The following is a 288,358-nucleotide window of genomic DNA, read 5'->3' as shown; positions in this document are numbered from 1 at the left end:
AGCAGAAAGGGGAAGGGATGGCGGATTTTCAAATGATTTAGGGACTTTAAAAAATCCCCAGAGACTCCCAAGGTGTGGCACAATCCAAAAGAGGGGTGCAGCCATACCACTGCACCTCCCTGGATCCACCCCTACCCACAGAAATCTTTTCTTTTGATAATCTACGTATTTCCCCTATAGCCCTCCCCTTGAAGCATTCAGGTGTCTGCAGTAATGCTCATAGGAACTGGCAATCAATTTGTAATAAGAGTTAAGGGCTGGAAAAACTTGTTAGTTGGTGAGAAATAATAAAATGTCTCAGTAAAGATGGGTGCTCTGGGAGGGGAGTTTCCACTGGGGAAATTCCTTTTGTAGTTTTCAAATCATAAGCATGCAATTTGTACTGCTTTTATACATCTCCCAGTGCCATAGCATGTGGTGCAGACTGGTGTGATTTTTTTAAATCTGCTAGGAGTTGATAGACTCAAGCGGTTAAGTATCGATGGGCCACATCCTCTCCCACCAGTTACACACCTAAGTGTGATCCTATTCCACCCTGATCAAGCCCCTGAAAAAGCAACCCATACCTTGCTGGGGTTATTTGACCCAGAGCAGGGGGACTGGACCCGATGATCTCATGAGGTCCCGTCCAGCCCTAAACTTCTGTGAATCTGTGAACCTGCTGCTTTTGTAACATACCATCATGTAGCCTTAAGACTCGGGCACAAAAAGCTGTGAGCCAGGAGAGGGGCCTGCCCAGCATTTGCGTTGGCTGTTTTTTAGGGACTGGAGCAGGAAGGAGTAGAATTATACTTAGATGCCAAAGTCCACTTCAGTGCCTAAGAGGTGAAATAGGATCCGGATCTATATTCATATCTAGCTGTCTGTTTGTGAAGTGTATGAGTACCTCCTGTTTCTGTCTATACAGGAGGGAAAACCCCTCAGTACTTGAGAGTCCAGTCCTAGTGTTCAGTTGAATGTGTGCAAGCTAATCAAACGGCACGGTCCTGCCCTTTCCATGTTCCACTGCACATTCTGAATGGCAATCCAGCCCAGCAGTGGGAGACACGTTATATTGATTAGAAATGGGTCTCTGCCTTTTTGTTTGCTGCTGGGATTTTCTAGAGCTAGAATACCAAATTTGTTGTTTTCACGCATGCTTGCAATACCAACCAGCACCAGAATAGCAAATGCAAATGTGTTAATTTTGGGAAGTGTTCTGGCTTGGGACCACATTGTACTATGAAACAAATGGAGAGAAAGCATTGGCAAGAGAATAGATAGAATGTGATGATTACAGAATAAGAGAATAATTATGGCTGGAAGGGACCCCAAGGCATCAACTAGTCCAGGGGCGGGCAATCACTTTGGGCCGTTTACTGAGTTTTGGCAAGCCATTGAGGGCTGCATGACAGGCAGCCTAAGGCAGAATATTAATTTTTAAAATTTTTTAGGGGCCCCGTGGGCCAGATAGAATGGCCTGGTGGGCCGCATCTGGCCCGTGGGCTGCACTTTGCCCACCCCTGAACAAGTCTAACTCCTTGCTCCAGGCAGGAGCATCCTTCACTAAACCTTCCCAGTGCAGAGGGTCTTGAGGAGCTAGATGTGCTGACCTCCAGAAGAGGGGCTGCAAGAATGAGCTACATTTTACTGTTATGGCCTGAAAATGAATCCTTCTGCCCTGAATCTGTTCTCTGCTCTGAGTCTTCTCCAGCTAAGCTATGCCCATCAGTTCTTTAAGTCTAATGTGTGTGAGTTCCCTGCCTAACAACTGAAAAGTGGTTTATTTTGTCAGTGGCTAATGATTACACCTCGTATCTACCAATAGTACAGGATAAATAATATTTAGTGCTTTTATGTCCTCTGTCAGGCTCAATCATGATTTGAAAAAAGGTGTAATTATTTATATCAGCTCAAGGAGAGTGTGAAGCATTAGGCAAAAGCAGTAGTGATTTACAGCCACTTTCCAATCACAAAGGGTAATAGTAAATCAGAATCCAAATCTTGAATATACTTATGCACTTACCTTATACACCTGAGCACCTGCAGGTGTGACATGAATGCAAGTGCAAACCTCTCCTAAAACAGAAGGTCCTTACAATATCCACATCCTGCTTTTTTTCTTTTGTATTAGGAACTCTTGTAAATAATTTTTACTCATGTCCTTCCTACCCTGCTGAGAGCCCTGCTGAATAGGAAAGATTAACAGGGCACCTTTTTGCTTTCATTGTGCCCTGTCTCTAGGATTGGCAAACCATAGGATGCCTTTTCAGAGTGTACTGGCTTGCAGCCACTTTTCAATTCCCACTGAGCTTGTAGCTGAGTGTTTATTCCAGTGGCACAGCTGTTTGCTTAAGGTGGACAGATAGGGTGGGCAGGGAGGGAGCCACTTTGGACTCTGGACTGTAGTGACCAAGACCATGTTAGTACAGCAATGTTTTGTGGTTGCTAAAATCTTTATCAGGCAAGTTAAGTAGGGTGTGAAGGCCATGTACTGCCCTTGGGCACCCTGCAACGTAGTGTAGGTAAAAACAGAAGAGATGGAGGTCCCTGCTATGACAGGAAAGTCCTTGATTACAATATACTTGGAAAATCCTAGGTAAAGGGCCATGCCAGATGTGGCAGAGGACGGCAAATCCCTTTGCAGTTCATTGCAATCTGACCTACGGGGAAAATTCCTTCTTGGCCCCAGGTTTGGTGATCTGAGCAAACTAGAAAGACCCTTCGAGCTAGGAATCTTTGTCAGAAACCCCAGCCTTTCCTATGGCCACCATCCTAATGTTTCAGAAGGTGGCAAACCCCACCCTGAGAGGCCAGCAGTATTTCTGAGGGGGAAAAAGAAATCCTGCCTAAAGACCTGAAGACACTAAGTAACCCTGAGCATCTCAGCATAAGGAGATAATGGCGTGGAGGAGACACAGAGCTATGTGATGTTGAATTACGGTTAGGAGCGCTGAACTGGGCCCCTAGCTGGGGAGAGGACGACCACGCCCCAGCTTGGAAGTTGTTCCCCAAAGGCCACAGCTTCACGCACTGGCTCAGAACATGCAATCTGGTGACATGACCTCACTTCCTGCTGTGGGTTTTCAAAAAGTTTTTTAAAGAGAACTGGGTAGTTAACCTTGCCAATGACCTCTGCTGCACGAACTTCAACTCTCAAACCACTGGCGAGGTTCCCCACTTCTTGGTTTTAGTCCATCCCTGGACTGGTAACGTTGATGCCTTTTGCTGCCAGAGGCTAGTCTTTTAAGGGCTTTAATTTTTTAATAATATATATATTAAGGATCTGTAAGCCATGGATAAGGATCATGGAAATTGTTGTTTTTGATGTCTTTTCTGGTTTATTTCTGGTCTGTATATGGGCATGTCCCATTTTTCTTTCTGCTTTGCAGAAAAATTGAAGAGGCTCAGCGTATTGGGCCGTCAGAAGCTGCTTGTTGCTGCATTTTGTGAGGGAAGCTTCACTGCTAGTGTTTGCCCTCCTCCTTGCCATTGTCCTTTAGGCATCACCTAGACTGGGGAAACCTATTAAAGAACCTACCCAAAGCTAATCCTGCCTGGAGGCCTAAGGTAGATGAAACCTATGCCCAACCCCATTTTTTATCACCATTTCAATTAGCCTTTCAACAGGCTTGACCTGAAGGTGGTAAGCGTTGCTCCCAGTTGCAGAACCTTTGTCTACACTAGGGCTCCCCTTGGTACTAACCCCCTTTCCAATCAAATGGTGTTAAAACCACGGGGACTGTGTAAATTTCCTGGTGCAAAGGAAGTTTAAACTTCCTTCCTTGGAGTACAGCTCTTCTCTGAGATCTGATTAAAATTGGCAATGTGCCTTTCCATGCATAGCATGGCTCATTTATTTTGGATAACTTCTGCTGAGATTACAGCTTTTTCTAAAAGCTGGTTTCAATATAACTGTTAGCACTGAAAACTCTCAGCTCTTAAATTCTTCCAGGTTTAAACATCATCCTTGATAAAAACTCCATTCTCAAACTATAATGATTAATTCTGTTGATTAATTTGGACAAGACTACACTTCGCATTTGAACAGCTGTGCTGACCATGCAGTGCTAACAGTGACAAGAGTGCAGCCTGCTGAGTGCAGCCAGCAGATGTGGTTTCAGATATGCATAGAAAGAACAGATCTGTTGAAAAAGGAGATGCAATTTTCTGTTTTTATGCAATTGCTCTTCTGACTTCACTATGCAAAGACTGCTTAATGCATAGGGCAAGGAAGGTTCTGAGATGGCCATAAGAGCATAGTTCCATAGCAATAGCATTGACCCTCTAATAGAAAAATGCAGCATCTCTCTCTCAGCTTGTGCTAAGGTTCCCAATATTAAAAAACACTTGTGTAGCTGAGATAGTGTGTCCTTTGTCAAGTTTAGTTGCCAACTTAAATACATTCACATGTACTGTCTCAAATTTTGTTCCAAGTTAGTCTTGAGGGGTCTGGTTGCTATTTTAATGAGCTGCTTCCTACAGAATGTTTCTCAATGGAATGTTATTTGATATATTTAACAAGTCATAAAAAAGTGGCATGAAAGGAAGATAATAGGAATGTGCTGAACACTGACTGCATTAGCAGCCATAAAATGGTTTTTGCAAAGCCCTTTATCTGCACTACACTGCTCCCCATATAGGAGCTTTGCTCCCAGTTTGCTCACCAGCAGTCAAAAAGTCCCTTATCACGCAGATGATGTTGAGGTCAGAAAATGAGCAGTTGTTCTAACCGTTCATCTAGTTGAGGCCTGAGCAACAGCCCTGGAGTTTCCTTTTCAGAAACCCTGAAACAGAAAGAAAAGTGTAGCAATTCTCAGTTGCAGAATAAGCACAGCATCCCCTCTTTCATACTGCCTGTCTTCCTCACTCCTGAACAGAGGGGGTTGCCTCTCGGGGTCTTTTAGAGAACAGACCTATAAAATGTTACAATTTATCATCGTCTTTTCAGAAGATCTTTTTTTAAAATTTATTTTTATTTTTTAATTGGCTTATAAATCTACTAGTTTTCTGGAGAATGGTCCAGGAGTCAGGGTGTTAATCTGTGACTTGAGGGACTCCTGATTTTTGCTACAGGTTTCTTGTGTGACCTTGGTCAAGTCACAGGGTCCCTTTTTGACTGTTTCTGTCTGCACAGTGGAATCGTGGCACATCACTTGTTTGCAAACAGATGCAGTATAGTGTCAGAGTGGAGTGTTTGCATACCATGGTAAAGGGGGCCAGATTAGTAAGATAAATCCAACCGAGTGGCTTAAATTCCTTAAATTTGATAGGAGTCTACAGTAACTTCCCAAGAACCCTTCTGGATTTCAATTCGGCCCTCTTAGGATCATCCCTGTTGAGAACCAGAGGGCTTTTCCATGAGGGAAAGAATGGATCGTGCCCCATCTTCCAGAACATCCTGAGCCTTGGCTATTCTCAGTCTAGTCATTTAATGCTTGTGGTATTTGCTGCTAGTGACCTAAGGCCTAGGGATATTAGAGACCCGTCCTCTAGCAGTCATTTTCCTCCTGGAGTGGACTATTCTAGTCAAGTTACAGACCCATAAGGAGAGGAGTTTTAATGTCAAAGCCCTGGCAGATCAGACACTGTAACCGCAGCACAGAGTGCTATTGCAACAACAGAACTTAGTCAAGTAAGCAGGGTGGCATTAAAGTCAGATGACTTTATCACTCTACTCATCCTCTTTTCTCATGCATGGGAAATCCATTCAAAGAAATCTGGCCCTGAATGGGTTCCTGTGGAAACCTCTGCTTTATCATTTAATAAACAGCCCTGAGTGCAGCTGCGAATGGAAAGAACACAGAAATCTGTAGAAAATGACATCCCCCTTTTGTACCATAATCAGGTTTCATCCTGTTTCCTTCTCCTTAATATAAACTTGTTCCGGACTAGGCAAATAACCTCATTGTTACTATTATAGCTGCCTCAATGCATATCTTCAGTTACCTGAACTCTGGCCAATCTCAAACCACACCAAGGTTTGTTGTGTCTTATTCTGAGTCAAAAATGTGTCCCCAAAACACTGGCAGCCCCAGAAGTTCCATATTTGTGTGTCTAGTTTGGATAAAAGTTATGCAGATAATTGGTTTGTGTCCTAAAATCAGTTCATCCACCTGATGTTAGAGCAACAGTTCGTGTATCTGACATTAGGGGAAAGCCCATTTTTTTTTTTTTTTTTATATGGCTTATAAGGGTGTCATACCTTGGAAATGTAAAAAGTTATCATAGCCATTAGGAATCTAGTGGCCAGTGTGGTGCAAGGCCACTGGTGCTTTAAAAACTCAAACGGTAACTTGGACTGAAGAACTTCAACTAGGCTAAAGGAAAGTAGGTCTCCTTGCTACATGAGGCTAGTACAGACTGGGAAAATGAGCTAAGTTACCTTGCAGCAATGACTGGAAGCATCTCTGGAAGCTGTAATAGATGGTCCCCAAATCTTGTTCCTCTAAGTGTGACTCTGTTACCATTTTCCCATCCCAAGGGGACTTTCTGTGTGACTGACTTCTTGAAGTGCAGTAGCCTATGACCTTCCACAAGGCAGGGAACGGGTCACAATGCATGGCAGGAGGTCCAGCATTCAAGTTGCAGCTCTGGCATTGCCATGCCTAGAAGCTATTGTTCAAGTTTTCAAATGCAGGCACTTAAGCATGGAGGAAAAAGATGTGTGCAAGCCAAGCTTTTTGTGTGTGTGAAAATCGAACACTTAACCTTCTGTTTCCTCTTTTTTTGCACATGTGCACAGGGAGGGGTTGGCTATTGAAAATTGGCAGTCAGTGTCCAGGACAAGCAACATTGAAAAAGTAACTGAATCCAGTATTTTTTTTTTTTTTTAAAGGAAAGAAAGAATGTGAGTGATGTTCCAAATGTGTTTTGGTTTGAATCACCCAAAGCCAGGATACTAAACTCTCCTGATTCCCTAGGTTAGATTCAGACCATAGGACTCATTCATTGGGCACATCTATATGAGACACTTTACTGTGTAGCAGACTAATTTGCTGTGCAGTAAAGCATCACTGTCTATATGTTTGTGGCAACCGGGATGCAGTAGACTAATTTACCGCATTGCCAAATAGTCTTGTCAGATATAAGTGATATCTGACAGGACAGTAAATAACTGCACTTACACGCATGTGAAGATGGTGATATCAAGATTAATTTACTCCAGCTCAAGTATATTAAGTTGCATTTATTGCACATGTAGACACGCCCATTGTGGGCAAGATCCAGAGAGTGGTAGTACAAGCAATGGTGGGGTGAGCAGTGGGGACAGCCACGGGGGTTAATGCAGCTGCAAAACTTACCTGTTATCCTCACCTGGACTCTGTACCCTGAATTCTGGTGGTGGGCTCTGCCCATGCTTCCCCCACAAATTAATGGCCCTTCTGGGAGTCCCACAGGCTGAATGCAGCCTGAGGGCTGTATGTTTGACACCCCTGATCTAAAGGCTTGGAAAGACCTCTTCAAAGGAGATGTTTTTTATTGTAGTTGTTTCTGTTGAATAATCCTGATAGATGTTACTAACTTGTTTCTCTTCTCTGGCAGCTGAGAAGGTTACTTCCCTGGGGAAGGATTGGCACCGACCCTGTTTGAAGTGTGAGAAATGTAACAAGACCTTGACTTCAGGAGGCCATGCAGAGGTAAGGCTTTGGGTTTTGAGACACCTTCCAACTTTGTGTCAGGAGGGGTTTGTCCTAGTATTAGATGTAGCTAAGCACTAGCCAGATCGAACTTTTGGGACAGATTTTTAGTCAGTCAAGGATCTTTACACAGCTGTTTGTTCAAACCCCTCACTTGTCACAAATGCTGTCCTTGCAAATCTTGGGAATTGGGCTTTGCAGCAGCAGAAGATGCAAGATTTTAGTCTGTCATTGGGTTATACCCCTTCTTCCCATTGTGTGCATACACATACGGAGCAATGGCTTGTAATTCTTGTACAATTATTTTTTTTTCTAGAGGGGGGTTGTTACTAGTCAGATCCAGGCAGCCCAGCTCCTCTACAAACCATTGCTCCTGGTGCACTGCCCAGCTCAGAACTATCTTCCCAACATGTGCCAGGGAAGGTGGGACTTGTAGCCACATCAGTGGCTCACTGCCTCAGGCCTAGACCGCTGCATTGGTCTCCTTGAAGCCCAGCTGACTGGCTTTTAGGTCTGGTTCCTCCTCCTGGCTATAAAATGGACTCCCACTCCCTCTTGTCTACCTCCATGGGACAGTGCATAGATGGTGCACCACAATCCTGTTAGCTCTTTTTTAGGGGAAAAGCTGAAGAGCAAGAGTTAAGTCCCCTGCAGGTCAGGGAGACTACACAAAAAGTTAGACACCTGACTGCAGTAAAAACGCCCTTTCCGAAATTCTCAACTGCATGGCACCTTGGGTGGAAAAGAGCAAATGCCACTGTTGCAAGGTCTGTGAGACCTGCTTGAGAAGAATGAAGGAGGTCGTATCTCTTGGAGCTCTTGGTACAACTGCTCTACAGGCATCAATTACTTCACTCACAACCATAGGGGATAGAAAGAGCTTCCGTTGAAAAGAACGTGGAGATTCTGGAGGACGTCCTGCAACAAGACACAAATTCTTCAGCATGTTCCATGCAGTCTAAGGATGGTTGGGATTCTGCCTCTAGGGCAGTGATTCTCAATCAGGGTGCCGCTGAGACTCTTTCATGGGTGCCATGGGGAGCCATGCACTGTTAGGTGTGCAAACGTGATTCACAAGGTAAACCTGGAGACTTCAAAGAGGAATTCATAGTGTTAAACCCTTTTTGGCCTGTTGTGGTCTTTCTGAGTTCTTTGCAACAGAAGAATTTACTAGTCAACTCCTCCAGCTTCAGAGCTGGGTGTTTTCTTGGCGACAAACAGGTAGACTGGGGTACTCCAGTATTACTCAACTGGATCTTGTATACAACAGTGACTGATGGAGTGGGGATGTCCACAGTGATGGAGATTATCCTGCCAGGATGGAGGCATGTGGCCTGTAGTGAGGGAGTTGCCAAGTTGGAGAAACCCTGTGGGGAAGTGAGGAAACTCCCCACTGCATCTGACAGGGCAGGAAGTCAACAGAAGTATAGGCTGGGTGCTGCAGGAGGACTGCATTAGTCTTAAGAGACCTGTCCTCAAAGCCTATTTCAGGTGAGAAGAGACAGGATTAAGACCTTAGACCAGGTTTTGAATTGCTTCTCACTACACATCTCTCAATTACTGGAAGGTACATATGAAAGTGATGTCAAGTCCCTGTTCAGGGCAACTGGGAGAGATGCCAGGGACCTGGACTGAAGTACCAGCAGGTGCTGTTAGTCAAGAATCAGCTGCTTTGGCAGATCTGGGCAGAAATCTGGAATGAAGGGGGGTGTGCTGAATGTGGGCAAGAGGAATGGGAATTTTGCGTGTAGGCCCCTGCTTGTAGTATTACTCAGGGGCCCAGGGACTTAGCTGAGTCTGTGCAGATGTGCAGTCATGGGTATTTGTTCTTCTCAAGGCTGCCCTGATTAATGTGGCACTGAAGACTCTCCCTTCTCTCTGCAGCATGATGGCAAGCCCTATTGCAACCAGCCTTGTTACTCCGCTTTGTTTGGACCCAAAGGTAGGTTTTTCGATGGGTGATGAAAGAAGCAAGAGGTTTGTGGAGAAGGAGAGTTGGTGTTGGACACTGGCTGCTGTCCTTATTGCTGAGAAGGACAACTGCATTCCAGTGGAGAAACCTATGTACATACATCCATGCACCTATCTGCAACCACTGCTGCTGGATATTTGGCCCCCATGGACCAGTATCCTCTTCTTTTCTTCAGACCTAATGGGGTCATACATGCAAGCAGGTTGATTCACCTGCATATCCCAAAATAGGTTTACATCCACTGTACTTAGATACACATCTATATATCTACTCCAGCATGGGGTCACCTTTCTGCATCCCTTCCCTTCCTCCTGGGGTCATGCAACTTTTCCTCAATGAGACAGATTTCTAAGTCATTGTCACTGCAGGGGAAGCAGTTCCTCAAATGTCTTGCTTTCCAGCTACTCTGTGAGTTACTGGCCATTTCCTCTCTGTCACATTACTGAGAGATGCAGCTCCCCAGACAAGCTTTAGAAAAGTGCTCAGTATTGATCTAAATCTGTTCCCATTGTAGGGTTGGGGATTTTTTGCTTGGTTTTTTGTTTTGTTTTGTTTTGTTTTTTAAGAAACAAAACTACCCTTGATTTCAGTGCCAGTAGACATAGAGTGATGTGAAGCCCCTGAGGGAAAAAAAGAATCATGTCTTCCCTTCCTTGAGTTTTACCCTAGATTTCCCTGAAGCTAATGGCCATTGCATCTACTCAGAGCTGGCAGTATGGGCCTGCAGTTTGTACCTGCCATGTCTCTTAAGTTTTGCACTTTTTACTCTAGGGAGGAAGTTGCCCAGTGCAAAAGTATCTGTCCATCTTCACAGGCTGGATACCAGCTCACCCTGTGGGGTCCCACTCACATACTTTCATGCCCACAGTCACTCACAGACATGCATCAATCCAGCCAAACAGTCATAACTTTAAGACACCCACTGGTCTGGGCAGTTTGCAGAATCATTTAGAGGCTGGGAAGAAAGAAGGTAAGAGAAGGAGTCTCAAAATCTGTAAAACTTTTTGGACTGGAAGGCTGAGGAAGTTCTAACAGGTTCCAAGACTCAAGTCTGAGTTCCTACATCTTGGCCCCCACTGCCCAAACCTGACTCTGCATTTACATTTTTCAGGTTGAATAATTATTAATAGAAAGAACAAATCCCCAAACTTAATAATTTATATGGCTCCAGTGCTGGAGAAGGTGGAATTCCACTTGAATTCCTGCCACGCCATTTGGCCTTTTTAATGTGGTCTCCCATGAAAGCTCAGTCTTTTTTGCTTGGAATGCCGTATTGTCTGCATGCTGTCCTCAAGACAGTCCTGTTTGCAAGTTAGGATATTATTAAGCCTTAACAGTGGCCTCTGGGATGTGCTGGACAATGAAGCTGCTTCCTTTGTCCCAGCAAGATCGTTATCTGAGCAGTACAAATGTAGCTTGTCAGCCTGTGGTTTGACTGGGAAACATGGAATCATTTGACATTTTGTAGCCCTAGAAAGTTTAAAGATAGGATGCACCAGGCTTCTGGATAGGAGAGCTGGGCTTGGGAATGGCCTTAGACAGGTCACATTAGTTAGGCGAAATATGAACAGCAGTGGTCATCAGTTTCTGGTGGAAGAGACTCTCCTTGAATTCCTCACAGACACTTTGAGAGAGGCAGGATCTGGGCCCCTTGCCACAAAGGGAAGACTAGGATTTACATTTTTTTTCAGCTGAGGACTACATAGTGGTTGGAAATCTAAGTCCAAGTCAGAGTCTCTAACTCTGGCATCTCCTGAGTCTGAGCCCTGCTTAGGGCCACGTGGGCCACTCCTTGGTAACATAAAGTAACAGCAGAGACAAATGACATGCTCCTCCTCTATCCAACTTATTTTTTTAAGGCAAATTCAAGCACCACCAGATGCTACAGGCAGAGAGCTGGAGAGACTGTAGTGCTATGTGCTGAGAGGGCAGCTCAGTCTCTAGCCTGGTCACCCTGCTCCAAGGCAGGTGGTTAATCTGTGCTCCTAAGTTTGACAGGCTGCTGTCCCTGCTATACAGTGTCTTCAGCTGTCTCTGTTCCCTGACACGGTGTAGAGGCCGGGGCTGGATTTTGGGTATGGCTGAAGCAGGGCTGCACTGGAACTGGCAACCTAGATGTGGGAGGCTGCATCCTACACTCCAGCTCCCCAAGCCACCCTTACCCCACTTCGTTTCTCTTTTCTTGAATAAAGGCAGGACCCTGTGTTTTAAATGTTTTCTAGTCCATATTTCAGATGGTTTAGTCCAAATTGCCTCCCATAGTAGGGTTACCACATGTCTGGGTTTTCCTGGACATGTCCTCTTTTTTGGTCCTTTGTCCTCCTTCCAGGCAGGTTTTTTAAAATGCGAGCAAATGCCTGGGTTTTTGCTTTGCCTCTGCTTTTGGTCGGGGCTGGGGGCAGTGGGGAAGCTGATTGGCTGTCAGGAAATCATGTGTGTGAGCAAGCTGCTTGGGCAGCAGGCCTGGGGGGGGAGCAGGGGCTGCAGGTTGGGAATGAGGGGCACCAGCAGAGCTAAGGGGGCAGGGGCTGCAGATCGGGAGTGAGGGCCACCAGCAGGGCTGGGGGGCAGGGGGCTGTGAGTCAGGAGTGAGGGGCACCAGAGGGGAGCAGGGAGCTGCGGGTTGGGAGTGAGGCGCACCAGCAGGGCTGGGGGGTAGGAAAGGGGCTGTGGGTTGGGAGGGGCACCAGCAGGGTTGGGAGGAAGCAGGTTTGGAGTGCAGGGCACTGGCAGGGTTGGGAGGGGGCAAGCGGCTGTGAGTCAGGAGTGAGGGGCATCTCGGGGAGCAGGGAGCTGTGGGTTGGGAGTGAGGAGCACCAACCAGCAAGGCTGGGGGTGGGAAAGGGGCTACAGGTTGGGAGTAAGGGGTCCAGCAGGGCTGGGGGGGGGGGGCGGAGGGCATATCATTGCCCCCCTCACAGTTATGTACCCCTTTCCCCCCTGCCCCCCACAGGTGTCCTCTTTTTTAAAATTGGAAATATGGTAACCCTATGTGTGGGCCAGGCTGATGAAGGCAGCTCTTTGTGTCATGTCTCTGAGACAAGTCGGAAGAGTATTCCTTCCGTCCTATGGTGGCTCAGATATTGTGCTAAGGTGCTATCTGTGGCAATAATAGGACACTGCAAGGGAGTATCACACACTGTGCTTACCAGAAGATGTAATTGTCTTCGTGGGAAGGTCCTAATGCTCTGTCCCTGGTATTAACCAGCTGTGTTCTGGTTGTCTTTCAGGATTTGGCCGGGGAGGTACTGAGAGTCACACATTCAAGTAAACCTCAGGTAACTGCTTCTCTTTTGAGCTCCTGCCTTCCTTTAGACCAACCCTAGCACCCCAGAACCATGGTCTCCATGAGCATGGTTCGATTCCTACTGCAGTCAGTAAGATCTGGTTTTCCAGGGGTCAGGTCTCCAGAGACCAGCCAGGGGCACATGCTATCTGTGTGTAGCTCAGAATACTCATACCTACCGGAGGATGGTGAATCTTTTGCCTTCTGTCCACGGTGGCAGCATACCCAGGAGCTTAGCCACATTCATATGTCAGTCTGCATCCCACAGCCCCAGTCTTGCTATACCTGGCTTTGAGTGCTTCCCCCAGTATGTAGTACCTCTGTTCAAGGGTAACTCGCTAACCAGTGGGTATTGCATACATGCCCCTTTCTGTCCCCAAACCTCAGAAGATGGGTGTATTCCAGCTTCCAGCTACAGAGCCTAGCTCATTAGCTCAGGCTGCAGACCCTAAAGACTAGATCCTGTTCTACCTATTAGGCACCTAAGTGTGATCCTGTTCCAACCTGCTGAAGTCCCTGAAAAACCGTTGACATGCCTATCTGTGGAACGTGCTACCTTAAGACAAAGATGACATAAGCAGCAAGGATCTACGCACCTTTTGCATTTGTGGTTTTCAAAGACTTGAGCAGTGTGAAATAGATCACCTGTGCCTACGCCCACTCAGGTGTCTAATAGATGGAACAGAATCTGACCCTTACTTATCCTTTTAGTTCTGGAGGTCCCCAGAGGCTGTCAGAAGCTAAGGCTGGTTTTGTGCTATCTCTACCCAAGAGCTAAGCTCACTTCAGCCTGTTGGTGCTCAGCCCCAACCCTGATATTTAATGCTGCCCTGTTGCCTGGCATCTCACTGGTCCTTTTTTTCATTCCCCGTCCTCTCTCTTTCTCTCTAGGTTTTGGTGGACAACATTTCTATTGAAGCCTGAAGACAACAGCAGCATCATGACAGACATGCTTTTTAATCACTATGTAGTAAACCAGCATGTTAAAAGCAATACAATACTTAAAGGAACTGAGCTGTAAGAATCTCTGTATCAATCAGGAAATGTTGGGGGTGAGGGAGGATGGGAGGGGTAGTGGTGTGAAGTCAGAGTGGTACAGGATGTGAAAATTAGTCAAAATCACCTTCTGTAAAGGACAAGAGTCCCTGCCAACCCTGCTTCCACAACCTGCCTTTCTATCAATAATTATCCTTAGAGGTATTTTCAGCTAGCAATAAAGCCAAAATGAAAAACACTTCCTCTCTGTAGGGGTTTAGTTTTTGTATAATAATGAAATGCTTGTCATTTTGAGGGAGCTGAATAGCATTTGCCATAAGCCCATGAAGGACTCAAAGGCTTCTGCTGCTATACTTCTGAAGGAATGGATTTCAACAAAGGACTCAATGCACATTCATTTTTCCAGTGCCTGTAGATAGCACTTCTAGCTGGCCTGTGGCTGAGACAGTCACTTGGCTGAGAGTCCAGGTGCTGGGAAAGCAGAGCAGCATTGTGAGAGGCTGATACAAGTGAACCCTGGAGCAAAGTGCCGCCAGCGTCCTGCTGGCTCTGGAGGCAGGGCTTTGCCCACTGACATCATACACATTGAAAGGGGCATTGGAACAGAGTCCTGAAGCATATTGTGCTAGAACTCTTGGGGCAGGGAAGGAAGTATCCAATTACTCCTCCTATGCTAGGGAGGGGTGAATGGAGCTGGCTATTTAAACATAACTCCAGTCTATTCTTGCTGAATCTGCAGTACAGTCACAGATTCATGGAAGTTTAGGGCTGGAAGGGACCTTGTGAGATCATCAGGTCCAGCCTGCCTGCTCTGGGCAGGAAAGACTGCTGGGTTCAAATAACCCCAGCAAGGTGTGTGTCCAGTCTCCTTTTGAAGATTTCCAGGGTAGGTGCCTGTACCACCTCCACTGGTCAACAAAAATTAAGTCATTGATCTTTGCTGGGAGACCAGGGAGGTCTCCTGCCCAGGACCAGGCTAAAAGTAGGATTAGAAGAGTCAGAGAAAATGAAGGGGGGGCTGTGTAATAGGAGTAACATCCCCAGGTGAGGAGAATATAGTCATGATCAGACATCTATTCACATACGGAAGCCAGTTCCTTGCCTGCTTGGTTCCAGCCCTCCCAACCCCTGCTTGTTCTAAGGGACTTGTATGTCTCCTAATACTGTGGGGTCCGAGCCCCACAGTCTTCACTCTGTTTATCCTCACTGGAGCTCAGGTGAGAGAAAGCAGTGCTATTATTCCCACTTGACATTTGGGAGAAACTAAAGGCTCCTATAGACATCCAGCGAGGCTGCTCTGATGTGCTGTAAATCCAGTGCATCAGAGCAGACTTAATTAACTGAGCCTGCTGGAGCGCAGAAATTAACCCACTCCAGCAGGCTCCAGTGTCACATGTATCAGCATCCCTGCACTGAAAAAAGTGGTGGGGCACTTTGAACTAATGCTGGTTTAATGAGCTTTAGTTCAAAGTGCCCTGCCATCATTTTTCAGCATGGGGATGCTGATACATGTGATACTTGGGTGCTTTTAATTAGCACAACTTGCTAATTGAAGTGCCCCCCTCAACTCCCGCAACACATCTATAAACACCTCAAGTGACTTTCTTAATGTTACACAGGAAATTTAGGTTAGTGCCAGGAAGCTGACACGTCTCACAAATGCCAGGTTCTAGCTATTGTACCATACTTATTTGTTGCATTGGGTAAGCGGCGATGGGTTCATCTTGCCTATGGTTAACTGCATTTCTTTGCACATCTCCTGAAACTAGCTGTAACTATCAGGATAGATAGTTGTCATCACTTGACATGAGTTTCTGCCTCAGAGCTGATTAGGCTTTTTTGGGAAGCAGAGGAGTTCTTTGCAATGAGAAAACACTGATTCAGTATCAGGTGCAGTTCTTAATAGGTCTCTATAGGAGCTATTGCAGAGGAAAGGCCCTTTACAGCCACAGGAAGACAAACTCTCCTATAGCATGGAGACCACCAGCAGTATTTCTCTCCCCAATATTCTTGCTCCCTTTTCCAATGCTGCACCTGTCACAGACTGACATAAAGTGGGGAGCCACGCTTAGGAGTCTCTGTGTAGATGGCAGAGAAGGCAAGACTATTTACAAGGCCATCAGCAGAATAACCCAAGCCTCCAGGATTTTGATTCTTCACTGGAACTGAGCTAGGTTCTTCAAATTTTCAAGCACAGGCCATGAAACAGCTTTGTTGTCATGAAGGAAATCAAGATTTGCTCTAACCTATCCAAGTGGGATGTCTAGTGATCCACAAGAGTTGTCTTTATCTGTCTGTCTGATCCCAAAGCCCACATAATCTCCAGAGAACACCCATTTCTAGATCTGGAGCCCCAAACTATCTATGGTTCTCATACATAACCATAAGATTTAGCTTTTAATAACAGGACAACCACAGGAAGACTTGTGCTGCCCAGGCCAAGGACCTTGGTGTGTGAAATCCCTAGGATCCCAGGGGTTAGCCAATGGGCCCATTTCATTAGGACCATCCCAGACCACAGCAGTGCAGGTCTCACTCTCTACAGACCACTGAAAAAGGTGTCTATGTGGACAGGCAGAGCCCCCCTTCTCAAAGGTATCTTACATTTCCTCAATCAGCACCTAGTCACACACCTTGCTTTATCTCAGAAAACAACCTAAAAAAGAAAAAGTATTTCCACGCAAACTTTTCCCTTTGACTGTGACATGGTACAGAGCACTAGACTTTTAGAGGCTAGCCAGAGTAAACTGTATCTGCTGCACCTGTGACACTGAATCAGCAGGAACCAATTAACATCTTACTGAAAGGTCCCAGCACCAAGCTGTAGCCTCTAGTCTAAGTTAAATATCCCAAGGTAATGAGCCTTTTCTTGCTTCTCCTGGATGATTCTTCTATAGTCTAATCACGTCTGTGGGGTTTTCTTTTCTGCTATGCAGTCAAAGTTTTTGTTTTCTTCTGTTTGTCCTATAACTCTTACATTTATCCCCTCTGATCCTGTCCTGAATATTCATACCTCTCAGGTTCCACAGCTTAATACGTACTACATCCTCTACTATACCTAGGCAATACATAGACAAGCTAGGCATGTTGAGTTGTAGGTTTCAGTGCCAAAATTCTCTTACGATAGTTGAGGAATTCTAGACCTTAACTTTTTACTCTCCTCCTATTGTATCAGTGATGTAGCCCCTATATCAGTGACACCAGTCTCTTTCTTTCTTTGGTGTTTTTGGTCTGAAATTCATTCTGTTGGTTAATATTTTCTCAGTAACAGAGGACCAGAATTGACTATGGTATTTCAAGAGCAGTCATTTTGGAGAACATGGCTGTCACCTTCTTACTATCTAATGGCATGCCTCTGTCTTTGCAGTGCTGGCCTTTGTTGCAGCTGCATTTTTGTGCAAAGCCAGATCTGACCTACTTTATCCTGTTGGCCCTAGGCCTCTTTCAGCATCTTTCTTTCTTAGGTTTCTTCTTATAGAATAGCTGTCATTTCCACATCATGTCAGGATACAAACTTGGACAATGCAGATGAGAAATCAGAGGTAGGCTGTTCATACCACAACTGTTTCCTTCACCCCCAGCTAGGAATTTGTGCATTAAAACAAAACTGTTCTGGGGAATAGTGCTTTTTAGTGCTAAGGTTGGATGTGGGCTCTTTTGAGCAAGGTTGACTTTTGCTATGTGCAGGTACATGGGGCCCCTGTCCCAGACTCCCACAGTATAGGTACAAATGAATTACAAATCATGTTCAAACCTTCTCTCTGTCATTCTGAACTTAGTTCTCATCTGGGAAAAAAATGGATTTAAAAACAACCCAACAGTATCATCTGACCAGACTTGACAAGTGAATGTAGAACAGGTCTGTCCCCACAGTGTAGCATGGTGGATAACATTAGCCATACTAGCTTTGCATTATTTCCTAAAGCTGAGTAGGGTCCCTCTCATCTGATCTCCAGGTCTCAAAAGATAAGTTCCCAATCAAACTCCCTGTGATGGATTCATAGGTGCAAATACATGCTGGTGCATTTGTTGGGGGAGGAAGGGCCTAGGTGATGGGCCAGTGCTATGTTAACAAGTGGATGCTTCAAAAATACTGCCTCTTGGCTAGTGCTAAATCTATGTTCTAATGCTGGTAGAGGGGAGGGACTAGAGCAGGGGCAGGCAATTATTTTGGGCAGAGGGCCACTTACTGAGTTACGGCAAGCCATTGAGGGCCACATGACAGGCAACCCAGGGCAGATTAATATTAATTTTCTACATTTTTAGGGGCCCCGCGGGCCGGATAGAATGACCCAGCGGGCCGCATCCAGCCCCAAGGCCACATTTTGCCCACCCCTGGACTAGGGGATCTGTTCACTTGCAAATGGACTTCCATCGTTGTTACCAAAAAGGCCAGCAGCCCCTGTGGCAGAGAAAAAATCCAGCCCTCCCTTTACTTGGTGCTGGTATGGCAAGTAGGGGCCCTTGACAATGCACCTAACACCTCAGTGAGATTTCAGGAGGCACTAGTTTGAACCTTTTAAAGCATGAAAAGGCAACATCCTCCTGTCACTCCTGTAACCACCACATCCTCTTTCCTGTATGAGCTGCAAGAGATAAAGTTTCCTTTAGTTACTATCTCCTCAGTCTCCTGTGAAGCTTAACAGGCCATTGAATACATTAGATAAAAATCATCACATGATTGGAGCCTTGCTTAAATGTGCCAAAAAAGGAGCCTGGGGTTTGTTTGCAGGGGCCTAAAGATTAATATGGAAACCAGGAAAAGAGATCAATCCTGGGAAAACTTTCCCTTCAAACCCTCTGGAGAATTTTGCTGAAAGACTTAACTGTTACTTGTATGACTGCAGAGCAGTATCAGAGTAACCTGCTTGCTGCTACCCTGAGAGCCTGTTTTGGGCACTGTTCCTCACATTACCAGTTGATTTGACTGATTGCCATGTATGGTCCAGGCAAAGGTATTAAAAAATCACAAGTGAATTTCTCAACCCTCAAGAATAGGTGGAGCCAAATCTTCAGCTGTTAGAAGTCACTGCAGCTCTGCTGAGGTTAGTGAAGCCATGCCAGGATACCTGAGGATCACCTGGTCCTTCCAGTCTTGTTCCCATGTAGGTTGGCTTTGATTAGCAACCTACTGACACTAGTGCCTGAAGATGACTGAGCTGTGCCTTTCTTATCCTTAATGATGTTTTACTGTGTAGTATAACGACTTGTTGCCCTAACACGAAGCAAGTCTGATTTTTTTTTCTTATCTACTTATATAGACTTCATAGATTTCATAGACATTAGGGGCTGGAAGGGACCTCGTGAGATCATCAAGTCCAACCCCCCTGCCATAGGCAGGAAGTCAGCTGGAATCAAACGATCCCAGAAAAGAAAAAATATCCAGATGTTTCTTGAAGGAGTCCAGAGTAGGTGCTTGTACCACCTCTGGGGGGAGTCTGTTCTAGATCTTGGACACTCATACTGTAAAAAAACTTTTTCCTTGTGTCCAGTCTAAATCGGCCTTCCTGGAGTTTGTGGTTGTTAGACCTTGTTATCCCTTGGGGAGCTCTGGTGAACAGCTGTTCTCCCAGGTCCTGATGCACCCCTCATATAGTTGTAGGCTGCTACCAAATTATCCCTAAGCCTTCTCTTTTCTAGACTGAAGAATCCCAAATCCCTCGGCCTCTCATTGTACGGCCTGCCCTCCAGGCATTGGGTCATACAAGTGGCTCTGCTCTGGACTTTCTCAAGCTTTTTCACATCCCTCCTGAATTGGGGGCCCAATACTGGACGCAGTACTCCAGCTGCGGCCTCAGCAAGGCCAAGTAAAGCGGGAGGATGACGTCCCTGGTTTTGCTTGAGATGCATTGGTAGATGCACACCAGAGTAGGTTTGTTTTGCCAGCCACAGCATCACACTGGTGACTCATATTCATCTTATGGTCAGTCAGTACCCCCGAGCCTCTTTCAGTTGTGGTGCTAGCGTGTAGCACTGCCAAGCTTGTAAGTATGCTGGGGGTTCTTCCTACCAAGGTGCAGCACCTTACATTTCTCTGCATTGAAGGCCATCCGGTTTTGGTCAGCCCACCTTGAGAACATGCCCATGTTGGCCTGTATCCCCAGCCTGTCCTGCGGTGTGACCACCCTCCCCCATAATTTGGTATGGTCCACGAACTTGTCCAGTTCACATCTGACTCCCAACTCCAGATGGTTAATGAAGATGTTCAAGAGTACCGGCCCAAGTACCAAGCCCTGAGGGACTCCACTGGTCACCCTGCACCACGCTGATTTGGTTCCATGAACTAGTACTATTTGGGTCCGGCCCCATAGCCAGTTACCTAGCCATCAGATCATAAGATGATCAAGGCCACAGTTCTCCAGCTTAGCCATGAGGACATTGTGGGGAACTAGGTTAAAGGCTTTCTTGAAAACCAGATATATGACATCCACATCATCCTCCTTGTCCAGGGCACATGTCACCTGGTCATAGAAGGAGATGAAGTTGGTCAAGCAAGACCTGCCAGTCACAAAGCCCTGTTGGCTGGCTTTTAGAAGCTTGCCTTCTGAATATGTTTGCTCCTCAGAGAGGAAAATGGTCTTGGTGAGGATGTGTAAGGGGAAACTTGTCTTTCAAGAAATCTGTACTGAAAACATCTGAGACAAGTGGGGATGGGGAATAATGGCAGGGGATCTCTGAGGGTGATAACATTTAAGGGCCAGAGGTGGATCCAGGATTTCCTAAAGGGGGGTGTAGGAGCAGCAACCTACACTGCAGGGACAGCTGCATTTGCAGTTCCCAGTCTCCTCTGCCCTAACTAGTATAGACAGACTGAGCCATGGACTTAAAAATTAAGTCCCTAAAGCAGGTGAAAATCCACCCGTCTCTTCCCTTTCCTGCTCAGAGGCACACCCCCTCCCCCGCCTGCCTCTGCTGCTTTCTCCGCTGTTCAGGGATGGGAGGCTCCAGCCAGCCAGGTTGAGCAGGAGCTGGGCTCAGCTGGGGAGGGGACAGCAGCAACAGGCTGGCTGGAGAGTAGTTCCCTCCTACCGTGCTGGGAAAGGGAATCCCCAGTGCATCCATGCTGCCCTTGTCCCCCAGTCTCCATGCAGCTGATGTGAACAGTTCTGGTGCTTTCCTACCCCCAGGACAGTGGGGAAGGGCAGGCTGGGGAAAGTGGGAAGGGGTGGGGAGGAAGTGTGCCTTTGAGCAGGAGAGGAAGACACAGGAGTTTTCCATCTGTTTTAGGGACTTTAAAAAGTCCCTGGAGGCTCCCATGTTGTGGACCAATCCAGAACGGGGTGGGGGTGCAGCTATAGCTATGCACCACCTCTGGATCCATCCCTGCTAAAGGCCATGTGGATTCTGATCCTTCTTGTCACTACTGTGTTCATAGGGCGGGGGGGGGAGGGGCTAATGGGACTTAACCTCCCCAAATGTGGGGCAGTAGTAGGGCCGCAAAGCAGCCTGGCTGTGGGCTTCTGGCAGCTGCAGCATGGGGGGAGGGGTGCGCACAGTGATGGAAGGAGTGGGGCTGGGGCTGGGACTGGGGCAGGTGCTGCACAGCTGGGGTGGGGTAGAGTGTGGGATGGAGCCACAAGCAGCTCATCCGGGGGGCACAGTTCCTGCTCCTACGCGTACCCCCGGAGGCATGGGGGCGTGTGTCCCCAGATCTGCATGGGGTAGGGCAGGCTGCCACTGCAGGCTGGGGCCAGGGCTGTGCCGGGCTCTTCCCAGAGGGGGCGGGGTCTGGGCAGGGCTTCACTTGGGGTGGGCAGCAGTGGCACTAGAAAGAGGCTACAAGGGGGGCTGCAGCTCCCCCAACCCTCCCTCCCAGCATTGCCACTGCCTGCTCTGAGTGCAGCTTGGCCCCAGCCTGCAGTTCACTCTCATCCCATGAGCAGATCCTGGGCACACACCCTGTCCCCTGTCTGAGCTAGTTTAAAGCCCGACATAGGAGATCAGCCAACCGTTGGAGAAAAGACTTTTACCTTTTGCTGAGAGGTGAAATCCATCGTGCCCCCAGGAAGTCCCTTGCCAGGAAGTGTGGGTCATGGTTCAGGAAGCCATATCCTGCACTATGGCACCAACTCCTGAGCTGCAGGTTGACCTCTCTGATGCAGGCGCTGTGATGCCTACTAAATGGACTTTGTATCACACCTTGTTTCTGCCATATCCCTTCTGAGATGTATGGCCAGAACTGAGGACATGCTTCCTGTTGTAACATTGATTTATATAGTGGCATTGTAGACAAGAGTTTTAATATTGTTTTCTCTTTCTTGTCACACACTGATTTCAGGTTCACTTGCTTAACCATAGCTGTGTGTTGATAGATGCTTCCTTTGAGCTGTTCACAATGACACTTTGCTATTTCTTAAATTGTACTAAATTGGAGAGATTCAATTATTCCTTCCCAGATACCATGTGGTGATTCTTTGTTGAATTTAATCTGCTTTTGCTTTTTAGTTATGGAAAAGATGGGCTGGAAAGAACCTCCAGAGGTCATCTAGTCCAGTGATTCTCAATCTTTTTTGTGCGAGGACCCTTTTGTAAACACCAATGGCCGGTGCTGACCCAGTGCTCCTCACTCCCAACCTGCTGCCTCCTGCCCGCAGGCCCTATACCCCCAGTATGTGGGGTAGGGGTGGGTGTGTTGCGATTCTTTCATATATTTTTGCGACCCGTGGGTTGAGAAATGCTGATTCTAGTCAACTCCCTGCCTGAGGCAGGATCATCCCTATCCAAACCATCCCATACAACCATAATCTGAACTCTACATAAGACTGCCCTCAACCCTGACACAACATAGACCTAACATAGTCTTGACAGACCTTGGAGATTTTGTTTGAGTAGGATCCATTTCTTTGGTGGTGTTTTTGCAGGCAGTTGTAGGAGTGTGTGTGTTAGATTAGAAGGTGATGTAACTAGGTAGTTTGACTCTACTGTTTGCTTCCTGTTGTGGGTTTCAGTTTGTGGCTCTAGTCTCTTAGCAACTTCAACTGGTTTACAAAATGTTTTCAATATCTGCACGTATGGTATAGTAAGTGCTAGGTGGTACATGCTCATGTTTGTTTTCCAGCGTGTTGTTAGTATAACATAGAAGATGATTACTTTTTGACTTACCTACCTTCTAGGGGTTCTGCAGCCAACCTTGGCATTCACACAAAATGGTTTTTCTTTTCACTGTCTCTCTGCACTCTTTTCATGCTGGTTCAAGGTAGCACTTTGCCCAGTTTCACTACCTCCCAAACACATTCAAAGCAGAGAGGAAGAAGCAGAGCTCAGTGGCTATATTTATGCATTGCTGGATGCCAGGGACCTGATAGATAGTATATTATAGTAGAGGTAAAGTCCATTATTTTGAAATTATTTATCCCCAACTACCAGGAGTGCCACCTTGTACTGCAGCCCCCACCTCATGCCCTTCTCAGTGCCAGGACCCTGCAGGCAATCCCATTAGCACGTAGGATTTCAGTACCAAGTGAGATGGATGTAATTTGCTGCTCTGTTAGAAACCACAGGCCCCACAGAACTGGTAATTTTGGATGCAGCAGTTTTCAGGCAGCTGTTAGGATTGTTTGCGGAAACTTTCAGGCAAAGAGAGGGAACCTGTATTGCCTGGGCAGGAGAGCTAGGATTCACTCTAAGCCCTGAGTGAAGTGTAGCTTCTCTTATCCCAGGCAAAGCCTTGGGATGCCATTGTAACTCAGTCCCTTCTTCTTCTCCCAGGGAAGAGAGGTAATTTCCTGTAGCCTGTTCCTAGTTGCAGTTTACTTCCCACTCTTGTAGGTGCAGCTAAACTGTGTGCATTAGTGGGATAGCCATGTGCGTTAGTGGGATACCCATGCCCTCCCTGCTCAACCAGTCATATGGTACAGTATCCTGTCAGTTTAGCCATGCCTTGGGCCATAGGTTTGACGCTGGGCCAAGCTGGCTACTGGGATTATGCAGTCCAATGCTGGCCCCAAAGAATATCCCTGGCATCTAATTTTGATTGACAGTTAATCCTGAAAAACCCAGGACAAATGGGGTGGGAGTTGGGGCAGATTTTGTTTCACTGTGATCTTCCTGATCTCCTTAACTCACCTTCTCCTTGCACTACTTGGTCCAAGTCAATGCAGCCATGACAGCTGGAAGACAGAAGGCCAGTTATCCAGTGAGCACTCATCCTTATGAGTGCAGGCTTCCTAGCCATCCACAGTGCTCATGATATCCCGAGGTTTTCTAAACACAGCAGCAGGAATCTGGCAGCTTCCCAGGAGGTGAGAAATGCATCAGTTATGTGCAAATTAAGCATTTGCTGAAACCACCCTGGGGCCAGATTTTCCTCGTGGAGCCCAGGCAAACATTCTAGTAGAACACATGGTGAGCTGAAGGCCAAGATCCAAGGGGAACTTGTCTGCTGGTTTGAAAGAAAAACGAGCGGAGACAGATGCAGGAAACCCTTTTCCCAGGCTCATTAATTGACAGGCACAGAGCCTTTGGAGCAAGAGTCTCTGACTAGGCAAAAACAAGTGGGGTCTTCTATTCTGGCTCTCAAATGGAGCGTCCCATACAGCTCTGAGCAGGCTCCCTGCCAGATGGCTGTTTCTCTCTGTCTGCTGCTGCTTCCAGATTTTCTTATCCACCTGACCAGTTTTCTGCTCCCAATACATTTCTCAGTGTCTGTTGTGGGGAATCCTCAGTCAGTGTAGAAACAGGACATTTCTTGCCCTTGGGAAGGGTATGTTGTGGAGGGTGGTAGCAGGAGTGGATCAGTGTACTGTGGGCTCTGGTGATCTTGGCTGGTAGATCACCCTCTGTTGGGCTGTTATTTCATGCTGCCAGATACAGAAGCTCTCTTGGCTGGCACCAGCTGGGAATGGATCAGAGCTGAGTAGGTTCTGTCTCTGTCTACTCCCTTTCCAGCAAAGGTAAGAGTCTGTGCTCTCCAAGACTGGGTGGTCCCTATGGAAGTCAGACAAGTGGAGAAGACCTCGTGTTCCTTCCCCGTGTTGCACAGTTGTGAATGGGAGGTGGGGGAGAGGGGAGTACAGCCTCTCCACATCCCCCGACAAGCAAAGCAGCTTTGTGGTGGCCGTTGGCTCTTTCCCTCTCAAGCCTGATTTCAGTAACATCACAGGTTTCAGGCCTTTAATCTTTTTATTGCAGTATGTTTGCACAGCTGACCTTCACACTCCATGTCGATGAGCTAATACATGCCTCTGAGTCCAGCATAGGGAAGAGCTTAAGGGTTGGATTTCCAAGGAGCTCAGCTCCTGCTGAGGAACCAGTAGAACCTGGTGAATTGGGGATCAGATCCTCACAAGAGCCCTGTACTTGGTGCCACCCTAAGTGGCTCCTGGCTGCTGACCCATACTGATAATCTGGCCATTATTCAGGTGCTTAACAGAGAGGCACGTCTTTACAAAATGCAGGCTCTGTTATGGATGCTGAGCTCTTGCAAATCTGGCCTTACAGGGTTCATGTAAGCTACAAAAACAGTGCATCAAGGCTTCCATGGTAGATATGAAGGTACTTCTCAATACAGCTCTAGATTTTTATTTGGACCCTGAGCCTCTTAAACAGGAGCTAGCTACCTTAGGTTACCACTTCTACTCTATTCAAAGCACAGGCTGATTGAATTGAGGCAAGGACCTTCTCAGGCAGGTGTTCTCTCCATTCATCAGTCCCATTCATTGCTCATCCGCTCTTATCCTTATGGTGTTAAGCGACCATATCCAATTCCTCCCTTTGACACACAAGTACTTACATGGTCTCCAGAGAGTAGATAATACACTGTTTTCCACTCTGTCTGTGCCACTTCAGTGGAACACAGGCTACCAGCTGCTGTGCTGTTTGTCAGTGCTTTGTGCGTTTCATTACTGTAAGATCTGAGCATTTTGCCATCTTTGGTGTGTTTGTTTTCACCAGTCCCCTTCTGCAGTATGTTAGCCTTGTTGTCCCCATTTTACAGATAGCAAACGGGGGCAAAAAAGAAGAAGTGACTTGCCCATTGCAATGTAAGCAGTTGGTGGCAGAGCAAGGAGTTGGATCCTGGGCTCCCAGCTCCTAGGTTAAGTGCTGACCTCTCCTGCTGGGGCTGTTCCCACCAGAATGGCATTTCTAACCCCTGTTCCTCCAGTTCCAGAGCCAGTACAGTGGGTCCTTCTCCTCACAGAGTGCCACAGGCACTCCCGCCAGCAGAGCTCTGTGCTTTGGCACGTGCCCAGACAGAGGGGGTCTATCCATGAAGTGAAAAGGAAGTCTAAGGTTGAGCACTTTGGCTGATACTGCATTGTCTCGTGATAATACAGAGATGCTGCTGGACAGTTTGGGCACCAGACCGCACCATGTGGTCGGAAAATTTAATAGCTGGCCATATCCGGATGTGAGATTGGCTGGCTGGATAAATAAATAGGTTGATTTAAAACATAGGTTGGGATTTTGTAAGAAAAGCAAACAGATTTAGCAGATGTTGGGTTAGCTTAGCTGTTTGCTGGAACGAGGCATTGTCCTCTGACCTGCATCACCCCTGCCTGAATACTGGAAGGAAGGAATGGGGAAGTTGGAAGGGATTCAGCTGTCCACAAGCAAATGGTGTTGTTTTTAAATGGTAAGATTCAGGTTTCTAAACTGTGAGCTGCATAGTCAGCCAGCAGCTTGGCTTCCAGTATTGTCAGCTTGTCTGAGGAGGTACATTGACCCAGGACAGTGTCTGCCTCAGGTCCTCAGTCTACTAGAAGCAAATGGATTGCTCCTAGAGACGAGTGCGAGTGGCAACTGTGTTTAGGTCTGGGCTTGGAGCCTGTTGGAGTCCTGTGATAGCAGCATGCGCCCAGCCAAGTGGTAGGGGTAATGAGCGTTCATAACCCTGACCAATGCTTTTTGCTTGGAGCCAGGCTCTTATCAGCATCCTGCATCACGCTTCTGCTGTTCATGCAAAATTACCTGCTCCAAGGCCATTCCTGGGAGCTAATGCCATGGTACATGAATGGGATAGCCCAAGAAGGTCCCAAGTATCCTGAGGGAAAAGAAATTGAAGCTATGTGATGCAGCTCCTTTTATAAAGGTAAATCTGCTGTCACCTGGGAAATGTTATCCCGGCTCTGATTCTGGGTGGTTTCTTCCTGGCATGGTTCTTGGTTTGAATGCAATTGCCAAGGGGCAGGTACCTTCAGGCTTTTGCCTTGAGGGTCCCTGTCTCAAGGGAACTCTGTGTAGCCCTGATCTAAGACAGCAGCTCTGCTGTCTCCCCCAGTAGAGGGAAGTAGTAAATACAGGGGCATATCTGACATTCTATCTAGTACAGTAGTACGTAGATGGCCTGCTCTTAAACCTGCTAGTACAAAGTTACACTAGGCCTATAAAGGTAAATTACAAGAGTCCTATTAGAAAGGAGACATCAGTGCACCAGGCATGAGGATGCAGACTGATGGCCCAGGGTAAGGTTTAAATCTTTAGTTCTCAACCATTCAAGGGTGCCATGGTGTGTGCTGCACAAATGTTAGCGCTGTGGGGCGTGCAAACATGACTCCCAAGATAAACCTGGAGATTTCAAATAGGAATCCATAGTGTTAAGAACAGTCTGACCTGTTATGATCTTTCTGAGTTCTTTGCAATAGAACATTTCCTGTAGTCAAAAAAACAAGTGAAAACTTAATAGTTGGCATTTTCCAAGGGGTTTCTTGAATCTAAAAAAGTTGAGAACCACTGGCTGAAATGATACTAGAATTTTTTTCTGGCATAGCTATGTTGCTTAGGGATGTGAACAGTTGGCAATCCCCTCTGTTTGCAGGCAACTAGGTTGACAAAAGAGGTCTGTCAGTTTGGCTTCTATCTTTCTGGGAGTTGGTATAGTACGCTGTCGGAAAAATCCCTTTTGCCACCATATTCCCACATCTGCATTAGGGCCGGGGTTTGCAGCTGGGGTATGCGTACCCCTGGGGGTACTTTGGAAGGCCCCAGAGGGTACACAGCAGTAGCACGGAGAAGCCACCAGCACTTCTGGTTTTGCTGCCAGCACTTCCAGTTTTGCTGCCTCAAGGTGTGTAGGGGACCTCCCTCCTTCTCCCCCACCCCCCGCTCGTCAACTGGCCGCCAGGGGTACCCTGACCAAAAAAGGTTGAAAACCCTTGCACTAGTGAGCCCTAATATAGACAACACCTAAACCACAGGTTCATGGGCTTCTTGCACAACTCCTATTGTACCCACCAAAAGCAGTAGTCTAATGAGATGACAGACTTGGTTACCCTCCAACCACCAGGGACTAGTCCTCAAACACTGAGCCTTGTTGTCAAGACCCAAATGAAAGCAAGATTCAAAACATACAGTTTAAGGCGCTGTGGTAGAAGAGCAAATGGTAAAGATTAGCTTGACTGAGTGGCTTGTTCCTTGTAAGCCCCACCCAAAGTGAAGGCAGATTGCTCTTGAGTAAATATTGATATCATTTACCATAAAGAAAAAGGGAAGGAGTCTGTTTTTGCTTTGTCATTATTTTTGGAGCTTGAATTGAGATCAGTGAACTTTGAGGCTTGTTTGAAATTCTGGTTGCTACAGACAAACAATTTTTGAGGGGGAGGGGGGAAAAACGTTGTTCAGTATTTTGGCAGCTGACTGTGGGTTAGGTCTGAAAGCCAATGGCTAGGAAGAGCAGAAGGATCTGCAAAGGCAGGTCAAAAAAAAGGGAGGGAGAGACTTGCTTTCAGATGAACTGATCCCACTGTAGAGTTGTTTGATTTATGAGACTTTATGAAAGGGCACTTTCTTGAGCCAAAGAAGAACAAAGTTCTGGCTTAATACAGAATCCAAAACAAGGCTGGAAGAGACGGCTTAGGTCATCCAATGTGACCATGACATTTTCCAAGCCTTCTCTGAACACAATGTGGGGATTGAGAAGGGGGCATATTCTGCTCCCTGCTGGAGTAGCGAAGTCCAGTGAGTGATACACTGTCTCCCTGGGGAAAGCGGGGTGGGGAAGTGAGTGCTGGAGGACTATGTTCTGAAATAAGCCACAGATGTACAGATATTCATTTTCCAAGCCTCCTTCAAGGAGAATGTGCTTCAAATGAATGCCCTTCCAAATTGTGTGGGAAGTGAAGACTTCTGAAACTTGCCATTGGTAAGGGAATTCTCAGGCATGAAGCCTTGCAAATAATTTGCTGTGACCTCACATGACCGTACCTGTCCCAAAGTTGGTTGTATTAGTTTAATGGTACTCTCAGAAGAATGAGGGACCAGGATTCAAACTTCTATAATAGCATGGGCCTTGAGAACAGATAGTGTTGTAGAGAGGAGTGGGCTCCTTGTTGGATACTCTGGGAGCATCGACACTCAGTCCTCGCTATCTTAGCATCCATACACCCCAGGTGAATAGTAGCAAATACTCCTATACCTCACATACATGTTCTGTTTCTCCTGAGAGAGTCACTGCTCTCCCAGGAGAAACTATGAGTGCACAGATATCCAGGCTTTTTCTCCCAGAGTTAAAATGACCATTCCAGGAGAAAAATAACCTGGGAATGACCTAGGATACATCACTCCAAGGAGATTTTCTCCTGAGAGAATGAATATCTGTACATCTGTGGCTTGTTTCAGAATTCAGTCCCCCAGCACTCACCCCCCCCCCCCCAGGACCCAGTGTGTCACAGCTGTTGCCGAATCTCCAAATCCCCCAGCCCCCGCATGGGTGCCCCACCCAGGCCAGCTCCGGCCCTTTAATAAAAAAAACCCAAACAACCCCCCCGACTCACCGTTCCTGCCGGCGGGGTGCAATCCCCGCTGCTCCCTGCTGCCCTGAGCCATGTGGGGGTGCATGAGCCCCTAAAGCCCCGAGGCTGCTGCAGGAGTGGTGAGTCCCAGGGTTTTTTTCTGCTATTTTTCCCTTAAAGGGCCAGAGCTGGCTTGGGCAGGGCACCCATGGGGCTGGAGGAGCAATGCGGGGGGGGGGTCAGGAGGCTCATGCAGAGCTCCCCATGCAGTGTGGGGCAGTGGGGATCGCCCCCCTGCCTGGCAGCACCTGGTGAACACCGGGGCTTTTTTTTAAAGTACTGGGAGCTAGGGCAGGTGTGGGCAGCCATGGAAGGGCTGGGGGAGCAGGCAGGGATCAGGGTGGGGGCCAGGGGAGCAGGGAGAGTCGGGGGGGGAGGCTGACGGGGTCCCCCCATGGTCCCTTCCACCGCCCCTAGTACTTACCAGCTCCGAGTTCAGCTGCAGCTCCCTGCCCACATCATCAAAGCTCTCCGAATCTTTTCTGAAGATTCAGAGAGCTTTGAATCAATTCAGACCTGTAAATTGGTCCCCTGATTCAATTCGGACTTGGAGATTCAGCCACCAAATCAGGCCATATCTCCTCCAAATTTAATCTCCACCCAAAGGTTTGCACAGCCCTACCAAGCATCTGTTCCATATGTGTTCATTTGGTGATAGTTTGTGACTGAAGCTTGTTTATTCCTGTGAATTCATTTCTCTAAATAAAGCTGTGTCCTCTTCTCCCCTGCCAGTAATTCATGCTATGGTGGTGATTAGAGGGGCTGGCATGTGGGAAACACATGCTAGGGCTAATAGTTTCCTGCTGTGTGGCTTCTGCTTCAAAATCCTGTTTTTAGGAGAGGGATACCTAATGAATTGGACCAGAGGATATGCAGAGACTGTGCCAGGTACCATGAATTCCTATGACAGAGGATGATGTCTTAATATACTGCCACATATACGCCACAAGTATAGTTGGGAGGAGAGGAAAAAGCCAAGGAAAAGGATACCAGCACATCCAAACACAGGCAAAACTTTGCTTATCCCCTGATGACAACGAGGAGCCCAAGGTCAAAAAAAAAATCTGCCATTTTTGTGGTCACAGCTCCTGACAGGTTAGGAAGATCTTAACAACAAACACTTAGTTACTGAATGCACTGCCTGTAATTATGCAGTATAGCTTCTGTTGCTATGTTTATATATTAAGCAAAATTGCTGTTAATCTTGAGTGTGACAATATCTTCATTACAGGACAGCAGTCAGGAAGCTTTGCGCTCATCCCTTAACACCATCTGCTTGTACAACTCTTGCATAGAAAAACACCTCTTCTCCAACATTATCCAAGCAATAGCTAGGAGATATTGTGCAAGAAAGTGCTAGCTGGAATTAGTCCTGCAAGATCATCCTGATCAGTGGCATTTCTTTTTCCAGTTCTGCATAAACAAGAGAATAGGGGACCTACCTGTCAAAGAAGCTTTACAACAGCAGTAGTTTAATTAACTGCATGATGGCTGAGCTGAGTATCTTTCTCTTTTACAGATGAATAAAATCACCAGCAAAGGTTTATGAAGTGTGCAGATCCTCATTCTCTTGTAGTGGGCTCCCCATTTGGGGTGCCATTGCAGTTAGCTGGTAGGGTAAAGAAAGTGCAACAGGATGATGACTGATAGGTGGGGCATATGGTGTGTTTGCTTGGAGGACCAGGCAGCAATTCTAATTCATGGTCTCAATCACTCTCAGACATCACTTTTTGGGTTTTCCTGCTCTGTGTTGCTGCTGTGTATTCATAGATTGCAAGGCTGGAAGGGACCTCAGAAGATCATCAGGTCCAGCCCTTTGCACCAAATAGGAAAGACAACTGGGGGTCAGGTGACTCCAGCAAGGTGACTGTCTAGTTTCCTCTTGAAGATTTCCAGGGTAGGTGATTGCACCACCTCTGCAGGGAGCTTATTTCACAGTCTGGACACCCTGCCTGTGAAGAAGTTTTTCCTAATGTTGAGCCTAATATTGAGCCTAATATTTCCTAATATTGTGCTGCATTATATTAATACAACATCTAAGAGCTTCTTCTACAGCCCAATATCCCATCGTACTAGCTGCTTTGTGAGCCCAGAACAAAAAAGGGCTTGTATTGTAGCATGAGAGACTGCAAATAGATGAAAGAGCAGATAGATAGATGAAAGAACACAAGGAGACAATGAGACGTTAGCCAGTATGATAGGCAGTGACCTTAGTATACTAGTTGCCTAACCACTGTCAGGATTTTTATAACACTTTAAAAGGAAGCATTTGAAGGAGGAAGATGCAATGGCTTTACGGGTGTTACTGTGATTCTGTTCCAAGAGTGAGGAAAACAAAGGAGAAAACTTAGAGAAACTTCCAAGTTTGTATTCAGTGCTGCTACAGGATTGCTAGAGGTTAAAGCTGAAAGGGGCCCTCATTCCAAGTATCTATTTTCAGTTGCATAACTCTGACAACATTGGCATTTGTGGCTTACATTTTTCAGGCTGAGACTTATCCCAAGGTCAAATTATTCTGATATTTCATTAAAAACCCCACATTTCCCTCTTTCTCTCTCTTTTTTTCTTTTGTGTTCAGGACATTTTTCAGATTCCTTTTTTTGCTCTTCAATAAGATCTACAGCACAACCTGGGTTACTTGGTAAGATAAGCTCACATGTATGACCTGTGCTTGATATGGCTAAATGGAAGGTCACACATTTAGGGAGTAAAAGGGTATTTACCACAGGATTGGGGGTGTGGGGCAGGGGGGTGACAGTGTCTGACATTCCCCAGTGATCAGGCCTGTCTGCCTACACTCCTTACTCTCCCTTTACCTCCTGTACTTCCAAATCTATGGCAGGCCCCAGCATAGTCAACAGCATTTCAAGCCATGGTGATCCCACAGTGTGTGCAGGCTAGATACACACCCCCCACCAAAAAAAAAAAAAAGGATTCCTGTGCTAATTAGCACCCCGCCACACACACTCATTCATGACTGGAACTAGGTGTTCTTGTCACTGTCCTGGGATGCTCCAAAAATTTATATGCAGATGAGGCACAGGGCAACTTGGTCTGGCTTCAGCTCATGGAGAGAAGAGTCAGATTGAGAGATGGGGAGACAGAGGGGTTCTGGCTGAACTGTTTGGTCCCCTGTCTGGTGATGTTTGCCAGGCATTTAAGGCTGCTGAAGAAACAGGAATGATTGAAAGGTTCAGCTCAGTTGTGGGAGTGAGGAGGAAGTCAAAGCATATGTGGGGGGTGTGAGCGTGGGGCTTGGGCCGGTGCCCAGGGCCAGGGCTGGCAGGAGCGTGAGGCCTGGGTCAGTGCAAGCCAGTGTTCAAGGACATGTACGCAGGGTCCCCCGCCCCAGGCCACAGTGGGGCCAAGCCTGCAGAGCACCCCCCGTCCCCAAGCTGCAGCCCGTGACCCATTCCGCTCTGGTCACGCACCCACCTGCGGGGTGCGGACACTGTCCTGAGCTTCCCCCATGCTGGCTGGAGCCCTGCTGCCTTCTCACCATTAATCCCTGGGTGGGCAGGTCCCCGACTCAGGCCCTGCAGGTGCAGTGGCTGGGGCTGGTGGCCAGTGGGTGCGGGCTGGCAGGGGCAATCGCAGCGGCGGAACAATGAGGCCAGGAGGAGCTGATGCCTTCCCTGGTGGAGTCCGCTCAGTGTTTTGCAGGAGTGCAGGGCTCAGGCTGGTAGGTGGTGCGCAACCAATTATATTTATTTACATTAAACCCCATGGGAAAATGGGTTTCGCTTAACGCTGTTTCTCTTGGTGCTCAGTTTTTCCGGAACCTATTAAGAGCACTAAGCGGGGGTTGTCTGTACTAACTTAGGCTGTGTGCAGACGAAAAAGAGGCATGTGTGCATGACTCTTTAAAGCAGGCTAAATGCTTTTGCATTGCTTTAATGGTGTTTGTGTTTGCACACCTCATCGGTGTATTGCGTGTTAATTCCAGCTGCTGTAGGAAATTTAGTGGCATAATGCGCCTTAAATGACTTGGGGCTCAGCAAACTAAAACTCCTTCAAGCATCGGGCTCCATGCGGCTCCATGGCTCTGCAGAAAGCCCTGCAGACAGCCTGGCAGCAGCCAGGGAAAGCAGGCTCTGCCCAAGAAAAGCGGGAACCTGACCTTCCCCCCTCCCTGGAGCCTGCCTGCCTGCCTGCCTGCCTGAAGCGCGTGGGGGCTTGGTGCTTCTCTCCATGGCTGCAGTGCCCCTCAGGATTGCCTGAGCTGGGTGCCTGTGGGCAGGTGCTGCCTAGGGGGAGCCGCTGCTGCGGAGGGAAGCACCAGCAACATCCCCCGCAGCCCAGGGACCGCTCTGCCTGCTGGCAGCTCACCCTCCCCTCCCTGCCAGAGAGGCAGGTAAGTCAGCGGGGTGTGTACAAAATGCGGGGGTTTAATCAGCCCTAAATTGAAGCGGTGTTTTTTAAAACCCGCTGCTTCAATTTAGGGCCCCTGTTTTGTCTACACATGGCCATATATCTTATTTAGATGGCCTGTACTAATCTATTCTGGTGATAGGTTTACGAAGCCTCCATAGCTGGCTTCCCACTGGCCAGCTTCCAGTGGGAGGATCTCAGCTACATGCCAACTTTATGGAAATGGGAGACTTCTCCCTAGCTTCTGTGGCCATCTGGTTGAGGGCAAGCTAAATTTGGGGGCACCTGAACTCCAAGCTTTCGGGCTTGAGCCTGCACGTAGGATGCCCACCAAAGGAATCTGAAGCCCCAGGTGGAGGATGTTTGCCGGTACTAGGGCCACATTTGGTTCTTGAGTGACTCATGAATTTGGAATTGATTTGGCTGATTTGACTTGGAACATGAAAAATTTTCCTTAAAAAAAAAAAAAAGTAGATTGTCATCAGCATTTCAGCCTTTTGGCTAGGATCAAGCATTTTTGGCACCAAGGTGAGGGTGTCAGGGCTGGCTCTGGCCTTCTTAATGCCAGCCTGGTTCATAGATTCATGGATTCATAGATGTTAGGGTCAGAAGGGACCTTAGTAGGTCATCCAGTCTGACCCCCTGCCCTGGGCAAGAAAGAGCGCGGGGGTCAGACGACCCCAGCTAGGTGCTTGTCCAGTCTCCTCTTGAAGACCCCCAGGGTAAGGGAGAGCACCACCTCCCTTGGAAGCCCATTCCAGATTATGGCAACCCTCACCGTGAAGTTCTTTCTAATATCCAAGCTAAATCTGCTCTCTGTCAATTTGTGGCCATTGTTCCTAGTTACTCCAGGGGGTTCCCTAGTAAACAGAGCATCTCCTATTCCCTGCTACCCTCTGCTGATGAATTTATAGGCAGCCACAAGATCACCTCTCAGCCTTCTCTTGTGAAGGCTGAAGAGATCTAGGTCCCTCAGTCTCCCCTTGTAGGGCCTTGCCTGCAGGCCTCTGACCATACGAGCGGCCTCCTCTGAACCCTCTCACGATTCTCTGCATCCCTCTTGAAGTGCGGCGCCGAAAACTGAACGCAGTACTCCAACCGCGGCCTGACCAGTGCCGCATAGAGGGGAAGCATCACCTCCCTGAACCTGTTCATCATGCATCTGCTAATGCACGATAAAATGTGGTTAGCCTTGTTGATCACTTTGTCACATTGATGACTCATGTTCATCTTGGAGTCAACTATGACTCCAAGACCCCTTTCTGCTGCTGCACTGCTGAGAAGGCCATCCCCCAGCCTGTAAGCGTGTTGGTGGTTCTTCTTGCCCCAGTGCAGCACTTTGCACTTGTCTTTGTTGAACTGCATCCTATTTCGTTCTGCCCATTTTTCCAACCTGTCCAGATACGCCTGGATCTGTTCCCTACCCTCTGGTGTGTTAACTTTGCCTCATAATTTGGTATCATCTGCAAACTTGGACAGGGTGCTCTCTACTCTGTCGTCCAAGTCACTGATGAAGACATTGAATAGCACCAGTCCAAGGACCAAGCGTTGCGGGACTCCACTGCCCACATCTTTCTGGGTTGATATCAACCCATCCACCACCACTCTCTGGGTGTGAACCCTAAGCCAATTTGCCACCCACCTGACCCTGTAATCCTCTACATCACAGCCTGTCAGTTTATTTATGAGAACAGAATGAGATACCGTATCAAAGGCCTTCTTAAAGTCCAGGTAGATGACATCTATCTCGACTCCTGCGTCTAAGCATTTTGTGACCTGGTCATAACAAGAAACAAGATTAGTCAGGTAGGATCTACCTTCAATGAACCTGTGCTGATTTCCTTTCAGCATTATTTCCCCTGCTGGGCTCTCACAAATGTGATCCTTAATGATTTTTTCCAGAGTTTTCCCAAGGATAGAGGTGAGACTAACTGGCCTATAGTTTCCCAGTTCCTCCCTCCTCCCATTCTTGAAAATAGGGGCCACATTGGCCCTTTCCCAGTCCTCTGGGACCTGACCAGAGCACCATGAGTGCTTGAAGAGCTATGCCAGCAGTTCTGCTATGACACTGGCCAATTTCTTCAGCACCCTTGGATGAAGTTAATCTGGGCCCGCTGATTTGAACACATCCAGGCCCTCCAAGTGCCCTTTCACTAAGCCTGTGCTAACAGTTGGTGGGCCAGTGTCCCTCCTGTGTCTATCTACGGTCCAATTGGGATATTTGTCTTGGTCTGTGTCTAGAAATACAGATGGAAAGAACTCATTGAAGAGCTCAGCTTTGTCCCCCATCGCTGTCACCAATTGTCTTAGTGTGTCCTGTAGGGATCCTATTAGGTACCCTGAGCCTTCCTTTTGCTCCCTATATACCTGAAGAAGGACTTTTTGTTGTCCTTAATTGTTGTTGCCAGCCTAAATTCTAAACCTGCTTTGGCCTTCCTGATTCCCTACCAGTGCGAGCCAGAGAGGTACACTCCTCCTTAGTAGCTACCCCCTGTTTCCACAGCCAGTATCCCTCTTTCTTTGCCCTTAGGCTTTCCTGTTCAGCTAAGAGGGCTTCTGGTATTGCAGTACTTCCAGGCCCAGTGCCATTTCCTGCCTGGGGGAGCAACTACCAGCATTTTTGCTACTAGGGGAGGCTGTTGGAGTTTGCTCTGGCATCTTTGAATGCTGGCCTGGTCTGCATCTTCAGGCCCAGTGCTCATTCCCGCCTGGAGAAATGATCTGCCTGTTTTTTTATGCTGCTTTTGGCAGCAGTTTAATGATAGACAATGTATTCAGTGAGATTTCCTTGTATGCAATTATAAGATGACAGGCCAACTGAGGAGGGGGGAACGTCGTCCTGTATTTGAGGAAAAATGGTATGTATGGTTGCCAGGGAGGTTGCTTAGGTATAAAAAAAATTCGTAGTAGGCAACTCAATATTCCCCAGAGATAAAAGGCTTTTACCACTAACCCAAATCCACAGTATCTCAGTTCACTTCAAAGGAATATCTCCTGGATTAACGTTGCTGTAAAGAGAGGAATCGATTGCAAACTTTCCCTTTCACTGGAGAAACAATGTGTTGGCAGAGGAACAATATGTTTTTGTTAGGTATCAGCATAAATAATGCTGATACCAAAAGCATTGCCTAATTGCAAAATATCCCTCTTTATCCTTAGGGTAAAAATGATTTCTGATGCTATTCTGGCAGCCTTAAATGCACAAATGAACCTCTTTACTATAAGCTTATCATCTCTTTCATCCTGCAGACTTGTAAATAACCAGATCCTGTTTTAAGCACCAAGGGCAACACCTGGAAATAATCTAACAATAAATACATTGTGTAGGAATTTTCCAATATGAATACATTAAGAAGTATTTATATAGAATATTTCATTTTAAAGGCACTAGCCCATTTTCAGATCATTCAATACCCTATGAGACAAATCTACTGCATATAATAAATGGGAGGATGAATTTGAAAAATAGCTTGTTTTATACACTGCCTCTTGAGGTTCATACAGGAAGAAGATACTCTTAAAGAGACTATGCATGCAATGGATGAATTCCTGGCACTGAACTTAATGGCAAAGCTCCATAGAAGTTTAAGGCTAGAGGGGACCAATAAATCACTTAGTCTGACCTCCTCTGTGACACAACCTACATAAAATTTTTGTCCATCTACTCCTGTATGAACCCAGCATCTTGTGTTAGACTAGAAAGTGTTTGTCAGAAAGGCATCCTGTCTAGATCAGGGAGCTTTCTGGTATCCACTGCTTCCTTCAATATTTTGTTCCAGTGGTTATCACTTTTAACCAGAACCATATGCCTTTTATTTCTAATTTGGCTTGGCTGACCCTAACTTCTCTCCATTAGCTCCTTTTATACCAGTACTTTTCTTCCTTAGACTGAGGTGAATTAATGCCTAGGCCCAGGTCCCCTGCCATTGGGGGGCCTCCTGGGAAAACTTTTCCACTCCAGTTTGAGGGTCGTACATGGACAGGCAGGAGGCGCACCTGCAAGGGCACTGCAGGAAGAGCTGGCCAGGGCCGTGTCATGCCCTGCTGCTGTCCCAGGAGTGGTAGAGTGAGCGCGGCCCCCTGTACTGCCACTTTGCTGGAGCCGGCCCGAGGCATTGGTGCCTCCCGGGCAGAGCTGCAGCCTGGTGCCTTGTCCCTGTCTTGAAGCTGGGCCCCGCTGCCTCCCCCTGAGCTCCTTGTGGGTGTCGCATTGGTCCTCCCAGCATCTTCCACACTTGTCCCACCTACTGCAAGCCCTGGATGGCTGGAACCGGCTCCCAATACCCATCAGCCCTGCCTGGTGCAGCCCCTGTGGTTCCTGGCCAGCTCTACCCACCAGGCTGTGGCACAGGATGGTAGCACCACTGACATGGGAGGAGGGAGGGGGCACGCATTGCCAGCTGCAGCTCCACTGCCCCAGGCCATCTTGCAGCATGGGACTCCCCAGTGAGTGCATCCTGCAGCCAGCAGGTCAAAGATTCATAGCTGTTAGAGGCTGGAAGGGACCTCACAAGATCATCAGGTCCAACCCTTGCACTTGGGCAGGAAAGACTGCTGGGGTCAGATGACCTCAGCAAGGTGTGCATCTAGCCATTTTTTGAAGATCTCCTGGGTCCTAGCATGGCAGGGGGAGATTGCTCGGCTGCTCCGGTTGTGACCTTCTCCAGGGGTGGCCGGCCCAGTGGGGAGTGCATCAGGGGCCTCTGCTGCCTGAGCACTGGCCCTCCCATGGGCTCCAGGCCAGCCCGAGGAAGACCTGCAGCCCCATGGGGGAGGATAAGAAATCTTTATCCTCCTTGACTGCCTGGGGATTTTATGTGCCTGCCCTGGGGCAAGTGGCTTCCACAGCATGTCTGTGCCTTCACGGACCAGGGCCCTTGCCCACAGCTCTGACCTTTGGGGCCTCCACTTGGCCTCTCTAGTCCCTTGGCCTGGAGCTGGGGGATGACAAAATGGAGTGAGGCCCCTGGAGCCAGTTCTGCAACAATAGTAAAATGTGTATTAAAAAAAAAAAGGTCAAACAATAGTCTGTCTACATGACCACTAAACTAAAACATCATTCCTTTCATGTTGTTACAGGGGTTTAGGTTGTAGCCATGTTGGTCTAAGGACATAGGCAGACAAGGTTCTTTGGGTGAATCTGATATCTTTTATTAGACCGACTTAAATAGTTGGAAAAACAATTTTTAAGCAAGCTTTCGTGTTTAAAAACCCTTTGTCAGACTGAGGAAGTTTCTGCAGTTGGTGTGTGCTCTTCCTGGATGCAATGAAAAGTAAAGAAGCCAGAGGCTGGTATGCGTACAAGAAAGGCAGTCAGTGAAGATGTAAATTGAGAAGTCAGTGGGTGAGAGACAAGCTGGGTGTGGGGGGTGAGAAGGGGGATGAATAGTGGAGAGGTACCTGGGGAGTCAGATGTCAGGCAGGTTATAATGTGTCATAAATCCAATGTCTATATTTAGTCCATGATTTTTAGTGTCCAGGAAGTTGATGAAGTGGAGTTCATAGGCTTGTCTTTGGAAAGTGTTTTGTAAGTTTCCTTTGAGGATCAGGACTGAGAAATCGGAGAGAGAGTGGTTTGCTTGTGAGAAATGTGCACCCCCAGGTAATTGGCTATTTCTGTCTTTGATGGATTTCCGGTGTGCGTTCATTCTGGTGCGCAGTTGTTGTTTGGTCTCTCCTACGTATTTTCCATCAGGGCATTTGGTGCATTGGATGAGGTATATTACATTTCTGGAGGTGCAGCTGTAAGATCTGAGAATGCTGATGGCTCTGTTGTAGGGTGTAGTAATTGTGGGGGTGGTGGAGATGTGTTGGCAGGTTTTGTATCTCTTGTCATGGCATGGCCTGGATCCATTCGGTGTGTTCTGGGGCTGAGGAAGTTTGCTTCTGGTGATGAGGTTGGCGAGGTTCGGTGCTTGTTTGAAGGCTAGGATGGGTGGCTCTGGGAAGATCTGTTTAAGAATAGGGTCTCTTTCTAGTTTGGGTTGCAATTGTTTGAGGATTTTCCATAAGGGTTTGAGGTAGGGGTGGTATGTCATAAACAACAGTGTGCAATTTGTGGTGGGTTTTCTTCTGTACTGCAGCAGTTCTTCACGTGGTAGCCGGGTGGCTCTTTCAAACGTGCGATCTACCTCTTGGGAGGAGTGTCCTTGTTGGGCGAAAGCCTTTTTAAGATTGGTGAGGTGGCAATACCGGATGTTCTCCTCAGTGCAAATCCCGTGGTATCTGAGGGCTTGGCTGTATATCACAGCCTTTTTGGTGTGTTTAGAGTGATTGCTGGTTCTGTGCAGATATGTACTTTGGTCTGTGGGCTTCTTGTATAACGTGGTCTGTATTTTACCATTCTGGATACTTATCATCATGTCTAAAAAGGAGATTGTGGTGGTGGAGTATTCAAGAGATAGTTGGGAAGAGCACACACCAACTGCAGAAACTTCCTCAGCCTGATGAAGGGTTTTTAAACCGGAAAGCTTGCTTAAAATTTTTTTCCCCAACTATTTAAGTTTGTCTAATAAAAGATATCAGATTCAACCAAAGAACCTTGTCTTTCATGTTATACATTTATGGCGACCTCATGCATCTGAGTAATTTTCCTAAGGCAGTTGTTTTATTCAGTTTTGCGTGTGGCAAAATGAGTAGTTAATTTTGACATTGTGTGTTGTGCTCTATTTATTAATGTACCATGTAACCATTTAATGGATCTATTTATTAATGCTTTTTGATACATTCATATTTACAGTAGGGTGTAGGGGGCCTCCAATTTTCTGTTTGCCCACAGCCTCAGTAAATCTTAATCTGCCACTGCCCCTAGATAACCGAGTGCTTTCATCCCTGGTATTCTCTCTGTGTTTAAGCAAGTTGCTGTGCAACCATCTCTCTGATAAACTAATTGGGTTGAACTCTTTTAGTCCATAAGACATTTTTTCAGGCCTTATAGACACTTTTTTCCCCCAAATGGCTATTGATTTCCAGTGGGCCAGTCAATCATATCGTATCAATCAGCCATCAAAAGTCATTGCTAGTGTCATCTTTCTAGCAGATTTGGAAGGCTGGGCTATCAAAATGGAGCCATGCTTCTTTTTCATACCATGAACAAACCAGAAGCAAAACTCTAAAGGGCTAAAGAATGAATTTGCAGAATTCATGACCCTTTGTGGATGCCCAGCATTGATGGATTTGTTTCCATTTCTGACTGATTTCATAGCAATGATCACTATGATCCCCAGGTTGCCTGGGGCAGGGGGTCAGACCTGATGATCTGTTTAGGTCCCTTCTGACCCTAAGTACTATGATACTATGATACTACCATGATACAGCAGGGAAAAGGGACACTGATGGGAACAGTCAATAAACTGGCTAGTAGAAGATCATTGAGATAGACACCTAAAAGCTGGGGTATTGATCTAAGCATCTTTGGTCTACTAACTGAGCTGTCTATTTCTAGACCAAACTGATGAGACTAGCTTCTCCTGCAAGTGTGTGAAAGTGAAGAGGACTATATAAAAGAGAACAAAGCATTTAATGAATGTCTCCAACTTCCTTAAAGTTTGGGTCTGGGATGTAATGAGCCGGTTTGGACTCTATAAAAACCTGCATGCTGTTTGAGTGATGCTGAAACATGTGCTCCTTTTTATGTTGGAGATAGAGGCAGGTTGTGAAATGGTAGCAATAATTCCACAGCATTCTTCTCTGCATATCTGCAGATGTCCATGGGCTTTTCCCCCCTTCCTAGTTTTGAAAATTTTCAGAAATCTCCCCCCAGCTCTTACTGGCATGAAGCCATCAGTGTTTTGTATATGTGATTTTAGACCAGTATCTCTGGTTCAAACATCCAAGCTTCCCAGGACATAATGATTCATACGTGGAATTCAATATGTATTACAGAAGGAAAACCACATCAGAATATATTTTAGTATCCAATAATATTTTAATATCCAATGCAAATCTCTGTCATTTTCTCTCAAAACAGCTCCAGAGGATACAGCAAGCTATTTTTTTCCGTGAGATGCTGCAGGATTTCATTCTATTTCTCTTCTTGGTCAAACATTCATACAACTAGCAACACAGTGGGGGCTGCAGTATCAAGAGGCTGCTGACATTCAGCTCTCCATTTCTTTGTGATTGCACATTCTTTCAGTCTTCTTGGGGTGCAGCCAAAGCTGAGATGTGGGTGAGAAACAGCTGGATGCAATCTCTCCACTCAGTGGTGTTGGAGATCCATGAGGAATGGGAATATCCAGCATAAATAGAGAGAAAGAGGGGAGCGTCTACATCTGACTTTTGTTATTAAAGTGGGGGATCCAGGTACTCTACTGGACTGCTGACTGATCTGCATTTGATGGGGTGGCTGTCATGTCCAGACTGGATTACAGCAAGGTGTTCCACAGGAGGCCATCCCTGGAGAGCACCCAGAAATTTCACCTTGTGCCAAACATGGTTGCCTGCTGTATTTACTTCAGGGAATGTATGGTCTCCTGCATTCCAAGGTCTGCACTGGCTACCTACTCAATTTGGAAGTAATCTAAATTGACCTGAGAAGATCTCTTCACCAGTTCCGTAGTTACTATCTGGGTTCTGGGGAAGCAGATGGCCATGGCTTCAGGCTACTATGTGGCATAATCTAGTACCATAAGTACTCTTCCTAGGGTTACAAGGTTCTTACAATGTCCACCCCACCCAGTCAAAGGATAAACTAAGCAGTGGGTCTAGGGCAGGGGTGGGCAAAATACAGCCTGGGGGCCAGATCCATCCCACCAGGCCATTCTATCTGGCCCACAGGGCCCCTAAAATTTTTAGAAAATTAATATTTATTTGCTCCTAGCTGCCTGTCAAAGGTCTGCCCAGCCTTGCCCTACCAACCAGAAACCCCTGCCTAGCAGGGGCTTCTGGCTTGGGACCATGGGGCTGTTCCTGCTTCCCTGCACCAGAGAGGGAAATGTGGGCCACAACAGCCTGCCAAAACTCGGTAAGCGGCCCTACGCCTGAAATAATTGCCTGCCCCGGTCTAGGGACAGACATTACACATAAACTGGCTTAGGTGATCAGAAACTGGTTTAAACCTGTAACAGAATATAAGTTCAGTGCACATAAACCAGTTTCAGAATAGCCAAAACCAGTTTGAGATAAACTTGGTTGAATGTAATATCAGACTTAACTGATTGAGCTCAAACCGGTTCATGCAATGTCTGTCCCAGACCCTGTGATGGTTTAAGTTAAACCAGAGTCCACCAGCATCCTGGCAAGCTCTCTGGGCTGGGCTCTCTGCTCCAGTGGAGCAGGGTTGGCCCTTCCCCTCTGCTCCCCAGCCAAGCAGGGACAGGGGTCTGGCCAGATGCTGGCCCTGGAAGGGAACAGGGAAGAAGTTTATTCCCCTTCCCTTCCCTGTCCCACCAGCACAAACCTGCATTTCTCCACTGGCTGCTCCAGTGGCAGGGGCATGGCCAGCCCCAGCAGCAGCCTTGGCTGAACTGGCCATGGAGGGGTTTAATTCCCCTCTCCCTGTCCCACTGGCAGGGACCCAAGCCGAGGTCTGCTGGGCACTCCCCCCTCCCTGCAGCAGCGGCAGGACTAGACACAGGCAGACACTGGCCAGCATGGCCCCTGAGGCAGAGGGGGCAGGGAGGGGAGTTATTCCCTCCTTTACCCCCACTGCCCCCAAGGGACCACAGCTAGGTCTGCCTGCCCCAACTGCTGCTGCCACCGCTTACTTCCTGCTTGGGGCAAGCGGTAGAATAAGCCTAAACCCCCTCTGCCAGATGCCAGAGGGAGGGGGAAATAACCCCCCTTCCTGCCCTGCGCCTAAGGGACCCCGTCAGCCAGGCTTTGGCCATGCCTCTGCCCAGCTGCTGGAGCAGCGAGGGGGCGGGGCCCTTGATGGGGGCAGCAGCCCATCATGGTGTCTGCGGGGCGTGAGCCTTTTCCTGGTTGGGGGCTACATTGTGGGTTGGGCATTCCTCTGCCAGGAAGGGGCTTGTGCTCTGGGAAACCATGACTGGGGCTGCTGCCCCCATCACTGTTGCTCCTTGCCACTCCAGTGGCTGGGTGGGGGTGGGGCCAGATGCTGGCCAGCAGGGCCCTTTATGTTGGGAACAGAGAGTGGGGTTATTTGTCCCTTTGCCCCCAAGGACCACAGCAGGGTTTGGCTGCCCCAATCGCCAGCTGGCTCGGGTCCCTGCTGGTGGGACAGGGAGGGGGCAATTAAACACCCTTCCTGGCCAATTCAGTCCAGGCTACTGCTGGGCTGGCCACACCCCGCAGCACAGCTTTCTTGCAGCCAAGGGTGCACTCTAGCACTCCCCAGCTCCTGGCTTGAGCAATTGCAGCATGTACCTGCATTTCCTCAGTCCACAAGGAATGTCTGTTTAGTTGCAAACTGATTCAATCTAGGTAGGTTAGAGTAACCCGCAAAGATTGAATCAATTCAGGCTCCGGCTTTTTGAATGTCTGTCTCTAGCCTGGGAGGCATGGGGCAGGGCCGTAATCAAAGGGGTGGAGTGCTACTCCCTGTTCTGTATGGGGCATTAAGTCATCCTTGATGTTGTGATAAGATTCCTGGTTAGAAAAACCTTGTAACAACCCTCTCTAGTGTCTCCTTTCTCCCCAGCATCACCTGCCCATGGTACATTGAGAGCCAATGTCAATATTTTACTTTTGAGGTAGTTTGAGAACTAAAAGCTGAGACTGATGGGTCTTGAGTGCTCAGTCTTGCATGGCCCTTATCAGGCAGTCTTTCCATAGCTCCGAACTGGGATACTGTGAATCTAAGGCAGGGTGCATCGAAACTCTTTTTACCCAAGCCACTTGAATGCACAAGAGAGCAAACCCCAGATCCTTCTATTTGGTCTGCACAAGGTTCAGACTCCTGTTAGCAGGTCTACACTGCTTTCTGATCTGGTACTAAGGAAGTCCATTCTGTGGGTGTTTGTTTTCCCCTCCCCTCTCCTGCAAGGCATTAAATTCCCCCTGTATCCTGATACTGTTTCCAAGGTGGTTTTCGACTGTGTGTGCTTCCTTCCTGATCTGATGTTGCTCCCAGTGTGACATGGGCTGGGGTCCAGGAAATTGGGGTCAGTAAAAAGAAAAACTTCTTCCAACTTGTTCTCTTCCAGCACGAAACTGAATTTATTTCTGCCCTTCCGGGCAGCTGCAGCACTTGGCTCTTGTCTCCAACACTGATTCATTATCCCTCACGATAGGGGAGATGTCAGACGACAGCTGCAGTCATTTCAGCTTCTTTGTCTCTCTGCAATGGTCCACTTCATGTGGGTTCTTGGATAGTCTGAAACTCCTGTGAAGGTATTGTCTATCGCTGCATTTCACACCCTGCAGACCCAGCAACAAACTTCATTTGCTCTGGGTGCAGTTTTTTTACTGGTGGCCTGCTCTCCCAATGAATGAAGCTATTTAATGAACTGCCCAATCCTAGAGCAGTTCTTGGAGAAAGACCAGCAGACTCTGCTCTCCTCCAGAGACTTGCTCTTTCACCCATAAGCTTCACTCATTTGGATGTCCAGACTAGCCCAATAAAGACACCAGTCTCATAAAAGTGAGTTCCAGCCGTCTTTTCCCCAGTCACAGATTCTTTCTTACTGTCTTCAACCTGACATATCCATCTTCCCCTTTCTGCTTTTCACCTGAACTGGAGACTAGCTGCTCTGCACAGCGGTCTTGTGATGAGATAAGAGAGCCCACCCTGCTGTCCCATACCTAAGACTATCTAACTAGTAAAGGGCGGTGACATCCCAGACCAGGGAAGTGAGCCAGTGTTCAGAGCAACAGCTGTTGTGGTTGACCTGCCAGCTCAGACCATCTGTCTTTCCATGATGAACCAGTCACCAGGTATCCTGAGAAGATCAACAAAAGCTGTATTCCCTCTTTCTTTTTTTTAGTATCTGACCTTTCCCCCTTTTGTGTCTATTTTGTGAAGCATCCCCATTCTTGCAGTAATTAGCTCAATCAGCGATATAACTGACCTGTTCCTTCCCACTAAGAAGGATTCTTTGACAGAATAAGAGACTTCAACATGATTTTCTTTAGCAAAGGATCTCTGCCAGACTTTGTTTAGTGTAACCACTCAACATCAATTTCAATGTAAAAGGGAGCTTTTTAATGCTTTTAAATACTTTTTCCCCTTTTTTTCTCTGATGCATCTTCATTCATAAATTTCCAAACTTTGCCATGAATTTCTTAAGTTTGTCAGAGGAACCAAGTGCTGTGTACTCAAAACCCTAGACTAGGTTTGATTGTTGTACAGTGACAGTTATATTACCATGTTTGACTCTCTCTGGTCCTAGTTATTCCCTCAGCATCAACACTAGAGGAGATGTTACTCAGATGAAGGATTAGAGTAATGGTTCTCAACCTTTTGAGACCTGAGGAACCTCTGGATAGACTCAAGGAACCTTTCATAAAATGCCAGCTCTTACTTTCCACTCTTTGAGTACAGAAAAATAACTGAGAAGTTTTTCTCTTGCACTGAAGTCAGAAAGACCCCAATTATGGATTTCTATTTGAAATCTCTGGGTTTATCTCGTGAGTCATATTTGTAAATGTAACAGCGCTAACATTTTGCGGCACCCTTGAAAAGATCTTATGGCACCCTAGTTAAGAATCACTGGGCTAGAGAGATCCCTAAGTGTTTGTCAGGCCCCGTAAAGGACCTGGCAAAGCCTACAACTTGAAGACTCTATGGGTCAGATTCTGTTCTACTTGTTAGGTGCTGAAGTCCACTTCTGTGCCTAAATGTTGATCATATTCTGGGAGACCCTGATAAACTGTTCATACATATGATGGGTGGGTTCTCTTTCTCCTTCCTGCTTTTTTGTGATTCAGTCTAAGGATAAACAGGTGTTATGGTACAAAAGGAGATGCATCAATGAATTTTTCAGGGACTTGAACAGGGTAGAATAAAATCACACAGAGGCTATGAACAGATGCCGTCTTTGTGGCAGGATTAGCTGTGCTGGGATGTGTCCTGGCACAGATGATTTAATAGATGGGAGGAGACAGCTATCACCCAGGGCTGTAGCCATGGAGGATCTGTCCCCTGCCTCTCCCAGGGCTTCAAGGTCCAGTCCTGTGGGACATTAGCCCTGCATATCTGGCCCTGACTTGGGGCACATGTCTGCAAGTGTGGAGTGAGGAAGCCTTGTTTCCCCACTTTGTACCTGCAGATGTGTCCTCTAGGTCAGGGTCAGGTGCCTGGGGTCATTATTTCACAGGATTGGGCCCCTGAAGCCCCAGGAGTGCCTGTACAGAGCAGCTCTTCAGCTGTCTGCTCTCTCGTGCAATAAGCAAATAGATACCTTTTCACAGCAGGCAGCACAAGCTGTTACTACAAATTGTTGTGCTCACAATTTGGGGTATTTGTGGTGCAACAAAAGGCATGGACATCTGTCTCCTTGGGTTTTGTGTCCACCATAGAAACTTTTTATGTTAGCACCAGGGTGATGTCTATTTGCAGCCTTAGATGCCCCCTGGGTGGATAGCGTATTGCCCCATGTCTGTAAATCCAGCATTCCTCTCTGAGAAGAAAAGGCATCCTCCTGACACTTCTACTTCTGTCTTGCCAGGCAGGAAGAAACAGGCACATGCTAGGCTGGCACTAGTCCTTAAGGCACAGTGGGGCTGGCAGACTTTTGGAAGATAAAGGACTGAATCTTAGGAAAGTTGCTGTTTTATCTTTTACCCACAAATGCTAAACACTGGGAGTGTGCAGCAAGTGAAGTGGAGCTGGGAAAGGTGACATAGCACCCTGCTTTGGCTGGGGAGATAGACTAGCCCAGTAGATGAGTATTATGGTGAGTTACAATAGAGCAACTTAAGCTTGGCTTTCCATGTTGGGACAGTAGCCTAACAATTACTTATTGGTGAGGATACAAACGGTAGGTCAGGTTAACTTTGATGCCAGGAAGCCCCATTGCTGCTACTGGTGGTGTAGCCACAGGGCTGAACAGCACAAGAAACTGCGATTATCACATACAATCTGCATGAGACCATGGGGTACTTCTGTCATCCTTGGAAACGGGCAGCAAACAAATGTGGCGAGGTGTGTAGCGAATATGGTTTGTTGCCATGACAAAGGAGCAAACAACAAAGGACTTGTAACCAGATGAGTCACACTTTGAGGAAGTGGCCCTTATCTTAAAATGAAAAAGAGAACTGCAGCCCAACTGCCATAGTCTTTAAAACCCAGCCTGGGTGTTAGCTGGGTTGGTTGCTTGCCTCTGGTGGCTTAGGTTCATATCTTCTCTCCCACCCCAGCACTGCTTCTTGTTCCAAATATACCTCAGCTTGGGAGTAGCCAAGGGCTGTAGCACAGGACTGCTGGTCCCTTGCTGCATGGAAAAGGGCCAGATGGAATATGTTGGGCCCAATGAAGAAACAAAAGCTTTCAGGGAAATGGCAGCAACTTATCTCCTAGCAAGAGGGTTTATGTCATTAATAACCTATAGCCATGGGGTTAGAGCAGAAGACAGAAGGCAGTGAAAAAGCTCAGGTTGCAGGAAGAGAGCAAAGAGATGGACCTCAAAGCCACAGCCCCTACTAGGGGCAGGAAAGGGACACAGTGGGTGAGAGGATCTAAAGAGTTAAGGACAGAAGGAACCATAATGCCCATCTACTGTGCTCTCCTGCACAACACAGGCCAGAGAGTCCCATTCAATGATTTCTTCATCAGTTACAATAATGTCTTGGGAGGAGACCTTTAAACTTGATTTAAAGACTCTAGGAGAAGGGAAATGCACCATCTTACTGGCTCAGCTGTTCTGATGGTCACTGAGTTTTGTTGTTAAATGCTTGTATTTATTTCTAGTCTGAGACTGTCTAGCTGCAACTTCCCATCATTGTGTCGTGTCACAGTGTTGTCAGCTATCAGAAGTCACCTCTCCATGTGTACTTGCATTCTGACCAAATGACCTTTTAAGCTTTTCTTGTATAAACTAAATAGATTGAAGGAATTGGTCAACTCGTTAGTGGGCAGGTTTTCCAGTCCTTGAATGATTCTTGTGGATCTCTTCTGCACTCTTTCCAGATTGTAACTGTTCTTTTTGATGTGTGTGATACCAGAATAGCGCAGTACCCTGTAATGGTCTCACTAATGCCATGTTTGGAAGTACATGGATAGAAATTGAAAGACGGGTTTTTCCTTGAGGAACTAAGAACCTGAAATTTCACTATTCACATTCCCTGGCCACTGGAGTTCCCTCTTTCCCATTAGAAAACCATATGTTTTTCAATCAGAAAAAATGAGGATACCCTTACCTGCAGCATTATTGGTGAAGGGAGGCAGCTAAGTGGCTGTCAATTAAGCAGCATGGCCCATCCTGTCTGTTATTCAACCACAGAGACTTCCTTTCTGCCTCTTCTCTGTTATGGTCATTATCATCACTCTCACTGTTGAAGCAACACTAAAACCCAGCTCAGCTAAGTCTGCAAGATGGCTTGTGAAGTCCTAAAGGCCAGAGATGCTCAAGCTCTCTAAGCTTAGGGAGGCTGAAGCAGGGAAGCAGGGGTGAGAGAGGAGTGGGGAGTGAGTCTCTGTTGGAAACAGGTGGGTGACCTGCAGTGATGCTACTGATGTAATAAAGAACCTATTGCCACTGCTCTGTGACACGTGGTCTTTGTTGTTTAAATGGGCAGACACTCCTGGACAGCTCTGACTTTACTGGGGCTTCATGAAGCCTGAAATCCAATTTGCAGAGTACAAGGTACTGATTTATAGAAATGTACGTGTATGTGGAGTGGTAGAAAATGAGGCATCTTTGCTTGGGCACTTTGGTGGCAGCATCCTCTTATTTCTTTGTGAGAAATAAGCCATGTTGCCTTTCCTCCTCTGTTTCCTGTAATGCTTGCTCTTCAGTGAGGAATTTCACCTCTCTCCCACCCTCATTTTCTTACATTTCCCTGAACTCTGTTCCAGAGGTCTTCCACCTCCCCAGGCTCTGCTTGGTGCCTGGGACACTTTCTATTGAAAGCTGGTTTTAAAAAAAAAAAGCTGGAGGTTGCAGTGGGTGGTCTGGGGAAAGCAAAGCAGAAAGCATTTGTTCCTGACTCAGCTTCATTTTCTACAAGTGTGGGTTGGTTGGGACTCAGAGTTCTTCAAGGTAAATTAAACTTTTCTGTGATGGATGGAGATGCTCAATTAAGCTGCTGGGTGTAGTCATCTGGGGCCATGTCTAGAGTGATACGAAGCCAACACTGCCACCTTTAGCCAATACAAGTTGTGAACAAGCTTTTATCTTAATGCAACACAAAAAAGTCCAGAACTTTAATTCTTCTTTTTTTGTATTACTTGACTAATAATAGTCATTCAAAAGTAAATAAATGGCAGATCCTGCCTAAACAACCTTTAACCTGAACATATTTGCTTTCTGTGTGGTATTCATAGATTATAAGGCCAGAAGGGACCTCAAAAGATCATCGGGTCCAGCCCCCTGCACCAAGCAGGAAAGATAACTGGGGTCAGGTGACCTCAGCAAGGTGACTGTCTAGTCTCCTTTTGAAGATTTCCAGGGTAAGCGATTGCACCACCTCTGGAGGGAGCTTATTCCACAGTCTGAACACCCTGATTGTGAAGAAGTTTTTCCTAATGTTGAGCCTGAATTGATCTTCCAGAAGTTTGTGGCCATTACTCCTGGTTTTCCCTTTGGGTGCCCTGGTGAACAGTTGCTCACCAAGCCCTTGATGCACTCCCCTAGTGTAGCAGTAAGCTGCTACCAGGTCCCGTCTCAGCCTTCTTTTCTTCAGGCTGAAGAGTCCCAGATCCCTCAGCCTTTCCTTGTATGGCTTGCTGTGTAAGACTCTGATCATATGGGTGGCTCTTCTTTGGACTCTCTCAAGCTTGTCCACGTCCTTGTTAAAGTGTGGTGCCCAGAACTGGATGCAGTACTCCAGCTGCGGTCTCACTTGTGCCGAGTTGAGCAGAAGAATCACCTCCTTGACTTCCCTGGAGATCAATTGATGCATGCCAGAGTATAATTTGCCCATACTGGCTACAGCATCGCACTGCCGGCTCATAGTCATACCGTGGTCTATTATTTCCCCCAGATCCCTTTCATTTGTGGTGCTAGTCAGTTTGGTGCCACCAAGCCTGTAGTGTGGTGTGCTGGGGGTTGCTTGTCCTGAGGTGGAGCACTTTACATTTCTCAACATTGAACTTCATCAGATTCTGATCTGCTCAACTTGCCAGCCTATCTAGGTCTGCCTGTAACTGTAGCCTATATTCAAGCGTGACCACGCTCCCCCATAACTTGGTGTCGTCCATGAACTTGGCCAGTGAGCTCTTCACCCCCACATCCAAATCAATAATAATAAATTGATACTAACTGCTTGTGCATCAAAAATTTAAAGACGGATTATTTCCAAAGCATTTTTAATGGGAAATGGCTTCTGAACAAAAACATTTTCACAGAGCATTATTTTTATATTCTAGTGAAAAACTGTAAATTGATTTTTTGGTCAAGATTTTCAGTAAGAATATTCCATTCTTGATGTAAATTGGTTGTTTTTTTTAAAGTGAATATAAAAAAATCAATCCCTTTTTAAGTTTTTGAAAAGTAACCTGTTTAAGGGTTTGTTTGTTTCCATTGGAAAAAAAATACTCTGGAGGAAATTATGAAAGCATTTTCCTTAACTTTCCCTTAAGTGTTGTTCAACTATTTCTATTTAATCAGTGGGCTGAAATAGCTCAGAGAGGTGTGAACTGCCCTCCTTATCTCAATATAATGTTCCATATCTAGTGATCCAAAGTGTTGTTAACAGTAACTATTTCACTGCTGAACGATTGTTTTTCATCATATTGTTGTTGATTTATATCTTAATCAGTGACAAAAGTTAGATATTTATAAGTTAAACATATTTTGAGGAATTTCTCAGACTCATTTGTACGTGTCAGGTTAGGTGCTCCAAAAGAGAGAAACCTTGAGGAATGCTTCAAAAAATTTAATTTGAACTTCATAAACTATTTATATCTAAATCCAGTTGGCATACATTGACACAAGAATTCTTGTTACATACTCGGTGGGCGCATCTACATGAGACGCTAACTGCGCAGTAGCTGAATAATACTGCCCAGTAGTGCATCACAGCACAAACAGCTCTAATACACTACTCTGCAGTCTTATTAGGCTACTGCACAGAAGCATCACTAAAAAGGCATTCACTGGCACCTCTGCACAGTAGCATTTCCTGCAGATGCGCCCAGTAGCACTGAAATGTCTCAAAATTGAACACAGAATTTGTTTTTTCAGTATTGGAATCACTGTCAGAGTTAACAAAGCCATTTGTGGCAGCAGCAAGGTGCTGAGGATTTCTGAAAATTGGTTCAGGCCTTAGTATTAGGTCTGTTTGGAGAAATTCTGAAGCTCGGTGGGAAATTTGGAAACTGGAAAAAATTTAAGAAAATTTATGAGGCTTCTTGAGCTGCCTTGAGCTTTGGCTGGCTGCCTGAAAATCCTTGCTGTGTGGCAGACACTGGAAATGCTCACAGTTCTACCGTAAGTCTGGGGCTTGCAGGCTTTCTGCCACAGGCAGGGGAGTTAGAAACCCCAAGAGTCCCAGTCCTCGCCAACTTGTTGGAAGAGTCAGCGCAATCAACACACGCCCACTAAATGTTTTGATTTAGATGAAAAATATTCTTTTGGAAAACTTCTGACCAGCTCTACTAAATATGGACTTAGGGATCTAACTTGAGGCTCCTATTTTTGTTTTATGTTGGCTGCAATCCAGAGAATGCCAGCTATTAAAAAATAAAAAATAAAAGACAAAAAAATAAACAAAAAAACCCACCTGTCCTCAGCACTTTTATCTCTCTGCTTTGTTCAGCTATTCCTTTCCCATCCCTGCCTCCATAAGCTTGCATAAAATATGACATCTTTTCTCACTGGGCCCTGTATCTGTCATGTACCTAACTAACCTGGTATAGTTGTCAACACCCCATGTGACTGGCCCAATAATAAGTTAATGGTCTGCCACACTCTTTCCAAAGCTGTTTTTCTAGGCCCAGTGGACAGAACTGTGCTGATTTTTGTTGACCATCGGGAAACTAGATGGTCACCAAACTAAACTAGACTAAACTAGAACCCTGGTTTAGCCTGATTTCCATACTGTGCTCCCTTGATGCTGACACACGCACTCTCTGATATTAAAGGTAATTTAGCTAATGTTCACTCTCTTTCCAATATGCTTGCCTTATTTCCATATTTTCCTGGCAGAGACACATTGTGACATCAGTTCTAGTTCTACCAGTCATCACATTTTTCCCAGCAGTTCATTTCATTACTTTAATTCTGTTTGTAAAAATGAGTCAGCAAATAATACCATGGGTCAGGACTGAGGTGTTAGGGCAGTGTTAGGAGGCATAGGGCTTCAGGTTTGGTCTAGATGGGCTGCTTCACATCAGGAGCTATGTTGGCTGAGCAGGAGATAGACAGGAACTGTACCCCATGCCTGGGTTAAACCATATCACTTGCCTTTGCCCTATCCCAAGAGATTTAGTTTATCCAAACAGCACCCAGATAATGCTAAAGTTCATGTTTAGTGCAGTATCCTTTAAAATGGCCACAAGGCCAGAGGTAGAGATTCCAGCCTGGTTTACCTAAGACTTGGAGCCCCCCGATATTAAATTAGAGGTGCTTATTTTTTACATGAGCAGAGAGAAGCCTTTGTTCAACTCAGTGCCATTTATCTATTGATTTAAAAATGTTTGGGAGTGTTCTACACATCATGGATAAGAACCCTACTGATTTTGGTGAAAATCAGAAAAGCCTGATTTCCACTGAAACTAATCTCAGAGAGTGCCTACTTTGTGTCGGAAGCAGAGGAAGCTTTTTGGTGCCCTCTTCTGCCACCTGCACATATCACAGGGAGTTGTTGCTAAAGGCTTGCACACTTGACCACTTATGGAGGCTTGGCTGTACACTCAGCTGAGCCTCTTACCGTACTCCCATGACAGCCCTCCCCTGACACCAAGACAGGTTTCATGCCCTCTCCAGCCAGCCCCTTTTCTCAAGGCAGGCTCATGGCCCTGCTTCCAGCCAGCTCCCTCAGTTAGGGTTCTGGGTGTCTGCTATGTTCAAGTCCTCCCCAGTAAAGATACTAGACACTACTCTGGCCATTCTGTCCAGCCAAAGCCTCACCCCTTCTTTAGCTAACCCTCTTAGTCACATCCCTCATCCTGTTTCTGCCAGCCCCTACCTCAAGCAGGTCTGTTGTCCCAGCTCAGGCAGCCCTTAGCCCTCCACTAACGGGTCACTTAGTCCCACTTCAACCAGACCTTCTGGCAGAGCTCCCTAGCCCCACACTGTCCAGTCCCTTTAACACACTCTGGACAGCTGGGGTCTTCATGGGGGAAATAGGCTCAAAACAGTGTTTAATGGGTTACAGCAAGATAATCTTATACAACCTGTTTGCTTCTTTCAGAAAACCTGAAAGGCCATTTCTACTTAAAAACCCACCAGAATGTGCAAGTTGTAGAGTCAGTTGGAATGCAGTAGCATTTCTGTTCGCTGAAAGATAGGGCTGGACAAGACTTCAGGTGGTCACGTACTCCTACTCCCTGCTCAAGGCTGGATCATCCCTGTCTAAATTATCCCAGCTAAGTGCTTATGTAACATGCTCATAAAAACTTTCAAGGATGGAGATTCCACAACCTCTCTAGGTGATCTGTTCTGATGCTTAACTCATCCTCATTGTTAGCAAGAAAGAATAGGGGGAGCTAGCCAGTAGTCACCTGACCAATGTCAACCTTCCTACCTAAACTGAAGGACAAAGAAAGCAATCTGAAAGGACATGTATGCCTTTTTATATTCATCCCAACAGTCTGCATTTCCACATTTTTTCATGTGAAAAGTCTTAATTAAAAAAAAAAAAAGTAAAAGTATTTACAAATTAAAAAAATAGTATTTCATCCAAACTTTTCATTATGGGTATTGCATCCAGCTTGCCTAGCAGAAGATTGCACTTACCTTCCCAAGATTTACCTACCACTGGTGCCGTTTATACCATGACTGAAGATTATAAAAGAAGAAGTCTCTAAGGCTGCGTCCACTTGAGCATGCGCTTGCATTTTGTGGCATCTCAAAGGCTTTTGAGGCACTGCAAAATGCACCCTGCATATATGATTGGGTTCTTTCACCATGTGGCAAATTTAGATACTGGGAAATCCTGGTATCAAAAAAAAAAAAAAAAAGGTATGTGGAAAAAAGTGGGGCGGTGCATGTGACAGAAGTGTGCACTGCCTGAAACTGGAGCCTGGCTGGCCAAAGTTATGCTCTAGCTGCTGGCCAGGCTCTGCACACACAGATCACTGCCGCTGGAGCCCTGGCAGGCCCCCAAGACCCCAAGTAAGGCTGCTGGGGCCAGCCCAGGTGCTGGCCCCAGCCTCCTCTACCACACCCAGATCATTTTTCTCCATGTTAATCCCATGTGCAGGGGTGTGGACCAGGGCAAAAAGCAGCAGCACAAATTTGTGGCAACTGCATGCCACTGCTTGTGGGGACATGGCCTCAGAGGCCATCTGAAAGAAAAGGAGAAGACACCAGAAGCGGAGAGCTGAGTGCGGGAGGGAGAAAGATTCTATATTCCTAGGAGAATATGTGTGTGGAAGGGCAATAGAAGAAGGATCCTGATCCCTTAAAAGACCCTAATATAAGAATGCTTATGAATAGTGAGGAAACCAAGGAACATTTTTTGTAGGTCTGTATATTTCTTTGGCTCTCTAAAGTAGAGAGTAATTGTGTTAGAAACCTTTGGAAAGCCTGGATGTCACAGACTTCACTTGTCAGAGGTGTTTGAAGAGGTACAGAGTAAATCAGAGCGATGACTAAGCTGCAGCCCTGGGAAAGAACACTCAAGCTAGTGGGATCAGAACCGCTCGGGGGCAGGAGTGACTTGGTTCCACTTTCATGCGCTGGTTGCAGTCTGGAGTCAGAAACAGTAACTGAAGCTGACTGATACCCAGGGGAGCTTAGGAGCACAGATGTCCAGCATCTTGGAACCCAAAAACAGACGTCTGGGCATCTACTAGAGTGAACTTTATTAAGGCTGTGGCATTCCTTGGAGAGCTCTTAAACCAGTGGCCTCAGCAATGGTATTGGCATTCTGTTGGGATGCCTATGATGGTGGAGTGTTGCATGTATCGACTCTGTTCTCTGACTCTCCTAACACCCACCCCCAAGGAGTTCATGAACCTTTTCCTGGGCAGTCTCCAGTGATTAAGGATGAAGAAAAATTTTTTATTGTAAAGTAGCAGGGTTGTTGCTTTGATGGTGGCATCTCTTAATGTGCAGTGTTGCATTGCATTACAACCTTCCCATAAGAACTGGGTTTGACATAGAGGCAAGGCAGACTCATAGCAGTTAATTACTGCAAGACCATATTAACACTGGAAAGTTTTCCCCCTTGAGCTTTGGCTGGTTTATAGCTGCTGGCAGTGTGATGTTTCTGGGAGAGATGCGTGCACCTGGTTCCATAATTTCTTCCCAGGAGAGATGGTGTTGGCAGAAGACCTGGAGCACTGTGTGCTGAGGCTTAGGGCTTGCAGCTACTGACTTTGCTGTGCTGTATTTCCAGTGCACGTATACACTGAAATCGTACCAGTGGCCCTAGGGCCACTGAGGGCTAATGTCCTTCAGGAAGTCATCTTTGTTTAGGTGAAAGGCTGGGAATGTGTGTGCAAGGAATTGTGCAAACCTGGGGTGATAAAAGGTGACTTGTGTCAACGAAGCTTTATCATGGTATTAAATATCTTCCTCTGCTTCCATCCCATTGCTGCTCCAAGTTCTTTTCCCAAGGCAACACTCATAAAGCCTCTTCTATGCTACTTTGTGTTAGCGCGTCTGTTGCCCTGGTTACTACATAGAGCTGTTTGTCCCTGCTGGCCCTCAGCCCCTTGCAGCTTCCCAGAGGGTCAGCACGGGGAATGAGAACACAGGAGGGAAGGAGGCATCCAGCCTCTAAACTGCAGGACTAACCTCTGCTATAACCTGTTGGTGAGCTGCTGTTCCCAAGGCAGTGTTGTCATGGAGCCTGTGTTGGTGAGGGTGTGGAGCTGGCCAAAGCCAGTAGTATCATCTTAGCAGGCCTTAAAACCAGAGTCCAGCTTTTATCCAGAAAGCTACACAGGGAGTAGCAGTGCAGGCTTCCCATGAACAGCCCTGAGAGCCTGACCAGCATGCCATTTGTGCCATCAAGAAAATGGTTCAGACCCTCACTATCAAATGGTCACATGTACAACTGGGGGAAAAGGGGAGTGGGGGAGTAAACCTCTCTGTTCCTGTCAGTAGAGAGATGGTTAGCCTGAAGTCAGGCAGAACATAGGGCAAGGTGGCATCTTTGACACTAAGTGCTCCAGTGGGGCATGAGCTTTCATAGACAACAACCTATTTCATCAGATGCTATGACTCCTGCAAGTGCTTTTCTTTCACAGTGCTTGTGAAAGGGGACCTATGGGGACAGAAGGTACAGGCAAGGATTTCTTCTTCACCTGTCTAAGTATCAGGGCTAGGGGGGGCGTAGGGAAGTCAGGGGAACAGCAGGTGGTAGCTCTTAGGCAGGGCCCTTCTTTGTTCTAGATTGCAGATGACTTTCCTTGGGGAGAACAGGCTCCTGGATGAGAAAGGAAGGGGCAGGTTTTTTAGCAGAAACTGCTCAAAACATGGAGTAGGATTGCTGCAGGACTATCAGTCCCAGACATTCAACATTCAACATCTGATTCCCACCCTCCCTATGAGATTTAGTTTTAAAATCCTGAAATTTTAAAAGTGATACAACTGAGGGCCTTTCTATTTGCACATGTTTGAACTTTTCTTCACAACCCAGGCAATGTGAATGCCTTTTCAAAAATGTGAATGCTGAGGTTGTCCTCTCAAAGACTTGGGTCTTTGGGGAGGAAGGGGTGGGAAGGTAGGGGAGGACCTAGATACTGCAAAAAAAATGTAAACTTTGGCAACAGTACCATTACATGTTGTCTCCTCCTGCCCCCTCACAATGACAAAGACTGAAAGAATAAGCAGCACCCATCAGGGCAAAGAATAAAATGTATCTCAAAACATGAGAAGGCTGCTGGGCTAAGTCCAATAAAAAGGCATTAATAAATTATGTTAGGAACAAAAGAAGGGCTGTTGCACTGGGATAGCCTCCCAGCTAGGAGACTGAGGGAAAATTGATAATGATGATACAGAAAAGGCTGTATAAATATTTCTCTTCTGTGTTTGGAATAAAATGAGATGATATGCTTGTTGCACATGGGGATGAAGAAGTATTTTCCAGTCCATTAGTAACCAAGGGGGATGTTAAACAACAACTACTAAGGAAAATCTTTTAAAATCAGTAGGCAACTTGTGCCCAAAAGTCTTTAAATTGCTGCCTGGTATAACAGGAAAATTCCTAAAGAATGGAAATATTCTGATGTTGTGCCACTATGTCAAAAGGGAAATGAGAAACAGGTTGTCTTTTGGTCATTAAGCCCAATATTAGTCCTAGGCAAGATAATGGAAAAGCTGATGCAGTATTCTATTAGTAAAGAACATGAAAATAACGTAGACCAGTCAGCATGGTTTTATAGAAATAGATCTTGTCAAATAAATCTGATTTCATTCTTTAACAAGATAAAGGTAATTGCAGAGGAGCAATATATTGAAACATCTGTCACATGTTTGACTTGGTACTGTCACAACCCAAGGGTGTGATTTTTGTTTTGTGTGTGTTTTGGCACCACTGAATTATTTTCCCGCCAAATTGTAGCTTTCTTTGCAGTGTGCATTTCTTCTTTGCAGCACAGAGATGCACGGTGCAAAGAGTTCCCGCCATTTGTATTATAATTCGAGCCCCATTATTGGCTTGCGTTAAATTATTCACACATGGCGGCTAGTGATTGGCTTGCTAGCCGTATAAGAAGCTTGAGTGGTTTCCGCCCAAATTGGAGGACTCCACGAACACCAGGAGGAGGAGACTTCACGCTGTGTGAAGATCTCTAAGCACTGCGGAGCCTATCGGACCCAGCGCATTTCAAGCAGGCAACAGAGGTCTGATCAGCCTCTAGCCTCTCCCCATCGCCGTTCGCAATCCTCGACGTATCCCTCTCCCTGCGCGCAAAAGGATCCACAGAGCCTCGACAACTCCATGGGAGTGAGCCGAATATTGTCTGAGTCCTCAAACGAGGATTTAAGCGGAGCTGTGCCTGGGAAACTGTCCAGCCTACACCGCGACCATCTTCGGTGTAAGTAAACAATCTTGAATCAACCATTACGTGTCCGTGACTAATTCTAGCGTGCCGCCTGTTTTCTCCGACCCAGCGTGCCTGGGCTGCTGGCCACAGCCCATGCGGCGCGAAAAAGGGCCCGGATCGCTCCCGGCCCGCACAGGTACTACAAGACATCCTGATTTTTTTTTAAATAGTGCTGTGCTACATTGTGAAAGCCCATGGCAAATGGATTAAGAACTGGTTAAGTGGCAGATTCCATTAGGGAATCATCCTCAGATGGTGAAGTTTCTTTGTTTAGGTTTTGGAGGGCTCAGCACCTAGCCAGGGGCTATTCAACATTTAGGTGAATAATTGGGGAGCAAATATAAAATCACTTTTGATAAAATATGTAGCTGACACAAAGATTAGTGGAATGGTAGCAGTGAGGCCAGGACAGTTGTACAGATATAACTCTGTCCTTTGGTCAGCTGGGCCTGTTCAGACAAAATTCACCTATATGGACCAACCATTACTGGAGGACACCATATACATTTTGCGAGTGCAATCCACACCTATTTGATGACTATCAGGAGCCCTTCCTTTCTATTTCTGGCTTTGGGAGGAAACAGTTCAGGGGTGAGAGCAGTGGTAAGGAAAAGCCAAGAACACAGATAGGACAGGTTTTTTCTGAACAGCATTGTGCTTGAGACCTGGATCTCGGGGTGCAAATACCCTGCTTCCTGCTGCTCCTCCCATTATCTGTCTCTTTTTACCTTAGTGATTTGCTTTTCAAATCATAGCTTATGAATCCTCAAAATCTCTCTCTCTTCCACTGGTAATGTGTACTATTATTTTGCAGTTGCTTTTTTTAAGAATATAAAATATTTTGGACATAGGTTGCACATTAGACACTCTGCAAAATCTCTCCTGTGTAATTTTTTAATGAACATGTGCTTGAAAGGCCAAGGCTCTGAAATCATCCTATGCAGCTCTACACTAGCAGCTGCTCAAGGATTAACATGCCCCACTTCCTTTCAGCAGTCGGAAGCACTTTCCTTTCCTGGCTGCAGACTGAAGTTACTAAAGAAACAGACCCCTCTAGGTTATGATGATTTCTCTGGCAAAGAGGGACAGGTAACTTGCATGTAGCTTCATCTGCTTTTCTAGCAGTCAGTTGTCTTTTTAAGGAAGTAGTCCCATTTTAATACTGACAGCACTGTAGATAGAATTGTTTGTAGATCCCTGAATCCGGCCCAGCACAGATTTGACATTGGAAGCTTCACACATACTGTTTGGCCTGAAAGTTGCCTTAGCTCTGTTTAGGATAGGGGCAGGCAATTATTTTGGGCAGAGGGCCGCTTACTGAGTTTTGGCAAGCCATCGAGGGCCGCATGACAGGCAGGCCAGGGCAGATAAATATTAATTTTCTAAATTTTTTAGGGGCCCCGCAGTCCGGATAGAATGGCCTGGTGGGCTGCATCCGGCCCCCGGGCTGCATTTTGCCCACCCTTTGGTTTAGGAGGTCCCCCTTGCAAAGTTGACAAAGGAGTTCTGTCTCTGCAGCCTTTTTGACCCTTGTTCTTTCTGCTGAAACTGTGAAAGATGGGCTTCCAGTTGCTAGCTGGGGTGGTGGCATCTGTTCATTGAACTGGCTGGCTCTTCCCAGGTACTGAATAATTGGAGGGAGCTTTAGACTACAGACTGTGGAAGCAATGAGCAGAATGTGAATGGCTACCTGCCAGGGTGTCAGTAGCAGTACCCCAAGGCAGGATTCTGTCTCCAGTGACTGAGTTATGAGAGTAAGAAGGTAAAAATATTTTTTAAATACACCAGCAAACTACTAAAAAGGGAGAAAGGTTACTGTTTTTAACCCCCTTCTGGTTTGGGAGCTCAGGACTCCACCCAGATTCTACTGATCTTCAGGGTTTTCTATTTGAAAATAGGGAAACATTAGCAACTTACATTTTTGTCATGACACTTGGGGGCCTGGGAAATGCAGTAACTTGCTATTAATGTGGCGAAATTTTGCAAGAATGCTGGGAAAGCTAGTTTGGATGTTGAAAGCCTGGAGTCAGGGGCTGGACCAAATTAGAAACTGAATTCCCAGTCTTACCATTCTGAAATAAAAATATACTGGATTCAGTCCAGGTCAGGCACAAAATATACCCTGAGGCTGAGCAGTCAGACACATTCTTGCTGTCTCCTTGGCTTCTAGTACTTGTTCATTCTAATTCCAGTCTACAACAAATGCAGAATCATGGTGTTTGGGAACTACCATGCACTTTAGCAGAGCTCTAAACCTGATTTCCTGCAAGTGGCATCTTTGCCACACGTGTTCAAGTAAATGGCGGTGCATTGGGAAGTTATGTGGGGGAGGAGTTGGGAAGATACAAGAAGGGGGCAGGACAGTGATGGGGTAGGAATACAATAATGTCTGCTCCTCCACCCAGAGGTTAAAGAGAGGGCATACAGGATACACACATCATGAACTAACAGTTGACTTCTGAAAATATCCAAGGCAGCTTTCTTCTAAATGTTTCAAAATTAGACAAGTATGTGTTTGTGTGCAATTAAATGCCTTGTATTGAGCCAGTCTCATGGAGAGAAGGATTGGACGGTAGGATAAGATCTTTTCTTGTGACTCAGTTTGCCAAGAAAAAACACAAGAACCTTGGTGTTGAGAGAAATAAGGTTTCTACATCCATACTATTCCTGGCACACAGCCATAAGAGTCACCATTTCTCTCCCACCTCCAGCACTACATGCACACTACTTCCCTCTTCCCAAAGATACAGGGTACCACAGAGCAATGGCATTTTCTGAGAGGTGCCTTGAGTCTAAAAAGTTTAAGAAACACTACTCTAAGGGCATGTCTACACAGCTTCCATCCCAACGCCCAGGTCTGCTGCTGACAAAATAAGCCCTGTCTGTCTACTCGTTCTGGGCCCACCAGAAACCAGCCATTAGACAGAGTATGCAGCTCGGCAGTGACCAGACCAATGGCCTTAGGGCTCTTCTCAGGATCTTTGCCTTGGAGCTGGGAGAGAAGCCATATAGACATGTGGCCTGAAGGACCCACTGGATTTTTTTTTACAACTCATTTCCTAAACTGAAACTAACCATAAAACAATTTACAGATTGACCTATAACGCAGATTAACTGATAAAGTCCCAGGAAATTGCTTCTTTGCTGTGCAAGAGCTATGATTTTACAGGAAGATGCAGTGTATTTGTTAGATATAAACAAGACAGGGGGGAAAAAATCCTTTTTTCAAGTGCAAGGCTCAGCTTTGATTTTGGGTGCACCAGTCACAGTCACATAACAACTGAATTGACTAGTGTCTGTGTGACATCATTGCAAAGACTTGTCTGGCCTCCAGCCTGTGGTAACTGGAGGCACTGTCAAATGAGAATAAGGGACATGGCAGTGTCAACTAGAGAAACTAGAAAGGGGCTGACAGTGGGAGTCAGCTGGGATAAATGCAGCAAGTGCATCTGGGCTCATATCACTTGGAAAACAGCTGATTGTGGAGAAGAAAAGATCTGTGAGTTGTAATGGTGAAACAAATATTTGGGTGGGGGATGGGTGTCATAACCAAGAAGATCTTGGTGTAAAACACGGTTCCCAGTATTTATCCCTCTGTACAGCTGTCGTCAGACCACAGCTAGAGTGTAGGCTCTGTGCTGCAGCATGGCAAAGCTTCCACTGACTTCAATAGTATAGGATCAGGCCATTAGTTCTGGGCACTGCTCTGCCAACATTACTGGGTGTGTTAGTAATTGGGATTATTTGGACTAAATGCTATGAAATTAAGAATGGAAAAAAATATGTTGGGGAGCAGGAGGAATTTGCCAGCAGGGAGAGAATCTTAAATACAGAATAGCTTTCAAAATGAAGTGACAAAACACTCATTATTGGGAAGCTTTTCAATTTAGGAACATAGGAAAACAGCCCATAGAAGTAGAGAGGACCTGCTAGGTTATCAGTCCAGGCTCATGCTATTGTAGACATTGCATATCACCACAGTCATAACATGATCAAGGCTGCAAGCCTTCATTTAACTTCCAGCCTCAATTTTATTTATGGCCAGATTATGCTCAGTAGTTCTTATGCCAGTCTTTTCCTTTAGTTTAAAGTGCTCCTCACTTTCTGGTGTCTAACCCTTGGTGCACATATAGAGGGCAGTCATATATCCTTTCTGTCTTCATTTTGCTAGGCTAAACAAACAAAGATTTATTAGCCTGTTCCTGTAAGGCAGGGCCACTGTTTCATAGTAGTCATCCTCTATATCTGTTCCAGTTTGAATGAATCTTACTTGAATGTGGCAGGCCAGAAATAACCCGTGTTCTAAATGAGCTCTCACCCTTTCTCCCACCTACTAGAAATACCTCTCATTATACCTTTTAGGATTGCCTTTGCCTTTTCATGGATATATCACATTGATGTCTCGTTGCCACTTGTGATTGCCTCATATGGCCATAATTTTTTCCTTGGTCATTTCCAATGATTGTGTCCCTATTTCACACCAGAAATTCTTGCTGGTCCCTAAGTGCATGTCCAGAAACTTCTGTTACACCAGTCTTCGCAGTCATCCAGTTCTTCCTGTGTGATATCTCGATTCTCCTTTGTACTACTGATAATGCCTCCCAACTTTGTCTCATCAGCAGATTTAATTAGCGCACACTGATATTTTGTGCCAAGGTTGTAAATAAAAATATTAAAGATCAGTCCAAGGATGAGAATTGAGGAGCTTAATGAATAACATTTCCCCAACCTGGCAGTTACCCATTCAGCACAATCTGTTGTTCTCCTCCCCTTCAGCCAGTTTGGTACCTACCTCATAGCAATCCCCATCTTCTCCAGTATAGTTAATGATTTCCATATTTAGTGTTTTACTGAAGTCCAGTAGATTAGATAATTTGACTAAAGTATTGCTTATCTTATACCAGCTCACAGGTTAGTTTGGTATATAGTACCAAATAATATTTCTATAACTCCCACTAGAACATGATCTTGGTGCTAAAGGTTATGTTTTCTGTAACTTGAAAGGTGCAGTTTGAATTTAAATAGATACTGTACAAATGTGTGGGAAAGGCTTGCTACACCAGGTCTCTTTCATTATCACCCTTTTCTGTTTTCAGCCCTGCCTCTCCATTTACTTTCCTGTTTGGAACCAGTCTAGATATCTCCCAGCTCCTTCCTTTAGTGTCTTCAGCAGCTACCCTGCCCACCTCACTTAATCCATCTCCTGTGTGATCCACTGGTAATTATCTCACAAAGCAAAGGGCAAAATTAGCCAGTTGCATGGTTTTTTTCCATCTCACAGTGGATATTTCCTTCTCATAGGACTCCTGTTCAAGATTAAACATCTGTTAATAACAGAGAGGTGCTGAGACAGGACTGTCACAAAGTCTATCAGAGCAGGGCCAGATTAATGCATAGGCAAACTAGGCACTTGCCTAGGACCCTAAGTGAAGAAAGGGCCCAACTGTGCTTATTTTACGTATTATAATTATTGAGGGAAAAAGGAATATAAATATACAGTATTAAGTAGGGGCCCACAAGTTTGTTTGCCTAGGGCCCACTAAAGGGTTAATTTGGCCCTGTATCCAAGAGAATAGATGGGTTAGAGAGTGATCTATAAATGATGCTGTAGCGTGGTCTCCATCTCTAATGTCTTTTTTTTTTTTTTTTGGAGGGGAGGGAAGCCTACACAGTCCTTGCTGGCTCTGGCTTATCAGCTCCTAGTTTTCTTGAGTATATCATACTACATTCAGAGATGTTTTTAAGATTCCAAGAAATGATGGCAAATTCTGGGCTCTACTAAGTTGGGAGTTGAGAAGAGAAGCAGTCCTGAACCTAGGTTGTCTAGCAGTTTGGAGGCTAGGGACAGACATTACACATAAACTGGTTTAAGTGATCAGAAACTGGTTTAAACCTGTAACAGAACAGATGTTCAATGTACATAAACCAGTTTGAAAATGGCAGAAACCAGTTTGAAATAAACCTGGTTGAATGTAGTAACTGATTTGGCTCAAACTGGTTTATGGAATGTCTGTCCAGGGCCACTGCTGGTTTAAGATAAACCAGACTCCTCCAGCACCCCAGCATGCTTTCTGGGCTGGGCAGGGCTCTCTGCTCCACAGCAGAGCTGGCTCTGCCCCCCTGCTCCCTGGCTGCAGCTCCGGCAGAGACTTGCAGGCTGCTCGCCCCACCCCCCTCACCACTCCTTGCTAAACAGGAATTCTCCCCTCTGCCTTGCTGAGAGGTGTCTGTGTATTCGCTAGCAGACCACATGCTGGCTCCAGTCTGTGCAGTGACAAAGGCAGAATCAACAGGTAGCTGGTAATGTGCCTCTGCTGTTTCTTAATGGGGTGATAAACACTGAATTTTAGGGGTGATAAACACAGTTATCAATTCCCTGCTGTGCTGCCCAGACCTGGCCACACCTCCCCTCAGCTCAGCCCTGTAGAAGGGAAGGGAGGGCTGCTCTAGCCTGAGCCACTGCAGGCATGTGCTTGCATTTCTGGAATGAAAAGGGAATGTCTATCCACCTCCAAATTGGTTCAAGCTTTGCAGGTTAGACTAACTTGCAAAAACTGAATCAATTCAGGCTCAGGCTTTTTGAATGTCTGTCCTTAGCCTGGGAGGAAGGCTTTCTCCTGAAGCACCTGGGGTTTTCTAAAATGATGCAGGTGGTTTAAATGTTTCCAGACACATCCTTCCTCACCCAGAGGCTTCAACTGAATTATTGACTGTCCCTCTGCTTTTTGCAATACATGCTTACAAAACAGCCCTGCCTTGAATTAAACCTGGCTATAAACCTGTTCCCTAGGCTGCCTTGCCCGCAGCAATCCTGTATATAATGATAGACAGAGCGCTATTGTTTCCATTGTCTTTCTGTCAGAGCAAACCTTGCCTTTGTTTAGAAATCAACACCAGAATTAAGGCCTGTTTTTCACATGCACAGAATTAAATGAAGCAAAACTTTATATACACAACATGCTTCTGTTAAGGGCCGGGACAATTGTTTTATGGTATGTGGAACTGACCCTTGTCTTCAAGCTGTAATGACATCTCTAGTGGTTTCTAGGTAATACCCCCAACACAGAACCCGCCCCCCTTGCAGTAGCCTTTATAAAGGGCAACATTTCCATACAACCCCCTGATCCAGGAGGCTGATATTCCCATGAGAGCTTTTTTAATGTTGCCAGAGAAAGGTTGCTTGGCTGTTAGAAAATTACCCTTTCCAGCTTACCTGACCAGTAAGCTAAAGTCATTGTGGGGTAATGGGCTGAGCTCTGCTTTAGTGCCAGGATTCAAATAGGGAGCTCCATCTCTTTGAACCTGGTGGAACACACTGAGAGGACTCGGGGATTCATGTGTTGTTTCACACACACCTGGCTCATTGGAGCTGGAAAACCAAACCAGGATGAGGTGATGCACCCTTGTTTCAGTACTGTTGTGACCAGTGTTGATCAGGCTCCCAGTGTTACAATAGCTGTTCTTTAAGTGCCAGGCAGCCTCTCCAAAACTGGAGTTTGTGGCATGGCCTTCTGAAGCAGCTTGTGTGGCCTTTTTTATAGACCTGGGAAATTTGGGGAAAGGGGAGGGGGATTTGCAGATGCGGGTCAACCAAAGCTAGCACAGATTTATGTTTGAATTCATTGCTTGTATGGGTCTAAACCAATCATTCTCACCCAGAGTGCTGTGAGATCCTTTTAAAGGTGTTGCAGAATACCACACATTATTAGAACTGGTAGGTGTAAAAGCGTCTACACATGATTCACATAATGAATCCAGAGATTTCAAATAGGAATCTATAGTGTCCCAAACATTTTAATCTAGTGTGATCTTTCTGAACTCTTTGCAATAGAAGAACTGCTTTACTATTTTACCATCATCAAAAAAAAGAGTGAAAGCTGAGAGCTGGCATTTTTTAAGGGGTGCTTTGAATCTAATGAAGGGTGCCTTAAGTCTAAACAAGGTTGGGAATTACTGATCTAAACAGTGTTGTTTTCAGATTTTAAGAAGGTGAAATATTTTATTTTCACATGTTCAGGATGACTTGTTTTTTAGCTTTGAAAGGTACCTACATTTACTCGAGAACTGTCCCCCCAAAATCCCAGTATTTTATTCCACCCAAAACAATTATTTTCCCCTTTATTTTTTTCAGACAGAAAACAAACAAAACCCCCCCTTTCAGATCCACCTGTTTTTCTAGGTGAGCCAGTGAATGGGAAAATCACAGACTTGCACAGCTGCTTTTCCTGGGAGCATCTGAAGACGAAATGGCAGGAGATTCTGAGAGCTACAACAGCAAATGAGGTAATGTGCCATACATCTTAGGAGTTGCTCAAAAATATATTTTTGCTACTCCGCCTAGTCACTGAAGATATCCATGTTGCTTGGGTCATTTCCTACGAAGAGACAGGTCAACATTCCTTTTAGAATTTCCACCCCTGTGAGGCATTGACTCTTGGGCCCCTACTTCATCTTCCACTTCAACCACCACTGCCTCTGTCCCCTCAGTCTCTTATTATCTGATTGTGCAGGAACTTTGGTGTCAGAGCTGCAATCTCTCAGGCTGGTTCCAGCACCCTGCTGGCTCCAGACCCACCCAGGCTTGGTGAGAATATCATTCTATGGCATCCATATCCTTTAACACGTTTAGCTGTGTCTTTGGGGTGGTGGCATCTCTGAAGAATCATTCATTGTCAGAACCCTCAAGGCTGGCATTGCTTTCGGAAAACCAGTTCACCAAGTGCCAATGCTTTGCTGATAGCGTTTCCTTTTTTAACATGTTCTTGCCTGTAATCTCACTTGACAGGTCAATATCCCTGTCTGCATTATCAGCTTTGGGACATGCTGTTGGTGCATAGGTAGATGTTGTCTTTTTTGCATTTGCCTCATGTTTCCTCTCTCTGATTTGACCAAAAAGATGTTCAAATGCAGGTCTTTCCCCCTTGGAAAGCTGTAGCTTGACTCTTTGCAGAAAATATAGTTCCTCAGACTTGCTGAGGCCTCCAAAGAGATGCCTATGAGTCCTACCTGTGTGTTGATGCTGTCCTGCAAAGATTTGAAGGCATCTGCTTCACAGAGTGGGTGCGTAACTCAACCTTTATGTCTTTACTTACTTGAAAGAAGATTTCAGTCACAAAGGATGCAAATTCCAGATTAGCACAGAACCAGCCTTCAAACCTCGAGTCTCCGTTATTGTCATTATTCTACATTATTCTCATCAGCCTAGTCACTAGTGCGTGTGCATCTTGCAGTCATGAATGACTTGTGTCCTCAAGAAGAAATAAGGTCTTGCCCAAGGTTCAACAAGAAGTTGTGGTTTGCTCCTCTGATCAGTACTCACCCACCCAGGTCTTTGCCAGACTCCATCTGGCATTTCCTTGTCTCCTTTTGTGATGTAAGGGCACTGTCCTGATGCCAGGGCATCTGTGACATCATTCCTAGCTGAAGCGACTGCCTGGTTTGGGTTGGCTAAAGCAGTTCTACAGCTTATTTTTCTGGAACAATTGTGACATCCAGCGGAGAGTCAGCTTAATTGCAAGGATTAACCTGGTATGGCAGTGTTGCTGGCCAACTTTTAATGAACCTGACCTCAATATCATGAAGCAAATGGCTGCACTTCTATTGAAAAACAGAGACCTAAAAAGGGATCCTGATTAAGGTATGCTCAGTGAGCAGCTTTACAAGATAAGAGTTTTGGGGTTCCTTGAACTCAGTACACGTACTCCTCAAATTCTTTGTGCTCTTTGGAGCTAAGTAGGACAGAAAGATTTACCTTTATGTTGAAATGGTTCTTCAGCTTGGCAAGCATTTGCACTGCACACACTTACAGAGGGGACCATAACTGTACAGTGGCTTATCAGCTTGGCTTTGAGTTGCACAACAAGCACACATACTCCTATGAGGATGAGGGTGATAGATGATAGGGCCAACCAGTTTGGAACGAGCTGTTCATCTACAGGACCATTCAGAAGTAGAAACTTGTCTTCTTCAGAAGCTCCTCTATTTTGCTTCTGAGTGGTCTTATTACTTACCCAGTGATCCCTGGCTCTCAGTGTTGTTATGCAGATAAAGAGATTGGGGTAAACTGATATTTATTTTATAGGGGAATGAACGTATTGGCAGCCTTTGTTGGCAGCCATTATTATCTCATTCATAGATGTGGGACAAGCCTGGGGGTCCCCTCCCCACAGGCTATTCCACTCCTGAAAGAGATCACTGTAATGGATCCAGTCTGCAGGATGTCCTTCCCCCCTCAGCGAGGATCATTTTCCTTCCTCCGTTAAACTCACATAAATAGATGGATGAAGAGACTTAAGGACAGGCACCAATAAGGCACCAGGTGCAGTAAAAGCTCTCATGTAGTTTAGTTTGAGGCTTGGAAATATTTTTTTTCCAGAAGACTAAGCACTCTTAAATGTCACTGCAGGTGGGTGGGTGTCTATGTGCAAAGGATATGGAAGTTTTAATTTGTGCTCATTTCAACCCAGTGACATTTCTGCCTTGATTTTAGCCTTGTCCAAAGTCTTCTTCCACCTTACCCTTTTCATTGTACCACTGAGTCATTCAGGCCTTGGAAATGCCTTTACACATAGTGTCCTGTTTCACTTCATCTTCCATTTGGATTTCCCCTCTAGGGATGTACCCCATTGTAGCCATCCCCCCCAAGATTCAGGGGGATCCCCATTAAGTCAGACTGTGTCTAGTCCTTTCTGAACATCCCTTCTAGTTTCTGCTGCTTAGTGCCCATCCATCTGGAAGTCATTATTAGATCAGCAGCCCTGGTTATTTTGTGTGAAGAGTGTGCTAGTCAATTGTCTCTGTGATTGTGTACAAAGCGGCTAATAAGACTCCAGCAAACCCCAGAAACAGTTGCTATTGGAGAACCTCTCATAATACTATCTGGTACAGCTTCCTACCTCATCTCAGCATTATGATGTAATTGCAGAGTTCTGCATTGTGATGTCAGCAATGAGGCTGGCACCATGCTTGAGTGGGAGATGAGTTGGGAGGCAGTAGGAGCAGGGATGTACCAAAGGAAAAAGGAAGGAATGAGGAAATACAGAGAGTGTGTGGAAAGAAGAGGCAATAGCAAGCAGAGAAAGTCTAGATGAGTCCCTGTGAGGAGGTTAGTGCCCTTCTTTGATGTGTGAAAAGAGGCACGCAGTGAAGGGTTGTTGTTAATGGAGTGAAGGTGCTCTGTGGGTATGAATAGGAGAACAAGCTTTGTGCAAACCCCAGATCAGTGCTGTGGCTTCATGGTGAGGGATTTCCAGCACTGCAACCAGAAGAGCTGCAGCTTACCTGAGGGCCCCAAGCCCAGAGCTGTTATTACATCAGCAACATTTTGTGGGGGGCATCAGAATGCCTATATTTTTGTACTTGACCAACAAACTGTGAGTAGATAAAACAGAGGTGGGGAGAAGTGTAGTGGCTAATTATAGAACATTCCTTATTAACTACTTACAACTGTAAGAAGTAACCTAGGGCCAACACTTTTGCCAAGACACTCTGAGAATGTGGGATTCTTACTTAAAGTTGTTAATTTACTAATTGCAAACTTCCCCCCTCCCCTTTCCCTATCACTCATCAAGTTCTCTTTGTTTGGAGCCTTTGTCTTGGATTCGTTGCTCGTGAGTAAAGAAGTATTGCACGCTGAGGGAACCCACCAAATGTAATTTAGCTTCCCAGGGTTCTGGGTTTGGCCTTAAACTGGTGTGATTTAATTTTTTTCAGCTGGAACCCCTAGGAAAAGGGGGTAGGGGTTGATTTCCAGTTCCTGCTCCAATGACTATTTCACTATTTTTATTAAGTATCCATTGGAGCAGGTGTAGCCTGCATGTCCCAAAGTGAGGTGCTAAAGGCAATGATTAGTGGGGTGTTTTTTAAAGAAATTGCAGCCTGAATAGCCCAAAGTGAGGTGAAAAAGCCCAAGATCAATGTTTGTTTTTCATGGAATGTTCAAAATGTTTCGTATCAGGTGGGTCCAAAACTGAACTGTGGCCATCTGAGTCACTGTTTTGCTTTGTGAAAGCTATAGTGTGGCTCCTTCAGGCCTTTTTCCTTCCCTCTTAGAGCAGAGAACCTCTCTTACTGCACTGCAGCTCCAGAAGGGATGTTGCAGCATATGATGGATATGTAGTTTGATCAGGGAATCCAGTCCATTGGGTATCATGGGAGCATAAGGCACCTAAATTTAAGCTCCCGAGGCAACTCAAATAGACACAAGTTAATGTGGAATTGAGCTGATTAGATTCAATACACCAAATTATTTGGATTCAGGCTGACCAGGATCTATTTTATTTTTTTCCCCCAGTGGAAACGAAACGAAATAAAGACGACAAAAAAGACCCTACAAAGCTTTGTCCTAGGGGAGGTCTTGACATTGCAGGAACCAATTTTATACAGAAATAGCAATTTGATGGAAAATTCCCAGTGAGCTCTAGTCCCCACCCCATGCTTCATTAACTCTACAGGTAATAGGGTTTTATGCAATTACCTTGTGAGCACCTTTTAAAGATGTGATTCTTTTCAATTTTTAAGTCTATGACTATAATGAAGTGTATTTTATTAGGTAATCAGCTTAAGGCTTCTGCGGCCACCAGTGCTTTTGAGCGTTTTTAAATAATTGATCTGATTATTCCAGAGATCAGAAGGAACTAGATAGATGGCTTTCACTGCTTAATTCCCTTGCCATGCATGAACAATGCACATAATTAATACTTTCACGGACCTGTATTTTTCATTGCAAGGGTGTCAGAAAAAGAGACACAAAAATTTCAAAGCACTGTCTCTGAACAAAGATGCTCCAGGCTGTAGTACGTCCACCTGGCATCCCCGATGCCCACAGGGAGGAGTACTTTTCAGCATTCCCCATCTGCCTGCTCCCCATTGCATACACCAAACCCAGAAGTGTGATGGCAAAGGCACTCCACGGGACTTGTAGCACCGCGGCTGCTCCCAAGGTCACTGTCTCTGGTGTGCTTGAGGACATGTCCTCAGAGCAGGTTCACTGATGCCTTTCTTGGTTGGATGCGTGAGCGGGACCAGGCGGGTGTCGGATCCCAGGCGGGTTGCTGGGGAAGCGGCACCAATAGACCCTCTCAAGTCCACCCTGCGCCACGGCCTGGTGCTCTCGGCTCTCCTCAGAACGACGTGGGAGACTCTTGGGGTGACTCCTCCTGGGAGCCTTCCAGCGTTGGCAGCTCTTGCTATTTTAATGAGAACCTTGCAGAGTTTTATACTATATTTAAATCTCCAGCTGCTGGAGTTAGGGGACTCAGTCAGGCTCTCTACTTTCAACGAATCCCCACGGCCGCTTGAGCCTGTAGCACGGCGCTCATGGCAGGGAGGTAGGAGCGCAGTCTGCAGGCTCCGATGAGCACAAGGAAACTCACTTTTCACTGTCTTGAGATTCCGGGGGACTGGACCCATGGGATTTAGGAGGATGGGCCTTGGCAACCCGCGGGCCCGAGACCCTTCCTGCTGGGTGCTGCGCAAGGCGCAAAAAGCCAGAGCCGGCCTTGCCCTGCCCGGGACAGCCCAAGGATGCTCAAGCGGGCGGGGCCTCCCAGGCCCGCCTTGCTCCTAGCTAAGGGCTGCGCTGAGGGCACAGCGTGAGGGAAAGCGCTTCAACTGAACCTCACTGCCAGGGTGCGCATGCGGACTGGCCTCGCCGCCCTTGCTCCTAGATGAAGGGCAGGATTAAGGGCTAACTGTAAGGGAAAGGGCTTCAACTGGGCCTCACAGCTGAGTGCGCATGCGTACATGCTCCCTTTGCTAGGGTAAAGGCAGCACTAGGGGCACTGTGTAAGGGAAAGGGCTTCAATTGGGCCTCACCATTGAAGTGCGCATGCGTACGCCATTCGCTCCTAGGTAAGGGCAGTATTAAAGGACTAGTGTAAGAGCAGGGCTCCCTTTGGGCCTCATCTCCGCCACGCGCATGCTCCCTGGGTGGGGAGTCAGCCGCGCAGGCGCAGTGGGCGCGGTTTGAGCGGCGGCGCGGGAACGGGAGCGGGATGCAGCGGCGGGCGGGGGGCCGCGCGGGGCCGCTGCCGGCCGCCATCGGGGCGCTGTGCCGGGCCCTGCCGCTCGGCAGCCGGCCCGCGCCGGACACCTTCCGCCTCGCCAAGTTCGACCGGCCCCAGGCGGTGAGCGCGGCGGTGCGGCCGGGCCGCCTCTGCCCGGCCCGGCAGTGCGGGGAGCACGGGGCTGTGCGGGGGGCGCTGCCAGGGAGGGCCTGTGTCAGCCCCCAACACGTGCCCGCCTGAGCCCACCTCTGGGGCCGGGGTCTAGCTTTGGGCCCCGCTAAGAAAGGATGCGGACAAATCGGAGTCCAGCGGGGGCAGCGAAAATGGTTTGGGGGACGAGACTTGTGAGGAGAGGCTGAGGGAACGGGGCCTACTGAGTCTGGAGCAGAGAGGACAGCCTACGGAAGGGGGGTTACAGAGAGACTGGAGATGAGCTGCTCTCTGTGGTGGTGGATGACAGAACAAGCAGGAATGGGCTCATGTCCCAGCAAGCGAAGTTTGGGTCAGATATTTGGGAAAACTTTTTCACTAGGAGGGCAGTAAAACACTAGAATGGGTTATCCAGAGAGGTGGTGAAATCTCCATCCTTGGAGGTTTTTAAGACCTGGGTAGACAGATCCTTGGCTGGGATGATCTAGTTGGGGATGGTCCCAGTCTGAGCATGGGGTTGGACTAGATGTGACCTCCTGAAGTTCCTGCCAACCTTCCTTCTCTATGGTTCTTTTCCCCAGCTCTGTCTGCTGCCCTCCATTAGCCCTTCACAGTGTCTGCCTTTCTCCCGCCTCATGCTGCCTCTCCCACCACCCCTGACAGCAAGATGTGAGGCATGGCTGGATCTGCACTGCAGAGTTCTTGTCATGGTTATGCTGCCCAGTGGCGATGCATAGGGGGTGCACAGGGGTGCATGTGCACCCCCTGACTGGCTGCGCTCCCTGCTTAGGCAGTGGGCAAGGGGGGCAGGTGGGAGTGCCAGTGCCCCCACTGCGAGCGCCAGCCAGGGAGTGGAAGTGCCAGATGTAGTGCTGTGGCCACTACCCAGTCAGTGAGTTTTGCTGTGGGGGGACCCCACCCCATCAGCGAGAATTGGCCATGGGAGACACTGCCCCCCCCCCCCAACTGGTTGCTGACTTTGCTGGGGGGGCATATGCCCCCCCTAAGGTGGTAACACCAGTTGCCCCTGATGCTGCCAGTTGTGTGAAAGCAAAAGACCACTTGCACCACTGGCTGACAGCTATGCCAGCAAAACCCTGGGTGTAGGCACAGCTATGCCAGCAGAAGAGTGCTTTTGTCAGCCTAGTTAATGTTTCGTGGGCAAGGGAGGTGGTGTAATTAGGCTGACTAAAAAGTCTTTCTCCTGGCATATGCTGCATTTCCATTAAAAAGCTCTTCTGGCAAACCACTCATGCTCTTGCTTTTGTATTTGTGCTAGGGATTCCTCTCCCTGGCGCAGCCACCTGCATGAGAGACCAGGCGTCTAAAAGCCATGCTTTGCTTTGATGTGGTTCAGCCATGCATGCAGCTGGGCCATTCAGCATTTGAATGTGCTCTGGTCTGCACTGGGCAACTTCACCAGTAACTCCAACTCAGATAAACACCCAGTGGAGACCAGGCCTGTGCTTTGGGTAAGAGGGGGATAGGGAAAGGCTTTTCATGTCCTGGTGGAAGAGTTGCACTGTCTGAGTGGTTGCTGTTACTCGGGAGTTCTTGTTCAAATAAAACTACCTCTGCAGTGTATATAAAGTTGCACAGATTACTTACATGAATCCACATGTCTGCACCTTTCCATGCACTCATTCTCCAGTTGTCCATCCCGGTCACCCTGTGACTGTGGCCTCCTACATGTTGGCTTTCCTGAACTGTCACCCACCACTGAACACGTGATCCATCATTCCTGCTGAACACCTTGTCTTTATAAGGTCATCTCCTTACCTGCTGTCAGGGCACCCTTCCTCTCTGCCTCTGTTCCTGGTCCACCCTGTGGTCCTGTAATCATGGCGCATTCACCTCTGGTTATCTTTTCCTACCGGCTCTGTGTTCCCTGCAACACCACAATGTCCCTACTTTATTCACATATGGGAAATATAGTGGACTCTGTTTAAGTATGTAGCCTCAGGACTGAAAAAAAGGCTGTGCTTATCTGGAGTAGGCACTTGTCTGGATCTATTCAAAATTTAGAGGGTATGCAGCCCTGTCTCCTGTCATATTACCAGCCTTGAAATGGATTAGCCCTCTTCCTTTTGTGTGGGGAGGGACTCCTAATACCCCAGCACTGACAGTGCATTGTACTGTATAAGCATTATGTACAAAACTGTGTACAAAACTGTGCTATGATATTAGCAGTCCTAAAATTGACTGCTCCCTGCCTCATTTCCACAGGTTCTAATGGCAGCCCCAAAATTCTGTGGACAGGCCACATGAATAGAAATGCACAAACATCTTTGACATTGGAAGGAAGCACTTTTGCTAACAGGGAACAATATAGAGCTCCTTTACTCCATGCTGCCCTCTGCCTTCGCTTCCTGCAAATGTTCTCTTTTAGCTTTTCTTGCTTAGAAACCTGCCCAGAAGTTCTAAGATGTCCCTGTCCTGGGAGCATATTCTGGAAATTATTTTTGTTTCTTAAAAATGTTGCTCAGGTTTATTTGGTGTTATTCAGGGTGTACTTCCCTCTTTTTGTCAGGAACTGCCTTGGGCCCTTTTTATGTTAGGGTTTTTCAGAATAACCTTGGTTGTGGGGGGGAGGGCTCAACCCTGTGCTGTATGTAGGGAACTACTTGCCCAGCCTGCCAACTCTCCTAGGCTTTAAATGCATTTGTTGCAGTATCTGCTGTGTGGGGTCAAACTGATGCGGTCTGCAGCCAGATCTTCCTAGTGTGGACAGGAATTCTTTGTCACTCGGATCCATTGAGCCAGATGTCCTAACGGTTATGGACCTATCCCCAGCCTTTTCTGCAGTGCCTTATGTACAGATTACCTAGAAACACCTGCTGCGTAGAGAGTCTTTCAAGCATCTAATAACGTTCTGGTTCAAATACAGTTGAAGGTGTGCTGCACTGAAGTGGCCATTTTAGGAGCACTGCTGCTGTGTGAAAGTACTAAACAGTTCCTAGGACACAGCTGCTAGGAACTCTGCCATACCATTCCTAGATGCTCAGTTGCCTTGTGCAGTCATTAATCCTGTAATTCTGTTGTTTCTTAAATGCATATCCCCCATGCTGTTGCAAGCACCCTGAGGAAGTAAGACACTGCAAGAGCCTGCCTGCCATAAGAGCTATTGCTGGCTACCACTGTATTATTCCAGGCAACAACCAGTGCTGGACTTTTGGAGAATTACAGATAAATATGTGGCAATTCTTGTGAATGCTAATTTTTCTGGATTTTTTTTTTTTGCAGAGCCCAGAGCTCTGGAGGCTGCTCTATTCTCTTCTGAAACAAATCCATGAGGGAGGATGCACTAAGTCTGACACCATAGGTAATGCATTTCTTGTCTACCCAGGTCTTGTGTCTGTTTCTGGACATGACCTGAGCTGGATTTACTCAGAGAGGGACACAGGTCCCATTCTGGATAATTTAGTTTATCTCACTGACCCGAATTCTTACATCAGAGCTGTGCAGATAGAATTGCTTCACAGAACCTGCTGATTTATACTGGGCTTGTTTTATCCTTGTTAATGAGGTTTTAGTCAGGCAAATTGGATGTTCTCTCATCTGCTGGAGGCTCTTGCTTCTCATGGGCATTTTATCAGGGCCTTAGTCACAGTAGCTGTATTTAAACTCTGCATTGGCTGGAGAAGTCCCCAGAGTGCGCAGAGGTAATTACAGAAAATAGGTTTACTTCCCCTCTAATCTCTCATTATTTTCTCATTCTAAAAATGACACTTGACCCTATGGTAAATTGCCATCAAGTCATGCTTAAGAACGGTGGTTTATAACAGATGTGCTGTGGACTAAAGCCGTGCACTAAAGCTAGCATTTTGAAGCCAAGTTTTGGAATGAGGGGGAAAAATCCACTGTGTGTGCAGTTTTTGGAGAGGCTGTAAACTACAGCAGTAAACAGCAACCATGTTGCAGAGAGAGCCTGCACATAGGTTGGGTCTGCAAACAACTACTGCCTTGTCAAATACAATTTTTACCTGCTATTTAAATACATGCTGTTCCTCCAGGTTCATGCCTTCCCCAGACGATATCCCTGTCTCAACCCCTCCAGAGTGCCTCCTTACTAGAGCCACTTTGATGTGAATGTGAGAGCCTCTTGGAGTCCTAGAATGCTCCTCTATCTGTAAATTGGTACACTTCTTGGGTCTAAACAAGCCTACAGCTTGGGGAGGGAGCAGAAAAACACCAAGTAGATTTGGCCAAAAAGACTTTGGAAGCCTGTGGCTGAGCTGGAAAAAAAGAACAGTTCCCCTGTAGCAATCCTTCCTAGCATTCCATAGGATCAAATCTAACTTTTAAGAACCTTCTGCTGTTAGGTTTTGGAGCTGGTTATGGTGGCTGAATACTAGATCTAAGTAGCAGATCTCAGTGATATCCATCATTTTCTCTTGATTTGTGTACTGAAAAAGTGGTAATTTCCTAAAATTTGGAAAAGGGCAGGACTGCTATTTTGGGCAAGACTTTATTTTGGCAATCATTTTGAGCAAATGACCCTCAAATTTGTATCAGAGACCAGACCCTGAATTGGAGTTAGCATCCCAGTTCTTGAGCCTCTTCCTATATGTGTAATTACAGAGTGATTAGTGGGCATTATAATTTCTGTAATAAAAGCTTCTGTGTCATGTTTTTAATGGCTGAATTGTGCTCCCACATAGTGGCACGACTTATATTTTGGGAAAACATTAAAGATAAACTATTCTGTGCATGACTGTGTTTAAAATATCTGAACCGTTGCATTTTTGGATAGAACAAAACTAGTATTCCTGGAAGGTGTTCCTCCCCTTTCTTGTTTTGGAAGAGAACTGTTTTCTTGTCTTTTTTTTCTCATAAATATCTTCTAAACTTTTAGGGGAAAAGTTCATGTGCACTAGTCATTTAAATTTCAGAACAATGGTTCCTTCATCAGGAAAATTGAAGTGTGAGTCAAAGTAAGCCTTGTATTGGAACTCTGGGAATAAGTTTAACAATGGAGTGTCAAGACCAGTGACCAGCCTTTCTGCTGCTCTTTCCATCAGTGCTTAATCTGAATGAATTATTTTAAAAAGAAAAATAAAGCAAATCCAACTCATCAGATATGCCTTTTGACACATCAGTTATTTTTTCTGGTATAGCAGTTCAGTTGTAATACTTCCAGAAAGAGCTCTGTAGCTGCTTTATTGCTTTTTCATCTGACATATGAAACAGGAATAGTTCTTCTGTAGTGCTAGTTTCTCAAAATAATTCTGGTTTGTGGCACTTCTACAGGTGTTTCTTGCCTGAGTGCATGAACTAATGTTTCTGTTTTCATCCCTAGTCTTGGCTCATGTTTTTTCCTTCTGTAGCCTGCATGGGTCCAGAGTAATGCATAGCTCTCTACTGAATACTGAGCTGTAATTCATTGGAAGGGTTCTGCAGGCATTGTAAAGTAAACGAGTGCAGCTTGAGCATGATATGAACAGAGCTGAGCCCTGAGGTTAAATCACAGCTTGGCCTTTAGTTGCTGAACCTGTTCTTGCCAATGAAATGTACATGCAGAGGAGGATTTATTAGAAAGATCCACAAAGCTGTTCTGTGCAAATTGCTTTATCTTAATGAAGTACCTCAGTAAAGTGTTGGCAAAGAGCAGGTATTGCAGCAAGTGGCATTAGCAGCTGATGTAAGCAGAATTTTTCTTTCTCCTTGAGGTATATTGAGTATTGCGCTCTTTTTGGTTGACTGATTGAGTACTGTGTAGGTACTTATACTCCCATTCTCATGGGGTCTGGCTATTATCCCAGTTGTCAAAATGGGGAAAACAAAGGCTATGTTTGTACTTCCATGTTTGACCTTAAGCCCATACTTGCTATCTGTCCACTATAAGTCCCTTAGCTCAACCCCTGGCAACAGTTCAGCTTGACCCTGGAAGCTTTGCTGAATTTGTGGGTATGAAGTTGACTCTGTCCCCATTTACTTCATGTCTTTACTTGTTCTTTACTCCCTTTGAAGGCCCTGAGCATAGGAAGTCTATTAGTAGCACTGACCTACAATTCCCTATATCTGACTTTTAGCCCTTCTGCAGCCTCTTTCTTTTGTTCAAAAGTGGAGATGAACAATCCTTAATTGGATTCCTAAAATAGCTTTCTTGGGAAACCTGGGGCTTCATGTGCATGTTACATATAAGGCATGATTAGGCAGTTGATCACACCTTTAGTGGTCAGCTGGCCACACAATGGCGAGATAAAAAGAAGAAGCTACAAAGTTATTAGTGAGTTACAAAGTGAGTTACAAAGTTTAAACTGAGCTACAAATTTTAAGTGATCGGAGCTCCCAGCTAGGGGTCTCCTGTGCATTCCCCAGCCTGGGAACCCCCAGCTGACAGGGCTCCCAGATGCAGGGGGCTCCACGCACACCTGTTGCTGGGAGACTGTTATTGCTGTGATCTCCCAGTGATGTGGGACTCCACACACCCCTGCGGCTGGGAGATCATAGCTACTGTGACTTCCCAGCTGTGGGGATGCACGAGGGTCCCTTTGGCTGAGAGATTGGAGCAGCTATAGTCTCCCAGCTATGGGGATGTATGGAGTCCCAGCTGCGAGAGCTTCCTTCTTGAAGGTACAGGGGGAACCTGGGATTGGGCTCACTCTGCACCAGCAATTAGGTGTGATGGGATCTAATGTGTGATCCCAGAATCATGTCTCCTGCCATGCACAGGTGGCATAGTAAGAGGCACGATTTCGTAGATCATGCATTAGATCTCATTTTGCCTTTACCTGCACTATGTAGAGTGGTCCTGGAATACATCTTAGTGCCATGCACAAGGAGAGCCACAATGTGGATAACTTTGTGCTGTCTACAAGATATGCTATTGACAGGAAAGGGAAGCCTCAAAGTTGACCCTGTCAGTGTAGACTCAGCCAAAGTGACTTGCTGAACATCACATAGAATCTGGGGAAGAACAGGACACTGAACCCATGCCTCCCAGGTCCCAGGCCAGTGTTAGTACCCTGAAGCCATCCTTTTTATCTAATATATCACACCAAAATCCTAATGTTCCATATATGCAGTTTCTCTGGTATTGTTCAGCATGTTACAGAGGAAGAACTGAGGCATAGAGAGACCAAGTGACTTTTCTGATCTTATACAACAAGTAATTCAGCTCCCACTAGAACCTTAACTGGCCCTTCCTGTGGGTGGATGGCAGCAGTTGTGCATAACATGATCCCACCTGAGTGGACAACATCACTTACAGTTTTACAAATACCCAGGAATGTACGGAGTTTGTCGTGGAAATTGGGTATGCATTAGACACTGAGTACTGTGGGAACCTGGACAGTTTAGAGGTAGGTATGGCAGGGCATACTGCAGCTAATCTATTCCAAAACAGATTTTGTAACCATTGTGTAATTTTATAAGGGCTTTGTTGCAAGCCATCTTATATGATTGTGTCAAAGAGTAAAGAGAGGTAAAATTCCCCTTCTTTCATTCTGGGGTTCTCTGCATTGGGGGAACAGTCTTTGAGAGGATTTTACTGTTCTCCCCAGTGTGTAGGCAGTGAGTCAATAGACCGGCTGGGATAAGGCAGGCATTTGCTTTTGTTGGCTGGCATGCTGGGGGCATGCTAGGAAAAGGTTCATCAAATTGCAAGAGTCACCATCTGGTCTCTTGTCTGCCTCAGGCTTGGGGCTTTTGGAAAAGCACAATCTGGCTTTAGGTCAGCAGTTAAACAAGCTAGCAGCTCTGTTTTCAGTGAATAGCTGCTCACCAGCAATAGCAGGGCTTGCAGAACATTGCCTCTAGGCAATAGAAGCAAGAAACCTTCATAGTCAATGGGAAGGAGAAACCTAAACTACAGCAAGGGTAGATGCCTTCTCTTATCACCACTGAAACACAGGCATGAATTTGTAATGTTGAATGGTGGTGATGAAGGTTTTACAGTGCATGGGTGTGCACCATGTAGTACATGGTCATTTTGGCATCAGACAGAAGAGAATCTTGGTCTTTTGTTTTAATTTGCACTTCTGAGTACAGCAATATCAGGAAAGCAGTCTCTTTCGTAGAAGGGAATTTAGACAAGAGCAGAAAAGGGAGAGATTGAGGAAACATCAATGCTGGCTCATGTTTGGTTCATTAATGGCTAGGGGCATGGTGTGAACCTACAGGTACATGAAGGGTTTTAAAAACCAAACTGGGGAGAAGACTTTCAAACACCTTTTCTTACCATCTATACAAGAGTGTAGAACTAAGTTATTACTGAGCAAGTTATGAGGGTGTAATGTTGGAATAATGAGCTTTGAGGCTATAGACTTCCCTTTACTGGAAGTTTTAAAGAGCCAGTTAGACAGACATTTTGTTGGGGATGGTCTAAGCATACTCATTACTGCCTCAGTGCATTAAGATCACTTGAGATCCCTTCCAGGCCTACGTTTCAGTGATTCTTTGTTTCCTGCAAGTGAGTGGGCAAATGCATTGGGAGGTACATTGTGATATGCATTTTTGTTTTCTTTTTTCCAGACACCCAGATCAGATTTGTGAAGTCAGTGCTGCGGTACCATGGCTATGGCAGGCCAGAATTCTATCAGCTCCCTTCTGACGGATCTGTGGGTAGCCGGGAGCTGTTGCTGGCATTTTCCTGGCTTCTGCACAGGATTAATCTTTTGGAGCAGTTACTGAGTGTGAACAGAGTGAAAATCAGAGATGAAACCTCATTGTGCACGGTAAGCATGTGTTTTGTTTGTTGTCCATTTCTCCACCTTGTAGTTAACTTGCTCTGACAGTAGGTGTTCAGATTGCAAACAAATGTATTTTACAGACATCTGGATTTTCTCTTCCCAGACTCTGTGGCTGCAGGTTCGCTTACAGTCTAGGCCATATGTCAGCAACCTGTGGCTCGTGGGTTAGATCCGATCTGCAGAGCTATTTCATATGGCCTGTGGAAGTGTTTCAGCAGTGGGTGGCTTCTCCTGGGTGTCAGGGAGAAGTGACAGTGTCTCAGCCATGGGGAGTGGTGAAGGTGGCTGCGTGTCTCTGGTCATGACCGACAGCATTGTGGTCTGGGTTGAAAGTAGCTTGTGCTTGGAGCTGAACTCCATTAAAGTGGCCCTGCGCTGCAAAATGTTGCTGACTCTGTGGTCTAGGCAAATGGTTGGGCTGCGTCAGTTGTGTCTTTTCCTGTGTGGCAAAATGTAGAGATAAGGCAAATAGTATTTTGAAACATTTGAACATCAAATAACAGCTACTGCTGTTCAGTGAGTAGCTAATGAGCTTGCAGCCTCCCCAAGAGGTCAGTGAAATTTACTGTTGTGTTTCAACCAATAAAAAGATGTCAGCATGTAGGAAGCCAGCTTTCTAATGAGTCAACGCTAGTTGAGTATCTGCTGTAGCTGAGGAACCAGGGAATCCACAACTGCATAGGCCAATAACATTTGATAACTCAATTTAAAACTCCCTGCTTCAGTTACAAGATCTAGTGCATGATACTCCATAAGTGTGATTCTGCTTTGAACAGGGTTGGACTGGATGACCTCTTGAGGTGCCTTCCAGCCCTATGACTTTATGCGAAGCCCTTTGCCTGAAGGGCAGAGAGGCGAAGCTTAGGAATGAAGGTAAAAGGTATTCTCCACCGTGCAGTCACCCCTGTTGTACATAAATCTTCCTTGTTCTTTGCACCAAGGGCAACACAGACTGAATTTAAAATGACCAGCCCTGGCTTAGTACCTCTCTGTATGATTACCCAAGAGTCCTACAGTCCCAGTTGCTGGGTTCCATGTGCTTTCAAGTCAACTTAGTCTGGCTAAGATCTAGTCACTATTCTTACTTCCTGGTCTGTAGGATGCACTTCTGGGCTCAGATCTGTTGACCAAGTCCTTTCTGCCTAGTTACCATATATGCTAAAATTAGTATTTGAGAACTCTGAGACCACTAGTTTGTTGTTACACATTCTTCTGCTGAATTCTGTTCTCTCTGGGTTTACAGTTGAAATCCTCGGGGGCAGTGTGGCAGGAAAGCCAGGAACCCAGGCTTAACAGAAGAATTTCTCAGCCACACTGACTTGATTCGTAACAAGTACTTGATAGTCATGCCACTTTGCAGAAAACACAGGTGTTGGGAATTCAGCCTTATTCACCCTTTCTGTTTATCTGTGGGTCATCAAGGCACCTGCCACCATCACTTTCCTACACATCCTACTTACATGCAGTGATGGTCAGTTTTCTGCACAGAACAGAATCCTACTCTTAAATAGGCTCTTCCATTTCTTAGCTGTGCACTCAGACTGAAAAGCTACAGACTCATCAGCAACTCTTAAACCTCGCCTCCCAGTAGGCCCCTTGGTAGAAAACCTGTTGGTGCATTAGAGTAGACCAGTAGATTAGAGTGGGTCAGAATTCTTCGATTCAGATGATGATGTTGATGGTTGTATTCTTAGTCCTTCAAGGAGTGTCAAACACATTTCCTGGTGCCATGGATTTACTAGGGTTTTTGCTCAAGACCACAGCCTTTATACAGCCTCACCCCAGGCCTAACGTTTCTGCAGGTGACAGTCCCACGGCGCTTTCAGCACTGAGACTGGGCCTCTGAGTTAACAGCTCTGTGACCCAGCAGTGAATTCCAGTTAGTTCAGCTCCAAATGGAGACTTAACCCTTCAAGGAAAGTATTATAACTAGAAGCAATTGCAGCAACATGACAGCGTTTCCAAAATGGTCTACTATTTATGGTTGACTGGAACATAGCAAGCAAAGTCCTTAGCTTAGTATGACCAGGACAGGTTTAAAACAGAGTCCACATCCCTTGAAAATCATCCTTGCTTTCTCTGTGACAGTTGCTGGGCCGCAATAGTTATTTTGCACTTCCAAAAATGATACCTCTATTCTTTATAATGGTTAGAATGTGGTAGAAAAACCTGAACAGTCTTTTATGTTGTGTTGCTGAATTGGCAGTAGAGAAAGCCCAGTACTATTTCCAGAGTTACTTCATGCTGTGGCACTGATACTAAGATCTGGTTGAAGGACGGTGATGAGAGGAAATGGTGCAAAATCACAAATAATTAAACAGCAAAGCCATAGTAGTGAATTTGGACAATTTGCATTCCACACCCACATGTTTCATTTCACATATTTAGAGAAGAAATACAACAGTTCAACAAATAGAAACCATGCTTTTAAAGATAGGTTTTCTTTCTTTAGAGAGATTATAAATGATATCTTAAGAGAACAAACTAGAACAGTTAAATAAAAGCTTTGGCTGCTCCATAGAAGAGTTAGTACAGGGCTCCCAGAAAATTCCTGACCCTTCAAGGGTGTCTGATGGTGTCATGTGTGGTGGGCCAGTAGGAGGTGCTCCTGCACTGAGCAACTCACCTTACTGCACCCAACCACCTTCCAGGTTCCAAGTGCCTCCCTAGGGGCATCTCATGTCTGGCTGACCCCCTTCCTGGAGCACACCTGCTAGCCTGGAGGTACAGCTGCCACCACCCAGGGACTGGCCTGATCCTGGCACTGTTCTCTCTGGGAAAGACAGGCCTAGTAGCCCTCGAGGGTACTCGACTCACTTCAAGAACTTGGGGTGCTTCCCTCAGTCTCAAGCACAAATAGTGGTCTCTCTTAGTCAGCCGAACCAAGGGGACCCCAAGGTATAAGCTAGACCCACTTCCAATAAGTCTCCCACACTAGGTACAAAGGAGAACTTTATTGGTTACAAGGAGTAGGTCTGGAATAGGATACAGAGTAGAGCAATATCAGAGAAATCCCCTAGAGCAAACAGACTGGCTGGGTAGCCTTTGATCATGCATCTGAGTTACTGAAAGCTATTTATCTAGTTAGATCTCAGGTAGCTTACTTACAAGCATCATCCAGAGTCAGGTGGAGATTCCCTCTGGAGGCAGGCAGTTCACTGATCATGAGTTTCCAGAGAGAGCAAGTTTCAGATTTCATAGATTTCATAGACATTGGGGCTGGAAGGAACCTTGGAAGATCATCGAGTTCAGCCTCCCACCCGAAGGCCTTTCTTTTTAGCCTCAGGAGGTCTGCTAGGTCCCTGGAGAGCCAGGGGGGCTGCTGTGCCCTCTTGTCAAAGTCGGCTTTCCTGAAGTCAAGGACTTTGTGTTGCTGACTGACTTGCCAGCTTTTCGGTGGATGGTGAAGGTGATCAGCTCGTGGTCGCTGTCACCCAGTTTCCCATTGATCACTAGGTCGCCGACTAGGTCATCCCCAGTAGCCAGTACCAGGTCGAGCAGCACTTTGCCTCTCGTTGGCCCATAGACTTCTTGAGTCAGGTTGTGCTGTTTAAAATACTAGATGAAGGAATTGTGGTAATCTGGTGGTACTGCGAAAGCTCATACAAACACACATCAAGCAGTTCACTGTTATACTTCTTGCTGTGACTCATCAATGTTCTTTGTGCCTACTTTGTGAGCAACATGAAATACATTTTTTCTCCCCAGTCACTCTGCAGAACAGTGCTTGGAAAGCTTTACAAATCCTGAAAGATTTTGTAATGTGCTTCCCAAAGCACTTACAGACTTTTGCTGTGCATTAAAGCTTATTAATGGTAATGTTTCTTGTTCAGTGCTCATATTGGAAGCTTTTAATATGTTATAAAAAGCAAGATAATTTCCAGACAGAAAAAATCACATTAAGATGGAGTTACAGCTGAGAGTACACAAGGGGTGAAAATTACAATAAGGTAACTATACCAGAAACAGGTATTGCAGAGCCAGGAAGTGGAGTTTTAAGGTTTAAACTTAAAAGGTCTGAAAATGCAGGGTTATAGCATCCAAATAACTACCTTTACTCTGTACAAATATAGTGCTGGTGGGGAGGCACTGTACATGCCTTTTAAAATCTGTTTCCTTGTAAACCACTCATTAAAATACATTAATTGCTACAGAAAAGTGAGATATTAGTAATTTTTTTGCATAATTATTACATGTCCTCTCCACACGTAGTAGAACATTATTAGGTTAGGTCGCTGATTCTTACCCAGAGTGCTGTGGGGGTCATGCTCAATATTAGCATTGTTAGGTGTGCAAACATCTGCATATGATTCACAAAATAAACCCAGAAATTTCTTGTAGGAATCCAGAGTGGCAACAATATTCTGATCTCTTATGGTCTTTTGGGGTTCTTTCCAACAGTGAAGGAAATGCTCTTATTGTTTTTCTGTAGTAAAAAATGAGTGAAACCTAAAGATCTGGCATTTTCTGAGGGGTGTTTGAATCTAATGAACTTGAGAACCATTGGGTTAGACAGTGTTCAAGGAAGTCTCTAAAATCATGAGGAAATCCAAGTAAAACAGGAAAGGAAAGAAGATGGTACAATCTTAGTTACATATGGTCAGCTTATTTGGCAATCAGAAAATTGCTTGATATTGGGAGTGGGCCTAGACCACCTCAGTCTCTGTCAATGCTCTGTTATCATCAGGTCTGAAACTGACTAGGTCCTGCCAATTTCAAGATTTCTGGTAGAGTAGGGGTCGGTAAAATCCAGCCCAGGGACTAGATCCATCCTGCCAAGTGATTCTGTCCGGCCCACAGTAGGCAGCCTGGGCTGTGGTGTGTGTGGCTGGGCTCCTCCCAGGCTCAGAGTTGCTGTCTGGTGTGGAGCGCAGCTTGCCTTATCCCCATGCATGGTGTTTGGCCATGTCGGAAGCTGTAGTTCACAGGATGGGAAAGTACAGTGGCAGGATAGGGGTGGTGCAGTGGCCTGACTTGGCTTCCCAGCAGTCCCCACGGTAATGGTTCACTTTGCCCTCACGCTTCTGCCGCTGCCAGTGCCATTGCTGCCACACCCAGCATGCTGCTCAGGTACCCTGGCCTGTTTGTTCGAGTTGGTGGAGACTCCATGCAGACCAACTCAAGATCCTTGCAGATAAGGCACACTCAGCTGGGTGGATACAATAGGGCCATGAGTGGGCAGGGAGTAGTGTCCAAGAGTGGGACAGGCAGGTGGGGTCAGGGCTGGGATCGTAGCGCGGTGACAGTGTGGGCTGGCCCCTACTTAGGAACTAGTGCCAGGGAATGTATCATAGTTCTGCCCAGGGCCCCAGCCCTGTGCTGTCACCATCCTATGATCCCAGCCCTGCCCCCACGTGCCTGTCCCACTCTTGGATGCTGCCCACTCCCAAACTCTCGTCCCTGCCTGCCTATGGCCTCATCCTATCCACCCAACTGACTGCGTGCTGTTTATGGGGGTCCCAGGCCGGTCTCCATAGAGACCCTGCCTGCCCGCCTACTCCATCTGGCACCACTGGTGGTGGGTGTGGGGCAGATGGGCCTGGGGCCAAATAGGATCAACGCCACACCAGATGGTGTAAACAGCTGTCATGGGGGGGGGCGGGGCAAGACTGGATCAGCACCCCACCCACTCACCCTCAACAGCTCACCAGAACTCCTTAAGTGGTCCTTCAGCCCAAATAATTGTCCACCCATGTAGTAGAGGCAAGGTGCTGTGTGTAACTATGTAAAGAGATTGAATGAGGTATGAACATCTGGGCAGAGACTGAGCTCAGGTTCTGAGTAACAAGACAGGGAGCCTTAATGGGGTGCAAACAGCTGAGAGCAGGAGGTTCATCTGCTTAAGTTGTGCCTTTAATAGTGGAATCAGTGGAATTTGGCAAGTGGTTTGTGCCATTTACCTAAGTTAGGAGGCTGCTTGCAGTATCCATGGGTATCATAAGTGGTGCTAAGGGCTGTTTGAATGTCATGTCTGTAAAGGTACACTGATACATCAGTTCGATATTGGATCTGCACCAATATAAAGAAAATTGAGTGTATCGGAAGTCGGCCTCAAGTGGCCAATAAATGCCCGTGCATGCGTGCAGCTGCAACGCCTCATGTAGGCAGCAAGGAGTGCAGCTCAGCAGCTTGGAGAGCTGTGTGCAGCTGGTAAGTCTGTTGTGGTGGAAAGGGGGGAGGGAAGGGGCTTGGGGGGGGGAAGATCTATGCCCCTCGCAGTGAGGGAGGGACTGGGGTTGGGGCAGGGGCTGCCCAGCCAGGGTGGGGTATGGGATGGAGCTGCAGCTCATTTGGGAGGGTGTGGGGGAGAGGGCGGCTCCTGCTGCTGTGCACACCTCAACCGGGTGGGCGATGTACCCCTAGATCTGCATGGGGCATGGGTGGGGTGGGCTGCAGCTGCATGCTGGGGGTGGGACTGTGCCGGGCTCTTCTTGGGGTGGGGAGGTGGACTGGGGTTGTGCTTGGGGCGGGTGGACGTACTGGTAGGGCAGTATGGGGGGACTGCAGCAAATTTTTGTGGGGGTTTGCAACACGCCCCCCATAGCCTCCTCCCAGCGCCGCCACTGCCTGCACCAACTGGGCACAGTCCCAGCCCGCAGCTGCAGCCGACCTCACCTGTGCCCCGTGCAGATCCATGGTCACACCCCCATGCCCTCCTGGGTGTGCACAGCGGCGGGAGCGCTGCCCCCCCCCCCCCCCTTCCCCCGGCAATAAGCCATGGTTCCTTCTCATGCCGCTCCACCCCAGCTGGGCAGTGCTTGCCCCATCCCCTGCCGCAGCCCCAGCCTCACTCCTCCCTCATCGCATTTTCCCACCCCTTCCACCACAACAGACTTATCAGCTGCACGCAGCTGTATCGGAATCAGATCAGTATTGGCTGATATGCCTCATTAAAAATTGGCTATCGGTATCAGCTCCAAAAATCTCTATCAGTGCACCCCTACATGTCTGATCTCCTGTGTGCTGTTAGTTGGAAACATGGTTTGAGCAACTAAGACCTGGAACCTTCTGCTTGTGCCGCTTCAAATATATATTGTGTGCACATCTGAGCACTTACTCGTTAGCTTAGTGGCAAGAAATACGGGGAAGGAGGATACTTTTGAAAGTTTGAAATAATTTCTAAAGGCAGTTTCAAATAACTTAGTAGCCTAAGTTTGTGGCAAACTTAGGATCGTGTGGTTTGAAGGGACTCCCAAGGCTCCCTGCACAGATGCAAGATCAGGTGTTTCTCTCTCTCAGACAAGTGCTTATCCAGTCTCTTCTTGAAAACATCCAGTGAAGGGGAGGGCATTTTTACATGTGCTCCTGGATATGGTGCTGGGTGCTTTAATTAGCAAGCCACACTGATTAAAAGTGTCTATGTGTCACATGTATCAGTGTCACCATGCATCCCTGCGCTGAAGAAATGGCAGTGGGGCTCTTTGAACTATAGCTTATTGGATGCATTTTATTTCAAAACGTCCCGTTGCCATTTTGTCAGCACAGATATGCATGATGACTCTGATGCATGTGATGCATGAGGCTGCTGGAGCACATCAGTTTCCATGCTCCAGTGGACTTGATTAATCAGGATTTGTGGTTTTGGACAGCAGCCACAGCCTCTCTTGGGGAAAGGGGGTGCAAGTTGGGGAGTGGTTCTCTTTGCTGAGAAGTAGAGGAGTGGGAGTGGGTCTGTAAAGAGGAGTTTGGGAGTGTTATGTGGAGAGAGGATTTTCTGCACAGGGGCCTGGATTGGTATGGAAGTTTGGGAAGGTTGAGAAGCCTGCTTGGAATGAGGGCTATGGGGCATGCTGTCTTGGGAAATAGGTTGGGAGGTGGGAGTGAGTGGGACGGGGTAGAATTTTTAAGGTTTTTAGGTATCGTGTGGGCAGTCTAGGTGTTTTTGACGAGTTTTTTTAGTACCATTCAGGTTTTATTGTGAGCTTCCCTGACTCTTCGTTGGATAGGACAGCATTTAAAAGTAATGTAGAAATACATTTTTTTGCTGCTATTTTATACCCACTGTTTTTTGTCCTGCTTTCTGCAACAAGAGAGAACAGTTGTTCTCTCTCTTCTTTATGGCAGTCTTTCAGATATTTGAACATTTCTGTCATGTCCCCATTTATTTTTCTTTTCTTTAAACTAAACACATCTAGTTCTCTCAACCTTTCCTCATATGGTTTGCGTTCCAAGTCTTGTATCATCTTCATCGCTTGTCTCTGGATCCTCTGGTTTTTTCACATCGTTCTTAAAACGTGATGCCCAGAGCTGAATACAGTGCCCCTGCTGAGGCCCGACCAGCAGTGAGTAAAAAAAGAAAAAAAAATGACTAGAGATGCAGAAAAAAATCTGAAAAGTGTCAGTAGAAAAAGAAATTGTGCTGCCTGAAACAGCGGAGCCAAATTAAAAGAAAATAATTCTATTCTTGGTAGAAAACTAACCTGAGAAATTTCAGAGCAAATGGAGTCTATTTTAGAGATTTATAAACACTTAAAAATAGTTTCTTGAAGTGAAAATCTTCTTGTGCAAAACTATAAAAAATGGCCTTCAGTTTTATGAAGGACTGAAAACAGTGGCTAAAACAACAAATCATATGCCTGGTTTTGTAGTTCATGTAATCCTGCTGAAGTCAGCAGGGTTGTACCACAACAAGCATAAGAAGAATCCAGCCATTTTGTGTTTATCCAAAAGACAAAACACAGCCTCCAGAACAGCAGCCACACTACTTTTTCAAACAGAAATTAATGTAATTTGTTTCAAACATTTTGCACATACTGACAAGACCATTTAACAAAGCAGACATGCAGAGCCTATGCTGTGAAGGGAAAAAATGAATTTAATCCCCAATTAATGGTATGATGACAAGGCTACTAGATTTTAGAATTAATTCTAGCTACCCTACCACAGTAAGCCATGTCTGAAACACAAATGAGAGCTGAAGCCCACTAAATAGCTCATGTTATGCCAATACACTGCATACCAGAAGCCAGTTATATTAATGTTTCGTGCTTGATCTCATACTATTGCTTCTATGGGTCTTCCTTTTTTACAGTTTCTTAGCAACACAGTTTTCTTCTACCCATTTTCCTCCACTGAAAATTAAATGTTTCCATCACCTCTAGAAGACATCAGACCCCAATTATTCATAGAGGGCAGGGGTATACAGTGTGTGTTATGGAGTAACAATGCAGTTTTTGTAAACAGTTCACAATTCAAGGCCTACACAGAGACTTAATTTTAAACATGAATATAAGTGTTTCCAGTATCAGGATATACATGATATATCTTATAGGCTGACCTAAAGAGTTAAGAGGAGGTTGTGGGAGGGAGCTGGGCAATAAGAGATTATGAGGTCTGTTTACTGTATGTATCAAGTTTAAAAAAAAATATTAAAATTTGAAGCAATGGTCACTGAGGACCAGCATGGCAAGCAGCTAAGAATCACTACACAGATCAGACATTACAGAGTCACTTCAGCAGTGGTTCTCAGCCTTTTCATACTCAAGGTGCAGGCAGAATGAATTATGCTAAGGCTTTTAGCCATATCCAGGCCTTCCCAGAACTAAGCAGTAAAATTGAACAGAGCACCTTATAAGGTATTGGAAGAAGTACTGTAGGTGAGCAATGTATAGCACTTTCCCCATAAGGAAAGATAACCAAAAGTAGGATAGGTTTGGTGTACTGTGTGAGGAATATGTGGCTCAGTGCCAGGGGATTGAACAATTTGGGATGAGAAAATTACAAAAGTCATGAAGAAACAAAGGAATAGGTGTGTTAGCATGCAGTGATTCTGGGAGGACAGACACAGCTGCCTCCCTGCTTGAACAGTGGGGAAGCCAGAAACAAACATCACACACATCCAGCTGAGGACCTGACTGGTACCACCAAAGATCGCTGCTGTAACATCTAAAGGAGCCGCTTGCCAGGTCATATTATGGGCAGGAAGCCTGTAATATTGCTTAGGGGTTACTATTAAAGTTCACTTGGTACCAAATTGGTTGAGTTGCCGTGTCAATCCTTGGGGGGGTATGGCAAAAAGAAATCCTATTGGTTACACAAAGCACCCCTTGGAAAATGCCAGATCTTAGTTTCACTCATTTTTTGACTATATAAAAATAATAGAGCAATTTTTCTGATGCAAAGAACTTGGAAAGCCTCTAGCAGGTTGGAATGTTTTTAACACTATGGATGCCTATTTGAAATCTGTGGGTTTATCTTGTGACTCATGTTTACACACTTAAGAGTGCTAGCATTGCATGGCATCTCTGAAAGGATCAAAAGGCATGTCATGGCATCCTTGTTGACAATCGCTGTGCAACAGAAATTAAATTGGAAAATGACAGAAGGTAAAAAACAAGGGGCCTATTTGTTTCTGTTTTTGAATCCATTCCAGTTCATGCATTTTGGTTTCACTGGTAGTTTACCATCTTTGTAGCTGAAGGTTTTTCCTTAGCATTGTGGCACCAAAATGAAGCTCAGTGTATATTGTTCTCTGATTAGCTGTCCAGCAATTGGGCTGTTGATGTGCTACCAAGAGCTTCAGATTCTCCTCTGAAATCTTGGAAAGTAATCTCCTCCCCTCAGTTTCATTTGTTAATTCCATTGTTCTCAATCCTAAAAGCCATCCAATATTTTGTGAGGCATGAGCTATTTTTCTAAACACTAGAGAGGAGCCTTCTGGAAAATCTGAGTGAGTTGGAGACTGACATTACAGTAACAGAAGACTGAAACAAACAACTGAAAGGTGAGGGCATTTTCCAGGAGATTGTTAAAAGTTCCTGTCTTATTTTCCATTAATGTTTTCCATATGTGGAGACTTGGCATCCCTTACCTTCTTCACTTAAGAGTTGAGAAAGATCATGTAGTTCTCTAGACCTCCAAAGCTTCCTGGTGAGGCAAGGCTTGATATGCATCATCCAGGTCTTCTCTAGGTGTGTCTACATGAGATCCTAGAAGTGCAGTAGACTAATTCTATTGTGTTAAGTTAGTACCTGTTCTTACAGGTATTACAGCATAATTATGGTGCAGTTATGCACGTGAAGATGTGCCCACCATAAACAATGAAGAGACAGTAATGTTTCTTTTCTGCCTTTCACTGTCATGTCCAAGTATGCGTCAACTAATGGATCAATATGCCAAGAATTCCAATGGTTTTAATAAAAATAAAAACTCCTTTGTGAAGAATGTTATTTCTCTATTATTTTTTATGGCTACTGTGGGAACATCCATTTGTTTAACAGTGGTTGACTTGAATGGATTAACTCAGTTCTATGTTATCTTGAATTTTGTTATAAAAAAAAATGATATCACTGAGACAGCCTTTAATTTCATTGAGAGTCTGTGTGTCCTTGAAGAGATTGATGATATTTTAACTGTTGAGGACCTAAGTAAGGCCATACATCAGGGTCGGGCAATTATTTCAGCTGGAGGGCTGCTTAATGAGTTTTGGTGAGCTGTCGAGGGCCGCATAAGTAGCCCTGCTCTTTGACAGTTACTCTGCCCCCTGGTCACCATATTGGGACTGGAAGTCTCACCCCAACCTCTGATTTTTGTCACCAGAAGCCCTTCCCCTTGCCCCCCAGAAATACTCCTTTTGGGAGGGGGAGTTGCCATCTTAGAACCAGAAGAAAACCAAATCATACACTAGAAGTCAAACACCTACTATAACATATTTTAATTTTATTACAAAAAATATTTATGATTTGTGTTTGTGTACTGTATATAGAAGAAATTTCATAATAACTTAAAAATAAAGTCTCACTCTTTTATAGTGTGTGTGTGGGATGTGTGTGTGTGTATGGTGGGGTGTGAGGGGAGTATTTGTGTGTGGTGTGGTGTGGGAGGAGTGTGTGTGTGGGGAATAGGGTATATGTTGGGTTATGTGTATATGTGGAGGTTGTGGGGGCAAGGTGTGGGGGTTGAGGGGTGTGAGGGAGGGTAGGGAGTGTGGAGACCCCCTGCACATTCCCCCACATGGCATGCAACCCTCACTGCTGGCAGCAGCAGGTGGGGGGGGGCAGGGCTCAGGGAGCTTGCACCTGGTGCAGGCACTGGCGCCTAGCGGGGCACGGCTCTGGCTAGCTTTGCGCGCATGGGGGCAGAGCGCAGCTGCCCAGCTGCCTCTATCACAGAGACTCTGTGCCGTGCGCCTGCAGCTCCCACACTTGCACCTGGGAAGCTCTGTGCTGAACTCTGCAGGGAAGGAGGAGAAAGGGTTCCCTCCACTCCCAGTGGAGTTTGTGGACCTGCACAGCAGAGGGTAGAGAAGACAGCTGGCTCCAGTGCAGGAGCTGCAGGTGAGTGGCTTCTGCAATAGGTGGCAGCAGGAGCCAGCCGGGAACCATGGGGGCTGGGCTGGCTCCTGCTGTGTTCTGCAGACCCAGTGTTGCAGATGGGAACCATGTGTTGCTGGGAAGTGCCCAGCTGGCTCTGTGCCACGTGGTTCCCAGCTGCAATGCTGAGACCGCAAAATGCAGCAAGAGTCGGCCTGGCCTCTACAGTTCCAAGTTGGATCCTGCTGCTGCCTGCACTGATTCCCGGGGCCTCTCACTCCTGCCCGCTGCCACTTTCCCCTGCCCCACGCCTGCTGCTGCTGCTGCCTTTCCCCTGCCACTTCCCTTCCTCACCTGCTGCTTCCTCCCCAGCGCACCTGCCACTCTGGCAGTGCACGGTTCCTGGCTGCAGGGGTGGGACTGCATGGCGCAGTAGGAGTCAGCTGGGAACCGCGTGCTGCTGGCTGAGCCCAGCTGGTTCCTGCTGCACTGGCGATCCTCTCCCCTGCCCTCACCCCGCCTGTTCTTCTGATTCTCCACTCCTGGATGGAGGGAAGTGGGGGAGCAGCCCGAGGGTTGCCAGGCCAGAAGCCTCTGCTAGGTAGAAGCTTCTGACTGGGAGTGGGGCAGGGCTGGGCAGGCTTTGCTGTTGCGCTGGGTCCTGTTGCTGGCTTCTCCTGGGTCTTGCTGCCTCTGGCGCCTTGTCATCTTTGACAGGCAGCCATGGGTAGATCATAATTAATTTTCTAATTTTTTAAGGGGCCCTGCAGGCCAGATCGAATGTCCTGGCAGGCTGGATCTGACCTGCGGGCTGTATTTTGCCTGCCCCTGCCATAGATAATCTGGCTGTTGGCAAGGCCCCTGGAAAAGATGGCATTCCTGCAGAAGTGATCAAGTGTGGGAAACCTGTGCTTCTTCCCCACCTATATGAGCTTGATCCTGGACAGTAGAGACAGTGCCACAACATATGCAAGATGCCAAAGTAGTCACTTTATACAAGATTAAAGGTGACCGCAGCAACTGTAATAGCTATCATGCCATTTTACTACTAAGCATTGTTGGAAAGATCATCATTTCTTGCTCCTACAAATCCAAGAAAAATGTAGCAACAAAAGAGACTCTTCTACATTGCCTTCATTGACCTGACTAAGGCCTTTGACCTTGTCAGCAGAAAAGGTCTCTTTATTGGAAAAGGTTGGCTGTCCACTGAAGCTCCTCTGCTTAATCTTCTCTTTCCATGATGGAGTGCATGGAACAGTCAGCTATAAGTGATGAACATCTGAGTCTTTTGGGAATTGAAGTGGAGTCAAGCAGGGCTGCATTCTTGCCCTGACCCCATTTGCGATTTTTTTTTCCTCCTTCTGACGTATGCTTTTGGGACTGCCAGCAGAGAAATTTATATACACACATGTTCAGATGGAAAATTATTCAACCTTACATGCTTTAAAGAGAAGACTAAATTGTGGAAAGTTTTGATTTGTGAACTGCTCTTGATAGTCCATATAGCAGGGGTGGGCAAAATATGGCCTGTGTGCTTAATCTGGCCCACCAGCTGATTGGATCTGGCCCGTAGGCAGACACCCACCAATTAATAGTATCCAGCCTGGCTTGTGGCTGCTCTTGCTGCACTCCACATGGGGCTGAGTACTGCCAACTCCCACCTGGGACAGCATGTGCTGTGCTCCCAGCCTCCCCTGCTGGAGGGCTCCTGGTCAGTGGGCATGGTTTCTGGGCAGGGCTGCTGCTACTGCTGCAGCAGCCACCTGGGGAACTGCTGGCCTCCCCCAGCCTCCAGCAACTCTTCCTTCTGTCCCTGATACAACACTCAAGGCAGCAGGTAGGGAAGGGAAGCTGCTACATTAAGGGGAGCAGGGTGGGGAGCAGGCTCTGCTTGCAGCTGGGCAGGGGAGCGTGTGGATTGAGGGTGGGACATGAAGGAGTTTGGCTGCTCACGAAGTCCCACTGGGCAGGCACAGGACAGGCAGGTGGGGTGGGAATAGCAGCAGGATCCAGCATGGGTTTGGCTGCAGCCCCACTAGGCAGGCACAGGACAGGCAGGTGGGGAGGGAGCAGCAGGAGCCAGCATGGGTTTGGCTGCAGCCCCGCTGGGCAGGTGTGGGACAGGCGGGTGGGGCAGGAGTAGCAGGAGCCAGGGCAGGTTTGGTTGCAGCCCCGCTGGACAGGAGTGGAACAGAGGCTAAGAGAGCCAGTTGCTCCAGGCTTGGCTCCCTCCACCCCCCCCCCCCCCACCCCCGGGCTTCCCTTACTGCCCACTAGGAGCAGCTGCTTTCCCACCCCTTTGCAGTGCTCTGCAAGCCAGGCAGGCAGGGCTGATCCTCCCTTCTCCCCCGCCTCCCCCCCGTGGAGGGGTTGGGTTCAGCCATGTCACAAAGAGTGGGGGGGAAGCCCCCCCAGATGTGCACACCCAACCCGCACTCACATATACCCCAACTACACTGCCCTACATACACCTACACCCTCCACAAACCCCACCCCCACCATTCCCACACACACACCCAACACTCTCCCATATACCCCACACCCCAACCACAGACTCCATCATACCTACACACGCACCCTACACCCCTCCCACATCCCCACAACCCCCCCAACACATACTCCAACCACACCCATTGTACATACACCCCCCCATCCCCTCAACATAGTATACAAGAATAAGACTATATTTTGAGCTGTTGTGTAGTCACCTCTATATACACTACACAAACACCTGTAAATCAGGACAAAAATATTTTTGAAATAAAATGAAAATATATTATAATAGATATTTGATGTTTTTTCTTCTGTGGCCCTTATGGCCTTCCACAGCTTACCAAAACTTGTTAAGAGGCCCTCCAGCTGAAATAATTGCCTACCCCTGCCATATAGAGAGTGATTTTCAGAGCCTTACAGTCACTCCATTCATGTCTGTCCAGAGTTTGGTCTTACAATCAGCACCAACACCATCAGTGTTATAGACAAGAACATTGATTCACAACCAGCGATCACAATATCGTATGTTGTAAGTAAATTTACATACCTTGGCTCCATTGTTACTAACAACTTGTTATTTGAGGCTGAACTGAATAACCGTATTGGCAAAGCATTGGGTATTGCAAGCATGCTGGGCAAACAAGTGTGGAACAACAACCAACTGTCTTTAAGGCCAAGATCAAAGTATATCATGCTTATGTTATCAGCCCCCATTTGTATGGCAGTGAATCCTGGAACACAGACTCAAGAAAATCACCTCAACATCTTCCATTTACGTTGCCTGAGCTGCATTCTAGGAATTGCCTGAGGGGACAGAGTTGTCTATGCTGAGGTTGTGGATTGTGCTGACATTGTGAGTGTCCATTCTCTTCTTAGCCAGCACCGACTTTGATGGCCATATGTGGAAGATGGCTGATGGCTGTATAACAATCTTGTATGAAGAACTCTTTACAGGAAGAAGACCATGTAGGCATTCTTATCTCCGGTTCAAAGATTCTTGCAGGAGAGAAATGAAGGCAAAAAACATCAAACCAAATGACTGGAAGAAGATTGCTGAGGATGAAAGAGATTGCAAATAATCTATTAAGCATGGAATGATGGCTTTTGAAGAAAGAAGAGCCCGGCCTACAGGGGAAAGAAGAATCCCTTGCCACATTCAGGATTGTTTGATATGAATTTTGTCCCAGGGAAGCAATCACTGGGGAGCAAGAAACCCTCCCCGTGGGGGGACTCGGGACGGGGGTACTGCCCCCCCCCAGAGAAAAAACCTGAAATCAGTAGTCACTTACCAATTTTAGGCTGCCAGGCACAGGACGAACCACGCCAGGAAGAAACGCCTGCACGGTTCATCAGCCGCACTTATGTACAGCTCGAGCCAGCACAGGCGGATGACATCGTTAATGAACGCCGCCCAGCCGGGATAAAAGCTGGCACCAGTGGAGAGCAAGGGAGAGTGGTGAAGGCAGCTGAGGCTGCGTTAGCTCTTCACGCAAGTTGCAGGTGGTGCCAGTGTGCAGGAGGAGATTCAGCTCAAGGAAGAGTGGAGGAGGACCTTGATGGGGGCGGAGACCCAGAGCAGGATGCGCTAAGGCACAGGCACTAGGGCTGTGAGGGTGGAAGGGCTAGATAGCCCGACCTCCCCTCCCTTTCCAGCCTTCTTTTCTTCTGTGTCCTTTCTTTTTCTTTTTTGTGCCTGTACCCTTTCATTGTTTTCTTGTCCTTTTTTTTTTTTGATCATTACCTGAAACTCTACTTTGACAGGATATGGGTGGCACTTCGAGGACAGGAGCTGCCCGCAGACTTGACAAACAGCTGGCAGGCGGCCGGAGTGACATCCAGGAGAGTTGGGCACCCAGCCGCTCCAGAGCCCAACAACAACAAAGTAAGATCGGTAACCAAAGAGGCATGAAGAGCAGGGATCGACAAGACTGGAGGGCAAACCACATCAAGATCAAGTGGCTCGTCGCGGAGGTGGTATATGGAAGGGGTGTAGGGGAGGTGGAGCCCCATGAGTATCCGTCAGGAAGTGTGACCGATCCTGAGGGGCCCCCAACGGGAGACCCCACCACTGAGGATCCATTCAAAGTCGTGGCAGGCAAGTTTTGGGGTTCTCCCCGGAGTGATTGAGAACCCCTCCATAGGTCACACGAGACCCCACTGTGTCTGACATCAGACGCACGTGCCAAAGTGGTGTGGGAACAGATATTCGAATCCAGACGGGCACAAATTTCAAATGTGATAAGTGCAGAAGAGTCTCACTCAAGAATGGGGCTTTACAGCCACACTTGCAGATGTTTAGGAAGCTGATGCCTCCCTCAGCAAATTTCTGTTTTCTTGTGAGATAGACAGGTGCCTACTAAGATGGGACCCTGATGGAATGTGGAATGACAGGTGATGGGAACAGTTAACTCCAGTTTTGGATATCTGACACCAGCTCGTCTGGTGACTTCAAAGGGCATGGGGAAAAACCCAAGTGAAACTTTTAAATAAAGGAAAAGAACCAACCTGGGCAAACAAAGGGCAGCACATAGAGACTAGGAGGGGATCAGACTTCCTGGGTGTGGTTGGATGTAACAATTAAAGCAATTTAAATGTACATGTGCTTTGAAACATTTCAGAAGTGGGTGAAATGCTCCAAAGTAATACCTCTTGCAATGAGGCACTATTTGGAGGTTTTCATTTTTGGTTATATGCATAGAGGGATAGTACATGGTAACTGGGATGGAGTCCAGCTTACCCCCTCTCTGTACCCTCTTTCCCTTCTCTGTCCCATCTGTACCCCCTGCTGACCCTGGAGCTTGGCCTTCCCAGGCCAGTCCTCTGTACCCCTCACCTCCAGTGGAAGAGGAGAGGTTTGGGGAAGTTGGGAGCCTCCTCTACCCCTTCCCACCTCTCCACTCCTGCTTAGATTCATAGATGTTAGGGTCTCAATGGACTTCAGTAGGTCATTGAGTCTGGAGCGCTGTGGTCAGGCCACCCCAGCTATGTGCTTGTCCAGTTTCCTTTTGAAGACCCTTTTGAAAGGTCTTCCTTTTGAAGGGTCTTCCAAGAGAGGGTCTTCCTTTTGAAGACCTCCCTTGGAAGCCCATTCCAGATTCTGGCAACCCTTACTGTGAAGAAGTTCAACCTAAATGTCCAACCTAAATCTGCTCTCCATCAGTTTGTGGCCATTGTTCCTCGGTACTTTAGGGGGTATCCTAGTAAATAGAGCATCTCCTATTCCCTGCTGCCCTCCCCTGATTAATTTATAGGCAGTCACAATATCACCTCTCAGCCTTCTCTTGCGAAGGCTGAAGAGATCTAGGTCCCTCAGTCTCTCCTCGTAGGGCCTTGCGTGCAGACCTCTGACCCTACGATTGGCCCTTCTCTGAACCTTCTCAAGATTCTCCGCATCCCTCTTGAAGTGCAGCATCCAAAATGGGATGCAATACTCCAACTGCGGCCTGACCAGTGCCTCATAGAGAGGAAGCATCACTTCCCTAGACCTGTTCATCATGCATCTGCTAATGCGTGATAAAGTGCGGTTAACCTTGTTGATCGCTTCGTCGCATTGACAACTCATGTTCATCTTGGAGTCAACTATGACTCCAGATCCCTTTCTGCTGCTGTGCTGCTGAGAAGGTCATCCCCCCGCCTGTAAGTGTGTTGGTAGTTCTTTTTGCCCAGGTGCACACTTTGCACTTGTCTTTGTTGAATTGCATCCTATTTCGTTCTGCCCATTTTTTCAACCTGTCCAGATCTGCCTGGATCTGTTCCCTACCCTCTGGTGTGTTAACTTTGCCCCATAATTTGGTATCATCTGCTAACTTGGACAGGGTTCTCTCCATGCCCTCATCCAGGTCACTGATGAAGACATTGAATAGCACTGGTCCAAGGACTGAGCCTTGCAGGACTCCGCTGCCCACATCTTGGGACTCCACTGCCCATCTTCCTGGTTGATATTGATCTGTTCACCACCACTCTCTGGGTGCGACCCCTAAGCCATTTGCCACCCACCTGACCGTGTAATCATCTACGTCACAGCCTGTCAGTTTATTTACAAGAACAGAATGATATGCTTACTTTGTGGCGGACCAGTAGGGGGTGTTCCTGCATTGAGCAACCTGCCTCACTGTGCCCGACCACCTTCCAGGCCCCAAGTGCCTCCCTGGGGGTGCCTCACGTTCAACCGACCCCCTTCATGGAGCACAACTGCAAACCTGGGGGTAATGCCGCCACCATCTAGGGTCTGGATTGATCTTGTCCCTGTGCCTCCTGGGAAACACAGGCCTAGTAGTTCTTGAGGGTACTTGCACCACTGCAAGAACGTGGGGTGCTTCCCTCAGTCTGAAGCAGAATAGTGGTCTCCCTTAGCCGAACCAAGGGGACTCCAAGGCATAATCTAGACCCACTCCCAATAAGTCTCCCCTGCTAGGTACAGAGGAGAACTTTATTGGTTACAAGGAGTAGGTTTGGGAGAGAGGTTTGGAATAGTGTACAAGGTAGAGCGATATCAGAGAAATCCCTTGGAGCAAACAGTGGCATGGTAGCCTTTGATTACACATCTGTGTTACTGCAAGCTACATATCTAGTTAGATCTCAAGTAGCTTACTCACAAGTATCATCCAGAGGCAGGTGGAGATTCCCTATGGAAGCAATCAGTTCACTGACCATGAGTTTCAAGAGAGAGAGCAAGTTTCAGATGGTTCAGCTTCTCTGAGGGTTCTCACCATGGCGGCTGCTTCTCCTCCTGGGTAGTCTTTAACTTGTATAGACCTTATGAACTCATTTTCCTGATCCAATGAAGGCCAGCAACTGTTGGCTGCCAGCCAACCCATTTGAAATGCATCACTGATTGCTGGGTAGACTGGCAGGGTCTCTAGCCCCTTCCCAGTCTTGATGACATTGCTTAGAACAATAGGGAGTTTAAGCCCCCACCCAGGTGTGTGAGGCCAGTCATGTAGGCAGAGGGAGCAGGTTTCCCCCTCCCTCAGGAATATATCCTGCTCAGGTTACAACTCATGGTTACCTGAAGCTGATGGGGCCAGGGATGTCTGCCCTCTGCAGTGACCATGGTAACCAAATTGTCAGCTTGGTCATCAGTCTGATAGCAGAGTTTGGGGAGAGACAGAGATGGCATTCTACCACAACCTCCCCTCTGTGGCTCTCCCCTGCCCTCTATTTTTCCTTTGGTGGGAGGATGAGAGGGGGAGCTGAGTGTGAAGCTACAGGCTGCTACAGTCTGCTCTAACATCTTCTGACTGGTGCTAGAGGAGGCTGCAGGATTCTGAAGTGTTCCATTTAGGGAATGGCAGGCACAGGGGATGCACATATGTCCCCTGGCTGAAACATTTCCAAATGTGTTTCATTTGGAAATGCACTTAAGTTGTTACATCTGTCTGCACACTGAGAGGGGCAGTGGGACATTTCACTTCACCACAAGACTGAGGCTCAGTGAGGTAGAGGCCACATAAACTGGTAGAAAAAGGCTATGTTTAGGGAAGGCAATGCATGTTTAATCTTTTGTTATTTTTTAACCCTTCTTTCTCTGGGTGCATTGTTTCTGTGGATAAAAGCTATATTGTTTTGCTGTTTTTACCAGCTTGTCAACAGCTCTCAGAATATTCCATAGCGGGGGCCAAATCCTGTTGGGCCTCCTGGAGTTAGAGAGGCCAGGGGTAAACACAGACTTCCCATCTTAGAAAAGTGTAGGTGAGGTAGGCCTGTCTCTTTAATAGGTTATCTGTGGGGGTGGAACAGAGGTAAAGCTTATCCTGAACTGTAACAGCCCCTAGGCATGTGTAATTTTGTCTTTCCCCATCTTTAGTAGACTCCTAGCAGTGAATTCTAACAGCTGGACCAGTTGTAGGCTCTTAACTGTTTCAAGTATTTCTTGAAGTCATGTCTTTTGTTTTAATTGTTTTTTATTTTACTTTCTTTAATGTCATAGATTCATAGATGTTAGGGTCGGAAGGGACCTCAATAGATCATCAAGTCCGACCCCCTGCGTAAGCAGGGAAGAGTGCTGGGTCTAGATGACCCCAGCTAGATACTCGTCTAACCTCCTCTTGAAGACCCCCAGGGTAGGGGAGAGCACCACCTCCCTTGGGACCCCGTTCCAGACCTTGGCCACTCGAACTGTAAAGAAGTTCTTCCTTATGTCCAGTCTAAATCTGCTCTCTGCTAGCTTGTGGCCATTGTTTCTTGTAACCCCCGGGGGCGCCTTGGTGAATAAATCCTCACCAATTCCCTTCTGTGCCCCCGTGATGAACTTATAGGCAGCCACAAGGTCGCCTCTCAACCTTCTCTTGCGGAGGCTGAAAAGGTCCAGTTTCTCTAGTCTCTCCTCGTAGGGCTTGGTCTGCAGGCCCTTGACCATACGAGTTGCCTTTCGCTGTCAGATCATTCTTTATTGGCTAATTGATAGAATTGGCCTATTTCTTAAAATTCAAAAATTAAATTAAAAGAGGAAGCCCACATAGGTACATTACACAAGCATTTATGTGTGTACTTGGATTTTCTTGCCTTTTAACCACAGGATGATTAATAGTTGGAAAGCTGCTCTCCAGTGGCTTATTAAACCCTTGTGAGGGTTGCTGTCTTGGATATTTCCCATAGTAATATTGGTCTTATATCTTTATCACTTTTGGTGCAGTGTGATCACACTCAGATCATTTTTCAAAGCACAATTTACTGCTCCCAACTTATATACAAAAAATGATTCCAGATGATATAGGAAGGTGCAAGATAAATCTACAAGCTGTCATGGGGAAAATTTTATAAAGAGCTACCCATGCCAAGTCCTGCTTATGTCGTAGAATCAAGGGACTATTCTAGGCTGATCACCATGGCTTGCTTCCAGAGTATCCAGATACTGATTTTTCTAAACCATCCCACAGAACTCATAACAAGACAAACATCTTCTATCCAATGCAAATATGCCCATTATCCCTGTGAGAGATTGCCAGGATGCAAGTTGAAGCAACTCCTTATTGATCATTTGGGGACTTTGCCAGAATTGTTAAATTTAGACTTTTTAGACCATTTAACTGACAAGGAGAAGTATGGATACTTACCAAAAATATGTCACAGGATGTGCAGTTTTAGGGAGCATCTGCATTAATGTTTGTAATGGTATTAGTTACCTGGCAATAATAGGCAAAGTAAAAAAAAAAAGTCTAGGATAGACAAGCTAAGAGAGATTTCCTGGGGCAGTAGCTCCTAGTTCTGTGAAGAGTCCTTCGTCCTGTTTTTCTACGGTCCTTGTTACATATTCACTTGTCACAGTTATACAACAGGAATGTAGCAACCTCTGAAGTTAGTAAATGTTAGAGGATAACTCTTGCCTGAAGGGGCCTTGTCGCATATTACACTTAGGCTGCTTTTTAATTCAATCCTAGTAAGCATTTCTGAGTTAGAAATTTTGTTGAGTCGTTGTATGCTAATGCTTAGTAGGATCTAAATAAAATGTGCCATAAGCATTGGAACCTTTGAGAACTCCTTGAACAGCTCCAGTGTGGTGCTGGGGCTGGGACTTAGTTGTTTGTCACTCCCAGCCCCCACCACCACACTGGACTCTCCTGATTGTATCACCTCTGTGGAGCAGTCAGATGTTAGTTCAGTATGTAGTAGGTAGTATGACCTGGAGATACTCCTTATCAGAAGAATCCAAACTTTGCTACTCTGTGATGGTACTTAGCACATGTTTTGCTGCTTGACCACTCAGATACTAGCATTTTAAATTCAGTTCACATATTGTAAGCAATGTAGGACAAGGCCCAGGGAACAACTTCACAATGCCACCAGGGCACTTAACATGTGCTAAACTGCTTGAACATGCATCTGCTTGTGCTTTAACTGCACTTATTAAGTGTTAGGTTGAATGTGTAATACCACCCTGTCTTTTCCATCCCCTTTTTACCACAACTGTTCCTTAGCTGACCCATGGACTGGAGACAAAGTATATAGAAACTTTTTTTTTCTTTCAAGTTTTTCGACTGGCTGAATGAAAAAAATGAACAAAGTATTTTGGGTGACCCAAAAATGATGTAAGGACACAAATCCATTTTAAGTTAACTAGATCCAAATATTTGTTCAACCTGAAATAAAGTGCTTCATTTTGAGGGTTCTTTAAATTGTATTTATTTTTTACATTTCATTGAAAGAAAATGTGGTAATTGAATGTCACATTGAACCATTTCATTTTGAAAGCTGTAATGTTTCATTTTTTTCCAACTGAAACGATTTGTGAACTGGGAAATAGTTTTGTTCCATGTGCATCTGCCTTTTTCTTTAAATAAAATATTATATCAATAGTTTTTGCTCAGCTTTAACTATTGGTGGACTTTAGGAAGTGTCAGTATGCACAACTTTTCCCTTTATAATCAAGAAATGATTTGTGCAGGTAATATCTTTACTTTTTGAGATTGTTGGTTCCCTATGCTCACAATGGGGAATACTGCATGGGAATTAACATGTGCACACTAGGGCTGAGTGAAGCTTTGGTAGCTGATTCCGTTTGGAGGAGATTCAGCCCGATTCGGGGACTGAATCTCCGAATTGAATCAGGAGACCAAGTAAAAGCTCCAAATTGATTTGAAGCATGCAAATTGATTTGGAAAAGCTTCGGAAAAGATTTGGCCCATTTGGAGATTCGGTCATAGACTAAACAGGCAGCTAACAGCTGCCTCTAGCTGGTAAGTCAGTTGGGGTTCGGGGAGCAGGGAGGGATTGGGGCTGGGACAAGCTGCCCAGGCGGGGGGTGCATGTTACTTGGGGAGGGGGGCGGGGGGACACTGGATGTGGGTGTGGCAGCGCTGGGGGCAGGGGCTATGCCCTGCTGTCACCTGAAGTGAGCTGTGCCTGTTTTATGCCCCTCCTCCTCCCCTCCCCGTGCCGGCTGGGCAAGTGGCAGCAGGGCATAGGCCTCGTGGCTCCCCCTGCTGGGGCAGAGGCAGAGGCAGGCACAGCCAGGGGAACTGCGGGAGAAGCCCCCATGACTGCCCTGCGTGGCCTCATCCCCCATCCTCCCAGCCTCTGGCACCTAAAAAAAAAAAAAAAAAGGCCCCGTACTCACCGGCTGCAGCAGCCTCTGGGGGCTCATGATAGAGGCCCCCCTGCGCAGCGGGAGACAGCAGGGATTATGCCCCCCCCCACCTGGCAGCTGTGCGCGGGAGCTGCCCCATCATGCGGGTGTAGCATGGCTTGGCAGGTTGCTGCGTGCTGTCTGGGAGCTGAGGTGGCTCCACCTGTCAGCCAGAGCCTGACTCCGCTCAGCCCCAGTGGCCCCAGCTCCCAGGCAGTGTGTGGTGCCCTGCTGAACCATACTGCACCTGTGCCAATGGGCAGCTGTTGCATGGGTGCCAGGTGGGGGGGCAATCCCTGCTCTCCCCCCCACTGCCTCACGTTGCTCAGGGGGGCTCTGCCACAAGCTCCCAATCATCGCTGCCAGAGCTGGTGAGTGTGGGGCTTTTTCTTTTTTTTTTATGGGATGCTGGGACTGGGGGGGGGCCACCAGGTATGGGGCTGAGCAGGGGTGGGGAGTGGGTGATTGGGGAGCAGGGGCTGCATGGGGGCAGCTCTGCCAGGAGGCCCCAGAGTCCCCACATGCCCTGCTACAGCTGGTGAGTGTGGGGCTTTTTTCCCCCCCTGAAATGCCTAGGCTGGGACCGGGCAGGGCAGCCGTGGGGGCTTCTCTTGCGGCTCCCCCCGCCTGGGGAGAGGCATGCACAGCAGGAGGAGCTGCCCAGCTGTGCCTGCCTCTCTCCAGCTGATCCGAATCACTGAATCTCTCTGAATCAGTGCCGAATCTTCTGAAGCTGATTCAGCTGAATCAGTTCAGGAGAGTGATCCAAATTGGATGAATCTGAATCCGTATCCAAATCAAATACTTCCCTATTTGCAGAGGCCTAGTGCACAGTAAAGATAGAAAGTACTTACATATACTTAAAGTTTCAATATTGTTGTTTATTCCCTTTTTATAATGTGGGTCCTTTGCACAAATGTTTACATCTTGATTTTGTTAATTCTTCATTACCTGATGTCAAATTCTTTTGTGATTTCATAATTCAAGTGTATGTGCCTGGCAGAAATACCTGTTTCTCTTTAGCAGAACCAAATAAACTCAGTTTAATTACTTCTATCAGGAAAAAACAAACTAAATCAAACATGCCCTCCAACTTTGAGGTTAGCAATTTGACTTATCTCGTTTGTTGGAGTTTGATTTGTCTTACTCTGGCTATTTGCAAAGAAATGAGACTTGCATGTGATTTCTAATGCTGACCATGAAATACTGTACATTTCTCTTTCAGGGATTCTCACTGGTGCTGCTGTCCTGCACACCAGCCTTCTGTTAGAGAAGAGTATTAATATACCAATTACACTTGATTTACCTCAAACCAGAAAGATGAGAAACCTTTGACATCAGGTTCACGAAATATTAGAGTTTTCTGTTTTTCTCTTCACTTACCCAAATTGGAAAAAAAGGTCTTATTAACCTATTGATTCTGACTGTGAAGCATAATTACTTTCCAGACTTTTATGTGCTATATTAGCCTGTCAAGTTTCATTTTCTAAGTTTGATTTATTTTCCATATTTTCAATTTCCTTTTGATTTTTCCTAATATCTTTCAGGTGCCTCTTGCTTTTTACCTTCTGCCTTTGTTTGACATTAGAGCATCGAAGTTACCATGGCGCACTAAACATTTAGGAGGTAGTATGCATTTTTTGTTATGAGGACTAGATTTTTCCCTTTACATAAGACAGAACCTACATAGAGGGCGGTGAACTTCAAAGTTCTTCTTGCAAAGTTTCCACTGTATCATACTGCTAAGGCAGAATACATTTCATAGAGTCAGAGCAACATAGAATCATGGGGTTGGAAGAGACTTCAGGAGGTCATCTGGTCCAACCTCCTTCTATGCAGGGTCATCTCACAGAAATTCCTGCCTGATATTCTGCAGTCTTTTAGATAATGTATTTCAGTACTTAATTATCCTCATACTTAAAGTTTCTCTTAAACTTGTCAGAGCAGAGCTTAGTGGTTGAGTGCCTCGGCACAGTGGAACTTTCTAGCACAAGGCATGGTGAGATTTTGTACGAGGGAATTTCTCGGCATGGTGGAGAACCCCGGTGTGGAAAGGTTCCCGCCACTCATATGCAAATTCACACATTATTATTGGCCGGTTCTAAATTATTCCTACGTGGCGACTAGCATTTGGCTCGCTAGCCGTATAAGAGGTTGGAGCAGTTTCCGCCCAAGTTGGAGAACTCCGCGCCCATCTTGGAGTGAACGTTGCGGACTGATCAACCGCTGACGACTCCCTGTCGCCGACCGACCCCGACATACCCCCGTGTCCTGCATGCTTGTGTTTAGAAAGATATCTCGTCTTATCAGAGCTCCTCGGTTAAACTGTAACTGAAGTTTGAAGTTAACTTTCTTTCTTTGCTGTACATCTCGACAGTGTAAGTAAAGCCATCTTTGTTTGAACCAGTACACGTTTGTACCTAATTCTACTCCAGCGATCGAAAGTACCCATCTATACGTGCCGGGTTGTGGCCACAACCCAGCCGACCCTTTCCCGGATCCCCCTCGGCCCCCACAAAACTCTGATCTGAATCTTTGTTCTTGCATTGTAAGGGCATTGCTATTTCTCCTGTCCCCTGTGGACTCAGAAAACAGTTGATTGCTATCCTTTGCTAACTCCCTGTTTTTTTGCATTTTGCAAACTTCAAATTTCCCCTTCTTTAGACTAAATAATCCCAATTCTTCCAACCTTTCCTTAAATGTCATGTTTTCTAGATGTCTCATTGTTTTCTCCTTTTCCTTTTCTCTGTTTTGGCAGTAGGTTTATCATTTCCAGTGTAATTTCTCATATTTTTGAAATGTCTGGTGCAGAGATTTGCCTGAGAGCTTGTGTATTAACCTTTGGCCTAAATTTTTCGGTTCCCCATGATGCTCAAGCTCTGGCTGACTGTATTTCCTTTTGGCTTCTATGTTTTATGTTGTGTTGTGTGGTGCTTAGAAGCATCACGGTTTTTTCCTATAGTGAATATGTTCACTTAAAATGTAAGCAGGGTTCTTAACCTCCTGCCTTTTAAAGATTATATGCAGCATTGCTGTTCACTGTTAAACATCTGCTGCATTTTACTCAAGTGCCTACCTTTCAATGGTGATTTTAAGTGATTCTTATATATATCTTTAATATACAGTACCTGGTAGTGCTGTTGTGAGGCTTAATGTTTGCAGACTGCTTTGAGATCTTTAGCTGATAGGCAGTGTAGAAGCACCAATTATTTTATTATTGTTTAACTATGCTGTCAAATGTATTGACATTGTAATGTTTGCTATTTTCCTGTGGGCTATAATGTCTATGGAAAATATATACTTTAGCCAAGCATGCATCTGGGTATTCTTATAACTGAGATGTATATAATGCAGGAGTGATTTCTTCAGAGATGCTGGCTCTATTTCCATGCATGTGTGTGTCTTTATCCTGCTTTCTCTTGGAACTCAGCATCACTATTGGAGTTCTTAGCCCAAATCGATGTTGCCTTCATTCATTCATCTCATCATGCTAGTAGAGAGAAGCTGGTCCTTTTACATTCTTGCCTGTGGATCTGTGGCTAGATTCATTCTGAAACTATATTGGATAACCAGAACTTTCATATTATTTTAAATAGCCCTGAAAAGTTAGAAAGACCTGTTATTAAATGGAATAATGAACACCATAGTAAATCAGAAAATGCATCTGTGCTATTGGCATCCAAGAATGAACTGTTTGATACAAATTACAAAAACAAGTAAACTCTCAGGTTAATTTTATTGGCTATTTTGCCCTTCCTAAGTCCAGTAGCTCACATGGCTTTGCTGTATTCCTGGATGACATTGCAATGCTTGCGTATCTTACTGAAAAGTAGTTAGCAGTTTTAGTCTGAAATCAAGCAGAAGACAGGGTATGTTTGCTCCTTACAGACCAGGGTAGGTAAAATATGTCCCGTGGGCTAGATCTAGCCTACCAATTGATCGTATCCAGCCTGCGGCTGCCCCTGCAGCACTCTACTTGGGGCTGAGACCCACCTGCACTGCTCTAGGCAGCAAAAACTTCAGGGAAGCAGCAGGGGCTGTGGGGGGGTGTGCTGGGCACCACATGCCCAGCCAGGTGTGTGTAGTGGGGAGGAGCTGCAGCCAGGTAGCTCCTGCTTCACTGTGTGGGGCTCCAGCTCTAGCTCCTAGCTGCCTTCTACCCACTCTACCTGCTTGGCGCAATGAGCATCCATCTGTGGGTGGCTGAGTAGGGGCAAGGTGACCAGGTGCTGGAGCCTCACACACTGGGGTGGGAGCTTTCTGGCTGCAGCTTTCCCCTGTCTGGCTGGGTATGTGGTGCCTGGCACACACCCTCATGGCTGCTGCCACTTCCCCATACTGCCTGCTGTCTGGAATGATGCAGCAGGAGGAGGAGCTGCTGGAGGTGGAGGGAGCTGAGCAGTACTTGGGAGGCCTCTGGGAAACTGCGTGCTCTGGCTGGGGCTGGAACTATTGGTGGGTGCAGGCCGCAGTGTGGCACAGGCTGCCCCAGGTGAGAATGGGTGGAATCCCACTCCCTGCCACACACGATATGCAAGAGCAAGACTTTATTTTGAGCTTATTTGCAGTCGCCTGTATATAAACTAATAAAAATGAGGACACAATTATTTTTAAAAATAAAATTAAAATATATTGCAGGAGATGTTTGATTTTTAGCATAGCTGACATGTATGGAGGACATGTGCCCCCCTTGGGATTGGCCACCGCTAGCTTCTGTGGGCGGTTGCTGCCCCCCGCCCCTCCCCCAGCTGCCGATGTTGCTGCCGGCAGTCCCTGCTCGCCACTTGCTGCTACCAGCAGCATGAACGGTGGCTGCGGGTGGTCCCCACTCACCACCATGGTGCCCCCCCAGTCATGGGAGGCACCAGTTGTTCATAATTTTTAGCACATGATTTGTTTCTTTGTCTCTAATTTGTTAAAATTATATCTTCTGAAAAACTGTGCGCGACCCTTGACAGCTCACCAAACTTTAAGTGTCCCGCCAACCAAAATAATTGCTCATCTCTGTTATAGACTAACTAAATCTCTCTCTCACACCCACCCACCCCACTTATACATATACACACACGCACACATACATATACACACACACATAAGGTATTTTTTATGATAATCATATACATGATATATATATATGAAACAAAAACTATCATAATATAATATCACTCCATTTTATATACTGCTCTTTGCATGTCCTTTCATAGCATGTGATGAACTGAGCCGGAGTCACAAAAGCTTATGCTACATGTATCTTTAGTTTAGTTAGTCTGCAAGATGCAAATCTACCCTGCCTTATGTTTATCTACCTAGTGGAGTAGGGCAGAGTGGGTGGTGTTGAGGCTGGAGGAGAACTAGCATTTTTCTGGGCATGAATGAACTTTTTTGGAGAATACTCATGGGGAAGAGACCGTCCATGATAAGTTGTTTTCTGGCTCTTGGTTTCTTTGTTCTGTCCCTTATCAGAAAATTAGCTGGTCCCTGGGGTGGCAAATGAACAGGTTCTGAGGACTTTCTTCCTCATGGGAGTATTTTAGTAGCATCTGGAAGAGGTAGTAGCCAGCTGGTTTTCTGCATGTGTTTGGAGGCAGAGAGTTCACTTGTGGATGGATTCTGTACCTTTATCATGTGAAATTAGTTGCAAAAGTCTAAGTATCAGCCAGCCGTCCTTGGGTTCTTTAACTGACCAACAGATGGCAGCTCACAGTCACAAAAGAGCATCTCTAAGGTGAACCAGCTTATATTAGGCTTGTTTTTACAGCAATGCAGAAAGCATAGTTCTTCCCTTTTCTCATTGCACATATAGGGTAGAATAGCAGAGTATGTAATTTTACCAGCACCATGGGTTTATTGACGTAAAACCTGAGGAAACATAAAGATTTAGTATCTGTGAATTGGAAAAGTAAAGAAAACTACAGGAAAATGTGACTGTGCTACAGAGCTTCTGAGCACTGCTGCAGACAGTGTATTATAAGGCAGAGTTTTAATTTCCCTCAAGTTCTCCCTGAATCTGTGGGGAATTCTGTTTCATAGTAATTTCCATTGTGAAGAATATGGACGATGCCCACCGGCAAAAGATGTAGATAGTAGGGCAGGGCTATCTCAAGAGCCCTGTTCCTCAGGGCCAGGACACCTGTCTCTTAGCAGGCAGACTGGAATAAATATCAGTCACCCCCTTTTTACATAACTGTCTGTCTGAAATCGCATTTATCCATGTCCATGAAATGTACATTTATTCTGCGATGAACAATTTATATAATTGAAGTCTTTGTTGCCTGTTCTAATCCTGCTCAGTAACGCTGCTCTTTGATTTTCTGCAGAACATAGGCAATTGCATACTAAAAAAGCACTGAAAATGGCTTAGGCCTCAAAAGAGAAACAGTCTTTCCAATCCTTAGTTTGGTAGCAGTGAGTGATCCACAAAAATACTGCCTTATTGGTATGGGAAAGATTTTTTGATATAAAATAAGATGTGAATTTAAGGTGATATAGTTATACTTGTACAACCCTTTTGTTTGTGCATTCTTATCCAAATATAAGAGTGCCCCCCCTTTTTTTTCATTTAGTTTATCACTTGGGAAGAGGCTTAAGCTAGACAAAAAAACCAAAACACAACAAAAAGCTCAATAAGTATCCACAAAGTGGGTAAAACTTTGACTAGTAAAACTTTCCTGTGTTGATAAGTTCTTTGTGAGATCATATTAGCTAAGGTTGCATTTGCCCATTCTACTTTGCTTTGACTATGGTCTCTGGTTGAATCCATAGGCCTATAGGGTTCTCTCATCAACTACATGGCAGGCCCATTCTTGATCTATGCTACCAACTTCAGTCAAAACATCTTACTGGAAAAATGGTTATATCATGCTTTACTCTTTCCTGCCTCAGAGGATCTTTTACTGTACTCTTCTGTATGTTACCATGGATCATAGAGCCATGGTCCTCCTTTTAAAAAGTTGTTTAAGGGTGGAGGTCTGTAAATCAGTCATTTGGGTTACCTGCTGTTATCCAAAGCTAGTCTATAGGAAAGTAGAGGTTATTAGCAGCAGAAGTGTTCATCACCTGTACGTAGTAGGAGTTAAAGATATCCTGTATTTAAAAACTTAAGGGGGCACTTGTAGTTCAGGCATTGATCTATGACTCATGAAATCTGGATTTAGTTTCTGACTCTGCCACAGACTTTCTTTGTGACTGAGCAGGTCACTCAATCGCTCTGTTTTTTTTTAAATAACCTAGTTGTATAATGGGATAATCATTCTTCTTTTTTTCCACTCTTTGTCTTCCCTAGGGAGACAGTAAGCTTGGCGAGGTGAGGCGTGTTCCTTCCTGTGTTTCTGTACAATGTTTGACTCAGTGGGTCCTTGATTTTGGTTTGAACTTTGGAGCTGTAAGTAATTCAAATAATAATGCTTCCCCTGCAAAGCAGGTCAAGTACCAAGATTTTCTTGTCAGAAAGAGATAGATGGTATCTTGTTGAACTCAGAAGGGGAAGAAAAAAAAAAGATGAATAGGGCTTAAGGAAAATAATGGCCAATCACCCACTTTATTACTTCAGTGAAAATCACATCTGCATTTCCCTGCTGGTCCCATGAAACTAAGGCGCTTCAGGAATATCAGCATTCTAGTGTTTTTTGGAACTGAATGCTGATGGGGTAGGAACCATTGGCAAGACAATGTCATCATGCTCCAATGCAAGCAGCTGGGACTTTGCCCATCAGAGGTTTCATCTTGGTCAGGATAAAGCTAATTTAAACTCGCTAACTGAAAATGAGTGGTTAGATCTTCCTTAGTAAAACTGTTCCATCTCTCAGAGCAGCAAAGGGCCCAATACCTGCTCCAGGTTTCTTGAAATCTTTCTCTCTACTTTCATAACATTCAGAAACTGGGATATAGGTGCATGATATAGAACAAGATAAAATTTGGAGGTGTTTCCTGGTTTTCACTAGAGTCCTTATATTCTCTATTGGGTCATTCTGTACTTTGCACTCTGATATATATAGATATATATAAAAAATGTGGATCTCAGAGCCTGAGTTGGTGTCTCTTGTCATTGACGGAGTCAGGACAGTATATGCCAAGCTGCCTCGTTCTGTGAGCAGCGTGCCAGTAGAGCAGACTTGTCCAACATATGGCCTGCGGGCTGCCATGTGGCCCGCCAAGCCATTTTATCTGGCCCGAGGCGGCAGTGGTGCTGCCGCCGCGGAGTGCAGAGCCACCACCGCTGTGGAGCGTGGAGCTGCAGCAGTGGCGCTGCCACCGCGGAGCACGGAGCCGCCGGCAGTGCCGCCGCCTCAGAGTGCAGAGCCTGTGAGGCGGTGCGAGCGGGGCTGGCCCACGGCCCCCAGCCAGCAGCGAGGGGAGGGGAGCTGCTTACCCCCATGGGGCCGGGCTCATCAGTGAACCAGGTCCTGCCCCGAGGAGAGACAACAGTGATAGACTGCAAGGGTGGAAAGAAGCCGGCAGTGAAAAATGAATAAGTAGGAGACAGGAAAAGAGCAAAGAGGCACACAGAAAGAGTGACAGGAAGTCATGGAAAAGAAAATAGGTCGAAATTAGAAAAAACAAAAGTAAAACAGGGAAGAGAGGGGGAGGAAAGCAGGGGGAAAAAGGCCTAAGGGAAACAGGACAGTGATAATAGTACAGGGTGAGAGAGGCTCTCAAACAAAAAGGAAAAGGAGGAAATCAGGAAGATAAAAGGCAGAACAAATAGGGAGGAGGGGACGAAAGGTTGGGGAAAAAGAAGAATGTAAGAGGTGGGGTCAGGCAGGTGCCTGGTGATGAATCAGATGTCAGGCAGGTTGTAATGTGACATAAATCCAATGTCTATGTTACGTCCGTGAAATATTGAGTCTGTGAAAATAAAAATAAGCATCTTTGTCTCTATAGGTTTTATTTTTTTATTTATTCAAAACATACCACCAGGATGGGAAAAGAGGATACAAATGTGGGAACCAGGGAACCAATCTCCCCACCCCACGACTGCCTTACAGGCAGCGATGCCAGCTCTGCTCTGCGGAGCCTGCAAGGGAAGCCTTGCACTGGAGGAAAGGGAAACCCCCATGAGACCCCACATAGCTGCAGCAGGGGGGTCATCCCAGAGACCCCCAAAAGTCCCACCCAGGGGCCTGTGCACACTGAAGAGTGGGTAAAACAACCTCTGCAAACCCGCAGCCCCACATCCTGCCTGAGTCAGGGCTGCAGAACCCAGGCATCCTGGTGCCCCCCTGGTGTTCTCCTCTGGCCCCCGGGCTGGAGGGGCACAGCACACAGAGCTCATACTGAGCGAAGGGGGGAAACTCTCCATAAGCCCCTCAGACCCTGGGCAGCATGTGGATTGCAGGGTGGGCACTGCCCCCCATATCTGCTCCAGCGGTGTGGCCTGTGCCACCACCACTCTCCCAGCACCAGAGCTGGGGCTGGGGCTGCAGCTGGTACCCCTGCCAGCTCCGGAGACTCCCAGCAACCTCCATAGGTGGTTTTCTTGCTGCTTTCCACCTGACTACCTCTTATGGATTTCCTGTCCCCACCCACTGCCATTTTTACTGGGGTGGGTTGGGGGTGGAGGATCTCAATTATACAAGGTTGGGGTGGGGGAACTCTTGGGACACTCTTCCCTGCCTAGAAATTGCATCTGAGAATGTGACAAGTTAGAAGACACTCAAGTAATTTCTCTCCCCCCACCCCCCACCAGAGTGCGGCTGTTCAGTTTGGGTCGTTGGCCACTGGGTGATAAAAAGTTTGTGATCCGGCCCCACATTCAAAAAGGTTGGACACCCCTGCAGTAGAGCTTGCAAGCATTAGCAGCTTCTCAGTTTAAGCTAATGCTTTCTATTTGCTTGGAAGGTCAGCAAGTATAACTGTTAATGCTTGCAGCTCCCAAGCAATCTTAAATATGGTTGTGTTCATATCCAATACAAACTTTGACTTGTTTTTAAAATTATATTTTAGGATCCGAAAATGTATCCTAGCCTAGCCAGTGGAGCTTGTAATTCTGAAGAATGCCACTGATGAAACAGAGCTCCCACTGGAGCTCTAGGGGAAAGTAGAATCCACGCAGCCAGCTGTCAGCACTAACTGTTTTATTTGTTAAGTTATTAATATTGTATTTTAAAATACATTGTTGTAATTTAAAGGCAAAGCAGACAAAAATGTTAGGTTTATGAGGCTATGGCAGCAAATTTATCGTTAAGGTTGTCATTCTTAGCAATTATTCAATAATGTTTGTAAAATACATTGAAAATGAAAAAAACAGAGAGGAGCATTCAATGTTGTGCTCTTGGTAATGACACTGATAGGATGGCAATAGCATTTTGTGTTAACCACTTATTTTTATGCACAATCTTGTCCCTCCAGGCAATTCATTTTTTACACTGAAATTTTCTGTATTTCTTAAAAGCATTAGGTATTGACTGTTTGAGGGCACTGAGGATAATTTAAAGCAAAATAAATTTTTGAGCAGGGGTGACTAAAGAAAAAAACATTTTTTCCCATTTAAAATATTAATTTATATGCATTTTCACATGCTACGTGAATGGCTGGATTTCAGAAGGTTGGAGCCCAATCCTGTTCTACCTTTTTGCAACTAAGTATGATCCTATTCCACCCTGTTCAAGTCTCTGTAAAGTGTAAAACCATGAATGCAGCTATCTTTGTAACAGGCCATCATCTTAATCATCTTAACCTTAAAGACTCACTCACAAAAAGCAGTAAAGCAAGGGGATGACCCATCTAGCGTTTGTATTAACTGTTTTTCAAGGGCTTGACCAGGGTGGAATTGGATTGAATTTAGACGCTTAAGTCTTCTGGCTGCGTATGACTGTAAAGAGAGCTCTACTGTTACTGCTTTCAAGCATTCAGCTAAGAGGAGGATATTTGGAGTTCTGCGTAGTTGTCTTTGCTATGCTTTCTGTGTTGCTAACACCATGCAGAAGTGAGATTGAGTATATACCTATATTGCTGAATAGATTAGATAAATGCATGGAAATATTCAAAGCATAGGCTGGAGCTGGGAAAAGCTGTAAATAGGTCTAGATTGTAGAGACAGAGGACTGAAATTGAGGTCACAATACAATATTCAAGGCCCCCTTTCCTTGTTTACTTTATGAGAGACCAAGTATTTCATTGCAGACATAAGTATTTTGTGCAGTTTGTATGAAATAAGTAATTGAAACATTCTGTTAAAAATGCAGGACTTTCTTGTTTTAATATTAATAAAAAAAATTGCTACAATAAAATTAGCTCCACATGGTGTTTGTCACTGCTCTTGCAAGGCGATTGAATTTACAATAATACCATTCTGTTCTAGGTAAATCCCCATGGGAGCAGCATGTGTGTAGTTCTGAAACCTCTAATCCAGGGGACTTTGTTAAGACTTTTGCTGTAAAAGACAGAAAAGGCAGAATCTAGTATAAGATGTCTGGTGTGATAGGGAAAGTAGAGTCTTGTATGTCACACAATATCTTTGGGGGTGTAACTCCTTCATTTATTTTAAAACAGCTGTGGCTTCCTTCCTCAAGATAATTATTAGTATCCAGTTGTTTGCATTGTCATGTTTGGAGAACACTAACCTTCACTGATTCATAGCTCAGCAGCCTCTATTAATACTGGCAAAACCAGCTGAGCCACAAGGGTGCCCTGGACCAATGCTGCAGCTCTGTTTAGGTGAGTCTGCCAATAGTTATTTAGAAAAGAGATGACTGCCATGAATTTCTGGGCAAGTGGGATCCAGGCAAGGTGACTGCTTTTCCCTTCTAACACAAAGGCAATATTGTCTGAGAAAAATTTATAGAGAACTGAACTCGGTGCTACTAGTAAAACAAATTAACAAACTAAAACAGTGGCTAATTCATATGTGCTTAGGTTCTGCCACAGAACAAGTTAAAGACTCACAGTCCTAGTGCTTTGCTAGACAATCAGACCAACATTTTTGTATTTATAGATACTATGCAGGTTTGTTGTAGTATAGGACACCTGGTTGCTTTTTAGGCTCTGTGGCTTGTGTGATCTCCTCCTTCGGTAGTGTGGAGAGGCAGCAGAGAGCAGATTTAGATTGGACATTAGGAAGAACTTCTTCACAGTTCGAGTGGCCAAGGTCTGGAACGGGCTCCCAAGGGAGGTGGTGCTCTCCCCTACCCTGGGGGTCTTCAAGAGGAGGTTAGATAAGCATCTAGTTGGGGTCATCTAGACCCAGCACTCTTTCCTGCCTATGCAGGGGGTCGGACTCGATGATCTATTGAGGTCCCTTCCAACCCTAACATCTATGAATCTATGACAGTTATACAAGTATGGAATGATGCTGGGATAAGCTGTTACAATGCAGCTATTACATCTGCAATCTCCTGTAGCTATATAAATGTGGCAAAATTGTTGTGACTGTCATCTTGGTTCATTCAGAGTTGAAGTTACTGTGATTCTTGTCATTTACAGCCTTATAGCAGGGGTGTCAAATCTCTCTGGCCCCAGGGGCCAGATGTTTGGTGTAGGACCAGTCCACAGGTCCAGTCCCACTAACTGAATCGGGCCCACAGGCCCTTCCCTCCCCCCTGCATACAGGATTGAGTGCCAGCTCAAGCTGGTCTAGGGAGGGCCCTGTGCAGTGCGGTTTCCAGATTGATTGTTTTTTCTATTTTTCCTGTAGCCCAAGCTACCAATAAAGATAGTGAAAATCAGATTCTTCCAGAGAGTTTTACTCCTTTAGCTGCATTGTGGTATCCCATGGAATTGGATGTTTCCTTGTATGCAGTTAAATATCATTTTTTTGATTATTGTGCTAAAGCTTCTCCCTTAGAGACAATGAGAGAGGGTCATGTGAGCCCTTCAGATAGGACTCATGCATATAATTCCTTTTTGTCTGGTCATGTTTTTTGGTTGACTGGAGGAAGGTTCTAAACTTACCTTGACAACATTTCTCTGTTGATCTGTATGCAATGTAGTATCTTTAGATATTGTATCTGATCCATTCCTAATATTCTAAAAATCAATGAGCATAACCATTGATTTAGGTGGAAAAAAAGAAACTTGGAAAAGTCTGATTTCCCTTAAAACCACCAGTTGGTTATTCAGGATTCAGAAGGAAGGAAATGCCATTACAATTAGGATTTAGCTTCACCCATGAGACTATAACCTGATAGAAACGCTAAAGGTTTTCTGAGTAGCCTGACTTATCTTGTAATTTCTATGTATTTGCCTCCAAAGCACTGTTAACATAGGGCATTTTCAGTATATGTGCAGAAAGATCTGTATTTCTCTACATCCTTTCTAGCATTTATGCTTCTCTTTTTTCCTCTATTTGTTTCACCTGGCTGGTCCTTATCCTGTTCATTCTGCATGGTATTTACTGCGTAGTGACTCAAAAATGTGGAAGATAATTCAAACCATTCTGTTTCTATCTTCTGCTTTTAGTGTGGAGATAATCTCTTGAAGAGCTGGAAGGGCATGACTGAATTAGCACCAGAGCATGGCCTGAAAAATGAAGTGGATATCAGATACCTACAGTGGTTAAATGGCAGGTTGCGGTTCCAGTGGCGGAGTTTGCATGTTGATTATCAGGAGCAATGCAAACTCTTGTATAAGGTAAAAATTCTTTTAACTTACAGTTGAACTGTGTTATGTTTTTGAGGCTCCACCAGTAAATCTCAGGTGTATGAATAATGCTTATCCCAGGTTTTTCACATTAGGGAAGTAAATGGAGACTTGTTAAAAAACAAACATACTTGTTTTCACTCACTTAAACAAAATCCATGCCCAGAATGTTACAATTTTTAATAGGATCCAGGTTTGCCTATTTATCACCCCTGGGGGGCTCACTCAACATAGATCTGAACAGGGCAGTTCAACTGGTGACCCATGAGCTGTGTGGCCTGTGACCAGCTAATGTGTGATGCATGGGCCCCAGCACCTGCCTCTCCTGCCATGTGGTGAGGGGTCTGCATGCTGCTGGTATAGCCTGCGTGACAGGGGGTGGGAGGGCTGTGTGCCACCAGCACAGTTTGCTCAGCCCATGCAATTGGGCTTGGGAGGGGAACTTCGGGATCTGTGCGTTGCCTGTATAGCCCAAATAACAGGTCTTTGTGCCACCAAGTGGGGGGCTGTGTGCCACTTTAATGGCCCAAGTACCAGATGGAGAAGGGGACAGGATCTCACAGACCCACCCCTATGGTGTGTCGCCTGTGTGGTATGTGGCCTTGCCTATATTGGACAGCCCTGTGTCAGCATATATCTGAGCTGGTTCTTCATATTCCTTTAAATGGTAGCTGTTTGGACAGGACAAGAGGATAGGTTACTTTCAGATATTCAGAAATATGGCAGAAAAACCCAACCATCTGCTACATTGCTGTTTACAAACATTGGCGCAACTATCATGTACAAAGTTGCAGTGATTGCCAAATTCAGCGCAGTCCTTGTTGTTAAGATAGCAGTGATGATCTGAACTAAACTCACAAAACTACTACCATTTCAGATCATGGCAGTGCAGTAGCCTGTGCACACTTAAAGTTGCAGGTCATTTTCCATTCAAGCCTCTGTTTTTTGGGGAAATGTGCAAATGCCTGTCTAGGAGTATCACTGTCTGTCAAAAGTGGAAGGAAAGTCCCAGAGTCCCAATTGCCAGCTGATAACGTCGATGACCAAGGAGGGGAAGGGGGAAGAAATGTCTTTACTGATGAAAGACTTATTTTACATGATCCAGTAACTGAAATGGAATCACTTTTAGCCTTCATGGAGTTAAGTCTCCTTGAAGCTAAAACTAAGCCTGAGAATTTGAAGCCCAAAGGGTAGCTTATAACAGAAAGTTGTGTCAAATGAGAAAGTTTTGAGTGAGAATGCCTTATTGGTTTGAATTGTTAGATCTATTGCTGCAGTCTCAAGACTCTACTGTGGCTACATTTTTGTCTTGTAATTAATTTATTGCTGGATCAAGATAGCTAATTTCCAATCCTAGAGACTGAAGCCCTTCATATAACAACAGATCAGGTACAGCACTGCTACACACCTTCCACAAGAAATGTCCTCTAAACTTGACCTGGAAGGGTATATGGTGATTCATTCTTATAAGTCAGGGGTGTCAAAGATAGGGCCCATGGGCCAAATCCAGCCTGCAGACCCCTATAATCTGGCCCATGGTACTCCCTGTGGGTCTCAGAGTGGTCCTACACACTGCATGCAGCATGTGCTGGCCCTGGCCTTGCATGTAGAGCTGGGCTGCCACATGCTGTGGACAGGGTGGAGCTGGTATGCACACTGCATGCAGGGCTGGTCCAGGGTGTGCGCTATACGTAGCACATGGGGCTGGTCTGGGGCGTGTGATATGTGTGGCACTCTTGCTGGACTGGCCCTGGTGCCTGTGCTGGGTCCAGCATGTGGGGCTGGTCTGTGGGCCCAGTCCCTCATCTAGCTGGCAGGGTTGGGTGAGTTTAATGTTCCTGTTGTAGTTGATTCAAGTCCATACTTTTCTACTAAAATCACCAAGAATGTCACTACTTGTAGTGGTTTTCAGTTGGTATGGAATTGTTATGAAACTGTTACCTCTTCTTCCCCTCAAATACTGGATTTGAGGTTCTCCTAGATTTGAACTGGTTAGAAGAAAAAAGTGTTCATAATCTACCATCAGAACACTGATTCATCCTGTCATTGGCAATGAAAGAGCTCAATAGAGGATACAAAAACAATTTGAGTCTGGGGCCTTGAATATGAACAAGAAGTTTTTAAGGTACAGATTAGAAATTGATTAAACAAAAACATTGATTAAACAAACATGCTGACAAGGCAAGCTCAGGTTTGGTGGTGTGATCAGTGAAAACCTACAGTAATTAAATTTGGGAATAAATTTGGGATTTTCCTGTGGAGACTTTAAAGAAGATTTTCAATTAGCAATAATTGTGCCTCAGATTAACCTCATTGGTTATGATACTGCCAGTGTGCTTTACTACTACATTAGCTATAAAACCAACGATTGTAAAACTATTATGGGTGTAGCAAGCAGAAATGACAAAATTAAAGTTTAAGGTGACTCTCTATTAGTAAAATAACCATCCGTGATTGTATACAACTTCATGTTGATTCTTTAGCCACATGTTCCAGATTGAAGTAGTTTATTTTAGAAGATTTTTTTAAACTGCTTAAAATTTGGATCTGAAAGCTAGGTTGGGATTTTTTTTTTGGTATGTGTAGCACTGTTCACAACAGAGATTCTGCATCCTGATTTTAGGAAGACAGTTATTTCATTGATGTGCAAGTCAGAACAGTTTTTCTTTTTTCATTATAACGGGTCAGATTTAACTGGGGAAAGCGAAATGGATTGCACAGGTTAATTAGCCAGATCCACACCTAAACCCTCTATTATTAGAAGTATGCATTTTTGAAGATGGTAGACCAAATTCTCTACTGTGATGTTTGGACAGGGATCCCATTAAGGATGTTTCTGCATCCGAGTAAGCTTTGAGCTATTTAGAATATAACCATCTATGATTTTATATATGTGCCACTATCAACCCCCAACAGTGTGAATTAAGAGTGGCAATAATATTGTGCAACATTCTGGTTGATATTTTAATTGTAGTAAAGACAGAGAATTTTAAAGGTAACATTTTTGACTTGTCTGTAATGAGGCTCTATTACACATGTATATTTATTCTTAGTAATTAACATATATGATAAAAAATGCTACATGTGCACAAAGGGAACAATCTGTAGCTGCTGTATAAACTATGAATATATTTCTTGATTTCTTTGCATGCAGAAATCTTAGCCATACTGTTGCATTAGCATATTTTTTTAGAATTTAAACTAAGCTGCTATGTGTCAGAGGATTGAGGTTTCTGAACTATTTCATTTGGAAATCTAGCTGACCTAATATGACTTGCATATGAGCTCTTGCTCTTCTAGTACAAAGCCACAAACACCATGTGCAAAAGGCTAATGAGTTTTATGTTTTCTGATTATACTGACAGATCTTCAGAGGGCTTTCTTCCCAAAATTATAATTATGGCTTTTAGTCACTCTGTTTACTAACTTACCAGCATATGTATCTTGAATCAAGAGCAAAATTAGCACTGCTCATGATTCACAGATTTATCCAACTGATGGTAATACTTTAACAGGTTTCAGTGTTTTCAGCTCTCTAAAACAGACCCCATGCTCTTAAAAATCATTCTGGTTCTAGGGATTGACTACTTCTAGTGTTTTCCTAAATATTGAGCATATTGCTTGAAGTATATACGTTGTTAAAATGGGATTGAACCATATACTGTAAACATACATAGCTTTGTTTCTGAAACTGAAATACTTTGTGCCAGGAAAGCATATGCAAAGAAGTATCAGAATCTGCTCAAATTCCTGGAAAACATGATGGTTTTCCTTTAGAAATTGCCAGATACCTTAGTATCTAGTAAAGTTTAGGACAGAAATTGCAACTGTCCTAATGCAGGGGCAGGTCAAGATCAAGATAAAATTAAAGAGGTATCAGGCTATGGGCTTAAAAATAGGCATAAGAAATAAAACTGTATTTATATGTACACAGAACTGCAAAGTTAAGACATAGGTGATCTAGAATGCCTGGCTGGAGAACAGGACCATGACATAATAGGCGTTACTGGAATATGTTGGAATGATGGGAATCATGGCACTACGATACTGTTTGTCTATAAACTCTACAGGCAGGATAAGATTAGAGGTTGACAAGAAGAGTACTTAGTGGCATTGGAATAAACTTTAAACTTTACTATGAAGAGAATGAGAATTTTTTAGGGTTGCTTCTCTTTGAGAGGAGACATAATAAATATACAAAATAGCAAGTGATACAGAAAATGGTAACATCTGTTCACCTTATCATATATAAAGGGGCCATTGAATGAAACTGAACAGGTAGTGACATTCTACATTCTACATTTTTAGGCATCCTCACCCTGAAAGGTTTAAATGGTTTGTTTTGCCATTAGTGACAGCAATTTTTTTTTTTTTTGGCAAATGAGTGCAGCATCTGCAGGTGTCTCCTGTATGGACATTGCAGAGGTTTTCAAAGAACTAATGGAAACTACCTGAAGGTAAAGCTTTTATGACAGGGGAAAGACTTGCAATTAAGGTGGTGTTGATTTTAGGTCTAGTCCAAGAAAATACCCTGTCTCTATCAGGTGCCTTGAAGTCCCAGATTTTGGTATTTCCCTAAGAAACATGCAATGTGGTTTGGGACTTAGAAGGGCTCATATTTGAGCCCTAGCTCCAGGATGCTGAAAGATTCAGGAGCTGTAATACCCTGGAGTAGAGGAAGTCTGGAGTTGAATAGTAAAGGGCTGAAGCAGCAGCATGGTTTAGAGGGAGGAAAATGTGCATGAGAAAAAATTCATTCCAGTTCTAAGTATGCACTAGCTGATTGCCACCAGAAGAATTTCAGGGGAGGAATTCCAGAATCTTGTTAAGTTCAGTGCTAGGTGATAATTATTCATTATCCATTGACTTTAAAAGATTTTGCAGTGTTGGAATGCATGATAATGTTAATATGACAGCAAAGTTCAAAAAGTAACAAATATTTTCCTGTCATCTGAGAAGAAATATTAGTGAAATATGAAAGATTTCATGACAAATGTGCACTAGTTTCTTGTCTGACAGCTTCAGTTATTACTATAACAAAGGGATTGGTATTGAATAGAAAGAATTGCTTTTTATTGTTCCCTTGACTAACTTGGGAAGTTTTTCCTCCAGAATTGATGATAACATCACCATCACAGCTGGGACAAGTATCTGGCAAAATCACTAAAGAACTAACCAAAAATAAACTTCAGGAATAGAAAGATTTACTATAGCTGAATAGTGTTTCTTGCATTCGGGGAAATAGAGCAGGAACGATACACTGGGTATCACTTTAGGTATGAATGTAAATGTGTCATAATTTTTTAATGCCTTATAAATATTTAACATGAATTCTGTGATGGTGTGAGGTAATGGACCTAGGAAAGTGAAAGCTTTTGATTTATACCAGGCAGAAGCAGATCAAATTTCTGCTTGTCACTCTGCTAACAATAGTGTGCAGGACTGACCACTGTATAAATAAGAAGGCTGTTTACGTGTTAGTTTTGATTTTTTGGAGCCTGTCATAAGAAGGGCCAATTTAGTAGTCAATGACAGTTATATATTCATTTTTCTGTTGGGAATTGAACTGTGACCAACAGTTTATTTTTATAACGGCCACCAAACAGATTTCAAATACCATTGTTTTTCTGTCATGATCTAACTATAATTTTGGTCCAGCTGTACTTATTTGTGCGTGTTCATTTTGTTTATTCCAGATCCATGTTTACACTAACGGCTCTCATATGGACCAGACTGTTGGCCATTTTTCTGTCACAGAAACGGATCTCATTAGACAACCTGATAACTATAAACAGGTAATGCATCTGCAGTGACCAGGGCCATATACAGGTTTTGTTTCCACCAGGAGACTTGCCATTCTCTCAGTAGAAAACACAAGTGTGAAGTCTTTCTAGCTTTTTCTCCCACAGCAAAAATGGCTGCTCTGGGAGAAAAATAACCAGGGAACAACCAGGGTGTCCCAGGGAAGCTGGGGTTGCAGGAGGGCCCCAGGCCAAAAGAGAGTCCCACTTACCTCTCGCAGAGCCCGAAGAGCCGGAGGAGATGCGCACGGCGTTACCGCTGTTGAGGGTGATTAGCTGCGTGTATATTCAGCTGCGGCCGGGCAGCGTGGGCGGGAGACGCCGCCCGGCAGAGATAAGAAGCGGCTCTGACGATGCGGCGGGGCGGCTGACGAATGGAGGCTGGAGGGGAGAGCCCTCACATGGAGGGGATCAGCCACTGCGCCCGGCAGTGTGGAAAGCCAGGGGCGGAGCCAGGAGAGGCTTCGATGGGAGTCGGCAGTGATGCTGGCAGCAGAGTCGGCAGCGACGCCGGCAGCAGAGCCAGCAGGGAAGCCGGCTGTAACGCTGACAGCAGCGCCGGCGGGGAAGCTGGCTGTAATGCCGACAGTGGCGCTGGCAGGGAAGCCGGCAGTAACACTGGCAGCAGAGCCATCTGGAAAGCTGGCAGCGACGTCAGCCGCAGAGGTGGCAGTGAAGCAGGGAGCGACGCCGACAGAGGGTCTAGCAACTGCACCTGCAGCAGGACCGGTGGCAGCACCTACGGAGAAACCGGAGGCAGGAGCACAGAGAGCAGCGTTGGGGCAAGCCGGTGCTGAGATCTAGAAGTGAGCCTGCACGGAAGCCTCGGAGAAGAGGTAACAAAGGGGCGTGTCCAATGGGGCCTCATCGGGCCGCACCGGAGGGTGGCCGAAGACCCGAAGTGGGGTTGGACGGTGGACCTTCGAGGTCCACAGCAGCCTTAGGAGGAGGCGGTGACTCAACACCCTAATGGGGTGAGCCGCCGGGGGTGTGGAATCCGGGCCCGGGGGAATCCACGCGGCCCATAGGCCAGAGGCACCCTCTTGGGCTTCCTGGCCCCGTAGCTTACGGGCCTTGGTTGTCACGGTGGTGGGATAGGCACGTCACGTCACAGGGTGATTAATATAGGACGGTCGGGAGTCTATTTGGAGGGACCAGGTCCGAGGACCTTGTGGACCATACACCTGGCCCGAAGACTCAGGCATGCACCTGGCAAGCCATGAGCAGAGGTTGGGGAAGAGCAGAGAATGCCAAAGGGGCCCGAAGATCGGCAACCCAAACTGGCGAGTGGCCGGGGTGTAGGGGAGGTCGGAGCGCCGTGAGTGCCTGCCAGGAGGCGCAACTACCCTGGAGGCTCCTCCAAAGGGGAACCCCTCCACTGAGGCAACATTCCAAGTTGTGGCAGGCGAGTTAAGGGGACGCCCTGACGTCAGCAGGGGTAGCCTGTGGGGTCCACCCGCGAGTCCAGGACAGACGCAATCCATAGTCCGGGCTAAGGCTGCACGGGAGCGCTTAATCGAACAGAGGCGGGCACACAGGGGTAAATTGCTTCCAGGAGACTGAATGTCTTCAAACTTTCTCCTGGCTTAACTCCTCTTGGTGTCTGAAAGTGGTGCTCCCTGTCTGCTACCCCTCCACTTCCCCCCCACCTTCCAATGCACTCCATTGCACTCATAGGTGAATGTTGCACCACGCATGTGGGCAGTCCCCCCCCACTGCTGCACTGTGTGTGGGTGCCCCCACCTCAGCTCATCCTGCACTGTTTCTATGCTGCCCCTGATGCAGGAGCAGGAAGGGAAATCTGAGGGAAGGAGGGGAAGCCTAGACCCTTTCCCTGCAAGCAGCCAGAGCCAGATGGATGGTGGCCAGCTGGGAGCCCAGGTGGCTTACATTAACCCCTACATTTGAGTTGCGGGTGTCCAGTTAGCCCTGTCTTATTTAAATACTGGTCTCCGCTCAGTTAGAAAAAAAAAGTGGTTTCTAACATTTATCTTGAAATGCAACACACACACAAGTTCCCACTTTCAATACTGGGCTTCCAGCGTCGGACAGGCTAAAAACTCCTCTCTCTATATTACAGGCATAGTGAGGTACTGTAGGTGAGCATAAAAGTACTCAGATCAGCTTCTTATACTGGAAAAGGTATAGACAGGGGAAGGTTTATATGAAAATATCCATGTAACCTTAGTAGTGGATATAGGACTAGTTGGTGACAGGTTTTTTCCATCTTTTTTCTCTAAGTTTCAGGGTTGACTGAATGTTGACTGGTGCTTGTAATCAATACGGGTCTGAGCTTCTTTTGGCTTAGTACTTTTGCTGTGAGTAGTTCAGAAGTATAATTGCATTGTAAGAGCACACATATCCCATTCTTAATGTCAGGAGGGTTCTCTAAAAATGCTGTTGCATACCCATTTTTAAAACAAGTCAGCACAGATAAAAAGAGATTCTGGTGAAGGATGATGCTTTGTACTTCCAACAGAACCTAAACTTTGCCCTGTTTTTGCAAAGTTTCTGAATTTTATGTCCCTCTGCCATACTACCCAAAAACAAAGTTCTCAATGTAATTTAAAAAATGCAGTTGCCTCATACTTAGAAACATTCCTGTGATTACAAACTAATGTGCAATGGCAGGCATAAACCATTTCAGATACTGGCTTCCCTCTGCTTATTATAAATATGGCTCAAAATGGGGCTCCTTGGAAATTTAGCAATTGGTTTTAAAGATTATTTCTTCAGTTCTGCATCTTCAAAGCCTCTGACTTTTAAATACCAGCACAGGTGGCAGCAGCATAAGTTACCATGTTCATTACCAAATGGTTTTAGTATAAACATTGTGAAATAGGTTTTTCTCTCAAAGTAATGTGACATTTCTATTAACGTTACCCTGAATAATAACCAGCTTCATGGATCAATAAAAAGAGCAGCATATCAATTTGTCGTATTGTAATGTACCCTGTTGGTGAATGATGTTATAAATTATTTCCTGTTTTAGGTATCCTTCAAAGGATAGAAATGTGAAGTGGATCAAAGTGTCAAAAATTAGCTGCTATAGAAAATACATTGGGCTAGTTTTACAGAAGAGAAGAATTCATTTTCATCAAAGATTTCCTGTGAGAGAACTTGTTCTTTCCTATAATAAAACAAGAGATTTCATTCTGACAGAGAAAATGTGATTGAATACAGATAGCTATGATGTTAAACTTCAGTTTATTAAATGGAATAGTTTAGCTAACCCCTTTCTAGAGAAGTTTCACAATCACTTTAACTTATTTAAAGTTGCCTTCTATAGGATTTTTGACTATAGAAGACTTTGTAGGATAGTTTTATACATAGCTTTTACCAGCCATTCTAATTTTTATGTCTTCCGAAATTTCTAGTAAGTTTCATTGTAACACTGATTCCAGGTTGAGATTTTTCTCACTAGTTAGGGATTAAACCCAATTCCTAGTGGGTTAGTCATGTTCCGTTTAGACAGTCTTCCCCTACAGTATAAATTGTGTGAGTGGTTATGTAGCATTGGTGAAATCTTTTAACTTCTGTGTTTATCCTTGAGATGGTATCATTACAGCAGCAGGTTAAACTATTCCTGTACTTTGGGGATTAAAAGGTGCTTAATGGAAATGCAGTGGTGTTTTTAAGGGTTGGAAATGTGAACTCACTAATTGCTAGGGTATTTACACATACAATTCCTGGATACTGTGAGTAAATTGCTTTTTTACCACATGACTGCTCTGACTTCTATGAGCATTCTCTGGCTTTTAAATTGTTGAATTAATTCACTGGGGATAACATGGAAGCCATTTCTCTGCACTTTCAAAGGGTTAAGAAGCATTCTGTGCGCTCCCATCACATTGAATGCTGTCTCGGCAGAGATACTAACACTTGATCCAGCTTCTCTTCACTGGGGAGAATGAGGTTGCCTGGGAGCAAGACTGCCTTTTTGGTCCATAGTGATGGATGCCAAGCCTTTTTCCCAAAGAAGCTGAGCCAGAATTTTGCTTGCTGGTGAAGACCTGCAGTGCGGTATATACTTTCCTTGTCTACACATTATCTGTTGAACATGGAAGTTCATTGTGGCAGGGAACATACCTTATTGTGTATAAAGCTCTTAGCATATTTTGGCACTATACTGAGAGCCTTGGATGTCTTTGTAACATGTAGGATTTTAGACTGTATTAGTAGTGACCATTTTAATACAGTCCTCCAAATCATTCCAGGTTGAACTGACCATTGTTGTTGATGTCTTGCCACATCCCAGGTATGATTTAGAATTTTGGTTTTTAGCTCTGTGGGTCACAGTCACTTGGGAAATGATACCCCATCTGCACGTTACATTTAAAGCATGATTAACTAGTTAATCACAGCTTAAGTTGTGACCCAGCCATATATCCAATCAATTAATGGCATGACAAAATCAGGAATAAGCCACAAAGTTATTCCACAAAAATTGTGTAATAACTCTGTGGCTTATTCTTATCATGCTTTTAATTGACCACGTAGCCAGGTGCTCCCCTATGGCTGGGAGCCCCATCAGGTGACGGGGCTCCCAGCTGCAGGGGTGCACCACCCACTGCTGTAGCTACAGGGCCTGCAGATGAGGCTCGCAACCAGGGCAGTGCCTCCTGCTATGCATGTGTAGATTGTGCATCATATCCTCTCATGCTTTTATCTGAATGTTTACAGGGGCCCTGAGTCACTTAACATGAGGCAGAGGCAAGATGAGTTGCCCTCTTGCTTTTGAATAGCATCATTTCCTGGCTTTGAAAGAGCATGGGTCCATTCCTAGCCATTAGGACAGTGGTTGTAATCTGGAAACAGATCTGAAAATTGTTTATACCTACAAGGTTAGTGTAAGCCCATTCTTGAGACATGTCTAAAACACATTTGCCTTAGTTCTGCATTACATTTTCACTGCCTCTTGTGATTTACTTTCTGCTAGCAAAATACGTCCTTCAGAGTAATTGAATTAACTTTGTCATCAAAAGTGTGACCATGCACAGATCAATGAGCTTTAGGGCAAAGCAGACCATTCACTGTTCCCCCTTTCTCTCTCTCTCTTTCTCTCACGCTGTTTTATGTGTAGAACTCGATCTTCTTGTGCTCCATCTTTGCAAAGATTAAAGGTTGAAAGCAGAACTCAAGGTACTGAGTAGGAGGCTAGCAACACTAGAGAGAATTGAGAGAATCATTGAAATTGTTGAAGTATTAAGCTAAGCAGTCACCTTTAAATGCCAGTAGATCAATCTACTGTGTGCAAGATCAGACACAGCAAATAGGTAATGCAAGGAACCACCATGTGAATATTAACAGAAACGTGTTAACACTCATGTGCCATTAGTTTTTCATTTTGTTTCTCCATTTTGTTCTGAAAATATTTTTATATTTTATACTTGTAGCATGTTCATTTAAGCTACTTTTGATGTCGAGTGTTTAGCTTCCAGAACCTAGTGGCAAATACTTGAACCCATCTGACTTTGGGCCCCCCACTACAGAAATGATATGGACAAATTGGAGAGAGTCCAACAGAGGGCTAAGGAAATGGTTAGAGGGCTGGGGAACATTACTTATAAGGAGAGGCTGAGGTTGCTGAGGTTATCTACTCTGGAGAAGAGAAGACTGAGGGGGGATTTAATAGCAGCCTTCAACAGCCTGAAAGATGGTTCCAAAGATGATGAAGCTGGACTGTTCTCAGTGGTGGCAGATGACAGAACAAGGAGCAATAGTCTCAAGTTGCAGCAAAGGAAGTTTAGGTTAGATCATGAATGACTGGTGCGTCCCAAGACTGGGAGGGGCACCATTGGTAAGCGGCAGTGTTGGTGGTGAGCAGGAACTGCCCACAGACGCCAGTGTCGGGGTAGGGGGTGGCAGGCACTGAGCGGGGACCGCCTGCAGATGCTGGCATCGGTGGCACTGAGCAGGGACTGCTTGCAGTTGCCAGCAGTGGGGACCATCTGCAGCTGCTGGTGGCAGGGGGGCAAGCGGGGACTGCCCGCAGATGCCAGAGGCTGTGTTGGCGGGGCGGGGGACGGCGGTGACTGCCCACAGAAGCTGTTGGTGGCCAATCTCAGGGGGGGCATGTGGCCCCCCATACCCCCCACCCCTATGTGTTGCCTATGGATTAGATACTAGGAAAAACTTTCTCACCAGGAGAGTAGTAAAGCATTGGAACAGGCTACCCAGAGAGGTGGTGGAATCTTTATCCCTAGAGATTTTTAAGACCTGGCTAGACAAAGCCTTGACTGCGATCATATAGGTGGGGATGGTCCTTCTTTAAGCAGGGGGTTGGACTAGATCAGTGGTTCTCAACCTTTTTTGTACCAGGACCCATTTGTAAATATTGATGGGCAGTCCCAGCATCGTAAATAGTTTAAAGTAGAAAACAGCCCCCTGTCCCTGCGGGTGCTCCTCATTCCTGACCCACTGTTCCCTGCCCCCAGCCCCCCAGTGGTTGGGGCAAGGGTTAAGTGTGTGGGGTGTGGGGGGGGAGGGTGGCGCGCATGGGGCCCCAAGCAGCCCCTTGCAGGCTGGAACTGTGCCAGCCTGCAAGGGAAAGCCCACAGTTCCTCATGTTTTTCTCCTTTAAAGGAGAATCCATTTTTAAAGTTTGTTCATGATCCTTTCATATATTCTTGTGATGCACAGGTTGAGAAATCCAGGACTAGATGACCTCCTGAGGTCCTTTCCAACCCTAATTGTCTATGATTTTATGACTTACAGGTTGGATTCATTTCTGTGTTTGACGAACTTTTAGAATTTGCAATTTTTAAAAATCTAATTGTTGAGGGTTTGATTTTTAGGGATCCTTCAATTCTTAAATCACTTCCTACAGGGTGCTCATTTGTTCTAGCAAGAAGCTCGTACACTGTGTGTATGGCCTACTTCAGTCAGGTGAGATTTTACAATTTGTCATCAAAATTGGGAAGTTAAAAGGGATGAATAATCAAGTTTTAAGATAAGTCTATTGTGGGTCCTAAATCTCCTGACAGCTTCCATTTAAAACAGCTGCCCCAGATGGATGTTACAGATTGGCTGATTATAGGTTTTATTCTTTCTCTGTGAATGATTGTCTGTGGTTTGATTTCATGCAAAGCTCTAAAGAGTTTCTTTTCCATTTGGAAAGCATGCCTTCAAAGTGTAGGTGTTAGGAACTGTTTTGCTTTTTTCATTTTTTAGCAATAGAAGATGCTGAACCCTATCTAAAGATTGCTTTGAGAGATATCTGAGGCTGCATTTTCAGACTCAAGTCACCACAGGTTCAGGGCTGTCTGTAGGTGTATGCACTTAGGTGCAAAAAATGACTCCAAACTTCCTTAGCCTGACAAAGGGTTTTTGAACCCCAAAGTTTGCTTAATAATTATTTTCCAACTATTTGGGTTGGTCTAATAAAAGATATCAGATTCACCCAAGGAACTTTGTCCAACTTTTCAGAGCACTCTAACCACACATAGACAGGTTGAAAATTAGACTAGCTGAGCACAGTTTTTGATGCACAAATTTTAGGTATCCTTTTTCCCTTGTTACTGTTGTATGAGAGTACTACACATAGGATATATCACAACACAATAGCTAAAGCAAAGTCTCTGAAGGAAGAGGCCTACATTTTTGTACCCATCACCAGAATACCAGAGTATTTGCAGAAGTGGATGTAAATCACTAGCTACTTTGGATACAATGGAATAACTGAGGAAAAATCATTTTACTTGCACATGCTATTTTAGTTTCTATTGAGTGTAATCTTAGTGAAATCCTGTGAAATTTGGTTAGTCATTGGGATACCTTGTCACTATGGTTTTATTAATCAGTAGGTTGAATTGGCCCCAAGTCCTCTTGATTGTACACAAAGCACTGTGGCTATTAAAGTATAGTTATTGTTTCCAAATGTACACATATACTAAATCACAATGGAATTAGTTCCTGATAATTAGTCAACTCAAAAGGTACTGACCTGTTTCTCACAGTGTACCATCAGTAAAATGATGCTTGCAAAGGATTGGAAACTTTTGCTTTTCTTGGTTCAACGCAGCATAGATGATCAACCATTCCATTTAGCAGAATTATATTCTATTTTGGTGATGAATTCATGTAAGAGTGCAAAGCAAAAATATTAGATTACTTTACTTCCTTATAATTGTATACTATTACTTATATTAAACACTGAATTTTTGTAGCAAGACTATTAGAAACATTTGTATGTCAGTTGTTTATCTGTATGATTGTACAATTCTTAAATAGCAAGTCAGAGTGCATACAGTTTGCATTAGACTTTGCAACTTTTTCTGCTTCAGTTTATAAATGTCAAAATCATTCTTTACTATGGAAAATATATATCTCACTAAAAGTTAAAAAATTGCGAACTCCTGATAATTAGCCACTTGCAGTTAATTAGTCAGCATTACTCCTGGAATGATAAAATCATAATTTCTTATATTCCTGGATGCCAAAGGACATAGTGAGCAGCAACTAAGTTAAAAAAACCCCAAAGCTAACACTGCCAAAAAAGTGACAGCAGCGGCACAATTCAAACAAATACTTAGCCACTAGGGCTGTGTGAAATTTTGCTGGTTGTTTCATTTCGACATTGTTTCGACTCATTTCAAGCTTGAAACAGTGAAATCAAAACGAAATGACGGTCTTCGAAACAGCCTTGAAACGAGGCCAGCAGAACAAGGCCAGCAGAGCATTTTGAAAGTTTCGAAACCTTTTGAGTTTTGAAGCAGCCATCAGCCAGGTGGTGGGAGACGGGAGAACCAGGGCTGCGCTCCCAGCAGCTCCGCAGCCTCGTGTCTCAGCCAGGAGTGCAGCCCTGGCTCTCCCCGCCTCCCACGGCTGGGCTGTGGGAAGCCGATCGCAGCACAGGGGAAGGGAAATAAGCCTCGGCTCAGTTCCCCTCCCCAGCGCTGCGATTGATGGGGTGGGGGGGGGAAGGGAACTGAACCCGATTGCTCAGTTCCCCTCCCCAGTGGTGCGATCCATCGGACTGGGGAAGGGAACTGAGCTCAGCTGAGCTGCGTTCCCCTCCCCAGCTCTACAATCGGGTTGGGGAAGGGAACTGAGCCCGATCTCTCAATTCTCCTCCCCAGTGCTGCGACCAGGCTGGGGAAGGGAACTGATTCCAGCTGAGCTTAGTTCCTTTCCCCAGCCCGCTTGTAGCACTGGGATGGGGAACTCGGTTCAGCTGGGCTCAGTTCCCTTCCCTAGCCTGATCATAGCACTCAGGGCCCTTCCCCAGCCTGATTGTAGCACTGGGGAGCGGAACTGAGCAATCGGGCTCAGTTTCCTTTCCCAGCCAAATGGATCGCAGTGCTGGGGAGGGGAACTGAGCGATTGGGCTCAGTTCCCTTCCCCAGTTTGCCAGTCCCAGGCGGCAGCACCCGGCTTCCCTCTCTCATCTGGCAGGCAGATCGGGGACCCGCAACCCTGGGAGGACTGGCACAGCCCCCACAACCCTCCTGGGGTTGCGGGCCCCCGATCTGCCTGCCGGATGAGAGCACCTGTTTTGAGCTTCCCCATTATAATACATGGGTGAAATGTTGAAAGTGTCACTGTTTCGATGAAATGAAACGGAACAGTGGTTTTGAATTGAAACAAAAATTCGAAATGAAATGCTGTTCCATTGAAACCTCGAAATGCAAGTCGAAACGGAATGGTGCCGTTTTGCACTGCCCTGTTACCCACCTCTAATCACTGCAAACACTTGCTATAACCTTTTTAATGGCTTGCCATGAGGATATGATCTGGCCCATAGAGTTTCCTATTGTTTGTTGTGATGTGGTCTGCTGTCATAGGGTTACAGGACTCACAGGCTTACTTGCATGTGAAATGTCCTTGATGTTGGTGTGGATGATAGCCTTTTAAAGGTTCTTTCAATTTAACTGGAAGTATTTGAACCAATAGAAATTTTTCTGAAGGGAAATGGATACTAATGGGAAATTCCATGCTCATTCTATGCTCCAAACTCAAGATATTTCAGCAAAATCAGCTATTAAATTCAGTTTTGTGACTTGGAATCATGGAGTCATAGGAAGAAGGACCGGAAGGGACCTGTAAGATCATCAAATCAAACGAGCTCAACAAGGTATTTGTCTAGCCTCCTCTTAAAGATCGCCAGAGATGGCGACTGCACCACCTCTGCTGGAAGTGTGTTCCAGATTCTAGTTACCTGTAGGAAAAATAAGTTTTTCCTTATGTCCAGAAGAAACCTTTTCTGGACTAGCTTGTGTCCATTGGTCCGCATCTTCCCGGGGAGGCGCTTTTCTGAAAAGTTGTTCTCCTAGATCCTGGTGTTCTCCCTTGACATATTTGTAGGCGGCTATCAAGTCACCTCTCAGCCTTCTTTTGCTCAGGCTGAACAAAGTCAGATCCTGAAGTCTCCCCTCATAGGGCCTGTCCCCCAGGCTCTTAATCATGCGGGTGACCCTTCTCTGTACCCTTTTGAGTTTGTCCACATACTTCTTGAAGTGCGGTGCCTAGAACTGGATACACTACCCCAGCTGTGGCCTCACCAGTGCTGAATAGAGGGGGAGGAGCACCTCTCTGGATCTGTTGGCAACACATCTGCTGATGCACACCAGAGTTCTGTTTGATCTGTTGATGACTTTGTCACACTGGTGGCTCATATTCATCCTCTGGTGAATTGACACCCCTAGGTCCCTTTCGGATGCAGTGACAGCCAGTGCACCACCACCCATTGTATAGATATGGTGAGGGTTCTTCCTGTCCAGATGAAGGACCTGGCATTCATCCCTGTTGAACTTCATATGGTTTTGTTCAGCCCATAGAACCAGCCTGTCAAGGTCTTCCTGAATCCTTGACCTGTCCTCTGATGTGCCCACTTGTTCCCACAGTTTGGTATCATCCGCAAACTTAATCATTACACTTTTCACTCCCTCGTTCAGGTCATTAATAAAGATGTTAAAGAGCATAGGCCCGAGCACTGACCCCTGGGGTATGCCACTGCAGACGGCCTTCCAGGATGAGGCCACCCCATCAATTACGACTCACTGGGATTAGCCGCTGACTCAGTTCCCGGCCTGCCTCGCTGTAGTCTGGTCTAGGCCAGTACAGGCAGTCCTCGACTCACAGCGTTTTGAGTTACAGTGTTTCGCACTTAAAATGTTTATAAATTGACACTTTCAACTTTATGACGTAAGTTTCGACTTTACAATGCTTGATCCGATGCAACGCCATGCCAGCGAACAAGTTCGCTGCATCGCTCATCTCCCTGGAGAACATCTCTCCAAATTTCCTTGGACACTTTCTTTAAGAAAGCAGCCAAGACTCCAGAGAAACCTGCAGCCAAGACTCCTGAGAAGAGTTCAGCCAAGAGCCCTTCAAAAAGTCCAGCAAAGTCACCTCAAAGAAGTCCTTCCAAATCAATTTGATTGCTATTTACAATATAAATACACTAATGTAGCTATATTACTCATCTATAATTGATTGAATACAAAATTCTGGGGTATTTTTAGTGAAATAGGGTATTGGGCCTTGATTCAGGAACCAATCCCTCATTTATAACATTGTTTCTTATGAGAAAATTGGCTCTGAGTTACAACATTTCGACTTAAGGCATGGTTTTCACAAAACGGTTGTGTTGTAAGTCCAAGGACTGCCTGTACTCTCCAACTTAACTGAGAGGATTTCATGGGAAACAGTATTAAATGCCTTGCTGAAATCTAGGTAGATGACGTCCACCTCCTGTCCCATGTTCAGGTGATCATAAAAGGACACCAGGTTTGTTAGGCATGACCTCCCCTTTACAACGCCATGCTGGTTGCTTCTCAGTACCTCACCAGATACAAGCTGGTGGTTGATGGCCTCCTTAACAATTTTTTCAAAGATCTTCCCCAAGACTGAAGTTAGACTGACCGATTTATGTTTGGCAGGGTCGTCCCTCTTTCCCTTCTTAAAGGTGGGAACCACGTTCACCTTTTTCCAGTTGTTAAAGACAACTCCTAAGTTCCACATCTCCTCGAACAGCCCTGCCAGAGGCACTGCTATGAGCTCGGCCAGCTCTTTCAGCACTCTTGGGTGAAGGTCATCTGGACCAGCCAACTTGAAAACATCCAAATGATTTAAGAGTGTCTTCACTTGTTCTGGACTGATTTTATGAGGACCGCTGTCATTGCCTTATTCCCTGTGCCCCTGGTCGGGTGACCAGTTCTCACTTGGTTTCAGGAAAACTGATGCAAAGTAATTATTAAGGAGCTCTGCCTTTTCATGGGGATCAACTGTGGGCTTCCCTCCATGTTCAGTAGGGGTGCCACAGTGGAGCTTGATTTTTTTCTTCCTCCCTATGTACCTATATAAGGATATTTTGTTATTTTTAATATTAGTTGCCAACTTGATTTTCATGGATGCCTTGGCTTTCCTTGTCTCACGTCTGCAGACCCTGGCCACATACGCATACTCTTCTCTGGATTCCAATCCATTTTTCCATTTTATGAATCATCCATCCCGCCCCCGACAAACCCGCCAAATAAGGATGGGTATTTGCCTTCGTTCATAAAAGAATGCTTATAATGTAACCTCACCATCTGGTTTGGGATACTGTGCCAGTCATTATATTAAGAACTTACTTTGATATGACCTTTTTGCTTTCAAGGGCAAAACTTCAACTGGTATAAATTAGTACTTCCCCTCCAGAGCTATGGCAAGTAATTCCCACTGAGGATCTGGCCCTTACTAGTCATGCCTCTGTTATTTTTAGTAGGACTAGAGTGCTACTGTAGCCACGATGGTCCTGGAAATATGTGAGGGGTGATTTTTTTGGTAATATTTTTTATTGGACAATCTGTATGTCTGTGTGTATAGGGAAAAAGAGAAGATCCAGTAAAAGATATCACAAAAATGCCTTGCTTCTATTACCTTTGCTAGTTTCATTGTTATAGCACTACAATCATTGTGGAACTATTGTATAGTCCAACCCCCTACTTAAAGCAGGACATATTGTTTGTCTGTAATTGTTGTAAATAACTTTCTAAGTTATGGCTATCTTTGACCAATTTATCCACTTGTCTCAAATTCCTTAAAAAAAAGTGAGAGAGTGCGCAATAATTTTTTTCTTGGGTGTGGCCATCTACCAAGGGGAAATTTTGGGGAGGTTTCAGATGAATTATGTAAATCTTGTAAGTGCTTGGAAAGCATGCTTTTTTCACTTTAAAAATAATTTTTTAGTTGTTTTGAAACATAGAACGTTCACCAGTGGTTTGATTTATCACGCCAGATGGTTTATTTAATTCGCTTTCAGCGAGGCTCAAGTGTGGTGGATTTTGTTGTTGTCGAAAGTTTGTAGGTTAATTTCTTGAATCATATGCTATGGGGTTATTTATTTATTTATTGACCTTATGAAGGCTGGTATCCCAGCCTGGCTTGCCCTGAAGTCACTGGAAGCTTTAGCATTGGCTTCATTAGGCATTGGATTGTGTGAGCTCTTGATGAGAGTTGTGAACTCAGCAGTTTGACCAGGGGACTTGCAGAAAGCAGGACCCTTGGACTGTTATATTACCAGACTGCAGCCAAAACAGTTCAGCTCCTCCTCTTGAAAGCTAGTAGGCTCTGCAGAAAGAAGCCTCTCTCTTTTTACTTTTTGTCAGACTTTCAAGGTACAGCTTTTCTAGTCTAATGTTGTTCAGAGGGTGCAACTATTTTGAGCAACTTTGTTTTCCACTTAATTGCTGGCTAGTCCATCTGTAATTAGTTCTTAATGATTTAACTAGAAGAACCCTATAGTTATTGACCTTTCATCAATTTCAGGGTTCACCAGTGAAGTATGTTGGACCCATGGACACACATGGTTTCAAAAGGTCAGCTGTGACAGCTTTTAGCATTTGCATAATTATGTACACTGTAGCTCCTTGAACAAAAATAGCAAATGCTTGCCCTTTTGAAATATTCATCTTTTGCTCTCTTACTAACTTTTGACTACTTTCTGCTAAATAGTTGCTGTGAGGATGGAGGCTAGGGTGGCTGAGTTCAAGCACGCAGTTCTTGTGGGGACTCAGAGCGAGTAGGCTTTGGTGTAAATAATTCTTGTAAATGGTTTCAAAAGGCCTGTATGCCTTTTTTACCACCGGCAGAGACGGCAGTGGAGGTCTGGCAGCAGGGCCTGGAGACTGCTCCCTGGTTGGTTCCCTTGACATAATGTTGGGTGAATACTATACAATAGGTTTGATTGTATTGGTTGAGTGATGGCCCCAGGTCAATTCTATAGTTTTTTAAACTGTTTTGTTGCAAGTGTGGCTGACATGGGCCAGAGGAGGATGAGAGTGCTGGAGTGTGGAAAAGGTAGTCCCACAGCAGAGGGATTATGGAAGCAGAGTCTGTTGTACTATTTAGGGCATTGGCACTCTGCTACTCCTCCTGTGTAAAAGAAGAAAACACCTTCCTTCCCATGAGCTGACCAGAGAGAAGGACCTTTAGGATATGGAGCTGCTGTGGATCACTGGGGAAGCCAGGGACTGAGAAGAGCCAGGGTCTCAAAGCCAGAGGCTTGCCCTTTGTGAAGCCATGCTAGGGCTGACTTCAGGGGATCTTCCCAGGACAGGGAGACTGAATGAGGCTGCTTTTGTGGGAAGTCTTGAGGAAGAACTTTCCTCTTCCCTTGTCCCATAAGGGGCATTGATTTTCCATGAGATTTGCTGCAGTAAGGTATTTCATCAGTGAAGTACTTGGAAACTTTGGACTAGCTGAGCAAGGAGATTTAGAAATGGGCAGGAAGGGAAATTTGGAATTGGTTTGGTAGGAACCTAGGATTGGGAATGTGTGAACGAAATTGGGGCTGGAGAACACTAGGAGTTACTTGACTGGACTTGGGAAAGGAGCTGGAGAAAGATAAGGAGAGCCTTGGGCTGCTTGGAGAAGAAGCAAGAATGAGAAGAAGACTCTGGGTCATGAAAGAAGCCCAAAATTCCAGAATCTTGCCATTCCCTGTGGTCAGAAAATATCTGTCACACCTGGAAGCAAAGTGGCTCATCTCCCTTTAGTGCTGGTCCACATAATAGATGGCAACTTACTACTGCTATCCATCATTCCATTAATTAAGATGACTAAAATCTGTGTGATGGATCTAGAAGTTTCATAAAACCTCTGTCATTTAGTGTGCAGCCTAGGTGTCAAACCTGCCTCATGCCCTGGGCTGGATCTGAACCTCAGGGCTCCTTGAAGGTCAGATCCAGTCTGAAGCACACACTAGCGGTGGCAGCAGTATCTTCAGCATCTCTGGCTCTGGAACAGGGTACATGGTAGTGACAGCTCTGGCTCTCGTTGTGTGCTCCATGCCGGAGCTGGTTCTGGTTCTGGTTCTGCATGCCCCTTCCCATGGTGGCAGCTCCAGGTCTTGCATGGAGCAGGTAGCAGCAGCAGCAGTGCCTCCTCCAGCATTGGGTGGCAGCAGGTTCAGTGGAGGAAGAGACAGGGCTGTGGCAATGTAGATGGCTAAAGACACTGAGGCTGCTTAGCTCTTGGTTGCCCTCCTGCTAAATTAAGCCATGTCTACCAGGCCCAAGAACCCCGAATTCTGCAGCTGGATGCCCCACCCCCAACTTCCAGTGGCCCACAGGGGTAGCCTATATGTTTGACGCTCTTGGTGTATAGAATGGATCTGATTTGGGAATGAATCAGGGTTATAGATAGGGACTTCTGTCTCATTTACTGCAGAAAGTAGAATAGGCAGGGTACAGTAGAGAAGACAGGGATGTAGGAAGATAAATGTTGGTCTCATGTTTAAAGCAGGTTCCTGAATGATCCCCTGGAGTACTGAATTCTGTGTCTCTGCCACAAAGTTTCTGAGTCATGCTGATCTCTAACCAGACTTTCATGTGGTCACTAAGTGTATGCTTCTGGGTGCCTAACTTGAGACCCTAAAGTCTAATTTGCTAAAATGCTGAGCAGTCCCAGCTGCATCTGAAGTCAGTCTGAAGTCTTGGAACATACAAAGTGCTTTATAATGCTAAGTTCTTTAGTAAAATAAGGGCTCCTGTGGACAGTCATATAAGCAAATTTTTTTTTTTACCTAAATCTTGGTGTGCTTCAGTCCCTTGTCTGTAGAATGGTAATAATACCACCCACTCAGCTGCCAGGAGTGTTGTAAAGGTAAGCCATTTATAAAGCAGTCTGATATTTTAGTCTCACAGAAAAGCCCATGGGAAAAATTAATAATTTTGTCTTCAGAACAGGATTTGAATGATGTGCACTTAATAAGGCCCTGGGCCACATGTTGAACAGCAAGGTTAAAACACAATATTGAATAGTTCTCCGTTAAATAGACATCGGCTATCCTGTGTACTAACTGAGGCAGAGGTCCCTTGGAAAAGTAACAATTAAGGACTCTTTGTAATGTTTATGTATAAGGGCCCTGGAATAAGACTATACATATACAACCTTAATGCTGACAATTCTTGATGTTTGAGTGCTTAACTGTTCAGCCTTAATAATATATTTTTGTAAACTTTTTTTTTGTGTGTGATATGTAAATACATGTTATCGCCATCTCAAGAAAATATTACTCTGTGGTAGTTTTCTTGTGTTAAGTTACTTTTAAATTATTGCTCTAAAATATTGCAGCTGGATCTGCAGCTTTGGATGGTGAGAACTGATCATGTAGTAAGTTTGCATGAGGTAATATGTTGAAATTGCATATAACAGTAGATTATTTTTATAAGCAGTATCGAGACTTATGTCTCTGGTGAGGGGGCAGAATGGTAAGAGGAGAATGGCCTGGTTTATACTATTCACAAATTATTTTAGTAGGAGTGAAGATGGTACTTGGAATGAGCAATGAAATATGAAGGCTCATTTTTAAACTTCCACTTTAGGATTTTCGAACTGCATTTTGATTTGCCTTCAAATACGTTCATATTTCTTGCCAAATGGATGGCATGGCTTATGCAAGAGGCTAGATGAGGTGACAAGAATATCATTTTCTGGCCTTAAACTTTATGAAGGGTGCAAGTAAAATGTAGGATGGCCAATGAGAAAAGTTGGCAAGACTCCAAGAGAACTGCACACCACACAGCAAGGTAGCGCATATACAATAAGCCAGGGACACAACTGCCTGAATGTGATAAACACTGTGAGTCTAAAGACTAAGGTGAAATTTAAGCACAGTGCATTAAATTATCCATCAGGCCTCAAAACCGAAATGCTGTTTGTAGCCAGAGGCTGAAACAGGAAAAACTCAAGGGAGCTGAACAATCCAGAGCACTAGGGTTTGATGATGGCTGTTTGGATAAGAAAAAATAGAAGCTGTAGGCCAGATTTAATTTAAAGGTGACCTACAAAAACAAAACAAAAATAATCCAAGCGCTGCCACATAATGTGCTGAATGTCCCAAATCACCTAAGCGAGGGAAACATTCTGAGTACATCGGGCAGACGCAGCCCTTTTCTCTTTGCTTTTTTTCAAGGTCCTAAAGTCCAGATTTGCCACAGAGTACCACTTTCTAATCCCTGCAGTGCTCTGTGCTGGAGATATTGTGTCCTGATGCATCTAGCTTAAAAACTGGAAGCATAGCCATCTTTGAACAGTGTAAGTGAAGACTTGCCTTTATGCCTGCAGGCAGTCTGTAGTGGGGTGCTATGGTGACAGGAAGTCTGTATTTTGACTGAACCTATGGCAGTCCAGGTTTTAGGATCTACATAAAGGATAAGTCGTCCTGTGAAGGCCACTCTTCCCTTGATTACTCGGGACATGCAGCCTGATATATTATAAATGATTTTGATCTTATTGGCTCATCTGCCTAGGTGACTTTAAAAATAAAAGAGAACATTTTCTCTCATTTTATTTTCAGATAGTATGTATGAGTGAGTTGCAGCTTATGGAGCTGGGACAAAACTGTCTTCCATTTGTTTGGGGTCAGTTTACATAGAAACTCTCTGTACAGATAGAATTGAAGCAACAGTAGGTAGGGTGGTTACAGTTCAAGATGGCCGAGCTGTCATAATTAATTTCCCATGCAGTCGGAAAGAGACTCAGCTAAGGAAAACAATTTAAAATAAAAACAAACCTCCCCCCTCTTGGCAATTCAAATATCATTTCTCCACCTTGCATTTTAGCACAAGGAGAAGGAGTGCTTCCTCCACAAAATTACTAAGAAAACAATGAATGTGTCAGTGATATTGAGCACTTCCTGCCCCATGCTGAGAGCATGCAGAGAGCAAAGGACTCTGTCCTCAAGCATTTTTTTTTGCAAAAGATACTCTCCATAGAAAGAGGTGGGCAGATTGCTTTGTCATTTTCTTCCAAGTTTCATACCCTCTTAGTTTCTAGCATTTGCAGAGATTTATAACATAATACCTGGATTGCCATAGTAATTACTGAAACCTATGGGAAACCGTGTCAGGCATTCATTAGTGCATGAGAGGGAGAGGGGATGTGCTTAATACCATATGCGTAAATAATGAAAGGTTGCACAGAGTAACTGGCATCAAAACCAGGATGCATCCAGCATTGGCCAGTCCCTTGATGCTTTGGTGGAAAGCAGTTCTTCTGGCCAGTTGCGTAGTGCTGAGCCCATGGTAATAAGTGTAGGCCCTGAAGCACAAGATTTGATTATTCCTATCTGAGAGGTTAGTGCCCTGTATTCCAGCTTTATTTGTATCAATAACACTTTGCTTTCTGGGTGAAAGTTGCAGGGCATAAGCTAACAGCTGAACAGGCTGATCAGCTCCACTTGATACTGCCTACCAGCTAGACATTGAGCCATTGATTACTACCTGTTGAGCCCAACAACTCAGACAGCTTTCTGTCTACCTTACAGTCCATTCATCCAACCCATACTTCCTCAGCTTGCTTGCAAGAATGCTGTGGGACACAGTATCAAAAGCCTTTCTAACAGTGTCAGAATCCTAGGTCTGTCCATGGTCATGTGTGGCTGCAATCTTCATATACTGAGGTAACAGTTCCAGAAGCACTAAAGGATCTGCTGTCAGATGGAGGAGGCCTTTCTCTGAAGAATTACAAGCTAATTTGATTAGCCAGAGACAAAAACCCTTCACTCCTTTGGGCTTGTCAACTGCATTTCCTACTCAGGAAAGCAGAGGGGTGAAGCAACAGGAATCAAGGCAGCTTCAGGGGCCTGATCCTGCAGGAAAAGGGCCCCAGATGCTTCACCTTGACACAGGTCTCATGTTTGCAAGCAGGAAACCCCTGGGTGCAGATGTGCTCCCTGTGTTGGGGTCCATGGGCATCCCTGGATTTGGGGCGCTGTGTGGATTGGGACCTTATGGGAGTTGTCCTCTCTGTGCTTGCAGGTGCAGCAAAGGAATCATTCCCATGGCACAGTGGGCAAGTGAAAAAAAGTGCTGGGCCCCAGGATGCCTATCAAGCTGCTGCATCTTGGGTTGGGTAGCAGTGTGCAAGCATGTGCGGTGAGGGCTCTATAGAAGTTCCCTCCTCTGTGCTTGAATTCACTTTAGAGGGATTCTCAGTCTGTAGGCAGGGAGGAGGGAACCCTGTCGGGAGTACTGCCCCTCACTCCCTTCACAGGGAGATTTCCTGCCTGACCCCATGCCTTCCTGGGCCTGCCTCATGCTTGCTGTGGCACCTCCTATCTATCCTCTGTCCAACTTATTCATACTGCTACCCCTTCTGCACTGTGTTACCTGATACTGGTTCACTTCTACTTGTATCCCATACAGCCATCCAGTTCCTGCCACCACAGCTCCCCCAGATCTTGCTGGCAGCTCACTTCCAAAATGATGCAGAGCAACCACAGTAGCACAGATGTGCACTAAAAGAGGCCCAAAGAGGTGATGTGCATGCATATTTGTATCTCCTTAAAGGAAAATATCTGCTTCAGCTCTGAGTACTGCTGCTAAGTAAGTGGCAGCATTACCAAAAGGCTGGCCTTCTCAGCTAACCAGTACAGCATTTGTTCCATAGAGTGAGTTTTGAATCATTCAGTAGTGAATTCTGTACTCAGTTTCATTCTCCTAGTGCCATTCCTTGGGCAGGATGCTTTATTTTTTATGACTCCTGACATTTTTAGTGCTAAGATATTTCTTTAGATATTTTTTAAGCAAGGTGGCCTCTGGCTGCAATTAGTGTCCCACTGGAAGAACTGGCAGCGTTATATAGCAACACTAAAGCAAATCATTCTACTTCATGGCATTATTACCTTGATCTGAAAATTTCCCCAGGCTGCAATTTGTCACTAATATGGCTTCCAGCTAAACTTCCCCACACAAAAAAAGAGTTAATAGAGCTGCAGTTCTGGAGCTGCCATCACCATTTTTTTTGATGAGTTATTACTTAGTACATTTTATTGACCAAGCATGTAGAGTTCTTGGTCCTTGAAAAATGATGCAGTGGTTCATCACCAACTCCATAAATTGTTCAGCCGTGTATCAGAGGCATCTTAGTTTCAGACACTGTAAGAAATGAAGGTGTCTGTAAAATGCCAGCCTGCTACTTCAATTAAGCAGAAACCATTACCCAGCATCTGGGCTGATATGAACCAATGTTTTAACTGATGATTTAAACATCTCTGCAGAGAGTGTACTTTCTGTTGGTATAATTATAGTCAAGGGTCAGCCCTTGTTCCTTATTGTATAAACATATTTTTGTCTCTGCTTTACATTAGTCTGGGCTGACACTTGTCATGTTACAGAAAATGAAAAGCTTGGCCATTTGTGATAATGGTTAAATCATTGTCAAACATAGGCATACTGGTAAATGTACATTGACTTTTGCTTCTGTTTTGTGCTTCTGTTCATTTTATACAACATCCAACCCAGTGGAACCTCTATGTAATGACAATAATTAATATGGACATGTTTATAAAATAGTCTTATTCTGAGACAAATTAGTTGAAATCACTGAATAGTACAATGTGCTGAGATAGTTACTCAAGTGCCAGGTGACAGCAAATTTGTCTTGACCTAAAGCTTGCCAAACCTGGATACTGGGAAACCAATGTGGAAGGAGCAAATTCCATAGATCAAACGACTGTGTAAGTGTAGATGGCCCATATTGCTAGCTTATTAAAGCACTCCAGTTTCTTCCATGTAGAATAATGTGACTAACATCATCTCTGGCCCCTTTCCCAAGCTAGAATAATCAGGTACTGATTATAGCTGGATTGACTAGGGTTGGCCTTCACTGTGAAGCTGGCTCAAGGCTTAAACTGACACCTGGTCCATAGTGAAATGCTTTAATGCACTGCCCCTATCAAGTTCAATAAGAGAGGCCTGCAAATAAGAATTGCTTGCTTACAGACAGTCTGGGGTAATGAAGTTCCAAAATGTGTTCTAGACAAACTCAGTGGATTTTAACTCCAGTGTTGAGACATGAGATAAATGCTTTTTTGCGTAATATTAGGGCCTGTAAAGCTCATAACCATATCTATAATTGTGCCAGGAAACAAGTAATAGCCATTGCAGAGCATGGAACATTTGTGTCCTTTCAGATGTTTATGGGAAGCATGAGAGTAACATCAGGAAATGTGACTATGCTTTTGTAGTCATTTCAGAGACAAATGTTTGCCTTTGTACTTGATACGCATCTAAAGGAAGCATTTATGAGGTAGTAACAGCTGTGTCATCTTTTTACGTTTCATTTCCAGTCCTGCCCCAGCGTTTGGTGCCAAACTTTGGTGACTGATATGAGCTGAGCCTGATACCTAATGGAGTTAGGAAGATCATCATATGGTTACTAGTTGAGATCATCATTGACATAGGTATAGACATCCCCCCAGAACAGCATTCTTTGTGACTCCAAGGCAAACTGATAGGAATTCATTGTGCTTGCCTAGGCCTCTGAGGGAGTAGAGATGTGATCTGCACATCTTTGCATTTTCTAACTTATATTCTCAGATCAAATAGGTGCACTCAGATAAGTACTAGCTTATTCAAGCAAGTTAGGGATGATTCTATTCCAAAACTGTAGTGGTCTTGGTAACAAGGGATCCATCCCTGAAAATTGTGAACTGAATTCACTACTTAGTAGTTTGAGGAAAGAATCCAGAAGCAATCAGGCAGGGACAGATTGTAGCAGCTTTATTATAGCTTTTTAAAAATTAAATTTTGCATGCAATTGGCCTGTAATATTGACTTAATACTATTGGCACATATGTTTGTGTTTTATTTTGGGTTTTTTTTAAGTAGCCAAGGAATTAAAGTTATAAAATCAGCCATTACTCGTGCTCTGTAATTGGTTGCAGATTTGTGGTTCTCTCTAAATACATATGCCATTTAATTTAAGGGGGCTGTGATAAGAGAGCTGTAAGAGAAACGACTTGACTTGAGGGAGATGGTAGCAGATTTTAAATTATTAGTCTGTCAAGTCAATAATGCACATTTTAAAAAAGTGTGAAAATATCTGTGTGCATGATAGGTCATGAAGGCTTGTCATACAAGATACAAGCCTGGGAGAGCTTAAATACATATTCAGTTGGCAAGCTACACCAGTTTCTTTGGAGGATCTTTTTTTTTCATTTACTATTTATCATCTAATACCAGTGCCCAGAGGTAGCTCTGTATGTGGTTGAATCTTCTGAGGTGAAGACATGTCTTGCCATCATTTCTTGCACTCCTATCTTCATGTTACTGTTAATCATATTTAACATTTATGTGCATTAGAATCAAGAGGTCTTAGCTCAGATTGGGTTCCCATATGAGAGGTGCCATATGAGCAGAAGGTAAATGACAGTCCTGGTGCCTATCCTGTTAGGTCCTCATGGAGGACCATTAGTTGAAGTTGATGGAGCTGTACCACAGGATAATTGGCATTTTAAAGGGGAGTGGAGCTGCACTTGTTACTCATAAGCTGCCTCCCATGATGGTGTGAGGTCACAGCTAGACCACCTGGGTGTCATAAAGACCAGCAAGAGGTCAGGTGCTAAGCGGCACTGCAGGGAGTAAGCTAAGTTGTTCAGGACTCTCTAGGTTAAGGGACAGGCCCACTTCATGTGCAGTTCTGAAGCAAGTGGGATGTAGTGTAAACCTGCAGGGAACAGGCTCTGACAGAGAAGGGAGTAGAGAAGCGTACTCACATTGCAAGGGCTGCCTGCTCTTGGGTCAGATTCTACTGAGAATAGACTGGCTTCTGCAGGATATCCCGGGGGGGAGGAGGGGCGGGCATAGGTTGTATTAAATAGCTTAAATATAGAAAGCTGGTATTAAATAGCTTTTTGTTTTGAAGAAATAAAGCTGAAGTTCTGAACAAGAGGTGGTTCTGGAAGCATGTGACCTGTAGGGGGCTGCCTGAGAAGTGGGCTAGTGAGACAGCTTGCTGGCTTCCAGGCTTCTGCGGGTCCAGCTATCTGTCAAAGCACTCTGAACTGCAGGATGGGGGCCTCAAAGACAAGACACGGGTGAAGAGGGAGGGAAGAATAACAAGAAAAAAAAGGGGTAGGAGAAAAAGGAAAGGGAAATCTGCCAGAGTGTTATCTGCTGAGCTTGATCATCACACCACACACCAAGAAATGCCCCTTGGGTGACTAGCTCTATCCAAGCATCAAAATCTAGCTAGGGAATGTGTAGATCATGGGCGACTCATGCCTCCTGAGTTGGGAAGGGCACATGCCCCCACAGCGGCCAGACAGGCAACTGGGGTGTGGCCGATCTTGCCAACTGGGGGGATCCCCCCACAGGCGATCACACTGACCTGGAAGCTTGAGTGGGGTACCTAGAAGTGCCAGCGGCACTTCTCCTGGCACCCCCACATCCTGGACAGCGCTTGCGGGGGGGGGGCACCAGCGCTCCTGCCTGCCTCCCCTGCCTGTCACCTAAGCGGGGAGCACTGGCTGTCCAGGGGTGCACCAGTGCTCTCAGGGGGTGCATGTGCACCCCCGTGCACCCCCTACACATTGCCACTGGTGTAGATGTAAATAGTTTAAAGCAGGGATTTCCAACCTTTTTGAATGTGGGGCTGGATCATGAACTTTTTATCACCCAGTGGGCTGGCCAAAGGAACCCCCCTCCCCATTAGGAAGCTGCTGAGGGGCTGGGGGTGGGGGACAAGGGGTGGGAATGAAAGTAAACAGTGTTTACTTTCATTTCTTGTCGCAGCACCTCGGGCCTCAGAAAACGCATGCTGGCCCGCGGGCCATATGTTGGACAAGCCTGGTTTAAAGGGCACTGTTAACTTGAAATCCAGCCAAGTCCATAAAATGACATAAATGTAGTTTCTGCTTTTTTTTAGCGCCCTATCAGTTTCCACAGATGAGTTTTTTTTCTCTTGCCCCTTTGCAATGTGAATGACCCACCAGCACAGGGGGAACTGAATGACTATACAAGGAAAAGAGTAACACTAAATATAGATGAACTGCTGATAAATGCACAGAGTCATAATAGAAAAAAAGAGGGATTTCTCTTTTTCTTTGATTTGGCTATACAGGTGAAATTTGTATCCACTGAACATTTTCCAGGGAGAGACTTGACTTAATTTGATGGCATCCTTTTAAAGTATATGCCAAGATTTTCTAATGTAAATAGTGATTTGGATTTGGAGTATATGACTAGCTATATCACTTATAGAATAGTGATACGTTCTATAGAAGAGGGAGCTCAGCACTGTCTGGAAATTGGGCTTTTCACATATCCTAAGGAAAGAATCTAAAAATCACTGATCCTTTTGGAAGATTTTGGCTTGTACTCCTTCATTTCCATTTCCATTGTGCCACATGTTTGGCTTTATCACATCTATTAAAATCCACATCTTACGCTCCATACGTTTTGTAACTGTTTCCTTTTTCATACCTAGCTTGTTTAATATGCATCATATAATTTAAAATTTTTGTGGAATCATTGACAGGGTAATTGATGGCATCCATAGCAAACAAGTCAAAATGAAAAGTGGTCTATTCATGAATCTGTTAGTTCTCCTCTGAGTCAATTTCATTGTTAGTACATTCCAGTTCATTGCCTATCAATGTTAAGGGTACATTACAATTTTTATATCCTAAATGCTTCATTTTGCTCGCTTTAAATTCCATTTTCTTTCAGTCTCATTTTTAACATCTGTTTTCCAAAGCCCTCTACAAATACACAATTATATTTTATATGGATGATCTTTGTCACTCAAATTCTTAACTAGTGGTTTGATTCTGTTCAAACAGAAGTAAAACAGAAACAACTCTTCAAAGTTTATGGAGTAACAGAAGCACAAAACTGGCATATATATAAGAAAAGAAATCTGGTCTTGTGTTTCCTGTTTTGGTGTCCTCTTGCATTTAGTTGGCACCTAAAATTAGGCTGGCCACTAAATAATGCTTTGGTTGGAGTTGAAAAGTAGAACAGTTCCATTTGTACCACATTGTTCCAATTATAATTTGATCCTACATTTCCTGGTCCAACTTTAAGAAAAACAGCTTTTTCCCTGAATACAAGTCAATAGCTATAGACAAAGACCTTGAACTCCTATTGTGTTTATTAAACCCTTCACAGTCAAATCAAGAAAAGGGCACAAAGGGTTAAATGCAGTAAAAATACTGAAATAAAAAATTCAATGAAAAAGATTATGACTTTGCATTTTTGTTACATGCACAAAAATTCTGCAAGCAAAGAAGTCATAGAATCATAGAAAAGTAGGGCTAGAAGAGACCACCAAAGGTCATCTAGTTTAGCCTGCTGCCTGAGGCAGGATCATCCCAGCCTATACAAATCCTTGTCTAACCTATTATTAAAATTGTGTAGTCAACCCTGTCACATAATAACAAGGCATAGCACCGTAATATGCCACAGGTAAAGCAGGGGGACAGTGGTGACCAGTGTCCAAATGCTGCAAGGGTTGTTAAAATACATTTGAGAGATTCAAGCAAGAAGGTCATGCCCACCTTCCCTTCCTCCCCTCCCCCCATCCCATCCCCCACTGCAGAGGAAGGCACCCCCACTTTTCCCCCAATTCATACCAGTCTGACCATGGAGTGAAATTCCTTCCTGATTCCAAATGTAGCTATTGGTCTGACCCTGAGTGGAGGGGCAAAACCCTCTAGCCAGGAACCTCCAAGTTTTAGTCTCAGCAGGAGCACTGGTACATCCCCATCAAAATCTTAGCCTTGCCTGCAGGCAACACCCAGTGCTTCTGAGGAAAGTGGGGAAAAAAACCCTGACAAATGTAGGGGTGGGGGGGTGGCATGTGGCAACCAGAAAACCCAGATGCATGGGAAATACCCACAGTAGAGCATAGGCATAGCTACTCCTAGATCATCCCTGATGGATACTTATTCACTCTTTCTTGAACATCAGCAATGGAGACTCCACAACTTCTCTAGGCAGTCTGTTCCACTGCCTCACTGTTCTAACAAGGAAGAACTTTTTCCTGATATCACATCTAAATCTCCTTTGCTGCAACTTCAAGCCATTTGTCTGCATTCTGCTTTCTTTAGCAAGAGAGAAAAGGTGTTCTCCCTCTTCTTTATGGCAGCCCTTCATATTTGAACACTACTCACATGTCCCCTGTTAAGCAACTTTTCCTCAAGGTAAATGTGCCTGTGTCCTTCAACCTCCACTCCTAAGACTTGTAAGTCAAGATTGTAGGGGGCAACCCAGCATAGGTAAGGCAAGTATGATTTTTATAGTTCTTTTGGAAGGTGGAAAAAAAAGATAGCTCTATAATCAGAGCAATACTCTGTTTTGGGCAATTGGAAAGTATCAAGATGGCCAAGTGAGGATACACCAGAAGGGGCCACCTTAGAATTTGAAACCCCTACATTAGAGCAAGCATAGACTAAAAAAAACCCAATTAAAATATCTCCTTCAAAGTTTTCGGAGCTTGGTGATTTTTTTTTTCTGGGGCAAGCAGATAGTGTTTGTAAGGAGTATATAATGTCCCTGGTTTGCAAACAGTCATTTAAAATTTCATAATGTCTGGAAACCTAGTACCTAGACATAGAACTCATGGAGGAGCATTCCCATGAAAAAATAGCTTTGTCAATGAATCTGTAACATCAGGGATGTTCTTTCTGCTACTGTTCCTCAAGTGTAACATAAAACTGTGACTCTTGAAGTAGAACTATTCCTGCAAGACCTGACCCAAAGATTTGTTGCAACAAAAATATGCCCTTTGCTGACTTTCAGAATCATTTTCTGATGTTATTCTCATGTTCCCCATAAATATCTCAGAGGATAGTGTCTCACTGTACTTCTGTATTTCATTTATTAAGATTCTCCTTTGCTGTGATATCTACAGAAGAGTAGGTGGTGGTTAGATTACTGAGGTGTTATGACTGCTGCCTATTATGCTCACTAATATTGTGAGACAAGGATTTCTTAGGGTGATATCTTTTATTGGAGCAACTATTTAGTTGGGATAAAGTAAGACAAGCTTTTGAATGCAAGACATTTTTCGTCAGGTCTTTCTCACAAGTGAGTGTTGTCACACTGGTTGTATGTATTCCCCACATATCTATATGCCTGTCTTGTAAACTTTCTGGTGTAGGTTCTGTGTTTTTACAGTTCCTGACATAATGGGTATCTGCTTCATGATTATGGCTTCTTGGCACTCTAGGTAAAATTCACAGGCACCTCAAGTTCAGCATTGCTGGAACTAAAATGTAGGCTTCTGGCTACTGCAGAGCAAGTTACAGAAAGCAGGCTAAGTGCCTAGTGGGAAGCGATGGATTTCTCCCAAAGGTGATTTAGAGAGGCCAGGTACTGAGAAAGGGAGGTGACTGGAACTAGCCTTAGGAAACTTAAGCACAGGAGGTTGTCTGAACACCCACCACTCTCTGAAACCTAGTTGCCTGACTTTGGGCTTTGTATTATGCACCTTTGTCCAGGTGGCTGCTATTCCAGACCACCTAGTGCTCTGAAGATAGGCATGCCCACTTTTGCATAATAGCCTTGTGGTTAGTGTATTCACCCAGGAAATGGGAGACCTGGGTCCTAGGCCCTCCTCAGCCTGAGGAGAGTCAATGCCATATCTCTTGCTTCTCAAAAGGGGAGCAAGCTGGAGGAAACCTGAATGTAGTTCAGCACTTAGGGCACTTGGCTGAGAAGGGCAAGTCCTGGGTTTGGTCTTTGCTCTCAGGCTGTTTTTTATCTTTTTCAGTTACTCATCATCATAGGCAGTCCTTTGATATGACAATGACAGTCTTCCAGTAGATAGGGAAGTCATCAGTGAGTCCAGAGGTGACTGAAGAGGCCAGTTCCAAAAGGAAGGAGTGGATCCTGGTAATGTTGTGTCACAACTCTTTTGCTTTGTCTCTCTTGCCTATTTGCCTCCATAGTGAAGGTTGAAAGGGTTGATGCTGTGTCATACGTGTGCGGGCCGGGCCCCGAGCCCGTCCTCGTCGCCATGCATGGCGGTGATTCTGATCCCATTCTGGCCGCCATGGGCAAGCTGGGGGCGAACCGGGGTCATACCGGACCCGTCTCCAGTGCACCCGGGCTGTGGCCGTCAGCCCGGACACGCGGGGTGGGAGAAACCGCGGGACGGTCTTGCGCACGCGAGTTAGAATTAGTCACGGAGGCGTAATGGTTGATTGAAAAGATTGTTTACTTACACCCAAAGATGGTATCGGTGTAGGCTGGATAAGTTTCTAGGCACAGCTCCCGCTTGAACCCTCGTTGGAGGACTCTGACAAAACGATTGCTCCCACGGAGTTTGCTAGGCTCCGCGGGTCCGGTTAAGTTGGGTTCGATAAGTTTCCCTGGAGTTATTCAGGCTCCGCGGGTCCGATACGTTTTCCCTGGAGTTTGCTAGGCTCCACGGGGTCCGAAATTATAGGAAAGGGATACGTCCAGGGATTGCGCTTGGTGACGGGGAGAGGCGAGAAGCGAAAGCTCCGTAGGCTCGGTTCTATTGCTTCTCTTGCCTGCTTAGGGGAGGCACATCGGGTCCGCGAGGGTCCACAGCGCTTGGAGATCTTCACACAGAATCTCTCTCTCTTCCTCCCTCCTCCATCTTGGGCGGAAACTACCCAAGCCTTTTGTACAGCTAGCAAGCCAATCGCTAGCCGCCACGTGTGCCTAAATTAGGAGTCGGCCAATAACATGGCGTAGACCCTAATACAAATGGCGGGAACTTCTTTACAGCGTGTATCACTACGATGCAAAAGAGATGCACACTGCAAAGAAGCTGTAATTTGGCAGGAAATCCCCCGTTGCACCAGAGCTCTCTCTAGCAGCAGAGAGCTCTGCCGTGCAAAGAAAGCGACAAATTTGGCAGGAAATAATTTAGCGGTGCCGAAGAGCGCGCAAACAAAAAATCACAACTTTGGGTTGTGACAATACGTACATCACAGCACCGCTGGGGATATTTCAGTGGTCAAGTCTCCTAGGTATTGACATTAATATTGCATTTCTTCAGATTGGCCTTCAAGATGAACTTGAATCTCTGTTTTTGCTCACCTCTAGAGTGGTGACTATTGGCAAGTCAGGAGTATAGAACCTGTTTTGGGAGCTGGTTGTCAGATATCCTTATGCTATGTCCTGTGTAGTGGAGCTGGTGCTGTATAAAGCTGGCTTCAGTGTCTGTGGTGTTTGCTTGAGTCAGAATGATGGCATTCATTCTTCTGTCTTTTCGACTGATTTTTATGAAGATGTCACTGATGGTAACAGTCCAAGGCTTTCAGGTGTTTCTAGTAAGTTGTTCAGCTTTCACATCCATGCAACAGGGTAGGGATGACAACAGCCTGGTAGATGAGAACTTTGGTTTGAGTGCTGATGTCATGATCATTGAAGACACCATTTCAGAGACATCCAAAGGCAACACTACCAGATTTTATTTGGTGTCGAATATCATCATCTGTTTACTTTTTGGGAAAAGTGACTACTCAGGTAGGGGAAATACTCAACTTTCTCCAAGAACTGCCCTCTAATTGTAATATGTGGAGGAGCAGCTGGTTAGTTTGGGGTAAGTTGGTAAAGTATCTTGGTTTTCGTTAAGTTGACAGTGAGTCCAAGCACTTCATATGCTTCACAGAAGCAGTTGAAAATGACCTGGAGCTCTTCAACTGAGTGGGCACACAAGCGCAATTTTCAGCATCCTGAAGATTAGCCACAGAGGTGTCCGTTATCTTGGGTTTGGAATGTAACTGGTTGATGTTAAAGAGGTTCCTGCCCATATGATACTGGATGCTGACTCCAGATGAAAGTCTATCAGTAATGAAATGCAGAATAACTGTGATAGAGATGGATAAAAGTGTTGGTGTACTCACTTATCCTTGCTTGATTTCAGTTCTAATGAAGGGAGCTGCTTCTGAGCTGTTGCTTAAGATGATGGTTGTTGTCATGTCATCATGAAGTCTGATGATGATAACAGATTTTGGCAGACATCCAGATCTCTTCAGAATCTTTCATGGTGCCTCTCCTTTGATTGAATCAAAGGCTTTCATCAGGTCAGTTAAGGCCATGTAAAGATCTCTGTGTTGCTTGTGGTACTTCTGTAGGCATACGATCTAGCAACAACAATCTTGTCTATTGTACCTCTGGGTGGTGCGGAACTACACTGAGATGCAGATAGAATTTCCTCGGTGAGGGGAGTGAATCTATTGAGATTCTGGGTGAGGATCTCCCCAGCTATGGACAGGAGTGCAATGCCACAGTAATTGTTGCAATCCAAGCTGTCTTCTTTCTTGATTATGGTTATGATTCTGGCATTTCTCAAATCACTGGGAATCTGTCACATTTCCAGAATTTCAGAATAATGTTATGTACTTGATGAGAGAGCTTTTTTACCCTATGCTTTTAAATGTCAGTTGGTATTTCATCAGGACCACATGCATTATTGTTTTTCTGCTTAGTGGCTTTCAAGGTCTCTTTATAGGTTGGTGAATCTGTGAGGTAGTCCTTAGTGGGATATTGTTGAATGACTTGGATGGTATTACCTTTGACATGAGGCACTCAGTTCAGAAGCTCTTGAAAGTGTTCCTTCCACCATGCATTGATGGTGGAGTTGTCTTTGAAGAGAATTGTTCCACCCTTGGACCTCAGAGGATGTTTTCAACTATTATTTAGTATAAAAATCACAAACAATTCAGAGAACAGATAACAGAAATGAGGACTGCCACTTCCTAGCAAAATGATCCTTATTACTGGGCAGTAGGAGCAACCAGGGCATCAGCCAGCTCCAGATACCAACTTTGATGGGGAGGAAGGGGGGAGTACCAAAACAGCAACAGCCGTGTTGTGCTACCACTGCCCAGGGGACACAACTGCCCAGTCACGTCTCTTACTGGACTGCACAGTCATGCTCCCTCCCTCTTGCTGGTTCAACCTAGCTTCCTAATAGCTGTGCTTCAAGGAGAGGAGTGAAAGGTTCATTTCCAGATTATTCTTTGGCTTGACAATTAGGATGCCCTTTTCGGGAAATGGAAGCTATGTGTTTGATTCTCCTGTTTTCTGTACGAGCGCTCTAACCAGAAAGCTATTATGCAAAATGTGGGCACTACCACTATTTCTAGTGCTGGTGCTCTGAATTAGGTGTGTTCTAAACACTCCCAATTGATCAGTATCATATAAATATTCAAGGACAAAATCAGAAAGACTAAGACTAAAACTATGACATAGCTAGGAAGGGGTATAATATGCAAGAAAAAAACATCTGTAAATACGTTAGCAGTAAGGGCAAATGTGTTTGGAGTAAGAGGAAGGCCAAGAAAAAGTGTAGGTCCTGTACTAAATGGAGAGGGAAAACTAATAATAACTAATAATTCAGTTTTTAATGCATCTTTTTTGTTAGTCTTTACAAAAAAATGCAACTATCAGATAAGCATAGTCTGCAAGATGCGTGGCCTGGCCCAGCCCTGGCTGCAACAGAGCAGAGTGGCATAGGATGCATCCCTACCTCCTCAGAATCCTGTGGGCCAGATAGGATCAGTTGCTCCCCTCCCCCTCTGTCCTGCCCACAACAGCTCACCAAAACTCCTTAAGTGGCCCTGCAGTCCAAATAAGTGCCCACCCTGACATAGAGGATATCAGGATAAGTAAGAACAACCATGGCTTTTTCAAGAGCAAGTCATGCTAACTCATACAGTGTCCATTGATGGCAAAGTGATAGGCTTTGTTGATGGATGCAGAGTAGGGAATGTGATATACCTGCATTTTAATAAAGCTTTTAACATTATTCTATGATATTCTCATATGGAAGCTAAGGAAATATGGTTTAGATGAGACTGTGATAAGATGGGTATGTGCATAGCTGATTAGATAATAATGCTTAAGGAGTAGTCATCAATAGCTCTACAGTCAAACTGGGAGAAAGTTATCAACTGGGGTTCCCCAAGACTCTGTTCTATTCCCAGAATTGTTCAATGTCTTCATTAATGAGTGGATGACACCAAGCTAGGTGTGGGTGCAGACACTTTGCAGGACAGGATTAGGTTTCCAAATGACCTTTACTAAATTGGAGAAAAGCTCTGAAATATATAGGATGAAATTCAGTGAGGATAATTGCAAAGTATGATTTTTAGGAGGAAACAATCAAATGGGGAATGACTGAGTAGGTTGAAGAGATGCAGAAAAGAACCTGGTAGTTATACTGACTGCAAAATGAATGTCAGTGTGCTACTGTGGCAAAAAAGCCAATAGTGGACTGGGTTGTATTAATAGAAGTGTTGCATGCAAGTCAAGGGAAGTGATTCTCCCATTCTGTTCAGCACCGATGAAGCCTCATTCACCTAAAATACTGTGTCCAGTTTTCAGCATCATGCTGCATAGAAAGACATGGAAAAATTAGAAAGGTTGGAAGAATTAGGATTATTTAGTCTCATGAAGACGAGTTTAAGGGAAGATTGGCTAACTGTTTTCAAAAACAAAAAGGGTTGTCATATAGAGGAAAGCAATCAGTTGTTCTCAGCTGACTTCTTAAGCCGTCTGAGACCCGAATGTGCAGTGAGCTGTTCAACCAGCTTGTACTGAATGCTGGGAATTATACTTTGGCACCTTACTTCTCTGGTAGAGGAGATAGAAGCACATTATCTTCTCTGTTTGGCCTTGGGTTTTTGGCAAGGTGCTGTGGAGTCTCTCAGGAAAGCAAAATGAAAGTCTGGTGTAAGTCATTTGTACCAGTTGTAGATTTTTTTTTGCAGTGGTTTAGAGGAGTTGTTATTGGAATACATTTGGTCTTGGTTTTCATTATTAAATTGTGTGTTGGCAGAACTTGGATCATTTGTCATTACTTTTTCTCTCACTATAAGTAGTTTGGGGACAGTCACTTTCCCAAGCAAGCTGGGGAAGGTAGTAATCTTTTTTCTGAGGTTCATTTCATCTCAGTTTAATATAAAGAGGAAATAAATCTTTATATGTTACCTCTACTTTTCAGTCTATTCAGAGCAAAAATATGCTTTGTTTATTTTTTCCTTCTTTTCATGAGAGAAAGTGAACTTTTCTGCAGGTGCTTCAGCCATGACAAAGGACAACTACAGCTGCATCCTTTGGACCATTACGGTGGATAAGTAGAATCTTAAGCTTTTAGATGGGCTTTTAGTCTTATGACTTAATAGGTACCGTGCATGAGAAGGCTTGCAGAGCAACAGGGGAGTTACTGCTCATTACACATGAAAGCGTCCTTATCAGAACCTAATCAGCCTTAAGGGGCAGTTAGAGGAGTCCTATATTTTTGAAAGATGTGAAAAAGCAGTTGGGGCTTTAGTTTCATCAACTGTAAAATGGAGAGCAAGTCTCCTTTGAAAACCCCAACTATAAAATTGTTTCTGCTTCACATTATGCAGTGAGCTTGCATTAATGTTCACAAAAGACTTTTAAAATGCAAGTTGTGTTTAGAGAGAAATGCACTTTAGAGCAACAAGAGTCTTGAGTATTAAGACAGAGATAGGTGAACTATGTAGTTTTGGACATTACATTTCAAGAAGAGTGTGGAGAGACTGGAAGGATCCAGAAGCAAGTGATGATGTTGATAAAAGATTTAGAATGCAAACCACATGCAAGGTTGAGAAAACTAGGTGCATTTAATTTGGAGGAAGAGAGATATTATAGTAGTAACTGTAGTTAGTATAGTAGTATTTAAACACCATTTACTTGTACCTTTCCCCAGAAAATTAGCCTTCCAAAATTGGTGTGCATGTCTTAAGCAGGGAGGCTGATTTCTACTCTGGAATAGAAGTATGGAGAGGCTGTAATTGTTGTCAAGGGCTTTGCTTCTCTCCACCCGGCATTCATCAGGGGCAGAGTACATTTTGAAATTCCCCTACAGATGCTACTGAATTGGAAGTAGCTTTGGGCTAAGCAGCCAAATGCTGCTGCTAATTTGGCAGTGACAGTGAGAGGGTTAAAACTAGCTTTTGCATGAGGCAGCCGATGAGATGCTTCATGTAATCATCTTTTGGCCATGCCTCTGGAAGAAAAAACTTTTTAACTTCACTCTGCTTTCCCCAAACAAGGTGCATGTGTTATTTGGGGGTGTTGTAGTGTGGTATGCAAGAAAATAAGATATTTGAAAGGCTGTCATTAAGGGCCCTAGTATGCATTAAAATTAAAGCTGTATAGAAACCAGCTGTAGAGTTGTAACCTGTTACACATTTTCAAGCACTAACTGTGTAGTTGGTTGGCTCTTTTATAGCTAGATGGACATTTTTATGGTGTGATGATAACTTTGCACATGTGGCTAGTTTAAATTTATTGCTCAATTAACCAGTGTATTGTGTGATAATTATTTTGCATGTGTGATGAGTCTAAGTAAGCTTATTGCAGGATTAACAAGTTTATTGTGTAATATATGTAATGTGGCAGGGACAAAAGAGAGAACAACTGTTCCTTGTTGTCACAGAGAGCAGGACACAAAGCAGTGGGTTTAAACTATAGCAAAACAGATTTCTATTAAAGTTCAGAATAGATATTATAAGAGTAGCACATCCTTCATTCATGCAGGGGTAGACTAGATGACCCCTGAGGTCCCTTCTGACTCCACAGTTCTGTGATTCTGTGAATGAAATTGGCTGCCTTCACCTGATGAGGGCAGAGATTTGTGATTGAATGACCTCTGCCTCTAGATCATCTGGCAATTGCTGTTGAGTTTGAATTAGAGGCACTTGCCTGTCAAAGGGAACATTTTTGACAGTGGCTAGCTTTTATTTATTTAATTTCTTGTTGCAACAAGATTGCAAGAATATTTGTGGAGCACTTGCTTTTATTGCATTGTATTTGCTTTTGTTCTCTGTGCTGCAGTAACATCACAAGTTTGGAAGAGCTCTATAAAGGATAGCATAGAATACTGCAACCCAAAAACAGTGACTCCATCCTTAGGGATGGAAAGTAAAATAGTGGATTATCTTGGGTTATCCCCTGAACAATCCTGGAGGTTTGAAAGCTATTCTGCTTGGCTCACTTCTGTAGTTATCCTATTAGTGATTTATATTTTAAGCCATCTTGCAGAGAGTTGCTTGTGGTTAGATGGTTCAGAGGTGGTTGTGAATTGGTGAAAAGCAAGCCGCTGTGCGTGGCTCGTGGGTGAATTAGATGTTCAAGTCAAGCTGAGTAAAAGCAGATGAGATTTTTTTTAAATCTTTTTTTTTTGTAGTTGCTTATATGACTAATGGGATGACTTTAAAGAGCAATGTAAAATAATTTTTGCATTTGAAATTCAATTCGTAGTGAATACTGAAAACTATAAAATGATAGAAGAACTGGTGTAAATATGACACGAGCAATGATTAGTAGCAGACTGTTTTGAAAACTTTGGTTTTGTTAACAGTCACTTGACTCCAGCAACTAATTAATATGCTGGAGAAAGAAAGGCTGTTAAAGATTCAACACTCTCAGCCCCTTAGTAACATGAAAGAACAAACAACATATGTCTTCTGAAATATCCAAGAAGCCCTCCAGCAAACTGGGGAAGACAAGATTTTTGCAATTTTTTTTTGTTTTTTAAAAGAAAAAGGCTTGCAAAAGAAACCCTACCCTCACCCCACTCCCCAAATTTTCAACCCCTGTTTAGCTGTCAAAGGGGATGTGTTAACTTATCCAAGCTGGTTAGGCTCCTTGACTGAGAGTCATATAGCCATGAATCTTAGGGCCTTATTACACATTGTACTTTGCTGCTCAGATATTGATCAGTGTTAGTGTTAGCTGGAGTTTGAAGCAGTCACACCTTAAGGTTAAAAACCTCTGATTGTCTCCCTCCTACACAGCTGTGACTTGCCACTAGAGGGCTGGCGAGCAGGGGCCTGACTAGGAGCTGCAGTTGTGAGTTGCCACTACAAGGCTGGTGAATCAGGACAGGCTGCTATCCCTACTCTAGGTGGGCGTGTGTGAGAAATGGATTGTAGGGGGACAGGGACACTAAGCAGAGAGTTAATGGGATGGGGGTAGGTAATGAAATGGGAGGTAAAATGAAGGAAGTCAGACACTGAAGGATAAAATAAGGTTTTTTGAGGGTTTTTTTGGGTTTTTTTAAATAAAGATGAAGTAAATGACCTCCATTGAGGTATTGTGGGTGCTGATCATACTTCCCAGGGTGGCTGGGATGTGGGAGCAATGATGGAAGGTGGTTCTGGGGAAGATACTGCCTCTTTCCCTGCAAGGTAGCCCCAGCTCATGGGGATCCAATATGGCCCTCTACCTTATTTCCCCCTCCCCAGATCCCAGTCCTGGACCTGTCTGTGCCCTGTGACCTAGCTAGCTGGCATGTGCTTTGCAGGCTGTTTGCATGGGGTTGTATCCTTGGGGGATGGGAAGGTCACATCTCCAGGGGCGGGAGCAGGATTTAGTTTTATGCCAGAACTGCCCCCTTGGCAGTAGAGGTCAGGGGGTGTGGTGGAAAGTTTGTCTATGCAGAATGGGAGGGTGGGGGAGAGGATGCTGCATCCCTGGAATGCTGGAGGACTGCAACTTGGGTGGCTCATCTGGAGGAGTGACCAGACATTAATGGAACATGCGCTGGGTAACATGGATCAGAGATAAATCTGCCCTGGAGTGGCGTAACTTTAAGCCACCTAAAGTGTGCTTAAAACTAATTTTAGGTGTTAATATGTGGATAGTCCATGGGTTAAGAACTCCAGGAGCCACTTAAAAGTGATGTGTAACAAGGCCCTTAGTCTGATCCTTTATTCAGTTTCTTGGGCGGGTTTTGTAACAAGTGCAGTGCAGCTGTGACTGTGCTGTTTAGTAGTACCTGAGCTAGCTATTTTTAAAACCAGTTTGGGCATGTCTTCTGGAACTGGAATTATTACAGAAGTGTCTGCAGTGAAGATTTATGCACAAAGTACTAAATAGGGGCAGAATCCCATTTTCCCCACCTTTGCAGATCACCTTTAACATCCCTGCGAATCTTGAAGCTGACAGAGTTATCTGTGATGAAAGTCATGTCTCCCTGCATCACCCACATGAGCAAGGGTATAACAAATTGTATTCTGGATCCAACAGTCAATAACTTATAACAGTTGCTTTGTCAAAGTATTTTTCCTGCCCCATTCCTTCAGCTGTTGATTATACCTGGAAGGAAAAATTGCAAAGCAAATAATTTCTTTTTTTTTTAGTTCCCTTAACAAGTATGATATGCAGTAAGTATGAAAGCAACAAGGCTGAAAAAAACAAGGGATGTTTGCACTAGGTAGATTGAATTAGGGCTCCATTAATGATAGTCTTTGAAATTATCAAATAAAAATGTTTTGATGGTTCTTTAAAAACTTGCCAGCAATGTTTAAGGGGTGTTGAGATTGTTCATTTCATGTAATGGCTTCTTACAGTAATTCCAGTCTGGATCATAAGACTGGTGAGTGTCCTTGACATTTGTACGCACTTTTTTGACTCTTGTCTTGTCTTGTAGTATTGTAAGAATCTCTGTTTGTTTTTTGTGTAACTGCCCATTCATGACGCAGTGTGTGCTCTCATTCTCTCGTGCTGTCTTTCTCATGCTCTCTTGCTCTCTGCATATTTGACTACATTTCTAAATGACCATTGATTAAGTTCCTCATTTTTCAAGTGCTTGAATACAGAGGATTTTCCAGTTCCCTTTAAGGTGACTCAAGGTGGGCCACCCATATGGAAAATTTAGGTCATTGTTATATAGTCCAGAATATGTGGAAAAATATAGTGAGAGATACTTTTTTCCTCTACTAAGCTCATGCAAGTGTTTTGATGCTAACAAATGGCAACTCCTCTTTAAGGAACTTCTCTTGCAACTAGGGATGTGAATGGTTAAATGCTTACTTGTTTAACTTTTAAATCCACTGATAACCAGTTTTAGCTTACCAGTTTATCATTTAGTTCAGGGTGGGGCACAGTCCGGGAGGGAAGTAGGGGAAGGGAAGCCTCAGCAGGAACTAGAAGGCAGCAGGGAAGGAGGGTGGGAGGGAGAAGCGAGGAGGAGGGGAGCAGGAGGTGGAGGGGTCACTAGTACCTATAGCTAGGCCCTGTGGACCCAGTGCAGCCACTTGCAGCCTCCCCACTGCCTGCCACAAGCAGCCCGGGCTCTGGGAGGCCCCTGCCACCCACCATGGAGCCCAGGGTGCTTGCAGCAGGCAGCGGGGAGGCTGCAAGTGTTTGCACCATGGTCCACAGAGTCTAGCTATTAGGTCCCTTCTCCTCCTTATTCTGCTGTCCACAAGGAAAGCAGCTCAGCTCCCGCTCTGGGGAGCATGGAAGCCAGAGGCTGCCTGTCATGGGCTGTGAGGGGCCCTATCCTGAAAATAAAAATTGAAAAAGCTGCTTAAAAATGAGAGGGGTGGGGAGCAGGGGGAAAAGTATTTGAGCTGGACTGGAACTTGCATGCGGTCTGGAAGCAGTGGTGGTGTGGAGTTGTTAATAGAGTAAAGGTGGAGCTCTCAAAGCCACATGTGGAATCATTTCACAGAAACAGAAGATGCTGTTAAATGTAAGATGTGCAATACAGAGCCTAGATACCTAAACAATACTGGAGCAATGCTGAATCATCTTAAGCTGAAGCATCCCGCTATTTTAAGTGAAAGACGATCAAAAACAAACAACAATGTCCATATTTGTTTCTGGCAGCTCGAGGAAGTGTGATACACAGTGTGCTGAAAAACTGTCCAAGTTGTTATGCACTGTGATAATTGAAGACATAACTGCCTATAAGTGTTGTTGAGGTAAAGGTTTTCGTGCATTTTAGAGTTGTGTGGAACCCAAATACCATGTGCCTAGGAGACAAACTGTAACCTCAAAACTAGAGAGGTGGTGTAAAAATTGTGTGAACTCTCTCTGGCAAAAATTGGGAAGAGCCGATAAAGTAGCTTTTACTACTGATTCTTGGACAGCATTAAATACAGAAAGTTATATGACAGTCACGTGTCATTACATTGAAAACTGGGAGCTTCGATCAGCTATTTTACAAACAGAAAGTATGCTGGAATGACATATAGCAGAAAACATTGCTGAAAAGTTAAATGCTGCTGTAGAAAGATGGCATTTGTAAGGCCGTGTTTTAGCATATGTGCATGATAACGCGAGCGATATTGTGCTCAGCAACGTGCCAAGGTACATTGCATGGGAATCTGTAAACTGTTTTGCCTACATGTTGCAGGTGGCTATAAATGATGGCTTTTCTGGGAGCATAAATCATGTTATTGTGGCTGCCAGTAGGCTAGTTGTACATTTCCACCACAGCACCACTGCTGCTAGGGCACTTGAAAGGAAACAGCTTCAGGGTTAGCAGCGCCACTTGATCCAGTTGTGTAAAACTCGCTGCAATTCAGCCTATGAAATGACTGAGAGACTCATCAAGCAGAAGTGGCTTATAACAGGGGTGCTGTCAGATCGCTCAGTTACAAAAGTATCTGATGCCCAAATGGTTGAGCCATGGCAATTAATATAGGATACCTTACCTGTCCTTTCTACTTTAAAATGTGCCACGACAGCCATGTTCAGCATCCGTTTAAAATATGTATTCACTTTGCAATAGTTTTCTCAACACTCAAAAAGTAAAACTGCTGGCGAAAGTGGAAAGGTAGCTGATTTCAAGTCTTCTGTTCGCTGTACTCTGGAGCATCGCATGAAATCCAGTGATCCTGCCGTAATAAACAGACCTGCACTGATAGCATCCATATTGGATCCATGCCACAAGCACCTGCAGTTTCTTTTGCCTGCTATCCAGATTTCTGCTAAATTAAAACGTATCCAACTTGTGTTCTTGGAAAGTGAGGCAGCTCTGAGTGCTGTGGTTGAGCCAGCAGTGAAATAAACGTGGGGAACTGAGAAAAGAATGCTATCGTAATGCTTGTATGTGAAGAATATGCTAAAAAAATTGACAAGAATGCAGTAGAAAATGGATTGGAGAATTACTCCCTTTATTAGAGTGCAGTCCATTGGAGTGGTGAAAAGTCAATGCACAGTGCTTTACAAGGCCTGCAAAATTGGCTGTTACCTGTGCGTTCCAGGTTCCTCCGCCTGCAGAATGAGTGTTATATTTCTGGGCTTACTGTAAATCAGTTGCGCTTAAGACTGACACCAGAGAATATCAGCATGTTAATTTTTCTCAATACGAATCATCAACAGAGTTGCGAGGCAGCTTTTTGTTTTTGTTGTTGCTTCTTTAACCTCAGCAGAACCTTGAGATGTGTTTTTTTTTTTCTGATCAGATTTTTTTGGGGAAGGCAAACATTTCTTTAATGTGGATTTTATATAAATAAGTTGTTGGAGTGTATTGTTTTTGAAGTTTTAACCTTGTTTTTGCACTTTTGGAAGGCAGAACATTTTAATAATGTGGACATTATGTAAATAAAAAGGTATGTAAATAAAAAGTGGCTGTGGTTTGTTGTTCTTGTAACGAGAGTGGTGCTTGGGACCTTTCCCCCTGTGGTGTGGTGAGGCTCCCGCCCAGAGGCACTGGATGAGCCATCCCCCCTGCGGGGCTGGAGGTACATTGTCTGTTCCTTCCCTCCCAGCACACCTATGGCTGCAGTGGGCTGGTAAAGCCCCTTGTTTGCTGCTGCCGCCCACAGTTTCCTGAGCAGCACTGTGCTGCTTGTCTGGTGGGGCTTGTCAATGCTTTGGCCCCCAGCTCTTCACACTGCTCCAAGCAAGTGGGCTGCAGCCCCTCCTCTGCAGCAGGGTAAGGCAGGTGCCGGCCCCAGGGCTCAGCACCCTTCCCCCCCACCAGTCTGACTTTGCAGAGCTGCAAGCTTGAGCCCAGCACTGCTGTGCGTGTCCCCATCCCTGTGTCCAGCCAGACGTTCCTCTTTCTGTTGCTGCAGCTGCTGGTGACACCTGAGACGGGCAAGGTGAAAGTAAGGAGGCATAGGGCAGTAAGGAGGCATGAGGACCTGCATGTCAGCCCCATGGCATGCCTCATCTACCTACTTTGCTCGCCTACCCCATCCACACCCAGGCTCGGACTTGGACCTGGACCTAGACCCAGGCTCAGAGAAGATCCACCTGTCCAGTTCATCATGAGCCATGGTCCTGGAGAACTGGGGTCCCGGGGAGCTACTGAGTCCCCACTTCACCTTGGGGGCCTGAAAGTGTTGGGTTCAGCAGGGATGCCCCTAAGCCTGGGCTGAAGCAGCCCCATGTGGGCCAGGTCAAGAGTTGCAATACTGATAAACCGTTGTAATTACAACAGGTTAAACAGATATTTTTTTAATCAATATTTACATCCCTACTTGCAACAAAGGCAGGAGGAGACAGAATCTGCCTCAGATAATATAGTACATAACATTTCAGGAGTTCCTCTACCACAATTACTATTTGTATTACAGAAAAAGTGATTGTGTGGTTTGAAAAGGGAGCAAGGTGAGAGGCTTTACTTACTGGGATTCTATACATGTGAACAACATAGAAAAGGGCACAGAATTTGGGATCTTAGGAATAACTGCAGGTCACTTCGTACGATTGCTGGAATGGAGATGTTGGAAGGGTTGTTACAGATCACATCTTAGATTTTGGTTGGGATATTGCTGCACATAGCTTTGAAGGACAGAAGGGGTTTAAGCATATGTTGGACAATGGGGACCCAACAGGCAGATTCAAATCATAGTACGGGGGGGAGTATAGTTTGATCTATAGTTGAGAAAGTTAGCCTTAGCAGCAGCATGCAGAGGTTGAACTGTGTGGTTAATTTTGGTGGCTAACAAGCACTTGCACTTTGAAAATTTATGTAAAGAAAGACCTTTTTTTAACACGTGTGCTGTGTCACCTTGACTTCTCAAAATAATATGTGAAACCCAGTATGTGTGTATACACTGAGAGTACTTTATGCCTGGGGACTAGAACATGTAATGGAGGTGATGCTCTTCATTTCTGCATCATATTTGCGCAGCTGAGATTACATTACTTCTCAGTGAATCATGTATGATACTACCCTCTGTTATAGCATCATAAGATAATTGCAAAGAAGGAAACGTTGCGCATAGTACAGTGGTCCAGGCACATTGGGCAGATGGTACAGTCTTCCTCATTCCTTCCATTACTCAGAAATAAATGCGTTGACATTTGTATTTGTAAAAAGGGTGGAGGTGTTTGTCTTTGTATGTATGAATATGTGTGTACATATGTACATATGTATGTGTGTGCATACATGCTTCTGTGTATTAGTAACAGTAATATGTAGTATTTAGATTGATATCCCTCCCTATCCAGAAAGATAAAGAGCGACTTATCCATATATCTAAAAACACATTGGTCTGTGTATATTCATGAGTGCGTGAGTATATAACACACCCCAAATCCTCATGTTTCTCTGGAACAGTTATAAAATAAGTTTCTCCTTCACCCTGTAAATGTCAGTCTGTAAAGTGCCTGTGATATGGAGAGAACATGGTCCTGCTCTGTCATTGGGCTGGGGTTATTATTCAGACCCAACACATTTTTAAACATTTCACTTCATAGGCTGCACAGATAATTAAATGGGATCTCATTTTCTGTGTTTTGCTTTTTCCCCCCAGTTGATGCAGTTGTTGGAGTCTGAAACCTCTCGATTAGAAGCATTTCTGGAATGGAAACAGCTGGAACCAGTTTATTGGCAGTGGATGGTAATGAATCAAACTAATATGAATAGCACAGTTTTCTTATATCCAACGACCACTTGCTGCTCTTTAACCCCCTTCCCAGAAAAGTAAATGCTATAAACCACCTGTAACAACTTTCTTTTGAAGAAGAGGCTAATGTAAATTAAAGACTGCTCTTTCTCATCAGTCTTATCCTGTGTTATTTGACTTACTCAAATAAACTAAGGAACTAGAGGGGAAAGAAGCTGAATTTCACGCAGTTATCACAAATGGAAATACCTGATTTTCATCTCTTTTATGTTTTCTTAAACATAGCAATCACACATTCTGTTATAAATTAAATGGCTTTTCAGAAGAGGGACTTAAGCTTTATTATAGACTTGAGGACATCTAAATTTGCAAGCAGCTGAAATTGCAAACAACTTCAGCCAGATAGTGTGGTGAAATTGCAGATTTCCCCTTGAACTGTGTTGAATGATCATAAGAAAATCAATAAACCTTCTTCTGTTCATCTTATGACTTCTCGATTGAGTGTGTGCTATAACATCCATCTTGCTTCCATATGAAACTTAGTCCACATGCAGAGGCTGAAAATAATTCTTGAGAATAGTAACTTAACAGTATGCATTTGCAAAATCTGGAGAAACAGCATACTGACCATTAATTAATTGCTAGTGTGCCTTGTTCTACTACAAAAAGCCAAGTAAAGGAGTGTAAAATTGTTTAACCTGTCTTGAAAAATATTTCAGGACCTACAAGTTTTTGTGTTGTCAGCAGAGGTGATTACTTAGATAATGGCTGTTGCTTTATTTATTTATATTATTGTGCTTGTTTGACAAGCATGAATAGTAGGATAGGCACATATTCAAAATTGTATAAGCAGGTGTTTCAGATTAGGCAAAATTTTACAGCGGTTGCTGTGTCAGGAGCCTTCTTTTGTGAACAGTCATGAACAGGCTATTGAGTGTGCTGTGAAAGGAGAGGCTTAGTATTTCCTAAGATTAGGTCGTAAAAGCAATTCATCATTACTTGTAAGAATATAACATAATAGCATTCTTAACTGAGCCGTCAACCAGGGTGATCAATTTGTATTTTCTTTCCACTGCTATGATTTGGATTTCTGGATTTGCTTCTGGAATTCTGGATTTTTTTCCCCCTGGATTTCTTTAGGTTTCATTTGTACTTTTGAAGCCCAATAATATATATATTGACACGTATTTAAATCTACCCATCTATCCAACATTTCTCATAAGAAATATTTTTCATCAGGAAAGAGTTAAATGTGATTCAGAATCCGGTGTGTGTAAATTTTTTAACTGTTCTATGTCGCTTCTTCATTTGACCCCCTTCCATCTTCAACTCAGGAACCAAGTCTCCAGCTCTGGAAGCTTTTGCTTGCTCTGGTTACCTTTCCTCCATGCATTTATCATCCTTTCCATAGAGAACTTGTAGTGTTCCTATTTTTTTCTATTTAGTTTTTTTCCATTTTTGTTTACATCCCCTAGTTCTTTCATCTCTCTAAAAATACATCCCTATCAATTGCAACTGTTCTTTCCTTGTTTTGGAGGCTGCCATTTACAGTGTGAATAAACTCACATTTCTTAGCCTTTCCCTTTCACTGAGAGTCTTCTAGTTGGCACAGTCTGTGCATGCCTTTCCAAGGCAATCATCCTTTTTCCTTTGGAAGGGCACAAAATGGTACCCTATCACCCTGCCAGACCTTGAACTCCTTAAGCTAACAGTAGCACTCCTTTGGTTTGGAGTCACTCCTTTTGATGATGTAACATGTAGTTCTTTGAGGTGGCCTTTGTACGTTCTCACTCTTGAGGATCCAGAAGTGAGAATGGAGTCTGCTTAAAGGTGAGTAAACCTTTTTCTTATTTGCCCCTTTTATAGAGTCTATATACTGCTGAGCTGGTGGATGGAGTCAAAGGGTGCGTCCAAGGGGTGCAGTGGTGCCATCGTACCCCAAATGTGATTCCTGATCCACCCAAAGTTTAAAACCAACTGCCTGGTAGGCTTGTGCGAAGTGTCTAGTATTTGCTTCAGGTTCAGATTTGACCAATTACAGTGATTCGATTTGGTGATTTGAATCACTGTCCCAAATCAATCTGGCTGAATCTGATTTGGAGATTTGGCTGCTCCTGAATCAGCCGAATCTCCGAGTCACACAGGTCCCATCCCCCATCCATTCTCAACGGCTGCCCCTCCTGCCCCAGCTCTGGCTCTTTGAAAAACAATAGACCCCGCTCACTGGCTCCTGTCCGGTGGGGGGCAATCCCTGCTGCCCCCCATGCCATGTGGAGGGGCTCTGTTACAAGCCCCCGTCCCACTGTCCCAGCCCCACCATGGCTGCCCCACCTGCCCCAGCTCCCAGCCCTTTAAAAAATCAACAAACAAAAAACCCCTAACTCACTGGCTGCTGCAGCAGCCTTGGGGCTTCTTGGGGCTCGTATCAGAGCTCCCCATGCAGAGCAGGGCAGTGGGAGGTAGTGGGGATTACCCCCTACCAGGCAGTAGCTGGTGAGTTAGGGTTTGTTTTTTTTAAAGGGCTGGGAGCTGGGGCGGGTGGGGCAGCTGTGGGTAGGGGGAGGGGCTGGGAGAATGGATGAGGGTTGGGGGGCTTGTGACAGAGCCCCCCATACAGCATGGGGCAGTGGGGGGCGGCGGGGATTGCCGCCCCCCCACCTGGCAGCACCTGGTAAGTGGAGGTATTTTTTAAACAACCGGGAGCTCGAGTGGGTGGGGCAGCCATGGGGGGACTGGGACAGCGGGCGGGGGTTGGGGGGCACTCAGGGGGGCTGGGGGAGCAGGCAGGGGATGGGGCCTGGCATGGGTCCTCCCATGGTCCCCTCCCTCCACCCCCAGCACCCCCTCCCCTGCCCCCTACTTACCAACATGGAGTCTGGGTCCAGCTGGGGACTGCCCGAATCGCCAAAGCTCTCCAAATCTTTTCTGAATTGATTCGGAGAGCTTCAAATCGATTTGGACCTTGTAATTGGTCCCCTGATTTGATTCTGATTCGGAGATTCGGCCACCGAATTGGGCCAAATCTTCTTTGAATAGAATCAGCACCTAAAGCTTCACATAGCCCTTCTGCCTAGTATTGGCAGCAGCATTTTTATTCCGGCAGCAGCAAAGGAGTCTTGACTTCATGGCTTATTAGAATCTATCTGATTCCTTCTAAAATGTTCGTTCTACAGCTGTTAACACCCTTCTCTCCTTTTTAATAGTATTAATGTTCCTCTAATTGAGTTATTCTTAGCTCTGCAATTCTGCTGTCTATTAGTCCCTCCTGGTCGTGTAGCTCCTATTTCACAGCCCTGCACACTGTTTTTAACTCTAGCTACATACAAACTCAGGTGTGTAAACGTTAACTTGGATGAACATTAACTCAGGTATGGGAATAATTTTTAGTAAAGCATTGAATGCTCAGTCCTGCTTGGTTTTGTTTTATGAATCTAAGAGATGTATGTTGAGTTCTAATGACTGCTGGACTAAAGAAACAACAGCTTTTGATTATTTTTGCCTAGTTTGTTCTGTTTTTTAATACAAAATGTATGATATAGCAAATTAATGCATATTCCAGTGAAGTTATATTTGTTTTTGCTTTGATCTTAAACTGAATAATCTAGCCTTAGGTGCATAACATATTAGTAAAGCTTCTAGTTTCTTTTTCACCTGGAGAAAAATGTGTATTGTGTTATATGAGATGATGCACCATACCATCTTGTGCCCCCCTTTTTAAAATCGTAGGTCCTCCCATGAATATAATTGTTCCTCACAGTAACCCATGAATCCCTGAATCTCTGTGCCATAGGGGCTGGTAGTTGCATTCAATCTGAATTCTGTGCATAGTTTGCTTACTCCTGGACTAATTAACATTGTACCTTAAATGGCATTTTGCATCTGCTCTGCAGTCTTGTGGACCATCCAAGTCTTTTGAAATCTGGCTGCATTGTTCCTCCTTCCTTAATATCTGCCCAGATTTTATTTCACCTCCTGTCTTGAAGAACTTCTTTTCAGTGATCTTGAATTACAAGTCATTTAGATATGATAACAGAAGCCCAGTAATAGATCTCTGGCATGCTCTACTTTAGTGCAAAAATTTTATCTTCTTTAGTCTCTTTCCCTTCCCTGCTGTTTATCTCTTGCTATTGTACATTTTTTCCGTTCATGCTCCTATTCCACTTCCCACTCTGGGACTGTTTCTGTCTCCTCATTTAGCTAATTGGGCTAGTAGTCTTGTACACTGAGCTTGGTGTGCCCTGAGCATATGGAGACCACAACACCGAGTCGTCCAAGTTAATGAATAGTGTTAGGACAACTTCCTTTTTTCCACAGGAACATCATTTCTGTCTTGCTTGGCTCCAGCTTAGTCAATTGCTCTTAGTCCAGATGCTTTTCTTGGCCAAAACTGAGGAAACTGGGAAAAATGCTATTTGCATTTGCCAGGGAGAAGAGGTTGTTTTGTATTGAATTCTGGAGTGATGCATAACATTTTTGATTGACCAGAAGAAGCCACTAATCAAAACAGTCATTGTTGTCTCAGTTCTGTGCTGTGACCCAAAGTATGACTGAGAAAGATGCTGGATGCTGGCAAATGGTACATGAAATTGAAGCTAGTTCTTTGAGTGATAGTATGTGATGTTGAAGGGGTTGTATTTGTAGCACCTTGTATGCTGGCTGCATTTGGTACATGTGTTCTGGAGAGTGTTAGGTCAATTCCCCTTTTCAAGAAAGAAATAACTAACCCTGTTAGTAGGAGCCCATGATGTTTTCAGTAACTTTAACAGGCAGCAGTGGCCTGAATTTGTGACAGATGATGGCTCAGATTGCACCTGCGATTTCAGAGGTATCTTGTTGAGAAAACGTGATGGATTCTTAGAATTAGACAAGAATCCAAAGAAAACCTAACTTACTCTGTTTGACATTTCAAGATTCTGTTCCTATGCAAAGGATAGTTCCTTGCATAGGAATAAGAATGGGTGGGTTCTGTGTTGTATGTGAATTATGCCAAGAGAAAAGATCCTCAGGGTATGGCTTTGTTTCTTCTGTGAAAGAAAAGAAAGTGGTCTCTTTGCATTTAAAATGATAGTGCAAGATTTGTAAGAATTCTGTGCATTGAAATCTCCCTGTTACTACTTAGTGTTCTTGTGTTTGCCTCCATCAGTGTTTCATCTTGCTTCCTTCCCAGTTTTCATGTGGCAGGTCAGTCTCCAATGAGCCCTGGAGGAGGATGGGGGTCAGATGAGGGTTGACTAACTGTAGACATCTCTCTGCTTAGCATGCAAGATCTCTCAGTTACCCTTCAGAGGAACCTTCCTCTCTCCATAAGTATACAGGTGCCTAATTCTCTTTTTTGGACTCACTCTGGGCCAGGGCCCTATTGTTTTTGGCATTGCAGTGCCTAAGTGGGGGCACCTAAGGCACCGATCTAGATTTTGTCCTTACCCCTTTAAAAATGAAACCAAAAAATGCTTTTTTAGGTTTTCAGTCCAGTTTGCTTTTAAATTATAGTACTGGCAACCAGAAGAGATCAAAAACTATGTCTGATCCCAGGAGATTGGCTCAAAATCATGAATTTAAAAAAATCCTCAAATGAATGTTGCTAGCCTATCTTGATTTTAACTCCCATCTACTTTTCTTGTGTGGGTGCAATCGTTGTTTGAAAAGTTAAGCTTTCATCTACTCACAAACACACACCTCTTCAGCTGCTGCAAATGCCAGTTCTCTTTACTCTCTGCTTACCCTTAAGAGGGGAGCCACCCTCCATTTCCTATTACTTGTTGACTCCTTTCCCTCCTGATTCTCTGCCATCCTTCCATATTCCCCTCCAACTTTCCTCCATGCCCCCCCTCCCCTCCAACAAGTACTCTTCTGTCCTCCTAAACAGCCATCTGTGCCTTTATAAATAAAACTCAAAGCATTAAACTCAAAGGGAGATGAAACAGAATCCATTAAATCCATAAGGGACTTCATTATTGCACATTTATTTTATGGACAAGGTGTTCATGTGTTCCTACCACTGATGGGCTGCTAACAGAGAAAGATGGTATATATTGAATTCAAGGGTGTTGTTTCCGTGAGCAAATTTCAAGACAGATTTATTGGATGACATCAGAACTTGACATAACTAGATGGCCTGATTTGAGTGCAGTAATTATAGTTATCCTTCAATAGTAATCTAAAAAAAATATTTTTCACTCTTCAGTGCATTTCAAATTGGGGGGGGGGGGGAGGCGGAGGCGGGAATCATTCTACCATGCTTGTATAACGTTGATCAAATATGTATGTTTACCCAAACTAGCTACAATCATTTACTTGTTTTTAAAATAAGAATGTCCTCAGTGTAAATGTGTAAATAATCACAATAACTGTATTTAGTTGAATATAAGAGGTGGTTCCCCCCCCACCCGACCACAATTAACATGGGGGGAAAAAGCTACTCTTCTTACATTTGCATACAAAGAAACCTCATTAAATACATTGTCTATCATTAACCTGCTGCCAAAAGCAGCATGTGCTTTGTAATGGAAACCAACTATGAAGCTGATTAAATGTAGCCAACACTGAACGTGACTATAAAACATGTGGCCCGTATCGGCCAAACATATTGGTGAGAACCTACAACAAGAATAGGTTAGTGGAGTCCATCTGAATTAGATTTGTGCTAGAGCCTGTTACACACAGTTTCCCTCAGTGACGACTTCTTAAAGTCCCCTCATGACTTTTTAATGTCATAGTGAGCCACGTCATTGACTACATTTTGACTTCCACAGTTGAGCTGTGCCTTTCTTTCTCATTTCCAATGATTCCTATTTCTTCACCGGCTTTAAATGTCTAGGAAACATCACCAAATGGGGACCCAAGGAGTTCACCCAGACTCACTCTGTGGCCCTGTCTCTCAGCCTGTTGTATATAATTAGTGTGGCCCTGTCCTCCATGAAGTGGAACAGGACCGGGTTGCCCTGTGCCGTATCTGAATATAAATTTTTAAAGGATCCCAGAACTTATGACAAGAAAACCCTGTTCTAGTCATGAGTGGGGGACTAATTAGCACATGAATCCTTTGTGGGGCGGGGGCTATCTGGAGTACACACACATACTGATCAGTGCTGACCTACGGGAGCCACCATGGCTTGAAATGCTGTTGACTTTGCTGGGGCCCAGCCCAGTGAACTATATGGTAAATCTTGAGCCATTTGGCTTTAAACTAATATCATGCATAGTTTATTACAGGCACATTTATTTCAGTCAGTGTTTTCAGATTTGCCCCTCACTTCCATGTGTTAAGGGAGAGAGAGGGTCATATATTCAGTGTCATCTTATATTTTAGTACATATGGTACTTGATATTTATTTTATTTGTCTTGTTCTTTTACTGCCTCTTCACCTTTGTTCTGCCTGAGCCCCAGCCCCTTTCTGACTTCAGCTGCCATGACCTTCTTGCTCCTCTATACCAGGGTCCCTGTGAGCAGGATGATAACAAGGAAAAGTCTGTGTTCTCCTTCGGGCATGTTTTTGTCCAGAGGTCTTCATGCCTGTTTTCAAAAAGATCCTCAGATTTATGGGAATGGAAGAATGTTTCTAGGCCTGGGGTTTTTGAAGTTATTTGGACTGAAGATGGTAGAGCAGTGATTTTCATCGGGGGGCTGCACCACCCCAGGGTGCTGAGAGCCCCCCTTAGGTGCTGCTACACTATGGGTACTGCCATCACAGCAGCAGCCAGATAAAACCGTCCCATGCACAATTCTCCTGCAATGGGGCTCTGATCAGCCTAAAGCAGATGCAGCTGGCTGCTGCTCTGTAACCTTTCCCAGTCCACGCCATCCCATGCTTTTGGAAACAGAGGTGTGTGGGACAGTTCTACGTTGTTTCCAGGAGGAGTGTAGAAGGGACTCGCACAGCATGAGGTGGCTCCTGCATGCTTTAGGCTGATTAGAACTCTAATGCAGGAGGAGGGTACGCATGTGTCTTGGTCCTTCCCAGACTAGTTGTGCAGCAGGTGCACAGGGCAATTTTATCTGGAGGCAGCAAAACCAGTTGAGAAGCACTGAGCACTGCTACTTAGTGATTCTCAATTGGGGGTGCCACTGCATTCTCAACTGGGGGTGCCACTGCATTCAGAAAAAGTGGTGGAGGGATGCTTGGACAGTATAAAGGTTGAGAACCACAGGTGTCACAGGCCAGCTGGGCACTGTGAGTGTATCAGTCACTGGGCTGTTTGGTTCAGTTTTGGATCAAGGAGGCAAAGTTGGGAGTGAAGTAAAGGCAAATTTATTATAGCTTACACACACACAACAGTTAACATAAAGATAAATGTGATAAGCAGATAATGCAGTATTAAAGAGCTAATAATAAATAATAACAGATAACAACAGATCAATCTGTCTCAGGCCTGCTGGGCCCTGCAAAGGTATCAGCCACTGGGCTGTTTAAAACAACAGATAGATAGACATGGGTTGTCAACTTATCGATAGTCTCTCAATGTCAGGTGCGTGCCAGGTGATTCCAGCGAAGTCAGGCGTCCCTGATTGATGCTGTCAGAGGGATTACTGGGGAAGATCCCTTGATCAGGATCCAATCCTCACTCATACCGGGAGTCTGGGGTCCGGGCGTGGAACAGCAATGACCATTCTCTTCCCTCCTTTTTGCTGGTTACCTGACGCACGTGCTTTTTATACCTAGTTTTATGCTAATCTGTTGGCTTTAGAGCCACTCACAATCTTGCCCTATAGCTGTTACCCTATGGGATTGAAAGGTGTTAAAAATTATCATAAAAGGTTACTACCCAGACCCAGGTTTATCCAATAAGCAAATTACAATGCAGCACCTTTAGGTTTGAAATTGACATTGCTCTGCCTAAGCCCAACCCCTTTTAGGTTTCTCTGAATATGCTTTCTTGGGATGTGCTCTCCTGGAATGTGTTGGGTGTGCTAGGCGGTTAGATCCAGTTTTATCGTCAAGGCTGAACCCTGAGCAAAAAACCATTAGGTCAGCTGATCTTGCAGCTACAGCTTTGCCTATGGGGCCCAGTCAGTTTCATGAACAGTTAATTTATCATTTTGGTTAAACTTATGACAGGCAAATTACATTTGCGGGTTACGAACTTACAAGCTTTATATTAGCTGATATTACCTGTTTAGGCAAAATACCAAATGCCTCCAAGAAGCACGTATTTATTGCTTATTAATCCCTCTGGTTCTGGCCATAACACACAGGTATGGGGTATCTTTCTAATAGGTCAGTGTCAGGATAGGTCAGGATAATAAAAAGTCCTTCTTCAAATATATAGGGAGGATGAAGAAGGCGCCGGGAAATGTGGGGCCCCTGCAAGATACGCTGGGCAAGCTGGTGGTCGTGCCAGAAGAGAAGGCAGACATCTTTAACAAATTCTTCACCTCCTTTTTCTTGGGCAGGGACTGGGACTCCCCCACCGTGATTCAAGACGGACTCGAGGGGAATGCCCCAAGACCTAAGGTTGAGGAGGACTGGGTTAGAGTGCTTCTGGAGGGGCTGGACATGTTCAAGTCAGCAGGTCCAGGTGCTCTCCACCCCAGGGTGTTGAGGGAGCTAGCAGGGGTTATTGCAGGGCCCTTGGCATGGCTTTACGAGCACTCGTGGTGCTCGGGCCAGGTGCCAGATGATTGGAAGATAGCCAATGCGGTCCCCATCTTTAAGAAAGGGAGGAGGGAGGACCCGGGCGACTATAGGCCCGTCAGTCTTACCTCAGTCCTGGGGAAACTCTTTGAGAAGATCATCAAGGAGCACATCTGTGATGGGCCGGCATCAGGGGTGATGCTGAGGTGCAACCAGCACGGTTTCATTAGGGGCAGGTCATGTCAGACCAACCTGATTGCCTTTTACGATCAGGTCACAAAAGCATTGGATGCAGGTGTCGCCGTGGATGTAGTCTTTCTGGACTTCAGCAAGGCCTTTGACACTGTCGACCACCACATCCTCATTAAAAAACTAGGCCACTGTGGCATTGATGCCTACATGGTCAGATGGATTGCTAATTGGCTGAAGGGTCGTACTCAGAGTGTGGTGGTGGACTGGTCATATTTGACCTGGGGGGAAGTGGGCAGCGGAATCCCCTATGGCTCGGTCCTTGGGCCTGCACTGTTCAATTTCTTTATCAGCGATTTGGATGATGGGGTGATAAGCAACCTGTTTAAATTTGCTGATGATACCAAAATTTGGGGTGAGGTGGGCATGCTAGTAGGGAGGGAAAGATTGCAGAAAGACCTGGATAGGTTGCAGGTGTGGGCTAACAAAAACAGGATGCGTTTCAATACTGACAAGTGCAGGGTGCTACACTTGGGCAGTAGTAACTGGCAGCACACTTATAAGATGGGAAACTCCCTTCTTGAGACCATGGAGGCAGAAAGGGATCTTGGAGTCATCATCGACTCCAAGATGAACATGGGCTGACAATGCGAGGTCACGGTCGGCAGGGCTAACGGACCCTATCGTGCATCCACAGGTGCATCTCAAGTAGAGCCAAGGAGGTGATCCTCCCCCTCTACGCGACACTGGTCAGGCCACAGCTGGAATACTGTGTCCAGTTCTGGGCGCCCCACTTCAAGAGGGATGTGGACAACATTGAGAGGGTCCAGAGGAGGGCCACCCGCATGATCCGGGGACAGCAGGGCAGACCCTACAGTGAAAGGCTACGGGACCTGAACCTGTTCAGCCTTCACAAGAGAAGGCTGAGGGGGGACCTTGTGACCATCTATAAACTCACTAGGGGGGACCAGAAGGGTTTGGGGGAGACCTTGTTTCCCCCAGCGCTGCCCGGGATAACAAGAAATAATGGCCACAAGTTGTTGGAGAGTAGGTTCAGATTAGACATCTGTAGGAACTACTTCACAGTCAGGGCGGCTAGGATCTGGAACCAACTTCCAAGGGAAGTGGTGCTGGCTCCTACCCTGGGGGTCTTTAAGAAGTGGCTCGATGCCTACATGGCTGGGGTCACTTGAGCCCAGTTTCTCTCCTGCCCAGGCAGGGGGTCGGACTTGAAGATCTACAAGGTCCCTTCCAACCCTACTTCTATGATTCTATGAATGTCTTAGTATCGATGGAGGAAACCCAAGTCTGAAAACTATTTGACAAAAGTATTGTTTGAATATAAATTTTACAAAGTGTTTTTCTGGCCATGATCTTCCGATCAGCTTGGCGTATATGTGGTAGCCTGCACCAAATCAGATACGTGATTAGGGCCTATTGAACCTAACAAAACTAGTGACATTTCTGGAACTATAGGGTATGTCTAGACTGGTGGTGGTACATCCCAGCTTGGGTGCTCTTTTGAGTGTGCCGCATTCATCTCCTCCCATTTATGTTTGCCAAACCTGGAAATATGCCAGTGAAGCTGTTCTTGGGTCATCCCTATTGGCCGCTCCCAAGCATTTTGAACAAACTAAACTATCCTTACCTGCATGTTTCTGGATTCTGAGTGTGCAAGTGGGAACATACAGTGCGGGGATGGGACTCTCAGGCAGATCCCAGCCAGGGCATGCTAGCATTGCAGTGTAGACATACTCATAGTCACCAAGGTTCATCATAGAGGAATTTTATATTGTTGCAGATGTCAAACCCTCAGGCTGGGTCAGCAGCCTTTTGCCACCACAGGCCAAAGCTTATGACTTAGCTGTTGCTCCAGGCTGGAAGTTTTTGACCTTCCCCACCACCTGTGGGTAAACTCAGACACTGCAGAGCAGCAGGCTCCACAGTTCTGGGGATCACTGCAGAATGGATGGGCAGCACACTACAGTATCATGAGACTGATTCCCCCAATCTTTGTACTAAGGGTGCCTGTACACAGCACGGGTTTTAATCCTCATTAAATCAAATAGGTTTATAAAATTTAAATTTGTTTATTTTGGAGCGTAGCATCTGTGTTTACATGCACTAGATTTTCAAACAAATTAAGCCGAGTCCCTAGCCAGTGCCATAGGAGAGTGGGACAGTCCAGCACTACCCCCCTGGCCTGGGGCCCCCCACCCACCCCATTTCTATGCCCTGCCACACAGCTGTGGAAGCAGGGAGCTGGCAAACAAGAAAAAAAAAAGAAAAGAAAAATCCACACACAAAAAAAAAAGTGGAAGCAATTTGGAAGTGAAAGCAATTTGAAGGGGTGAACTACAATAAAAGTCACACCACCATCTGGTGGACAAAGAGGCTTATTACATGTCTTTGAGTGCCTTTGTGTTTGCACGCAATGACTCCATGGATGCAACGCTTTAATTCCTGGCAAGCCAAACTAAACTACGTCCAAGGAGTTTTAGTTTAATGCACAAAAAGACTTAAAGCATCGGGAAATCCTGCTCATGCAAACAGACATGCAGTTGCAGTGCATGAAAGGGGAAACATCGTGGTATATACATGAGTCCTAAGTCTTTACAAAACATGAGATTATCCTAAATGGTATTTACACATACACTCAATGCAGGTTACGTGCTGGGCTTGATTTTTGCCCTTACAGGCTTTGATAGGGCACATCCCTTTATCCAGAGCATCTACAGGGCACAGCCAGAGTATCTGTGGCTTAAAACCCTCTCACATTCCATAGGTTCTTTTTTCGTTTCAATAAGCAATGCAGTATAGCTCAATATAAGCAAAGTTTTGTATCTCTTATGTGTTTTTTACTAATTTAGAAATACATTGACACATGTATTTGTTAACAAGTCGAGGAGATTGCCTGCACAGTATTAATACTATCTTAAAATATATGGAATAACTGGATTCTGAGAACATAGCAATTAATTAATAATTATTAAAATAAAATATATGGGGAAACAAAATATTTTCAATCTGGTAGTAAAAAATGAATGAAGTTGTTCCATTTATTTTTTCTTTAGGAGACTGTATTGGATACCATGGCTGAAGATGTGTTTACATGCAGTGCACAGGATATATGTAGTAAGAAAACTACTTTGGCAAATGCTCCCTTGTGTTATTGCAGTGCTGACAATATTGTTGAAGAAATTGACCAGTTGACCAAAGATCTAGTGATCCTAGGTGATGGACTTTGTGATGTAGTAACTTGTAAGAAGTCAGAGTGGCATGAAAAGGTAAGGTTTGGGCTAATTTCTTGACTTCAAAATGTCTTTTAATTGCCAAATTGTTCCCGTTGACTGTTACAGTCCATCTTAGGACAATGTAAAAACAACAGCTCTGTACAAATTGTACTCTGATTCTGTCCATAAAACTAAGGACTCTTATCTTTTGTTTCAGATAATGTCCATAAGTTACATGTTTTTCAAACACAAAAAAAGGTAGGGGGCATGCCCCAAAGAGCTTATATTTGGATATAAAACGGATGTGCTTGTAACTGGGAAGGGAAGGTGTCAGAGATATAGTGATACAGAACTAGGAGAGAATGGGATCAATGATGCTATTGGAGGGATGAAAATAGGGCAGCAGATAGGAAACCTTAATGTTGGTAATAAAGGGAAAGGACAGGAGGGGTTTTAAAGGATAAGAAGTAGGAGAGAAAGGTCATGCCAGATCTTGTCAGCTTTACCAAGGCAAGTCTCTAGAGGTTTCTGAGGTGGTTGAGGGGCAGAAAGATGGAAGAAGGGAGTTGAAGAAGAAAAGGGGTGACAAGAATTGAGTGAGCCAACAAAAGAAGAAGAGTGTTGCTTGTCCAGGAAGACAGCAGATTTAAAGAGTGTAGCTGTAGTGGCAGAAGTCTGTGGGACTTTTCCCAGAAGTGTTCATTGGCACAAGAAGAGAGGTGTTGGGGGAAATCCAAAGTTGGGGGTTATCTGGATGGATCTGGTAGTGAGCATGGACAAAAGAACCACACAGAACTGAAGGATAGGACATCTGACATCAAGAGAACTGGATGGAGGAAAGTAGTATGTGCCAGGGCAGTTCTGGAAGCTGATGGTTTGGAACTCAAGAAGGGGCCAGCAGGACGGGAGAGTCAGGGGACGAGCATCATGCGAAAGGCAATTGGGTGAACATACTTGTTGAGTGAGGACTTTGATATTCAGAAAGTGAAGAGGGGAGTAAAGAGTGAAGACAAGCATGAATTGGTGGCCTTTCTGAAAAGTCAGGTTGTCATTCTAAAGTTGAAAGCCAGATGAGAAGTAGAGGTCGGGGAAGCAGTGAGTTGAAGCATGAGAGGGAGTGATCAAAATCCAAGGGCCAGGTACTGGGAAAAGCTCTGAGATGATAGACAATGTGCTATAGTTAGTGTGCAGACTAGAGGAGAAGAGACATATATGAGATGATTAGATTTTGATTTAAATTACAAGAAAAAAATGTTCTTACTGTCAGAACTGTAGGACACTGGAACAAGCTGGTTAGGGAAACTGAAAATTCTTCATTGGAAGCTTTCGAGAAGATGCTGGATAGGCATTTGTCTAGGATAGTATAGGAATAGCTCATCTTGCATTTGTGCAGAGAGTTGGACTAGATTACCCTCGAGATCCCTTCCACCCTATAATCTCTTGATTTTCAGTGACTGGGAGGAGTGCAGGAGAGGTCAGCATAACAGAAGAGCAGCTATGGAGAGAACATCATTAAGGTCGGGGAGGGGTGGAATCCAGAGACAGTGGACATGGTCGCAGGTTTTTTGCTGGTAAAGTCTAATTCCTATCTTCCGTTGGGATGATTTGTACAGACCTAGTTCATATTCTCTGTCATAGGTTATTAGGCATCTGTGAATACATTAGTCAAACATTGTTATATATACAATCAGAGGGGAAAGCATACAGTAATACAGTGGAAAAGATGATATTTTGAATTCTTAATAAAATTTCTAATGTATAGTTACCAGAGCAAAGTATACCTGTGACCCCTTTCATGTATATTATCAGATGTGCTATTAAATATTATCTCTAATATTAAATAATAGCGTCTTAACTTCTGTATGTTTAAAATATTCACCTCAAGACTGTATTCAGGTAACTTTTATAAAGAGCCAGGAAATTAAATCCAAAAAAGAAGAAGGTATAGGAGTCTAACATTTTACATTGAAATAAATGCCTAGAAAGTGTGCTTTTGAATGATTTGCTTGGTTGCACATTCCAGTATATCTGAAATTCAGTGAACATGACTGAATACATTGAATACTTATTGTAAATGAATGATGTGCAACTTAGTGGTTTGATTAAAGGATGGTTGATTACAAGGCCTCTCCCTCCCCACCCCCTTCTGCATCTTACAAAATTGAATCATTCCATAATATCAGCTGACAGCACCTTTTGGGGGCAGTATGAGGTCAGATGAATCTCCATTTGTCCTTTTTATATCAGTCCTCCCTCCTGTCAATTTCCCCTCAGTCTGCCTTATTCCTTACAGGTTGGCAGCTTACTGAATGTATCACCTTTCCTACCTCCCATTCAGATCCTCTTCTGAAGCGGGGTGGGGGGGATGATATAGAAAGGAGAACATGTCAGAGAAGGGAAAGAGAGAACAGCAGCTAGTGGAGCCTTTAGCATTGTTTCCACATCTTGTGTTGACAAGGCCAGGAAATGGCATTGGGTGTCTTACAATTGCTGCCTGTGAGAGCTGCACCTCTTTTGCAGCCTTGGGGCCCAGCCCACCCCTTTAGGTTAGAATGTCTGACAACAAATGTGCATCCACAAAATAAGCTGTATAAACTATTATATCTCAGCAAATGAAAATTGATTTTCATCCAGCCACTGAAGGCACACCTGCAACTTACAGCCTACGCGCCTTGTAAATTTGAAGTTCCTACTACCTGTGTGTTACTAGACCTTCTACAAAAAAAGCTCTGAAAACTTATTAATAATTGTAAAAGTGTATTTTCCAGTTCTCTTCTTTTTGGAAAAGGGCTAGCACATTTTTTTCCTGACACTCTATGCAAAATCACCTACACCTGCTAAGAACAAGCTACCCATATTTCAATTCAAAGGAGAACAGCTTATCAAGGGAATAACATCCGAAAAAGACCATTGAGCACAATGTATTGTGTAGGTTATGTTGGTATTTCTCAGGGTATAGTAAAGTCACTGCTGTGATGGTTTGTCTTATTTCCATCTGAAAACCACCTGTTTGTTGCAGTGTTGGAGGCAAATCATTTAATCACTGTGTAGTTGAATTTAGTTAATTTACACTTGGCAACTCTTGTAATTAGAATCAGTTCTCCAATGGGAAGTTTTTTGTTGTCCCTCAACTCTTTCTTTGAACCTGTGACCGGAATGACACTTGAATCAATTCTGACTGTGGAAAGATTTCTCTTCTCACAAACACTGAACGGCAGACAGCTGAATATTTTAGGAATCAAATGATTTGTCATCTTAATTGATGTGACAGTTTTACTGATTCCCATATGTGAGGGAGTAATGGGTTCAGCATCTTGGAGGAGGAGAGACAGGAACCATACCTGTAATGGCGGAAATGTGATCTGAATACTCAGCTTTATTCTTTTCTAGTGAGTATTGGGCAAAAAAAAAAAAATTGTCCTTTGGAAACATTTTCAGGATTTGCAAGCAATCAAGTAGTTGCATGAAATGATTAAGCTTTAAAAATGTTCCTGTGCCCAGAAATAAGCCAACCTGCAAAAGGAAAAATGTTCTTCTTCCACAAGAGAACTTGCTATTATTCCCCCCCTTCCCATGAAGTAATTCATTTATTATTTACTTAGTTTGAAAAGGGATTTAGTTTCAAGCTGAGTTAAATATTCAGCAAGTGCTTGTTGGAATGTTGGAAGACATCTGGGGGAAGATGGTGATTTCTTTAGTTTTATTTCTATAAACACTCCAACCCTGCTGATTTTTTGTGAAGCATGTGATGGTGCAAATGAGAATCTTCTGTGTTCCTCAACACTCCTGAGGAAGTCAAAACCCTTTGGGATTGTAGTGTATTTATGCTGCACTGCTGCTCAAGCTCACAGGCCACTTTTGAGGATTAAGCACCCCCCTACAGATCCACTCATGTGAAATAGAATACACTTCTGCCATACAGTCAGAGCCCACTACAAAACAGCAATTACTGTGGTTGTGCACTTGCTCCATCACGGATCTGAATGTTGAGACCTGCAAGTAAGGAAGACTCCTGCCCCTTGCCATAATTTTTCAATGGCTTTTATCCAGGGCTGTATCCTCTGCTGCCTTCTTTGTTTCTAACTTGTGGCACAGCTTTCTCTGTTCATGCTTCTTTTAGAGCAGGGGTGTCAAATGTATGGCCTGTGTGCTGGATCTGGCCCATGGAACCATGTTGTCTGGCTTGCTGGACTACCAGAAGGACCAGGAACTTAGGGGTGGGGTCCACTACTGAAATCCTGGGCATGGACCCTCACTGGGGATGTGTGTCAATAGCAAGGGGTTGAGTAACACTTGCATTAACCATTGTGATTGCCACTGCCCCCCACCCCGTCATTCTTCACCCATATCCTAAATTTCTTATTAAGGCTGTTGTCACATCAAGATCTGGCTTGGAAGGAAGGGTGAGTTTGACGGGCCTTTACCTTGGGAGATCTGGTTTCAGTTCTGTCACCAACTTCATATGTGACATTAGTCACTTCATTGAATCCCCAGCTCCCTATCTGTAGACTCAGGATGGGATTCCTACCATTCTCTTGCCCTTTGCCTTGTATATTTAGATTATAAGAATTTACAGCAGGACAGTTTCTTGTTATGTCAATTTACTGTGCTTCACACAGTAAGGCTGCAGTGTTAATTGCAAACCCTTGGTGCTAGTGCAATACAAATGGCTTTGAGCTGTTCCCTTTTTGATTTGAGGCTTGCCACACTGCTCCAGATCGATACAATAGGAGTTCAAGAGGAGCAGTGTTTTTGACAGCGCAATGTCTTTTTGCCTGGCTTATCCAATTTTTGAACTTTCTTCAAAAGAAATAATTTCCCAAAGGTCAATTTACCTTTTTATTTCCTGTGACAAAGTGGTGCCTAGTTCCAGGTCAGCATCCAGGTGAGGTGAAGGAGATAATTTGTTGTGAAGAACGGAAATGGAGTAGCCAGCTGTGTAGGCAAGCCATGCTGTTATGTGGTCTGATGTGGTGGCTAAAAGTAGTCATTGATGGCATGATAGCACAGATAATAGCTTGGACTTCTTTGACATTCAGGCCAGATCCAGATTCTTTGCATCTTCTCTTCTGGACTTCATTATGCTTTCCCTCTAAAACCAGCACTTGAATAATTTGCATGGCTCAACAAAAGAAGTCTCAAGTTTTCAGAAACCCATGCACAGTAGGGCTGTGCAAAATGGGCCCTATTTGATTTGGATTCAGATTTGGCCCGAATCTGAAGATTCAATGCTGATTCAGTGAATCAGCAATTTGAACACAGGCACAGCTTTAAAAGTTTTTTCTACATACCTTGAGGTAGCAGCACAGCTCATGATTGCTGCAGTGCTGGGGCAGATGGAGAGTCCCACAGGAGCACAGGGACTCTCCAGCGTGCTCGGAAGTGGACCAGAAGTACTTCCCGTCAACTTCCAGGTCTGCCAGGGAGCACGCTGGGGGGCCCCCTGTGCCCCACCAGCTTGGCGATCAGCTGCAGGGGGACCCCCAGGTGCCCAGACTCAGGAGGCACCAGACGCCAAACTGGGGGGGAGGGGCGCAGGGAGGCCCCCCCCTGCTGCTTCCCCTGTGGACCAGGAAGTGGACCGGAGGTACTTCTGGTCCACTTCTGGGTCTGCTGCCGAGTGCACTGGGGAGCCCCCCGTGCTTCTGTGGGATGCTGCATCTGCCCCAGCACTGCAGTGTTCAGAGCCCCTGCTACCTAGAGGTATGTGGAAAAAACATATAAAGCTGTATCTACGTCCGAATTGCCAAATCTGTCCGAATCTCTTTGAATCGATTCGGAGAGATTAAAGGGTCCTCTGACTCAATTCAGATTCAGAGATTCGGCCACCAAATCCGGTTGAATCTCCGCTGAATTGAATCAGGGACTGAAGCTTCACACAGCCCTAATGCACAGGCCCTTTGATATTCGTTCTCACATCTTTTGGCACTCTTGTAGGTAAATCCTCTTCAGCTGTCTTCCTCTTCTGATAACCTATCACAGTAACTCCTTAGCTTATGGAATTTGGCTTGGATATGACCTTGAACACTTTCAAAAGAATCCTCCATGAGGAAATGGACACCTTTGTTCAGAAGCTGGTTTTATTATTCTCCAGGACCTGGTTATTTTATTCTCTTAAGTAATCTGAATAGTCCTTGCATTTTCCCAGCATTTTGCATACAAGCCATCTCAGCTTATTGCTTTGCTGTACAACGATCTGGACAATCTAATACAAAAAGATTTGTAAAGACCCTTGTCTTCTGTAAAAGAACAAATGCCTTTGTGCTATTCTCCTGCTTGCCATTTGATTTTTATGTCATTTGTTAATGAGGTAGGTAAGTCCAGGGATGAAATCATTCTTCACCCATATCCTAAATTTCTTATTAAGGCAGTGCCTGAATTTCTTTGCTCTGTGTTTGTCTTTAAAACTTACAGTTAACTGGAATGGGCTATGCTGCCTTGGCTGGCTCTGGCAGGTTTTATAAAGCATGAGACACGGCAAGCCATATGGTATTTCTGGCTGGTGCCCGCTTCTAGTGCATAGTAAGAATGTTCATTAGTTTTGCCACAGAGACTGAAATATCCCACAGCCACATTGTTGCTTGTTCTGCTGATCGTTGCTGTGGAATTACAGAATTGTGATGGCTTGGAGGAAGTAGCTTATGAATAGACATTACTTCCCACTTTCATGCAAATGTGTGAGACTGCTGTGTCTTTTCATGAGCACAGGGTGGCACAGCTGTGCTTGTATGCTGGTATATGCCCTACCCGAGGTGTAGATGGCATGGATTGTAACCTGTCCCCTAGAACAGGAGTTGGCAACATTTTGCAGCTGGGAGCTGCTTTTAATGTAGCTTAGCTCCGAGCATGGGTTGTTTCCAACCTGGCCCATGCCACGGAAGCTGGAGTCACAGTCGCTTCTCCCCCAAGTGCTGCCACTGCTGCTTCTCTTCACTGCCTGGGTGAACCCCTTGGCTCTGTGGGCTGGATAAAATGGTTCAGTGATCTTTAGGTTTCTCGCACCTGCCTTAGAGCAAAAGGAAACTGGAAGGTAGAGTGCAATTCTTCTTTCTGTCCTGTCCCATAAACAGGGCTCAAGGCAAAGTCCCAAATGAGCCCTCACCAGAAAATGCTCTGAAGGAATATTTGCCTAGGATAAGTTTCTCTTTTGAAGCAAAATTGTTCACATTCTTTTTCTGCTATTTATTTCATGTACTATAGTTCACAAGGGTTTTTGCAAATATGAAGATACAGAGAAAATTAGCAGAATGAATAGTTAATTACACAAGGAGGACACTGAGTGGAAGTCTACTGATGCTCTTCATTCAGAAAAAAGAGGCTAGTTTAAAACATCAAAGGGCCCCCTCTCCCCTCCCCTCCACTCTCCCATGGCCCCAAAGCACCTATGCATTCCACTTCATATTTAAAAACCTCCATCTGGAGCAGTAAGTAGCTGTCAGTTGAGTTTTTCTTGTAAAATGAAACTGAATTGCTAAGAGGGCCACAGGAGCAGCTGTGGAAAGTGTGTGGATGTCTGGACCTGGTGTCTGGAAGTTGGGGTTGACAAAACTCAGCAAGGCAAGAGTAGAAATCTATTCAGAGAGAGCAGTGGTTATGTAGCAGGACACTGGAGGAGACGAGACTAAACTTTAGTGTGCAGTTTTAATATAAATTGTGGACCAAATTTGTGATTGACGTGGCTCCCTTGGCTTTAATGGAGCTGTGCTACTAGAGATTGTGGTCCTATATAAAGTAGTAGGAAGTGGATTGTTGTTCCAAGGCTTTTGTGTTGTGGTACACTGATCTCTGTTTTGGTTGTCACAACATGTTTAGCAAAATTTCTCATTGGAGATTTCAAGCAGCATGGTACTAATATAAGTGCCTTTCAGAGAACATACAACAGATTTAGTCAGTTGCTACTGAAGGACATTTTGTGCTGTGCTGTGTTGGTGGGAAGGTGATGAGGAGGAAGAAAGATGCATGGCATAGCCTCTTACCATGCAGTACAGTGGTTGTTTTCTTAATGGTTCTAATCATGCACAGATATCTTCTGTGTCAGATCAATTACTTAGCTAACCTGGTTTAGATCTAGCATCTAAGAGTTATGGTGGACAGATGCAGCTCAGAGACTCTTTGAGAGAATCCTGGTGGTTTTTGCATTCTGGGCCAGGCTTATCAGGCTTGACTAGTCAGTGTTAATAAGCCTGCAGCATACAAGGAAATGAAAAAGGTGTAAGGATTTATTTTTTGTTTGCAGATATACTTTGATGTGCATATAACTGAAGTGGCTACCAAAGTATGCGAGAGAGGGTCTGAATGCACTGGTAGTTAAATTGGCAGACCAATTCTGAACACACACAAAGCTTGTAAAAACTGGACATAAATTACCAGGCTGGCATTTTCTACTGGGCTCACTTTCATTCTTTGCAGGCTTCAGCTCCTTCAGGGGGGAAAAGAGAGACGTTAAAATATAGTGCTCTTTTATTTTGTGTGCAAACCTCTGCCGTTTCAAGTGAGTCCATGTGAAAGTTTCTCTTAAGCTTACCAAAGGGGGCTGCTTTCCTTACCTTTAGACAGGCAGGACAGAATGTTTCTTCAGGTGTCAGAATTAGTTAAAGTGTAATCAATAATCAGTATTAATATTTTACTCACATTATTTGCCAAGATGTTGGATATCAACTGAATCAATAAAACATGTAGCAACACAGCTGGAAAACTATGCCCAGTAAATTTTGGATGAGCTTTATTTAACAATATACTGTAAGGGAACTCATTCCAATGAGAGGCCATCTTTTGTAGGTAGTATAAATATTTTAGTGCCTTTTTAGGGAAAAAAGCAAAGTGTATTCATGTTTTTGCAGCTAACATATAATATATATCACAGAATCATTGGTTTACAGAAAAATAGGGCTGAAAGAGACTTCAAGAGGTCATTTCATCCAATCTCTTCGCTTAAGGCAGGATCATCTCTATCTTATCCATCCTATACAAATGTTTGTCTTGCCTTCACTTGAAAACATCCAGTGACAGAGATTCCCTAACCTCTTCAGATAATTGGTTTTAGTATTTACCCAATATTGGAGTTAGAAAATTCTATCTGATCTCCAACCCAAATGTCTCCTTTTACAATTTCTGCCTATTACTTCTTGTCTTGTACCTAATGGTCACAGAACAACTGATTGCTCTTCTTTCTATGGTAACCCTTTTTTGTATTTGAGGACTGTTAGCAAATCCTCACTTTAGTCTTTTCTCAGCTAAACAAACCTAGTTCTTCCAGTGATCTTTGTGCCCGTCAGCCCACCTCTGACCTGAACTGGGTCACTCTGCCCATAGCCCGAAAAGGTTGTTGACTGTTGGTTTAAGGGGTTCAGTTCATAAAGGGTTTGTTTTCTGAAGAGATGTTAAAACTCTGTAAAAATAATGCTATAAAAGCTTCAGTGTTGAAGCAGTGCTTCAATGCCACTGGAAGCCTGTTAGTTCTGATCAGGTATTTTCTGTTTGATTCTACAACCCAAGATTAAGATTTGGAAGAACAAAATTGCAAATAAGCAAGCAATTTATTCTCTTGAGCAAGACTGGTGTTCCTTCCATTCCTGTAATTTATAACTGTCAAGAACATTTTCAAAGCAGCACTGACTGTCTTTGTGAAAATGTCTGGATTGTTATACTGGCAAATTATATTTTTCTTTTCCAGGCCCTGAATGTTACTAAATGGTGTTTCTGTGACATAATAGTTGAACTTCAAAATTTAAAATAAAGATGGTAAAGGTAACTTAACATTGATGTAAAATAGATGCATTATACAATTTTAGGTATTATTCTTTGGAATATATGGTAATTTTAGTATCATAGAAATTGAAGGAAGGAATACATTAAGTCATCTAGTCCAGGGGTGCTCAATCCCTGGCCCACAGGCCAAATCTGGCCACCAGTGCTATGTAAGATGACTTCTGGGGCTCCCCACAGATCCTGTGGAGAGCCCTGTGGGCTGTGACCCTGCGCACTAAATGGGGTGGGCAGGGTGCCATGGGGCATAATCCCAGCATGGGAGAGCCAGGAGGGGGCAGTGCAGGGTCCTCAGAGACTGATCCCAGCCAGACAGGGCAGCACAGAACCTCTGGAGTCTGATCCTGAGCTCTGTGTTACCTCCACCTGGTGGTATTGGGCTCTGGGACCCAGCGTTGTCTCTGCCCAGTCCCCATGTGCTGAGATCTGGCTCCAGTGGCTCTGCACTTCCCTTGCTGAGCCAGGATCAGGCTCCAGCTGGGTGGGAGTGGTGTGGGACCTAATCGGGCCTGCAGACTGGCTCTGCACCTTTTATCTTCTCCGTGGGGCAAGATACTGTGAGCATCGCTGATTTTGTCCATCCCATATAAGTTCTGAAATATGCTTTATGCATGGAATATTTAGGAGCCCTCAGTGGAAATAAAACTAGGCCAATGCTGGATACTTTTTAAGAATGGTTCACTACTTTGCAGTACTTCTTTGAGTCTGGTTTGAATTATATCAATAATGGCACTATCCACCCTTTTTAAAGAGATTATTCTGTTCTCTAGTTAACTTCCCTTAAGAAGCATATGCTTGGGTAATGTAAATTATGTTTTCCCCATTTGTGTCCTGCTGGCTTACAATGGGAACTTATTCCAAGAAGGATTGCTAGGAAGAGACAGGATGCACCTGAGGAAGAAAGGAAAGAACATTTTTACAGACTGGCTCGCTAACCTAGTGAGGAGGGCTTTAAATTAGGTTTGCTGTGGGATAGAGACCAAAGCCCTGTGGTAAGTGGGGAAGTGGGTGACCTGGAGGAAGGGCAAACAGGAGGGGGCAGCAGGGGAGGCCTTTTTATTCTTCTTGAGAAAGTAGGGCAGTTAGCTCAGGTATCTGTACACGAATGTACAGAGCCTGGGACACAAGCAGGAAGAATTGGAAGTCCTTGCACAGTCACAGAACTATGACGTGATTGGAATAACAGAGACTTGGTGGGGTAGTTTACATGACTGGAACACTGTTACAGATGGGTATAAACTGTTCAGGAAGGACAGACGGGAGAAGAGGAAGAGGAGTTGATTCATACGTAAAAGAGCTGTATGATTGCTCAGAGCTCCGGTATGAAATTGGAGACAGTCCTGTTGAAAGTCTCTTGGTTAGGGGCAGAGGGGAGAGCAACAAGAGTGATGTCGTGGTGGGTGTCTGCTCTAGACCACCACACCAGGAGGATGAGGTAGATGGGACTTTCTTTAAACGGCTAGCGCAGGTTTCCCAATCATAGGCTCCGGTTCTCATGGGGGACTTCAGCCACCCTGACATGTGCTGGGAGAGCAATACAGCAGCACAAAGGCAATCCAGGAGGTTTTTGGAGTGGGTTGGGGACAGCTTCCTGGTACAAGTGTTGGAGAGGCCAACTAAGAACTGTGCTCTTCTTGACCTGCTACTCACAAACAGGGAGAATTGGTGGGGAACGTAGTAGTGGTTGGCAACCTAGGCAACAGTGACCATGAGATGACTGAGTTCAGGATCCTGAGGAAAAGAAAAAAGGAGAGCAGCAAGGTACAGACCCTGGACTTCAGAAAAGCAGACTTTGACTTGCTTAGGGAACTGATGGGCAGGATCCCCTGGGAGGCTAGTCTAAGGGGAAAAGGAGTCCAGGAGACTTGGCTGTAGTTAGAAAAAAATCTTATTGAGGGTACAGGAAGCCCAGCAAGTATAGCAGAAGACCAGCTTGGCTTCTCAGCAAACTCTTCAGTGAGCTAAAACACAAAAAATAAGCTTACAAGAAGTGGAAACTTGGACAAATGACTGGGGAGGAGTATAGGAGCATTGCTTGGGCATGCAGGCATGAAATCAGGAAGACCAAAGAACAATTACAGCTAGCAAGGGATGTGAAGGGCAACAAGAAGGATTTCTACAAGTATGTCAGCAACAACAGGAAGATCAAGGAAAGTGTGAGTCCCTTGCTAAATGGGGTAAGCAGCCTAGTGACAGAGGATGCAGAAAAGGCTGAGGTTTTCAATGCCTTTTTCACCTCGCTCTTCACAGGCAAGGTCAGCTTCCAAACTACTGCACCTGGCAGCACAGTTTGGGGACAAGGTGAGCAACTGACAGTGGTGAAACAACATGTTAGGGACTATTTAGAAAAGCTGGACACGTACAAGTCCATGGGACTGGAATGCACCTGAGGCTGTTGAGGGAATTGGCCGATGTGATTGCAGAGCCACTAGCCGTCATCTTTGAAAACTCATAGAGATGGGGAGAGGTCCCAGACAGTTGGAAGCAGGCAAATATAGTAGCCATCTGCAAGAAAGGGGAGGAGGATCCAGGGAACTACACACTAGTCAGCTTCACATTAGTCCCTGGAAAAATCATGGAGCAGGTCCTCAAGCAATCCATTTCTAAGCACTTGGAAGAGGGGAAGGTAATTAGGATCAGTCAGCATGGATTCACCAAGGGGAAGTCATGCCTGACCAATCTGATTGCCTTCTATGATGAGATGACTGGCTGTGTGGATGCAGGGAAAACAGTGGATGTGATATACCTTAACTTTAGCAAGGCTTTGGATATGATTTCCCACAGTATTTTCTCAGGCAAGCTAGGGAAGTACAGTTTGGATGAATGGAATGTAAGGTGGATAGAAAACTGGCTGAATCATTGGGCTGGATCATCAGAGGGTAGTAGTCAATGGCTCAGTGTCTAGTTGGCAACTGGTATTAAGTGGAGTGCCCCAGAGGTCATTTCTGGGGCCAGTTTTGTCCAATATCTTCATCAGTGACCTGGAAGATGGTATAGAGTGCACCCTCAGTAAATTTGCAGATGACACCAAGCTGTGGGGAATAGTGGATATGCTGGAGAGTAGGGCTAGGATTCAGAGAGACCTCAACAAATTGGAGGATTGGGCCAAATGAAATCCCAGGAGGTTCAGTAAGGACAAATACAAAGTCTTGTACTTAGGATGGAACAATCAGGCTGGGGACCACCTGGCTAAGCAGCAGTTCTGCGGAAAAGGACCCAGGAGTTACAGTGGGAAATAAAATGAATATGAGCTACCAGTGTGCCTTTGCGAAAATGGCTAACAGCATACTGGTCTGCGTTAGTAGGCTCGTTGCCAGCACATCAAGTGAAGTGATTCTTCCCCTCTATTCAGCACTGGTGAGGCCACATCTGGAGAACTGTGTCTAGTTCCGGGCCCCCTACTATAGAAAGGATGTGGACAAATTGGAGAGTCCAGCGGAGGGCAACGAAAATGATCAGGGGACTGGGGGCACACAACGTCTAAGGAGATGCTGAAGCAACTGGGCTTGTTTAGAAGAGAAGACAGATGGGGATTTAATAGCAGCCTTCAATTACCTGAAGGGGTGGTTTGAAAGAGGATGGAGCTAAAATGTTCTTAGTGGTGGCAGATGACAGAACAAGGAGCAATGGTCTCAAGTTGAGCAAAGGAAGTTTAGGCTAGATATTAGGGCTGTGCAAAATGGCTATGTCTCATTTCAATTTTGGATTTGGCTGTTTCGGAGCACAGTGATTCGTTTTGGTGTTTCAAATCGCGGCTCTGTTTTGATTCGACCAAATCTGTTTCGGAGTTTCGATGCTGTTTCAGAGATTCAGTTTGGCTGGAGAGAGGCAGGCACAGCCAGGCAGCTGCAGGTTCTCCTGCAGCTCTTCTGGCTATGCCTGCCTCTCCCCGGGGTGGGGGGGGGGGCGGGGAACCATGGGAGAAGCCTCAATGGCTGCCTTGCCGTGCCCCATCTCCCACCCGGCCCCAGCCTAGTCCTGGCACTTTATAAAAAAAAAAAAATAAGCAAGAAAAGAAAAAAAAAAAAGCTCAGCACTCCCCGTCTGCAGCAGTGGTGATTGGGGCATCTGAGGGCTTGTGGCAGAGCCCCCCTGTGCATCATGAGGCAGCAGGGAACAGTGGAGATTGCGCGCCCCTCCCTCCCCCCACCAGCCACCCATGCAGCAGCTGCCCCATGGTGCAGGTGCAGTGGAGCTCGGCATGGCATCATGCGCTGTCTGGGAGTTGGGGCAGCTTCACATGTCCCAGTGGCACGAGCGACGCATGCCCCCAGAGGCTGAGGAGGAACGGCAATCTCCCACAGGCGGCTGCAGTGTCAGCAGTGGGGGCGTGGTGGTGGCAAGCAGGGAGCTCCCACAGGCGGCCATGGCAATGTTGGTGGCAAGGGGAGGAGAGCACCCACAGATGTCGCCAGCAGCGTCAGCGGTGCTTCTTTCAGGGGTTGCACTACCAATCTCAGGGGGTGCATGTACACCTGTGTGCACCCCTTACGGTCACCAGTGCCCAGTGACACCAGCTCCCAGACAGCACGTGGCACCCTGACGAGCCGTGCTGCACCTGCACCATGGTGTTTAGTTTTGGAGATGTTCTAGAGCCTTCCATTTCATTTCAGATTCGGTGTTTCAGGCACAGAAACAGGCCGAAACACCTCCGAAATGAAACGGCTGATGAAATGTCACACAGCCCTACTAGATGTCAGGAAGAACTTTCTCAGTAGGGGGGTAGTAAAACATTGGAACAGGTTACTCCAAGAGGTGATGGAATCCTTATCCTTGAAGGTTTTAAGACCCAGCTAGACAAAGCCTTGGGTGGGCTGATCTAGTTGGGGCTGATCCTGCTTTGAGCAGGGGGTTGGACTGGATGATATCCTGAGGTCCCTTCCAACCATAATTTTCTATGATTCTGTGTTATTTAAAGTCAACACCACCTTTCCACACTGCCCTCCGTTCCTTTTTTTTCATGCTTGGTGGATAGAGCCTCTCTTACCATTTTCAGAGATCTGTTCAGAAAATCTGTGAGCTGTCCAGAAATATACATGGGGTTGCCTTCCCATGTATTGCTCTGTAATTTAAATCCTCTTTACAGAGTTTGGAAATTTATGGGTTTTGTTTGGTTGCACTTGAAGTCAACAAAACTTTGTTTATGTCTAGATTCCTACATCTGGGCCTAGATCTCTTGCTAACATCTGGTATCATAATGTAGCCAATAAATTGATTACCACGCTACAGAAAACACCATGTTTGCTACTTTTCAAGGACAAGCAATGTCCACCATGCTACCAGCTGTGTAGTAGAAATCCTATCTGACCATTGCTGCATATTGTTCTTGCTAAGAACATCATCAGCTCACTGTGGCAGAGAAAATACAAAAGATTCTCAACTATTATCACAAGCTCCAACATCACTGACTGGCTAGGTAAATGGTAACCTTACTTTGGGCTATTTCAATGTCTTTGGAGCCAGTTTGACAAATTCATGTGTGACATGATCTGCTAGGCTAAAACCAGTCACCTCTGGGACAGTCCACTGTGCAGCTGTAGATAGGGTAGCATACTCTTTTGGTGGCTGCCTTCTTTTAAGCTGGGCTTCTGGAAGGTCTCAAACTGAACACCGACAATTCGGAAGCCGCTGACTGACTCAAGACTATTCAGCTGTGTTGTGTGTGTATGTTAAACCTTTCCTTGTTTGTTTTGCCCATGTGCAATTGCTATAATATTATAATAACCTCATAACATTCCTGGCTTCTGTCTAATTTGCTGTCTACTATCACTTGTAGATTACTTTTACCATATTGCTTTCCAATTAGAATCCTTCTGTTGCTGATTGCTTAAGTTTGTTAGACTCACAGTTGTTCTACTCTGGGATTAAACAGTAATAAACCAAGCCATCTATTCCAAAAGTTCACAAGCTGGTAAGTCAAAAATGTTCATAAAACATGAAACAGCAAGGTATTTAAATTGTGCTTTCTCTTAGCACTCCGCAGTGAGTATAGTTCATTCATATACCTTATCTAGCTCTGTGAAGACTATCTCAGATCTGTTCTATAGCCCGAATCTAAACCATCTCTGAAGCTGGTCCTTTTAAGTCTTCTCTTCAAGGGAAGGGTTAAGGTGTGTTCTGATGGAGACATGCCTCTTGCTGTGACCCATGCACCTCTGTTGCTTAAATGGAATTTCATAGAGTCTTGCAGGATAGGATTACTCAGTTATTACACTAGATAGTTGGTTTAGCTCCCTAAAGAAGGACAGTAGGATGCCTTTCCTTTCTACTTTTCCTATTTGACAAAGACCAGTCCAAACACTGGCAGTCAGAAGGCTGCCTGTCTCATGGCTTACTGAATATTTTTCATTTCATGTTAGTTTTCACAAAGATGTTAACTTGCATTTTCCAGGAAAGAATGTAGAAATCTTTATTTTGCTGCCTTGTTGTTTTCTTAACTTCTCTAAGCCTCTGTTGCTTCCGGCCTTGCTGATGTTCTCCACTTCTACCAGTTTTTGTATACTATTTAGATAAACAAAATTACTATGCAGATAGCTGTGTTTATCTAGCCCCCTCCCCCTGCCCATATTAACGGTTAGAAGATAACAGCAAGTCTTATTTATTGTATAATTTTAGTCCCATGATTCAGGGAATGTTTCTTTATTCCCTTCACTCTACTTTCTTGCTATTTTATTTTAAAACTGCTTTGATGTAGTGGTGTAGATACCATATTGAAGGCTTACCAAGTCCCAGGAGTTTTAGCAGTATTAAATGCATAATTACAAGAGATGAAGCTCTTGCTTCAACACCACTTACTGCACATGACGGTGCAGCCTTACCAGACTATTTATGGTTATTCTATGCGTATTCTCTTCTTTTCAGCCCAATGTTAACATTGTATTTTTAGTTTCCTAGACAATCCCTTCCCATTGACCCACCAACTGAAAAGATGGCCACCTGCTTTCAGATAAAATAGGTACTTTGGAGCTTTATAGTTTCCCTCTTCAATTTGTCCTGGAATGCCAATAAGTGCACCTGGGAGCTATCTTTTGAATAGCGAGTGTCTTGCTTAAAATGCATAAGATGGAGATGCATGCATTCTACACTAATTGCAGGAAATTGCAAATCCTGGCAAAATTCAGAATGCAGCTGCTTGTATAATTACACATTCCATCAGTGGCTATAGCTCAGCTTTACAACCCTTCTAAAATGTCTTCACAATTTACAGTGCAAATAATGCCCCCTATCAATAATAGCTTTGAAGCACCCCTTCAATTTGTTCCCCATCAATTCCCAGGGCCTAAAGTTATTGCTACTGCTGTATAGTAATATTTACTAGAAATTAATGGTTATGTCAGCATGAACCTTTCCTACAGCCTTCTTCTTTATCTTCAAGCCAGAGGAGTGATTTTTAATCACTTACCCTAAACAACCTTTTTGTTGCTGCTTGCTTTTGTGGAACACCCACAAACGCACGTCCTCTCCTTTGTGAAAACCAATTTCGATTTATATCAGCATGTGAATGGTTCAGTCCTAACTCAGACACTTGTATTCATCATAAATAATTGTTGAGGGACCTGGGTGAGTCAAAGGATTGGATTTTAGGATTTTAGGTTGGAAGTAACTAAAAGTTATCACCCACTGCTATTTTTTAAGTGAGGAGTAGGTTGCAGTCTAAAACCAGGACTCTAGTATACCCCATCATGAAACACCACTGTCAAAATTTGGAAATTGTTGAAAAATTGGAAAGGATTTAAGGAAAAGGTGTAAGAGGAAGTTATTTTTAAGAGATTAGGTTATCCAAGATAATAGCTTAAAATGAAGTCTTACTCTTGTATATTGTGGGGGAAGGGGGGGAGTGTATGTCAGGTATGTATGTGTCTGGGGGGGTGGACAGGTGTGGGGGTGGAGTGAGGGAGCTTGTGGGGGGGTGGATATGTGGGGTGTGGGTGGGTACGGGGTTAGTTGGAGGCTGTGTGATGGGAGGGTGGCTGGGATGTGTGAGGGGGTGTGGGGATGCGTATAAAGCAGATCCTAAAATCCAACCCTTTGACTCACCCAAGTCCCTCAACAATTATTTATGATGAATACAAGTGTCTGAGTTAGGACTGAACCATTCACATGCTGATATAAATATGGGGATGCGTGTAGGGCAGTATGAGGTAGGGTGTAGGTGCATGTGTATGGTAGAGTGTGCGTGGGATTTGCCCTGTGAACACACACACACATACACACACGCATGCTTACAGGGTCCCTCCCTACTCACACACACGTGCACATGCGCACCCCCTGGTGGACTGACGTGGCCCTGTGCTCCCAGTTGGGCAATATAGTCTGGGGCCACCTGGTGCTGGAGTGGGGCGGGGGCAGGAAGGCAGGGAAATGGCTGGGGCTGGGCTCCAGCTGCCAGCTCCCCCTGGGTCCTACTGCCCCTGGCTCCTGTCATCTTTGACAGGCAGCTAGGAGCAGATAAATATTTTCTAAATTTTTTAGGGGTCCCGTGGGCCAGATAGAATGGTGTGGTGGGCTGGATCCAGCCCACGGGCTGTATTTTGCCCACCCTACTTTAAATGAAGACTGCATATTTTTTTACCTGTAGCTTATCCAGAAGTTATGGGGTAAGTACAGAAATTACTGAGCAAGGTACTGGGGCCTGTGTTTGTAGTAGCTCAGACTGGATGATCAAATGGTTCTTTCTGGCCTTATATACACAGTTTCATGAACATTGGTATTCACTTGACCAGGTCTATTAAACTCTTTCAGTCCCACAGGTTGGATGAGAGGTGCGGGACTGGTCTGTGGGCTAGATTGGGCCCATGGACCAGTCCCATGCACCAGAGCCAGCCTGCAGGGCCAATCTGTCATGGGTGCCTCATGTAGAATGTGCCCTGAACTGGTCCCACATGCTGGGACCAGGCTAGGGGCCTGGACTCGATGATCTTTTGAGGTCCCTTCCAGCCAGAATGTCTATGAAATCTATGAAATTGTGTACCCGACTCAGCCCCATGTGCTGCACGTGGCATGCAGCACCGTTCCTGGGTGAGTGCTGCTAGACTTGTGGGGAAAGTCTGAGTCCAGTCTGAACCAGCTCCAGATCCAGGACATAGGGCCAGATTGGGATGGATTTGGCAAGCAGTGTGCACCCTGAGCAGGCCCCATGCACTGTATGCAGCATGCACGCTGAACCAGCCCTGCATGCAGCAAGCAGCATGTACACTATGTCTAGCCTGCACAGTGCATGCTTATGGGCCATACCTGCTCCGGGCACTGCATGCAGACTCTGCTCCAAATCCATGTTGTTGATTAGCAGCCCAATCCTTCTGTTCTTGGGCTTTAATTTTTAGGAAGTATGTAAGTTACTTTTTCAGTTTTTAAAATTTCATTTTAGTGTTTCATTTCAGAATGTAAGTACTGCTTCAGAGTGCCATAGAACCAAATATTTTCTTATAATTACTTTAATATTTCTATGATTAATGCTACTGAATCTACTCAAATATGTAAAGAGATCACAAGAATTCAGGAACTAATTCAGGGCCAGGGGCCAGGGCTGACCCGTGCTGCATGTGGCACACTGGGCTGTTCCAAGATCCATAGGCAGCAATACAATCTGGATCTTTGATATCCCTGCACTAGGCTCAGGCTCAGCAGAAGCCAAGGACCTACTCCTTGCCTGTCCCCCACTTGTCCTTGTCCTCTCTTTACCCCCACACTGCTACTTACCTTCTGATGCAGCTCTGCTCTGGTTACAGGGCAGTCAGCAGGAGCGACCGCCCTGGCCCAGACCCAGCTTAGTTCAGCCTAGCCAGGGAGAAGCAGCAGCTGCTTCTGCCATGTTGGGTCAAGGTTAGAAAGACCAGAGGCCCAGCAAAAGGTAAGTGGGGAAGGGAGACTGGCTGTGCAGTGTCCTGGGGTCGAAGCCAGAGCTGAACCAACACCTGCCCTGGACCAGTATTCAAATATAAGATGAGGATCTCTTCCCTCCCCACCCCAATGCAGTTGAGGGGGGCCTAGTCTTGATTTTGAGTAAATACAGTAATTTTTTTTTTAAGGGAAGTACAGGATCATGACACCACTTTGTCACACAACAGTTGCTATTCATGTCTCAAGGACTGCAAAAGAACTTGGTTATTCATTACTGATTTGTTATTCTACAAAGAAAACACTGAAAAAATCAAGCTATGAAACCCACTGTTAGTTCAGTTTAATTAGCACCTCTTCTTTTGTAGGGAGTTTCCGAGTTTAGCTAAACTTGAGAAAGTTGTTTTACGGACAGGTTGACGGTACTTATGGATCTTCTCTGTTCATCTGTATCTATGGGATAAGTTATAGATGGGTGAATGGATTGGAATTCCTGAAGTAGGTAAATTGTGTTTATCCTGGGTAAGCCACAGAGTTTATAAATGAAAAATTGCCTACGATTTTCCTGAACTCCTGTGCTCATTTTATAACCTTTTTTTTCCTTCAGAAGTTCTGTAAGTATACAGGAGACCCTTGCCATTCATGGGGGATATGTTCTTGTATCCCCCGTGAATGGCAAAATCTGCGAATAAGGCACTGTGTTCATGAACATTGTCTGCGTTCATGAGCGCAGTGCCCCTGGCACCTGGGGGGAGGGAGGGGCATGGTTGCTCTGGCGATGGTGGGAGCGTGGTGGCGGCAGCGGGAGCACGGTGGTAGCAAGTGCGGAGCTCCCAAGGAGCTCCTTTAAGAATATTTAGGTTGTGGGTTTGGCATTTGCAAATATTTGAAATCATGAATTCTGAACCTGCAAATAGCAAGGGTTTCCTGTACTGGCAGTCTCCGTTAGCCTGCTGGATAACTTAGGCCAGCCATAATGCAAGTATGCATCATAAGGGAATATCATAAAGAGCAGCAGATCTTTTTAGGAAACAGTAAAGTTTTGTTAAGTTTCATATTCCTCTTTGCCATTCCATGTGGATCATAGAATCACAGAAAATTAGGGTTGGAAGGGACCTCAGGAGGTCATCTAGTCCAACCCCCTGCTCAAACCAGGACCATCCCCAACTAGATCATTCCAGCCAGGGCTTTGTCAAGCTGGGCCTTAAAAACCTCCAAAGATGGAGATTCCACCACCTCTCTAGGTAACCTGTTCCAGTGCTTCACCAGCCTTCTAGTGAGAGAGTTTTTCCTAATATTGAACCTAAACCTCCCATGCTACATCTTGAGACCATTGCTCCTTGTTCTGTCATCTGCCATCTCTGAGAACAGTCTAGCTCCATCTGCTTTCGAACCAATCTTCAGGTAGTTAAAGGCTGCTATTCAATCCCCTCTCAGCATGGGCAACTGGTGCCGCCTTGGTTGGGGGGTCATGTTGTGTCCCTCCCCCCCCGCCTTGGTTGGGGGGGGGTCCTCCACAGCCAATCTCACTGAGGGGGGAAGGGGGCCCCAACCGGTGAGCAGCTGCACCACTTTCAAAAATGGCTGCAGCGCTCCTGAAAGTGGACGAGCGGCTTCTGGAAGCATCTGCGGCCTAAATCTGGTGCTTGAGCTCCTGCCTGCCCCCCCTGCCCATCACCTGAGTGGGGAGTGTGGCCTGACGGGGTGTACTGGCACTCAGGGGTGCACGTGCACCCCCTACATGTCGCCACTGCCTCTCCGTCTTCTCTTCTCCAAACTAAATAAACCCAGTTCCCTCATGCTTTCCTCATAAGTCATGTGCTCCAGCCCCCTAACCATTTTCATTGCTCTCCGCTGGACTCTCCATTTTGTCCACATACTTTCTACACATCACAAAATTGTACATTATAGTTCTTTTGGGTAGCAAATATCACATTAGCTAATGTGTCACATTAGCTAAGGGGTGTTAGACTGTGGACTGTGGCCTGTGGTCTGGGTCTGGCCTGCAGTGGTTGGTCATCCAGCCCACAAGGCTGTTTGTGGTCTTGACAAGCCATCTCAATGGGCCAGTCTAAAATTAGTAGCAGAAGGTAAGGGGAAGGTGAATGGTAGCCTTATTATAACTCACTGGGTGCCAGAGCTGCACCAATACAGTACCTCCAGCAGCCATGGGGAGTAGCTGCTGCTGCTGCTGTTGTTGCTGCTTGCAGGTCATCTGGCCCATGGGGCAAAGTGACTTTGACACCTTTGCATGAGCTCATGTAATGATTACTAAGGTAGACTTTCAAAATGATGGCATCTTAATTCTCCAGGGTTCTTCCTACACCTTGTTATGTTTAGAGAATAAATTGCATGAGTGCCCAGGTTAATTAGTTCCTGAATTCAAGTGATCTCTTTACATATTTGAGTAGATTCAGTAGCATTAATCATAGAAATATTAAAGTAATTATAAGAAAATATTTGGTTCTATGGCACTCTGAAGCAGTACTTACATTCTAAAATGAAACACTAAAATGAAATTTTAAAAACTGAAAAAGTAACTTACATACTTCCTAAAAATTAAAGCCCAAGAACAGAAGGATTGGGCTGCTAACCAACAACATGGATTTAGAGCAGAGTCTCACAAACATTTTCTAACTTGAATCTAAGTATATTACACTTTAAAATCTGCTGGATTCAGCTTTTGGAGTTTGTGTTAAAAGGAACATGGTTCCTTTCTAGACTTTACCTGTTCTAGACTTTGTGCAATGCAGAAATATTCCAGTGAGAAATGAGCTTTTGTTCCCATTGAAGAAGATAAGACAGAATGGCACCTTAGTTAATCTCTGAGTTGCCCCCCTACTCCACCATCTTCCTGACTTCAGATTAACATGGATAACTACCTCTCTTCCTTCACTGAGGAGCACTTTGTGGAGATATCTTTGCCTCTCAGTGGGACTGAAGACAGGGATCGAATTACACTTTGACTCTTGGGGGTGTAGCATGAACTGAACTAATGTACCTGATGTTAACAAAGAGTGTAATAATAGTGAAATATAGCCATGTTAGTCTTGTCCGATAAGCAACTTGAAAACTCCATTTTGTATCCTTCTGCTTGACATAAGTGAATGAACTCTGTATAGCCTTTATGTATAAGTGTGTGTAAAAGGGTGAATGGTAAGAGAATGGCATAGAGACAGAAGAAGAAAATTTAACTGTTTATGTAAGCAACAAGGCACCAAACATAAGTTACCAGTCAGTAAACTAATTAATGAATGGCTGAAAAATCCCTTTTAGGCCTAGGGCACAAAGAAGATAATGAGGAGAAAAAATGCACCCATCCTGCCAGACAGGCAGCAAAAACACTCCAAGACTAAGATAAGCGGAAGACAAAAGAAGAACAACCGCAAAAACAGAAGATGGGTATGAAACCCCCCCAAAGCACTGAAACAAAGGATGCCAATCCCTATAAAAGAACACTTTGAAAATGCCTAGTTGGGTGAGTCTCTTTCTCTACTGCTGTTTCTTCAGAGCACAGATGCATCTGTTCACCCCGCTCTAGCTGTTCGCTTCAAGTGTGCTGTCTTCAAATCATCATCATCTACTCAATAAGCCCGGGTTGGCCACCCTGGGCTGATATTGAGCAACTGTTGCTGGTAACTATATCTGGTGTATGTGTGGATGAAATGGTTGTTTTGTGTATGTGTATGCCTGTGTGTAATGATGTGTATGATGATTTGTGTGTGTTTGTATGAATGGTGTGCCCAAATCTCTATGTCTATCTCTTGTGATCAGTAAATGCGGCACCTTGCCTTATCCCCCTTTATAAAGTCTTGCTCATGATTTGAGCAATTGGCAATTTGAGTAACAAGGGGGTCTGCAAAAAAAATTGGGCTGCCCACCACGATGCCCTAATAAAATCGGAGACCCCCCCAGGTTATGATTTTCAAATCTTACAGGGGGGCTCTCATCTCTTATGGAGGGGCTCAACCCCCTCCTCAACCCCCGAGCTCCCCAAAATTTGAACCCTGACTGAAGAGTGTAGTAGAACCAGTGCAAATTCTAGCATAAATGTATGGGAGGGTGGGTACCCAGCCCTTGGCCTGCCTATATATAGAAATTTGCTGTGCAAGTCATTTCATACCTTCCCACCATGAAACAGGATAAGAACTGCACATTTTTCTGCCAGAATAACTCTGTTCCCTCCCCTGCCCACACACTTCCAAGCATAGCTAGTTGGACAGGAGCGATGTAACTGACTAAGAAAATTCCCTTAATGTGTCCTCCATGATATAAAAGAGCAGACTTTTTAGCATTATAGAAGACAAAATATAAACTTTTTCATGGATGCAAAAGTAATTAACAGTGGGCACTCTATACAGATAGCTTGAAGACATAAATTGTTGGTTTTAACAAGCACCTTTTGCTTTTATTAGCTTCATGTCACTGTTTTGAGAGAAAATAGGCCATGTGAGATTCCCAAACAGAGCTCTCTTGCTTACTTTGTATTCTTTTATTATACAAAATAAAAGAATCAGCCATAAAATAATATCAGCTAATATAGACCATAAGCAAGTACGTATGCATATGTGATTTTGTGCATATCTTAAAACTAATTAAACAGGAGGGTTTTTTTTTTATCATATCACAGTTCTAACACAAATTGATCACAGCAGAATAATTTCTGAGGCCTTCTGTGACGCATACCTCTCTGATTTATCTGTTATATTTTCAAGGGGTCCATTACACTACGGCAAATATGATTTTGCACAGCACTGTTTATAGTGGTTTCTGTTCTTCCTTTTTTTCTGGATCTGATAGCTTGCTTATGGTTATTTCTGTTTCTTTTCTTTCATGTTTGTTGCTGTAATTCCATCACTAATGGCAGAAAGGCTTTTTTAAAAGATGTTTTGCAAATGTTTAACTTTTAGTGCAGCTTTCTTTCTTCCTCATGGGCTATTTCATAAGCAGGGGCTCTTCTGCTGCATTTCTTTATTTTTGCCTTTGGCAAGCATGGTCCGGGACACTCTTGACTCCGTTGTCTGAGAGGAATGGAACTGTTATGGTGGGTTGTCATTGGTGAGCCAGTCCCTCATGTATTTAAGCTGCATCTTGTTAAGGCCTTAAAGATTAAGAGCAAGATGTTGAGAGGGACTGAAAGACAACAGAGCAGCAGGATGAAAGCCCTGCATTTGGAGCTTTCGCCTAACTGCCATTTACCTTGGCAAGGGTGGAGGATTTACCACAGTTTTCACATACCCTCTTTCCAAGATGACCCATCACCTTGTTATATTCTAACCCCTGCTCAGTGCACATGCATTCACATACATGCGTACTCCATTTATGTGAAAATGTTATTTTTTTTTTAATACACAAAGAGGCGGCCAATGTGCACATACTGTTTACCAGGTGTTAAAACTTTCCTTTGTCCTTTTCTACAACAACTTTCAAGAAAATGAATAAATAAAAGTAGTAGGGGTGCACCAGTAGAGATTTTGGGGGCCAATACCAATAGCTGATTTTTAAGGAGGCGTATCGGCCGATACCGATTCAATATCCAATACAGCTGTCTCCAGGTGGTAAGTCTGGTGTGGTGGAAGGGGAGGGGGGAGGGAAGCGGGGTGGGGGTGTAGCTCAACATGCCTTGCGGTGAGGGAGGGGGCAGGGGCATGTGCTGCCCAGCCAGGAGGGTGGGGGTTGGGATGGAGAAACAGCTTGTGGGGTGGGGCAGCTTCCGATGCTGCTTGCACCCCAGGAGGGCTGTTCCCAGTGATCGGGTGGAGGAGGGGCGTTCAGCTGGGGTGTTGTGGGGCTGGGAGTGGAGCTGCAGCGAAATTTGGGGTGGCTGCAGCCTCCTCCCAGTGCTGCCGGAGCCCACTCTGAGCCCAGCCCCTGGTGAGAAGAGCTTCACAGTACCAGTTCCGGCTCCACCCCACAGCTGCTGCCTGCCCCATGCTGCACAGATCCGGGAGCACATGCTCCCCCCAGCCTCCCAGGGTGCAATCAGCGGTGGGAGCCGCCTCCACCTCATGAGCCACAGCTCTGTCCTGCCTCCCCCTTCTGTCCTGGCTGAGCAGCACCTGCCCCTGCCCTTCCATACCACAGGGAGCATTGCTCTTCCTCCCCACACCCCTTCCCTCCTCACTCCCCTTCTGACTTACCAGCTGGAGGTAGCTCTCCACACTGCTGGCTCTGCTCTGTGCACACAGCATGGGATTTATTGGCCAAATTATCAGCCCCATAGGGCTGATGTCCAATATAGACAATTTTCTTCATATTGGTACCGATCTGATATCGGACCGATGTATTAGTGCACCTCTAAAAAATAGTGTTAATAAGTAATATATGACATTCTAAAATTTTTCTTTACAGAAAAATAAAACCCTACACCCAATTTGTATGTTGGAGTTCATGCTGTAATTTTCAATTTAAAACAAAATGATTTGAGCTCTGCAGTTTTAAACACAAGTGTTTGAAACTCATTTAGACTGTTCAGATGTTCATGCCTAAGGCTGGAAATACTCAAAGCTTACAACATTAGCCTTAACTTTAACACCTTATCCTCCAACACTAATCTATTTGGCTATTTATACCCTGCCTGTATACACAGGCTTTCCGTATCTCTAACTGAAGCATCTCAGGGCCCTGTCAGCAGTTACATGTATGGCATGATTTATGCGTTACACTATAAATAGTAAAAGTGCTTCACATTAAAGCCCATTTATGATGTGATAATGTAGCAAACAAGCAATATGTGATGTGGAACATCTTTGTGGCTCATTTGTATCATGCCTTAAATCAAATGTGCGGCACATTGGGGCTGATCCATTCTGGAACCTGATGCTATAGGATCAGGATGATGGCCACCTTGGGTCATTCAGCTCCCAGCCCAATCCCTGAGGGGCTGCCGTAAGCCTGACATTGGGGAGAGTCTTTCTGAGTTCAGGCTCACAGCACCCTGGATCTTTACAAAGTGGATGTGCAGCTGGAAGCCTGTCTGTACCTGTCCATTGTTTATCAGGACAAAGCTCTGGCAGCAGGATCCTTTCGCCTATGGAATTGTCTCATGGAGACAGTGCTAAATGCCCACTATTTGGGATATTTATGGGACAGTGCTAAATGCCCACTATTTGGGACAGATATGTTTTAGGGAACAGTCCTGAACTGACCATATGTGAGATCAGTAGATGAGGCAGGTCTTCAAGGCCTTCTCTGTTCTAGATGTTGCAGTTAATTAGAGATTTGAGGCCAGGGCCCATAATAACTGCTCTTGCTTTCCATATCTGGTTCACCATCACTATAAGTCAGATGCTTTGCTTTGTCCTTTTAACCTCCAAAATACTGATCAAAGCTCTGCTTCTTCTATCTCCACCGTAGTATGTTAAGACTTCAGTTTATAACAGGGGTTTTCAACCTTTTTGCATCATTGTACCCCTTGGTGGCCAGATGCGGAGCAGCGTACCCCCAGCCACTGAGTGGTGGGGGTGACGAGCGGCTGGACACAGAGCAGTGGCAGCCGCTGCTTGCAAACTTCTCCCACCCTCTGTGTCAGCTGGGTGGGCGGTGCCTGCACAGCAGCGCTGGATACTGTGTGGTGGTGCTTCATCCCCACCTGCCCCCATGTACCCCCTGGGGCCGTCTCAAGTACCCCCAGGAGTACGCGTACCTATAACCATCCTTCCAATAGGATGTCCTGGGGACAAGAGACCTAATTGGTCTCAAGATAGACTAATTTTTATGAAATGGTTTATATGATGTGGTTATCTCTATCAGTAGGGGTTTGGACTCAATGACCCAAGAAGTCCCTTTTGCTCATATTTCTGTTGTCTATCCCTGTCTACAGTCCATGGCACCTCAAATGATTGGGAGACTGCCTTTTGCCTACTGCTGACCAGAAGGGAAGGTGATGGTTATACTAAACATATGGACTGTGCTATTGTAATGCAAATATTAAGCAGGGAGGTATACATCTTATTTCCGATCATTGGCAGTGGGTTTCTTTCCGTTAGGCAGATCAGTGAGAGTGAGTGGGGAGAGTTTTATTGGAGGGAGAAATTTAATGGTTTTGGATTAGTGCAGTTTGTTTTCTGAAAGCAAGATTTGTTTGATAATTTCTTTTATCTGCCCAGCTATATACTTGGGAGACGATGTTAAACAAGCTTTTTAGTACAATATGTCCTACTTCTGAATGGTAGTATTCTGATATCCTGAATTACCTTGCTCAGAAATGGCTGTAACCAATAAGAAAAATGTGGATTAAAAAAGAAAGGACCAACTCCTTTCCTGTAGTCCCCATCCATTTTCAAAAGTGACATCAACAACTCTTTTGCAGCTCCTTCCCCTAAATTGGCAGCAAGCCCTATGGAACAGAAACACTCCTGCATCCCCCATCACCCACATACCCTTCCTTTCCTGTGATGGGAATTCAAAGACCCGCAGTGCTACTCACATTGAAACGCTGTCCTTAGCTCATAGCATCAACATTCAAATGCACAATTAAGAGATGTGAAAACTGCAGTGAGCAGGAGAGCACTGCCCAGGGTATCCTGCAAAAGCTCTAACAAGCTGAGATGTTAACTTGTCTTTCTGCAGCGGAAAGGTTGTCAGTTTTGTTGACAGTCATTATTGAAAAATATTCTAAGTAATCCCATGTGAGTGTACATAACCCCTAGCACCTGTTTGAGATGTCTTCTGTAATGACTCAGTTCTTTGGAAGTAAAAGCATGATGGATATGAGCTGAGGGGAAAAATGCAGGGAGGGAACCATTTTCTGCAGTAATTTCAGTACAGACTACTATCGAACTGTTTAAATTCTGATGAGGCAGCACAGCTTCTCTCAGCAGTGTCTCTGCTCCGTGCACTAAATTTTGGGCACCTTATTACCAACAAGATGCAGACAAACTTGAGGCAGCTCCAAAAAATCACAGTGGCAATTAATAAGGGATGGAAAGGTTGATTTCTGAGGAAAGATTAAGACACAAATGTAGAGCTTGTCTAAGCAATTGCTGAGAGACTTCTATGAGAAGAGAGACCAAAAAGACTGCCTAGATCAGGAGCGGAGACAGGACAAAATAATTAATGGTCAGGAGTGGCCAACCTCTGATACAAGTGGCATGGGTAGCCTCTGTGTCTGGCACTCAGCAGACCAGGAGGGGACAGGCAGCAGTGGCAGATAGGTCAGGGAGCAGAAAACTGAGCAGCAAATCAGAGAATAGAAAGCAGAGCAGCAGACCATAGACATTAGGGCTGGAAGGGACCTTGGAAGATCATTGAGTCCAGCCCCCTGCCCGGGGGGCAGGACCAAGGGAAAAAGGTTGTAGTGGCACTCAGGCAGTCTGCAGGGCTAATTTTTGGCAAGCCTGCAAAAAAGGATGGCCCCCACTGGGCTAGAGGAGGTAAATTGCATGCTCCTACTTACCTTCTGTCAGACCACAAGAACAAGGGAACATCCCATGTCGTGAAAAGACAACACATTTAAAATTGGTGAGAAGTAAAATATATATTACATGGTCTGTGATTTGCTTTTAGGGTTTAATGTTACAAAGTCTTTTTGAGGCCAAGGGCTCAGAAGGATTTAAAAATATTTGGATGGCAACATGGATAACAAGAACGTTGAGAGTTATGGTCACTAGGATTAAAATATTTTTAGAAGGCTTGCAGAGGACTTGATCAAAGATGTATTTAACTCTAGTTCTAGTCGTGCTACTAAGTTAAGCATGGGCAAAAATGTTTGCAGGATCAAAGCCTATAAAACCTTATGCATCAGAGCATAAATTGGTCACTAATTGAAAGGGTTAAGAAGACGTGTCTCCTGTGGGGGAAGCAGTTCCATTAATTGTCCATTTGCAGGGTTTCTTGCACAATTTGCCAAAGCACTTCCTGCCAGCCACTGTCACAGGCAGACTCCTGGATCAGATAAAGTACTCGTCTGATTTGGTGTGGTAATCCCGGCATCCCTCCAGTGACTACTCACAAATATTGGAGGGCTGTGAACACTAAAATAGAAGGGAATGATTTTAGAGAGGGCTGTATGTAGTTAAAGAATAAAATGAAGGTGGAATATCAAGGTTATTTTCTGGCTGATAGTATCCTAACAGAAATGGGGAAAATGGTATATGTTAAAAATTATATTAATATAAAGGATTTAGATAGTTATGATTTTAAAAATACTTTAAAACCAGCATGGAGAAAACAACAGAAAAATCAATGCAAGGAACAATTTTCCATGGTAGGTAAAAGAGGAATGCTTAAAATCCTATGGTATAGACACAAGTAACAGTTCTATCAATCTGAAATTATATCAGTATAAGGTGTTACAATGGTACAGCTATGTCCTCTTGATTCTGTAGCAGTAAAAGTGTTTCATTCAAGGTTAAAGTTAGTGAGTTAGCTCATTTGTATCACTGCAGGATCATGCAGATATTACAGCTGATATGTGTTCCTGAGCTACCCTTCCCCTCCCCTTTTAAAGTAGTTAAATTTTACATTTGTCCATAGCCCTAGTGATCAGAGCTTACCCAGGACTTGGTGGACCTGGGTCCATGTCCCAGCTCTGCCACAGACTTCCTGTGCACCTCTTCATAAGTCACTTAAGGGCTTATTTTACTGAGAAATTTACCAGCAAAACTTTTCTGGTTATACTGCTGTAGTGCTACTGAGCAAACTTCCCATGGGGACACACATTTGGAATGAGAGTACCATTTTCAGGTTTAGTTTATACCTCCAAAGACATTAAAGTCACAGACATGGGAATCTCAGCAGATCATCCAGTGAATTCTCAGACAAAACAGACCTGTTCCCTGGAGCACTTTTTCTCATATTTTGATAGTTTTGATACTCTTAGTGATTGGGCTCTTTGCTCTCCATGAGAGACTATGCTATATTATCTCCCTGTTAGGAAGGTGTTCCAGAATTTCATTCTATTTTTCCCCTTACTTTGGTTTTGTCAAATAGTTCTGAAGCATAGCTTTGTGTTACAGTGAAAAGGGGGCAATGTGAACTTTGTCATTTCCTTATTCTTTAACTTTTTGACTTTGTAAACTCAATTTTCTCTTAATGTGCTGTTTTAATTTGAAATTAGAAAAACAAATTAGATTTCTGTCAGTGATATATGATAGGAGTTTTATGTTTCTGCTGTCTGAAAGTTTTTAGTATATTTGAAGCTGCAGGGGGCTACAGAATAGGGTGGGATTTTCCTTCTCAAGTTGCTTGTTTTTCTGATTAAAGCATACCTCCCAGTTTCCAGGTCTCCAGATTAGCACGTTCTTTGATCCTCTCATTGTTTTACAGTAACCCCAGCATCACATTTTAAGAAACCTACTGGGGATGAAATTCCTACTCTACTGAAGTAAAAGATAAAACTCCTATTGATTCCTTTATTACCAGTACTTCACCCAGCATATTAGCGATTACTTTAATCTTCAGTACCAGTGAGGTTTATGTTCAGTCAGAAGTTCGGACATGAAGGAGAGCCTAAAGCATGTTAGCAGGTAGGGAAGCCTTACCTAAAGTGCATGATCTATCCATGTAGGGTGCTTTTATGACTTACATGCCCGTACCCCCACTGTGTAAAGGAGAACTGAAGCACAGAGAAACTAAGTGTCTTGCCTAACATTAAACAGTGAGTTTATGGTAGAGAAAGGAACTGAACTCAGGTCTCCCATGTCTAAGGCTAACTTTTACCAGAGTTCTTGCCTTTCTCTTCAGTGACAGTCCTAGGACTCTCAAGTCTTCTGCACAATCTCAATTTTAAGCTATTAAAATTATTTTAAGCTATTATGATTGTAAAGATAACCTGCAAAACATGGAGACCAACCAATATAGTTACCCACCTGAGTTTGCCAGAGCCTAAAACAGTATCTCCAAGGTGCAAACTGCCCCATTCATCTTACTGGGTACTAACTCAGCTGCCCATGCTGGCACCTTAAATGGTAGCATTGTTAGTAATTTAACTGCCCATTTAAGCCTATAAGAAAAGAGAAGGAGGTTTGTGTTTTGAAGCTATCTATCACCACTTCCCTACATGTGGGCTATACCTGCTTGAGAGAAGTTGAAGGGCTAGCCTGAAGTGGGGTATGGGAGAAATTTGGATGCATCAGTTTTTAGCCACACATGGTCAAATTCTGGAGGAAGTTCAGTTCATTGCTTTCATTTTTCTGAAGTGGGGGCTTAGCTTTCAAATAATTGGGAAGCATAGGGATCTTGACCATAGCACTGTGTCTCTGAGTTGTGAAACTTAATCTTCACTGACACCCTGCTTGATATCTCCTCCCAACTAGACATTGAGCCATTGTGGACTACTTGATGAGTACTGTGATCCAGCCAGTTATGTAGTCTGTATTTCCTTAGCTCGTTAATGAGGATGTTATGGGAGACAGTGTTAAAAGTCTTGCTAAAGTCAAGATCTACCATGTCCACTACTCTCCCCTCATCCACAGAGTGTGTCACTAGAAGGATTGCTAGCACCACATCTGAAAGGGACCTGGGGGTCAATTGACCATAAAGTGAATATGAGCCACCAGTGTGATGCTACAGTTAGCAGAGCAAACAATACTCTGGCATGCATCAACTGGTGCATCTCAAGAAAAACTAAGGAAATTATTCTGCTGCTCTGCTTGGCATTGGTGGGGCCTCAGCTGGAATGCTGCATCCAGTTCTGGGCGCCACACTTCAAGAGGGATGTGGAGAAGCTTGAGAGTCCAGAGAAGAGCCACTCATATGATTGGAGGCCTGAAGAGTGGGCCATACAAGGAAAGGCTGACAGATACGGGACTGTTCGGCCTGGAAAAGAAGGCTTTGGGGGGCATTTGGTGGCAGCTTACAAATATATCGGGTGAGCATCAGGAGCTAGGCGAACAACTATTCACGAAAGCACCCCAAGGGAAAACCAGGAGCAACAGTCATAAACTCCTAGAAGAAGGTTTCAGACTGGATGTAAGGAAAAACTTCTTCACAGTGCATGTGACCAGATTCTGGAATAGACTCCCAGCAGGGGTGGTGCAGGCACCTACCCCGGAGATCTTCAAAAGGAGACTGGGTGCACACCTTGCTGGGTTTATTTGACCTTAGCTGTCTTTCCTGCCCAGAGCAGGCAGGCTGGACCTGATGATCTCACAAGATCCCTTCCAGCCCTAAACTCCTGTGAATCTGTGACTGCATGGTTCAGCAAAAGAACTCTGCTGGGGCTCACTAAAGCAAGCTTGCATGCCAGCCAGATTCCACATCAGGTAATGAGATTCTGCCTGTCTAAATTCCTCCTTTAGCTGCTGTTGAAGAAAGCATGCCTCTTTGAGTGCATCCCTGTGTACATTCCACTAGCAGGGCATGTGTGCTGCATAGTCCAGAGACAGAAGATTTTGCTAGCAGGGCCTCTTCCATTTATCTGCATATGTTATCAGTCTCCAGTGTTGTTCCAGGGTATAAAGGGTGGACCAGACCTCGCTCCTCGTCCTTTTCCTCACTCTTAGTTTGAGGAGAAGAACAGCTGTCTACAGTTAGCTTAGCTTGCTGTTTTTTCCATGTAACTCTCAAATAGTTATTCTTTCTTATATTTAGTTATGAATTTAGAAAGCCCAGGGTAGCTTCCACCCATATTTCTTTCCCTTCTCCCTTTGCCCCTTTTTTGCAACTAAGGAAAACATTAAACTTAAATCCTTTGGTTTTAAAAGCCATGTGGTCTCTCAGCATCCTTTTCCTTTAAATAGTGACCATGTTGCTTATTTCTGTTGTTCAAGGGAGGCTCATTCCCATCTACAATGCAGTACCTGCAAGTTATGTTCCTGGAGATTTTTAATCCTGGCCTGCAGATCTCCCTGTATAGCAGGCTCAAGAGTCCAAGAATCTTTCTTCCAGAGAGCCTTTCTGAACAGCCAGCATCAAAGGAATCCATCTCTTACAAGAAAAATGGGGCGAGAAAGACTAGTTTGTCTGAAAAGAAAAAGGACAAACTGCTTTCCAAATCCTTTTCATACAAATCTGTTTCCCTGCCTCATTCTAAGTACTAGTAGACTCCATGTCCTGCTACAGTTACAAGGGCTCTTTAGAAGTTTGATAGAAACAATATAGTACCCAAATCCAGATCAGCTATTGTGTACCCCAGTCCCATGAGCACAAGACTTTCTTTGGTCCCCAAATGGATGGTACCTACCTAGCAAACGTCTGCCTTTGCTATTGTGTGCACGTCTGGAGTGCTCTAATATTGCCCTGTCCGCTTTAGTGTCATTGGTACTGGGTAGAGAGAGGACTGCCACTCCACTCACCTCTGCACTGTCAGCCCTGTACATAGTATCAACTACTTTAGGAGTTCTAACTTACCTGAATCCCCATTTCCATCCAGAGGTATGATGGACTATGACAGATGTGATAGAGATATGATGGATATGATACTGAGATAAGAGCCTAGATCTTTGTCTACTGTGTATTCATTTCCAGTACCATCTGCAAGCCAGGGAACATTTTTACCAACCCCCATCTTTATGGCTTCTTTTGACTCGAAGTTGTCATACTCTTCATCTTTCTTGCCAGGTAGTGAAAAAAACATCACCTGCAGAGGCACTGAGTCCATGGGTGCTCCGGGGCTCAAGCACCCACCGGACAAAGAATTAGCAGGTGCTCAACACCCATGAGCCATATTGGGCAAGCCAGGTTGAAGTAATTTGCTGCCTCTTCTGGGCATGCACAAGGCTTGACACAGTAACCAACCCCTGTCCCCTTAAAAAAAAAAGCACCTACCAGCAAAAACCAAAGTCAGCGCCTATTATCACCTGTCTTGGTTATCTTTAGCTCATGGTTTATCAAGCAATTGTGATCCCTACCTTACTGTATGGAGCTATGGTGTAGCCAACATACAGAAAACACCTCAAGTTGCTGGAAAAGTATCATTAATGCTGCATGCAGAAGATCCTTCTAATCCAGTAGGAAGACAGCTGCGTTAACATTAACGTTGTCTTGCAAGCAAACACCATGAGCATCAAGGCAATGATCATCTGACATCAACTTCACTGGGCCAGCCATGTTATTCGGATGTCTGGGTCCAGATTCCAGAAGCAAGCTCGGTCAAGCTGTATACTCAAGAAGAGGGCAGAGAAAGTGCTTTAAGGACATCCTCAAGGTCAACTTGAAAAAAAAATGCAACATTGACATCCCGTCTGCCATGGTACCTTCTCCATAGGAACTGCTTCTTCTTCTGCTTCCTTGTTATACGCAAGGGTCGTTCTAGAATTGATGGGGCCTATACATGAGTCATCATTATAATCAAGGAAAGAGCTGTGTCCCTGAACAAGTGGTTGTTTCTCCACCTCTGCCCTTTCATCGTTCTCACCAGATGAAGCAGTGGTGGCATCAGTCTCCCACTTTCAGTTTCTTAGGATTTCATAATTTTACAGGATCTGATTAAAAAAATGTAGTGGTTCTGAAAAATTTTCTTCAGGAGACTCATTAAACTCCTCACAAACAATTAGCTAATCTTTCTAGGTCAAGCAGAATTATCCTTCCTGTAAATGCAGCAATTCTAGAACTGTTTGGATGGAGGCAAACTCTTACTACTATTGCACTTATTTAAAAAAATGATGGAAAACAAGTATTCTCTTTCAGCTGAATGAGTGCAGTATTTGAACTCGTATTCCATCCTTAATTCCCTTTTGGCCATGGCAGACAATAAAATAAACAATCAGCTACAAACAGACAACACTTTATGTCTGGCAAAGAGACAAAATGGCTCAACCTCTTCAAGAAGAAAAAAACATTCATCAACAAGTTTGTAGTTTTGAATTACCAATAGCGCCTGGCAAAATGTGATTTTATTTATTATTATAAAAGTATGCATGTGTATATGGAAAAATTTGATCCACGTTGCCATCACTGCTGCATTTTTTCTACTCAGTACAGCTGGAGACTTTTGGGTTATATCACGGCATCAAAGTCTGTTCCTGAACTCTTAGAAAGTGCATTAGTGCATGGAGCATCTACAAACACTTTCCAGCCTCCACCTGACAATTTCATTATGTTTTTGCTCCCAGTCATAATGAGTTTCTAAGATGCTCCTGAAGAGTCAGTGTAATGTCCAGACCCCTAATATAAGCTTCATTTGAGTGATTAGCTTCCTGTTCATTTCTTTCTCTCTCCATGAAGGTGGCTTTCCTTACAGCCTCACGATCAGCCAGGGTAGCCATGTATAAGAACTTTAATGCCTGATCCTCCTTATACTGTTTTTTCATCATGATGAGATATATGAAGTTTCTGCCTGAGTTCATTTTGGCTTTTCACATTAATGTTATTAATTTACCTGGGTTCTTTCCCATTCCAGTTGTGAAGAGATGACACTTCATTTATGAGATGTTAGAAAGGCCGTAGCCTTTTAAACCTTCTGTTTACAAAGGATAGAGCCCTTCAGACTATCTCCTAAATCTCGTACATCTCTGTCTTATAAGAATGAGAAATGAAACAATTTCACACTGTCTTTTTTGAAGCAGACCTTAGATTGCTTCCAAATTTCTTATGACCTTAATAAAGCACCAACACCTGGCAGTATAACGGATCACCCAGCAAGGGCCCAGGCAGCCTTAGTGGCATCTCTTAAAATGTTCCCATCATTGACATATTCAAGGCAACAACCTGATATTCCATTCATATACTTACTAAGCATTAGCATTAGAACTGTTTTCTGATCCGGATGCTTCTGTAGGGCAGGCCTTCAGTGACTGCTGTCATGAGGCTCTAGGAATCCACCACTTAGTTAACCGACATCTGCTTTTTAGACATGATGATCAGTATCCAGAATGGTAAAATCCAGACTACGTTATACAAGAAACCCACAGACCAAAATATGTAGCTGCACAAAACCAGCAATCACCCTAAACACACCAAGAAAGCTGTGATATACAGCCAAGCCCTCAGATACCACCGAATTTGCACTGAGGAGAACACCCAGGATTGCCATCTCACAAATCTCAAAAAGGCTTTCACTCAATAAGGACACTCCTCCAGGGAGGTAGAAAGCACATTTGAAGGAGCCACCCAGATACCATGTAAAGAATTGCTGTAGTACAGAAGGAAAATCCGCATGAATTGCACACCACTGGTTGTGACATATCACCCCTCCCTCGAACCTATACAGAAAATCCTCAAACAGTTGCAACTCATACTAGAAGGAGATCCAATTCTTAAAGAGATCTTCCCAGAACCACTCATCCTAGCCTTCAAACAAACACTAAACCTCACTAACCTCATCACCAGAAGCAAACTTCCTACAGCCCAAAATACACTGATCCAGACCATGCCATGACAAAAAATGCAAAACCTGCCAACATATCTCCAGTACCCCCACAATTACTGCATCCCACAAAAGAACCATCATCATTCCTGGATCTTACACCTGCACCTCCAGAAATGTTATATATTGAATCCAGTGCACCAAATGCCTGATGGAAAATATGTAGGAGAGACCAAACAACAACTGCGCACCAGAATGAATGCATAATATAAATCTGTCAAAGACAAGAATACTCTATTACCTGTGGGGGCACATTTCTCACAAGAAAACCACTCTCTCTCCAATCTCTCAGTTCTAATCCTCAAAGGGAATTCACAAAACACCTTTCAAAGACCAAGCCTATGAACTTCACTTCATCAACCTGCTGGATACAAAAAATCATGGACTAAATATAGACATTGGATTTATGACGCATTATAACTTGCCTAACATCTGACTCCTCAGGTACCTCTCCACTAGTTACCAGCTATATTCATTCCCCTCCTCCCCGCCTGTCTCTCACCCGCTGATTCCTCAGTTTACATCTTCACTGACTGCCTTTCTTGCATGCTTACCAGCCTCTGGCTTCTTTGCTATTCATTCCATCCAGGAAGAGCACACACTAACTGCAGATTCTTCCTCAGCCTGACGAAGGGTATTTATACCCGAAAGCTTGCTAAGAAGAATCTTTCCACCTATTTGATTTGGTCTAATAAAAGATATCAGATTTACCTTGTCTGTCTCTTAGTTAATACAGTGCTTTAGCAACATTCACCATGGAAGAATATACCTAAAAACAAGTATTTGAAGAAGAAAGGAAAGTCAGTAACATTACTGTAAACTGAGCTCTTTAAGTCATGTTGTCCCATGTGTTCCATTACCTGCCCTCAGAATATATTTAGAAGGAGCCTCAGAGGCTATCTGGTCAGATACAGATGTGCTATCCCTAACCATCCCAAAGGCATACCCAGGCTTATCCTTCTTCCAAAGAAGCAGGTTTCACAGTTTCCTTGGGCAACTTGTTCAGCTGTTCTGTCCTATTCCACTTTGGATCCCTATATTAAACTGCATGAAAAGAACTGGAATGCTGGTTGGTCCCATACTGCTCTTTATGGTCTTACAAAAAGGCATAAAGTTAGGCAAGGCCTGTTTGTCGGCCAATTAGACATCGCTAGCATAATCTTTGTCCCTTCCCCCTCCACCCAAGGGACAAATACTCTTCTTGAAGAATTGTAGTTTTTGTACTGGTAACTATCTTTTCTGTCTTCTCTGCTTGCAAAAGGCTAATCTATGAAAAGTGTCACTGTGAGCTATGAAGCACATTTATGTTCCATTCCAGAGCTGGCTGCATGTTGTTGGTGGGTGATTTTATTCCCCGTATCCTTTTTTTAATACATACTCTGGGCCCTTTGGGATGAAGTTGTCTCTGTAAATGTGAAAACAACAATTATAATTTTATTTTATTTACTGAGGGAAGATGCACAGCAGCTGTCATGCTGCACTGCATATCTAATTGTGAATTCTAGTTCCAGCTGGTAGATCAAAACTGAAAGGCAGAGCCTTGGGATGCAAAAGGTCAAACAAAATGCTGAGGCTCCTGATCTTTTTAAACATGTTTGTTTAATATGAAGTGGTCTGCTGAGATTGTTTTTCCATCCAGAATAATCAGTATATGCTGACTAATGGGAGACACTAAGGAGCTAAGGAACAGCAATTAAATGTATAGGAGAAGGCTGTTGAATACTTTCATGAGCCTGTAAAGTACAAAAAGCCGGAACAAGCAGCCTCAAGGTCATGTAACCTTTAAGGCTGTTAACAAGAAAAAACTATAGGGTACAAGTAGGGCATTTTGTGATTCCATGTCTACAGACTTTGCCACAGAATCCATCTGGTGTCAGAAACTTTTAACAGTTTCCCTGTGCAAAACACAACCTGCTTTTTCACTCCTAAACATTTCAATTTCATGCAATACTGTGCTGATCATGTTACCTGTTTTCATATTTAATTCTTTGAATTTTTTTCCTTTTTGAGATCACTTAATGCTGCCTCAGAAAGTAGGGGCTTACCATAGAATTTAGACTCCCTAAAAGTATCCAGGGCCTTTCCCACGGTAGCATGTGCAGAATTCTTTTTAGAGTTTTGCAGTCCTGGCTCATATACAGGTAGAGTAGTTCTGTTGCCCAGGCCATTACAAATAGACCTGCATTGTGGCGGTTAAATCAAATGTTCCTGAAATCATTTAACATGTTGTTCACATTACACTGGGATGAATATGCTTTTCCAAGAAGTCCTCTGACCTTCATCATGTGTCATCTCTAACAGTTAATATAAACTCTTTCCTTATGGTCAGTAAAGAGCATGAAAAAAATGTTCCATTTAGAAATAGTTTTCTGTCAATGCAGTTAGTATCTATGAATTTGTCATGATAAAATAAATAACATAGTTTGTACTTGTTGGTACATTCCATAAGTGTACCAAGAGACTTTTCCCCTCCTGAATTCCAAAAATGTGCCAGCTTCAATTTTCATTTATTCATAGTCAATGGGAGAAAGAGAGAGAGCACATAAAATCTTAATTTTTTTCACCCACATTTTCCTCCGAAAAATTGGTCCTATGACATTACTTTAGCAACAGCAAGAAATGTTCTGGGACTTACTAGTTGGGGATTGTGATGGAGGAGGATTCCAGGGTATTTTGTGGTGGAAGAGGACTCTAGGGTTTTTTTAGACAAGGGCAAGAGCAAAACTGTAGACTGTAGTTGATCCCTTTGTATTCAAACTTTCACGAGCAGAAGATACACATTACCAGAATGTTCTGCATTAATAATGCATTTTGTATGTTTTCAAAATTCTTAGGAATTCACAATTTTTTCCTGTTTAATTTTGCTGCTCATTTTTGAACTTGTGGAATTATGCTTATTTCACAAAAGCATAAAGAAGATTAATTAGTTGCAAAGCACTTTAAGATCATCTCATGAAAGGTTTGATAGGAATGTGTTATGTGTAATCCTGGCCTCCATTAAGTCAGTGGGACTTGTGCTATTTTTGATGGCTAGAAAATGGCATTTACAGGTTTGCATTTGGGAATTGGCTTGTAGGTCAAATAAATATTGCATTAGAACAATGATTCAGGGCAACAGCAAGGGTTAATTGATTTCAAAAAGCCTGTTTGTGACAGTTTCTTCAAGGCCCACTGTGTCTGACACAGACAAGCAGCAAGCAGAAAGACAGGCTGGGAAATTAAAGACATGTACCACACAATTCCATAACATGAGATAAAGTGGCACCAGGTCACATAGTGCCTAATTGCAGAACCCTTGGAATTTCTGATTTTGGGGAACAGACTAAATTAAGAGAAGGCCAGGAAAGCCAAAATTAGGATGTGTGCACGTGATGGGTTTGTGAAACTAAAGAATATGCTGACAGGACAGAATGTGGACAGTATGACGACCACAGAGAGACCAATTAGCGATGCTCAAAGATGAAGAATCATCAAAGGACAGAAAGAACAGTATCCCAGGGGGTCAGTTACTGGGGGACAAGAGGCCCCTCCTGTAGCAGAATCCAGGATGGGGACAGCCCGTCCCTGTATGAAAAGCCCTGAAGCCAAGGCAAACTTACCAGTTTCAGGCAGGGGAGAGATGGACAAGCTGCACTGGCACAAAGTGCCCGCATTTTCCGGTTGGAGACAGCACAGATGGGTGACGTCATCCCAGGATACTGTCTCGGACTGCCAAAGCCGACTTGAGGTGATTTAATAATTGCTCGTTCGTTGGGCGGGCTGGTGAATAGAGAGGCCGAGAAAGCTTTATGGTTGTAAAACTTTACTTACGTCGCTTGTGGTTGCGACGAAAACGGTCCAGTCGTCTGAACAACTACGCTAGTTGTTCCAGCTGGCAGGGCTCAGGCCAGCACGTCCGTCTACAAATCAGGCCGGCAGGGAAAAGGATACGTCTGGGATCGCGCTCGGCGACTGGGAGAAGAATCAATAGATGATCAGTCTATTGATCAGCTCAGCCACGAGTCAGATCTCTCCAGAGGCACTCTGCAGCGTGCTCAAAGTTCTCCGACTTGGGCGGAAGTCGCGCAAAATTTTAAACGGCTAGCAAGCCAATCACTAGCCACCACTCAGGAATAATTTAGAGCTGGCCAATAGCGGGACACTAATTTGCATTCGAATGGCGGGAACTCTCTTGCACCAGGGGTTTTCTGCTGCAACAGAAAACCTCTTACTTTGCAAGAGGCTCTCATGTGATGGGAAAATTCCACCGTGCCGAGGCACCAAAATCACTGGGTTGTGACAGATACTGCCTGACTAGGATAAAAGCCGGTACCGGGAGAAACATGGGGGAAGTACCATGGGGAGTGGACGGTGAAGGTGCTTCCCGCACCAGACATAGGCGGTGCCGGCAGCAAACGAGGGAACCAGAGTTGGACCCACCAGAGGGGTCGATAGCCAAGGAAGGCAGCTGGGTCCACTCCAGGGGACTGCTGGGACCACCGGTGCCAGGCCAGTGAGTTGGGATGGGCCACAGACCTACACTTGGTTCTTCCGTTAATTTCTTCCCTTTTTTCCTTTCTTTTGCTTCCGGGGACGGCCTAGAGAGACCCCGAGGCGAGGGTTGGGACCATGGGCGGCACTCCAAGGGTAGGGGCAGCCGGGCCATAGCCAGAGACCTGGCGGAAGAGTGGGGACAGCTTAAACATCTCAGGGAGAAAACGACTGGGAGGAATCATCTGTAGCCCAGCCAATGAGAAGAGTGGGGAGAGTCAACACTGGAGGGCAAGCCGGAACAACAGCAAGTGGCCATCCTGGAGGCTGGTGTACGGATGGAGTGTAGGGGAGGTGGAGCTCCACGGATACCCACCAGGAGGTGCAGCTGATCTGTGGGGGACCACAGGAGGGGAGCCCACCACTGAAACGAAAATCGAAGTCATGGCAAGTGAGTCTCTGGGCTTCCCTCGAGGAGATCGTGGGCTCTCTCTGAGACCACTGGAGCTTACACAGCAGCCAGCACCAGGAGCATGTGCCATGGCGGCGAATGAGCACCTCCTTGAGACCAGGCAGGCACAAACAGAAATCGAGGGATTTTAGAGCAGCAAAAGGTCCCTGAGAGGGGAACCCAAGGCCACTGTGGACAGAGAGCATACCACCAGCCTGTCTTACTCACTTGACTTGTGGCGGGGTGGGGGTCTCAGCCTCCAACCTCCAGGCTGCTGACATTTGACATTCAAGAGAGAATCACATACTGGCCAGATGTACCTTCCCTTAACGACATCCCTGGGACTTATAGATATAGACTTGTTTGCATTATTCTTATCTGCTATCACTGTGTAGCAATAAAAATAGCTTATTATTGAATGGAGAGGTCGCAGTCAGTCTGAGGGTTTGGGTCCACCTGGAACAAAATATCTGGGTCATAAATCCACTGCCAACACCATTGACTTCAATGGATCTAGACTATTACTTACTGTTAAACACTAGAAAATGTGCTTCAGGAAGTTATGCTGTATTGGCAATGAGACACAGTTTAATGGACTATATTTTCATCTTAAACATTTATGCCTCTATTCCCAAATAAAACCATTCACTAGTTAATAAATTATCTAGATCAATAGGTCACAACATTTTACCTGGATACCCCTACACTGAGCCCCATAGCTGTAGTCAGGCTAAGATTTCAGTCTTCAAGATTCAAAGCTGTTATATGCTTCAGGCAGGGAACAGGAGAGACCAAGATGTCAGCAGTGCCAGCAAAGAATGGGTGAGGTGAGACACTCCCAAATGATGCCGGCAGGCAAACCACACCTCATGCTGCAGAGGAAGGGAAAACGCCCAAGGTCCCTGGCAGTCTGACCTGGAGGAAAATTCCTTCCTGACCTTGAGTCTGGCAATCATGTGAGCTAGACACATTGGCCAGGCATCTAAGAAAGAGGAGTCTCTGTATTACCTTAGAATGAAGGGGTACCCTGGCTTCAAATGAAGCCAGTCTCTGAGGTTTCAAAGGAGGGCCAAAATAAGCTCCAGAAAATATCCTGACCCCTGCATATGACTGGCTAAAAAACTGAGGCATGAGATTTGATTATGGTTAATGTCTTAATGCAGAGCTGCCACTGTTAGAGCATCCTGATGACAATGCAGGTGGTCCTGCTCATGGCCCAAGAAGTAAAAAGATGAACAGGGGGATTCAGATTAACAGGTTCCAACACCAGAAGGGACCATCATGACCACTGCACCTAACACCTCCCTACCCCTCTGTCATGGCAATGGAATTTTTTTTCAAGGAGCTGGATTTAAAATATATCCCTTTTAGAAAACAAACTAATCATAGGCAACACAACCTGAATCCACATCTCCCATCTTAAGCTGTTACAATATTTAATTATCTTGTCTGCTAGGAAATTGTGCCTTCATTTCAAGGTTCAATTCATTTTGACTTCCAGCCGTTGGATTTTGTTCTTGTCAGTGAGGTTGAAAAGACCTGCCATGGATGTCTTTTCCAGGTGTTAAGTGCCTATACATACTGATCAAATTACCTCTTGACTTTGTCTTTGATAAACTGAATAGATTGCTATCCTTAAACTTCTTGTAAGACTTATTTTTCAGCCCCTTAATCATTTTTGTGGTTCTCTTTTTAACTTTTCCCACTATTTCTATATCTTCCCCAGGGTGTAGACATCAGAAGCAGACAGTTATTTTGAGAGCAACCTTATCAGTGTTGTGTGCAGAAGCAAGATCAAGATAATTTCCCTAATTTTACTTGAGATTCCTCTTTTACACACCCTAGATTGTATTGGCATGGTGCTCATGGCATGGTGCTTATATGTAGTGACTGTCTCTGAGTCACTGCTTAGCTATATTAAAATGGATTGTGGTTGGACTGTGACCATCAAACTAGAGGATGCAGATCCCTCTCTAATAGTTATCTAGCCTCATTATTTTCTGCCTGCTGCTATCTTTGTTTCATCGTGAAATTTTACCAGCAGAGATTGTAGGTCTTTGTATAGAACATTGTTAAAATTATTAGTGTTGCACCAAGCACCAGTTCCGTGGGAGAAGGAGGTCTGCTGGAAACAGGCCTTACTCATTGATACCACCCAAATAACAGCTACATTTTGAGATCTGACAATGAGCCAGTTTTTAATGCACCCAAAATGTGTTCTGCTAATTCCATATAGTATAAGGTTTGTGGTTTATTTATTTATTTATTTATTACTCAGAATGTCATATTACCAAGTCACATTTGTGAGAAATGCAAGTATAACACATCAGCACTATGGTTTTTGTCAGCTGGACCTTGTCAAATAAAAAAGGAAGTGTATTTGTTTGACAACATCTACAGTCCATGAAACCATGCTGGCAGCCTTTCATTTTATTTATATCTTCTAATTCTTTGTTGATTACCTTGTTTCATTATTTTTTCCTGTAATGAGAACTAAGTCATCTGCTTTCCTCCCCACTTTTTAGCAGAAAAGATAAATTTGCAAACCACAGCAACAAAACTAACTGGAAATCAATTAAATAAGTTACTATGATAATGTGATGATTTCTAGCCTGATGAGAAGGAAGGTGCCAACACATCTTCAGGTTCAATTTAAAATAGAAGTCATCCCAACTCTTCTAAGTACAGTATATGATAATCTACCACAAGTTAGCAGGAAGTAAAGAATGGCTGTATAATTGTGCCCTAAAGTTTGAGTGAGACTGGTAGGCATTGGTTGTAGAGAAAAAAAAATCCTGGTTTCAAGAGGCAAGTACTATAAAAAGTTTTGTGGATTTTTTTATTTTTTTTTTTGCTTAAAGGGCAGAGTTGATATTTGCATCAAACAAGGGTTGTGCTTGTCTTTGCCCACGCATGGACTGAACGTTCCTTCTCTTGTGAAGGCACAAAGTTCAACAGCAAAACCATATGCATTGTGCCAAATGACAAAGTGATGTAACAGCGAAAAGAAAACCATGGTCAATCTCTTATTTTGAACACTTCTATTAGCTCACAGTTTTAGCAAATCGGAACCCTCAGGCTCTTTTGAGTTATTCCTCTAAACATAAGTACTAGTATAGTCTGCTGAACCTGGAGAGCCATAGTCTCCTAACTGCTCTTCATACCTTTTACAAAAGTATGCCTTTAAAATCTATGCCAGATGGACCAAGCATGGTACAGATTAATCACCAAAAGGTGTCGTTCCGTGTAAAGGATATCGGTACATGGCTGTTGCACTATGCACATATTCTTTTTCTGGATGTGACGGGAGTACGTGGTCTTTGAAGAAATGTAGTGACAATTTACTTTTGTGATGCTGGGTGCCATTCTGTCTCTCTTCATCACACGAACAAGAGTCCCTGGGCAGCATTACTTCCTAGGAAACTTGGCAATGATTTTGGGGCTACGTTCCAGTGGAGAATAGAAATGCAAGCGTTTGAAATTTACTCCCATTTAGTAGAGGGGTGATGGTATTTACTTGTAATGTATTAACAGAGGCACGTGGCTTAGTGTATGGGGAGTCAGGAGGTCTGGATTTTGTTCCTGGCTCTGCCACTAGCCTGCTAAGTGACTTTACATGAGTCCCTTTACTTCTCTGTGCCTTGATGTCTCTGTCTGTGAAATGGGTATAGTGATACTGACTTACTCTGTAATTGTGCTTTATGAAGCCTTCATAAAAAATGCTATGCAAGAGCAAAGTAGGACTATCCAGTTTGACTTCTGGTATATGAACACCAAAGTTCTGAGCATGCTGATAACATGCAGCAATGGCCATCTGCCCATCATGATGTCAAATTTCTACTTACCTCTTGGCACCTGTACAGTTGATACTGCTATTGTGGGGGCCCATTCCTGCAAACATACTTTTGATTAACTGTTCACACAAGCAACTCCACTTCAGGAAATGAAGATACTTATTTATGTGTGAGAGTGAGGATAGGGCCTGAGGCTGTTAGTAAGTTGCTCTGGCTGTTGGCAAAGGGCGGTGTGATCCCAAGACAGCATTTCTCAGACAGTTTTCTGTCTGCCTGTGTTAAATCCTTAGTCTTTCTTTGATTTGGTCTTTTTCTCATACCAGGTGTAGCTACATACCTGCCCCTTGTGCAGTCAGTTCTCCTGTGAGGTGGTGTTGCACACTATTATATCAGAATATCAGTGTCTTACACACTGCATGCAAAAGTGAATGGAGAATCCAGCCTTGCACACTTTCACATGCAGCCTCTAGTTTAACTGCCCACAATTTGCCACAACTACAGGGAGCGGAGCCCAAAGCTGCCACATGCCCAGCATCAAATCAAAGGAAGAGGCCTTTTGATGACCTCTTACTCCTTCCTCCTAAAAAGCAAAGAAGTTTTTAATGCATAAAACAGATCACTGATTTTTACCTGATTTCTAGTAAAACCTCTTTTAGCTTTGACATTTTGCATTGTGTTGTGGTGGGAGGAATTCTGCACGCAAGCCTAACCATGATTTTCTTTCGACAGATCAAAGGAAGAGAGAGAGAGCTACTGGATGAGAAGGAGTTCTCTGAAGCCATTGGAAAAATACACAAAGCTGTGGAGCTAAAACTATCAGAACTTAAATACCAGTGTGCCCATAAAAAGAATAAAATGCATGGCCCATGCAGACTAGTATTTAAGGACAAACATCCTGCAAGCAAAATGGGTTTTGGCAGATCCAGAGCCAAGGAGGCACTTATGAATGTCAGTGCCAGTGAATTGATCAATGAACTGAGAATGAAAGAGGCCAGGCTGGAGAAAGAGCTAAAGCAACTGCAGGAAGAGTGCAGGCATAAGCTGACTGAGGTTGCGGATGGGATGGACAGCGTGATTTGTATACCTCCTATGAAGAGATAATGCTGCAGGGAAGAAGGCAAAGAAATAGAGCGCTTTGATCCAAGCACATTACAAATCGTGGGGTGGGCGTGGGGGAGGCAAAAAGCTGAATGTCATTTCTAATTTTCAGCCTTGAAAATGCCACTTGTCACTGTTTCATGAGACAGATCCGGGCTGTAACACTGCTTCCCTAGTGGTTCTACCCTTGCCAATTAAATTCTGCAGCGGGTCTAATGAACTTTTGAGATAAATTTTAAATCATTCCTTTATCTCTCAGACTTCTGATGCTTCCACTAGGAGCTGGGTTCCCTTTTAGAGCACTCAGCTGCTAGACATAATGTACTTGTGAGTCTGTGGTCTGAAAAACAGATTACATCTGGCAGCAAATCAAGGTACTGGGCAGAGATACCCTTGGCTTTCCATGCTGAAAGGCATGTAGAGCACCAGGTATGAAATACATTGGCAACACGCAGGGAAGGCTGTTATGTTGTTCAGGTAGTTTGCATATCCGTGGTAAGGCTGCTGTTCAGAGTTACCACAAAGCCAGATACAAATGCTTTATGGTAAATAAAGAGACATCTTCTGCCTTCACTGGTGTTAGGCACTTGGTTCACATTCTCAAGGAAAATCCCTCTGTTTTACAAAACTACTGAGTTATGTACCCCACTGGTATAATTTATGGATCTGCTAGAGAATCTTTTTGTTAAGTAGAAATACAGCATTACATTTCAAGCTTTGCAAAACTCCACAGTCTCTACTCCAGAGACTCTGTCCCCCTAAGAACATGAAGCTTTTCATTTAGTTTTGGCATTCTGTCCCTCTCTGCTCACTTACAGGAAGAAATATATTTATATTTTATGTATATACCTCCAGAAATAAAAGCAGTTTGCTTTGCATTTTTGAATTGCGATGAGCAGTGGTATTTCTACAATCCAACCTAGTAATTCATCTCAGCTTGTCTGTATGAGTGTGGTCAGCAGTTGCCCCTTAGAAATTCAAGTGCATTTGAGGACATTGTTATTTTCAGGTATTTGTATCATTATCATTGTTCTTTTGTGAGTTGAAGTGGGGCTACAAGGAGGGGCATGGACTGATTATCCCTTACACTGCCCTTTTGGGAGTTATTTACTGCAGCGCTCAGTCAGTGTGAAATGCCAAAGCAAAACTGCCTTACAGCATCACTAGCATTTCTTATGCGTTTAGCACAAGTGGAAATGACTAGAAGTATAAGTCAATAAAGGACTAAACTTGCCAGGATACTTATGTGCCCAGCATTGGCCTGAGAGTGATTTCACCAACCTGCCATGGCCATAAGAGTGTGCCTAACTTGTGCCATACAGAGTCGGTGGTAGCCACCCTCACTTTCCAGACAGAGACCCTGCCATATTCCACAAAGAACAAGATGGAGTAGGGCATGGTGGATGTGAAGTCTCTGGGGGCCATGCTGCAGACTGAGTCACAGAACTTTGGACTCTATGAGCCATGGGCTGACTAAGTTCTGGGCACTTACAAAGTGTGGGTAGAGAAGAGGCGGGCAGTTATTTCAGGTGGAGGGCTGATTACTGAGTTTTGGCAAACCACTGAGGGCTGCATGGGTAGCCCTGCCTCTTGACGGGTGCCTCTGCTTCTGGTTGCCATCTTGAGACCAGAAGTCTTGCCCCCAACCCCTGACTTTTGCCACCAGAAATCCTTCCCCTTGTCCCCTGGAATTACTCCTTTCAGCAAGGGGTTTTGCCATTTCTGAACCAGAAAAATACCAAATTATAGTCTAAAAATCAAACACGTACTACAACATTCATTAATTTCAAAAAATATTTTATTTTTACATGTGTTTGTGTAGTGTACATAGAGGTGATAAAATAATAGTTTAAAATGAAGTCTTACTCTTGTATATTGTGTGGGGGTGTGGGTGGGAGGGTGGAGATAGGTTTGTAGGGTATGGTGGGGATTTGTGGGGAAGGTGGATAGGTGGGTGGGTATGGGTTTTGTGGGGGGGCTGTGAGTGTGTGGGGGGAAAGGTGGCTGCAGAGGGTTGTGGCTTGCATGGAGCGGGAGGGTTTGCCCACAGCCTGCCCCCTCCCCCCTGCAGCAGGTAGAGCCCCTGCCAGCATGTCCTGCAAGCCTGGACTCTGTGCTCCTGCCACTCCTAGCCCCAGGGTACTGGCACTGGCCCCGTGTTCCTGCTTGCTGCACTTGCCCGCACTTGCCCCCCGTTTGCCATTGCTGCCCTTCTCCTGTCACTTCCTTCCAGCCCTGGCTGCTCCAGCACCATGTACCAGCTGCGGGCCAGATTTGCTGCTGCAGCTGTTTAGTTCTGCTGCTGGCTCCCCCTGGGTCCTACTTCCCCTGGCTCCTGTCATCTTTGTCAGGCAGCCAGGGGCAGATAAATATTAATTTTCTAAATTTTTTAGGGGCCCCGCAAGCCAGATAGATTGGCCTGGCAGGCTGGATTTGGCCTGCGAGCTGAATTTTGCCTGCCCCCTGGGGTAGAGGCAACCTAGCTACAGGGACAGTGATCACACTGAGCTTGCCCATACTGTGCTGACGGCTAGCAAGGGTGCATCCTTGCAGGTGGCAGTACTAAAGGGACGTTCAGTTCTGGCAATGAGCCCTGCTGTGGCCTTTATTAGACCTTACTCTGTAAGCCAAATAAATGTTAATTGACTTCCTGTTGTTGGGCTTAATGGAGCAGTCGCACAGTAAGGTGAAAAACCTGCTCTGACTGCCCTTCACCTGCACAGCTGTAACTTGCCACTAGAGGCTTGGTGAGCAGGGACAGGACTAGGGGCAGGACGCTGCTCCCATATGGCAGAGCAGGGGCCCACCACTGTCAGTTGCAGTGAGACCAGAGAGACTTGGGGAAGCAGTTTCCCTGGGGCTCTCTTATCTCACTGAAACTGCCAGAGCAGCTCTGCGCTGAGAGCAGGGCTGCTTTTTTGGGCTCTCTGGTCTCATCAAGTTGGGCAGCTCCACACTGAGAGCATAGCTGCTAGGGCTTAAGCCCAACAGCCTCACTCTCAGTTTCAGAGCCACTGTTAATTTCAGCAAGACCAGAGAGCCCCAGAGAAGCTGCTTCCCCTGGTCTCTGTGGTCTGGCTGCAACTGTGACACAGTGGCTCCACACTCCCGGAGAGCAGCAAGCTGCCTGGCTCCCTGAATGTGTGGGGGGAATTAAAAGGGGGGAGGGCATTCTAAAAATCAGGAGATTTTTAGAATCCCCTCCAGGAGACTGGGGCACTGCTCCAGCTGGGCAGGGTGTCCCTGGCTCCATGCACAGGTGAAGGGGATTTTCTCTCCTCCTTCCCCCCACCCTGTGCTTGCTGCAGGCCTGGAGTCACTCGCTCTGCCTTGTGGAAGCAGGAAGCCAGTCCTTCCCCCCACGCGTTCAGGGAGATGCGGGCACTCTGCCCAGGTCTCCTGGGCAGCAGCAAGCAGGGGGTGGAGGGGTAATTCCCTCTGTGCTTGATGCTTCCTGGTAGACCAGGGCTGCACTTTGGTCAGGGAAGGTATCCCTGGCTCGCTGCACTTGTGTGAGGAAGGATTGGGGGGCAGGTTCCCCACCCTGCCTGGCGTGGGGGGTGGACTATAGAAAAAAAAGGATTGGGCCCCTTAGAGCTCAGGCAGTGCCCAGCTGGCCAGCAGCTCAGCCCCCCTGCACTGCTGCTGGCCAGGTCCCCGGCTGAGCTCCAAGGGGCCCAATCCTTGTTTCTCCAGAGCTCACCCCTGGAGCTGCTGGCAGGAGCAGAGCCGGCCCAAGTGGAGGCGGGAGGCACTGTGGCCCTGCTCTGGGACTGCCTCTGCCCAATGTCCCCAGAGGGTGAGGAGCTGTGTGTGGCCCCACTGTTCCTCCTGGGATGCTGGACAAATTTGACTTGGGCAGAACATTTTTGGGAAGTGGCCACATGGTAATGAAACAGGAACAAAATTAGGTGGATTGGAGATAATCCTGCCCCGAAGTAATGTAACTCTAAGGTGAATAATGAGTACTTTAAGCTACTTAAAAGGTGTTAATGTGCAGCCAGGCAGGAAGCTAAGAGCTCCAGAAGCTCCCTAAATTTATTGTGTAACAAAGCCCTGAGTAGAGTTTTTCCCATGAGCAGCTTGTTTGAAAGGCCAGGGGCTACTGCTTTGTGATAAGTACTTGTTATAACTACAGCAGCTGTTGCCAGGACCATCATGCCTGCCCAGCAGTTTATCAAGGATCCTCAGGCAATTCTCACCTGACACTTCTCCACAAAGAGCTGCTGCACAAACACGAATACTGTCTGGCCTTCAAAAACCTCCTCCACAGAGAAGGGGGACCCAAGTGCTGCTGACCTACTTCAGCCTGCTCATGTGCTGTGAGAAGTGCCGTTTTGTTTTGTTAACAGCTATGGAAGAAGAATATTTATGGTCTCTGATTTCCTTACAAGAAGGTTCTTGGCCTCTGTCATCTGACCTTTGGCACTCTCCATTAAAGAATTAATTTAGGCCCATTTTCCGCAGGAAATTATATGGGCAATAGTAGTGAGCTTACCTTAGAGCACTTTAAGAAGAGGACCTCAGCATTAATTCCTCTGCAGGTCTGGACAGTTTTCCTCCACCTTTAACGTATGTCATGAAGAATATTTTGATTTCTCAGTCTTGAAAGAGAATGGCTATATTAAAAATAAAATCCTGAGTCCCATCCACTGGGGTACTTAGCTAAGAACTGTGGCCAGGTACCACTGATTTCTGAGCGAGTGCAAATCTGGAAGTGGATTCTGCACGTCTAGTCCGTTTCTAGCCTCTGGCTTTCTGGAGCCTTGCCATATTGCTGTGTGCCAAGTCATATTGTGCTGCTGTCCATTTAAGTTAGCAATCTTCACTCTGGTGTTAATACCAGGACATGAACTCATTTCCTAACTGCAAATCTTTGTCAGTACGCAGTGGTTTCAATGCAATGTGTTTTAATATTCATCTGTGAATCCCATTTCAGCCAGGACTAGAACTTGCAGAGCTTACACCCCCTGCTTGACCCTGAAGAATTATTTTCTTTCTGGTGAGATGTAAAAATTATGTTGCTATAAAAGAAAAAAAGGCACTAGGGGGAGAGTCCGAGGCAGCCGCATTTACCACATGACATAAGCAAATCTTAGTCCCAAGCAAGCTGTGTTATTAAAGGGACGCTGTCAGAACAAACATATTAAAACCATGATTACTTGCACTGGTACTAACATCTAGGGACGATGAAACAGGAAGTAGCTTAGCATTCAGTTGTCTATTTACTACTGATGCTATTTGTTTACTTTGGGCACCTGACACAACCTTTTCAGTGCAGCTAGATGATCCTGTTTAACTTTCTAGATTGAATTTCTCATGGCCTTTCACTTTCTGTAGTCATTTATGCTCCATCTGAAGTGGGTTTAAAAGGCTACCCCTGATGAGAGGTGAGTAGAGAATTCTGACCTTGTAATAGAAAATTCTGACCTTGTAGTATTATGCACATTCATTCCTCCTTCCTCTCCTTCCCGCCCACCCCTTCACTTCCTACTTTGGACAAGTTTGAATGCAACCAAAGACCAGGTGTGAGGCCCTGTATTTCTAATGGGTTGAAATGCCTAGAAGACATCTAGGGCATACATGAACTTGCACACAATTATTCCTGAAGTTAGTATATGGCTGCATTGTGAAATTAGGCTGTGCTCAGCAGGGGGAACACCCAGGTACCTTGTGGTATCAGGGATGGTACTCTGAAGAGCAGCCAAGGACTGGTAAATTTTGGTCTGGCCTTTACTGCCCATTTTTCATATTGTTGGCTACTTTGTAACCGTTGTTTCTGACTGCTGCCTCTTTTTCTCTTAGGTTCTTTGTAAATAGAGGAGAGCTCTTTTGACAGAGGTAGCAAGTGACCATCTACTCAACCACATTGCTTTTCAGACAGATCATTCCAAAATTCATATGCTTTGATTATTCTGGATACATTTTTCAAAGACATCTTGATGTTTTATGAGTCCAGGTCCTATTGTCAAAACTGACCTGGGCTCCAAGGGCACTGCTGGTTAGACTGCAGGGCTTTCTGGCCTTGTGTCATGTTGAGGCTGGTAGAGGGCCATGTGTTAGAGTTGGGGATGAATCAAGTATTTATTTTGGCTGGCCAGTCAACCCAATGTATAGGTGGGACTAAATCTGGGATGGGGCCAACATGGTAGCATGGGCTAGGATTAGTGCAGTAGCTGCTCAGAGTTAGTAGCCTAGCTTTACCATTTGGGTTGGTAAGGTATACACAGGCATGTGCATAAGGTTGGGTCTTGAAATTTTAGTTGCTAGCTTCAAGAGGAAGGCTGGAGCATTTTCTGTGTAATGCTAATCCACGGCCTGGTGGTTTAAACACTTTGTTGGCAAGTGGGAGTTGCAGGTTCAGGCACAGCTGGGTAAGGGGAGTGTAGAACTCAGGTCTTCTCCCTGAACAAGTGCCTTAACAACTAGGTTAATTAAGTGGAATATTTCTGCTCCTCCATTTTACTGCTACAGGACCATTCTTTTTTTTTTTTTTGTCACAGTGGACAGTATAATCCCAAACTGTCTAAATGCAAAAAACTTCAAGTACACAGCTACCCACAGGCTATTTAGGCGCATAAAGCAAAATAGGATTTAGCCCTATTTCCCTGCTCTTGTGAAATGAAGGTTATGAACATAGCAGAGAATAGAAGCTGGATGGGGACAGAAACTGAGCTGAACCTCTGGAGGAGACTGGTTGCATTTGAAACTCCAAAGTCTGACAATAAGGGTGAGGTCTTGTGAGAAGTTTAGGAACCAAAAAAGTATCCTTTGACATGCATCAATGCAAAGGTATTTTCTGTGCATAGGAGCATCTTCATACGTATTAAGATGTTCTGTTTGAGGAAAAGACCTCCCAGTTACTCCTTATTGTCTGATTACAGTCTGGAAAGGAAAGGACCATGCTAGGGGAGATCAGCTAATCTGGAAGACTGGAACTCTAGGTGTAAAGTGATGACCAACAGAGGCTATACAGGAGGTTTTGGGAGGTGAGAAGCATATGATGACTCAGTAATGAAACCTCTCTCAGACACTGAGCCAATGATAACCTACAGCTAGTCTTGTCCAGAGGAACTTGGAAATGTGCATGCTGTTTCTTTACATGCTTTCAGGGGCATTTCTCTACATGCACTATATGTTCTCTGTGAAAGAACTTAAAATCCAAATTGCAGATGAAAGCCACTTCAAAGTATTTCAAAAGGAGGGTATATAAGGAGTCTTTGCCTTCTGTGTGTATCTATTTAATATGCTACCATGGAGTTGTCTGAACACGACTTCTATTTAACCTGCCTTTCTGCTGTAATTGGTACATGCTAACCAAATTATTTGCTTTCCAAACTTCATGCTAGGAAAATGGAATTGTCCCTAAATATTTAATCACTGATAACTCTGGGTTGCATTTCACATTAGAGCTGTTCCTCCAAAAATAACACTTCATCAACCTGCTTGCCACCAAAATAGGGGAAGTTTACTTTGCAAAAGGCAAGTGAGTCATCCGCAATTGCTGCTCTTGACAGCATTGTGCTTGCTCCTAAGTAGGGGCTGCAACCTGTGTTTAAAAATAAAAAAACTGTTGTGAGTAATTATTTCCAGCCTAAAGTGTTTTTGGTTGCCTCCTGGGTTTTTTCCCTCCTTTTCCTTGATTCACTCTGCTACATCATGACAGGAAAGAGACTTGGCAGTAAGTAGTGTGACGTGTAAAGGCTCCACAGGGTTTATTTTCAGTGTTCCCAATAGAAAGATCAATCAGCAAGAGTTCCTCCCCAATGATAAGAAGCAGGTCTGACCATCACAGCTTGCTACCCACAGTTGCCTTCAGTAAGCACCTCAGACCTTTTCTCTAGCCGGCTATGCAGAACCAAACAGCTCACTATTCTCCTACCAACAACGCTTCTGGTAGCTGCCCCCAAGTGCTGAGACTTCCACCAGCACTGCTGCTTTCTCCATGCTGGGATGTTCCTCTTCCCTGCTCAGCCTCTCTTAGCTTTCCCCATCTCAACAGAATGATGCCCCAATCTACTCTTAAAATTGTTTCCTGCTGGTTGTGTACACTCTGTTAATGTAGTTCAGCTGGCCTGCCAGCTCCTTTCCATTTGCTCCCATCACTGTTGCATTTACTGGAGAACTCATCAAGGCAGTGTGAGCAAGCTCAGCCATTTTGGAAACCCTGTGAGCAACTTAGCTTACATAGAGATTTTGCAGCCTCATTTTCAGGCCTCTGTTCCCCCTGTTATAAAATCTTGCTCAATATATTCAAACAGGAAAGAAGCATCTGGTTTTGGCCTAAAGACCCTCAGTGACAACAAAGTTTTGCTGCTCAGAGGTAAGCTCAGAAGTAACCAATGGTTTGTCATCCTAGTTAAGATTTTGCACTTTATTTCTAGCTTAAATGGATTTTGCTTCAGTTGGATCCTGTTCTGCCTTTTTCTGCTAGATGAAAGACCTCTCGACTTTCAAAAAGCTTCTAATGTCAATACTTACATTATGTAAATACTTGTGATCAAGTTGTGTCTTAACTGGCTCTTGGATACATTAAATCAGGGGTGTCAGTCTCATCCAGGCTCGCAGACCAGAGAAGTGTTGTGGGGATGATCTGTAGGTCACATGGGGCCAATGGACCTCCCTCAACATACCTGGTCCCGCGGTTGCTCCAGCTGGGACCTGTGCTGTGTGATCCGATTCTGGGAATTTCCAGAATGGGCATTGCATGTGTCTGGGACAGCTATCACATGCAGCCTGGTGCCACTCCAGCCAGACTGTGCCACCCATAGCGCACGTTCCGACTACTCTGGGATCTGCATCACGTGCTGCATGGGTCCCAGAGTGGCTGGAGCAGCCACTGGATCAGGTGGCTGGAGGAGGGGGAAGGGAAGAGAGTCTGTGGACCAGATCCAGCCTACAGACTTGCCCCATGCCACAGGCATGAGCTGTGCCCCATGTGGGTCTGATCAAAACCAGGGGCAGCACTAGGGGCCAGGAGGTAGGGCTCTATGGACTGGATCCAGCTTGCAGTCTGCATGTTTGACAACACTGCATGAAGCTGGCTGGATTTCCTAAGTCTGGCAGTGTTAGGCAGGTTTCCCAGATCATGAATCACTCTTATTGTTTAGCATTGAACCCTTCTGAGTCTGGATGGTCAGCCTCCTTTCTGAAGTGTGGACTTTAGTACCAGGCACACTATTAGTGGACATGCTAAATGGTCTCCCTGGTCCCACAGACACAGGTAAAACCACCTTTCTATCTCTGTTTGATATTCCTCTGCTTGTACATTCTTGAAATGCTTCATGCTGGGGAACCAAACATGAGGAATGGCAGCCTCAGGATTAATATTCTGAGAAAGATATAAGAGACTGAAAGGAAGGGCTAAAAATTGCTCAGTGTCAATCTTTCTGTAATGCACATACCCATATACACTCCCTGCAGTAGTTGTGGCAGGGGGTATCCCCTCCTAGACACCAGTACTTTGGATGAATACAGACAAAGTAGTAGTAAGGCAGTCCCTTCATTCCTCCCCAAACACCCATGCTTCAGTTTCCTTATCTGTAAAATGGGAATAATTAGATCTTCTTTGTAAAGCACACTGAGTCCTGCTGGTGGAGAGAGCAAGATAAGAGCTAAGTACTGTTAATAATAGAAGGGTCAAGCACTTCAGTGTAGACTGAGCTCCCCAGCTGGCCAGGTCCTGGAGCCTCTTGCCAGCCCCCTGGTCAGAACCCTATTGATTTTGATGAAAATTAGACCATTTAAATGAACAGAAACCCAAATGTGATTTCCCCTAAAAACAGGCTCTGCTGTTTTTCATCCAGGTCAGCAGGGTTCTGACCAGACTGTGGTTGGAGACGGAGGAGAGATGATGGGCCTGGTTGCAGAGTGAGGCTGGAGTACAGAACCACTGATGCTGACCTAAACTGCTGGCTAACCTGGAGGTCCCTGCCTAGTCTATGTACAACTGTAACTCTCCATCCCTACCTCTGTGAGGTCAGTGCCTCACCTCTGTATCCCAAAGGACCAAATGGGTGCTCTTTACACTCTTCCCATTTTCTGACTTAACAGCAAAACCAACCAGTGGTGTCTACAACATGCTCTGCAACGTGTGAGCAGAGGCAGGTTCTAAAGTTAGTGTGGTACATTGCAGGCTGACATAAAAATGCCATGAGTTGAGTTTGCTCGGACAAGGACAAGGACAGTGCTAGTGCTGACTGACTGGGTCTTGATCAGGGGTGGGCAATTATTTTGGCTGGGGGCTGCTTAATGAGTTTTGGTGAACTGTTGTGGGCTGCATGTGTGACAGCTGCCCTGCCCTCTGGTCACCATCTTGGGACTGGAAGTCCTGCCCCCTAACCTTTGCCACCAGAAGTCCCTCCCCTTGCCCCTGAAAGTGCTCTATTTTGGGGGAAAAGGGTTGCCACCTTGGAATCAGAAAAAACCCAAATCATATACTAAAAGTCAAACATCTGCTATAATATATTTTAATTTTATTGCAAAAACTATTTTTGTCATGATCTGCTTGCGTAGTGTATGTAGAGATGATTGCATAATGGCTCAAGAATGAAGTCTTACTCTTGTATATTGTGTATCGGGGATTACGTGGGGTGTGGTTGGGGGGCTTGGTGGGGGGGTATAGGGTATGTTGTGTGGGTGCGTGGGGTGTGTGGGAGGGTGTGGGGCCCCCACACACACCACCATGGCACACAGGCCCCACTGCTGATGGTTGCAGCAGCAGGCCCTCAAGGTGCTTGTAGCCCGTGCAGGAGCTGCCACCCAGTGCCATGCGGCTCCAGCCAGAGAGCGCAACCAGGCCAGCCTGCCTCTATTGTGCAGGGCTCTCCATGGTGCATGTGCAGCTCCCAGCACTCACACACCGCTGAGGGGAAGCTCTGCGCAATGGAGCCGGTGGCCTGGTCCTGCTCTCCACTGCCACAAGCAGCTACTGGGACTCCACTTGGGGAGCCCCACCATGTGCTTCCCAGCAGAGTCCTGTGAGCTGCACATGGTGGCAGGGAGTGGGGAAAGCAGCCGGCTCCATTGTGTCGGCTTCCCCCTTATGGATCATGAGTACTGGGTGCTGCAAGTACGCCGTAGGGAGCCCTGCACGATAGAGGTGGGCCGGCCTGGCTCTGCTCCTTGCCACCACGTGCAGCTTCTGGAAGTGGCTGGAGCCATGCGCCGCTGGGAAGTAGCACCTGCGCAGGCCATGAGTACCCTGAGGGCCCCTGCCTGCTGCTGCTACCCCCAGCGGTGAGGGCTGTGTGCCATGCGGGTGAGTGTGTAGGGGAGTTCCCCCCCCCCCCCCAATCACACCCCACACACTCACACCCACAGCCTGCCCACCTGAGCTCCATGCTCCTCCCACCCTATGGGGTATGGGCTCCAGGCTCCGTGCTGCTGCCAGCCCAGCCCCATACTCCCACCTGGCTCCAGCTCTCCCCCACTGTCCCCGCTGCTTCCCTATCTGCTGCCCCGAGCGAGTGCTGCAGCAGGAGGAGCTGCTGGAGGGCGGGAAGCTGGGCAGGTCCCCTGGCGGGTGCAGCACTCACAGGAGCAGCCTTGCCCAGAAGCTGGATGGGTTGGCTGGGCTGGGCCCTTCCACTCAGGAGGGTGGGAGTGAGGCATGCAGGCTGGGTGGGGTACAATTAATTGGTGAGCACCACCAGGCTAGATGAAATTGCCCGGTGGGTCGGATCTGGCCTGCAGGCCATATTTTGCCTGCCCCAGTCTAGATGTTTCAGTCAGTTCAGGGCCCCATGCTGCTATGTGTTGTACAAATACATAGTTAGTGTTAGTTCCAGCCCCTGGAGGCTTGCACTCCAAAAAGCAAAATATAAAGCTGGATGAGGCAAACAAGTTGGCTGAATAAGCAGACCAGCAGGGGGGTTTAGGTGAATGCATCATCCACAGTCAGTCAAGAGCGCTGGTTTCTGGGCTCTGAACATACACAATGCATGTGGCGTGAAGCCTGGCTTGTCAGTGCTTGTTATTCCCTTGATCTCAACGGGGCCACAATTCCACTCAAAAGGCAGTGTCCTCTCTCCCCCACTCAGCGGAGTCCATGAGCACAGCCCCATAGGCATCTTTTTTCCCTAAGTGACTCTCAGAGCAAGCAGTTTAAGGGGATCAACAGAGCACAGATCCCAGCACACAATCCTCTGTTTTGATCTGAGAGTTAGGCTGCAGCTCTGGAAGTCAGGACCGGTGTTCACAGCAGGTCCTCAGGGGGAGAGAGGAACTCAGTTGCATTGGACTTATTTTTCTATCAGCTGCAGGGAGCTTTGAGGGTTCAAGAAAATGGCCCATGTGGCTTGGGGCCAGGGGGGAAATCTGGGTTGTCCCAGTTTTGTCCTATTTCTGGGGCTTGGTGTTTACTGTGGGTTCTGACTCAGAATCAATATTGTGCACTCTGGTCTATCTGCATTGCTGAGCTATGCCTGCTCTCTCAGTGGGATCCAGGATGATTTAATTGTAATTTCTGCCTGTCCTGCTGGATAGGAACTGTCAGAAATTATTAGCTGTCAGTGTGAGGAGATCTATTGTTTACCTGCTGACTTGCCCCTAGCTGAGCTGCATCCTGCCCTGCCAGCATCACCTCCCAGCTGCTATCTCAATCCTTCTAGACAAAAGGACATCCAAGGAAGCCTTTCTGCTTTAGGGAGGGCTCCAAGCATAGAGGTGGGCAGGGCTCCAGCTGCATGGGCTGCACATAGGCTGCATGGCTCCCTGCCACTGAGTGGTACTTCAGAAACAGGTAGACAAGATTCAGACTATTGCCTGCACACACACATCCCCACGATTTCATAATTTCCCTGACTCCTTTCTGCCTGCCAATCTTAGAGTGCTTCACAAAGGAGGTTAATATTGTTCATCCCCCATTTTACAGCTGGGAAACCTGAGGCACAGATTGTGGGGTGACTTTCCTATGGTCATGCAGCAAATTGGTGGCAGAGCCAGGACTAGAAATCAGCACACTACCTACTCCACCACACTCAGTAACTCATGTCACTCCACACAGAGCAGCCCTTTCATAGAACTGCCTTGGGACTGACTGAGGACAAACCTATGGTCACCTGTGTGTACGTGGCTGGTTCATGGAGTGTCAGCTTGTGACTTTTGCTGATTTCTTTTTTCCTTCCTCTGCACTGCAGTGCAGTGAATCAGCTGATGCTGTCTGCCCTCATCCAGATCCTCATCCAGAGTGACCCTTTAGCTCAGGGGTATCGAACTCACCAGGACCCCTGGGCTGGTTCTGGACTGCAGGGTTCTCAGGGGCTGTAGGGCTCCTTGGGGGTCAGATCCAGACTGCAGGGCACTTCACAGGCTGGATCCAGACCTACCTCTGGCAGCAAGGCAAGTGGTGGCATCAGCACAGTAAGTGGCATTACAGAGCTGTGGGAGTTAATGAAGGCATCGCTCACCTTGCTCTCGTTGATGTGTCCCCAGTGGGCTTCCATACCCTGGATTTTGGATTGGCCCCATCCCTGCTCACCCCACTCAGAGCCCTGGCCGCTGGCCACATAATGACCCTGTGGGCTATTTGTTTGGCAGCCCTACTCTAGGCCATAGGGAAGCTAAGGGAAGTGGTAGAATACAGCCTTAAATACCTTGGCAGTGAGACAGGATGACAGAGGGGGTATTTCCTCTCCTGGGCTACTTTAAGCGAATTGGGTCTTATGAGAGCCAGCTGTTGAAGGGAAGAAGCAATGCCATGCAGACTTGCTAATAAGGACTTTAATGAATCAGCAGGCCCTTAAACTCCTGTCCTACTGGAGATGTGTACAGATTAGAAATGTGGGAGACTTCAGTACCTATGGAGCCTCTCCTATTAGAGCTGTTTGAGCACTAGCCCCTTTGGTGTGTAGCACCCAGAAGAAACGGCTGCATGTTTTTCTGTAACTACTGAAACAGCTGTATCATGCTGCCCAGTCACATGGCAACAGGAAGCACTCTAATGAATTGGAATCCCAGTATTACAGCGTTCATGGCAGAAAGCCCATGCTCCTGGTATAGGACAATGGGGCCGCATGATGGTCAGATTAGCGGTAATCCAGCTCTGATGTGCAATTTATCCTATTTTGGCATGAGACAGCCATAACTTCTGAGTAGCCGTTATTCTTTGATCCTGTACTGTTGGACAAATGTCCCAGGTTCGGGAATGGGGGTGGAGGTCTGAAATTGTTTTCTAAACAGCTCCCTGTGCTAGATAATCCTGAATTGATATCCATTGCATATGCAGAGATGAGTGGATGGTGCTTTTGCAAAGCCTCCTTAAATCAGTTACCAGGCACAGCGTGGTGCTGAACTCTGTGCATGGAGATAACTAAGGCTGGCTTGCCGAGAGTGCAGCCTGATTCATGGAAACCATCTGCAGAAAAAGCCATGTGTATTGGAAAGCACTAGTGACTCCCAGTAGTTAAGGCTCAATGCAATTAATGCTTCAGCCCCATATGTTATGGCTGCTGTTGTGAAGCCCCGGGGTAGAGAGCTTAGTGAGAGATGGAACTCTTTGTGCCCCTTAGAGGGGAAAGCCAGTTCCATTTACACAAGTAATAACGTTGCTCATGCACACAGCTGCACATATCGAGTTTTTTGCATTAATAGAATTTTTTTTACATTCTGGGCGCATCTACACATGCAAATGATGCGGGGTGGGTGTACTCCTGAGTAAATTAATCTAGAGTAAACCCACCCTGGCAGGTGTCTAAATGTGCTGGGATTTGAGATCAGATTTGATGTTCCTGGCAGCAATCTGCTCCCACCCCCTCCTGCCTTGCACCAGCCCCCTGCAACGGGAGCATGGGGTCAGGAGACAGCTGTCTCCTGAAGGGGACTAGGAGATTGGTCCCTGCCCCTGAGAGCTGCCTGGTGTGGAGCAGTGACAATGTCTCCCTGCCCTGGCTGCAGGGAGCTTCTGGCCTTGGCTCCCTAATCTGGGGCAGGGGGTTTGGAAAGAGCTGCAGGGGTGGGGCAGATCCCAGCCCCTTGCCCTAATCCACTGGTGGGATTCCCCACCCACCTGGCAGCTCGGGGCACGGGGCTGAGACCTGCCCCTCCCCTGCAGCTCTTTCCAAGCTCTGTATTGAGGCACAGGGCTGGGACCTTCCCCTGAACGGGACAGTTTCTGGCCAGCCCCAGGCTGTGGGGGGAAGTCTACAGCCAGCTCCCAGGGGCAGGGAGCAATCTCCTGCCCCCTGCTGCCCAGATGAGCCATCTACACATGCCCTACTGCACAGTAATTACTCAGCAGTTAATTTGCTACTTGCATTTGCGGATAGCAAGTTAACTGCCGAGTAGAGGAAATTACTGCATGGCAAGTGTCAGTACGTGTAGACAGTAACACTTACTATGCAGTAGTTAGCTCTACTGCGCAGTAAATCATCTCCTGTAAACGTGCCCTCTGAGTATCTAAGTGGGGGGCCACTGTAGAAATGACTGGCATAGGAATTGTAGGAGATATGTTCTCGACGGGGCAGTGGACTCTGGTCCAGGAGCCAGATTCAAGCTGTTCAAAGAGCGCAGGAAGATGGTTCTGTGTTGGAGACCAAGTGCTTCATCTTCAAGCCCTAGGAGGATCAGAGTCTAGTGTAGAATGATTCTGGGGAATGGGACTTGTGGTCGCTCAGCGCTGACTTTACAGTGAAGACCAATCCAACTGATGGTATCAGCACGGAGCTGACTTAACAGAGTGGCCCAACTGATCCAGTGGCAGCAGAACTGAGGAAGCCAGGTAGCTGCAAATCAGAACTTGATAGCATGGCTTTCATGATATGGCAGCAGGCAAGTGGGAGAGAGCCTTCTCCCTTCCAGTGAGTCTACCAGCCCCTGAGAATGGGTTTTAGGTTTATGGGGATTAATGTCTGACTATGATTCTTGGGCCTTAATAACCAAAACAGTTAATATTTGGAACTGAAGAGCTGATCACACCCCAAGCCCAATCAAATCAGCAAAATCCAATCAATCAATATAAATACATTATTATTCTATACCTTCTTTTTCTTATCCTCCCCTCCACCAAATGCAGATTTTCATAGCTCCATGTTCCCACCTGCAAAAATTACTACTGGGGCTATATTTTAATGTTCCAGAGCCAAAAGTGAGAGTGTAGCTCATGGCAGAAGCTCAGACTTTAGTTTTATTTATTTTTTAAAAAGGAGTCCTAGACAGATGGAGGCTGTTGGGCAGAATGGTGACACACAGAAGCTAGAAGATGAAGCTATAGGAAGGGGGCAGGGAATAGATCAATCTGAATAGGCCCAGCATAAGTAACCTTTCCCTTAACATTGACTCTTTGCAACCATGAGAAACAAAGATACTGAATGAAGTGGACCTGTGGTCTGACCCAGTATGGCATCTCTCCTGTAGAGCTTTTTCAAACAAGTGCCTTTTGAGATGGAACTGTCCCTGTTTGGTCTCTTGCTGCAATCAAGTTGTTATTTTCCACACATGCATAGAAATCTCCAAATTCTTGCCTCAAATGTTCTGATAAGACATTTTGCATACACAATGCTTGCTAGGGGCGGTATGGCTTTTGTCCTAAACCTGCTTGTGGTGTTAAGCTCCCATGAGGTAGTGGAGATATACCAAGCTTGGAGATAACAGAGGCTAAAGTTTTATGCGGGGAACATGTTCTCACACAGGCACAGTAGCATTTTCTATTCAGTGCCTTTGGTTGGTTTGTACTTTAGAACCTGGGGGCATGAACGGACAGTCAGCTTTGCTGTTGAGATTTTCTGGTCACTGTGCTGTGACTTTGAGTCCCAGAATACTTTAAGGAACTTAGATTCATAGATTGTAAGGCCAGAAGGGACCTTGGAAGATCATCAGGTCCAGCCCCCTGCACCAAGCAGGAAAGATAACGGAGTCAGGTGACCCCAGTGAGGTGGCTGTCTAGCCTTCTCTTGAAGATTTCCAGGGTAGGTGATTGCACCACCTCTGGAGGGAGCTTATTCCAGTCTGGACACCCTGACTGTAAAGAAGTTTTCCCTAATTTTGAGCCTGAATTGATATTCCAGGAGTTTGTTGCCATTACTCCTGGTTTTCCCCTCAGGTGCCCTGGTGAACAGTAGCTCACCGAGCCCTTGATGTACTTCTCTAGTGTAGCAGTAAGCTGCTACCAGGTCCCGTCTCAGCTTTCTTTTCCTCAGGCTGAAGAGTCCCAGATCCCTCTGCCTTTCCTCATATGGCTTGCCATGTAAGACTCCGATCATATGGGTGGCTCTTCTCTGGACTTTCTCAAGCTTTACCACGTCCTGGTTAAAGTGTGGCACCCAGAACTGGATGCAGTACTCCAGCTGTGTCTTACCAGCGCTGAGTCGAGCAAAAGAATCACCTCCTTCATTTTGCCGGAGATGCATCAATTGATGCATGTCAGAGTATTATTTGCCCATACTGGCTACAGCATCTCACTGCTGGCTCATTCATACTGTGGTCTATTATTACCCCCAGGTCCCTTTCATTTGTGGTGCTAGTCAGTTTGGTGCCGCTAAGCCTGTAGGTGTGCTGGGGGTTGCTTGTCCTGAGGTGGAGCACTTTACATTTCTCAACATTGAACTTCATCAGATTCCGATCCGCTCAATTTGCCAGCCTGCTAGGTCTGCCTATATCTGTAGCCTATATTCAAGCATGACCACGCTCCCCCATAACTTGGTGTCATCTGTGAACTTGGCCATTGAGCTCTTCACCCCCACATCCAAATCATTAATAAAGATATTGAAAAGTACTGGACCAAGCACCAACCCCTGCAGGACACTGCTGCCCACTTCTCACCAGGATGACACAGATCTGTTCACTGCAACTCTCTGGGTTCTGTTCTGCAGCCAATTTCTCATCTGCCTGACTGTCTTGGAATTAAGCCCACAATCCCTCAATTTGCTCACGAGGACATTGTGGGATACTAGATCAAAGGCCTTTTGGAAGTCAAGGTATACAATGTCAACCTGCTGTTTCATGTCCAGGTGGTGAGTTACATCAGTGACGTCCTGTGGGTCTCCGGCACCAGGGGGCCAATGCCTGCATTTGCACCCCCTGATTGCCGACTGGGGGCAGGGTCCCCTGGAAGGCAATTGCTGAGTCCAGAAATGCTGGCAGCACTTCCGGTTTCGCTGGAAGTACTGCTGGGGGACCTAGTGCCCCCCCGCCTCCCTTGTCAGTACATCACTGCACTATATAGAAGGAGATGAGGTTGGAAAGGCAAGACCTGCCTGCGACAAAGCCATGCTGGCTGTCATTCAGAATCTTACCTCCTGCAAACTTATAGCAGAGAGACATTTTGATGAACTTTTCTAGGATTTTCCCTAGAGTCAAAGTTAAGCTGATTGGCCTATTCTTGCCTGGGTCCTCCCCCCTGCCCTTCTTGTGGATGGGCACAACACTGGCCCTCTTCCAGTCCTCAGGGTCTTCTCCAGAGTGCCATGAGTTTTGGAAGAGTTTTGCCAGGGGTTCTGCAATGACTTTGGCCACCTCCTTCAGCACTCTCGGATGAAGATCATCCAGGCCCGCTGACTCGTATACATCTAATTTTTTTAACTGGTCATATACCAATTCTATGGCAATAGTAGGACAGTGATTATTCCTACCGTGCTCATTCTCTGTTGTGCCTGGTGTGGTTTCCCCCTTGGTTCAGTGAAAGACAGAGGCAAAGCAGTCATTCAGGAGTTCAGCTTTCTCCTGGGTGCCTGTAACCAGCTCTCCTGAGTTGTTGAGCAATGGCCCCACACTTCCATTTGTTTTCTTCCTGTTCCCTATATACCTAAAGAAGGACTTTTTGTTGTCCTTGATTCCCATTGAACTTGACAAGCTCAGTGAACCTATTTAGGAAATCTAGGATATTTTAAATAGAAGGATCATATGGGATACTTAGGGCTGAAGAAAAGGGTTAAGAATATAGTTCCTGAATTTTCTGCTCATCTTTGCTACGAATTTGGCAACATGTGCAATTAATGCACCTGAATTTTCTTTGCAGAAGAAAAAATCTTTTTTTCCTGTCTTTATCATAGAGATATTAATTCTCACATACCTATACAAAGAATTCTAAGATCTACAAATCAAAAGCCACCTGGGAAGTGCACAGCACTGTTAGACTTTCCTCACAGAGAGAAAAAGAGAGAGAGGATGATTAACCCCATTCTTACTCTCAACCTTCATCAGACATTGCGTTTTCCAGAATGGGACGTGGGGTTGGGAGTTTCCAGCGTCCTGGGCAGAAAAAACCCTGTAAAAAAAATCTGGAAATTGCTGCTTTTAGTCTGAGGTGCAGTCATTGTATTGATATCAAATGATACCTGTGTAAGCTGTTATGATAATGTAACTACTGTGTCTGTCGTTTTCTGTAGCAATAGAAGTATAGCAAAACCACTGCAGTTTTAACCTAGTTTCATTCAAAGTTAAAGTTGTTGAGATTTAGCTCATTGGTATCACTACAGGAGCATGCAGATGGAAAGGTTAGGGTGAGTCTCCATGAGCATGTACATATGTCTTGTGGTGCTTCAAAGCAGTTTGAGGTGCCGCAAGCTACATGTGGTACACCTGCAAGCATTTGCCATGGGATTTTTTGACACTAGGAAATCCCAGTGTAAAAAAACCAAACCAAACACTACTGAAAAAGCCAGCATGGTGCACGCAGCAGCAGCATGTGCTGCCAGAAAGGAAGCCCAGCTGGCCAGAGCCACACACTGGCTGTCAGCCAGGCTCTGAGCACCTGGATCACTACCACGGCTGCCCTGGCAGACTCCCAAGGCCCCAGGTAAGGCTGCTGGGGCCAGTCTCTCTTAACCCACCCAGAACAATTTTCCCCACACCAACCCCACATTCAGGAACGTACACAGTGGCAAAAAGCAGCAGCACAAATTTGTGCTTGCTGTTATTTTTGCCGTGGCAACCACACACCCCTGCATGTGGGAATGTGCCCTTAAATTGCAACTGCTGATGCATGCTCCCAAGCAGCAGCTCCCCCAGCCCTTCCCAAAGCAGTTAAAAGGTATGTTATACGTACCACTGTCCCACCCAAAATAGCAAAGATCAAAAACGTTTTCACGGTAAGGTACAGAGTGCATCTCCCCTCTTCCTCTGTATTCGACCACTCATGCTACAGAGCTTACACTTCTAGTACTGTGTTGGCAGGGTACAGTATAATTTCTGAATTTCCTTTTTGGCTCCTTCTCATTTTCTGCTTTCCCGCTCTGCATGAGATATGACAAGTTCTGCTGCATTGATTTTCCACTGTAATGTATTTTGATTTTGTTTTACTAATTGCCTAAAACACAGGTATGATTCCTGACCTCCAAAGGATATAACCAGTTTGCTGATTTATTTCCCAGAGGTGATGTCTCTTCCTTTTAGACACTTGTTTATTCTGTCCAATAGGTTTCCAAAACAGAGGAGGTCTTGTAGATGAAAGCAAGTCAAATATCATGATCTAATATGCCATTTTCACAAGGTGACTTCTTCAGAGAAAGGAAGAGCCCACAATACTTTCTCATAATTCACCCTGTGGAAGTTTGCTTTATGTACAAATACTTTATGGCCCTGGGATTTAATATTCATTCATTCTGGGCTGCTAAAGTAAATGAGTTTTTTAATTAGATTTTTAGACGAATTTTTCTTGCTTATTCTGATTAATATTAAAAATGTTAACATGCATTTTATAATGTTAATCACCCATAAGGAGAATCCTCTATTCTGCTTGATTAATGCCAGCTTTCAGGGAGATAATATATTGTCCCTTTCAGTCCTTAAAAACACCATTTTAAAATGATAACAAGCTGCAAATTAAGGTGACTGATGTGTGTCTTACTACCTGAGCATCTTAAGCCCTCCTTATTTCACTACACCAGAAACTGCTGTCACTGGAGCTGGCTTCTGTGTGCTAAGTACTGTCTCCTCCTGCTCTGCTGAGTGCTTTCAGGGGACCTGAGTTGGAGGTGCAGATGTACTGGTGGATATAAGTCAATGTTATGAATAGTTCAATGTCACATACACAAAGTTTGTAGCAGCACCAGGAATAAGTAGGACTTTTGAGGTGCGAGACCCACAAAGTTCTCGATAGCTGAGGTGGGCACACATCTCTGCCAGCCTACTGCCCAGCACCATCTCATTGTTTCCTTGTGCTCCTCTCCATCCATCTCCATACATGGTCTCATCTTATACTTTGGAAACTCTAGAGGCATAGAGATTTTCTCTGCATGGTATCTATCACTATCACGTCATGGCTTACAACTGTGACCCCTGAGAACTACCAGAATACCAATAAAAATAATAGAGCTTTGTTTTAATTATTGGAAGATAGTCCCCTTTGCCAAGTGGTTTCTCATTTCTGTGCCTTATCTACATGAGACCAGATCTTGCTTCAACCTGGACTCCACTGAGTAATTGTAATTACTATGGTTTTGCTACCATTGAATTGTTGGTGTTCAATTGAATTGAATCCACTGCCCTGCTGTCTTGCCACTTAATGTAATACAAACTGTCTTTGTGTTTGGGTCTGCATACATGCCCATAGTCCCTACTGTGCACTTAGAAAGCCCATATACTGGTTTATCAGGGCTAGCACAGCGCAGGTTTGCAAGCTCTGTTCCTGTTCTTAGAACATATCCTGGATAAGTTGTGACCCATCTCTCCAGCCCCATACTTTGCAGAGGAGATATAGCACAAAAGTAAGTAACAGGGCTTGTGTATTGACCGCCCTCTACTAATGTTCCCAGAATCCCCTGTTAGTTGTATCTTCTGGCCTTTCTGGTCACTTCCTCTTGTCCACGAGTTCTCCTGAAGGCCCAGGGCATGTCATGTTGTCTTTTTAGCAATTAACCCTAAATCTTCCTTGTGGACTGCTTTGTTAGAGGTTAAAAGCTTGCACCAAGCTCAAGGCCTTTCAGGAGCTGCCTGAGGGGCTCCAGTTGTGCCTGATGACCTGACTGGCTACAGGATATCAGACCTCAAGGTATAAGTGCAGCACTCTGAGAGAATTGGGCTGTTTAGAGCTCCACAGCTCTGAGGTCCTCCCTCTTCTCTGACTACTTCCTAATTCTGTTTTTGGTACTACCTCAGTTACCAGCATCCATCCTAATTCCTGTGATGCCTAGCCATCCTTCTGAGTCTCTGCATTTTCCTTGCCATCTATTCCTGCTCTAGTCCCTGACTCCTGCCACAGGCTCTAGATAGTTGGTTCTGACCTTGGCCCATGACTCATGGGTCTTGACTTTGACTTCTGACTCTAGTTTATGACCTTGGTTTGGCTCTTGGCTCTAGGCACCTGTGCCTGGCTCCCTGAGGCTGGACCTTGGCCCCTGGATTCAACCCCTGGAGATGGTTCCTCATGCCCTGGTTTCCACCTTGCTCTAGACTGCCTGCACAAAGCACCCTGAAGGCATCTTCTTCATATGCAGCTAGCTAGCCAGAGGGCCATTAATGAATTCTTCTGAATTTATGGAGGGAATATTCTTAGGATCATGATTTTAACTGCAGCACCAGGAATAGATACCACGGCCCTCCACTGGGCTCTGTTCCATTGCTGGAAGCACCTTAAATAGCAGTACTGGAGAGCTATGGATGTTCACAGCCTGAGCCGAAGAAGCCAGCGCATAACATACATGACCCAGCAATGTGGCTTCTGTGTTACCCTTGTTGCATGAAATTCTAGTGCCCGAAATACTGAGCTCTCATACCTGGCTAGCCTACAAGGGGAACTTGATCTGCAGAGAGGAAGAGGAGGCAGTTCTTAGTACCAGAGTCAGCTCAGATCAATGCATTGTTAACCAGAAGCAATTTTTTTGTGGACTTTCTGGCAGATTTCTTGGAAGATCTTTGTGGTAGGAATCTTCCTTAAAGGGCAGAAGCAGTGAAAGCATCAGCTGGTAAGTGTTGCCTGCCATGTTTGTCATTACTGTGTGGACTTATGTAAAAAGGAATGAACTTATTTATGTATGGACAATAAAACCATTGTGAGGGAGGATTTTGTGTTTTATGCTTGGAAGCCACAAAGAATTTCTACAGCTGATTGTTTTCTTGTCTGTTTTCCATGGCAGTACAGTCCCTCAGCAATGTACATACAAAACTGTGTGCCAGGTACTTTCTAGGCACAATGTTACAAACGCAAGTCAAGTGTTACATGTCTTGTGGTACTACCTTTGCAATTCTAAATACAATCGTAGGGTCAAAAACCTTGAAGGAATCATAATATAATTTTAATTAATGATGCCTTTTGGGGCTGGCTTCTAATGATGTTGTGTTGGTTGTTCCTACTTTCACAGCAAAAGCATAAAGCATAGATTATACGTTTATGAAGCTAACATAAAAGTAGAGTTTCAGTATTGCTTCCAAACCATCTGGTCCATTTAATGTGCTGCAGTTCTTGGTGCCAATGAGCACCTATACACGTGCCCAATGCCTACTCCAATGCCAGCTTGTAGAATGAGCTTTAAAGTGCCCCTGCCACCATTTTGAAGCTCAGGATGTTAAATACATGAGACTCTGCAAGCACTTTAATTATAGTGGCCCCCAAAAGCCACTCTAATTAAAGCACCCCCACCCCGGAACATGTCTAAAGGTGCCCAATTTATCACCAAACAGCAGGGCTCTCCTTGCTCAGGCCTTTCAACTGCAGGTGTCCTAGGGTGGGTGGTGGCTTTTGTTTGCAGGTCTTCTTAGCCCCATGTGCATGAACTGAAGAAGTTCCAAGGGTAAAGTCCCTATGTTCAGTTTATGTGCTCCTCATTCTATCTTTGCTAATGCTTGTGGTGGTTTTGGGGATGGAGGTTCCTCCATGACTCTGTCACTGTTTGCTTCAGTATGTTATCTATCTTCTCATTTTTCCACTTGTGAGAGAAGACACTTGCAAACTTGCCATGCAGCAAGAATTCTAGTCAGTCCAGCAGGTTAGCTGGGGGAGCTGGACCCAAGCACTCAAGGAGCACTTATTTATTTTGTTCTGAACGATACCAGTGAAGGTTTAATTCCCAGTGGAAGTGCCTACTCCTCTGTGTCCCCAGAGCATTCCCTTGTCCTTGTCCTTCTTCCTCCCCCTTCTCAAGACTGTCCAGGCTTTGGAAACAATCTCTGGTTCCCTGGGCAGTGAACAATCCTAAGAATTGCAAGAGCAAGTCAAACAATACCACACGCTCCATTCCTGTGAATGCCTCCTAGGACTAGGAGGTTTTGCCTTCCTCTGTAATATGAAATGTCATCCACTTCCAAGGATCCATTGATCCTGGACTTCAGAAAAGCAGACTTTGACTCACTCAGGGAACTCATGGGCAGGATCCCCTAGAAAACCACACTGAGGGGGAGAGGAATCCAGGAGAGCTGGCTGTACTTTAAAAAAGCCTTACTGAGAGTGTTGGAACAAAACATCCTGATGTGCATGAAGACTAGCAAGTATGGCAGAAAACCAGCTTGGCTTAGCAGGGAACTCTTCAGTAAACAAATCATAAAAAGGAAGCGTATAAAAAGTGGAAATTTGGACAAATAACTAGGGAAGAATATAAGAACATTGCTCGGGTATGCAGGGATGAGATCAGGAGTTGCAGCTAGGCCGGGATGTGAAGGGTAACAAGAAGGGTTTCTATAAGTATGTCAGTAGCAAGAGGAGGATCAGGGAAAGTGTGGTCCTTACTGAATGGGGGAGGAAACCTTGTGACAGAGGATGCAGAAAAGGGTGCAATGCCTTTTTTGCCTCAGTCTTCACAAGGTCAGCTCCCAGACTACTATACCAGACAGCACAGTTTGGGGGAGGAGGTGAGCAGCCCTCAGTGGTGAAAGAAAAGGTTAGGGACTACTTAGGAAAGCTTGGTGTGTACAAGTCCATGGGGCCAGATGGGATGCACCTGAAGATAGTAAGGGAGCTGGCTGATGTGGTTGCAGAGCCACTGGTCATCATCTGTGAAAACTCATGGCAATCAGGAGAGGTCCTGAATGACTGGAAAAGGGCAAACATAGTGCTCATATTGAAGAAAGTAAGAAGGAGGATCCAGGGAACTACAGACCAGTCAGCCTCACCTTAGTCCCTGGAAAATCGTGGAGCAGATCCTCAAGGAATCCATTTCTAAGCACTTGCAGGACAAAAAGGTGATTAGGAACAGTCAGCATGGATTCACCAAGGGCAAGTCATGCCTGACCAACCTGATTGCCTTCTATGACAAGGTGACTGCCTCCGTGCATGCAGGAAGACCGGTGGATGTGGTATACCTTGATTTTTAGCGGCTTTTGATACAGTTTCCCACAACATTCATGTAGGCAAGCTAAGGAAATATGGGCTGGATGAATGGACTGTAAGATGGATAGGAAGCTGGCTGGAGCATTGGGCTCAGAGGGTAGTAATCAATGGCTCGATGTCTAGTTGGCAGCCAGTATCAAGTGGAGTGCCCCAGGGGCTGGTCCTGGGGCTGTTTTTTTTTTCTATGTCTTCATCAATGACCTGGAGGATCTGTGCGCAGGCTGTGGGCTTGGGCTTCTGCCCTGCTGCCCTACCCCAGGGCCTCTGCAGCCCAGCGGGTGTGACCCGGTGCGGCAGGGAACAGCAGAGCCACGCAGAGAAGCTGCTTGTCACTGCAAGCTCTGCACTGCCCTGGCGATGCACCCCCTGAGTGCATGGTTGCAGTGTGGGTGGTGGTGCAGGATTGCGCCCTTCAAAACTGCTGTGCTTGGAGGGTGCATTACCAGGGCAGCACAGAGCTAGCAGTGACAAGGAGCTTCTTGCATGGCTCCGCTGTTCCTTGCAGTGCTGGGCTGTGCCTGCTGGGCTATGGAGGCCCCAGGGTAGGGCAGGAGGATAGGAGTCTGTGCCTGCAGCCATCCCCACCCCACGCACAGAGCTGGGGGATGTGGGCTCCTCCTGCTTCCTGGGGAGTGCACACTCTGGGGGGAAGCCGGCCTCCCCCACCCAATTATGCAGCCAGGGTCTGCTGCACTGCAGCAGCTGCCGCTTCCTGCTTGGGGCAGAGGGCTGCAGACCCGGGTCCCTGGCCCCATAGCCCTAGCAGCTGGGGGCCACCTCCAGCAGGACTGGGGGGCAAGGGGCACCAGCAGGGCTGTGGGGGCTGTGGCAGAGGGAAATGACAGGCACAAGCAGGGCCAGGGGGCTGTGGGGCTGAGGGGAGTGAGAGACACCAGTGTGGGGGGGGGGGAGGAGGATATCTGTGGGGGACCTTTAATTTTAATCATGGATTTGGGGGGGGTTTAATCAGAGAATTTGCAATTTTTATCAGGGAAAACCAGGATCCCTGCTCATGAGGTTCAACAAGGACAAGTGCAAAGCCCTGCACTAAGGACGGAACAGTCCCATGAACTAGTACAGGCTGGGGGCTGACTGGCTGGGCAGCAGCTCTGCTGAAAAGGACCTGGGGGTTACAGTGCACAATAAGCTGAATATGAGCCAGCAGTGTGCCTTTGTTGCTGAGAAGGCTAACAGCATGCTGGGCTACACTGGTAGGTGTGATGCCAGTCGGTCAAGGGTAGTGATTATTACCCTCTATTCAGCGCTGGTGAGGCCACATCTGGAGTACTGTGTTCAGTTTTGGGCCCCCCACTACAGAAAGGATGTGAACAAGTTGGAAAGAGTCCAGCAGAGGACAACAGGAATGAGATGGGGGTTGTGGGACATGACTTTTGAGGAAAGACTGAAGGAACTGGGTTTATTTAGTCTAAGGAAGAGGAGACTGAGGGGGGATTTAATAGCAACTTTCAGCTACCTGAAGGGAGGTTCAAAAGAGGATGGAGCTAGACTGTTCTCGGTGGTGGCAGATGACAGAACAAGAAGCAAGAGTCTCAAGTTTCAGCAAGGGAAGTTTGGGTTAGATATTAGGAAGATTGTTTTCACTAGGAAGGTAGTAAAATACTGGAACAGGCCACCCAGAGAGATAGTGGAAGCTCCATTGTTGGAGGTTTTCAAAACTTGGCTAGACATAGCTTTGGCTGGGATGATCTAGTTGGGGCTTGTCCTGTTTTGAGCAGGGGGTTGGACTAGATGACCTCCTGAGGTCCCTTCCAGCCCTCATTTTCTGAGATTCTATGTGGTAACTAACTGCTTATGTCATTGCAGTGGCAAGGCATTGGCAGTTCCATTGTCTCCTCTGCTTTTAACTATGTCATGTTGTAGGGTATTTTTGGCACGTCTGGTTTTTTGTCTTGTAGTTATGCATGAGGCATTGAATGGCTGATTGGAGGTAATTCTTCAGTAAATGGTGGACTGGGAATACAAGAGACTGAATGCAATGGTCCAGGAATCCCCTTCCAGTCCTATATTCCTGTGTTCAGTCCATATAGAGTATGCTACAGATGGTGGGAGGGGTGAGGACAACAAGAGGATGGTGTAGATGGATATTAGAAAAAAAATTCTCACTAGGAGGGTGGTAAAGCACTGGAACTGGTTACCTAAAGAAGTGAAATCTTTGTCCTTGAAGGTTTTTGAGGCCTGGTTCAACAAGGCCCTGGCTGGAATGATCTAACTAGGGATCATAGAAGTAGGGTTGGAAGGGACCTTGTAGATCTTTAAGTCCGACCCCCTGCCTGGGCAGGAGGAAAACTGGGCTCAAATGACCCCAGTCAGGTAGGCATCAAGCCTCTTCTTAAAGACCCCCAGGGTAGGCGTGAGCACCACTTACCTTGAAAGTTGGTTCCAGATCCTAGCCACCCTAACTGTGAAGTAGTTCTTATGGATGTTTAATCTAAACCTACTCTCCAACAACTTGTGGCCATCATTCCTTGTTATCCCGGGGGGGCGCAAGGGGAAACAAGGTCTCCCCCAAACCCTTCTGGTCCCCCCTAGTGAGTTTATAGACGGTCACAAGGTCCCCCCTCAGCCTTCTCTTGTGAAGGCTGAACAGGTTTAGGTCCCGTAGCCTCTCATTGTGGGGTCTGCCCTGCTGTCCCTGGATCATGCGAGTGGCCCTCCTCTGGACCCTCTCAATGTTGTCCACATCCCTCTTGAAGTGGGGTGCCCAGAACTGGACACAGTACTCCAGCTGTGGCCTGACCAGTGTCACGTAGAGGTGGAGGATCACCTCCTTGGCCCTACCAGGGATAGTCCTGCCTTGAGCAGGAGGGTGGACTAGATGACCTCCTGAGGTCCCTTCCAACCCTAATTTGCTATGATTCTATGCCTCTATGCTGGGTTTCCCTTGAGACACTTTTCAGTTTAACAAACTGCTATTTGTGCATGCGTAGCAATGGCGATGTGCTTTCTTGCCAGGAAACAAATAGCCACATTTATATGGACAGGTTTTATTGGAGTATCAGAAATGCAAATCAATTTGGGAATTAAATTACATGGTACCCCAGGAGCCAAAACTCACAGTTTTAAGTTTAAATTGATAAAGGACAAAATGGCATATATGTAGAAATTAAGAAAAGAGCCTTTAGCCAATTCAGATGATAAAATTAATTGGGGACGATAAACTCCCTAAACATTGATCAGTTGGTAGCTTCAATCCTGGGCACTCTAGTTCAAGCCTAAATAATGTAGAGAATAATTTTAAGACAAACAACCTCATAGAACAAGTTCCATAGTATAGCATGATCTGTAAAGTAGCACATACATCAGCAATCACTTACCCATTAATATTGTCCTGCATGGCCAGCATAGGCACATCCTTCTCCACTTCAGAATGGTCATTAAGCATGTTTGAATGCCTAGCCCAGACCCTGAACAGTTGATCTGCCATTGGGAGTGGCTCCAGGGATTGGCCTTCTGGTGCAAAGGCATGGCAACAAAGAGAGCCTCCACAGATGGCAATTTAAGCTGCTTCCAGCCTTGGGGTCACAAGGGGAAAAGTTGTCCCTCAATGCACTGTAAGCCAGTACTTAGAAGGGCTTCACTCTGTGTGATGCTAGGAAACCTGGGACATTTCCTGACAATTCCCACTTCTGGGTGTATGTTTAGTGACAGAGAGGGTACAAAAGGTACAGTATATGCAGGGTCATGCATTGTAGATGGATAAGGGCATCTGCCTTGTTCATCATGCTCACATGGATGTGAGCATACCCTACATTACAGCAGGTACTATACTGTATTTGAAATTTTGGGTGGAGTGGGCCAGATTATTCCACATCTGCTTCTAGGAAAGGGGTCTTGCATCTGGTAGTGACTGCTGTCAGAGGGAATACTGGGCTAGATGGATCCTAGGTCTGATCCATACTGGAAATTCTTATGTTCCTGGACACTCTGAGAACTTGGTATCACCTCTCTTTTTCTCTGTTTCAACACACATCAGTTTCAGACACTTACAGATTTCCATTTGCATTCTTCCCATTTCATTACCAGTCTCTTGAGGCCAAAAGCAACACCAAAAAAGCATCATAACAATGAAACTCAATTGCAGATTATTTACTCGGCATCGTTAGGTCTGCTGGGCTACAATATTAATTTTGTCTCCTAATGAAGGAAATATTCTGATTAGCCACAGGGGCAGCATTTGTTCTAGAAAGCATGCTCTTAATAGACTGTTTATATCATGCTGTAATTCATATAACTAATCGAAGAGTGTGCTTTAATTGAGGCATTCGAGTTGGGCACTTTACACTTTTGTGTTCCACATTGAGAATGTGGCATAATTCATTTTTATCCAAGCAAGAAGAGTTTCACTTTAATGGCATGGAGACTTTAAGAACAAATGACGCTTAAGAGGCTTGAACTGCTGCTGTGCTGTGTCGTAATCTATGGAAGACGGGGGGGGGGGATCCTGTTCTATGGCATTAATCTCTAACATTGCTTTCAAGAATAACTTTGAGAATAGGAGGGTACTTCTTTAGGGCAAGAGGGTACAGAGTCAGCTGAAGGGGTGCAGAAGGTTGGAGAGTTAGTGCTGGCAGCATAGCAAAGGGGAATTAGAACAGCTTTGGCAGCTATGCCATGGGGAGAGCACCAGAGTGCCAAGCTGGCCTGTGAAGAGAAAGGGGAAGTTAATGATGCTCAAGCAGCCTGGTTATTGAACTGAGTTGCTGGGAACAGAATGAGCTAAATTCTCTCCTGTGGTTACCCAGCCTTCCATGGAGCTGTATCAGCTGCCCCTACTGGACCCTAATGAATGATGCTTGTTGCCACATACGAAGAGCGTGATCTTGTTTTTAACTCTTGCCCATCCCTTTCTTTTGTTATTTTCATAGTTTTATAGGTCTTAAAAGGGGATGGTCATGTCTAATGCAGGCCGGAGAGCCTCACCCAGAGATTCTTGCATCGAGTCCAAACTTTCTGACTGCACAGCAGCAGTTCTTTTAGATTTCATAGTTTCATAGTTGGTAGGGTCAGAAGGGACCCGATTAGATCGTCAAGTCCGACCCTCTGCCATTGCAGGAAAGAATGCTGGGGTCAAACGACCCCGGCTAGGTGTCTATCTAGCCTCCTTTTGAAGACCCCCAGGATAGGAGAGAGCACTACTTCCCTTGGAAGTTGGTTCCAGATCCTAGCCACCCTGCCTGTGAAGTAGTGCCTCTTGATATCTAGCCTGAATCTACTCTTAGTCAATTTATGGCCGTTATTCCTCGTTACTCCCGGTAGTGCTTGGGGGAACAGGGACTCTCCCATTGCCTGCTGGTCCCCCTTGGCCAGTTTGTAGGTGGCCACCAGATCCCCTCTCAGCCTTCTCTTGTAGAGGCTGAACAGGTTCAGGTCCCGTAGCCTCTGCTCGTAGGGCCTGCCTTGCTGCCCCCGATCATGCAAGTGGCCCTCCTTTGGACCCTCTCGATGCTGTCCACATCCCTCCTGAAGTGCGGCACCCAGATCTGGACGCGGTACTCCAACTGCAGCCTGACCAGTGTCACATAGAGGGAGAGGATCACCTCCTTGGACCTGCTCATGATGCAGATTTCGGACAAGTGTTACATATCTGGGGAGTAAATGTTGCTCTCCCTCTAGACGTTGCCAGCATAAAGCTATTCATGCAGTTCCTGGCAGAGGAAACATGCCCCATCCATTAGAAAGATCTTCCACTTTGAAAGATCTTCCTTGTGTAAGTTTCTCTTATCATAATAAATGCCTGTACAATTTTGCTTAACTCTTCATATGATCAGGAGGAGTGGAACAGCAGTTTTCTCTGTGCCTCCCTAGTTTGGGAGTACCTCAGTCTGGGGAAGGTGTGGGAGCATTAACTGCAGCTTGACTCCTCCAATGATCAGGTTCCCATGTTTGGGGAAGGCCTGGGGGGAATTTTGACTAGAGAAGCAGAGAGGAGGTGGCTGCAGGTTGGAACTCACTGTCTTGCTAGAAAATCTAGGGTTGGGGTTTGCCAGTACTAGAAATGAGCACTTGTCCCTACGCTTAGAAAGCAACCCATTGCCTTTGTTCCAGATGATGGAGTATCTACCAGGGCTGTGCAAAATTTTGCTGGCCATTTTGTTCCAACACCATTTTGACCAATCTTGAGGTCGAAACAGCAAAAGCAGAATGAAACAAAGGCCGTCGAAATAGCCTCAAAACAAAATGAGGCTGGTCGAAACATTTCGAAAGTTGAAACGTTTCAACCATAGGCTGGGGATGGGAAGTCAGTCCAGCTGGTCTGACTTTCCATCCCCAGTGCAAGATACGGCAAGGGGCTGCTTCCTTGTCCCTCACGCTATGTTGTGCTGGGGGCGAGAGGCAGCCCAGCTGGGGAGCTGGCGCGATGTAGTGCAGGGGATCAGGATGCAGCTCAGCTGGGCTGCCTTCCTCCCCCGGCGTGTTGTACCATGGGGGGATGGGAAGTCAGCCCAGCTGGACTGACTTCCCATCCCCAGTGAAAGTCAAAACAGCATTGAAACAGCCTTTCTGTTTTGACGAAACAGAACAGCTGTTTCTACTCGAAATGAAATTTGAGACGAAACACTGTTCTGTCGAACCATTGAAACTCAAGGCGAAATGGAATGGTGCTGCTTCACACAGCTTTAGTATCTACTGTCTCAAAGGTGAATTTACCATTTCCCCTTTTTTTTCCCCTCCTCTATCTTCTCTATCTCTTGTCTTCAAGACAAGGGCACGTCCCTCTGACACCTGACATGAATCTGTAAAGCTCTAAACATCCAGCTGGATTTGACTGTTAAAATGTCAGACCCTCGACTGTGTGACCTCTGTGGAAGAGCTCCAGTCACTTGGCAGTAGGTCCATGAGTTTCACAGCTAGAATTCCCCATTGAAAGATGATGGATGCAGATGAGCAGGGTATTTTATCTACCTAGCTATTGAGATTCATAGGTGAAAAGGACATTCCTCAACACCGCCTCCCTTCCCCCTGTGGGAATTCAGAAATTAAATAAAAAGTTTGGGGGGGGGGGGGGGGGATTAATGAAGAAAAACAAAATAAATTCAAAACTTATGATATATTTTTTTTGGAAAGTATCAGGTTAGCTAAAGCACTTTTTTAGTTCCTCTTTGAGTGTGCAGATGCTGCTTATTAGTACATCCTCTCCCTGCTCCATCCAGAGGTTGAGTTTGCTGCCTCACCCATGAGCCTAGCTACTGCTAAATTAAGAGATGTGCATGGCAGAGCTCCCCACTAGGCGAGAAGTCAACACAACTGAAAGATATTTTCTGTCTCTATTTGTGTGTGGAAGGCTCTATGCTGTACTTCATACAGTCTTTTTTGGCCCTTAGGGTGTCACTGGCAATATTATCCATGTGTCTCAGAGCAGAGCTTTGAGTCCTTCTGTGCAAGAGTAGTGATTTATAAACAGAGATTGATTGCTGCAATTCCTAATGTAGCCCCAGAGTTGTGTGGGCAATTGGAGATAAGATCAGCTCAAAAATCTATGAAACTCTCCAGAAAAAATTCAAGAAACCACTTGTGGTTTGGCTGATATATATTTGGGAGAAAGATGGTTTCTTCTGCAATGGTTTTGTTCCATTTTGTTTTGAATCCCTCATCTGCAGCACTTTATCCATTCTCTGCAAGATGACAGACATGGAAAGAGAATGATTTATGCTCCAGCAACTCAATAGGCATCTTCTTTCAAACTATGCGTTGTATCTTATTATTCTTGGAGAGACCAGTGCATGTTAAAAATACAGTCCTCCTACACTTATAAGAAACAAAGGAAACAAGAAATATGATCTGCTACACCAATATATTGTCAATGCTTTACAAAGAAAAGCCTATTGATACCAAATCAGTAAGGGTCTACCAACTCAAGGAGGCAGCCACCAATTGTGGGCTGATTGTGGTGCTGGCCACCATTTTCATGGGCTTATCATGGTGAGGCCCTTCTATACCTCTGATTAACAAGAGGCCCTGGTGGCCCTGTTCCTTGCTGATTGGTAGGGAGGGCTGTCCATCATGTGGCCCTACCCCTGCTGCTGATTGGTGGAAAGGGGGGGTGCTACACACAATAGGCTGCTCTCCCAGCCAGTCAGCAGTGAGGAGTGGGGGTAGGGGCTGCAGCCATCTTGCCTGCTCACTTTTGTGCTGGTACCCCCATTTGTGCCAGGCTGCGTGGGTGGGGTGCCAACATTTTATTTTTAGTGAGGGTTTTTTTGTTATCTTTTTTCCCATGGATTTCATTGACAAATCAGATCTCTATTTCCACAAAATCTGCACAATCGCAATTTGAGTAGGTCCCTACTAATCAGGAGAGCAATACACTTGGGTTAATGATCCTGTAGGAACTTTAACTTCTGGTTTTCCAGAGCAGCCCCTAGCAATAATGTTGGCTTTGTATGTGATTATGCAGTCACTGAGTAAATTCTACATGGCTTTCTACAATAACTGGACCTCGTGCACTAGGCTAAGCAGGGATGGAGGCTATGGAGCTGGTTTCTGTCCCCAGATGCAAAGTGGGCTGCAGCCTTCATCCCTAGCCACTTATTCAGCTCATGTCAATTCAACACTGGTGTTAGTAAAGCAGGGGTGAGCAACTATTTCAGCTGGAGGGCTGCTTAATAGGGCTCTGTGAAGCTTTGGGTGCTGATTTGATTTTGAGGAGATTCGGCCTGATTCGGTGGCTGAATCTCTAAATCCACATTGAATCAAGGGACCAGTTAAAAGGTCCAAATTGATTCGGAGAGCTTTGGTGATTTGGGCAGTCCCCGCTCACTGCCTCAGAGAGCTGGACCCAGGCTCCATGCTGGTAAGTAGGGGGTGGGGGAGGGGACCGTGGAGGGGACCCCCGCCCACTCCAGCCCCCGGTGGTTTTAAAAAAAAGCCCCACTCACCGGCTGCTGCCTGGTGTGGGGGGGGTAATTCCTGCTGCTCCTCACTGTCCCATGCTGTGTGGGGGACTCTGAATGACCCCCCCGACCTCCACCTGCTCCCCCAGCCCTCCCATGGCTGCCCTGCCCACCCCAGCTCTGGGAAAAAAAGAACCCACCCCCAAAACCCCCACACTCCCTGGCTCCTGCAGTGGCCTCAGGGCTTCAGGGGGCTCGTGCAGAGCCCCCCACATGGCGTGGGGCAGCAGGGGGAATTGGGGATTGCCTCCTGCTGGGCAGGAGCTAGTGAGGCGGTGCTTTTCTTTCTTTTCTTTTTTTTTTTTAAAGGGCTGGGAGCTAAGGCAGGCAGGGCAGCCATGGGGGTGGGGGGGCTGGGAGAATTGGGGGTGGGGGTCAGGGGCTCATGGCAGAGCCCCCATGCAGCATGGGGCAGTGTGGGGGGGCAGCGGGGATTGCCCCCTGCCTGGCAGCACCCGGTGGGGGGGAATTTTTTTCAAAATGCCGGGAGCTAGGGTGAGCGGGGCAGCCATTGCCAGGCAGGGGGGGATGGGCCTGGCTGATTCAGAGATTTGGCTGATTCGGCAGCAGCTGAATCTCCAAATCAGATTTGGCTGAATTGATTCGGGATAGTGATTCAAATCATCTGAATCGAAATCTGAAGCAAATACTAGCTACTTTGCACAGTCCTACTGCTTAATGAGTTTTGGTGATCTGTCGAGAACTGCACACAATCTTTCAAAAGATATCACTGTAACAAATTATAGATAAAAAACAAAAACAAATCATATACTAAAAATCAAGCGTTTACTATAACATACTTTAATTTTATTTAAAAAATAATTTCTGTCCTGATTTATATTTTTTTGAGTAATGTATATAGAGGTGATTGCATAATAACTGAAAATAGTCTTACTTTTGTATATTGTGTGTGGGGGGGGTGGGCTGTGTTTGCGAGGTATGTGTGGGATAGAAACAACTGTAGGGGGGTGCGGAGCCCAGGGCAAATCAGCCTGTGTGGGGCCCCTTTAACACTGCAAGGGGTGGGGCCGCGGCCGCTCCGCCCAGTTCCTGCCCGACTCCACAGGGCCCCCCAAAGCGCGTGGCCCAGGGTGGTCGCCACCCCCCCCCCCCCCAGCCTCCCGGCCAAAGGATGGCCCTGGTGTGGGAGAGGTGTTTGTGAGCATGTGTGTGGGGAGGCTGCCCATGCACTAGGTCCCAAGAACTAGCCAGGGGTAGGGGGCGTGTGAACCAGAGCAAGTGTCGCTGGTGCAGCTGCAGTTGCGGTTTGCCGTCCCACCCCTCATTCAGCCCCTGGCTGTCCCTGTGGCACTCTGCATAGGGTCAAGCTCTGCCCACTCCTGCCAGGGGCAGCCTGTACCCTGCTCCTGCCCATGCCCACTCACAGTCCTGGCCAGCATGCACGGCTTCCTGGTGGGGCTGCTCCTGATGCAACTGCAGCTGCCTGGGTACTGCTCAGCTCCCCCACCTCGAGCAACATTTCCTCCTCCTTCCCCTGCTGTGCTACTCTGGGCAGAGGGGGAATCTGCAGCCAGGTGGCTCTTGCCCCAGCACATGGGGTTCCAGTTCCCAGTCTCCTTTCAGCCAGGCAGATGGGGTGAAAGGCAGTTGGAAGCTGGAGCTGGAGCCACCAGCCTCTCCTGGCTGGGCATCTGCTGCCTGGCATGCATCCCCATGCTAACTGCTGCCTGGAGTGGTGCAGCAGGAGCAGGAGCCACTGGAAGCAGGGAGAACTGAGCAATACCTGGGTGGCTGCAGCTGCATCAGGAGCAGCCCCACCAGGAAGCTGTGCATGCTGGCTGGCTGGGGCAGGTGGCAGTGTGGTGTGGGCTGCCCCTGGAGGGAACAGGCAGAGTTCAGCCCCATGTGGAGGATTGCGAGATGGATACAGTCAGTTGTTGGGCGCCTGCCCCTGGGCCGGATCCAGTCAGTTGGAGGGCTGGATCCAGCCCACAGGCTGTATTTTACTCACCCCTGTATTAAAGGAACATAAGAGAGCTAGTAAAGCCCATTGTTAAGTGGTAAGGCGAAGCCACTTGCAGTGTGTAGAAGCAAAATGCATTGGTAGTACATAACTCAAGGACTGATACATGTGCCAACTTCAGCACCTTCCCTGTGAACAAACTACTCTATATGCAGAAAGAAAACACTCTCATAACAGGACTGTGGCATCCAACTCCCCACCCCTGCTTCCCCCGGCCCCAGTTCCTTTGCAAATATCCTCTCTATACAAATGACAGGGTTATGTGCGTTTTATTATAGACTACCTAAATCAGAGATGCATAGACTTTAACATCAGATGAAGTGAGTTGTTGCTTACGAAAGCTTATGCATGTCACAACCCAAAGTTGTGGTTTTTTGTTTGTGTGTGCTTCGGCACTGCTAAATTATTTTCCTGCCGATTGTAGCTTTCTTTGCACGATAGAGTTCTCTGCTGCAGGAGAGAACTCTGGTGCAACAGGGGATTTCCCGCCAAATTACAGCTTCTTTGCAGGGTGCATTTCTTTGCATACTAGTGATGCATGTTGCAAAGGAGTTCCCACCATTTGTATTTGGATTCGCGCCACATTATTGGCCGATTCTAAATGTAGGCACACGTGGCGGCTAGCTATTGGCTTGCTAGCCGTAGAAAAGGCTTGAGTGGTTTCTGCCCAAGTTGGAGGACTCCACGAACATTAGGAGAGAGAGAGAAAGAGAAAAACTGGAGAGATACAGAACTCGCCAGGAGGAGGAGACTTCTCTGTGTGAAGATCTCCAAGCGCTGCGGACCCAACGCGCCTCTCTTAAGCAGGCAATAGAGGCTTAATAACCGAACCCACAGAGCTTTCGCTTCTAGCCTTTCTCCGTCGCTGAGTGCAATCCAAGACGTATCCCTTTCCTGTAAACCCAATTTTCGAACCCACGGAACCTAAACAACTCCAGGGGACCAGGGAACCGAACCAAACCCGCGGAGCTTAAACAACTCCGTGGGAGCAACTGAATTTGTTGTAGTCCTCTAGCGAGGATTTAAGCAGAGCTGTGCCTGGAAACCTGTCCAGCCTACACCACTACCATCTTTGGGTATAAGTAAACAATCTTTTCAATCAACCACTGTGCGTTTGTGACTAATTCTAGCTCGCCACTGGTTTTCTCCGACTCCGTGTGCCCGGGCTGCTGGCCACAGCCCGCGTGCGCAAAGGCGGGCCGCGGATCGCCCCTCCCGACTTGCACTTGGCGGCGGGATCGGGGCCCGGCCCGCACAATGCATCTCTGATTCAGGTAGTCTATGTGATGCAGCTCTATCCTACCTTCTGCCTGAGTTCAGACTAACACGGCTAACAACCTGCCTCTGTTCATTATACAGGGGAGCTACATGGCCTGCAAAAAGGCTAAATGTACAGCCCTGAGGATATTTGAAGCACTGAATAAACTATGATATAAGTGGTGGCAGGCTGCTAACCTACCATGGTCAAATGGGAAACTTGTCTCATGTTTTCTGAGCCTGTTTGAGAGCCACAGTGCAGCTGCCTGCCTCAGCTTTGGCTTGTCTCTTCATTTAGAAATGAAAAGTCCTAACAAATCTGGGTACAGGAATTCCTAGGAGGGCTGCACCAACAGCGTACAGTTTGGCATTCTGCTTCCCTCTGATAGATGTTGCTGAAGCCATGTGCCACCGACAATTTCAGGGGAGCAGATGGGGCTTTTAATTCTAAAAGTAAAGAGTGGAGATGCTGCAGCTGCATGTTTTCAATTACTTCTCTTGAGAGGAAACTACTTAAAATAGAGCAAGAAATAGTTTGCTAAATTAGCTGTAGAGTCTTGCTAATCCATCAGGAGTAGAATAGATTTAACCTCCTTTACCCCAAGAAAAGAATCCTGCCATCAGGTTTTCATTCTGCCTCGTGTTGGCTGTAAGCAAGAGACTGAAAAGTGTCTCAGGATGCATATAACAACAGAATAGACATATGCATTTACTTTGTCTATTATAAGGCCCCAGGCATGTGTTCATTTAATGGTGCAGTGGGATCTAATCTCTAATCCCAACAGTCACATGTCCTGGCCATGTCACATGTACATAGCAAGAGGTGTGATTTTGGGATCAGGGATCAGATCCCAGATATTCCATTACTACTTTCTAGTGCGGGTCGGGGGGGTGGAAGAAGGCTCATAATCCCTGGCTCCCCCAGCACAGGCAAGTTGGGTCAGGGGCAACAATTAGCTGAATACTGGTGTTGGAGCTGACAATCAATTGATTATCAGCTCTGACCCCCAGCTACACAGAGGCCTGTTCAAGTCCCCAGTGTCCTGGGACTGACCCCAAACTCTTAGTGCTGTATAAAAGGGCACCTCTGGGCTGAGTTGATTCCTGCCCTGCCTGGCATATTGTTCTCCTCTACATAGGATGCATTTTGTGCCAGTTGCCAGCAGTTGTCTTGCTGCATGCTGACTCTGGGCATTGCTGTCAGCATCACAGCAAGAGAGTGCTGGAAAATCATTCCTGAATGAATTGTGAAACTGCTAAGGCACTTGTTAATGCCAGAGAACATGCTCTCTTTACATTTAACTGATATTTAATGTATGTCCAAAGGCTTCTTTATTGCTGCTAGCTGGACAAGAGTCACTCAGAGCAGTCACTTAGCATTCACCTGGTATTTGTACAGACTTCATTCCCGAAAAGGGCAGAATGTGAATTTTGAGAGGAAAGGACAATCTCTTGTGATTTAAGAAATACTTTTTATGCGTTGCCTTGGAGTTGTAACCTTTCATTCGCCCACTTCAGAGAGGCATGAGCTTAAACTAACAGTGAATTCCATTAGGATGTGCCTTGGTCTCCCCAGGGAATGTGCCTTGGTCTCCCCATCTTGCATAAGGACTGTACAAAACTGAGCAGATTAATCTTTGAAGAATACACTTTAAGGGATGTTCCTATATTAGATGGATGAATTACTTGTGATCTAGCAGGTCACTTTGAGTTTGAGTCAGTGAAAATGGAGGGAGAGCTGGAGAGGATAGAACAAAACCAGTTCTCCTGTGCTCATTCATTAAAGCAAATTGTCAGTATTGGCTGACCCATTTATCTGGCAGTAGCAAAGCAATGATAGCATGCTGTGTGCTTCCTTTCTTGAGAATTAGAACTGAGATTTGATCTTGCTTGCTTGTTTGTTTGCTTGCTTGCTTGCTTTCTAGCAGCACAACTGCTAGTGGACAAGAATGACCAGGATCACTGAACTGCAGCCAGGGGGCCATGTCTATGCAATGCTCATCTTGGCAAGGGGCTGAGATGCAAGGACTTCAAGAGCTTGGGTGGGATTCTTAGGGACCTTGCAGGATTGGGCAGGAAGGATTGATTAACAACTCTTGGTGTGCCTTAGTCCTCTGTGACAGCCTTAAACAGGTTTTGGCTTGGCATCACCCCCTGCACATAATCATTGCCATCCCAGTTTCATTGGGGAATTCAAACTGCTTGTTCTTGTGCTGTTTTCCTGAACATGGTTCAAGACAAACCTCCCAATTGGATTATTGACAGGTACAGGAGGCATACCAGCACACCAACTGTCAGCACCGACTTAGTAAAGGGACACCTGAAGTGCCTGGATGTATTTAAGCCAGTTGGCCCAGATGATCTTCATTCAAGGGAGCTGAAGGAACTGGCCAGTGTCATAGCAGAACCACTGGCACAGGTGTTCAAGCACTCGTGGTGCTCAGGGTAGGTCCCAGAGGACTGGAAAAGAGAAAATGTGGTCCCTATTTTCAAGAAGGGGAGGAAGGAGAATCTGGGTAACTATCCAGCAGGCTTCATACCTGTGGAGTAAAGCATTACCATCTACATGTGTGATGGTATTAGGCTGCAGTAAACTAATTTTTGCCAGCATAAGATAGTAGTGTTGAGGACAGTACTAGCTTACACTGGAGTAATTTGCTGCAATTTAAATGCACTTGAAGATGCTGACTGCAGGTGTAAATTGCCCCCAGTTAGCCCAGCCAGCCAGGGCCTAGACTCCTGATTGTCACTTAGTCACATGGCCCTGCACTTTCAGCACCCTTGTGCCCCAGCCAGCCCCTTTATTGCCCGATGCTGCCCTCTGGAACCCAGGGCTGAGCCTCCATGCCCTCTGCCAACCCGGGCTTGCTCTACCCAGTTCAAATTGCTGCTGTCCTGGGCGCATTTGTAAATGCTGCTGCTGAGAGTAGTTTACTCTTGCTCAAACTGCTCCAGAGTTCATTGCTTTGCATACAGTGCACATAAGTAGATGCATCCACTGTGTCTATAGGAAACTTAGAGTCCACCATACAGGCTTTTCCAGTAGCAAACAATGAAGGACATATTCCCCCACTGGAGCATGCAAGGAATAGGTCAGGATGTGAAAACTTTTATTGGCTTTATTTAATTAAGTACTTTGTTGGGAGCACCAGGGTCCTTACAAATCCTGCAGATTTTTGGAGGTGACTGCTTTCACCTGGCTCATGACCCTCTCATTGGATTCTGTTGAGAAACACTAGATGTGTGTTTATGTTTCTTACTGAACTTGAGGGTGCCTCTACATTACACCTCAGCCCAGGGCAGCTTTCAAAACACAGTAATATTAGCAGCAGCCAGTGAATCTTTGTCGCTGATTGCTCAGGCCACAGTTATAGGTATATATTAATGAAAGAAGATGGGAAAGGTACATGCTTGTTGGTGTAGAAGAGCAGAGGCTAGGAGTGGTGCGATCGCACATACAAAAAATTGGCTCATTCGTCTTAATCATATTGGTCTGTCTGCATTATCAAGGTCAAGTGCATGAGAGCAGACAGCGTGCCCATGTGCATTCTGTCACACAGTACAAATGTACGTGGCTCTTGTGTTCCTCAGAGTATAAGGAAACAGAAGGTTTCTGCTAATGCTGGGCCATGTGCTTTGTGGGTAAAACTCAGCAAAGAATGCCACTGGGTACTGATGGGCTCTCTCCTCATAGAGGATACAGTCTAGGAAGTTGACAGATCCCAGAGGTCTGTAGAGGCAGGAGAAGGAAAACTCTTAGATTTCAGCTCATCTGCAGAGGTGGTGCAATATGATGTTCCTTACTGCACTGCATACCAGCTGTCCCCTTTGACTGTGCCTCTCTTCTTATGAGATGTGCTAGCACTGGTTCAGCGCCCCAGCTTACCCCTCCTCTCCCCTGAAGGGGGCCAGATGATGGAGAAATAACCAACAGACTCTGAATGCCCACAGGGATATCTGCTGCTTTGTTAGGGAAGCAAGTGGAAGAAACTGTGTCACGCTGCTATATTGCCGGGCCTGTACTCTGCAAAGCTGGAAGGCCAGGTGTGCCACAAAAAGGAGGACACATAACAGAGCTGCTGGTATGTGGTAAATTGGTAGCGCTTCTCCTCTGTGTTGCTCCCCTCAGTGCAAGGGCTTACCTACTCAGGGACCTTGCTTCACACCCTAGCCATGGTGCATCAGCTGAGGGTCTATAACAGCTGCGTCCACAGCCAGCTGTCTTGTACTGAAGCCCAAATGATTGCTCCCACATTCCAGAAAGTGTTCAGCATTCTGCGCATGTATCTCATGATCTTTTTGATTTGCTGCAGGGCCATGCACTGTAGGATAGATAGACAAAGCTCAGTCAGAGGCAATTGAAATTCTGGCACTCTGATTCCCCCTCCCCACAATTCCATGATACCTCTCCTGCCTTCCCATGATCAGTCTCTCTTTGGCCACCTGGTACCACTTTCAGAACATTATCAGTCAGCAGGGACATAAAGATGTTGTGTGTGGTAGTGTTGGTCACTGCAGAAGCTTACAGAGATGCAGTTGATGCTTTGCCAACGGGCAGCTTCAGCTTTGCAAGGTAGCTGTTACTTTACCAAGTAGCTTTTGCAGCATTTCCTCAGTGGGAGTAACAAAAGGAGGATGAAGATCTGTGACTTGTAGAGGAACTCTTCTCCATTCAGCTTCTCCTGAGTCAGTTGGCAGGGAAGGACTGTACGATCAACTTAGAAAAAACAGCGATGACCACAGAATTTCTGGCTGATAAAGGCCTTTTTTCCTGGAGACTTGCATATGGCTGGTCCTAGCACTGCAGTGGCAACACATCATCATAAGCAGTCCCCAAGTTCTAGTGTGTGTGACCCATTGTCACCTGGAAACTTGTGACCCCCAACTATTATTGACTAGTAGCTAACTGATTTGATGGGGAGGTTTTATGATGGAAGAATCATTATCTGCTTCTGCTGCTATTAAGAAACATAGTTTATCAGTCTTGCCTGTACTCAGAAGACTGTCAATAGTTTTGCATGCTTGGAGTTCCCAAACTGCATTAGGGCAATTGATGGTATTCATATTCTTTGCCATCTTTTTGCCAAGTTTCTGAATTCATAAACAGAGAGGGCGTTTGGGGTTCTAGGGCCTGGGTGATCACTATGGCAAGTTCACTACAGTTAATGTAGGTGGTTTGGAAAGGTTTGTGATTCTTGGACCCTTTCCAAAGGTAGAATAGATTTCATGGCCATTGCTATGGACACTGATGATGATATTACCCCTCTGTAATTCTGGGAGACAGTTTATCCTCTAATCTCTGGCTGATGAAGCCTTTTACTGGACACTTGATTCAGGGAAAGAAACTCATGCCATCTTTCAGCTGTCTTGGGTAATAATGTCTTGCTATTGGGAGACTGGTGGGCTGATGGAATTGTCCTCTTACAAGGCCAGAGGCTGGTGTTGTGTTATAGTATGTTATAACCACGTGATGTGCTTCTGTGCACTATACAAGACTAAAGGAGAAACCTTTATTAAGAATGGATATGTGGAGACTTTCAGGATGCTCTGAGCAAGCTGCAAGATCCCCCAGTAGATTTTAAAGGGGTATGTGGGTAGATGTGTTTGTTTTTGTTTTTACTCTCAAGACAAGGGATGGCATTTGTAATTTTTTTAAAATGTGGAGTTCATTAAATTTCTGGTTGTGATGTTTTCTTTATGCTTTCTATAATTCATAAGATTTTTTTGAAATATTTCATGAATATTTCTATATACAAGAACTGCAATATCATGTTTGGCAAGTGTTCCATAATATTTTTTCTTTTCATGTGTAAAAAGTTTACTTTTATGTAATTTTTATTAACCTTATGGTTGTGATGTTTTCTTTATGCTTTGTTTTTCATGAATATTGCTATGAAATTTCAGGAATAAAGTTATGTATAGAGATTGAATGTTATAGGGGGAATGAATATTTATTTCATGCAATTTCATAAGATACTGCAGGAGCTATGAAATTTCAAGGATATTTATGTATAGAAAGTCTAATTTCACACTCAGGAAGTAAGTATGGAGCTTTTATTATGAAAAATGTGTAAATTTTATTAATTGCATTTCAACAAAACCAGTATCTTTTTGTTTTAGAAGTAGAAATAATTTTTTTTCTTCATAACAATGAAGAAATGCAAACCCATGAACCACAAACAAGATTAATGACTAAGCAATGTAACCATATAAACCTGGCAGTGCTCAAGAGCACACTCTTAATGTTCAAAGGCACCTGCGTGTGTCTTTGCCACTTACAACCTTGTGAGGGTGCAGCCTATCTGCCTAGTCATTCTCCTTGTCACCTGTGGGCTGGAATCTTCCAGTAAAACCGTCATGGGTCTGAAGTGGGGTGCCCCCAAAGAACAATTGCCCTGGCCTGTGATTTGAGGAGGGAGAATGATGGCTGTGCTGTGAATTACTGTTTCCAGTATCCAGGTTTTTCTGGGTCTGCAATAAGGAGTCCACAGATGTTTTGAAGCATTAGAGATGAACTCTTGCTCCAGCAGGTGTTCTGGTGAAGTGGTCTCTGTGCACATGCTGCCCAGAAATTACCCCTGCTTGTCCATGCCCTATTCTGTAGTCTTTTGATGAGACCCTGTTGAGCTTGATTGCTGTCCTCTTCCTCAGCCATTTCACAGCTCAGAAGCCAGGCTGCCAGTTCTCAGTCATAGCTTCTGTCTCCTCTTTCCCTCTCCGGTATATATCAGGAACTAGGAGGTTAAGGTTTTACACCTGAGGAGACTACGTAACTAGGTAACTTTTATGTAACTTCATGTGACAGGGAGCCAGAGGCTCACCCACAAAAAAAATTTGAATACCCTGTCTTAGGGGCAGTCTGCCCTGCATTTACCCACCATGCTTTGCTGTTAATAGAAATAGTAGACTGCGGAAGGCTGCCCTGATCTTACTGTACCGACCACTCACCTTGTGGTCGTGGCCTTATGGGCTAATTATATGGCTCTGTACCTCCCCTACACTGTCCCATGCCTTGCAGATGGCATCCTACTCTTCATGTCTCACTCAGGCCCCTCTAGCTCAGGCACCTCACTCTGATCAGGCCACTGGTCCCTCGCTAGGCCCTTGGATCCCTTGCGATCCACATGGTCTTTCTTGCCCAGTGCTTTTCTGTCAGGGTGTGTTCCCCTAGACTTCCCCCTCCATGGGGTCACCCACGAGGCAGTGGGGCTGAGGCTTTCCAGTGTCTCATCCTCACCTTTCCCTGGAGTGGCCCAGGCATGGCATTTCATGGAGGCTGCCCCACCACAGGCAGCCCTCACCACACCAACCACCTCCAGTAGGGTGCAGTTTTAGGTCTTACTCAGGACCATCCTCAGGCCTACTTGATCTTCACCTCTTCCTCACTGGGCTTCCCCTAGACGTTCTGAGCCTCCCCTGGGCTGGTAACTACTGGGCTTTCTGGCTCTAGCTCTATCTCCCCCTCAATCTATGGTCCCAACTCACACTTCATAGATAGATTCATAGATGCTAGGGTCGGAAGGGACCTCAATAGATCATCGAGTCCAACCCCCTGCATAAGCAGGAAAGAGTGCTGGGTCTAGATGACCCCAGCTAGATACTCATCTAACCTCCTCTCGAAGACCCCCAGGGTAGGGGAGAGCACCACCTCCCTTGGGAGCCCGTTCCAGACCTTGGCCACTCAAACTGTGAAGAAGTTCTTCCTAATGTCCAGTCTAAATCTGCTCTCTGCTAGCTTGTGGCCATTGTTTCTTGTAACCCCCGGGGGCGCCTTGGTGAATAAATGCTCACCAATTCCCTTCTGTGCCCCCGTGATGAACTTAAAGGCAGCCACAAGGTCGCCTCTCAACCTTCTCTTGCGGAGGCTGAAAAGGTCCAGTTTCTCTAGTCTCTCCTCGTAGGGCTTGGTCTGCAGGCCCTTGACCATACGAGTTGCCCTTCGCTGTACCCTCTCCAGGTTATCCGCATCCTTCTTGAAGTGTGGCGCCCAGAATTGCACGCAGTACTCCAACTGCGGTCTGACCAACGCCCTATAGAGGGGAAGTATCACCTCCCTGGACCTATTTGTCATGCATCTGCTGATGCACGATAAAGTGCCATTGGCTTTTCTGATGGCTTCGTCACACTGCCGGCTCATGTTCAACTTGGAGTCCACTAGGACTCCAAGATCCCTTTCCACCTCTGTGCCACCCAGCAGGTCATTCCCTAGGCTGTAGGTGTGCTGGACATTTTTCCTCCCTAGGTGCAGCACTTTGCATTTCTCCTTGTTGAACTGCATCCTGTTGTTTTCTGCCCACTTGTCCAGCCTATCCAGGTCTGCCTGCAGCTGTTCCCTGCCCTCCGGCGTGTCCACTTCTCCCCATAGCTTTGTGTCATCTGCAAACTTGGACAGAGTACATTTCACTCCCATGTCCAAGTCGCTGATGAAGACATTAAAGAGTATCGGTCCAAGGACCGAACCCTGCAGGACCCCACTGCCCACACCCTTCCAGGTCGAGACCGACCCATCTACCACGACTCTTTGGGTGCGACCCTCTAGCCAATTCGCCACCCACCGGACTGTGCAGTCATCCACATCACAGCCTCTTAATTTGTTCACCAGTATGGGGTGGGATACCGTATCGAAGGCCTTCCTGAAGTCCAGGTATATGACATCCACCCCTCCTCCTGTGTCCAGGCGTTTCGTAACCTGGTCATAGAAAGAGACTAGATTGGTCAGGCACGATCTGCCCGCCACAAACCCATGCTGGTTTCCCCTCAGCATAATTTGTCCTGCCGGGCTCTCACAAATGTGAGCCTTGATAATTTTTTCAAATACTTTACCAAGGATGGAGGTGAGACTGACCGGCCTATAGTTGCCCGGGTCCTCCTTCCTCCCCTTTTTGAAAATGGGGACCACGTTAGCCCTTTTCCAGTCTTCCGGGACTTGGCCTGTGCGCCACGAGCATTCGAATATTCCCGCCAGTGGCTCTGCAATGACGTCGGCCAGTGCCTTCAGCACCCTCGGATGGAGCCCATCCTGGCCTGCCGACTTAAAGGCATCCAGTTCTTCCAAGTGACTCTGCACCACCTCAGGATCTACGCATGGAAGTCTGGCGCCTTGCTGCTGCCTCTCTACAACCCCAGTGAGAGACTTGTCGTGCCCCTCGCTTAGGAACACTGAGGCAAAGAACTCGTTGAGGAGTTCAGCCTTGTCCCCTCTATCTGTCACCAATTGCTTCTGCCCATTTAGCAGGGGTCCTATTCCTCCCTGGGCCTTCCTTTTACTCCCTATGTATCTAAAAAACAATTTCTTGTTGTCCTTTACTTGGGTTGCCATCCTCAGCTCCATGGTAGCTTTGGCCCGCCTAACTGCCTCCCTACAAGCACGAGCAGAGGAGGTATATTCATCTTTAGTCATCTCACCCTGTTTCCACTTTTTATGTGCTCCCCTTTTGGCCCTTAGGCTGCCCTGGATTTCTCTGGTCAGCCATGGAAGCCTCCTGGCCCCTTTCCCTCTTTTGCCTCGCTTGGGGATCGTCTTGCTTTGTGCCCAAAGGATCGTTTCCTTTAGGCACAGCCACCCTTCTTGGGCACCCATCCCATCAAAACTCCTACTCTGCAGTGCTTCCTTGACTAATCGCCTGAGTGCAATGAGATCAGCTTTCCTAAAGTCTAGCACTTTCACCCTACTAGTTACCTTACCCACTCGCCGTCTTATGTTGAATTCTATCATAAGGTGATCACTGTCTCCCAGATAGGGGACCTCCAAATCGGTAGCTATCATGTCATCTCCCGTTGCCAATACCAGATCCAGTACGGCATTCCCCCTAGTGGGACCATACACCTCCTGTGTCAGGTGGAGGTCCTGTACACAAGTTAGAAACCTGCGTGAGCGATGGGACCTTGCTGTCTGCGTCTCCCAGCAGATGTCCGGGTAGTTTAGGTCCCCCATGACTACCGCCTCTTTAGCTTTTATGGTCTTCGAGAGTTGCCTCAAGAGCCCCGCATCTATTTCTTCCCCTTGGTGTGGGGGTCTGTAACAGACCCCTACCACCAAATCCCTTTCTCCTTGCCCCCCATGTAGCCTAACCCACAATCATCAAGTCCGACCCCCTGCCATGGCAGGAAAAAGTACTGGGGTCAAACGACCCCAGCAAGGTGTTCATCTAACCTCCTTTTAAAGACCCCCAGGGTAGGGGCCAGCACCACTTCACTTGGAAGTTGGTTCCAGGTCCTAGCTGCCCTGACAGTGAAGTAGAGTCTCCTGAGGTCTAGTCTGAATCTACCCTCTGCAAGCTTGTGACCGTTATTTCTAGTCACTCCTGGTAGTGTTCGGGGGAACAGGGACTCCCCCAGTGCCTGCTGGTCCCCTCTGACTAGTTTGTAACAGGCCGCTAGATCCCCCCTCAGCCTTTTCTTGCGGAGGCTGAACAGGTTCAGGTCCCTTAGTCTCTCCTCGTAGGGCCTGCCCTGGTGCCCCCTGATCATGCGGGTGGCCCTCCTCTGAACCCTCTCAATGCTGTCCACATCCCTCCTGAAGTGCGGCGCCCAGAACTGGATGCAGTACTCCAACTGTGTCTGCAACTGGATCACCTCCTTGGACCTGCTTGAGATGCATCTGTGGATGCACAACAAGGTGTGGTTGGCCTTCCTGACCACGTCCCCACACTGTCAGCCCATGTTCAGTTTGGCATCAATACTGACTCCAAGATTCTTTTCTGCCTCTGCGCTGACGAGAAGGGAGCTCCCCAGCCTGTAGATATGCTGCTGGTTCTTCCTCCCCAGGTGCAGCACCTTGCACGTGTCAGTGTTGAAACCCATCCTGTTCTCATCTGCCCACCCCTGTAACCTGTCTAGGTCTGATTGCAGCCTATTCCTCCCTTCTAGCATGCCCACATCCCCCCACATCTTAGTGACATCAGCAAATTTGAATAGGGTGCTTTTTACCCCCTCGTCCAAGTCACTGATGAAGATGTTGAACAGCGCACATCCAAGGACCGAGCCCTGGGGGACTGCACTGCCCACATCCCTCCAGGTCAAAAATGACCCATCTACCACCACTCTCTTGGTGCAGCCCTCCAGCCAGTTAGTGACCCATTTGACTGTGTAGATGTCAACGCCACAGTCCCCTAGTTTTTTAATGAGAATGGGGTGAGAGACAGTGTCAAAGGCCTTCCTGAAGTCCAGAAAGACTACGTCCACTGCTACCCCCGTGTCTAAGGATTTTGTGACCTGGTCATAGAAGGCCACCAGGTTGGTCTGACAGGACCTGCCTCTAATGAACCCATGTTTGTTGCCCCTAAGCATAACCTCCCCTGCTTGCCCCTCGTGGACATGCGCCAGGATAATTCTCTCAAAAAGCTTACCCAGGATCGAGGTAAGACTAACTCACCTATAGTTTCCTGGGTCCTCCTTCCTCCCTTTTTTGAAAATGGGAACCACATTGGCCCTTTTCCAGTCCTCTGGCACCACACCAGAGCAGAAGTCTTGAACTGGATCTCAGCCACTCAGGCCCTCACTCTGGGCCCACCTGGTCATTCCCTAGACCTGACAACTCTCAGCCCCACTCCCAGGGCTGGGCTGGCTTGTCTCTAGGCCTCTGTGTACTCATCCCTCTTCTCTCCTGTCTGGCCTGGTCTCCCTCTAGACCCCTGCATACTCAGCCCTCTTCTGTTCAGGATGGTCTGGCCTCTCCCTAGGCCTCTTATTCAGACAGCCCCCTTTCACCCTGGACTCCTCTGATCTCTAGCCAGGCACCAGCACTCAGAGCCCTTTCAGGGCTGTAGACCCCACACTGAGTCCCCAGGAACTTCCTCCATCCCCCTTAGTTCCTACGTAAACCTCCATAGTGTCTCAGATGGTATACAGGAGCATCAGACTTCCTGCTGGATGATGTTTCTTCCACCAGCTTCCAGATGTTACTACCCACCTGCTCTCAGAGTCTTGGCTTATATCCTGTCCCAGCCCTACACTTCTCCTGTCAGGCATCTCCCCTGCAGTCATGTGGCTCACTTGATCAGGCCCAGCCTCACCTATCAGCCCCTGAGTCAGCTAACTCTCTAATTAAGCCTGAACTCACCTGCCAGTGGCTCTGCAGCTTGCCTGACCCCTTCAAATGGCAAGCATGCCAAGTGCCCTGCCACAGTGTGGCCTGGTAGGTATGCTTCATATCATGCAATGATAAAGCAGGCAGACTAATAACCATGAGAATTGGGGCTACCCCTGGGGAATGTCTGTCCCAAGACCTAGCTGCAAAAAAGCAAACTGTACAGGGGGCAGACATCTAGGCAGCCCAGAAGCAAAGAGCTACAAGCAGCTGAGCTAAGCTGCTGTAGAGAAGGACAGGCTTCTTCATCAGGCTTAAATGGAAACCCTTGTAGTTGTCTCGAGAGCCACTTGACAGGAAGGGGTGGGGCTTTGGAGATACAAAAGGCCAGTGCCTGAGACCAGGCAGTCAGTCTGGCCTCGCAGGCAGCAGGGAGAAGAGATCCTGAGCAGGATGGTTGCAGGAGAGGGACTGGCCAGCACCCAAGAACTCCCCAGGAGCTGCAATTAAAGAGGCAGGGTGACTTGTAGCTTGCAGGGAAATTATGCCCCAATGTGGGGAGAGTTTTGTAATATAGCCAGTGGGTATATGTTTATATTCTGAATAAGAACTGGAGGACTGGATTGTGGCTACAGGGGAGGGGTGCCTGGTGAGTGCTTAGTAGTAGGCGGCCCAGTCTGGAGTCAGGGACCCAGAGGGCTGAGGTTCATGTGCTGCTCTAGGCCAAGGCTGGGAGGGCCAAAGGCCAGGATCAGGTAGCTTAGCCTGAGGTCAGGTACCCAGAGGGCTGTGGGCTGGTGCAGGCTGAGGCTAGGAGAGCCAGAGTTAGTAGAAGCAGTCTGGCCTGGAGTCAGGGACCCTGAGGACAGAAGACTTGTGTAGCAGAAGCAGCACAGCCTGGGGTCAGGGATGAAGAAAGCTGAGGGGTGGGATGGGGCTACAACCACTTGCAAGGGCAGGGGGTGGGGCAGACCAGGCTTAAGCTGAGCAAGCCAAAGCCTGGGGAGGGTTTAGGGCCAGGACCCCAGAGAAAAGAGAGGATCTTACCAGGGCTGGAGGCCCAATAGGATAACAGGAGAATAACTGATGGGCCAGAGGGCCAATGGACAACTTGAAGTAACATCTGTGAGCCATGGACGTGGCTGTAGGGGTGGAAGGAGGCCATGAGCCCTTAAGGCAGCTGATGTCCTGAATCACTTAGCCCACTTAAGGCTTGAAGGCCAGGACTAGGGATCGCTGGGTATGAAAGGGCCTGCTGGCTAAAACTGAGTAGGGCTCACTGTAGGACTCTGGGGCAGCCTCCCTTTAAAAAAAAATCATCAAGGTGTGGCAAGCAAGAGGAAAAGGGAGGATACTTTGTGGGGCAGGAGCCATGTTAGCAGGCAGCATCACAGCCACCCCTGGGGACTAGTCCTGCTACAGTTTCCATGTAACTAAGAAGCAAAATGGAGTCCAGCAGGACATGAAATGATGCTATAAACCAAAATGGTTCCCCTAAAATGAAGAGTTGGAAGAACCTAGCTGCCTGTTCTGGAACAAAAGACAAGGCAGCTCTACTTTGCCATATTAGAACTGAATTAAAGCACTTTATCTGCTGTTAAACTCCATTTTGTCTTCCTAGCAGACAAAGTATGCTATGAAATAAATGGAATTTGTCAACCATTCTTCACAATTTTCAGGGTTAATAATGTTCTTGGCCTCTTGCTTCTTTGTTGCCTTATCTCTGAATTTTCACATCATCTTGCATGCACTTGAAATGTTCCTGTAAGAGAGTTTACCTTACATTTTTTTTGTAGCAGATAAAATTTCTATGAAATATACCTGTTTTAAAATGCTATGAAAAAATACTCTACAATATACCTTGTACACTGCTCTGCTACAATGTGCTCAAATATGCTTCATAACATGCAATGATAAAATGCCATGGAATGTACCTCAAAGTGCAATGAAACCTGTAACTTTAAGCAGGGCATTGATCAAGCTGTGAGACACAGTATTTTAGATGGTGCCTAGTTTTCTTAGTGCTCAATCCACCTATTTACATTGTAAAGTTTTCATTATATGAATCTGCTTTGGGGAAGGTGATCAGTGAAGGGTCCCTATTTTGGGCATAAAGGATGGGGGTAAGGGAAGGAGTAGACTACTATAATGATCAGCTGGGAGGGAGCTGAATTGGGACTGAAAGAATGGAGGCTGGGAATGGGTGATAGCTTGGCAGTGCCCAGAGGATATATAAATTCAGATTATTTTAAAACCTGTTCAACCCTCACACTCCCGGTATGGAGCCCATACTGAGCTTAGGCCTGGGGTAAAACTTAAAAGCCCACTAGCTCATATCAACCCCAAAATGGCTGTTTCTATTAGAACAAAACAAGCATCAGCTATATCTCTTGTTTTTATAATATTACTTTTAATGGGTCACAAAGATACCTACTAATTGAAGTTCCCCATCTAGAGCTTGGATGTCCTTCATCCTCACAGCCTCTGACTGATGGAGGAGAAAGATCCTAGCATATGGGTGAATATCCTCCTCATCAAAGGCACAGTTAGTTTTGGAGTCCTTAATGACTTCATTGCCCTCTGCAATGACAATGGTGGTATTAAAAATCTTATTAAATTTCTTATAACCTGGGCAGGTGGGAAAGGTCTGGGTTCTGTCCTTGGCTTTCTTGTACACTCACTTCAGCTCCTTGCTCTTGAAATGGTAGCATTACCTGTTGTCCTGGGTGGACTACCTCTTGCCCATCCCTTTTAGTGATGACTTCATGTACCTCATTTATTCTGAGGGTTCTTAGGGGATTGCTGAAACTTTGCCTTAGTGATCCAGGCAAGAGAGGCATGCCATAAGGATATACTGTAATGCTATTGCATGGTGATGCTGATGCTAGGAGTTTGCAGCCGCAAATGGTTTGATCCTGGCTCCATGCCTGCATTTGGGCAGGGAGGTGACATCCAGTCAAGCTGACTCTAGAGTTGTAGAGGTCACAAAGTTAAGCAGACAGCTTTGGTCTTGACAGGATGTAAAGTAGCATGGTACAGCAGCTGGAAGATGGCCAGAATAGCACATAAGAGAGATTAAAGGCATTCAGAAATTTTCTAGTGGAATAAAGCTGAATCATAAAATTCTGGCTTGAGCACAAGGCATCTGGTTCAGAACATCTCAGGTGCAAAAGACTTTCACTGTATCTAAGACAGAACCCTGATGGAACCTCACGTAGCATCCCGCAGGGTCTGCATGTACACTGGGGACCAGGACAGATCTTGGATCTCTAGCCTTTGGGGAGACTGCCCCAGAGCAGAGGAACCTGGCAGCCCCTTGCAGGTGGTCTGTGAATTTGATTATTGCCACTCTTGTCAGTGAAGCAGAGCAGCTGCTGGGTCCTAGGAGGAAATTTGCCAGGAAATTAAAAAAACAAAATGGTAGTGGGTGAGACTTGCCAAAGCAGATGCCTTTGGCAGCCTTAAGGTGTTTAATATGTAGCAGGCTTACCTTTCAGAGCTTGGGTTGAGTCCCAGGCTTGAGATCCTGTTGTTTTCATTGGTGGAGCCTATCCACCAATCAGGAGGCAGCAAGGGAAATAAAGTCATGCCCCTTTCCTGAGGGGAGGGGGAAAGGAGCTTTCCCGGACCTGATTGAAGACTGCAAATTGTCAGGTCCAGAAGACTTCAGGGGCAGAGCCCTGGAGCGTATAAAAGGAGCTGCCTGCCTAGAGGGAGATGCATCAAGGACGGAGAAGAGAGAAGAGCGGGGCTTAGAATAGCTGAGGAGAGCTGCTCAGCAGAGCAAAGCAGTAGTCCAGAAAGAGCCCCTGAAGACTTCTATTGGCAGGGAGTGGTGGACGGCTCCAGCGGTTAGGCTCTCGGTGCGCAGCACGGCATCCACACCCTGGGAGCTGCGTGAGGCGGCTCGGGTCTGCAACCTTTAGCGTGCAGCCAGAGACATGGTGCACAGGTCAGCGTACGGAGCAGGATCTTTGGAGCCCCTGGGGCGGCTCAGGTCCACAACCCCCAGCATGAGGCTGGGAGCTCAGTGCAGGAGGCACCACATGGAGGGTGAGAGACCCTGGGAGCTGATCAAGGTGGCTCGGGTCAGCAGCTCAGTGCAAACAACGCTGCCCAGAGGGTCTGGGAACAGACCAAGCCCCAGTGCTGCATAAGGCTGTCCAGGTCTCCAACCGCTAGCACAAGGCGAAGCACCCGCTTTACACAACGGTGCATGTGGCCCTAAGCCAGGCCAGTGGCATCAGAGTTGGGTGGCATGAAAGCCTGGCAGGGAACAGAGTTTGACCTGGAGAACAGGAGGAAACCCTCCGGGACTTTGGAGAAGTAAGTTACCCTGGAGAGAGTAACTGGGCTATTTAAGTAGCACAACACTGCCACAAGAGCCAGCTACATGTGGCTTAAACTGTACCTTAGATTTCAGCACCATGGTGCAAGTTGTCTTTTGGGTTAGAGTTCTAGGTTTTTAATCTTCAAGGGCATGTCCAAACAAGTATATATGTGCAGTTTGCAGCACTGCAGACCCATCTGCAGCACTGCAAACTGCACATGCTGGTGTTCACCGCACTGCTAATTTGCAGAATAGTGGGGGTTTTTTTGACACCAGGAGATCCCTGTGCCAAAAAAAACCCCACAGCAGAAAAAAGCAGGGTGGTGCACATGGTGGCAGCGTGCACTACCCCAAACTGGAGCCTGGCTGGCCAGCTGCCAGCTATGCTCCATGTGTCCAGATTGCTGCAGCTGCAGCCCTGGGAGGCCCCCAGGACCCCAGGTAAGGCTGTTGAGGCAAGCTCTGGTGCTGGCCACAGCCTCCCCTTCCTCACCTGGGGCAATTTGCCACACACCAGAGCACATGTGCATGGGTGTTCCCTGGGGACAAGTAGCAGTAGCACAAATACATGCAGCTGCTATTTGTCCCCCAAGAAACACTCATGCACGCTTGTCTGGTCATGCCCCTGCCCAAACAAATTTAAAATGCTTTTCTTTAAAAGTCACAATTAAAGTGAATCTATAGTAATTTTCTACGCTGTTAGAATAACTGCAGAAATTTTGCACAGAATAAAGTTCCTGAGCTGGGTACATAACCTCTGTGTTCAGAGACAGAGATGCTCATGGCTCTTTACATAATGACAATAGTCACGGATTGCTCAACTGGCCTCTCACAGCAGGTTGGGTCCTACAGAAGACTCATCATTTCTTTCTTCCTTGCCCTTCTTTGACCTTTCCCTTAGTATTCTGTGATCCTTCAGGTAATTGTATTGTTGTCCTATCTACCCTGAGTGTGTGCAGTTTGCAAAGAGTCTTTCTTTGGGAGCAAATAGGTTATATGATACACTGCAATGGGCTGCAACCTATCCTCTGTGTCCTTGCCCTAACACTTAAGTAGCCATGTCTGAACTGTCTGAGCTTCAAGTCCACACCTAAATAATTATGAAAGCTTTTCTGTGTTAGAGGGAGACTTGTACCTGGATTCATGGATCATATAATACAGATCACTCCTGGCAATGGGCTCAGCAGGAATGACATATCTAAACTATCCTGAAGTTCTGAGGGAGTTTAGAATCTGGCCAAAATCCAGATATCCACTTTCATGTAAGGGTTGTCTTCATAGGGTTTCCACTTCTCCAATATGCTGAATTTAAATCCTCAGTGCTCCTTAGTTTCTGAGGGATTATATTCAGAAGTGGATTCCTCTGTGGGAATGGTGAGATTTAGAGCTCACCTCTAGCCACAGTCCATCAAAATACTTTGTAGTGAGATGGAAACAAAACACTTCAAAATGGGCTGTTCAGATCATATTTGAGACCAGATGACATTCACTCAAACAGTTGGGTGAACAGGAACACACAGTAACAGACAGGGCTGCAATTGCTCACTGCTTCTGTCTCAGATAGTATATATTGCACTGCCCCTATTAGCAGCTAATTTGCATTCCTGTCTCCAAGACAAAATCTATCTTTTTTGACTCTGTTTGATCACAGATGAATTATCTGTGCTAATTGCCAAGATAGCAAACATATCAAACATTGAAAATCCTGGAGCTGTAAACTAATGTAGAGGTGTGAAATATGGGCAAATAAAACATCCCCTGCACAAACACAGAACTGTCACCTGTGGCTGTAATTCATTCAGGCAGGCAAAAATCCCACAAAGTCAGGGGAAGTGGTGGGAGAGGGAGAGTGAAGATGGGGATGATGTCATTTCCTGACAAACTGTAGGTCACGGTATTCTAAGGATTGCTGGGAAGTCTCCTTATGACTTCGCTTGCAGGGTTGATGGCCTGCTGCAGGGAAAATGTGGTCAGGGAGGGTAATGGATGAGTGAAGAAGGCAAGAAAAAGTTCTGATAAAAAATTTTATGTACTTATACACTTTTGGGCAGGACAGGTAAAGAGAGTTCCTTTTCCTCTTCGGGAGAGCACAGGTCTCCCACTAATTGGGAAATCTACTTTCTAAAAATGGAATCTCCATGGTTTAGGCCATTCATAGGGCTGTGTGAAATTTCAGTGGCTGTTTCGTTCTGACACTGTTTCGACCAATTTCGAGGTGGAAACAGCAAAATCGGAATGAAACAAAGGCCATCGAAATAGCCTTGAAACAAAACAAGGCTGATCGAAACATTTTGAAAGTCCAAAATGTTTCAACCATAGGCTGGGGATGGGAAGTCAGTCCAGCCGGCCTGACTTCCCATCCCCAGCGCAAGATCCGGCAGGGGGCGGGAGGCAGAAGAGCGGAGCTACTTCCCTGACCCCCAGCGCTTGATTGCACTGGGAGTGGGAGGCAGCCAAGAGGAGCTGCTTCCCTGACCCCTGTGCGTGATCGCGCCGGGGGTGGGAGGCAGCCGAGTGGGGCTGTTTCCCTGACCCCCGTGCTTGATCATGCTGGCGGCAGGAGGCAGCCTAGTGGGGCTGCTTCTCCGACCCCCCGTGCTTGATTGCGCCAGGGCGGGAGGCAGCAGAGAGAGGCTGCTTCCCTGACCCCCTCGTGCTTGGTCGCAATCAAGCGTGGGGTCGGGGGAGGCCCCTGGCCTAATCAAGCCCAGGGGTCAGGGTAGCAGCCCAGCTGGGTGATGTAGCGTGATCTAACGCTGGGGATGGGAAGTCAGCCCAGGTGGTCTGCCTCTCCATCCCCAGCGAAACTCGAAACAGTGAAGAAACAGCCTTTTTGTTTTGATGGAATGAAACAACAGCTGTTTCAACTCAAAATGAAATTCAAGATGAAACACTGTTCCCTCGAACCATTGAAACTCAGGTAAAACGGAACAGTGCTGTTTCGCACAGCCAGCCCTAGCTATTAGCCCTTTTTTGTGCCCCCCAACACTACAGTAGGGGCCTTATGAGCATTTGGGGGCTGCCTAGCTGAACTGACACTGGTTTAGCCAATTGTATATGCTTCCTCCCAGCTAGATGTGTTTGAGCAAGGGAGAGGCAATGTAGTCCACAAGGTACCCGAGAACACCCAACTACACTGCTGGCAAGCAATGCAGAAGCTCTGGCAGATGCAGTTCAACACTCTTATTTCAACACTTCAGAATTGATGATGATTTGCTTGATCATTTTAATCTGCAGAGGTTCCATGTTTCTGATCCAGGGGAATAGTCTGTTCCAAGCCCTTGGGATCACTGGCCCTAAGGCAGCCAGTTCTGTAGCCAAAGGCACACAAAAGAGTGATGTAGCTAACATCACATCCAGCCACCTTTGGCTCCCCAACAGGAACAACCAGGTACCTATTTACAGCTGGGCTGCTTCAGGGAAGACTTTTCCATGACTCCAGTCATGGACTTATGCAGTAGTCTGGACTGGTGCCTCAAGATCCATAGCAAGACACTTAAACCAGTCTGCCTCCATACTCATTTTTCATGTGAAAATAAATGCTGAAATACCTGTATGTTCTAGGGAGTAGGATCCTATTCCCAGCCATCTCCAGCTGGGAGGAAGTCATCTGAAAGTGGTCAAATCAGTTCCACTTCAACCAGGGATTCCCCGATGCAAAGGAAGTGTCCTGACATGGTTCCATCATTTGAAATATTTTGATTCAGGACAGGACAACCCTTATGTGGAAAAAAATCATCTTAATTTTTTTTCCTTTTTTCCTTCTGATAGAAAATGAATTCCATATCTTTTTTCCCCTCAGAAATCTCTTCCCATCTAAAAATCATTGACAGCTCTACTCTTACCTTCGTGTCATATGGAAGGTAGGAAAGTGGCTATGTGGAGCATTCAGGTGTGGGGAGGGCCCTCGACAACTCACCAAAACTCATTAAGTGGCCCTCCAGCTGAAATAATTGCCTACCTCTGCTCTGGAGAGTTTAAAATACAGGTAAGAATCCCCCCATTCCCCTCCATGCTCAAAGGCATGTCCCCTCCTCTTCCCTTCCTTCCCCTCCCGCCCTCCCACCTGCTGCTGCTGCTTTCCCTGATGCCCCAGAAGTGGAACAAGCTTCAAAACTGCCCCTGTCCACTCCAGCCAGGCTGGGTAGGGGCTAGGTTCAGCAACAGGGGCAGCAGCAGTGATGGTGGTGGTGGGGGGGGGTCCACCCTGCCCAGTCCCCCAGGAGCAAGTGTGAGGAAGGGAGACTCACCAGCCTGCCCATTGCTGTTCCCTGCTGAGCCCAGCCCCCATGCAGCCCAGTTGGAATGGGCAGGAGTGGCTATGAAGCTTGTCCCACCTGTGGGGCAGCAGAGGAAGCAGCAGTGGCAGGCAGGGAAGGGGGAAGTAAAGAGAAGGGGAGGGTAGAGGAGATGCCTTTGAACACAGTGGGGAAATGGGAGAGATTCTTACCTGCTTTGGGGAATTTAAAAAAGGTCCATGGGCCAATCCCAAAGTATGTGTGTGGTTGGGAGGGAGGGGGTACAGATGCACCACTGCACCCCCTCTGGATCCACCCCTGCTGTCCCTCATTCCAATGCTAAATACAGCTTGAATGAACTAGGGTCTTGGTCTTGCTTTTAAATTATAGGGAAGCAAAGATTATGAATGGGAAAAAAGAAATTCACAATGGCGAGTTCTCAGGTACTGCCCTCCTGAAGCTCTGCCCATGGTGCCAGAATAATGTGTTTTCTGTTCCAGAACAGTATGTTTCTGTTCCCTGCCAGGACAGAGCAACAGAGTTAAGAACAAAGGGCATCATGTGACTTAAGAATTAACATTCCTAGCATCATAAATTGGAACGTCTTAAAATGGTTAATGTGTCTCGTGAATGAACCTGTTGGAAAGTGGAACCAACCATAAAGGTTTGAAAGTTACTTAAAATTAAAGCATAACTCATGAAGAAACGAATGGCATCCCTGAAGAAGGACCCATGGACAGTCACTTGGTCTGAACCTCACTTAGGAGTGGGCATGCTTGCAGCCAAGCAAAAGAGATGAACCTTTTCCCATGTTATAGCTGTTAGTGCTACAGTGAGGGAAGCAGCGTGGTGGGCAAGATTCAGGAGACATCAGGAGTTTCATGTGTCTCCAAAAGGTGGGAAGAGAATCCAGGCTGTGAGAAGGCCTCTTCTGTAGTGTGGCTTGTGTTGATGTATATTTTCCCACCTGCTTAATAGCATAGATGGGTTACCAGCAGTTTCCATACTGAGGAAGGGTTAGTGTGTGTGGGCTTTGAAAGAGAACCTGTAAGCACTAGTTGTGCTGGGTGTGGGAAGGTTAAACGCTTTGAAAGCTGCACGGTCAATAGAAACTGAGCAGCGCAAAGTGGTGAGAAAAGAAAGATGAGACAGGATTGGGCTGATTGCTGAAGAAAAGTGCAACAGGCTTGAAGGTAACATGAATCCAGTGAAAGGATTCAGAGATGGGGCAGGGTTGATACACGTAGCCTCATCAGGCAGAATTTCCCAAGTCCTGAGGGCTGACTTAGCCACAAGAGCGGAGAGAGCAGCCTCTTTTCCTGAAATAGATGTCCATAGGAGAACACTCTCTTCAGTCTTATGGCTGACAAGACTATTATATGTCTACCTTCCTGACCACTTTAGCCCAGTCATGGCCTCCTTTAATGTATGCTTCCCTTCCCTTCAGAGATGTATTTTTTATTTTGATCCCCTTTGGAAAATTGGTCCCCCCACCTCAATTTGAGGAAGAGGAACCTTTTTTTTTCTCTGCAGTTTATGTTGCTTCTTATTGTCTTAATATCCTAATCCATATACCATATACTGCAATATTTCCTATAAAACCTAGCAATCATGTAGACTTAAAGTAATATCTATACACTGTCTGAAAAAACTGAGCTCAATGACATGCAGGAATGCATTTGCCAGCGAGATTTAAACTCAGCTGTTTGTCCCACTTTGCTTTAAAAGTTTCCAGATGTCCTCTGGGGTGATACATTCTAACAGGATGCATGCATCCATATGGTCTATCCAATCTGATAATGAAGGCATTATCTCTCTCATACCTCATTATACATGATCTTGCTACAAATATTCCTAATCCTTTTTTGGTATCTGTCAATACACCTCCTAAATTAGTTAAAAATCAAACATCTGGAAGAAATGGACAGTCAGTTAACCCTGTGTCTACATGCTACCATCTGATTTTCCCACCTTTGTATCCCTGCTATCTGTTGTCTGTATAATACACAGTTCCTAAATAGAGCTATCTATCATCTTCGTTTGTTTTTGAAATGATATATAATCTGTGCTGAAAATTAAACAGTGTCATTCTAGGTTTAAAATTTATTGATACAAATTTAACAAGCTCATTTATCAACCTCCAATCTTCTTCTGAATAATCTGTATTTAATTCTGCATTCCACCTTTCTGTTGACCTTTTAAAATATCTCTCATCACTACCAATCAAAAGAAGAAATAAATTAGACATTCTTTTTAGATCTTGCTGAAATATTAATGATTTTGCTTTCCAAAATAACTAATAGAGCCTTCATTGAATAATTTCACCAATGTGCAGTCAAGTAATGTCTTAACTAAATAATAGCAGGAGTTTTCTGGGAGGTTTCTTAACAATGTTGTTCATACGTGTAAAAGGAACTGGTTGGAACTTACTTATTTACAGAGTAAGGTTTTATTGACATTTCTTACAATTTTATCTGAGCACTTTCCATGGAAAGTTGCAATACTGAAGTTCTCAGTGGACTTTGGCACTTCTTAGACTTCCTTGCTTCTCCAGGATCCCCCAAACTGGCTGATGCAGAGTAACAAAGAGGTAGAATTGTAGCATCCAACCTGAGGTCTCCTGGGTGTTGGTACTTTGCTTTCCCACTGTTCCTTCCTTTGGTCTTCATTTTCAACACTCTTGAATCTTGAAGTGATCTAA

At 45.5% G+C, this 288,358-nt stretch overlaps 2 protein-coding genes and 1 long non-coding RNA gene across 7 annotated transcripts in view; all 3 read left to right on the top strand.

The window, feature by feature from the left end:
* Positions 1 to 14,111, top strand: part of CRIP1 (cysteine rich protein 1) — a 15,386-nt gene extending 1,275 nt beyond the window's left edge. The window contains exons 2-5 of the mRNA XM_006259954.4: positions 7,525 to 7,619; positions 9,504 to 9,561; positions 12,822 to 12,869; positions 13,769 to 14,111. Of these exons, the coding sequence (XP_006260016.1) occupies positions 7,525 to 7,619; positions 9,504 to 9,561; positions 12,822 to 12,862 (194 nt within the window). The 3' untranslated portion in view covers positions 12,863 to 12,869; positions 13,769 to 14,111. The remainder of the gene's footprint in view (positions 1 to 7,524; positions 7,620 to 9,503; positions 9,562 to 12,821; positions 12,870 to 13,768) is intronic.
* A 59,065-nt stretch (positions 14,112 to 73,176) lies between these two features.
* TEDC1 (tubulin epsilon and delta complex 1) lies at positions 73,177 to 228,591 on the top strand. 4 transcript variants are annotated; one of them, XM_014605154.3, is made up of 8 exons: positions 73,177 to 73,323; positions 76,597 to 76,675; positions 81,829 to 82,031; positions 119,250 to 119,420; positions 125,126 to 125,224; positions 167,964 to 168,050; positions 180,892 to 181,104; positions 227,345 to 228,591. In XM_014605154.3, the coding sequence occupies exons 1-8, from the start codon at positions 73,192 to 73,194 to the stop codon at positions 227,714 to 227,716; spliced, it is 1,356 nt and encodes a 451-aa protein (XP_014460640.2). In that variant the 5' UTR covers positions 73,177 to 73,191; the 3' UTR covers positions 227,717 to 228,591. The 4 variants fall into 4 exon arrangements, with proteins under 4 accessions (XP_014460640.2, XP_059584240.1, XP_059584239.1 ...); XM_059728257.1 differs by lacking the exon at positions 119,250 to 119,420; XM_059728256.1 differs by lacking the exon at positions 125,126 to 125,224.
* Positions 228,592 to 235,699: 7,108 nt separating this feature from the next.
* On the top strand, positions 235,700 to 287,854 carry LOC132250798 (uncharacterized). 2 transcript variants are annotated; one of them, XR_009462414.1, is made up of 4 exons: positions 235,700 to 236,036; positions 237,520 to 237,691; positions 285,222 to 285,282; positions 286,158 to 287,854. It is a non-coding gene; the product is annotated as an uncharacterized LOC132250798 (long non-coding RNA). The 2 variants fall into 2 exon arrangements; XR_009462413.1 differs by lacking the exons at positions 285,222 to 285,282; positions 286,158 to 287,854 and having other exon boundaries at positions 235,707 to 235,882; positions 235,975 to 236,036; positions 237,520 to 238,202.
* The last annotated feature ends 504 nt before the right edge of the window (positions 287,855 to 288,358 follow it).

This window comes from Alligator mississippiensis, chromosome 5 (assembly GCF_030867095.1).
Source record: "Alligator mississippiensis isolate rAllMis1 chromosome 5, rAllMis1, whole genome shotgun sequence".
In the NCBI taxonomy this organism is placed as follows: domain Eukaryota; kingdom Metazoa; phylum Chordata; order Crocodylia; family Alligatoridae; genus Alligator; species Alligator mississippiensis.
This window is presented reverse-complemented; position numbering and strand designations above follow the sequence as displayed.

Excerpts from the sequence above, each read along its gene's own strand:
- TEDC1 (XM_014605154.3), top strand. The coding sequence starts at position 73,192 with ATGCAGCGGCGGGCGGGGGGCCGCGCGGGGCCGCTGCCGGCCGCCATC. Across the intron at positions 82,032-119,249 it reads ATGAAACCTCATTGTGCACG|TGTGGAGATAATCTCTTGAA; the intron begins GTAAGCATGTGT and ends TTCTGCTTTTAG. Across the intron at positions 125,225-167,963 it reads AACCTGATAACTATAAACAG|TTGATGCAGTTGTTGGAGTC; the intron begins GTAATGCATCTG and ends TTTTCCCCCCAG.